The sequence below is a fragment of the Schistocerca cancellata genome, chromosome 2 (assembly GCF_023864275.1).
Source record: "Schistocerca cancellata isolate TAMUIC-IGC-003103 chromosome 2, iqSchCanc2.1, whole genome shotgun sequence".
NCBI classification, from domain to species: domain Eukaryota; kingdom Metazoa; phylum Arthropoda; class Insecta; order Orthoptera; family Acrididae; genus Schistocerca; species Schistocerca cancellata.
Window position 1 is genome coordinate 700,095,647 of NC_064627.1, and position 243,793 is coordinate 700,339,439.

The window sequence follows — 243,793 nt, forward strand, 5'->3', positions numbered from 1 at the left end:
GTTTTCTAGTTATTTTACACTTAAAGTCAAGATAAAGAAATTTGTGGTGAGATACCAAGGTCGTTGCAGCTTATAGAAACCAATTTACCAGTCAATGTCAAGCTGCAGTTACCAAGAAGGATGGCAAGAGTGGATCCAGAGAAGCAAAAAGGAGGAAGTGTAGCGGAATGCAGCAAGCATCAATAAAGTTGTACAAGAAGTTCCGTATGCATTGCAATCATGAAAGCAACAGATCCATTTTGTTTATTGATGATTATTTAGAATTTTATGTCAAGGCTATCGGGAGTGGTATGTTAATGGTGAATACATGATTTTTTTTACAATAAGGGTTCTTTAGTTTATCTTTTTCGAAAGATGCTGACCAGTGATAGCAGACTTTTTAAGGGGGAGAGAAAGATAATAGTCCCTGTCCTCAGTTTGCTGTACACAAAGCACGAGAACTGGAAGGATGCTAGTCGTGGTGGTGCTGCACGTCTTTCCCTGGGTTGCGGTGCTATAGAGGGAGATTGTTATGCAGTGATCATAGAGGAAGAGGTGTGACAATGCCAGAGGGGAGAGCTGCAGTATGTCCAACTTATGTGATTCAGACGAACAGTAATGCACGCATAGTGCAGTTATTCATGGGCAGAGAAGGGGGACAGCATTGTCTGAGGGTTTGTGTAACTTAGGAAATAGTTCCAGCAAGCGGATCTTCATTGGGTTTGTTCCATGTACGACAATGTGATAGTAGCAGCGAGTTGCTAGGGGAAAGGGAGGCTGACGAGGGCGAGATGGGTGGAACTGCAAGATAATGGGTTACTGGTTAATGGAAGAGCACGCAACATAACAGGACCAGCTTCCCATTTAACAGCCGTGATAACCAGAGTTACTCATGTGAATATTACAGAGCCACAGTGGCCAGAGGAGCAACTGGAGATACTCCCTGTGAAGAACATAACCTTCCTGAACTATGTATGCATACAATACCTGATCCATTCCGTGAACCGATTAATTTCCGTAGAGTAGGGCTAAACCACTGCGGGGCTATTAATACAGCATGTTAAACGAAATCGGGAAAGGCAACGATGAGTAACTGTGACCTTGAATGTCATCATAACTGGTGCCGTAGTTACTCTGACTGCTTTGCATAGACTTTATCTGGTCTGTCCAGCAGACCGGTGCACCAGTAATACAGATGCTAGTAGACTGGATACCTTGAGTGTGACTGAATATGTTGCGGACAAAAAATTGTATATGCAGAATATAAGACAGAAGGCCACAGACTAGACAGAGAATTTTTGGAAATTATCAAGGACATTTGTTTATATGGAATATGAGAGGTGTAGAAACACAAAGTGATGAAAGTTTTAAAGGAATTATAAGAGTGTTTAGTGGCGTATAATTCCTTTTAAATTTTCGTCACTTTGTGTTATAAGAGTGTTAAGTGCCGTACCCCTCCCCCCCCCCCCCCACCCACCCACCGGCTATACATCTTGCCGTTGGTGGGATGACTTGCATGCCTCAGCGATACCACAACTGAAGGGTATCTTCATACAATGTAGACTTTCACGGTCGGTTTTGACTTCAGTTGAAACTTCCGGGCTGAGAGGCCGTGGTCGATGTATAAAATTTCCACCTAACGTTTGAACATTCTATTTCGGTTGTTCCAGTGTGATACATGTACCTTTGTGATCTTATCATTTCTGAAAACGCTTGCTGTTACAACGTGATTACCTGTAAATACCACCTTAAATCAATAAATGCTCAAAATGATGTCCGTCAACCTCAATGCATTTGGCAATACGTGTAATGACATTCCTCTCAACAGCGAGTAGTTCGCCTTCCGTAATGTTCGCACATGCATTGACAATGCGCTGACGCATGTTGTCAGGCGTTGTCGGTGGATCACGGTAGCAAATATCCTTCAACTTTCCCCACAGAAGGAAATCTGGGGACGTCAGATACGGTGAACGTGCGTGCTTCGACGACCAATCCACCTGTCATGAAATATGCTATTCAATACCGCTTCAACCGTACGTGAACTATGTGCCGGACATCCATCATGTTGGAAGTACATCGCCATTCTGTCATGCAGTGAAACATCTTGTAGTAACATCGGTAGAACATTACGTAGGAAATCAGCGTACATTGCACCATTTAGATTGCCATCGATGAAATGGGGGCCAATTATCCTTCTTCCCACAATGCCGCACCATACATTAACCGCCAAGGTCGCTGATGTTCCACTTGTCGCAGCCATCGTGGATTTTCCGTTGCCCAATAGTGCATATATGCCGGTTTACGTCACCGCTGTTGGTGAATGACGCTTCGTAGCTAAATAGTACATGTGCAAAAAATCTGTCATCGTCCCGTAATTTCTCTTGTATCCAGTGGCAGAACTGTACCCGACGTTCAAGGTCGTCGCCATGCAATTCCTGGAGCATAAATATGGTACGGGTCCAATTGATGTTGATTTAGCATTCTCAACACCGACGTTTTTGTGATTCCCGATTCTCGCGCAATTTGTCTGCTACTGATGTGCGGATTAGTCGCGACAGCAGCTAAAACACCTACTTGGACATCATCATTTGTTGCAGGTCGTGGTTGACGTTTCACATGTGGCTGAACACTTCCTGTTTCCTTAAATAACGTAACTATCCGGCGAACGGTCCGGACACTTGGATGATGTCATCCAGGATAACGATCAGCATCCATAGCTCACACCCGTTGGGCATTTTGATCACAATAGCCATACGTCAACACTATATCGACCTTTTCCGCAATTAGTAAACGGTATATTTTAACACGGGTAATGTATCACGAAGCAAATACCGTCCGCACTGGTGGAATGTTACGTGATACCACGTACTTACACGATTGTGACTATTACAGCGCCACCTATCACAAAGCGAAAAAAGTGGCCCAACTAAAACATTCATATTTCTTTACGTACTGCACGAATATGTAGTAAAAATGGGGGTTCCTATTTTTAAAAAACGCAATTGGATATCCATTTGACCTATGGCAGCGCCATCTAGCTGGCCAACCATAGCGCCATCTGGTTTCCCCCTTTAAGTTAGACGAGTTTCGTTCTTTGTAGTTTTTTTCGTTTGATGCTTATTTCGTGAGATATTTTGCCCGGTCACGATCAATGGACCACCTGGCCCTGCGTCCAATCCACCCTTTTAATTACCGATACATCCAGGAAATTGAATTGACCGTTGTTCTCTTTCTCCTTAGTAAACTGTATCTTCGGATTAATACTGTTCAGATGCACCAAGAAGACATCCAACTCTTCTTCACCATGTGTCCACACTATAAATGTGTCATCTACATAGCGGTACCATTTTGCTGGCTTTTTGCTGGCAGTCCGCAGTGCTCGCTATTCGAAGATCTCCATAAATAATTTGGCAACAGCTGGGCTGAGAGGGCCTCCCATCGCCACCCCATCGGTCTGTTCGTAAAACTCGTTGTTATACTGGAAATAAGTTGTCGTCAGGCAGTGTTTAAATAAAGCCACTATGTCAATCGTAAAAATTTCTGCTATATATGAAATAGCTTCGTTTACAGGCACCATGGTAAACAATGACACTACATCGAAGCTCATAAGAATATCGCTTGGGCTGACGTTAATCTCCCTCAGTTTTTCAATAAAATGCACCGAGTTTTTAATGTAACTGTCCGTTCTGCCAATGTATGGTTGCAGCAAGCAGGCGAGATATCCGGCCATCTCTTGTGTTGGAAATCCTATTGCACTCACAATCGCTTTCAACGGGACCTGTGGTTTATGTACCTTTGGGAGTCCGTAAAGTCTGGGCGGATAAGCTTCCGTTTTGCAGAGTTCTTTTTCATCATCAGAAGAAAGAGAAGATTGTTCTACCAGTTGATTGGCATTTCTCAACATTTTGGTTGTAGGATCCTTCTGAAGCTTTTTATACGTAGTGGGATCCAAAAGGTCACTAAACTTCTTACGATAATCTTCGGTGTTCAGCAAAACCGTCTCCCGCAGATGGAGACGAAACGTTAGGTGGAAATTTTATACATCGACCACGGCCTCTCAGCCCGAAAGTTTCAACTGAAGACAAAACCGACCGTGAAAGCCTACATTGTATAATTAAACGCCTCTACGGGGAGGAATTGTAAGTTTTGGTTCGGTGACTGGAGGGACTGCGCAAGAAGAAAGCACAACTGTGTACGCTTACTTTCTTGCTACTTCCTCTATACTGAAGCAAACACTGCACAAAATACTAACCCCATAGCCTTCTACTCATCGTCGTTAGGAGAATATCCACAGATGGGCCACGCTTTTGATATGTAAAAGCACCACTGGTTTCTTTTAAGTAGATGCAACAGGTATCAGAAAAAGAAGCTTGTTTGGAAACCACCGAAATGGAAGACTCTTCGATAACTATGGCGTCATTACTGTTTTGGTTTCTTCCATCATGGATTGCATTCTCAGCATTCTCATATATACCTCCTGCAGGGAGCTGTGCCTCTTACATTGATTTATATCGTCTTTCTTTATGCTGTTGTACTGTTTGTACGCTCTCTGCTGTTTTTTCCAGCTCTTCCTCAATCTCTAAGTCTTGTAAAATGACGTCAGACGTCCAGAGAAGTTCTACAGTGATTCATGTTTTGTTTTGGTAACACGCTACGTACTGTAATCAAAACTTACTTCACAGTGCTATAGTGAAAGAAAAAGGATTCGTTCACCAACAATAAAATCAATATAAATGCACTTCATGATCTCAGTAATCATGTCCACAATATTTCACCTCCAACCTTCATTTTCACATTTAATCATTCTTGTCTCATTAACTCGTATACCTCATATACAGGGTGTTTCACTAAATGTGTTTGCTCCAAAGAGTTTCAGTAAGAAGATACGATTTTTTAAATGGAACAATGGTTGTTTCTATCATGCACTGGAATCAGTAACACCAGCTGTGTATACATCAATTGAAATTACATTCCTATCATTTTAGTTTGGGAGCTACAACCCTCCAAAGTTTCAGGGGCAGATACTACATGCTGTACATAGTACATGGCTGTGCGATGGGTGATGGATGTTCTGCGGGTGGGAAGTTGATCTAAATGAGATGTTCAAATGTCTGTCCATGTTCCTGAATGCGCAATGCAGTGCACCTTGTAAAGGATGCGGACGAGATGTAACATCGCCGGTGTCACGGAGCAACATGCGTCCTCGATGTGCCGTTTTAGATCATCTGGGCACGTGGGCTCAGTGACATAAATACGATCCTTTAGACATCCCCACAAAAAGAAATCTAATGGTGTTAAATCGGGCGACCTTGCGGGCCATGAATGAGGACTATGGTGCCCCAAGCAAACCTGTTGTTTAGTTCTTCCACAACAGCACGCTCAGAATGGGCTGGGTGACCATCGTGCTGCATCCTCATATGGACTCTCGTGTGTAGACATACATGTTCAAGGAGATTACCCAAACTGTCGACTATAAACGCGCGATATAACTCACTTGTCAATGTACCTGGGAAGTAGTGTGGACCGATGATTTCATCCCCAAGGATTCCACACCATACATTAATAGACCACCTACGTTGACGGTCGACAGGTCGTACTCAGCCGAGGATTGTCTGCGGCCCAGTGGTGCACGTTATGGCGATTCACTGCACCATAATTTGTGAACGTGGGCTCATCAGAGAACATAACGCCTTGTAAAGACTCCAGCGTGAAATTACGCATGGCCCATTCACAGAATGTAACTCTCGCACGGAAATCGTTCCCATGCAGCTCCTGGGTCAGTGACAGGCGGTACAGGTGAAACCTGTGGCCGTGTACTGCACGCCACACAGATGAGAGACTGACACCAGCGACTGCAGCAACGGCTCGTAGGCTGACGCGAAGATCGTGGTGTACTGCAGCTAAAACAAACACCTCCGTCTTCTCACTTCTTGCAGTTCTTCCTCTATTACTGCGGCACATTACCAGGCTACCTGTTTCCCGAAGTCGTTGTTCGGCACGGAAGAACGTACGCCATGGCCGTTTCAGTGGCATCGTGTCGGCGCTAGCCGAGCACCAGCAACATGTCAATGTACTCGTTGTTCGCGTAAGCCATCCTCATCCGATGTCATTAACAGTGGTATATTGAGCCCCGTTTGTTTGTGTGGCTCGGGTATACGGTCGTGTGCAGCCACAGTCGGCAGTCTAACGATCATTGCGTTATGCGCAGAGGGTGTGGTGTCTGCCCCTGAAACTCTGAAGGGTTGTTGCTCCCAAACTAAAAATGATAGGAATGTAATTTAAATTGATGTATACACAGCTGGTGGTACTGATTCCAGCGCATGATAGAATCAACTATTGTTACATTAAAAAATCGTATCTTTTTGCTGTAACTCTTTGGATAATAACACAAAAACTATGTTCATAGCTCCGCAGACAGTGTAACGTTTCTTATGGTGACGTACTGTAATAAATATTTCCGTCGTCCATTACTACGTAACTTACAGGGGCAAACACATTTAGTGAAACACCCTGTATACGGGGTATACGAGTTCAAAAATGGTTCAAATGGCTCTGAGCACTATGGGACTCAACATCTTAGGTCATAAGTCCCCTAGAACTTAGAACTACTTAAACCTAACTAACCTAAGGACACCACACACACCCATGCCCGAGGCAGGATTCGAACCTGCGACCGTAGCAGTCCCGCGGTTCCGGACTGCAGCGCCAGAACCGCTAGACCATCGCGGCCGGGTATACGAGTTAATGAGATAAGAATGATTAAATGTGAAAATGAAGGTTGAAATTGAAATACTTTGGAGATGATTATTGAGATCAGGAAGTGCATTTATATTGATTTTATTGTTGGTGAACGAATACTTTTTCTTTCACTATAGGTCTGTGAAGTAAGTTCCGATTACAGTGCGTAGCGTGTTACCAGAACAAAACATGAATGACTGTAGAACGCCTGGCACACAGATGTCACGTTGCTGCAAACCGGCCGCGTAATATGACGCTGCTATCCCCATCTCCCTGCCCGCCTTCTGCACCTTACAGTGGCTACCTCTTCTTATGTTTCCTCTCCAGCGGAAGCTGTGTCTTACTACTGCGAGGAGTGACCCCTCCCTCTCATCTTCCTGCCAGCCATCACGGAGTGTCGGCCTATCACACACCGCTACCACTTACTGCTCACGTAGTCCCAGTTCACAGGTACTTCTACACGCGATCTGACAGGTCCTGGATGCACGCGACTTCTTCCTCCACTACATTTCATGTTTTCAATGGAACATAGCACTTCGCACTTTTTACGCTGCTTGTAAGGTAGCTACTCTTGTACTCTGAATTTGTTTAACGACTTCGGGACAGTAATTGTATTTCTCTACCACTTTCCTTTTTTTTACAATAGACAATAAACTCCGTCTTCTACAAGTGGTTCGCTACGGCCGAATTTAAATGACGTTGATAGCGGTCGCTACTGTCTCTAACTCTCTTATCTCATTCCTCACTACAGTTGTTACGATTATTGTATTAACTGCCTGTAACAATTACCGTTATGTGTTAAGAAGCTTTCTACAGTAAATTTTGTATTTAGTAAGTAAGATTTGAATCACTGCCTCAGGTGAAGGTACCATACGGAAAGTGGTGTTCTAGAAAACTGCCATGCAAATGTGTTAAAAAAAGCTAGTGCACCTAACCATTGAATTTGTGAGAACAATATGTAGGTAAGTTTTGTGAATGACAGTGCAATTTACCTGTCGCTGCATTTTGCACTTTTTTTTTTTTTTTTTTTTTTTTTTGAGGCAGTTAAAGAGACAGCACATCTGTTGACATGGAGCAAACTAAACAGAATTTTGTGTTTGTGTTTTCCTAGGATAACGGTTATTGTATTTACTTTGATGATGCACCATTCTTGAAGTGTATGAGTTTTTTAAGGTGAAGGAATACTGATTTACTGGTTTTCACATATTAATTTGGTCTCCCCATGTGCACGTACCCAAGTTCAGGCAATGACAGTTTATCAGACGGTCTGGCTTCTTTGTGTTGCCATTTATTAGTTGAAACTACAATGTTAGTTAACGTTGATCTAGATGTGGGATTTGTATATTTACTTCAAGATTCATTCAAACTCACGTACATTGCATTTTAGAGAACTGGTTAAAATAATATTTCATTAGTACCAGCCTCACTCATCCTTCAAACATTTTCTCAACGTGAGTTCTCACATCGGGATACATATCTGGTGGAACCGTTCTTGCTGAATATGTTAACACGGTGAGACCCTTTCTCGTTGTTGCTGAATAAGTTAACATCGCGAGATCCTGTCCGCCTCTGCTGATAAAAATAATTACACGCGCTACTCAGATGACAAATAAGGAAGGAACTTGGGAGACGTGTCACGCGTGTGGTTGCTGTAGCATCTCGGAGGACAGTGCCGACTGCAGATACTTTCCTGTAATTCAGCTTTCAGCCAGAGCGGACAGCTCCCGCCATCTGTCCCTGGCCCTGTACACCAGAACCGGCCATCAGCGTCAACCGCCTCCTCTTGTGTACCTATTCCATTTATCTTATTCACGCAACGCCTAGACTGGTAGTTGTCCTTCACTTCAGGAGAAATTTCTGTACATCATAATTTCAAAAAACACTAAAGGTACAATGAGTTTCACTTTTTAACTTCAAGCCACTTCTCTTCCGACGCCCCCGTCTCCTATACTCCACTCACGCCTGTACAGATGAGTTCTACTTTGGTGGAACATGGTGAGGTGTCTGTGACGCCTGAATTTCGTAAAGCACTAATTTATGTGAGGAACTGTATTTTTGGGGTAAGCCTTCTTATAATTGTAGTTGTTTTCCTGTTTTTCTTGTTATTTGATGTACATTTGGTTCATGTGTCACTGTAAATTGTGTACGTCTGTACGCGTAATCCGTATGGCGTTTACTTAAGATTTAAGGCTTCGTTGTGTATCCTCGTGCTTATTGTTATTGTAGGACATGTTTCGTGCCTCTTTGTAAAGTTGATGCCTGTAGGGCCAAACATTGTACTGGATGCCATGTGTAAGGTTAAAGTTTGCTGATTGTGCATGCACGTGTGCCTTTTAAAGATTTTATTTAGTATTAGGATATAAGAGTTAATTTTGCTAAATATTACTTTATTATTTCAGGTGTCAAGATTATGCATTCTTCCATGCAGATGACTAGTTTTATAATCAGTCCAAGCATACATACAGAAACAGACGAAATTCTGAACAATGTTCTTTTCTCGAAACTGCTAAAAGAACTTAGTTGAGCCACATTTGCACTTAGAATCATCGTGAACCTTGGGAGAGACAAATCAATAAATTGACATATTTTGCGAATTGTCATTCAAAAATGTCGTGTACAATAATGTTTAAAAAAGAAACTCTTCACTGCTCAAAAACGTGGTGTAAGGATAATATGTGACGCTCGCCCACGAACATGTTGTAGACGTATGTTTAAGGATCTGCGTATTCTGACTATTGTTTCACAGTATATTTATTTCCTCGTTAAGTTTCTTGTAAGTAATCCACTAAGTTCAAAAGGAACAATGATGAAAACATAATTAGAACATGAGAAGGAAAAATACATTCATTATTCCACATTAAGGTTGTCTTTAGCACAAAACGAAGCGCACAATACTGAAACAAAAGTTTTTAATCACGTAGCCACTGATATGAAATGTCGGACAGACAGCAAAGTAAAATTTGAAAACTAACTGCAAAAGTGATTCCTCGACAACTCCTTCTGTTCCATATAAAAACTTCTATTATTGTAATGTGTAAAAGATGGTTGGTAGCAATTACGAACTCACATCTGTATACTTAAAAAATAAATAAAAACCTTATAAAGATTCAGTATGTAGCCATGTATACAAGTTAATTTGCAGAGTCAATATAAAATGAATTTATCATGCAAAATCATCCATGGAACATGAAACTAATGAACTTGTTGTATGGTACTTCTTGGTAATAAAGTTATTTGCATTTGATCAAGAATCCACGCTCACACAAGTTCACCCAAACCCCATCCCCAATTGTGCCACATTGTAGAATGTTCCTGAACGTTACAGAATCTTTTAGAAATCTCGAGAACCTTCAAGAATGCTCCAGAGCGTTGTAGAACCAGAATTTTTGAGAATGTTCTAGAATATTCCAGGATGTTCGAGAAATGTAGGCGATGGTGAGGCGCATGTGTGCGTATAGTATCGGACATGGATTAGAGCGGATTAAGGAAAAGTGAGAGTGACAGAAAATTAAGTAATTTTAAGAATTTCTCGGAATGTTCTAGAATATCCGAGGGTGCTCAGCAATGCTCTTGAGTAAGCTGGACTGTTCTCAGAAAAACATGTAAATAAGTAAAGACATTCCTTTTTCAGTTCATGCTCCATCATTGCAAAAACAATATATGAGAAAGATACTATCGGTATACGAGAAGGGTGAACAAATAGTAGAGATGTTCTGCAACGCTTAAAAAGTAACGAGTAAAAAGTTCTGTTGCTTCGCTTACGATCTAGAAACATGTTTATTGATGAGAAGTTCTCACAAAATACTGACATTTTGCATTTTATTTACTAATGTAGTATACATCAACCACCACTGCCCAATTGATACCTCACATGACGTGTATTCCACCTGCACAAATGGTCAAAAATGGTTAGAACTGTCCACTAGCCTAGAGTACAATAACGATTTTAAAGTAGTACCTTAGCTTCAAAATACCTCAGCCTGATTTAATATTTGCCTGAACAGATCGATTGTTACGTCCACCGAGTTAAATTGCCGCTACCTAACCTTTAATGACTGTACGAAGCTTTGGAGATAGCACGGCTCCATATGTCCTCGTAAATATAACAGCAGCCCCATGGAACACTTCCATGAGTACTAGATGGCAAGAGAGCGGAAAACTTTTGAAGCCAACACGTGGTCATAATAGTGCGGTAGACTGTGCACTTCGTAACTAAGTTTCATTTAGTGCAGATATGACTTTGTACAACCAAACGGTGATACGAAATTCCATACCTTTTGTCATCAAGAAAAACCTGTACTTTTTGTCACTAATTGAACGTGAGCTGTCCCAGAATTACAAGGTACGTGACAACAACAGTGAGAGCGGAAACTATCAGACGGCGGTCGATTTTGACGAATCCAGCGGCGCTGAATGACAGACGAGGCCCATGAAGCGTGAACCTCAAGAAGTCATCGAGGTTCACCGTGTGCCGTTGAGGTACCACCGATGCCCTGAGGAGGATCACCCCTGTGGCTGCCGCTGCGTCTTCTGCAGCCGCACAGGACAGCGAGAGCGATAGGAGCTTCAGCCAGTGCAAGGCGAGCCACATCCCCGATGTGCCCACGGACAGGACGAGTGGGAGATTCGTCACACTGGTAGGTGACAGCAACTTGACGAGGATCTCGTAGGAGCTGCAGATGGCACCACATACAGAGCCCGCGATGTCGAGGGCCAGTGGCAAGCCAAAGTGCCGCATTAGGTGTTCAGCGGCGCGTCCCAAGACCACATAGGCCTTCTGCAGCTGCAACAGTGAGCACCTCCGAGGTGGCGACGGCCCCACAAACAACTCAGAGCAGGAGGAGGACAGAGCCACATGGAGAGCTGCGTTCAGTCTGGAGAACCTGGTCCACATTTCCAAGACGAGCAGGCTGAACTGTAGTGTGATCACCAAGTCAAAGAACACCCATAACATGATTGTGAGACGTATGTAGGTTGTTCCAAAGTCAGCGAATGACACCGCCACCAAGCCCAACAACACCGAAAGGATACTGGCTATGCAGAATCCTCCCAAAATTTTTCGATGTTCCATCTTCTTGGCTGTAATACACATATCAGCTGATTTCATCTCCTTCGTGGAATCTAGTAAATATTGGCACCTAGTTACAGCACATATTCCCAACATTAACAGCAACTTCGTTTTTCCGAGGGCTCCTATGATAAAGTATATGGTGTGCATTATAGGTGAAACCTGTCGATCAGTGTTGAAATAAACGGAGACTAAGAAACCTTGCGACGTAAGATTCACGGCCAGTACGAAGAACCATAAGGCAGAAGGAGTAAGATAACTCTTGTAGAAATATCTCTGTCGCTTCCTGCAAAACGCTGCAGGACGAAATTCCCGCTTCGTAGATGCCAATCCAAATACTTTCCACATTCCATAAAAACATTTCAAGAATATGTTAAAGTTTAACATAGTCTTCTTTTTGTACCCTCACGTACTGTTACAGCGCAAGATGTCACTGTACGTCACTGTACTGGAGGGGAATTATATAGTTCACCTCGTCTGAAAACTAAGCAATCAACTACTATTGTGTGCAGCAGTCAGCTTAGTTCCTACCAACAGATTGCTTCACAATAGAACATTAAAGTACGAAATTACTTTCGTTTGCATCTTTTAAGTACTTGTATTGACGTTTCGAGTAGGAAGTGAATTGTTGTTATGACTGTGTATTCCAAACGAGTTTGTGCATTGTACTCTTAATGCGTTTGTGATTTTCATCTTAACCCTGTCTACAAACTGCATTGCTCGTATTGTGAACGTCAACTAGCGACAATAGAAATATGGACTGTCCTCTGCCATAGAAGAAGGTGTCAAGTCTCGTCTCCATTTTGTTATTGTTGGATTCTTTTGTTAGGTTACTTCAAAGCGTAATACATTCACTGAACAGATTGCATACATTACAATTCTTAAAACACAGACAGGAGATTTCACCTCTCAGAAATACTCTGTATGCAAATCTGTAATTTTTTTCTTTGCAGCTTCTTGTCTCAAATACCTTCGAGCGCCACCGCAACCCATTCCATAACAACTGTATCTTCATTCGATCATCAGTGTTCAGCACTGCCACGATTTCCTCTCGTGAGCCAGACTCTGCAGTTTAGAGTACTAGCTGCCTACAACGTTTCAGTTATTTGTCCTATATGTTACTGGCATTGTGTGAAAACCCGGAATTCTATAGAATGCCTAGGTAATGTATGGAACACCTCATAGTTTTAGGCAAACTATGAAGTACAAGATTTTGAAAATGTCCTAGGCATTTTATAGAATTCCTAGGCACTATATATAATAACCAGTAACATTTACGCAAAGTGGTAAAAGGGCACAAGATGAGTATCCTTCATTAATTAATACGCATTTAAAACTGAAAAACAAAATTACGAAATAAAGCACAGGATATTCTTACCTGAAAAAAATGAAAGCAAAAGTGAGATTGATGTACTTATAACAGGAAGTATTCACTTTTCTTCTTCACAAAAAACACGTTACATTTTGGCAGTTTCATGTTGTACACACATTTCAGAACTTAAAGAAGAATGCGAACAGAATATTACTACCGGTAATATCAAAACCAGAACTTGTTGCAGCAGAGAAGGCTGGATTGACGTTTTGAATTGCACTTATTTTTTCATATTTTGTTGCTGTGCTGCAATTTCATATTTTGGCGTTTCGTTTTGCACTTACACCTAACGAATTCTTGGCCTCTTCCTGTGGACTGGCAAGTAGCTGCAGATTGGAGAGGTATTTCGTGGTCAGGAACGTCTTGAGTTCTCATTAAGTTCTTTGAACATGCGGTGAATAGAGCTGCTTCAAGATTCCTTCTGCAGTTATCAGTCGGTAAAAGCCGTCTTCCGTCACATTCACAACTGCCAGCAGACTTCGTGGGTCACCCTGAACTTTGTCGACGTTGGCTGTCGGAACTCGCACAGCTGCAATCAAAGGCACAGCGGGAATTTCTTGTCAGAATCCTTTTCATTTTTTTAATCCTGAATCACAAGGTACAATTTCAGAGACAAACACATTTAATGAAACACCCTGTGTATCCCATATGAACGTCATCCATCAACTTCGACTTACATTGCTGCTCTATAGACTGCGACAGTGAAAATATGTTCATTAAATATATCATTCCGTTAAAGTAACGCCATCCCCTAACCCACAGTTCAAACACATTTACCCACTAGTGATGAGTTCCAATTACAGAATTCTCCGTAGAAGAAAAGAAGAATACAAAGAAGACTAACGAAAGGGAAGAGTGCAAAAAGCGCATCCTTTCATTCCTGAATTCGATATGCCACACAGCATCCTAAAAGTTTCGGCAATGCAAGTGCTAATCGTGTAATTACGACTGTGTATTCCGTTGTGGCCTAAAGTCACCTAGTCCTGCTAGCGGTGTGATCAATGCTACCAGGATTGTCTAAACAGTTTGTGGCTCTTCTTGCAAGGCCTACAGGTCGCTCTCACGTCTGTTCACAGTAAAAATTTATCGGAACGAAATATTCCGACCTGCTCGGAATGTATGTGGTTCCTAAGGCACATGGTCCTGGACATTGTGTGGAATTGTAATAAATTTTGAAATCTTCCCCTGCCTCGGCAATCAACAGTCTAACACCGACTGCAGCAGCGGGTGCGGTAGGTGTTGGCTTTACGTCCCGAATAAAGACAGCCTCTGCTTGCACTTTAACTTCTTATAAAAGGACTTGGTTACGTGTTACATCTCTTTCTAAGGTGTATTACCAACTGGAAATCGTTTTGATTCTGTCTTCTGTCAGCAAATGCCCCCCCCCCCCCCCCCCGACAGTGGGTGATTTATCACAGTAATGACTGACTCTTCTGTTATCCAAATCGTGCTTTGTAAATCCTTCACCAAGGCTCTCTGCATTGTTTAACGCATTTACTCATCTTTTGTAAGTTCTTCGTAGATTTCTTTCAGAGCGTCCCACGCTTCTTTAGCAAATGAACATCTATCCACGAATGGACAGAGTGTGATTTGAGCTTTCCTTGCATATACTTCAGTTACCACGGTTATTTTGCCTGTTACGAAGAAACAAGCAGAAAAAACAAACACCTTAAACAGGCCGTGTATCCAACGGTACCAACAGACCGCCGTCTCATCCTCAGCTTTTAGGCGTCACCGAATGCGGATATGGATGTGAAAGGACATGTAGCCAGCACACCGCTCTCCCAGTCGTTGTCAGCCTTCGTCACCAGTGTCTCTACTTCTCAGTCAAATGGCTCCTTAACTGGCCCCACAAGGATTGAGTGCACCAGTTACGCAATCCCCCAATTGCTTGTGTTCTAGTCAACCAACATACGGCTTTCTCCTACGTGTATCTCGCAAAGGGACCATAAGGGTAGAAATAAAGAGCTTTCAGCAGATACAGAGGCCGACCAACAAAATAAGAGATGATGTCCCCAGCAGTTACGCAAGCAGAAAGAGAATTCAATGACCCGCACGCAACTGGAAAGGAGGAACTGACAGTGGAACGCAAACTATCTTCCGGCACACACCATAAGCCAGCTAGTAAAATATAGACGTAGATGTACGTGTAATTGAGTCTGCATTGCAAACTGCAACATACTATAGTTCGTTCTGCCCTTTATAAGCTATAAACTAAATTAGTGTCTACTGAATTAGTGTGCTCTCAGTATCTAGCACTACATTTTAGTACTGTTAGTCGAATTTAGAAGTCATCATATTTGCTGAAAACAATTTTGTACATGCTGAATTAATATATTTTAATTCTCAACGTGCTTTTTCTGTGAAAGGTGACATTCTGATTTATTTTAGGGAATGTGCAGTCTATTTTTCTGAGATTTTTTGGGTGTTTAGTACTGTAATCAGTAGTGTTTTCACTTCATTTCCTTTGTTTACGATATTTCTCATTCTTGTCTGGTTTTGTTTTTTTCTTACACACTATGTTGCTGTTTCTAATTTGCTACAATTATTTCTATCTATAGTTATAATTTAGTTTAACTGCGATTTATCGATGTGAGAAACTACATCTACATACCATCTACATCATACACTGCAAACCACCTAATGGTGTGTGGCGGAGGGTACTTACGGTACCACTATCTAATCCCTCCAACCCTGTTCCACTCGCGAATAGTACGTGGGAAAAACGGTTCAAATGGCTCTGAGCACTATGGGACTTAACTGCTGAGGTCATCAGTCCCCTAGAACTTAGAACTACTTAAACCTAACTAACCTAAGGACTTCACACACATCCATGCCCGAGGCAGGATTCGAACCTGCGACCGCAGCGGTTGAGCGGTTCCAGACTGTAGCGCCTACAACCGCTCGGCCACCCCGGCCGGCAGTAGTAGGAAGAATGACAGTCCGGTAGCCCCTGTATTGCCTCCAATTTCTCAAATTTTCACTTCGTGGTCAATACACGAGATGTATGTGGGGGGGAAGTAATATGCTGTCCGACTCCTCCTAAAAAGTGCTGTCTCAAAATTTGAATAGTAAATCTCTCCATGATGCACAGCGCCTATCTTGAAACGTCTGCCAGTGGAGTTTGTTTAGCATCTCCGTAACGCTCTCTCGCCAGCTAAGCGATCCCGTGACGTACGCGCTGCTCTTCGTTGGATCTTCTCTATGTCCTCTATCAGTTCTACCTGTTGGGGATCCCACATAGATGAACAATACTCAAGAATCTGCCGAACAAGCACCTTATAAGCCACTTCTTTCGTGGATGAGTTACATTTCGTTAACATTTTCCCGATGAATCTGAGTCTGATGTCTGCTTTTCCCACTATGTGTTTAATGTGGTCATTCCAATTAAGACCGCTCTGGATAGTTAGTTCTAGATATTTTACGGCAGAAGCTGCCTCCAGCTGTTTGTCATCATTAGTGTGGCTGTACAGTAGTGGATTTTTGTTCCTATGTACGCGCAATATGTTACATTTGTTTACGTTCAGAGTCAACTGTAAGAACCTGGACCGGTTTTCAATTCTCTGCACGTCGTTCTGCAAGTTCTTGCTATCTTCTGGTGTTGATACTTTGGTATAGACAACTGAATCATCTGCGAATAGCCTTAAAGAGCGTCAAACGCTTTCTACTAGATCATTTACATATATTGTAAACAGCAACGCTCGTATCACACTTCACTATGGTACTCCGGATATTACCTTAACATCTGTCGATTTTCTTCCGTTTAGAGCGACATTTGAGCTCTGTCTGCAAGAGAATCCAATCGCAAGTCTGCTCCAATACTCCGTAAGCTCGCAGTTTTTTCATTAAACGGCAATGAGGGACGGTGTCAAATGCTTTACTGAAATCAAGGAGCACGGCATCAACATGAGCGCCGTTGTACACTGCACTGTCAATCTCATGGAGGAAAAGAGTGAGATGAGTTTCGCAAGATCTCTGTTTGCGGAATCCACGTCTATTTTTGTGGAGGAGGTGTTCATTTTCCAAGAACATCATAATTCTTGAACATAAACATCTTCCACAATTCTACAACACATTGGCGTCATCGATATACAGGGTGTTACAAAAAGGTACGGCCAAACTTTCAGGAAACATTCCCCACACACAAAGAAAGAAAATATGTTATGTGGACATGTGTCCGGAAACGCTTACTTTCCATGTTAGAGCTCATTTTATTACTTCTCTTCAAATCGCATTGATCATGGAATGGAAACACACAGCAACAGAATGTACCAGCGTGACTTCAAACACTTTGTTACAGGAAATGTTCAAAATGTCCTCTGTTAGCGAGGATACATGCATCCACCCTCCGTCGCATGGAATCCCTGATGCGCTGATGCAGCCCTGGAGAATGGCGTAATGTATCACAGCCGTCCACTATACGAGCACGAAGAGTCTCTACATTTGGTACCGGGGTTGCGTAGACAAGAGCTTTCAAATGCCCCCATAAATGAAAGTCAAGAGGGTTGAGGTCAGGAGAGCGTGGAGGCCATGGAATTAGTCCGCCTCTACCAATCCATCGATCACCGAATCTGTTGTTGAGAAGCGTACGAACACTTCGACTGAAATGTGCAGGAGCTCCATCGTGCATGAACCACATGTTGTGTCGTACTTGTAAAGGCACATGTTCTAGCAGCACAGGTAGAGTATCCCGTATGAAATCATGATAACGTGCTCCATTTAGCGTAGGTGGAAAAAACTAAAATGAGCTCTAACATGGAAATTAAGCGTTTCCGGACACATGTCCACATAACATCTTTTCTTTATTTGTGTGTGAGGAATGTTTCCTGAAAGTTTGGCCGTACCTTTTTGTAACACCCTGTGGATCTATAATTAAGTGGAATGACCTGTGCTTTTTTCCAGTCGTAAGGGCCTCTAGCTACTCAAGCAATCTACGATAAATTACTGCTAGAAGGGGAGCAAGTTATTTCGCATAGTCTTTATAGAATCTTATAGCTCTCTCATCTGTTACTGATGCCTTTCCACTACTAAGCGATTGTAGCTGCTTTTCAGTTGCGCTATCGGCTATCTCAATATGTGCCATTTCGACGTTCGTACGACGATTGAACAGAGGGACGGTGTTACGATCTTCCGCGGTGAAACAACTTCGGAAGACCGAATTCAATATTTCGGCCTTCTCTCTGTTATCTTCCGTTTCGGTGCCGGTGTGGTCTCTGAGAGATTGAATAGATGATTTTGATCCACTTACTCTCTTAGGTTTTTCACTAAGGTCGGTTGACAACGTCTTATTTTCAGAGTCATTGAACGCCTCTCTGATTGCTATCCTCACACTCATTTTCGCTTCTTTCAGCTTTTGTTTGTCAGCTAGGTTTTTACTTCTCTTGAATCTGAGATGAAGTGCTCTTTGTTTATCTAGCGCATTTCTGAAACGGCTGTTAAACCATGGTGGATCTTTCCCATCTCTTAAAACCTTACTCGGAGCATACTTGTCAAGGGCATATTGAACGATGCCTTTGAATTTTTTCCATTTGTTCTACACATCTTCGTCCTCATCACCGAATATTTGATCTGACTGCTGAGATATTCTGAAATTTGTATCCTGTCACCCTCGCTGAGCAAATATATCTTCCTACCTTTCTTAACATTCCTTGTAGGACCCGTCGCCACATGCTGTCACAGCCTTATGATCACTGATAGCTTCCTCTACGTTAACTGATTCGATAAGATTAGGTATGTTTGTTGCCAGGAGGTCTAGGACGTTCCCCTCACGAGTTGGTTCCTTAACTATCTGCTCAAGGTAATTTTCGGACAAGAGATCGATAAAAATGTCACCGAATGCCAATGGCACCAGTTTTGATGTCGTAACACTCCCAATCTATACCTGGAAAGTTGAAGTCACCCCCTATTACAACGGCATGATCAGGAAAATTACTAATTATATTCTGCAAGTTCTGTCTGAAGCGCTGTACAAATACAGATCCTCAATCAGATGGTCTATAAAAGCATCCGATCACCATTTTTGACCGTTCTTTGATACTCTTCTTCACCCAGATTAATTCACATTCGGAATCCGTGATAACTTTGCTAGATTTTATCGACTTTTTTTATTGCAATAAACACGCCGCAATCATTGGCGACTAACCTATCCTTACAATAAGCATTCCAGTCTGAACTTAGGATTTCCTTGTCATTGACGTCTGATTTCAACCAGATTTCGCTTCCCATTATGCATTATAACCTTCCGTAACCGATAATAATCCTAGGACCTTTCCTTGGATGCTTGCCGGCCGCGGTGGTCTAGCGGTTCTGGTGCTGCAGTCCGGAACCGCGGGACTGCTACGGTCGCAGGTTCGAATCCTGCCTCGGGCATGGGTGTGTGTGATGACCTTAGGTTAGTTAGGTTTAAGTAGTTCTAAGTTCTAGGGGACTTATGACCTAAGATGTTGAGTCCCATAGTGCTCAGAGCCATTTGAACCATTTGAACCTTGGATGCTTACTAAAATCATATTAATATTTTCTATCTCTGATCTGCGAGGACCAAGATTCTCTGAGGTCACTGTGGCTGATTTAAAAGGCAAATCGTCTTTGAACCCAAGGGAGGTGTTCTCTAACATAAAAAGCCCCATATGCAGGCCACACGTACTCCGCTACTCTAGTAGCAGCTTCCTGCGTGTAATTAACGCCTGACCTATTGAGGGGGGAACCCTAGAATTCTTATTTGTTAACGAATTTACATATCACTTCTGTCATCTTCCAGTTATTTAATTAATTTGAGTTGCAGAAGGTTTATGCAATCATTTGTTTCATGTTCTGTTGTCAATTTATTGCTTTATTGCATGGTATTACGTTATTGGTGAAATTCGTGAAACTTCGCCGTTGTATGCACGAGAAGTAGATAGTGCTCCTTCTACAACATACTGTGAGCAATTTAAAAACCAGGTTCTCGTAGAAAATTTTTGAATTTTTACCTGATGGTCAACCCAACATTGTGAACGTACGTACCCCCCTCCATACCCCTCCTAAATAAGTGAAAATGAGGATAACAGCTGTGGTTTTTTGTGAAATACAGATAAAATGAATATCTTCCTACTTTCCAACTGACATACTGACTGTGGCATCTTTGACCACCCTGCTACACTATGAACATAGTGATAATCAAAAAGTTATGAAAACCGTCATTGATTGAAAACTATACCTAGTAACCCATTTTAACAACTATAAGAAGTGCAAATATTAATATACGTCATTCGGTAGGAAAACAGTGAAAGTGAAGCAGTGAGTATTTTGAAATACATTTTATTGAACGGCTGATAGACGTTTATCGAGACATGCCAAAAGTACATTCTAGCTCAGACAGTCGACGTATCTCCTGAAGCTGGACTACAACACCAATGCCTTGATTTCATCTTGAAAGAAGCATACGTGTGCACATTAAAAATATCATTCATTGTAGTATTTTTTCAGTATTACCCATTTGCAAAATTCAAAAAATAAACATTTCTGTTATGTTTCTCTTCATTTTCTAAACCAGGCCAATTCATTCAAACCTTCACCATATATGACTTGCTGCTCTCGTGCAATCCAGGGCTCAGTAGTACTCGATACACCTTGGCTGTGCTCAGTACTTCTCAGTATAGCGTCTATTTAATTTATCAATGCACTGAGACAATGTCATCCAGGATTTGGTGCATGTCTTTCTTCATATGGCGGAATTGTGGTGTAAGTGCTGTTTACACTTCGCTAATTGTTCTGGTATAAAGAAAGTTCACAGGTACAATGGCTGTTTGCACAAAAAGAGGCAGTCTAACAATAATTAAAAAGAATGGGAACCACAGAGTTGAAGAAGGAGAACCCTCAACATCTACTACATAGTTGCATAATCGACGATTATCGCAAAGGTGCTACGAAACAGCATTACAATACCAATTTAAAGATTCAACTGGCGATGAAAGAGTTAAAAATTATATCGACTGACAGATGATTTGTATGCGATTCATTGTTCTGTATACCAAGAAGCATTTTGTGTTAAATATGCAGGCATGGAACATACCGGAATTGGTGGTGTGAATAGAAATTTTATTAAATCATACACGTTATTACATCGTCAGTTATTAAAGCTTTTGATAGAAATGACGATTAATATGGAGACGTTATACATGACCGCAAAGCATGTTGTTAAGTCAAAGGAGATGCAGAGAACGAGTTTTTGGTTGAAGTGCCACTATTGTTAAATTTCTGAAGGAAAAGCAAGAACGAAAATTAGAAGATCTAGAATGGATTGCAAACCTTGCAGTCTGAACAGAGTTGACTACAGGCTCCGCCAGTAAGACATTTCAAGGTAAGAAGCAACTTATTTCTATTTTCACGTCGAAAGTGGATCCATTTAAAAAGAAAATCGTATTTTCAGAGAGACAGCTTGAGACAAGGAACACCATCCATTTCCTTAAGCTTACCGATGCTGAAGATACGCAAATTTTGAACAATCGATTGTGTCATTGAAAGGATCACAGGAACAGCATTCTAAAGTTAGAGGACACTGACGTTTTACATCTGTTTCTAAGTTATTTTCGAAAACATTCGTGATTTCAATTAAAAGCACCACTGTGCTTCTGAAGTTGGAACTGGTCGATCTATAATGCAGTTCCTGTTTAAAAGACAAATTTTTTTACCCTAAAATTATCCATGAGTTCTATGTTGTTTTTCTCAGAAAGAGTTCTCACATCTCCATAATGAGATTGCTAACATGATATCAAAGTTTCGATCAATACGCGTGTCTAAGTGGCTTTTTTCGATTCTGAAACGAAATGTCTTGATACATGGGAACAAGAGTAACAAAAATTTGCGATACTGTCTGCATCTCTATGACAAATATTTTTAGTTGGCTCTTTAATTTCTTTGCTGAAACTATTTCATATAACATTAGATTAGTTAGAATGTTACTATCTTTAATAATCTTAGTTGGTAATTTTGATATATAATTAATCTTATGAACTATCAGCTTTGTTATCGATTTATTTTTATTTATTTTTCTTTGGCTTTAAATTGCTTTGCTTCACGTTTAGCTGAAACTAATTACACTCTGTTTAATTTTGCTGAATGAGATTCAGAAGCAGTTTCAGTGTAAATGTTGAATATGGTGCTAGTATTTTAATTTTAATTTTATTAGCACAGCAGACTAGAATATTTTTGTATATTATTGGCCTTGATGTTATTAGAAGTTAATTTTTATTTTTTTGTGTTTTCTATTAATCTTGATGTGATGTCTTTAGGTTTTATTTCAGTTAGAGGATTTCAACTCAGCTCCATCATGATAATTTAACATAATTCAGTCTGAAATTGTTTCTACCTTTATTTTCAATTTTTTTATTTCCTTTATTGGTTTGAAGATTTTATTTCTTACACTTATTTAGTGAAATATCTAAAAATTCAAAAGTTAATAGAAGAATTAATCTTCTACTCTTATGTTGTCAAAACATGTGCTTTTCCTAAGCCTGGTAGTTACATTAACATTTATTTCTTAATTAATTTATTTCATATAATTACTAACAGGTGTTAATTATGAAATAAATAAATAAATTTTAGTTTGTAATGTTAAAATATAAGGTTCTTGAAGTGGTCCTTTTCTAATTCATGTTAATAGCCATGCAACAGTTAGTATAATTCAATTAAGAATTGATATGATAAAACTAGGTACCTCCAAATGGTGCTTTGATATAGAACAGTAGAGTTATTCAGATTCTAATTGATAAGAATAAAGCAGTAACACCTCCAGAGTTATTTAAATTTGTTTTTAAAGTAGTGTATGCCAACAGTTCACTCTAGTTCAGATGAACTGGTGTTTCAAGAGCATTTGCAAGTGCAAAAATTGTCTGAATCTCCTAGGAGATATGGATAATCAAACATAACAAAATTAATAATGATGTTCTTAATACAAATTCATCTGAGTCTTTAATGTAAAATAAGGATGGAGTTGAATTTTTTGATATATTTGTTTACTTATAAATGGTCATTTAATCGTGTCAGCTGTAAGAAAAGTAAGTGAAATAAAGCTATAACTGCAATCAAAAGTGGTAATACAGAATGGAATGTGAAAAATCAATTTAATGATGCATTATCTGTGGCAAATCCTCCTCATACTCTCTGAACTAAATATGCTCCTAGGTATGGGATTACTAATAATAGATTTATAATTACTGTTGCTCCTCACAAATAATTACACAAACCACAAAAATTTTTTTGTGTTACATACAAGTGAAAAATATAGATGTTCTATTTGCATGTAAGGTTGGGATACTTCAACCATTGTCAGTATCTCAATAAATGTGAATGCTATTTCAGAATATGAGGTATAGTCAGCCTACAATCTGAATTATTGAGCATCTCCCTATTAATGAAATGTTTAAAACTAGAAGGTCAACTAAAGAGCTATTAGGTGATGGAAGCTCCAGATTAGATAAACAACAATATTATGAAAAGGATAAACAGCTACTCACCAGATACAAGTAGAGGAGATATTAAATCAGAGACAGGCACAAAAAGATACTACTAAAAATTCAGCTTTTGGCCAAAAGGCAATTTCCTGAAGTAGAAAACACACACTCACTCACACAAGCATAATTCACATGAACATGACTACTGTCTCTGGATGTTGCTAATTAAAGATTGCTGATAATTAAAGGCTGTATCGATCAGAAGTGTGTTTTCATTATTGATTATCTTATTTGATGAATAGGTCCTTGGTTAAAGTTAGCAGTTTTGACTAGTGCTGATAGTGCTAGGATTAAATAAATAATAATTATTTTTTTCTGTTATAATTAATTTTGGATTATCATATAATTTTTTGGAGGTTTTGTTACTTCTTGAGAATTAATTGAATTATTCATATTTACAATTTCTTTGTTTAATGGTGTTAACAAAAACTGTTTTATCTAATACAGTTAGTGTAATTATAATGAAGACATTTTATTAAAGTGAAGTTTGTAGACATTGATTTAGACTGGAATAAATCATTTTATGCACTCCTTGTGATATAAATAGAAAGGAGTATTAAAATTAGAATATATGATAGTCAAAATCTTTCTGATTTCTTATAATTAATCCAATAAGGAACATTTGTAAAATAATAATAATATTATTGTTACAGGGTAACTTAACAAAACGTTTAACATGTTTGTTAACATTATAGTTATTTTTTTTATAACTTCAGTAGTAAGTTTATTAAAATATCGATTCCAGAAGCAAAAGATGGGAAAATTTCCTATCTCTGCAGTTTTAAAAGTGGATGTTATTCTTATTTATACTTTACAACAGCAGCATTGTTTTGAACCATTACAATTTAAGTTTATATTTCCTCTTTCTACTTCTTTATTATTTTATTTTGCTGAGATTTTGGTTGTTCTTCAAAAATGTAAGTACTTATAAAAAGTTTTATTTACATTTCAATATAATGTTCTTCCTTTATTTATTAATTTTAGTTGTGCATTTATTTATTAGTTATTGTTTTCCGTTTGATGGTGATAATTTCTTCTTGTTGTTTCTAGATTTATCTGTTTGAGAGGGTGCATTGTGCCTTATTGCGTTATTTCTGCAAGTCATTCTCATGCTAATTAGCTTTTAAGTTATCTTAGCATACTTAAGTAAAACATATTTATTTATAACTAGTTTTTCACCCTTCATTGTTAGCTGGGTGATTCTTCATGGGTGGTTAATTCTGTAATACATGTCAGATTTTATATGATTTGCATTGTTATTATACTGATTTGAATATAATTAGATAAGCTTTGGGTTTGATTATTTTTCATTTTGTTTGATTTTGTTGAGGTTTTGAATTAGTTCTTAAACAATAACTACTATATATTAGGTTTACTTATATTCTTGGCAGTCTAAATTTTTCACATTATTGTTTTGATTTTAATAATTATAATGTAAGTTTCAGTTGGTAGATTAAGTTAATTAACTTTTTATACTTTTTAGGTTAGATTGTTTCCTATTTTACTTTTAATTTGGAATTGAGGATATCAATGCGCTTTTTATTTAATGTTTTATACTTTAATCGCTTGTTTACTTTTATTGTTAGTTTAATTGAAGGCTTATGATTAGTAATACTCTTCAGTTTTTGTCATTATTCTTTTGGTCAGTTTTGTGTTTTATTTATCTTATTTTACCTTATGTACTTACGATGGCTATATTTTTATGCAATCTTTGTTCTCCAAGGTTCATGTAGAGGCTCTGATAGAATAATTCTTACTGATGTTATACTGAAGCTGGAAAGGTTTGATATTTTTCATGTGATGAAGGTTATTTATTACTTAGGTTTAATATTTAATTAATTTTTAATTCTCCTTAGGATCAGCAGGAGGTATTATTATTAGATTAACTTGTTTTTGACAAGTTGATTTAGAATCTGTATTCGGTTTTTTGTTTGTAGCTCATGTAAGAATAGTTACTTTAGGTCAATAAGTATATATTGATGAGATTATATAGCCTTATTTCCTTTTCTTTTTGGCTATGTTCTAGGTTCTTCTGATTTCCTTTATTTAGCAAATACTCTCTGATAATGTTTGAGAAAACATAGATGATTAATTAATAAGGATGTAATTAATCTTATGGGTAGAATGAGACTTTAATGATTTCTTTTAAAATCATCTGATAAGACTGCCCTTCTTCTTTTAGTTCATTAAACAGAGCGATATATTGATCTTCTTTTTAGCATCTTTTCTTAGTGCTGCCTGTAAATTATATATGTATTCTTATTCACAACATATTTCTTATTATTTTGGTGTATATACTTGTTCTCATGGTTATCTATATGCATAGCATCTTTTACTAGTACACAAGATACCTTTAAAAATTCTTTGTTTTTGGAATGAATATTTCTTTGTTTAATTTTGGATATCTTCTTTAATAAAAATATTGTTTAGAGGCATCAATGACATCAAGTTTTCGTATTTGGCTGGTTAACTATTTTGCATCTGTTCATTTGCTTTTTCTTGATTTTTGTCAAGGACTTTAATTTTTTTCTTCAGTTATTTATCGTTTATAAATAACTGTGAGCTTTTTACTGAGTGAGGATCTTATGATTCAAATGGTTCTATGGTTGCAATAACTTTAGTTTTCTGCTGAATGTCTCCTATCTTCATGTCTTTTGTTTTACATACTTCTTCTATAGCTACTTTTCATAGATAGTATATCTTGTGAAGCCTTATAAATCGATTTATTATATTTGCTTTTATGTTTTCTTCTTTCAGTAGGTTTCCAGTTATTAGTCCAAATTTAATTAGAACTTTGTGAGATTTCTTCAGTTTAGGATTAATTTCTTACTGTTTTGTTATCTACTATCGAAATTCGGTATCTTATAGCGCAGGCATATTAATGCATTAACTAACCATGTTGGTGATGTTTCTATTTTAATTTCTATTGGTTAAATATTAAATTTAGATGAATTATATTTATTATTATCATTTGATTCTGAATTTTTTGAAATAACATTCATTGTTAATTGTCTTGGAGGTTATAACTTAGAGCCTCAAACTCCTGTTTCTCCTTAATGTTCTGCTGCTGCAGCTGCTCCTTCACTGTGTATGCTGTGGTTGATTCATCTACTCTTGTTACTGCTGTTACAGTTTGTGTTGATTTATTGATTTGTTTGAGTCCAGTGCTTATGTTTTTATTATTAATTGGTAGTGTAGCTTGTTCACAATTTTAAATTTGGTTTAAAGATGGAAATGGAAATGAGCATTTGCATCATTGGCTAGGAGGCCCCTTACGGGGCAGGTCCAGCTGCCTTGATGCAGGTCTTATTACATTCAACATCACATTGGGAAACCTGTGCATTGGAGGGGGATGAAATGATGATGAAGACAACACAACACACAGTCTCTGAGCAGAGAAAATCCCTGACTGTGGCAGATATTGAACCCGGGCCCCTTAGGATGGCAGTCGGTCACTCTGACCATTCAGCTATCAAGGTAGATGGTGTAAAACAATTATTTCTCTTTATACATTAAGACATTTTCGTTTCGTAATAAAATTTTGGTATGTTACACTTGCTTTTTTACATTCATTAACTCACCCAATGATTTTCGATTATTATTTATGTGTATAAATCTAATAATTTATAATTTGAAAGATTCTAAAGACGTTAGGTTTATGGGATCTATTATCAGTTTTTAACATTGAACTTGTGTTTGTTTAAATGTTTCTAGATTGTCTTTATGTGGAAGCTCTTCCTTGTCTGGTTTTTAAACAAAGGACTTCATTTTTGAGTTGCTTAATTTAAGATAAGTTATTGTCTAATTTTGTCTTCACATTTCTATTCTGTTGGTTTAAGTGTTTCTTATTGTTTTGTTTGTTTTATTATTTAATGCTATTGATAATAACTTTTGCTGCAGTATTTTTATGCTAGGGTTTATTATATTTCTATTGGTAAATTGGTATATTGTTTGCTGTTGTTTTTGGTTGTGGACTTCTGTCTCCATAAAGTTTTCAATGGTTGCTGTGGTAGTTTAAATTATTATCTGTTATCTTATTTCTAGTTTTGATTTCCCTCATGATTTGTTCTGTATAGATATATCACATTTTTATAGATTTACTGGTTCCATACGACTATACCTTTCCTTACAACTAAATTTGTTAGATATTCACTTTTGTTGTTCATCAAAATCTAACACTGATGGTAAGATTTATATAGGTATCTTAAGTCTACACAGGTTTATATAGTTAATTTACATTCACACAGTTTATTTACGCATGTAATTAATTATATTCTTGAATGGCTTGACTCAATTTTCAAAAGTTATTTCTTAGCTTTTGTGTTTTAAATATTATAATTATATTACTATTTTATAGTACCTAAATAGCTTATCGTTATTGTGTGAAGATGATAACAAAGTATTTTTATCTGTAAGTCTATTTATAAATAGAAATATGTCATTTGCACAGTGAAAATGTTATATTACATTTAAATTATACAAAAATTAGCAATGCCAACGCAGTTTTACTGATTTTATGAAAATGTTAGCATGATTCACACAGCCTTTAGACTTCTTTAATTGGAATTTCATAATTCAATAATAGTAATATGCTAATTTTTGACTATAAGTAATTTAAAATAAGGGAATAATTTACCAAACTCTCAGGTGAAAACTCATTACTATAATTCACTTCTTATTCAATGTATGGTTTTCTGATTATTATCAATGCTTTCTGGATACAACCCAAATGTTGTACTTAACTGCAACCCTGTATTCTGTTCACTGTCAAGCTCATAATACGTATACAGAATGTCAAGTTCACGCAACAGCTTCAAATCCAGAAATATATTTTGAAGAGATTTTGATTTATTGATTGTCTAATTATACATGTTTTTGGGAAGATTGTTCCAGTTGTAGCCTGCATCCATACAGTCCTGTAGAAGCATAGAATATTGGAGCTTAAACTGCCCCATCTATAGTGTTATAGTGTAGGGAGCTTCTTACTTTTATATACTTGTAGTATAGTGAAATATAGCCCTAGAAATACTTTAAAAGGAGAATCATTGCCGTGCTTGTGTATGATTTTATTCTGTAAATCTACAATGTGCTCATTTTACAGTTACTTATGGCTCAAGAATAATAACTAAAGTATGTAGTGAAATTTGTATAGGATTAATAGTTTGGACTCCTATTAGTGGTTATAGCATTCCAACAGTTGGTGCTAGTGTTCTTCTGAGTAAAGCTTGAAACATGATACAAAGAATAAAACTTCAAATGCAATAAATGGAATTAATCCTGTTCATTACTTAATTGAAACAAATCCAATTGAAAATAAAGTAATTCCAAATCCAGTTATGAAAAGTTTAATCATTTGGCTATCCTCATTTTGAACTATTTCTCAATATATCCTGTTAACAGTCATGGTCTATTATCTTTTAGGTCATGTAGGCAATTTGAGTGCATTGCTAAAATATGTTTAAGAATATAATGTTCTTAGAACTGAATTATTATAATGACTCATTCAAAAATTAATAATAACATTTGTCCAAAATTAATATTGAAATTAGATTTATTGCCATTGGTGGTCTTGCATTTCCTAACGGCGTTAGCTGTAAGTGCCCCACATTTCTATTTGCTGCTATTCAAACTGCTAATTTTCCTTATGAAATAAGATTTATATTTGTTTCAGTTGGAACTATAAGTCACATTATTTTAGGAGACATACCTGGAGCTACTAGGTGTGTAAATATGTGATTAGTGTGGTTGATTCACACAAATAATGGGAATATTAGTTACATGGGTAAATAAAATATGAATATTAATCCTGCATAATTTGTAAAAATATATGGGAATAATTTTATTATGTTATTACAAGATATTATAACGAAAATTTAACTGCAGATAAATGATTATGGTCTTAATAAGAAGTTGAATTCATTATGTAGTATTCTATTTAATTTACTCTGCTAATATCAATTTGTGATCAGGTTAGTCAGAATAATGAGGATATTACTAATAATCTTGGAAAAGGTCTAGTTCAGTTTCATGATAAATTAAAGATGTTTGTTAATAGGTCAAATACTACAAGTAAATTTCCTGTCTTTTCAGATTAAAGCCTATCTTTCAATTATTTCTCTCTCTGATCTTTCAATAGGAAGATTAATTAGAAATAGAATTCATCCAAAAAATATAAAAAATAGGAAAAATCATACAAATTGTGACATTTGAAAGATTTAGATTAATAGTCTCCCTCAGAAGCAGGTGTTAATTTACTCTTTTTTGGTTTAAGAGACAAATACTTAACTTTCAGTGACCTGAGGTAGACAATATAGTAAGTTTTTAGAAATTTGGTTCTCTGATGTTACATTTCAAATGAATTCTAAGATTTTTTTGATAATCAGTGAATAAATATGTTAACTGATGATCCTTCAATTTTGATTGGTATAAATCGGTTACAATTTAAGTTTGTAAATCAGCTCTTTATATGTAAATACTTTGACAGAAAAAGTAATGCCAACACTAGAAAGAACAAATTTTGCAAACATAAACGAAAGCTGGGTAGCGTATTTGTGCATATAAAAGATGATATATATTCAGATTTTAGGTCAGTCGCATTAGAGTGGCACTAGTAGCGCCATTACGAGGATGAAAATCAGGTTTGCTTTAAATACACGCAGTAACGAATGTGAGTGGTACTTACCTCTGAGATTGGACATGGTGAGATGATGTTGGTCAAGAAAGCCTTTAGGGCGACAAAGCCATCATTAACAACACCTAACTGAATTTGAATGAGGTAGTTCAACAGACCTATGAGAAGCTTGATGTTCCTTCTGCGATATTGCGGAAAGACTTGGGAGGAATGTCGCAATTGTACATGACTGCTGGCAGTGGTAGTCATGGAAATGTTCGTAGCAGGAAGACCTGCTTCCAGCAGCCAAGTGGCACTAGGGAGAGTGAAGACCATCAGTTAGTTTTTGGCACTGCAGATTTTTCCATCAATGTATATCTTTCAATTTTACTTGCTTTCTAAGAGGCATAGTGAGCCACACTAAGACTTTCATGCAATCCTTCTCTGATAAAGGGTCTGGCACATGGTACTGTATCTGCAGCAGCGATTTGAGGAATAGTTGACATCACAGTGACACAACGAAACGTTACAAATTGATTTCTTCAAGGACATCGAGCCAAATACCCTGCAGTGCAAGTTCCATTGACCCCAAAGCACCGAAGTTTGCGACTTCAGTGGCGTCAAGCAAGAGCTCGTTAGAGGGCAGGGTGGAAGTACGATGTGTTTTCTGATGAAAGTTGATTCTACCTCAGTGCCAGTGATAGCTGTGTATTGGTTAGAAGGAGGCCAGTTGAAGGCCTTCAACCAGCCTGTCTGTGTGTCAGACACACTGAACCTAAATCTGGAGTTGTGGTCTGTGATGCAATTTCAGTGATGGCAGGGGCACTCTTGTGGTTAACTTATGGACCCTGACTGCAAATTCATACATCAATCTGGTGTTGCGACCAGTTGTGTTGCCATTGATAAACAGTATTCCAGGGTGTGTTTTCCATCACCCATATACTGTTGTAATTCAGCATCCTTTACGGAGTGCCGACATGTTGCCTTGGCGTGGTCAATCACGTGACCTGTCTCCAGCCGAGCACATGTGGGACACCATTGGACAGTAACTGTGCATCATCCACAACCAGCATTAACTGTCCCTCTATTGATCGACCAATTGCAACAGGCAAGGAACTTCATCCCAAAAACTTATAACTGGCACCTGTACAGCACAATGCATGCACATTTGCGTATCTGTAGTCAATATTTTGGCGGTTACACCGGTTATTAATGTGCCTCTATTTCACATTTTCAATGACTCATCCTGCACTCACATTAACCTGTGTTAATCATTTAAATATCTTACATAACCAAATGTATTCCCAAAATTTCATTACCCTACATCAGTAACTTTTTGGCACTGCAGATTTTTCCATCAATGTATATCTTTCAATTTTACTTGTTTTCTAAGAGGCATAGTGAGCCACACTAAGACTTTCATGCAATCCTTCCCTGATAAAGGATCCTTCACTGGTACTGCAGTAGACAGTACTATGTTTAATTTTATTTGCTCCTAATTACAAACATATTATGATGATATATTACTTGTGCATTTTTTTCTAATGCTATCCGATCACAGGAATTAATTCTTTTATTTATGTTTGTTTAGCTACATGGTAAATTAATGAAGCTGAAGAAAAAAGTGATCTGTATACTAACATTCAATCATAAAAGTTAACATAATGCAGTGGAAAATGAAGTGAATGTATACTTGAATTTAATGTTGTAGTTTGCAAGTGAATTTATTACCAACAGGCTCATTGAATTACATCCACAATCACTGAATGCCACTCTCTGTGATATTTTAGTTAAAATCCTTTAAATCTGCTGTATACTCCATTCCTTTTCTGTAGTTGCAGGATCTCAAACATAAACATGGATGTTGGCTCCCAACCTCCTACGATTATAAGAAATAAATTCGATTTTGTGGGCTATAACGATAAATAATAAGACCACATAATATGAAAACTCACAATGTGGACAGGATTCACACTATTGGTGAGATGTAAAATGATGTAGCAATAAGGACATGTGCTAAGTCTGTATGATGTGAAATCCACTACATGGACTAACCACATACCTAAAGAGAACAGCAACTTGATGTACTAAATTTTTAATATATTTTTATTGATATTCTGAAATATATATACCTTACTATGTGTAGTGAATTATTTTTAAGAGTTAGCGTTGTAGTGGCATATCAGCTTGATGTTACTGTGATTTTTGAACTCTCATAATTATTAATTTCATGTCAGCCTGATATTATTGTGGATTTTTAAACCCTCATAATTATTATGTTTTATGCAGCAACTTTAATGCCAAAGCCACAATCTTATATATTTTTATTTCATTTATGTTTTTAGAAAGTGTTACATAAAACTCTGTATGTAAAAGGCAATGTCCCAACTGACTGACTATCTCACTCACTCACTTTCTCACTGGCTGATCATTGCCCAGCTCGAGCCACTAAGGAAAAATACTTGAAATTATCAGAGGGCGTTGATCCTATACTGTAGGAATTATTAATAAGGGATTTTTCGAAATTCCATCGCTAAGGGGGTGAAATGGGGGTTGAAAGATGTTTTGAGAATATGTCTCTATAAAGGCAATTTTGAAGCTGGACATACAAAAACTGGTATTTGATTGCTGGTCATAAATAAAGAAATACATGTTTCAACATTTTTGGAAATTCAACCTCTATGGAGAAGAAAGTTGGGATGAAAGGTTTTCAAAAGTCAAGTCATTATTAAAGAACTACTACAGTATTTTTAAAGCTACATTTATGAAAGTTGGGTTTTGAATTCTTAGTTACAAACAAAAAAATGCCTGTTTTAGAGTTTTTGGAAAATCAACCCTTACAAGGGTGAAAGAGAAGACAAAAAGTTTTGTGAAACTGTTTCAATTTTGAAAGGATTTTTAAAGATAAATCTATAAAAATTTGAAATTCGCTTTTGAATAAAAAAAATTTATGTTCCACTATTTTTGAAATTTCACCCCCTATGTTGTGAAATAGGGGATCAAACATTTCATGGTGAAACCGTTCTTCAAGCTAAATCTTTGAAAACTGGTGTTTGACTTTCTGGTTAGAAATGAAACATGAGTTTTTCACTATTTTTGGAAATTCACCTCCTACAGGGATGAAATGGTCAGATTGATTGACTGACTCTTCATCGCCCAGAGCAAACTGCTAAGAATAGAAACTTTAAATTTGCAGAGGATGTAGAAGTTATACTGCAAGCCTCACTTAAGAAAAGACCATTTGATTTTCACTCCTAAGATTTTGATATATGGGAAGAAATGCGTTTTTGAAAATATGTCACTATTAAGGTAATAACAACATTGGTATTTGATTCCCTAGTCAGAAGTAAAAAAATACAAGTTTGAGAATTTTTGGTAATTCAACCACCTAGGCGAAAATATTGAATGAATGTTTCTTGGAAATAAATCATAATAATGGGACTACTAAAGAACTATTAAAGCTACATCTATGAAAATTGGTATACAACTTCTTAGTTACAAGTAAACAAAAACAAAAAGGGCTCCAGTATTTTGAATTTCAATCCCTAATGTGTTGAAATAGGGAATGGAAACTTCTATGAAATTGTTTCATTACTCGTAAAATCAGTTTCAAAGTTAAAATTATAAAAATTTGGCTTTGGCTTCTCTGTTAGAAATAGTAAACTATGTGTTCCACTGTTTCTGGAAATTCAACCCCTAGTCAGTGAAATAGGGGACGAAAATTTTAAGCAAATATTTTGTCATATTAAAAAAATTTTAAAGCTATATCTGTGAAAATTTATATTTCACTTCTCGGTCAGGTAAAAAGAAATATGTCTTAGGGAAAGAACCACACGAAGGCAAAATGCATGAAAAACAAAACCCAGCTACCATAATTACGTTTTGATAAGAAGAATATTCAGAAAAGACTATGCTTATATAGCCTTAATTAGTGTGAAGAGTTTAGAACGTTTTGCAATTCGTGAAGAACATAAAAATTCGATTAAAGAAAAATAGAAAAGCCTGTGCAGATCATAGTGTATGCCGGCAAAGCATTGGACGCTTAGCTAGTAACTTATATATGCAATTAAGACACATCTGATTTTGAATTTTTATGTTTCGTTGACATGCATGTTCTTTTGTTTGTCTTCACCCATATGTTGTAAAATTCCTTTAATAATTTGTTGCACTTTTCCCATTGCATTTCATGTGCGAAGGAACATGGTTGCAGTTTGATTATCTGCCATAAGTTAGACTTTGTTGTGGTTGTGGCACGTACTGTCGAGTAGAGGCACAATTATACCTTTGGCTCAATGGAATTACATTATATTGACAGAATTCTCCAATTATTGGTCGAATATTATGGGGCTATTGTGATATGAATTCACAATCGATTATTCGTTATTGAAGAAAAGTCAATCACAATACCAAGTAACAGACTCTTTGACCCTGTCTTTAATTGCTGTTATTTAAGTTCTATTTTTGTACATAAAACATGTTTATAACAACAACACAACAGTGCTGACTGCTTTCTGATTGCATGGATACCATACATAATTTTCTTTGGGCCTTTGCCCAACTTCAATGTGGGGTTGGCCCTGTTACTACAGACTTGGCAGTGTTAGTTCCAGAGGGTGGCCGGATGCCCTTCCTGTAGCCACCCCAAACCCCCAGGATGGAATTAGTGTACCCCAGCTGTCGTCATCGAGTGTAAAATGTGAAATATTGCGAACGTTTCCAAATGTCTGCAGGTCGTGTAACTGACGTGGGACATGGGGATTAGCCTGGTATTCACCTAGTGGGATGTGGAAAACCGCCAAAATCCATACCCAGGCAGGCCAGCACACTGGCCTTCGTCGTTTGATCCACAGCTGGTGCCTATCTGAGTCCAGTAAGCAGTGCATTAGCGCTCTCAACTAACCTGGCAGGTTGCGTGGATACCACACAACCTCTGTGAAACTGTGTTTTAGGATTCTTGTATAAAAATTCCTGTTTAGAATGTTGAAACCAGTGAAATTCATCAACCTATATTTTGCTACCATGAACTCAAGCCCTTTGACAACCAAAGAACATAACAGAATAATTTGTTTCATAAGGAACCAATTGTTTTTTGATTATTCCAAAACCGTGGCATGTAACAAAGAAAACATTTATGATGCAATATTGAACATCAATGAAATGACTGTCATCAAAAGTAACATTCATTCATACATACATTCAGTCAAAGTTAGAGAACAAAAGATTACGTTTTACTCGTGACACTGTAACACAAATGCCCCAGATGAACCAATATTAATAAACTATAAATCATAATATTAAATTTTCCAGATTCAGATATACTGTAGACACAGACAGTCTGAGACACATTTTGGAATAAGCAAAACTTTCCTTTGATTTGAGGCATTTTACAAATAACTTCACAGTTTTTTTATATTTTGTAATTATTACCTTTATATAATTTTGCTAAGACGACAAAACATGATGTGGAAGGAATAATTGACCAAAATATGGTTTCTGCCATATTTATATTATGTTTAATTTAATATACAAAGTAAAACTCTTTTGAATTAAAACTAATTAAAATTAATTCTACAATGAATTATATATTTATACTTCAGTTACGTGACCTGACATCCCTTTAATTAGTGCAAAGATGCATGCATGTCTGTATACAGATTTTAAAGATATGGAAAAAGATCTTTCAACATGAGTTGATATTGAGAAAGTTCAGTGGGTCTGACAATGCCTTCGTTTTTGTGAATGCCTTTCTTACTGCTTTTTATAATGGCAGTTGAGCTTTCTGTTTAAAATTACTTTTTAAATGCAGTTACTCCATGTTCCAATAATTTGCTGTAAATAATAAGCAAACTTGATGACTTGACAATATCTCACCTGAGTAACATTAGCTATTAATCTCTTGATTACTGATAACTACAGTGCCAATATTTTACTCCTGATCGAAATGAACATTTAAACTTTACAATATTTATTGCATCTGAATGAGCCTTCCATATTATTAAGGTTTCAGGCACTGGAAATTATCGTTGTCCTTTCCCAGTAGAATTCCAGATTAACTTATGCTGAACAGTTGATTATTCTGTTATATTCTTTAAATAGCACTACATCACTGAAATCCTTTTACTACTATTGGCATAACTTTGATTTGAAGCTGACAGGATATCATCCAGTAAGAGACTACTTCTAATAATTTCCAGGTATGCAGCCGGATCCCGTCGACATTCTGCCATCCCTTACTGACAATGCCTGGCTGCATACCCGGAAATTATTAGAAGAAGAAATACGCCGGGAAAATTTCAGAAGTCACAGTAAGAGACTAGTTTGTGCAGTTACATTTCATGATCCCTTTCCAGTTAGAACATTTAAGTTATACCAGACAACATTTTACATTATTCACAAAACTTGAAGGGCTTTCATTGCCCCTTTGTGATTTGGGCAGACGTTGGGCATATAGTTTTGGTGCAATATATTGCTTCTATCCATCCAATTTGGAATATTATAGGATATCAGGGCAGGCTAAGTACTTCAACCTTAAGGCTGAATTCTTTTTGCAAATTTCATGAGTTTCTTACCTTTCTTTACAGGGTAGCAACCATTTATTATGATAAACTTGTAGAAATTCAATTAAAGATTTCAACTGTAAACAGTTGTAAGGGATGAGGTCATTGTTTCCAGAAACTGTATAGTAAAGTTTCAATAAAATCTCACAAATAAGATATATGAATTTCATCTACTGTAATTTTTTAGTTCAGGTAAGTCTTTATTTTCAAATATTTCTACGGCAATGATATGTTTTCAAAATTTTCTATTTAAAATTCTATTCTTAAAAATGTCTGAATACGTTTAGTTCTAAACTGAATGCACTTGTTGATGAGCCATAGTTTTCTTGCTGGCCGAGTTAACAAAACATCATTGTGAAACCTTTCAAATATACAGATTTAAATGTTTGAATAGTTCCGTTTTATGGCGGTAAGATTAGCATTATTAAATTTTACAGCTATAAAGTATAACAACCTAAACAATAAGTAATATTCAGAAACATATAAAATTAATTTTGTTTTCATTGCTACAGGATGGTCCTTGACATTTCTGCCATCATACTGTCGCCTGAGTTCATGTAAACAACAGTAAGGGACACAACATTGTTTACTTGCTAGATAATTATTCATATTCCCCTCTTTAACAATAACTGCCAGATTTTTGACACTTAACACTGTTTGCTTGGACACGTCCTGACAAAGTTGCCATTACTCATAATCTGAAATCAGAGTTATAGTTACCATTTCTTGGTTTTGCATTGAACTGTCAACTAATATAAATAAAGCAAATCACACACCATGTTTTAAAACAAATAACTCTTTCTCTCATCGACTGTCCCTTACATTTGTTTACATCTTAGGTCTTCAGTTATGCTCACTTCCACCTATAATTACTGATATGTCTTTGAAATAGTAAATTATGCACATTGAGTATGAACTTTTGAGCATTGTTGACATAAATCATTCCTGTTGGTGACATCGTGTGCACTGCATCCATCTCTGCCAGTATCTTCCTGAATTCTCCTTCTCTGCTGTTCGTTGACTGATGGCTTGCGCACCAGGCAAGGGAAAATTTCTTCACAATCCTTATGCTGCTCATGATATTTTCTACATAAATACGGTTATTGACCGTTCTATACTATACATTTTACAGTATTTTTCTTTGTAATGTCTCGTTTGGTTTGGCAAAAAATAACTATATTTCTTAAACAGCATTGTTTGACCAAAAGTGCATCAGACATAAATTGCCAGTGATTCCATTTTTCAAAGCAGTCTGCGAATGGATTGCCTAAAGCCAAAAGTCTTAATAATTATGTCAGTAAACGGTAGACTGTAAGGCAGTGAGGTGAGACTGTAAGATGTGACATTATAATTGTGTTAAACAAACGTTTTCCTTGAAATCACAGTGCAACTGCATAGTGGCGAGGTGACGCTGTGGAGAGCATGACTTGTAGTGAACTGTCCGCAGGGTACCAGAGAGTGCAGCACCGTCAGGGCACTGGCTCACTGACATCTGTGTCAGTATGAGCAGTCCCTTTAGAACCCACAAAACAGGTGCAGTCTGCCACGTCAGTTTAGGGAACAGCTAAAACCTTGCTCTTTCCTGTCGGCAGGAGCTTTGTCATCTGCCTTGTTGGAAGATGAGACCTCATGGACAATCCCTCTTGGATGAGGAGGGATGAGGAGGGGATGCTACCACCATTAAAACTCAACCTGAATCTTGTGACATGACACATATAATGAGGAGGCTCACACTGAGATGCCTGTCCACATGTTGGTGGGGCAGTGGTGCAGCGTCTTCTGCCACAGACCTGACCCTGTAAATCACGTTTTCTGCTGTGGAGCCACCTCTCTAGACTGCATTTACTGCCACAGAGCTGCTCCTGTAGACTGCATTTTCTGCTGTGGAATCACCACTGTAGATCGTATTTTCCACTGCAGAACCAATCCTGAAGTCTGCGTTTCCTGGAAAGGTGCCACCCCTATACACCACGTTTTCTGTTGCGGAATGCTCCCATAGACTGTGGGTTTTGCCCTGGAGCCACATCTCTAGACCACATCTTTAGCTGCAGAGCTGCCGTTTAGACAGCACTTTCTCCTGCAGAGCCTCCCCTGTACACTCCATATTCCAGCGCAGAGCTAATTCTGTAGGCTGTGTTTTCTGCTGTGGAGATGCCCAATAGACCGTGGTTTCTGGCGTGGAGCTGCCCCTGTAAACCATTTTTTCTGTCGTGGAGCCATTCATGTCGACAGTGGTTTCTGACGTGCTAACTCCTGATCACTACAACTGCGTTTTAGTGATCTGCTAATGCCATCGATAGAAGAGCTCCGAATTGTTCATTTAACGAAACGCAATATTTTAAATACTAAAATCTCATGTCGCTGCTTAATAGTGACTAATTTTTCAGTATTTGTCATAGTTATTGTTGTGTTCCGAATTTATCTATCATTTCCAGGGATTTGCATCAGGTGCACTTTTTGTTGTTTATTGATGTGTAAGATATGTGTGCAACACATAGACGTTGGTTTTAAAGCTGGAAGCATAAACAGATTTTAAAGAGTGGTGAAATGCTGCATAGTGCTGTTCCCCATGTTGCGGACTCAGACTTTGATATACCCATTGCTACGCGTGTCTGTATGATAAACATTCTATGTTGTCTGATTTATGTAAGTGTTATTCACAAAACAAGATCAAGTAACTGTTACTTGTATTAATACATTTGCAGCACTTTAAAGGAATAGTAAGCACTTAATATATTTCAATATAGATATTTTGTAATCTAAAAGGGAAAAGTGATATTAAAAGATAGGAAGATGTCTTTTATTGGTACCGTTTGGACACAATCAGTTCAGGTTACAGCTAGGTAATGGAACAGAAACTGAGAGGCATTTTAACGTACTGACCAGTAATCATTTTGGGATGGCTATCGGTTTACTACAATTCGTTTTCTGTTTCCAGCGTGATTAATCAGAATCTAAATGGAAGTAAAATGATATTGCGTCATTGTGAAGCGCATACAGAATTGTTTCTCATCCAGATGAACTTGCAGTTTGACAGTAAAGAAATGAGGCAATGATTCACATTATGGGCATTTTGTTGTTTCTTCTTTATCGTTTTAATCTTACTTCGTGATGGAAGATGTTAATTGTTTGACAAGAAGACTTGTTACATGTAACTGCTGTCTTTGGTCCAGAATGAGTTTTGTGATTATTTCCTGCAGATGGTATGTTCAAGTGCATTTTTTATAAGTAGTTCATTGAAGGCTACGTAGATCCTGAATCTATGAACCATAAGGTAAGTAATTTACTCGAATACAACATTTGATGCCTTACACCGAGATGTCATCGGATACCATCTAAAGATAGTCATCACCAAAATATATGGGTGTGAAAGCAAGCTTTGCGAATGTTAACACTCAGACCCAGTTTTGATCTAGTTGTAATTCGTCATGACAAATTAGCTGGGAAACATAAGAGAATTAACAAAACAACAGTCCATGGAGAATACTCCTCATCAGAGATCGTTGGAAATAACTGTTCCATTAGCGAAACGTGGAAATAGTCCATTCCACAGGCAGTTCTTGCAGATAACACTTTGTACAAACAAAATTTGAGGCAGTAAATGAAGATTCATAAATTTCATGTCCGTCAGTCTGATTCTTCTTCCAAACCTTGTAGCTGAGTATAGCTCTGAAAAAATTAAACATATGTTGTGGTATCGCTTTCACACGTAACATGAAGACAAACTAGAGTCGTGACACAGAAGAGTCTCACCTGTCTGGCGATGCAGCGCAGCTGTTCTGCCATGGCTGAGCCCGTTTCCTCTACAAGCTTCGACAGAAAACCAGTTGGATTTTTTAGTAGAGTGTATGGATGATCATATTCCTGGAAATGGGATAAATACCAATTAGTCCAACTGCAACTTGTATTTGAAATAATACACGAAACATTTTCACTGGAATCCTAAACAGCAACAGAGAAAATTGCAGAAAGGTGCCCTTTTCTTTCGCAACATGTGGTGTAGTGACGGTAAAAGAAATCACAACACGGAGAAGGAGTTGTGTGAAATTACCAGAAGTTGGTAGGTGTGTGTCTACATATGAAAGATGATGTCTATCCAGATTTTGTGCAAGTAGCCCAAGGGGATGCAATCCAGATTCACTTTAAATAAAAGCCCTAACGATCATGAGCGTTAATCACCTTTGAGATTGTACGTGGTGAGTTGCTGGTAGTCAAGAATGCTTTTAAGGCGACAAAGATTCCATTATTAACACCTCATTGAGTTTGAGCAAGGTTGTTTAATAGGGCTACGAGGAGATGGACGTTCCTTCAACGGTATTGCAGAAAGACTTGGCATGAATATAGCCGCTGTACATGATTGATGGCAGCGGTGTTCACGAGAATGTACGACCACAAGAAGACCGAGTCCTGAGCGACCACGTGGCACTACTGTAAATCTGTACAGCAATCTGGTGATTCAATCTGTTGTGCTGCCATTCATGAACACAATTCCACGGAGTGTTTTACAAAAGGATAACGCTCGCCCACGTACCGCTGTTGTATTATTACATGTTTTACAGAGTGTCGACACGTTGCCTTGGCGAGCTCTATCACCAGCTTCCTCCTGTCGAGCACATATGGGACATCATCGGACGACAGTTCCACACAACCAGCATTGACTGTCCGTGTATTGACTGACCAAGTGCTACAAGCACGGAGCTCCATTTAAACACTGACGTCTTGCACCTGTACAACACAATGCATGCACGTTTACATGTTTCCGTTCGACATTCTGGCGGTTACATCGGTTATGAATGTACTATCATTCCACATTTACGATGGCTTATCTCGCACTTACAGTAACCTGTGACCTTGCAATGTTAATAACAGAAATATGTTACCTAGACAATGTATTCCCGGAATTTCATTACTCTATATTAATTAGTTTTTGGTATTGCGGTTTTTTCTGTCAGTGTATATGTTGACGGCTGATCCTGGCGGAGTTCGAGTCCTCCCTCGCGCATGGATGTGTGTGTTTGTCCTTAGGATAATTTAGGGTAAGCAGAGTGTAAGCTTAGGGATTGATGACCTCAGTAGTTAAGTCCCATAAGATTTCACACATATTTGAACATTTTTGTACATGCTTATTTAGCGCACTAACAACTTGCTATTTGCAATACACATACTACCCCCAATCCATCTTCTCTCGTTGTCTGTCACGGAGACTTACTAATATCTCTTTCAGATCTACTTCCGCGATGCAAACAAATATGCACTACACCTGTTAGAATGCGTTAATTTACTTCCTTCAAAGGACAAACATAACCGGTATCAACCTTAACGGATGATATTACCAGCTCACAAATACATAGGAATAGACTACTACACATTTTCAATAGTTTTAGGCTAAATTACAGTACTTCGTGAACAAAGCATACGTTAACAGAAACACAAGAACAGTGAGCGCAAGAGCTGTAAGTGGATGGCAACGAACACAGAGGCGAAGGAATTTACACATCTGTGAAGCAGAGCTGTCCATCCTAGGTTTCGGTCCAGCACCTGCCCCCCCCCCCCCTTCCCCGCCTATTCGTCGCAAACTCACGAGTTGCTGTGGCGCAGGAGGCGGCGGCGGGCACCGAGTGCGGAGAGCGCGCTGCGCCAGCCAGGCTCGTAAAATTGGTAGACGCTCATGTGCCTTTTACCACAGTGCTGCGGTAGCGCAGGAGCATTATCTATTAATGCTAACAGATTGGATTTACTTTCTAGTAGACAGACCTGGAATAACCTGGGGGTGCTTCCAGCTAGGATTACTTCAAGGACTACTTCTTTAGTTTTGGTACTAATTTGCAACATTTCATATTAGATGAACGACATGCACTAAACATTGTTATCGGTTTTTATGAAGTTTCTCTTGTTCACTTTTACAACTATTTAAAATAAGAGCGCTTAAGTTTTATTTAAACACCTCTTTTACACTGAAGCGCCAAAGAACCTGGTATAGGCATGCATATTCAAATACACACGAATGTAGACAGGCAGAATATGACGCTGCGGTCGGCAACGGCTGTATACGACAACAAATGTCTGGTGAAATTGTTAAATCGGTTACTGTTGCTACAATGGCAGGTTATAAAATTTTAATGACTTTGAACGTGAGGTTATAAAATTTTAAGTGACTTTGAACGTGGTGTTATACTCGGTGCACAGCATCTCCGAGGTAGCGATGAAGTTGGGATTTTCCTGTACGACCATATCAGGAGTGCACCGTGAATATCAGGAATCCGGTAAAACATCAAATCTCTGACATCAATGCGGTCGGAAAAAGATCCTGCAAGAACGGGACCAACGACGACTGAAAAAGAATCGTTCAACGTGACAGAAATGCAACACGTCCGCAACTTGCTGCAGATTTCAATGCTGGGTCATCAACAAGTGTCAGCGTGCGAACAATTCAACGAAATATCATCGGTATGGGCTGCATGACACAAAGATTTACACCTCGCCTGGGACCTTCAACACCGACCTGGCCTGTTGATGACTGGAAACATGTTGCCTGGTCGGAAGAGTGTCGTTTCAAATTGTACCGAACGGATGGACATGCATGGGTATGGAGACAACTTCACGAATCCATGGACCCTGAATGTCAAAACGGGACTGTTAAAGATGGTGTAGGTTCTGTAATGGTGAGGGTCATGTGCAGTTGGAGTGATATGGGACCCCTGATACGTCTAGATACGCCTCTGACAGGTGAGACGTACGTAAGCAAACTGTGTGATTAACTGCATTCATCCATGTCCATCGTGCATTTGGACGGTCTTGGGCAGTTCCGTCAGGACAATGCGATACCCTACACGTCCAGAATTCAGAAGAGATGTGCAGAAGAGATCTCCATCTCCTCGTACTCTTACGGATTCATGGTGTCAAATCGCTCCAGCACTGCTTCAGATATTAGCCGAGTCCATGCCACGTCGTGTTGCGCCACTTCTGCGAGCTCGAGGGTGACCTGAACGATATTAAGCAGATGTAGCAGTTTCTTTGGCTCTTCAGTCTAGTTTCTGAACAGTCGTTGATTAAAACTTTAGAAACTTAAGCATTTCTTTTGCTCGTCGTCTAATTTAAAATTTCTTGGTTGCTCGTAAGGTAACAAACCCAGTAACGGATGAAAGTTCAGGAATATTACCACGTGTCACAGTTACAAAAAATTAAAACAGAACATAATTTTTTGGAATGGCATTAGATAAGGCGTTCCCTCGATTTCATCAAACAGTTTGAATGCTGCTTCTTAATTACTTAAGAAACTATCATCCAAAATTCAGTTTGCAATAACTGTAGGAATAATGATCACCATATTTTCAGCTTTGCTTTTTTTGCCCTCTAGTTTAAAAAATTATCTTCATTATTTTCAGGACTTAGGAGAAAAAGATAGGAACTGTAAGTAGTATAACAATGGGGATTCCAGCTTGTTCCTCTCTCTGGTACTACACGTACCCACACAGGCTACAATTGTCTCTTTCATCCACTATGTGGAATTAGAAATAACAGTAACAAACATTTGTTCTGCTGAATAGAGCAGCAGTATATCATAGTTTAAATTTCTGCTGTTAGTCGAGGATGTTGTCACGGCAGTGCAGTTGCTAGTGGTGCCGAGAAATTTAAAATCCTAGATGGCGGCAGCTGTTCTCCCCTTATCTATCATGGCACTAGCAGTGCTCCTCGTATCTATCACGTAAAGTGACACATGCCCCCTCCCACGCCCCCCTCCGTCTCACAGCCAATATCATTTAAACGAAACAGAAAATCACAGCATAGTACTCAAGCGCACATTAAAATGAAACCAAAATGTAACCCCAGAGCAGACATCTTAGTTAAGGTCCAAAGAATCTGATTTGTATGATGTTTACTGCACCATGTTCAAAAGTATTTACACACACACACACACACACACACACACACACACACACACATACCAGTTAAAGCTGAAGCGTAAGACGTGATTCTAAACTCTCAAATTAATTATCCCCAATGCTATTTTCGTGCTTAGTCATATGTCGTTAAAAAATGACATGCTAAACAGGCAGATAAACTTAATGCCTACACCTGATTTGCGTTTTGTACTAAAACTAACCTGACTGAGATCATAACTGCTGAAAACACATATTGGATAATATACTGTCATAAGCAGACAACAAGACAAACAAATGGGCATTCTGGATGACTGCGAGCTAGGCAGTTAGTTTGTTAGTTTAATATTCCATGCATCATTTCCATAATAAATCACATTATTGTGGATTTAGTCATTTTATATTCACGTCACAAATTATTTAGAGAATACAGTACAATATCTTTAAGCTGACTACTTTTCCCTTTCCTTAACAAACGTGAAGCGATCTGCAGTTGTATTCCGTATTTGACTTTTTCCACAATTAAACTCCCTCGATAACTTATGCTGAGCTTTTCCTGTTTCGCTCTCTCTAATAATAGAGCACTTGCCCGCGAAAGGCAAAGGTCCCGAGTTCGAGTCTCGGTCGGGCACACAGTTTTAATCTGCCAGGAAGTTTCAATAGAAATTCGCTGTTCTAGTGAAAGAACAATAAGTTTTCTTTTATTTTAAGTAACTATGACTGTTTACTACACAGGAAAAATCAGAAGTATGTGCTATTAGAAGTACAAATAACAATGAAATTTTAGATACTGTTGTGCCACATTCTCAACAAGAAATCTTACAGTAAAACAGTGTTGTAATTCTCTCTTCTATGGTTGTTCGTGACCGTCTTAAAGGGTGGGGATCGTTAGTTAAGGAGTAGTCGTCGGCTTTGAAAGGGGTGGTCATCTCAAAGGGGAAAAAGAAGTGTTGGTCTTGTGGAAATTTACGTCCATTTCATACAAATATGGTGGTTTAGAAAGGAGGTCGGCTTAAAGGGGTGTTCTTCTCGAGAGGTTTCACTGTATGGACAAATCATGTTTTTAATATAAAAATGTATTGATGTCAGTAATTGCTATCATCACCTTTTATACATTCCAAAAATATAAATCCTTCTACAGAATAGAAGGAGTTATCAAGAACAAACTTTTTCAGTTTGTTTTCAGATTTAATTTGCTGTTTGTCAGACATTTTACATAACTGGGTAAGTGATTAAAAGTTTGATTGCAGCGTTGTGCAGCACTGTTTTGTGCTAAAGACAACGTTAATGCAGAGTAATGAATGTCATTTTCCTCCTGGTATTGTAATTAGGTATATCATTCTTCCTTTTGACCTGCAGCGAATTATTCGTAACAAACTTCAGAAAAAGAATAAATATAATGGGAAGCAGTAAACAAAAACCTGACTTTTTTAAACATCTGTCTACTAGATGACTGCCGGTGAGCAACACATTTCTTCTCAAGCCACTATACGATGAAAACTTTCTTTCTTAAAGATGAGTTACCCCAAACATTATTCCACATGAAGTTACAAAATGAAAACAAAATATGTCCACTTAGTAACTTGTCTCTCCTTAAGATCTGCAATGATTCTAAGTGCAAATGTAGCTGAAGTAAGTTGTTTCAGGGATTCCAAAATGTGAATATCTAAGATCAAACTCTTATCAACTTGGCAGCTAAGAAATTGAAGGTTACACCCTGGTTATTACTTCCTCACCACCTGTCACTTTTATCATTTGTGTAGTATCTCTAGATGTGCAGAAATGAATATATTGTACCTTTTGAAATTGAGAGTAACACCTTTCACAGAAAACCAGTCAGTGGCATTTATAAGAACATTGTTTAACTTTTCTTCTATCTCTGTAAGTATGGTTGGTCTGATTGCAGGTCTTGTGTTATTTACAGGAAGAGACAATTCTGCTTGTTGTACAATAGACACAGGAGTGGCCGAGTGGTTCTAGGCGCTACAGTCTGGAACCGCGCTTCCGCTACAGTCGCATGTTCGAATACTGCCTCGGGCATGGATGTGTGTGATGTCCTTAGGTTAGTTAGGTTTAAGTAGTTCTAAGTTATAGGGACTAATGACCTCAGAAGTTGAGTCCCATAGTGCTCAGAGCCATTTGAACCATTTTTGAACCAACCGCTTCTATTTCGTTATTGAATCGTTCAAGAATTTTGTGAGTGAATGTGTAACTGACATTTTCAGTACAGCAACTCTTGTGGAAATCGCAGTGTGATTTACTGATAATATTACTGTTGCTCACGTGGAATACTGTTCAAAACTACACTCCTGGAAATGGAAAAAAAGGTGAGCGCTACAATCAGGACTGCATACGACCGAGGCACACAGGGCCAACACCCGGCATCATGGTGTGGGGAGCGATCTCCTACACTGGCCGTACACCACTGGTGATCGTCGAGGGGACACTGAATAGTGCACAGTACATCCAAACCGTCATCGAACCCATCGTTCTACCATTCCTAGACCGGCAAGGGAACTTGCTGTTCCAACAGGACAATGCACGTCCGCATGTATCCCGTGCCACCCAACGTGCTCTAGAAGGTGTAAGCCAACTACCCTGGCCAGCAAGATCTCCGGATCTGTCCCCCATTGAGCATGTTTGGGACTGGATGAAGCGTCGTCTCACGCGGTCTGCACGTCCAGCACGAACGCTGGTCCAACTGAGGCGCCAGGTGGAAATGGCATGGCAAGCCGTTCCACAGGACTACATCCAGCATCTCTACGATCGTCTCCATGGGAGAATAGCAGCCTGCATTGCTGCGAAAGGTGGATATACACTGTACTAGTGGCGACATTGTGCATGCTCTGTTGCCTGTGTCTATGTGCCTGTGGTTCTGTCAGTGTGATCATGTGATGTATCTGACCCCAGGAATGTGTCAATAAAGTTTCCCGTTCCTGGGACAATGAATTCACGGTGTTCTTATTTCAATTTCCAGGAGTGTATATCGCCTTCTAAAAAGTTCTGGAAATCAATGTCTGTAGTGAAACAGTTTGGTAGTTATTGACATCTCGCCTGTCACCTTTGATATAGAGAAGTTTAACAACGGCATATTGGAATCTCTCTGGAAAAATTCCTTGAGATAGTGATACATTCAGATAAGACCAGCTTATTGCATTGGAATAAATATTTAATTCTCTGTTGGAAACACTGTCAACTCCAGATGAGCTTTCAGATTTGAGAGAGTATATAATTTTTTAATTTCAGAAGGAGTATATAATTCAGAAGGAGTATATAATTTTCTAATTTCAGAAGGAGAAATAGGCGATACACTGATGTGGCTGAATTCTACGGGAGTTGCCTTTTGAACTGCTGCAATTGTTTTCTTGAACTGTTCGTGCATTTAACCTCCAATACGTTTAAGAACGATTATTAAACATATTTGCTACATGTGACTCATCATTCATAGGCCTCATGTGTAAATCTTACTACATACCATTTAGCCTTAACTCTGTTGATGCAATTAATGATCACTGGGATATTGGGCACATTCCTTGGTTTTCTTAATAACTTTTCTTAACAATTTTGAGTAGATTTTGCAGTGTGCAACTACTGCAGGATCTCTATGTGGTCCTGGCAGTACATTTATTTTCCTTTTTCTTCCACAAGACACCTTAGTGTTCAATTTTTACCCCTCACTCTTTAGTATCATGTGTGATTAGCTTATGCAGAAAGCTATTTTCAAATAATAATCTGAATTCATTGTGGAATAGATTAAATTTTATGTCAGTATTTGGTTCACTATAAATTTCATTCCAGGTCATGCCTTGTAAACTGGTTTTGTAAGCGTTTGTTCTGGAGTCATTAATTATTCTGATTGCCACTGACAAGTATAAGAATCTCATTAATTAAGCTGCTCTATGAATGTAATTAGTACCATTTCTGCCTACACATGGTGTAAGCATCCTCAGATTAAATATTTCCACATCTACAATACTGGCCATTAAAATTGCTGCACCACGAAGATGACGTGCTACAGACGCGAAATTTAACCGACAGGAAGCAGATGCTGCGATATGCAAACGATAAGATTTTCAGAGCATTCACACAAGGTTGGCGCCGGTGGCGACACCTATAACGTGCTGTCATGAGGAAAGTTTCCAACCGATTTCTCATACACAAACAGCAGTTGACCGGCGTTGCCTGATGAAACGTTGTTGTGATGCCTCATGTAAGGAGGAGAAATGCGTACCATCACGTTTCCGACTTTGATAAAGGTCGGATTGTAGCCTATCGCGATTGCGGTGTATCGTATCGCAACATTACTGCTCGCGTTGGTCGAGATCCAATGACTGTTAGCAGAATATGGAATCGGTGGCTTCAGGTAGGTAATACGGAACGCCTTGCTGGATCCCAACGGCCTCGTATCACTAGCAGTCGAGATGACAGGCATCTTATCCGCATGCCTGTAACGGATCGTGCAGCTACATCTCGACCCCTGAGTCAACAGATGGGAACGTTTCCAAGACACCAACCATCTACACGAACAGTTAGACGACGTTTGCAACAGCATGGACAATCAGCTTGGAGACCATGGCTGCGGTTACCCTTGACGCTGCATCACAGACAGGAGCGCCTGCGATGGTGTACTCAACGACGAACCTGGGTGCACGAATGGCAAAACATCATTTTTTCGGATGAATCCAGGTTCTGTTTACAGCATCATGATGATCGCAACCGTGTTTGGCGACATCGTGGTGAACGCACATTGGAAGCGTGTATTCGTAATCGCCATACTGGCGTATCACCCGGCGTGATGGTATGGGGTGCCATTGGTTACACGTCTTGGTCACCTCTTGTTGGCATTGACGGCATTTTCAACAGTGGACGTTAAGTTTCAGATGTATTACGACCCATGGCTCTGCCCTTCATTTGATCCCTGCGAAACCCTACATTTCAGCAAGATAATGCACGACCGCATGTTGCAGGTCCTGTATGGGCCTTTCTGGATACAGAAAATGTTCGACTGCTGCCCTGGCCAGCACATTCTCCAGATCTCTCACCAATTGAAAACGTCTGGTCAATGGCGGCGGAGCAACTAGCTCGTCATAATACGCCAGTCACTACTCTTGATGAACTGTGGAATCGTGTTGAAGGTGCATGGACAGCTGTACCGGTACACGCCATCCAAGCTCTGTTTGACTCAATGTCCAGGCGTATCAAGGCCGTTATTACGGCCAGAGGTGGTTGTTCTGGGTACTGATTTCTCATCATCTATGCACTCAAGTTGCGTGAAAATGTAATCACATGTCATTTCTAGTATAATATATTTGTCCAATGAATACCCGTTTATCATCTACATTTGTTCTTGGTGTAGCAATTTTAATGGCCAGTAGTGTACATTGTTTTATGATGCTTGTCAGGAGGTACAACGGTGTCTCCACGTCTAAAATTCGTAAAGGGTCTAGTCATTTCAATCTGAGGATGTGTTACTTGTGGTTCATATAACAAACAGACTTCTCCTATCGTTTATACAAGTTTTTGAGTCATGCTTCACGCTAGCAGGTACCAATTTGAGGGAGGACGACGGTAATAAATCAAACTGTTCACAAAACATTGTATACATTATTTTTAACAGCCTACTATTGGTTTTTATTTAAATGTAGACTAGACATATTTCAGGTTATGTAGAAAGCAACCTTTTTAGGAATTCTGCGATGTTTATCAATTGTAAATATGGTGCCAAAGTCCTCTAAACATTTATGTACTATAATTCATTAATAAAATGCTAAATAATACCAAAATCTAATCAAAATACACGTTGTTACACATATTTTAACAATACCAAGGAGAACTTCTATAGCCTTTCTGTTCATCACAATAAACCGGAAACTATGTTGGAACAAGAGATAGATAGGAGATCAATGTCTCAAGAATCTAATCTTTGTAATCAAAATAAAATTACTTATAATTATAAGTAACTATTTCCAGTTTATGAACATTGTCTTGATCCGGGATAAAGCATGAACCACAGACAGATAAAGATCCTGCCGTCCACCTCCGCGCGCTGGGATTCCTGCATTAAAAATCAGTCGAAATACGATAACTAAGGGCCTGATTAACAGAGACCAGAGACATGATATTTCAAATTAGCAAAGCATGAGAACCATCAATGGCAATACTAAGGCAGCGTCTGCCATAGGTAAACGAATCCAACGAATCCACGCAGACGGAGAGCTAAGGTCAGGAAGCTTATGCTGGACACCACCATTCTGCCCATATGCGTGCTGAGCTCACGACTTTGGATGTCGACGTCCTGTAGATTCATCTACGATGAAGTTATAGCCCCATCCATTGGTGCCTGCACTTTTATAACGAACAGCGCATGTACTGCAAGTGTCAACAGCAATACAGCAGTAAGCACCTGAAGATGATAAGCACCTTCCTCATTGAACCACTGCATTTTCCAATGCCGTGCCTGTGAACCACTGAAATAGGCTTGATAAGCCTCAACTTTCTGGATAATCACTTTTGCTTGTTGGAACAAGTCACAACTTGTCAGAACACATCTCAACTTGCCTCGTCAATTTCATGATTAGACTAGCTGATACCTGTGTATGAGTACTGATGCACACCCCAATAGCTGTCATCCACTGCGCATACAAAATACAATTTACGATCCAATTGCAGGGATCCACTGTACATACACACCTCATATTTTGGCGATAGAATACTGTTTAATGTCCAGTGGCTGACACTTACTATCAGGTTCTCAGTGCATATTGGTTTGGATTTGTTATCACTCCCTTGCCTGCTTAGCATTTTTTTTTCGAGTTTTCAACTATAAATTGACACGGAGAAAGAAAAGGAATAGAAGGTTATCAGGCACAAAGAAACTTAAATAAGTCAAGCTTTGGAAGCTGTAAAAAACGAGAAGAACAAAGTGCTATTAAACTGCACAAAGTTCCCAAAGCAATGCTGATGTATAAAAAACCTGTAAATATTTAGTCAAGGTCAGATGTTTTCTTCCTGTATACTGGGTGAAGAATGTGGAGCTTGGCGAGTTAAGCAGATGTTAGAGAGTCAAAAGAATTGATTCCCCATTAGCTGAAGTTAGATAAAAGAATTTTTCCACAAACTAGCTGCAGTGTTTAAGCTGGATAGTACATTTAAAGTTGGGAAACTTGGCAAGAAACAGATAGTAAAGTTCTTACAAAGAGTTCGGACAATACCTAGAAACTGCATGTTGTGACAGAAAAGAAGAAAAATGATAAGAAGAAGGAGAAAGTCAGAGCAAGACAAAGAGGGCGACGACATTAAAATCAAAGATATCAAAATATTTACCAAAGTAGAAAGAGGAGATATTGCAGCGGTAGAAGAAGAGGATAACTAGGGCAAGATGATGATTATGGTGATCATCATGAAGCAAGTTATGTTGCTAATGATGCCAATGATGATGAGGACTACAAAGAAGGAGAATTAGGGGTTGGTAAAGATGAGCAAGTTGACAATTATGATTGGAAGATGGTCTCCAAGAAATCGGCAATGGATATCCTGTCCATTGGAATGAACTGGGAGAGTGATTATCTTTTTTACCTGCTTCAAAAACGGTAGGCAATAATTCACACGATTATGATATAATACCTACTGATGAAAAACATCAAGAAGCATAGGACTGTTTGAAGTTCTCAGTAGCTGTGGAAAATAAACTGAAAGAATCAATTGCAGTATGGGAAAGCTGTGTATGAGAACATTCTGTCAGTTGAAAGAGAAACACATATGTTTGCTTGACGTTAAATGAGGTATTTATAAGCATAGCATCCCTCATTTCTTACCTATAAGATGAACTTGCTCCATTGAACCACATCCTTGTTAAGCTGCAAATTGAATCTAGAGTGCAGTGTGAGTTTAGTGCTTGAAATATTACATATTTTGAAAAATTGTACAATTTTATTTTTGACCAAAAAATTGAATTTTCATTCACAATCAGAAATCTGTAATTATGCTTGTGTATTATAATCAGCAACAAGCATGTGTTTTGTACTTAAAATAGTTACTTGTATTAATAAATAATTTTATTTTAGTGGCAAAGATTGTATTTTTAATATATTGTCCTTACATCTCTCCTATTCCAAGAGTATCTTTGGTTGTGCTGTAACAAATGTAAACATTGGGAAAGTTCTCCTTGTTTATAAATAAAATATGTCAAAACATCTTCTTTTTCTCTTCCCAAAATAATGTTTAGTTAATTTAAATAGTTTTCTTTTGGCTGTATTGTGTGTGTGAGTCATTACATCGCATATTTTGATTAGATTCTGGTGTTATTTAGTAGTTGATTATATGAAATACAGTCTGCAAACGTTTTAGAGCCTTCGCATCATAATTTCGATTAGTGAGTATTACAGTAAACGTGAAAAGTTCGGCTTACCACATATATATAGTCATGAAAATAGCACTGGGGCACTTAAGAAAAGAGTTTACAATCATCTTTTAGGCACCAATTTTATATTTATCCTGTAACATGTCTAGTTCAAATGCAAATCAAAAGCAGTATTACGTTGTTAATAACTTAAGCTACATTTTTTAGGTCATACTGTCATGCATTATGTTCATTGCCCCGCAAACTGGTTGTTCCCAATACGAAGCAGTACTGAAAAACTTACAAAAATGTCAGGTGACATCAATTTATTCTATGAATCAAGAATATCACATTCTCAGATTGAAATATCAATACCCTTTTTGTATTGATGTTGGAGATATCTTGGTAACACTTAACAAGCATCATGGAGCAATTTAGATGCGGAAATTTTTAATTTGAATCTACATTTTGCCTTACATACAGTGTAGGTCTAAAAGTAGTATTAATAGCAGTCTTCTAGTAGCTGGTAGTAATTCAGAATATACAGGGGAAATACCACGAGCATGGAAAGGCATATGCTCGAAATTATCATCCAAGCGACGTCTACAACAGCTTCGAAAAGCGATAAAGACACAATCAGTGACAAATACGAACTGATATGTGTGTTGAATGTACGACCCTTCAGATTTGTCACTTGAGAATGGTTTATTAGTCTTTCACAAGAATTAGCTAGCACTGGCACCAAGAAGGGCACAGTGAGTGCAGAACTCCAAGAAATGTCTCGACGTATAAAAAATATCGCCAGTGAAGTGAGAATTGAGATGTTGCCTAAATTAAAGGAAGCCATTGAGCAGAACGAGTGTACTATGGAGTGCGATCTTGAGACTGACAAACATCACAAAATACATTATCTTACTGTGACGTACAGCTTTGGGTAGCCACTGAGGACGTTGTAAACTAGGAAACAATGTGCTACTCACAAAAAAGTTTCAAAATGTTACAAAGACAAGTGAAAATATTCTTACGGAATCACACGAAAAAGTGTCTGAGATCGGTGTACCTTCCCTGGAAGTAAGCAAAATAACATTTGTAACGGACCAAGGCCAGAACATAAACAATCTCATCAACAGCAGGACGTCTGACACGTACAGTACATTGGTGAACAAAGCATCAAGGCTCAAATTAGATGAAAATTTCCTTAGTGAAGAATTGCTTGGCATTTATAAATCCATTCAGACACATCGTAGGACTATATGTTTGATGAAATGCTCTGGTTTCATGGCATGATTAGAAACAACATTGTATTGTACTGTATTGTATGTTAACCGGGGGTCTAGAAACGACGGAGAGGCTCCGTCCCCGCCGCAGCCGCAGTGGTCCACAACCCCACGACGACTACCGCTGTCCGCTTCATCCCTACGCCGCCCCACACCGAACCACTCTTTCAGGGTTGGAAACAACATTACTATGTGTTGAATCTACACTGCGCAAAAGAATTAAAGAGTCATTTTTTATTTACATCGTCTTCCCCCAATCGTGACGCAGAAGTTTGAAATTTGGCTCAAAAGTACCTACAGCTTTCCTCAGTCATGGGGTGAATGCGTGTCGCCCTGCGACGCAACGTCTGGCTCAGTGACGCCCCAAACAGCAAGGTGTCGTCGACACAAACGAAAAATAGCAAGGCCAGAACTCAAAAGTTCATGTGAGGTGTAAGGCTCCTTAATGATGTGGCTGTGTCACACGGTGGGAAGGTCGCCACACGCCCTCTCACCAACATCTCACCCTTTCCCTTGACGCCTCTGCGATGAAGGTCAGAATGGCGATGCCCAGTACTGAATCACGCGATTTTCTTATGGGTGGCCGAGGAAAACATTTCAGACACACCGTCGCTTAGAATCGACATGAAGACGCCCGACGAAACGACATAAAGGGCTTTAATGAAACCACCCCTCTCTTTTGGGCGTTAATTTCCACACATTTCGCCATCGGAAACAACAATCTGTAGTGCGATGTGCAGCACAATGATGTTCCTGACAGCCTGTGTCTCCGCTGACACACACACTCGACGATCGAACATCTTCACTATCGTGGCGCTGCAACCACACTGAAGGTGACCTGACCCGTGTGATGTGTAGTGCGAGCGCAATTCTTGTTCTGGTATGCAGGGAGGAGCCGCTAGGGACCGTCCAAAATTATTCGGTGAAATCTAAACGTGAGCCACAGCAATACAGAGTGTTTACTCTTTTTCAGTCCTCCTATTTCTATATATTGCTGGTCTCATTCCAGTCACAAAAGAAGACACTGAAACTTTGCTGTTGGAGAAAAACAAGCAGGAAATAAAATCTTCGTATCAGCCTGACATAGTTAGCGCTGGTCTCATTCCAGTCACAAAAGAAGACACTGAAACTTTGCTGTTGGAGAAACACAAGCAGGAAATAAAATCTTCGTATCAGCCTGACATAGTTAGCTGTATATTTAAATTTGTTTTAAATAAGTCACTAAAGGCCTGGGGGGTGAAGCAGAACTAACGCTGTCTTTTGTAGCACCGTGGGCATGTACTTTACTACCTTCAGGCCAAAGTTGACATGTCAATACAGTTCTTAATTTACTGAATGAACGTCCCTAAAAGAATAAGTCGGTAACGAACTACAGAATTGTCATTACAAGGCAGTTTCAAAGGACTCTGAGACCTGAGTAAAGAAGAGAAAGAAAATATCCATCGAACTATCTGTCAGAAGTTAATTAGCTTAGTTGTGGGAGAAGAGAAGAAAGGACCTATCATCAAAGCGTAAAGAAGTTCGAAGCTGACATTCATGAACGCCTACACATTAAAACTGTCCTGTTAGACATAAATTTTCTGCTAGTGATTCCCTCGAACGAAATATGAAGTTGAAGAAGGTTACTTTTTGTTTTACTTACCCTGGTATCAATTGGTTTCATGCGATTCTTTCTTGCTGTATACTTGTGATCACACACTTGGATTGTGGCGATAAAGTGTTATTATTACAGTGAGAAAGCGATTAGTTTTGCTAATAGTGTAGAGTAATAATTATAAAATGCCTAGGCAAAATAATAGAGTAAACGGCGTGTTGACTGGAGAAAAAAGTGTTGCTGAGAACCAGGTATTGGGCAAAAAATGTAAGAGCGAAGACATGAAATTAGAAATAAAAAATGTAGGTGTAGTTGCAGACTTAGAGTTAATTTATTTGTGTTGTAAATATAGCGCTAGTTTTTTTTTTCTTGCCATATTACAGGTGACAGTAATAGCAAATTGCACAGTTACAATATTAGAATGATATATGGCCTACACTACAATGGGATGGGAAAAGCAGCCGAGGATATGCTCTGTGGAGTAATGAAACTGCGTCCTTCCCCACCCAAATTTAGCAATTATAATTATGCATTAGGGTCTGCTGCTGATGATGCTGCCAATGAATGTACGAAAATTGCAGTAGCGGAAGCAGCATTAGAAAACATAGACTGTGACACTGAAAGGGCCAACGGCCTTGCCACAGTGGTAACACCGGTTCCCGTCAGATCACCGATGTCATTGCTGTCGGGCTGGGCTAGCACTTGGATGGGTGACCATCCGGTCTGCCGAGCGCTGTTGGCAAGCGGGGTGTACTCAGCCCTTGTGAGGCAAACTGAGGAGCTACTTGATTGAGAAGTAGTGGCTCCAGTCTCGGAAACCGACATACGGCCGGCGGAGCGGTGTGCTGACCACATGCCCCTCCATCTCCGCACCCAGTGACACCTGTGGGATGAGGATGACACGGCGCCCGGTCGGTACCGTTAGGCCTTTCGAGGCCTGTTCGGACGGAGAGGAGGGGAGACACTGAAAGGGCGGTAAGTGCAGCATTTCATGACTATTGTCAAAAGCGAGGGCACACTTCAATAAACTGTGTCATCACAGCCACATGTGCGGACATAGACAAAATTACTGATCTTGCTATTACGTACAAATTTTCTAGGTGTCCAGAAAGACAAAATCAACTACATTTAGACAATTGTACAGCAAATTTCAGTGGTGCAAGTGGAGCCATGGAAGTGACAGGAGTAAACAAACTTTTTCAACTCTGTCATCTATGTTATGATGTACGGTACGCCAATCACTTAGGCGACGGAGACTGCACAGCCTATAATGAAGTTATGGCATTAAAATCATATAAAGATGGTGCAAAAATAAAGACATTTGAATATATGAGGCATATGAAGAAGAGAATAGGGGCCCATCTTCAAAACCTAAAGTAGTCTCTAGGGAAAACTTGCCTCAGTGATAGAACACCAATTGGTGGCAAGGATAGTCCGTCAGCGTCAGCTATAAAGAGACTCCAAGATTATTATGATACAGCAGTTAGGGAAAATACTCATTGTGTAGGTACAATGAAAGCTGTATGGGCAGTGCATTTTCATACACTGTCCAACAATGATGATCCTCAACATGGACTATGCCTGGCACGTGCGACAGACTGGTTCAAATACAATAAACAGTAGTAACTGGCGAAAAATGTAATCATAGAAATAGTCCGCTTATTGCAGTTATGTGGGCAGTGAAGCCAGTACCAGAAGATTTGGCAGACATTGATCTACTTCGAAAGTGTTTGCAGGGCAGGGCACAGAATGCGAACGAATCTGTAAAAAATTTCATTTGGTTTCGCTTACCCAAAAAATTGCTTGTGGTCATATACGTTCTACACTTTGTGGTGTATGGTGCCGCTGCTACCTTCAATCAAGGCAAAGTTAGTAAATGTGAAGTGTTGCAATCTCTAGGATTAGGTGTAGTCTCTCACGCTGTTGAGGCGGTGTGAAATTTGGATAGCGAGGGATTGAGAAATGCGGACAAACTGGAAAATGTAAGACAAACTGGAAAATTCGCAAAGAGGATATTAGAACTGAAGAAGCAGAGAACCCTGATGATCCACACTATGCAGCAGGCATGTTTTAATGTCCACCTTTGGACTCGGTTTTCCGTATGATTATTCTTTTCAATACAAAAGATACATTTTCTCAGCTTCTACTCAATACAGAAAGCTGGAATTTTCAGGGTATACTCAAACATATATTTTGCATCACCTGAATGTATTTTTAATATGATAAATGAAGTTTCTAACATTTTATCAGGAAAATAGGACTGAAATTTAAAAGCAAAATTAAGCTCAGAGGAAAAAGGTAAAACTAAATTGCTACAACTTCTTCAGTTACATAAGCAATTTATTCATGAGCCCTAAAAATTTCTAAACTTTTGTTTGCGGAGTTTCTGAGATAATGTATCATAAACAGAACCCAATTTTACATTATGCGGATAGGGCATTTCGTTTCCCCTTAAACGTGTGCTTGTGCGTGCAGTTTTGAGTGGCAAGTCATTCATTGCCACACTCCGATGATTTCAATCGAGCTACGAGTCACGTCATTCGCGAGCGTCTGTGCCTAGTGCATGAGTCGCCCGCTGCCCCACTGCCGAACAGCTGTTCAGCTCACGAGCAACGAGCGAGCCTGATGCGCACGTGCTCACCGCCTCTGCTGGAAACCATACTCGCAGAAAATGTATCAAGTCAGACAGAGTTTAAAACCACAGGCCACTCGCATAGCGGTCGATTCACGGTCTCTGCAAAAACAATAGGGCTCTCGGAGAATAGCACGATAGCTCACGTTAGGTCTTTACAATGCCCTTACACACACCGATAGTCTTTAGCGGTATGAGACTTGTAGCTCAAGAAAGTCATGCCTAAAACAGTTCTTTGCTTTTGAGAAATAAAGTTTCAGGTAATATACAAATTTGTTAGAGACAGCGAATCCGGGTGATAAAAACTTGACCACTTCGGAAAACTATTGTCCAGTATTTTTGGGCTGGCTAAGGACAGTACCCCAGAACAGAATAAGCATGTGGTTAGGATGTATAATTAACGACAGTAAAGGATGTCATGAACAAATAAGTAAATGGCGCAGCTGCCATGCAAAATCCTAAGTAAAAGAAGACTTTCAAAAGTTTGAAACCTGGTACAGACGGAGAAGCATTGCAGGAAACAGAATGGAGTGGAGGGTCTCAGTCGTGACGTCGTGTCGTCTCCACGGCCTGGCCCAGTAAAAGAAGGACAAAGGGAGAAAATACAACAACATTGCTGCCTACTGACAATTTCTTAAATTATCCTTACTACTCATTGTACTTTTACATTAATTGTTAACCGCAATTCGTGGGCGACAATGCTACACGAATTGTGAAACAATAAAGATGGTCTGTGCGTCACGAATTAGAGAATGGCAGCAGCAAGTTACATGAAAAATAATAATCGCCAGCGACTCACATTAACAACGAACAACCTACGTCAGTTCGGTTGGTTGGTTTGTGGGATTGAAGGGACCAGACTGCTAGGGCCATCGGTCCCTACGTCAGTTCGAAATGTTTGTTTCCATATTATACTTCAGGGCATGACCAACCAAACAAACCACGAATTGCTGAATGTATAACAGTATTTTGATTTCGTTTGTTAAATATTTAATAACTCATGCTTATTGACATCCTTGGTTTTAGATATTACTCAAACTGAAAAGTTTCTCGTGTGATGACGAGCTATCACCGGCAGTACAACCATGTCTAGTAAAGCACTGTTATCTGAGAAGCGTTATCATACGCACTGGGAAGGTATTACGTTTGTCCTGTAGTCTGCGGTTTAGTACTTGCAGCGAAACACCAGGTGCAATTAAAAATTAGATAAGCAAACATTACGTATGATTCCTATAATTTGTGTTACTTGAAATAAGATGGATGATGGGCTACAGATAATGTGATTTTATTCAACTACCGTTTCAGTAACAATATTTCAACTTACCACCATAGCTCCAGCGTCCATTACCAAAACCTTGTCGGAATCCATAACGGTATTCAGCCTGTGGGCTACGGTGAGCACTGTACAGTGCCTGAATTTTCTGCGAATTGTAGTCTGAATCTGAGCGTCTGTCCTGGAACACAAGTTATTTTACAGATCATCAGAGAAAAGCAGAAATAAAAGCACTCCACTGTGCGTGGCTTGGCAGAGGGTACTTCGTACCAGTATTAGTTGTTTTCTGTCCTATTATACTCAGGTGGAGACTGGTTGGTTGGTCGATTTTTTATTTTTTGGCGTGGGGGGGGGGGGGGGGCAGCGTGGTCATCGATTTCATCGGATAAGTGAAGTATGGGGACGGAAGTCGGCCGTGGCCTTTCAAAGGAACCACCCCGTCATTTGCCTGAAGCGATTTAGGGAAATCACGGAAAATCGAGGTCAGGATGGTAGGGCACGGATTTGAAGCTTCGTCCTTCCGATTGCGAGTGCAGTGTGCTTACCACTGTGCCACCTCGCTCGGTGGAGAGCGAGGGAAAATGAATGAATGTGTATGGGCCTCTGTATGCGGCCTAACCTCTGTCACCTTGCTTTCAAGTTGTTGTAGCCCATTAGAAAGTCTGTTATAGATGCCTAGGGAATTTCAATTGGAATCTTTGAATCAAAGGCATCGTGTTTTTCGAAACGAGTGTAAGTAAATTTAGAGACCCAGTATTTCCATAGTGTTCTGTGACAACTCTACAACTTCCATCACATATGAAATTCTTTTTCCATCAGCGGCGTTATCACGGTTTATTGGCTCACATAAATACGGTTGAGGAAGAAGGCAGAGAAATGAATTTTTATTAAATATTGTAAGGACGAAGATACGTATAAATTGGAAGAAGAGAGTTTTGGGAGCAAACATTGCAACTGTGTGGATCACGTCACTCACTCTGGGTCGACGTTGGCGGTGGCCTCATCGAGTACCAGTATTTTGTTGTTCCTGAGTATGGCCCTCGCCAGACACAGCAGCTGCCTCTGGCCCACGCTGAAGTTACTGCCGCCCTCCGTCACCTGGAAGTCCAGCGTCTGTATACCGGATTTGAGCTCCACCTGCGAAATTCGTCAGTATAATTGATACAAAGTTGTGAATCACATAAGATGGTATTGATATTTTACATTGTGAAATGCTACAAATAAATTATTTTACCACGTACTAAAAAAATCATAACGATTTTAATAATTTCATGAATAAATGATACACAACTCTCTGCAGTGTGTACAGCAGAAACAAATGTATTACTAACATTTCGTTAATGTAAATGTTGCAGTTCTTTCAGTTTATAATCACTCGACATAGCACATTATGCTGGGACACTTCTTAATTGTGTATTTCTGCTAGAAATTCCACTAATGAGTTGTTGGCCATGCGTACCAAACTTGTTTTGTTGGGACGAGAAGCGACTCGTGCGACTCGTCAACCAACAACCCTTACAGAACAACGTGAACAGGTCGAGCAGGCGTGGCATAATGTGTCCCAGGACAGTATTCGCCATCTGTAGGGCATATATAATATGTTTCATCTGTTATCAAATTTGTGCATATGCTACTTAAACCCGCCAACGAAAGAGGTCTGGATAAAAAGAAGAAAAAAAAGAACAATGTTATTGATCCCTTCTGCCCATATTTGATCTAATTCTTCCTGAGCTCTTTTGAATTTTAACTCTAACGCTGGACACCCCATGTCTTCCATAACGACTCCTATTCTAGTTCTATCACGCTGTCAGACAGGTTCCTCGTCCCCCACCCCCAACCCAACACAGAGACCTTCAATGTACTCTTTCCCTCTACTCTCTCTCTCTTATGCATTCAACAATGGAATTCCCATTGCACTCTTAATGTTACTAGCACTGCTTATAATTCACCGAAGGTTATTTATACTTTTCTGTATGTTGTATCAGTCCACCCGACGATCGTTTCTCTTCCGATTTAGGCACATCTTCCTGGCAGCCATTTCACCTAGGCTCCCCTGCACTTCCCATTTATTTCATTCGCAAGGGATTTATATTGCCATATTCATCTCTTTCTCTGAAAATTTATGTATTTCCTTCTTTCGTCGATCAGTACTGAAGCATGTCTTCTGTTTCCAATGGTTTCTTCGCAGTTTCCTTCCTTATACCTGTGTTGTCTGTCCGCCATCTGTAATTTCTCCTTTTCAGAAATGTCCCTCCCCTTCAACTAAACTGCCTACTCTGGTATTCCTTACCGCAGTAAACACATCCTTAGCGAGCTTCAGACGCGCCTCGTCGTTCCTCAGTACTTCAGTAACCCACTTCCTTCCACACTGATTCCTCCGGACGATTCTCTTGAACTTCATTCTTCTCTTCATCCTCACTAAACTGTGATCCGAGTCTGTATCTGCTCCTGGGAAGGTCTTACAATCTAATATCTGATTACGGGGTCTCTGTCTGACCATGACATCATCCAACTAGAATGTTCCCAAGTCTCCCAGTCTTTTCCACGTATTCCTCCATTTCTTGTCATTCTCGAACAGAGTAATCACTATTACCATCTGATATTTATTGCAGAACTCAGTCTTTCTCCTCTTTCATTCCTATTGCCAAGCGCATACCACCCAGTTACTTTTTCTCCTGTTCCTTCCCCTGCAGGCCCCCATGATTATTAGATTTTCATCTCCCTCACGTGAACTCTTTTACTGAAATGTTCACAGTAGCTCATTTTCTGCCCTAGTTTCCTACTCATGACGAACCCTGCTACAGTTATACCATTTTCTACTGTTGTTGATATTAGCCTATAGTCGTTGTCCTTGTTTTCGTTCCATTTCACTTCGACCCCCATTATATCTAGGTTGAACTTTTATGTTTACCCTTCACACTTTTCAGTTTTCTTACTGCGTTAAAACATTTTACACTCCAGTCCCGACTCATAGAACGTTACTCTTTCGTTGGTTACTAGGTGTTTTTCTAATGGTCGCCACCCCCTTGGCAGTCACCTCCCGGAGAACCGAATGGGGGACTATTCCGGAATATTTTGCAGCTGGAGAGATTGTTACAGGCCACATGTCCTGTGGATACACATTAAATGTAATGCAGTGGTTTTTGTTGTCATCTGTATCCTCATGGCGTTGATCACTGCTGCTTCTTTCGCCTTGTTGGGGCTGTTTCCAACCTAAGGGCAAGAGAGTTCCCTGGACCTCTGTCCACTTCTCCGCCCTATTTGGCAGAAAGAGGGCAATTACTAATCCCAAAAGTCTTCGGTCGCCATTGCGAATGATTTTTGTTCAAAATGGAAAGACTGGCTGCAGTCGACCTCGGGACCGAAGGCTTTCCGAACAGTAATCAAAGACTCTACACACACACCCCTTATTTTTCTCCTAGGCCGCACGTCAACTCCTCACTATTAACGACCAATAAACAGTCCATCCAGTACTTTGCACGTGTCTTATTTGCCGCACAAACTCGTTTCCTTGTGTTGCTATTCGATTAGTTCCGCATGTGCAGGAATCTTGTTGAACTTTCTTCTCCTGATGCTCAGTTTCGGGGGCTCTGAGCACTTTGGGACTTAACATATGAGGTCATCAGTCCCCTAGAACTTAGAACTGCTTAAACCTAACGTAAGGATATCACACACATCCATGCCCGAGGCCGGATTCGAACCTGCGACCGTAGCGCTCAGTTTCGGGATAACACACCTAACCGTAGGTTCGCTTAACGATGAAAGTTTTCAGCTTAATTTTTAAACTTTCCCTGTAACTGTTGGAAACTTCTGTCATCTGCCACTGTCTTTGGTGGTACAAGACTTGGAGTTTTCCGATATTTGGTTGATTTTCGGTCCACCATATTATCACTGAGACATAGCAGTTGTCTTTTCTGGTGTAATACGCACAAAGAGTTTGTGCCTTCATGTTGTTGTTGTGGTCTTCAGTCCTGAGACTGGTTTGATGCAGCTCTCCATGCTACTCTATCCTGTGCAAGCTGCTTCATCTCCCAGTACCTACTGCAGCCTACATCCTTCTGAATCTGCTTAGTGTATTCATCTCTTGGTCTCCCTCTGCAAATTTTACCCTCCACGCTGCCCTCCAATACTGAATTGGGGATCGCTTGATGCCTCAGAACTTGTCCTGCCAACCCATGCCTTCTTCTAGTCAAGTGGTGCCACTAATTCCTCTTCTCCCTAATTCTGATCAATACTTCCTCATTAGTTATGTGATCTACCCATCTAATCTTCAGCATTCTTCTGTAGCACCACATTTCGAAAGCTTCTATTCTCTTCTTGTCCAAACTGTTTATCATCCATGTTTCACTTCCATACATGGCTACACTCCATACAAATACTTTCAGAAACGACTTCCTGACACTTAAATCTATACTCGATGTTAACAAATTTCTCTTCTTCAGAAACGCTTTCCTTGCCATTACCAGCCTACATTTTATATCTTCTCTACTTCGACCATCATCAGTTATTTTGTTCCCGAAATAGCAAAACTCCTTTACTACTTTAAGTGTCTCATTTCCTAATCTAATTCCCTCAGCATCACCCGACTTAATTCGACTACATTCCATTATCCTCGTTTTGCTTTTGTTGATGTTCATCTAATATCCTCCTTTCAAGACACTATCCATTCCGTTCAACTGCTCTTCCAAATGCTTTCCTGTCTCTGACAGAATTACAATGTCATCGGCGAACCTCAAAGTTTTTATTTCTTCTCCATGGATTTTAATACCTACTCCGAATTTTTCTTTTGTTTCCTTTACTGCTTGCTTAATATAGAGACTGAATAATACCGGGGAAAGGGTACAACCCTGTATCACTCCCTTCCCAACCACTGCTTCCCTTTCATGTCCCTTGACCCTTATAACTGCCATCTGGTTTCTGTACAAATTGTAAATAGCCTTTCGCTCCCCGTATTTTACCCCTGGCACCTTCATAATTTGAAAGAGAGCATTCCAGTCAACACTGTCAAGAGCTTTCTCTAAGTCTACAAATGCTAGATACGTAGGTTTTGCCTTTTCTTAATCTAGCTTCTAAAGTAAGTCGTAGGGTCAGTATTGCCTCACGTGTTCCAGTATTTCTACGGAATCCAAACGGATCTTCCCCGAGGTCGGCTTCATAGCATAACGAAAAGCAGCTAGTTATATGGGGAACTCAACAAATAGGACACAGATTAATTTTGCACAAATGTCGCTTGGAAGTATTCCTAGATACACTACTGGCCATTAAAATTGCTACACCAGAAGAAATGCAGATGATAAACGGGTATTCATTGAACAAATATATAATACTAGAACTGATATGTGATTACATTTTCACGCAATTTGGGTGCATAGATCCTGAGAAATCTGTAGCCAAAACAACCACCTCTGGCCGTAATAACGGCCTTGATACGCCTGGGCATTGAGTCAAACAGAGGTTGGATAGCCTTGTACTGGTACAGCTGTCATGCAGATTTAACACGATATCACAGTTCATCAAGAGTAGTGAGTGACTGGTGTATTGTGACGAGCCAGTTGCTCGGCCACCATTGACTAGACGTTTTCAATTGGTGAGAGATCTGGAGAACGTGCTGGCCAGGGCAGCAGTCGAACATTTTCTGTATCCACAAAAGGCCCGTACAGGACCGGCATCATGTGGTCGTGCATTATCCTACTCAAATGTTGGGTTTCGCAGGGATCGAATGAAGGGTAGAGACACGGTCGTAACACATCTGAAATATAACGTCCACTGTTCAGAGTGCTATCAGTGCGAACAAGAGGTGACCGAGACATGTAACCAATGGCACCCCATAACATCACACCGGGTGATAGGCCAGTATGGTGACGCCGAGTACACGCTTCCAATGTGCGTTCACCGCGATGTCGCCAAAAACGGATGCGACCATCATGATGCTGCAAACAGAACCTGGATTCATCCGAAAAAATGACGGTTTGCCATTCGTGCACCCAGGTTCGTCGTTGAGTACACCATCTCAGGCGCTCCTGTCTGTGATGCAGCGTCAAGGGTAACCGCAGCCATGGTCTCCGTGCTGATAGTCCATGCTGCTGCAAACGTCGTCGAACTGTTCGTGCAGATGGTTGTAGTCTTGCAAAGGTCCTCATCTATTTACTCATGGATCGAGGCGTGGCTGCACGATCCGTTACAGCCATGTGGATAAGATGCCTGTCATCTCGACTGCTAGTGATACGAGGCCATTGGGATCCAGCACGGCGTTCCGTATTACCCTCTGAACCCACCGATTCCATATTCTGCTAACAGTCATTGGATCTCGACCAATGCGAGCAGCAATGTCGCGATACGATAAACAGCAATCGCGATAGGCTACAATCCGACCTTTATCAAAGTCGGAAACGTGATGGTACGCATTTCTGCACCTTACACGAGGCATCGCAACAACGTTTCACCAGGCATCGCCGGTCAACTGCTGTTTGTGTACGAGAAATCGGCTGGAAACTTTCCTCATGTCAGCACGTTGTAGGTGTCGCCACCAGCGCCAACCTTGTGTTAATGCTCTGAGAAGATAATCATTTGCATTTCGCAGCATCTTATTCCTGTTGGTTAAATTTCGCGTCTGTAGCACGTCATCTCCGTGGTGTAGAAATTTTAATGGCCAGTAGTGTAGCTCGAGCCCTCTGTACCGTAGCTTCCTATGGTAAGCCTAGTATGGTTACAATACAGTTGTGTCACCTGGCGAGAGACTTTGTTACAGCACAAGTTATCACAATTATGTTGAGGCACTGACATAGAAAACAAGAAGAAAGTTTTTGGGTGACGCAAGAGATTCTCGTACTATCTCTACGATCACAATTTTTTTTCATTTTAGGCCTAATATTGATCAGAATATACTAGTTAGTAACAAGAACAATAAACAATAATTATCGTTAGGAAAATGCTATTAATGGGACTAATTCCGAATTACCTATCAATCACGGATCATTCCGTGCGACTCTAAATAAATAGTGACCCTGCACATTTATTATGCTAGAGGAAACAGATTAACCATATGGACCTTTGCTTCATTGCGATAATACAAAAGTAATGCATCCTACGTCAAAAAATTTAATAATGAACATATAACAGAGGAATAAAATAAACGCCGTGTGGCTAGGGCCGCCCGTCGGGTAGACCGCTCGCCTGGTGCAAGTCTTTCGAGTTGACGCCACTTCAGCGACTTGCGTGTCGATGGGGATGAAATGATGATGATAAGGGCAAACACAATACCCAGTCCCTGAGCGGAGAAAATCTCCGACCCAGCCGGGAATCGAACCCGGGCCGTTAGGTATGACATTCCATCGCGCTGACCACACAGCTACCAGGGGCAGACAACAGAGGTCACAGTCTGAAACGCCCCGTGCTCAACACTTCCTTCAACACAGTCACCATGCATTTGTGCAGATTTTTATCACGTGTGAACTCAGGCATCAAAACTAGTTTAAAAGAATTCAGTGTTTTGCTTCTTGACCCACTGTTTTGAAGCAGTTTTAGACTTACCTGTGAAGAATGTGTATGGGGTTGCTGTAATAGACTTCAGCTGTGTACAGCGTTGGATGAACGAGTTTGGTAACGGAGACTGACATTGCAAACAAACCACGCAGCGGGCAGCCGACAACGTCTGTCACAGTCGAGGACGTGCTGGTGAAGTGATTCGAGGTGACAGACGCTTTAGATTTCAAAATCAACAGCAAAGCCAGGCGTTTTAAAATAGTGGGCTAAGAAGAAAAACATTGAATTTTTCCACGCTGGTTTTAATGCACAGATTCGACAATGTGTACAAGTGCATGGTGACTGTTGAACGCCAGTGTTGTGTAGAGGACAGTGCAGGCTACGATCTGCACTAACTGCGCTGTTACATGTTCACTAGTAAATTTTTTAAGACACAGAAGACATTACCTTTTTGATTCACCTTTGAACAACGCTCTTTTAATACCTACTTACTTCTGAATCACTCATTCGACTTGTACATGTTAATAACTATATTTAGTAGGCCATTGTGACAAACTTACCTCTTCAAGGGCATTCCAGAGCTTGTCATCATCAAACTCAGAGAACGGGTCCAGATTAAAGCGGAGCGTCTCTGAGAACAGAACGGGCTCCTGGGGAATAATCGAGACTTTCTTTCGCAGGTCGTGCAGACCGAGGCCGCTAATGTCGATGTCATCTATTAGAATAGTCCCGTCTATATTGACTAGGCGGAAAAGGGCGGAGATTAGAGACGATTTTCCAGCGCCAGTTCTTCCTACAATACCAATCTACATACAAAAAAACAAAGAATAAGTTTTAGAAACGTACGAAGACAAAAGTAATGAGTTAAAAGTACACTGGAAAATACAAGGTTTACCACCTTATGCATTGCTTGAATAGAGAAATTAAGATCTCTGAGGACTGGAGATTCTGTTGGCTTATATTTCAGATATACCCTCCGAAAGGTGATGTGACCTCTCTGAGGCCATGTATCTGGTGGTTTTTTATCTGAAATGACAAATGTTGGAGGTGAGACACAGATATACATTTGTCAGAAATTGTGGACTATGAATTTAACTTAACGCACCTATTGCACTTGAAGTATTTCAAACATCTTTTAACGCAAATGAAGAATACGGTTAGGTATCACTGTAGCTGTATTACTAGCCGAGAAACAATAACAACGTTAATGAATTTGCGTGTGTGACATGGTGGTAGCACAGAGGCCCACTGTTCTGTATTATACGACTCTAAAACGATTGGAGGTGAATTAGGACTTCAGATTTTTATCGTTTTTACACAAAATGGAGACAAACATGGGTCCGATGTTATATTTTCTACATTGTGTGTGTTGTATCACCCACTCATAGTATTCTACAAAATGATAGAACGAGGAATGAACATTATATTTGTTATTTTATCGTTGTTCATCACTACTTATAGGAATTGTGTGGTTCGGTAGAGCAGAAAAAATTAGGTAACGTAAAAGTCTTCATCTTTTTTCAACTGCTTTGGCTAGCTTTCTTCTTGCTAATCTCCATATAATGAACGAAGTGACCGAAGTCTGAGAGATTACTGGGTTTCTCCGAAAATAAGTAAGAATTGGTATCATCAACTCATCGTTTCATGTGTGTCTTATAACATTGCAAATAGATGCTCTATGCTTTTCCTGTTAATGAATAGACATTACTCAGAATCCAAAATGATTTTAGTAACACTTTGCGATTGTTCCTGTTTCGTTTTACTGTCAGAAGTTGATAACAACAGATTTGCGATTTCACTGTAAAATATGGTCTGAAAAATGTAATATTTGTGCAGTTTATATCCTGACACCTTTAACATGAGTTGTCGAAGACTACTTTAGCCTAGTACGTCCAAGCCAAATGTTATTTCGACCTACTGTTTGTCACGAAAATGCCGTCTGGGTTTCCGTGCAACAAAATTCTTTCACTCCCTCAAGTCCTCGAAAGGCGAGGAATCCGCTACGCCTTCGATATGCGTTCTCCTTCCCTACTGGAATCCCGTTGTCACCTTCTTAATTTAAACCCTCTCCTTTACCATACTGAATACCCCCACTTTCCATCACTTCCCGAAAGCTCGACACCAATTATCCTGTAGTTCCATAACTGATGAGTTACCTTCGTTGTCTGTCACTCTTATACCACCACCTCTCAACCTGACGTCAACAGGCGCTTCACATTCTTTCGAAAGGAACATAACCGCTTTTGCCTAACTGACCACGGTATGTGCTCACAAATCCACTCACCAATCCACATCCTTTCTACTAACTTTCAGGACTCTTCTCCTTCTCAGTCTTCTCCGTTTACTTCAAACAGCTTGATCTGATGTCCCCATCCCCAACAAATCCATATCGCAAACCATCCAAAACAATGTCTCACCAAAAGTCGTGCCGTCCATTGCTTACTTCTCTCTAAAAGTCAACAAACCTCAGCCCTATTCCCTGACAATCCCTGATCTTGCGCTATCACCTCCAACAACTCTAAACACTAGAGGAAGACGTGAGTTTTATTTACTTACTCCTCAACATCGGCTCTTTTCTTTCAAGAAAACCTCAATGGAAACCATCAGTATTTTAAATTATACGTAATACCTAATTTAATATATTTTTAATGTTTCTGCATCCCTTTTGCACGTTTCTCTAGCTGAAAAGGGGCTCTGTTACCCGTGACAGTCCATACTTTGCCCGTGTGTTGTGAGGTGGTTGGAACAACCATAAAAAAGGAAAGAGGGTACTAAACGAACGATTTGAGTGGTGTCAGTTACTAACAAAGTAGAAGTGGCTGTTAAGATAGATAGAAAAATAACAAGTGTTATAAGAAATAGACTGCAGATTTTACACGAAGAATCAACATCGTTCGTCTCTGTGCTGAATATCTCGAACATCAATCTAAAAAAAAGAATGTGAGTGCATTAAGACAATTAGTTTGGACTGCTATGTGTTGAGTAATGTTTGAATATAGAAAAGATCCATTGTTGGTTAAAACTGTATTAGAAACTTGCAACGAAATAAAAAAAAAGCTAAGTCACAGTTTTAAGCTGAAAGCCTTGTTAACACATGAAATCTGAAAGAAGCCGAAATGAACGTAAGGAGCCCTATGTGAGATGCGGTCGGTTAGTGCGAAAAAAAAGTTGCAGCTACGGATATTGCAAAACAATCCTAAAAAGTTTGGTCTTAACCAAAGTAAGACAAAAATCATCTGTTCGATCTCTGAATCACGAAACCATTTTAAATAGCACTTTATACTGTCAAGTTCTATAATGCAACATGACCTTTCCTGAACCATGTACACATTTCTGTCTATTCTCAGCCTGTGGCCACTGTGAAATGTATTTGAGGCGGTAATGTGTGCGTCATATTTAAAATCTGTTTAGTGACACACACATCACCACCGGAGGTATGCTGGAAAATAGCCACAGTCCTAAACTGGCCCGTAATGTCATGTATAAGAGCGTACTGAAGTGAGATGCCTCTGAATGTTTATGTGAAAACTCTTAAAGATTTTCAAATAAAACAAGCATTATTAACATTCTACATCTTTATTCGCCATGTATTCATATTTTCAGCCCTCTACCGGTACCAGGTTCAGAATTGCAGCGTGTAACACGCCGCTGTGTAACGTAACTGTGGTGGTGCGTGAAAAACAGGGTGCTGTAATCGAGTTACGATTTCGAGGAGTTAGTTCACACATGGAACACCTTCTCTTTCAGCTTGACAATGCTAGACCACACACGAGCGCTGCGACATCTGGAACAGTCTGACTCCTTGGGGCACTGTCATCGATCATCCTCCATACACCCCGACCACTCGATTTTCATATGTTTCCAAAACTTAAGAAACACCTTCGTGGACTTTACTTTGATGAAGATGAAGTGGTGCAATTAGGGATGAGCTTGTGGCTCCGTCAACAGTGTCAAACATTCTACAGTGACGATATCAAAAAACTGATCTCTCTTTGGGAGAAATGAGCTTGTCGGCAAGATGACTATATGGAGAAAAAATACGTAGACGTGAAGGGTAAAGATGTAAAATGTTAATTTCACTTGTTTTACTTAAATATTTTTAAGAGTTTTCACATGCAGAATTCGGAGACAATGCTCAGCACGTTCTCGTATGTACACGATGCAATAAAGGTCATCTTGCATTATAGAATTTGACAACCTACTTTTTTTTTAAAAAAAAAACGTTTCATCATTCAGAAATAATTTCGACGCTGTGGACCCATAGAATAAGAGATTAAGCTACTCAAACGTTCCGTGATACTACTAGCGTTGACATGAAGGATGACACACAGCATCTGTCGGCCTCTGCAGTTATTTCATTGAGGAAGTTCATACTACGGTTTGCTCTTTCAACCGTAGCGCGAACGCCAAAATGAAAGATTTTAAGATAAGTGGTTGTTAATATAAAGACGAACTACAGTTGCTCAGTAGAAGTAAAGCGACTGTACATCTACATCTACATCCACATATATACTACGCTAGCCACCAAGCGGTGTGTGGCGGAGGTCACAATTCGCGCCAATGTTATATTCCCCCCCCCCCCCCCCCCCCCCCCCCCCCCCTCTGTACCACTCGCGGATCGTACTGTCTGAACGCCTCATGACGAGTTCAAATTTCCCTTATCTTTGAATGGTGATCATTGCGCGATTTGAAAATTGATGGTAATAATACAAGCTCTACATCCTCAGCGAAGATCGGATTTCGGAATTTAGTGAGTAGCCCCTTCAGTTTAGCGTGTCGTCTATCTGGAAGTGTATCCCACTTCAAACTTTCTATGACATTTGTAACGCTCTCGCGATGGCTAAATGTACCAGTCACGAATCTTGCCGCTCTTCTTTGGACCTTTCCAACCTCTTGAATGAGACTCAACTGGTAAAGCTCCCATACAGATGAACAGTACTCTAAGACTGGACGAACTAACGTATTGAAAGCAATTTCCTTTGTTGAAGGACTGCATCGCTACAGGAGTCTTACAACAAACCGCAATCTAGACGGGAAACTCGTATGTTACTGTATAGGTTACGTGAAAGGTCGAATGAACAGCCAAGCGTACCAGGCGTTTGAAATCGGGCATAGGCCATTCCAGTTTTCAAGACGGGTTGTTGAATGGATGCCCATTACCGTAATGTGTCTGACTCAGTCTGTTGTCGAATTATGGAACATTATTCCTCTGTATGAATGGGTTCTATAAACACAGAACTAGAACTCAGTTCATTTTGCTCGTCCTTGAATATCAGATGGCAATGAACAGCGGGGACAACACGGAAGTCACGGTTCTCGAGTACTGGAACCTATTCCGTACAGTCTGGCACTGTAACTGGTGAGCAAAGCAGGAGCTGCTTTGTGACCGGACTGTATACCTAGTAAACAGAACTCGCAACGTCGTTAATAAACTGGGAGAAACCGTCAGATATTGAAGTAATTTGTCTGTATCCCTTGAGAGTATTAATAGTCGTACGACAGTTATTTTGGACGATTTATGCCTAGTTTGTGAATCGTTTTGTGGATAATTACGTAATCTTCGTAAGGCTGTTTCCAGGTGATGTTACTGAATGTAGGTAAGTTGTAAGGCCAGGAAATTGTGACGAAATTTTGGAAGACCTGCATGTGATTGAATCTTGATACTAATTCTGGCATTTGGCAACATAAACGAATATAGCGTACTTAGAATAAATGTGTGGAGAGAGTCACAGTTATTTCATTACTAGTTTGTCAATAAATAAATGGAAATAAAATATCGTGGAGCATATGTGCCATAGATTTTGTATGGAACGACCACATAAGAAGATATTTAATAGCCTGAGATTGATTGTAAGAATCCTAAGGGAATCTAGTTCACCTAGGAAAGAAATAGTCAACAGAACCATTATTCGTCCGGATTCTTGAACATTGTTCGCTTAGGGCGCCTACCAGGTAGGATTGATAGAGGGCGTAGTGGAGGTTCGGTTCAAAGAAGAGCAAACCGTTTCTTGACGAGTTTGATTAGTAATGGCGAGAGCGTCACGGAGCCCCTCAGCCTGCTGCGGCAAGGACTGTTGTGAACGTCTGGAGAGAGTACGTTCTAGCAAGAGTCGGGCAACGTGTTCCTGCCTCCTTCACACATCTCACGAAACGAATACGGTGGGAAACTTAGAGGAATCAAAAATACGGAGGCGTAAGTACAGGCTCTCTCATCATGCAGCTTTCACGGAAGGAGCAGCAAAGGAAGGATAGGATAGTGGAACACCGAGTACCTTCTGGCACACGCCGTAAGCTGACCTGCGGAGAACAGATGTAGGAGTTGGGAAATACAAATAAATAGGCCTGTTGTCTTTTACCACTTCCAGGTTTTACGAAATCAGTCTAGGTAGTCACTAATTTGGTTAGAAAATATACCAGGGGACTTCAAAAAGTAGGTTACACATTATTCCGGCAGGTCGAGTACCTTTTATTGAGTGCTGCACTACACCTCAAAGTAACACACATGGCATTATTTTTCATCATAGTCACCAAATATCTGCGAGAAACTGTCGAAACTTCCTGCCAATCGTTCAGTATCTCGGCGATGGCAACCCGCTCCTTCGGCACAAAGACATTGGGCAGCTGGTGTGTGAACGTCCTCATCGTTGGAACGTTTCTTTCCCTCCAGTCTTCCAAGTATGCTCTCAGCTTGCCGAAAAGAAGCAAATGGCATGGTGCAGGACCTGGACTTCGCGATCAACAGCCCCCGCGTCTGTGAAGCCTTGGCCGATTTGTTGTTGTCATTTTATTACGGCTCGACGCGACAGTTCATTTGGTCCACATACCGCCAGTATAGCATGGTGAATGTGAGTGTAGTTTAGACGTCTTGCCCACAAGAATCGAGACGACCCACTTACTTCAGCTTGGGAGTACGTTTCCAGTTGCATCACCATGTCACTCCCAAACTGTGATGCACTTGTTATAAGTACTGCAGCAGAACTATGTGTGCTGGAAACCCGCAGTGGTCTTATCGTGTGACGTCATGTGTAACCTATTTTCTGAAGTCCCTACGTAAAAAATATTGTCTAAATAAAAAAAACTACTGTTCACCTGATTTACTTAAGAAATTAAATAGAAGCTATATGGTGTAATGGGTGTGAATTCCTAAGGGACCAAACTGCTTAGGTCATCGGTCCATAGACTTACTCACTGCTTAAACTAACTTATACTAAGAACAACACACGCACCCATGCCCGAGGGAGGACTCGAACCTCCGGCGGGAGGAGCCGCGCAGTCCGTGACATGACGCCTCAAACCGCACGGCCACTCCGCGCGGCGAGGCTATACGCTCAGGTAACAAAAGTCATAGGATACCTCCTAATACCATGTCGGATCTCCTTCACGGCATAATGCAGCAACTCGACGTGGCATGGACTCAACAAGTCGCTGGAACTTCTGTAATAACACTGAGCCACGCTACCTCTACCGCCGTCAGTAATTGCGAAAGTGTTGACGGTGCAGGATTTCCTACACGTACTGACCCCCGCTTATGTCCCATAAATGTTCAATTGGATTCATATCAGATGATTTATGTGGCGAACAATTTTTGCGAACAATTTTTGCTCAGTGACGCGGCCCATCGTCATCCAGAAAATTCCCTCACTGTGTCCATGAATGGCCGAATATAACCATTTCCAGTCAATGATCGGTTCAGTTGGACAGGAGGATCAGTCCATTCCGTGTAAACCCAGGTCACACCATTTTGGAGCCGCCACCAACTTACACAGGGCCTTGTTGACAACTGGAGTCCATGGCTTCTTGGGATCTGTGCCATACTCGAAACCAACCATCAACTCTTACCAACTGAAATCAGGATTCTTCTCACCAGGAACGGTTTTCCGGTCGTCTATGGTTTAAACGATATAGTCACAGCCCAGGAAAGGCGCTGCAGGCGATGTCGTGCTGTTAGCAAAGGCAATCGCGTCGGTCATCTCCTGCCACAGCCCGTTAACGCCAAATTTCGCCGCACTGTTTACGTTCTTCGTACAACCGACATTGATTTCAGCGGTTATTTCACGCAATGTTGCTTGTCTGTTAGCACTGACAACTATATACAAACGCTTCTGCTCTCGGTCCTTGGGTGAAGGGCGTCGGCCACTGCGTAGCCCGTGGTGAGAGGTAATGCTTGAAATCTGGTATTCTCGGCACACTCTTGCAGCTGTGGATGTCGGAATATTGAATTACCTAACGATTTCCAAAGTGCGTCTAGCTCCAATTACCGTTCCGCGTTCAAAGGCTGTTAATTACCGTCGTGTGGCTATAATCACGTCGAAAACCTCTTCACATGGATCACCTGAATAGAAATGACGGCTCCGTCAATGCACTGACCTTTCATGCTTTGTGTACACGACAATACCGCCATCTAAATATGTGTGCATCGTTATTCCATTACTTTCATCATGTCAGTGTACATGAGCTTAACAGATAATCTGAAATCAATATTCCGGCAGAGTTAATGTAACCAAAAGGTAAAATGGGAAAGAGACGTTGAACGACAACATCATTAGAGACGAAAGGGGCGCTCTGACTGGAGAGACATTGTGAAGGACGTTGGTCACGTCCCTTTCGAAGGAAGTATCGCAAAGTTTCCCCTGGGAGATTTTGGGTAACAGTGAAACACCTGTAAGTGGATTGCTGGAGAGGTAATTGAACTTCGATCTTCCGAATGCTAGTTCAGTGACTCACTACAGCGCTACAGCACTCGCTGAGTATTTATAGAAGTTATTTACAAATACTATATAAAGATAAGCACCGTAAGTTCTAAAATATGAGACTGGCAGCATTGGCACAAAATCAGTATTGGTACTATACAGCCTGACAAAAAAGTAAAGCACCTGGAATACATGGCCGAATGTCAATGTAATTTCGCATATGAGCTCACTATCGTGACATATAGAACGGTCACCAGAGTGCGTTAGTACTGTTCACGTTTACTGATGTTACAAAGCCTGATGTGGTATATAAGGGCCATCAACAGCGTCAAACGGTAAGTGAACGCTTTGAATGACACGGAGATGCCGCCTACTCGTGAGAGACAGCGTTATCAGCAACTGACACTGCCTGGACGGGGCGTCATTGTGGTTCTTCATTGGTGTCTTGGTGGAACTGCGCAATATCCAGATTTGTGGGACATTTGGATGTGATAAAAGCCCGATATTGATCTGCGTGGGTGAGCGAAGGCAGGCAGACTAGTGGTCAGGTTTCCGGTCGACCAAGTCTGACCACTAAAAGGGATGATCGTCGTCTTGCACATCAAGCAGATCGTAACCTCTTCACATCTGCGTCTGCGCGTGCTCCGAGAACAAGAAATGGACCCCATGCGACATAATGCGTCACCCCACAGGATTGGTCGGAGACCAGCAGCATCCGCACTAGCGAATAACCGTCCCTTGTGCAGGCTGCGGGCAACAGCACAACAGAAACGGCTGCCTTTGGAGTGGTGCCGTGGCCGGGCCGGGAAGCGTGGACAGTTGATGGACAGAGCCGCACTGTGTTCAGCGATGAGTGGAGATGCTGTGAGTATGGCGGGCACCTGCGAGACGTCTCATACTCCTAGGGCTGGTACTGGCTGACGGAACTGACGGCGCGAGGCGTGGCAGAGTCATCCCGCGCCTCGTGTATTACCTCTCATGCGACAGATTCGTGGTGCCATTTGTCTGTAGGACATTGCTCATTCACACATTAGACGTGTCTCTATCAGCTGCGTGATACTGACTACTCCTGTGGCCAGGAACACCAAGTAGACCTCGCCCCCAAAGAATATGTCTGGGACCAGTTCGGAAGTGAACAGTATCTCAGTCCCAGTATCGAAGGCATCAAGAAACGGCTGTAACAGCTGTCGTGCAGCTTAGCTCGGGAGAAGATACAGCGCCTTCCAAATCTAATCAGCGCTGCATCACGGCAGATGGGGTGCCACGTATACATATAACTGGGCCCATAATGCCAAGTTTGTAAATCTGAGTCGAGTTGTAATTACTTAAATAACATCACAGGCCCTCCCAGCCCGTGAAGTTTCATTTCGTTTCCTCCTCCCCTTGTGGGTGCACCACGCTTTTTGTGAGGCAATGTAATCGCTAGCAGAACATTCAACATCTCTCTGTTGTCAAGCAGCGTCGAGGAGCCTATTAAATTTAAATGTTGCAATGTTTAATTTACTATGCTTGCTTACCTGGTGTCGACTCCAAAGCTGCTTCGGATGGAATTTTGGTATATTCGAGGATTCTCTCCACTGACGTCATCTGACTAAGGACTTCGGTCATTTGCAGGATACCGAACTGTAGCATAACTGTCAGAGTAAGTGACTGTGAAATGGCCAGTCCGACGCCAGATCCACCGAAGGAAGCTGTATAACATGCATTCGAACAGTGAATGATTCTTCAGATCTCTAAACAATGAAATGTAAGTGATTTGCGTACATCGAAACTTCTGTGAATGAAATTTATTAAACAGATCACCATTGGCACATAAAGTACTAAAGACACCACATACAGTTAATTTTTGTACATCAGTAATAAATAAATAAGGATTAGCAGAGGATAAAAGAAGATTCCTATATTACTTAAAAACGAGCTCTTCGTCCAGTCCGTGAAGGGCCAAGGGACGTCTACCGGTGACTGTGTGATCCGCTGTCTTGTGCCTTCATGTGGGTGCGGTATGGAGCGGCATGTGGTCAGCGCACCGCTCTCCCGTCCGTTGTCCGTTTTGCAGACTTTCCAGACCGTAGAGCCACTACCACTGGGCCACGTAGCTTAATTGGCGTCACGAAACTGAACGGATCCCTAACAGTCCTCGCATCAAAGAAAAATCGTTAGGACTACCCGGATCGAACCCGGGTCCTCCACATGGCCGATGACCACTCAGCTGCCGATGCGGATTTTCCGATGTTATAGTTGTAGCACAATGGCAAATTGAATGGAAAATGTATTGTTGACTGGTACAAACAATTTATTTTTTCACAGTGTTTTCCGAAGACTGTCTTTCATCATTAGGTAGATCGTTTTCCATAATTATTTGTGATTCTGAAAGCTGGCGCAGAAGGTTGTATTACATACACAACCTGGATGAAAAGGCTTATTGTGATTCGGATATTACTTATTAATAAATTATTGTCGTTCTGAAATAACTGTGTAATCTCGGAAGGACATCCTTTCGTATGATCAATGTATTCGTCAAGAATATAAGAAAGACATTATTCAGTTGATTACACAGATGCATTATTAATTCTATAAGTCGACAACATTTCGACGCTCTCAGTGATTGGTACTACGTCTCAGTGATCAAAAATGTCTGACTCAAAACTGTTGCTATCATATTTATATCCAGAATGACACAGGCCAGTTACAACTTACAACTGGTTTCTAGAAGATTCGTCCCATTTCATAAGACTGGAGGAAGTATCGGGCAGGTAAGCTCTTTCAAACTTACGATATTTTCTGGACGTTGTGTGGGTACATTCTTCTCACGAAGCACTACTATGGTACGTAACATAATACAGTTACAAAACTCCACGTCAAAAGTAAAAAAAAAGTCTAGTAACATTAATGTGACGACGTGTCAAAAGCAGGAATAGCCACCTTTTGCAGCGAGCACCGTTGTGAGACTTGCAACAAGTCACTGGGGATGTGAAGCCATGCCGACTCCAGCGCCGAGGCAAGTTGCTCTAGGTTTCTCGGTTGAGGATCCGTGGTGTGAGCAGCCCGATAGAGGTGCTCCCACAGATTTTCGATTGGGTTTAAATACGGTGAGATTGATGGCCAGGGGAGTATGGTAAACTCATCCTGGTGCTCTCTGAACCACGCACGTACACTGCGAGCTTGGTGACACTTCGTACTGGCCTTCTGGTAGACGCCACTGTGCCGAAGAAAAATAAACTGCCTGTAGGGCTGGAAATGGTCTCCAAGAACATGTGCATACTTGTGTTGACCCACTGCGTCTTCCAGAATGACAAGACCACCCAGGGAATGCCACGAAAACATTCCCTGGACCACATTTTCCCCTCCTGGTTGCAGGGTGTCTGCTTTCAGACGTTTCGCCCCGTGTGCGTCAATGACCATCAGTTCGATGGAGCGTAAAAGGTGATTCACCTGAAAAGGCCACTTGTCAGCACTCAGTGGACGCCCAGTTACGGTACTGGAGTGCAGATTCCAGCCTTCGTCGCTGAAGAAGTCAGCACGTGTCCCTAAACCAGGCGCCTGCTGCGGGGGCCCCTCCACAGTAACGTCCACTGTACGGTCGTTGAGGAGACACTGTTGGCAGCCCCTTGGTACATCTGAGCGGTCAGTTGCCCAGTAGTTGCACCTCTATTCGCCCAAGAGTATCTCCGCAGTCGCCGTTCACCCCTGTAATCTGTGGCTCGTGGTGCACCACAGTTGCCTCGGAGCCGATTTTGGACAGCGCCGTTCTGCCATGCACGGTATATTTTAAAAACTGCTGCGTGTGAACAGTTTACAAATTCAGCATTTTCGGAAATGCTTCCGCACTTGGCCCGAAAGCCAATGATCATGTCGTTTTGGACGTCACATAAATCGCTCCGTTTCCGCCTTGCGGCAACGACTGCACAGTTTTCGGCGTTCCCCCGAACGCTATATACAGCCTCTACTGCGTGTTCTGCCACCTGCCATCTGTGAGTACTTAGTGCACGTTGACGTCGAACATGGGCTATTGTCACATTACTGTGACTGGACAATGTGTAAGAATAAAATTGAAGTGTAATAATGTCAGTTTTGATGCAAAAGTTTTTTCATTCAGCTGCATCTACATACATACTTCACTAGCCACACCGTATGTATTTGCTGAAGGGTATCCTATACCACTACTAGTTACAGTATTTCCTTTTCTTTCCCACACGAAATTAGAGCAAGAGAAAAACGACTGTCTAGACTGTCTATATACCACGGTACGAGCCCTAATCTCTCTAATCTCATCTTCATATTCCTTCCGCGAAATGTATGTTTACGTCAGTAGAATCGTTCTGCAGTAAGCCTCAAATGCCGGTTCACTAAGTTTAGTCAATAGCGCTCTTCGAAAAGAACGTCGCCTTTCCTCTAGCGGTTCCTATTTGAGTTCTCAAAGTATCTTCGTAATACTTGTGCGTTGTTCGAAGCTACCGGTAATAGATCTAGCAGCCTGCCTCTGAATTTTTTCGATGCCTTCCTTTAGTCCGATCTGGTGCGGATCTCAAACACTCGAACGGTACTTAACAATGGGTCACACTATTGCCTTATATGCGGGCTCCTAAAATTCCCCTAATAACCATTTGCCTTTCCTAATACAACCTGACGTGCTCATTCCACTTCATATCGCTTTGCCATGTTATGCCTAGATAATGAATTCTTGTGTGCAGAAAAGGAAACCGTGGTGAACATCTATAATCCATGATCAGCCACGCTCTGGACGTCCTACCACAGCCACTGGACATCGTTGCCTCATCCACCCTACAGTCCAGACCTGGCACCCTCGGACTTCCATCTCTCTGGGCCCGCTTAAAGATTCTCTATGGGGAACACACTTTGAAGATGACGAGAGTGTCGGTCATGCAGTGAAAACATGGCTACGCTTACGGGACAAGAGCTTTTACCAGCAGGGAACCAGGGAACACATGGTCTTTCACAACGCTGGCGTACGGCCATAAAACGTGATGGAGACTAGTGGAAAAATTGGACATAGACAAGACATGTTGATGTATATTGTCACAAAATTCGGACTCTTAACAATAAATATGTTCTGAGAATAAAATATGGGGAATCACTTATTGAACGACTCTCGTAGTTACGTTGCAATAAGATCCTGCAACGCCGTTCTTACGCGTTCCAGCCAAAATTAAGCCCTGCTGCAACGTTAAGTTCGTGCACGGAAAAACTCACAAGGAGTCAGGAGAAGATAACTTGTCCCTCTGAAACACATTGTTACTGCTGATTTGATTCAGATTTACGCTAGCTGTCTTGTTCCTGCACAGTTTAGACTGCAGTGGCGCGACAGGTGCTGTCACCAAAGCTAGAGTTTAGAGACAGCTCTTGTCCGGTACAGTATGCTGTCCGATACCGCCCGACCTTTCCCTGTATCTTCTACATGCACTTAGACAGAAACTTGCGACGACGTTCACTCAGGCATCGAAACTAAAAGTGTTTGCCGGCAGGAGACTTCATGGTGCAGCTAGGTGCAATTCTGTTACAACTGTGCCGTGGTGTTTTCGGCGAGAGAACAACATAGCACCTCCTACAGCTCAAAGCACTCGACAGTAGCACTACAATGGCACTAGTAAATCAGAACTTTTCTAAAACTGCGAAATCATACCGGAAATTTCATATTTCCAAGACGATCGAGCACCAATGCACTGTTACCTGCATTTAAGAGCAACTTCAAACAGAGATCCGCTTCAGCGGTGGATCGTCCGCAACGGCATGCAGCACTGGCCTGGTCTCACGGTATATGATTCCTTGTTTTAGAGGGTTCGTGAAGATCTCCATCTCTGTGTCTCTTCTTGCAGCAACTTCGGGTGAATGTGATGCCGCAAAGCAAGAGCAGCCAAAGCGCTAACTCCAGACATGCTTACGGAAGTATGGGACGAGTTTGATTGTCGTCTGGATGTTTATCGCGCGTCCAGTTGAAGAAATCGTACATTTGTGAAAGGCGAATGAAAACTCTGATACGAAACATAATTGTAAAATATACCCCAAGAGTTTACGTTTAGTCAAGTAAAAGACATACCAGTGTAAAATCAGATTAATAATCCTATGCGTTACACAAAATGTACTCTAAGATTCCCTCTTCATTGAAGTAGAAGGTAATTTTATAATCTTGTGACAGGATGAACCATTCTGAAACACTCTTAAAATGAAGTGTCTCATTGATTTTTGCCTTCCGAGAAATATGCAAGAAGTCATTGAGGGTGTCTGCGGCCATATTGGCGCTAATGATTACGCACTTATCTTGGTTGCTAAAAAATTTTTCTTTATTTTTAACCTCTCATCATGCGTTTCGGATTATCCCATCATAAGATCTATGGCATAAGAATACAACGTAAAACGAAATAGAGAAATATACATTACAATGAAGCAGTAAAGCTGAGTAACATATTTTTAACATCGAGACACAGCATCTGGTCACTCATAATCAATTCATTACAACATCACTGCCCAAAGTGGCACAGGCAAACAATCTTAGCCATCAGGCTGCATTAGCCACAGTATCAATACGTCTATGACAACAAGCATATCTCTGACATGTCTACGATTATTACAACTGCTTGTTATTTAACCTCAGTTGTATAAAAAGATAATACAAGAGCCCTAATAAATAAGGGCATAACAGTTACATTTCAGTGCTGTTCGGATTATAGTGCAGAAGTTAACTGTCGCAAAGGCTGGGTATAATCGTATAACTAACAATAATTCACAGTGCTCACACACAATTTTTATGCCACAGACCAGATGATGGGGTAATACAGAACCCACAATGGGATGTAAAAAATAATAACAAAAAATTACGACGAATTATGTGTATAATCATCAGATACTGTTTTTATGATTCACAAAGGTTTACCAAAGGTTAAGCAACATTCTGCATTATTCAGCCAGTGTGTGGTTAACAAGTGGGGTTTGATAATATATTTATAGACCACTATATCTGGCTGCACTGATGTACGTTGTTAGCTTCTATACGAGATCGGTGTTCATTGACTCCCTTTGGTGGTATCTGTACATATTTCGTCAGTGGTCATTAAACAATTCCATTAATCAGCAATCAACCGTTGCCTCTGATCAGGTACTAATCAGGCGGTGAGCAATTAGTGTTCGAAGCTAGTAGCAGTTCAAATGGTTCAAATGGCTCTAAGCACTATCGGACTTAACAGCTGAGGTCGTCAGTCCTCTAGAACTTGGAACTACTTAAACCTAACTAACCGAAGGACATCACACACATCCATGCCCGAGGCAGGATTCGAACCTGCGACCGTAGCAGCAACGCGGTTCTTGACCTAGTAGCAGTGATAGCAAAGAGGAATCACCTTGTATCTGGATTAAAGAAGCAGATGATGCATTCTTACAATGTCTAGGTCCGCCACACAGTTTCAATCTGCCAGGAAGTTTAATATATAAATTGCTGTAGGTAACTACATTTGTCAATATATATTTCAATTTAATATTGCTGAACCAAACACATAAGTATTATTTATGCTGCTATGATAAAATGCGCAAGGCAATGTCATATAATGATTTATACAATGACTTATTTGGATATTATTAATACGCATGATTATAAACTGATATTTTTTACATAGAACCACTTTGCGACATGGCTAAATAATTGGCTGTATACAGCAGAAAAACTTACTAAAGATAATTATGGTTTTACAGTACAAAAGAAAGCATGTATTTCCTTGGTATCTTATATCAATAGGAAAACTGAGTAGGATTTTATAAACCTCACCTGTTGAAAGGACGAGGAAACTGTACGTCACAACACCAACAAATGTGCTGCTCAGCAAATCCAGCCATATGCCGAGGGCTGCCGTATTCGTAATGTAAAGAAACCACGCTGACGTATGGCGATCCTGAAGAAGTTGAAAGAAATAAAATGATAAATCATTCAACAACGAGTAAGAACAGTGGTATTGAGAAATAACGGGTACTTCAGAAGTCCGATGTAAATTCTCAGCTCGTAAAACTATTTACTGTCACTATTAATTGAAGTTGATTTCAGTAGAAAGTAACTTTAAGTAAAATAACATGGAACATTTAAACTTGGTTTATAATCTTCTTGAGTATGCGACTGAGTACTGCTGTTAAACGTTCACAACATTACGAGTCAACTCCGTCCTAACGTGATACGCAGGTCTTCAAGGAACGTTGCTGATAGTGTAATTAAAAAAATAAGAAAAAAGCATCAAATTGAAAATCTCTGTTTTTGTTCAAAAGTATTCTAATGGTTGGTATTAAGGGTATCAGGACATTCCTTAATTATTACTGAATAGGAGCAAGAGTACCCTAAGACATCTGTAATGGTACCCCTACAGTTTTCAGTAGCATTGTACTTCCAACACGTGATACTATTTCTTATGTTACTAGACTAAGTCAGAAACTACTGAAGTAGGCTACTTGCACGTATCTGAACGTTAGTTGTCTAATAGCAAAGTAATACATACAAATCCTATGTAGAATATATTCTTTCAATTACGTACCACGTAGGGAGTAGGTATCTAATAAAATGTATTAAGATTAATGCACATGATGGTAATTAAAAACTATTTTTCAGTAGTTTCAAGTGCTGTTTTCTAATAAAAATACTTCGTTTCCTCCACGTCTCCCCATTCTACGAATAACCCCCCCCCCCATCCTCATCCCCTTACTTTAACTCAGATCCTGGGTGCACTCTTCGTACCCAACATCAAAATCAATAAGGTCATGTAATGACAGGAACTTAGCGTGACTGGAATGATGTACCACAAAGTTAAGAAGTGTGGAATAGTACTTCACGTTATTGTAATAAGGTGTATAGATTTTGTTCTCAGCAATTACAGTCTTTCTGGGCTCCAGATGTCGTCTGACCATTAGTAGACGAAAGATAAACAAATTAAAAAATGACAACACATACTAAGATGACGAAACTTATCGGATAACGATATACACACATACAGATGACGATAATATCCACTACACAAGGTATAAAAGGGCGGTGCTTTGGCGGAGCTCTCATTTGTACTCAGGTGACTCATTCCGACGTGATTACGGCCGCATGACGGAAATTAACACACTTTGAACACGGATTGGTGGTTGGAGCTAGACTTTCCATTTCAAAATTCGTTAGGGAATTCAATATTCCGATATCCACAGTATCAAGAGTGTGCTGAGAATAGCAGATTTCAAGCATTACCTCTCACAACCGACAACGCAGTGGCCGACGACCTTCAATTAACGACCGAGACCAACGGCGTTCGCGAATAGTTCTCAGTGCTAACAGACAAGCAACACTGCTTTGAAATAACCGCAGAAATTAATGTGGGACGTACGACGAACATATGCGTTAGGACCGTGCAGCGAAAAGTGGCGTTAGTGGGCTGTGGCAGTGGGCTATGGCAGCAGACGACAGACGCGAGTACCTTTGCTAACAGCACATCGCCTGCTGAGCCTCTCCTGTTCACGTGACCATATCGTTTGGACCTAAGACGACTGGAAAACCATGACCTGGTCAGATGAGTCCCGGTTTCAGTTGGTGGGAGCTGTTGGTAGGGACAGAACAGTAGTTCCCAAAATTTCTTAGATCATCACCCCTGAGTGCAATCAGACATTAGCTAGTATCCCGGCCCTAGCACCTCACTAAACTATGGAATGAAAGACTTCTTCGAAGGCTTTTATTTTTAAAATGATGAAATATTAATGATGTGTAGTTTTTGTGGGTATGTCGGCAGGGGACGGGGGGTGTTAGATTGAATGGCGAAGGAATTCGTAGTGCATTGCAAGTGGTACCCACAACTTCCAGATAAGAAAGCTAACTATTCACAGTGAGAATAGACATTTGTTATAAAACATAATTTCCCTGCATTACTACTCTCCACAGCGGCACTTGCTTGACCTGGACATTGCAGGCCCATTTAAAATCAACCAAGCTGTGTGCACTGCACTTACGGTTCGTAAATCACTTGATTGCTGCACTTTATTGCTTGGAAGACTTCAGGCTGTTAATGCTTTGTGTGTCACACCACAGCCACTAATAGTAATAGTAATAATAATAATAATACAGGACTATAGTAGCCCGTATGTAGTTACTGCCGTGGCGTGCTGTTAGTTAATTTATTTACCTGTTTCGAAGCGTGTAATGAAGCCGTTTCTGGACTATTGCAGGTACTATCTACAACTCGGAGAAGACTTTTCTTGAGATATGGTTCAAATGGCTCTGAGCACTATGGGACTCAACTTCTGAGGTCATCAGTCCCATAGAACTTAGAACTACTTAAACCCAACTAACCTAAGGACATCACACACATCCATACCCGAGGCAGGATTCGAGCCTGCGATCGTAGCGGTCGCGCGGTTCCAGACTGTAGCGCCTAGAACCGCTCGGCCGGTCTTTCTTAAGATATTTAGCATTTGTTTATACAAGGGGGTAATTATCCTCAGGTTGGGAAACACTGGGACAGAGTGTGGCGCAGGGCCCACGAAGACATGGATCCAAGCTGTCAACAGGGCGCTGTGCAATCTTTTGGTGACTCCATGATGGTGTGGACTGTCGAATGAACAGGGTCTTCTAATACAACTGAACAGATCATTCACTGGAAATGGTATGTTCGGCTACTTCATTCACAGACTTCGTTTTTGTGGATGACAATGCCGGGGCAAAATTATTCGAGATTGGTTGGAAGAACACTCTTGACGATTCGAGTGAAAGACTTGGCCACCCATACAGTCCGACATGAATCCCATCGAACGTTTATGAGACATAATGGAGAGGTCAGATCTTGCACAAAATCTTGCATCGGCTACACTTTTGCAACTATGGACAGCTCATTACTTCTGCATTAATGTTCAGTCCATGCGACGTCGAGTTGCTGCACCATTCCGATAAAAAAAAAAGGTCCGACACGATCCCTCTGAGCCTGTCATCTCACTGTATTTTCTGAACAGCGTGTCAGAAGGATTAAAGTGATCAATGAACTCTGATGAACTCTGTGATGTGAGTTTCACGTGCTTAAAGCCAACTGAGGTTTCTACGCAGTAAAACTGGACACAAACGCCGTCTTCGTTACGTTATGCTCTAAACTTTAGATAGGGGAGACACTAATGCCAATGAAAGTACAACACTACTAAGACATTGTCGGCGAAAACCACAAAAATATTGATGACCGTTTGCAATATCGCTTTCCCGTTATCCTTGACTTTTGGATTAACTTCCGGTATAAAGGTGCGCTGCAGGCATGTAACCATTTGTCAATACTTAGCAAGACTTTTTCACCAGTTTTTGGCCTCTGATAACAGAAATCCACATGCTAATAAAATTTTATTCATTTACACATTTTTGCCATAGTTTGTCATAAAAAGATTTAAAAACAGTGTGTACTGTTGAGTTGGCGAGTCACCGTAATGTTGAAGTACCGCCCCTTTGTCAGTTGGCATCAGCAGTGGTCAGCAGCTGTGATGGGTTCCCGAGGCAGCAGAGCGGGTGAAAATGCAAAACAGTTGAGTTCAGCGCCACTGTGAGGCGATGATCGACCGTAGCTCACAGGGAGAGCGGTCTGGTGTACAACAAGGGAGCGGCAGCGAGTTGGAGCAAGCGCCTGGGATCATAGGCAGCAGCAGCAGCAGCAGGGCGACATTTTGCATGCGGCGCCGGCCCGTGGATGGTGCAGCGGCCGGTCTTGTTTACGTCCTAGAGTGGCAGGTTCAGGGAGTCGGCTGCCGAGCAACGCTGGCTGCGAAGATGGGTGGAAGTTGGCTCCAACGGCTGGTGATAAAGGCCGTGCGTGCGTGCGTGTGTGTGTGTGTGTGTGTGTGTGTGTGTGGAGTGTGTGTGTGTGTGTGGAGGACGCGGTGGCCAACTGTCGCTACGGGGCTGGAAGCTGGAGGACGTGTCGAGTCAGCCAGAGAGCAAGCAAGGAAGCACAAAAAGCTGGCAACCCGGCCGGACGTCGTCTCTACAGAGCGGCAATATTGTATGTTAGCAGCGGGGGCAGCCCAGTGGAATCTGATTTGTGCATGCAGAAACCTGGTATCAACATAGGTCCCTGTTCTGAATTAGCGAACGGTGTCTAGCGTGTTGGCTCCAAGGAAGGAGGTTAGCAGACGGTGTGTAACGTATTGGCTGCAAGTGAGGTAGTTAACGCAATTCGATGCACCTGCGCGTTATGATCCATAGAAACGAATTCAGTGCCAAATGCACCCCACGCAGAAGTGGAAGGGATGCATTGTCAAAATGGCTCTGAGCACTATGGGACTTAACTTCTGAGGTCATCAGTCCCCTAGAACTTAGAACTACTTAAACCTAACTAACCTAAGGACATCACACACATCCATGCCCGAGGCAGGATTCGAACCTGCGACCGTAGCGGTCGCGCGGTTCCAGACTGTAGCGCCTAGAACCGCTCAGCCACCCCGGCTGGGGGATGCATTGTCACAATAACATTGACCACTGAGTGATTCCGTTCAAAGACAAAGAAGGTCATACGCCCATGTAACTTTATGCCTCCCCACACCATAACACCTGGACCAGCAAAACGATCATGTTAGAGAATACTGGATATACCCCTCGTAAGGTGAGAGGTGGGAACACATAATTCACTCAGAACCAATGTCGAGCGCGTTCGTTCTAGTAGTCCAGTTGTTATGGTGTGGAAAAGCAGGCCCTAATGTCGCAAGGACGTACTGTCCTCAAAACCTTTGAACTCGCTATACCTACAGGTAATTGTTAGTGTGATACTGTACTCCTTTCCCAAGAGCTTCTTTTTGGGTGTGTATTCGCCCCTGACTTCACTTTTATGGATGACACTGCGCGGTCTTATCCAGAACCTCGGGTGGAGCCTTTGCAACAAGAGAATGTTAGACGAATTTGTTGGACTATCCTTCTCCCGACTTAAATCCCATCGAGCACGCGTGGATAGGTTGAGAAGACGTACTGCGGCAGGCCCACGTGCACCAGCGAGCATCGGGCAGTCGTCAGTCACGATGTGGGGAAATGGAACGCCCTACCACATGAACTGCTTGCCAACCTGTGGCCAGCATAGGAGCACGCTGGAAGGCATGCACTGCTGTCCGTTCCGTGGTGATCAGACACAATACAGCCGGCCGCGGTGGTCTAGCGGTTCTGGCGCTGCAGTCCGGAACCGCGGGACTGCTACGGTCGCAGGTTCGAATGCTGCCTCGGGCATGGGTGTGTGTGATGTCCTTAGGTTAGTTAGGTTTAAGTAGTTCTAAGTTCTAGGGGACTTATGACCTAAGATGTTGAGTCCCATAGTGCTCAGAGCCATTTGCACCATTTTTGAGACACAATACTGAGAACCACGTCTCACATTTTCGTAGTGTTCAGGGACCTTCATGAACTTCGAAGGACAGTATAATTTCTGTTCCCCTCATGACGTTTTTCTTTCAGTTATCTTGTGTTCCATACTGCAGCAGTTCTATCTGTGTATGGTGAAAGTGTCATCGAGCTATGTTACTTGCCAGTAATTCATCAGTGAAAGCTACTTTCGTCCTTAAGTTTTGCACAGCAGTGTAATTACAAATTCAGAAGAGTCGCAAAAGTGTATCTTATACTCGATTGAGCATTTACAATTCTCGCAAAGGTCGGCTCCGAATTGATCCTTGTTTAAAACATCTTGGCTGCACTCGGCAACATTTATTTTGGGAACGGGCGCTGATAACCTCGTTGTTGTGCGCCATAAAACACCAATCATCATCATCATTATACTTGACAATAGTTACACTAGGCACCATTTGGTTGGAGCGATGCAGCAACTGAGAACCAATCAGAGGAGATTCACCATTTAACTATGGTAACAACCCCGCTGTTCTTTATTTTGGAAAAAAAATGAATGTAACAAGTTGGATGAGTCTGTAAAACAGAGAATTGAGGTGTAAGTATTATCAAATAGTAATTCCGCACCAGCCAAAAAAATAGCATGGGGGTGGCCAAGCGGCTCTAGGCGCTTCAGTCTGTAACCGCGAGACTGCTTCTATCGCAGGTTCGAATCCTGCCTCGGGCATGGATGTGTGTGTTGTCCTTAGGTTAGTTAGGTTTAAGTAGTTGTAAGTTCTAGGGATCTGATGGCCTCAGATGTTAAGTCCCATAGTGCTCTGAGGCATTTGACCCACATAACAGGGGGTTAATTCTGAAACACACTTATTTTCTAATATTTCAACCTCAGTAACACTAAGAAAAAAGGATATTACAAACCAAAGCGGTCATAACACTTCCATAAAATTCCATTAATGTTATCACGTATCTTAAAAGTCCACACGCTACTCGTTTGAAGACGATGGTGCAAAATCTTCTCCACAGGTCTACTCCATGCACCGAACGGGTTTCCTCTATATACTTGCACACGCTGCAGCAATGCAATGTTTTAAGTATTTTTGAATCATCAGAAGTTATGTTGATTACAGAGAAAAAAACCGTGGCGTCAAGTCAGACGAACATACAGGTCAAGTGACAATGCCTTCAGATCCTGTACAGCGGCAAGGAAACAGGTGTAAGAGGCAAGTGAGGCCTTTCCTATCCACTAGAGAGTAGAGAGCAGAACACCCTTTCGCCTTTGGAACTTCCTCTACGAAAGCCGTAGCGCTTCGGTTAGTAACTAAAGCACCTGTTATCCGTTAACGTTTCGTCAGTAACATAAGGACGAATTACATAGTCTCCAATAATCCCACACCAAACATTTACGGTCTACATCCCCTAAATTTCAACCGATCTTACACACTGTGGATTCACAGTGTACCAACAATGCACATTTCGTTAGTTCGGCTTTCTGTAACTTGTAAAGGTTGCCTCTTTGGTGAAAAGAATTTATTAGAGAAAGAAAATACTGTAGAGACGCCACATCAGAACCAAGCGACGGTTAGCCGTGCATCGTCTGCTATGCTACTGTTTAATTTGCTGGTGACGTGGCAAGTTATGCTTGTGGCAATTATTAGCGTGCAATTAGTGAACGACTATGGACTGACATATTCGACGGATAGTTGCTTTAGAGCTGACGTGCGAATTACGATCAACAGCTGCCAGAACACCTATTTATTCCTTTGCTTGTTGCATTTTTGCCTCTTATCCACGGCATAGCATTTAAGTGAGTTGTCGTCCTTATTTGTATCTTTGTGCGTGCAAGTCAACTGCTCTTTTCGAGCTCCTCATGCATTCTCCCCAAAGTAGTAGGATGTATAGCACTTCATGGTTTATGACAGCCTTTTTTAAAGCAATCTGTACTCGAGTTATGTGAACTTCCAAAAACAGAACAGAAAGCTACTCGCACGTTTCCTCCGTAACCCTTTTGTGACAGGATCGCCCTGGTGCAATCTTTATTGCCTCCATATCCTTACCTGGGTACGAAATAAACTTCTAACGTAAGACAGCAACAAGTTTGACACTTACATTGATCCTAAGTTGCAAATACTGTAATTTCTCAGAAACCACCCATGGTATTTCCGAAAGAAAAGTGGCTGAACTTTTCGTTTTGACTTCTAACAAGGGAATGGACCAATCTGACATTTCTAATCCTATCCTGAAATTTTTCACTCAGAAAGAATTCACTGAAACAAATTCACTGTCAAAATCTTGACTGCTGAGGCGCACTGCAAATATTTTTTTTAAAAGTTAAAGTTACTCATTTTTGCCCATAAAAACCGTTTATAGCAGCAGTGTTCATAGCCCGTCCTCCCTAGAGCGAATTGGCAAACAAGCAGATGCGGACACACACACACACACACACACACACACACACACACACACACACACACACACAAACGCGCGCGCGCTAATTTCAAGCTCTTAACCATACCCAAAACGTCTCAAATAATTATTTTATTAAAAAACTTGCAATTCCTATCAATAGCTAAACTATTGCCGATGTAATTGTTGAACAAGTGATTAGAAGTGGAAACAATATCAAGGCAGTGTATGGTTTTACATTACAGGCGACTTTCATCAATCGGGATTTTCATTCGTTGACATTAAATATTTCATAACAATTCCTGAAGCACAATTCTTATGATAATTTTTGAATACTGCGTATTTTCCTAACAATGAGATTAGATTAGTACTTGTTCCATAGATTTTGAATACGACGCTTCGTAATGATGTGCAACGTGTCAGCCGGCCGGAGTGGCCGAGCTGTTCTAGGCGCTACAGTCTGGAACCGCGCGACCGCTACGGTCGCAGGTTCGAATCCTGCCTCGGGCATGGATGTGTGTGATGTCCTTAGGTTAGTTAGGTTTAAGTAGTTCTAAGTTCTAGGGGACTGATGACCGCAGCAGTTTAGTCCCATAGTGCTCAGAGCCATTAGAACCATTTTTTTTGCAACGTGTCAGGTTAATAAAAGGTGTCTATACAAGATATTACATTACACAAAATATTACATGACACTTAATGTTTTTAATTCTTTTGTGGGGGTTGGGGAAATTACCCACTTACTATATCCAAAAATTAATCTAATGAGTAGAACGAGTTTCCATTAAGAAATTCTTTTAATTTCCTTTTAAATGCTATATGGCTACCTGTCAGACTTTTGATGCTATTAGGTATGTGACCAAAGACTTTTGTGGCAGTATAATTTACCCCCATCTGAGCCAAATTAGATTTAACCTTGAGTAGTGAAGATCATCCTTTCTCCTAGTGTTGTAGCCATGTACACTGCTATTACTTTTGAATTCGTTCGGATTGTTCATAACAAATTTCATAAGCGAATATATATATTGTGAGGCTACAGTGAAGATTCCTAGCTCATTAAATAAGTGTCTGCAGGATGATCTTGGATGAGCTCCAGCAATTATTCTGATTACACGCTTTTATGCAATGAACACACTCTTACTCATGATGAGTTATCCCAGAATATGATGCCATACGAAAGCAGAGGATGAAAATAGGCGTGGTAAGCTAATTTACTGAGATACACATCGCCAAAATTTGCAACGACCCTAATAGCATAAGTAGCTGAGCTGAAACGTTCCAGCAGATTCTCAGTGTGTTTTTTCCAGTTCAACCCCTCATCAATGCATACACCTAGAAATTTTGAATATTCTACCTTAGCTACCGATTTCTGATTGAAGTCTATATTTATTAATGGTGTCATTCCATTTACTGTGTGGAACTGTATATACTGTGTTTTGTGAAAGTTTAATGAGAGCCCATTTGCAGAGAACCACTTAATGATTTTCTGAAAAACATCGTTTACAATTTCACCAGTTAATTCTTGTCTGTTGGGTGTGATAGCTATACTTGTATCATCGGAAACAAGTACCAGCTTCGCATCTTCGTGAATACAGAATGGCAAGTCATTAATATATATTAATGAAACAGTTGCTTGTTTGTTCCCTGAAGTCGTTCCAAAAAATGTGAATCGTCTATTGGATGATGAAAATAAACATTCCCTTACACTAGGAGCACATGATAAAAGAAAAATTGATAATTTCAGTGACAGCACTGGAATGGAGTGAAAACGGTCGTGGCCGGTGTTCTGCATATTGTGCTGTATACCAGCATACTTGATCAAATTCGTAAAATGTGGTGATGCAGAAGTGCCTAAAGTTTAACGATTTAGTTCCGCTGATCAACATGAAAAGACGAAGGGGTAATGTAAATTATGTTGCCCGACAAATTTCTGAAAAATATTTTAGTCTGTTGATAAAATTTTTTATCGAGAGGCTAAAATCACACTGTTAATTCCCAGTGGAATCCGAATTATATTAACAGTCTTTTCGTCGCTCTCCTAAAGACAGAGGCGTCGTTATGTCCAGGCCAGTAGTCCAACAAAAGCAATGAATTATTAAGAAGACGATTCGAATGTAACACTGAAAACTGTTCTTTCCCTGTTTCCAGATGCTGCTACATCGGTTATACTATTTCTGCAAATAAACAGACCTATTTTCTAAATTTTTGTTTGTAATTTACTTTGACGTTCCTGAAGACAGATGTGAAGCTCCGGCAACAGTGATTCTCTGATACTTATCACTGGAATTGTTGTATATGAATGTGTCAAAGCATTCATTGACTGCACAAGCCACTCTGGCTTTTATCTCCTGGAAACTTTTTATTTGCACGAAACCTAAGTGATTGGGTGCATACACAGTATTTTAGGGGGTACCAGAAAATTTTTCTTCATGTCAGTAACAAATTTCTCAGTTGTATTTACCTCCCAATGAAATCTCCTCCATACGCACACTTGAGGTAAACTACTTAATTTGGCGACTTTCTTTTCTGTTTAATTAGCTGAATGTATTTAAATCGTTTGAAGAAGCCTGGAAATCAGCAATGTTCATCTCACTTGCAAATCAGAGCCCCTAGTCCCGTAGATCTTCTTTGATAACGGTTGACTGACTCTCAGGAGCAGTTCTAAATCGTGCAGATAGTTCTTCTTTTACACTTTTGTGCATACTTCATACTTTGTGTAAACCTTTCTTCCATTTGCACAATTCATGTACAGATTTTACGAAACGAAACCGCCTTTGCACACTGCTTATGTATAAGCGTATTTCTCCTTCCTTTCTTTAACTAAAAAATTATAGCCTTTCTTTTCTCTCTGTAAGCTATTACTGTACACATTTTATTTGGGTTCTGGACTTTAATTAGCACAACAGTCATCGATCGAATCCCAATTCACGGAATCGTCCAAGTTATTTACTGTTCGCTCTAATGTTTACACAATTACTAACGAAATGTCGACATCACTGGAATGAATGCCCAAAAAATTAAATAATAAATAACACATATGTAGGTCTTTAGGAGAAGCAGACGATATCGACTGCATACTTTGTTCTTCACATCTTATCTCTGCAAGGTTGCAAGCATTAATTGTGTTCCACATTACTGTGAAAAGGCAGGTGTTGTTTGCAAGCATATACCACGAAATCATAAAGAAAATTAATGAAGTCTCCATTATTAACACTTTGCGATACTGCAAGGGGAATTGCTAATTATTATAGATTTTAAGGGAGTTGCAGATTGGAGCGCATAAATTGTGAACTATAGTGTCAGAGAAACTATGAACGGAAACTGAAATTTGCTTTACAAATTATAATCACGTTGAGCCTCACACGCCATTATTATTATTACCGATGTGTTTTCAACCAAGGATATGTGCCCAAAGTGTTGCATATGTGATGCCTGCTACAGATACGGCAGGGGTATGGCAGCAATATCGTGTGTACAAGGTATAAAAGGACAACGCATTGGCAGAGATGTCACTTTACTTAGACGATTCATGCGAAAAGTGTGCGACGTGATTATCGGAGTCCGACGGGAATTAGCAGACTCTGAATGCGGCATAGTAGATTGAGCTAGACGCATGGGACATTTTGTTTCGGAAATCGTTAGGGAATACAGTATTCAGTGATTCACAGCGTAAAGAGTGCGCCGAGAACAAAATATATCAGGCATTTTCTCTAACCACGGACAAAGCTGTGGCCCATTGCCTTCACTTAACGACCGAGAGTAGCCGTGTTTATGTACAGTTGTCACTGCTAACAGACATACAACACTGTGTGAAATAATCACATAAATCAATGTGGGGTGTACGACGAACGTATCCGTTTCGAGAGTGCGGTGAAATTTGGCGTTAATGGGCTACTGCAGCAGACGACAGCCGCGAGTGCCTTTGCTAACAGCACGACATCGCCTGTAGCGCCTCTCCTGGACTCGAGACCGTATCGACTGGGCCCTAGACGACTGAAAAACAGTGGCCTGGTCAAACGAGTCCCGATTTCAGCTGGTAAGAGGTGATGGTAGGGTTCGAGTGCGGCGTAGTCGCAATGAAACCGTCGACCCGAGTTGTCGAGAAGGCGCTGTGCCAGCTGGTGGTGGCGCCATGATGATGTGAACTGTGTCTACGTGGATTGGACTGGATCCTCCGGTCCAAGTGAACCGATTAGTAACTGGAAATGGCTATGTTCGGCTACTTGGACTTCATGTTCAACAGCGATGGAATTTTTATGGATGGCAATGCGCCATGTCACCGGGCCACAATTGTTCGCGATCGATTTGAAGAACATTTTGGGCAATTCGAGCGAATGACTTGGCTACCCAAATCGTCCCATGTAAATCCCATCGAGCATTTATGGAACATAATGGAGAGGTCATTTCGTGCTATAGCGTCCCCAGTGCCATATTACGAAAAGACTTAAAAACAATATTAATAAATAAGAGACATTCATAAATTGAATAATATATTTTTTTTCATGTAGCCGTAAAACAATAATTTCTCTGTCGAGAAATGCAAAGAAATGCAATGCAAAGAAATATAACAAAGTGATCTAAAGAGACGACAAGATACGCTCTTTTGTTAATTTTTTTGTCGTCTTCACTTCTTCTTTTGTCTTGAGTGTATATAGACGGACATCTTTCGAGTGCTGACAAATGTAAGCATATTTGTATGAGTTAAGCAGATAATATATTAATTGAATATTATTGTGCACTTTTAATTTGTAAGAGGTGATCCCGATTTCATGTCCGCCTTCCTTGAATTAACCTGCATTCAAGTAATTTACAGTTCAACAATCGCAGCGGCCGATGCAGCCAACGACGCCATTACGTGGCGCTATTAACTTATGAAAATTAGCGGAAGCGAAATACTCGCCCGCTATTAACATAATATTAATATTTCTCCACAGCCGCCCGACGATGCAGAAAATACTTAGCTTTAAGATTCTTATTTTCAGTACCATAGCCGAGACCCAGAGCCAGGACTCCGACTACAATACAATGGTTAACGGAGGTAAGAAAAATACTCTCGCGCGTGTGGGCCGCAATTGTAATTAATAACTAAAGATCTTTTGCTTTAAAGTGAATTGACTAGCCGAGGAAATTAATATGAAAAGTTTATTACATTGTTCAGCTTGTATGCTCATGTTTGTAAGATGCAGCAAGTCTAACATTCATTAACGTAACAAATAATTTGAGATTAATATTGTTAAAAAGGAGAACTTCAGGAAAGCATTTAACCGTCAAATCAAAATTAAATGGAATATCATTTTTATTAAGGCCCACCACGTAAGTCGGCAACAATCAAAAACTAATAATAATAACAATAATAATATATTAAATTACGACGGCCGACGGACGCGAGATTGGCGCCGCAACTTTGGGGCCCGATTAATATGATTCTATTGTACTGAATGTAATTATGTATGTGTCTAATTGTTGTAAAATATTAATGCTTATATGAATTCTTTTACATGTACAACAACAAAACCACACCCTGAGGAGATCTGGAGAAGAAAAAGTGTAGAAAAGAAAAGGGATTACGATAAAGAAAAATAAAGGTAAGGCCTATTGTGCAAGCATCCTGTGTAGCTCTGTACGGAATATCGAACCCATGTGCACATGAGATACCTTCGGTGTTTTGTGTATTTATGTGTTATTTTTGGAAGGGATAATTATTCGTTTTGTGTATTTATATGTTTATTTTTTGGAGGGGATAATTATTCGTGTGTGTATCAGTGTTAAAGATTTGTCAGTGTCTTAAAGTGAATTTAGTATGGGTAAGATAGGACAACCTAAAGCATCCGTACCAGAAGAACAAAATTCTGTTAATATGGAAAGTGAGGGTCATTTGCAATACGTAAACGAATCCCAAGCCACCGCCTCGGATAACATAATTTCCGGAGCGGGGGGCGAGGATCTGTGGACTGTGAATGACGCTCCACAGCAGAATGGGAATAGAGTAACAACTCCACTGCCTGGGCAGGGGGGCCAATCGACTGCTAGATTAAGCGGGGCACCAGTATGCTCACCGATTGCAGACCCTTTTGCTGAATTTCTGCGAAGGCTCGAAGAAAGAGATAGGGAAAGAGACGAAAAACTGGCTCAGATGCTACATGAGCAGGAGAAAAAATTAACGCAAAAGCTCATTGAGCAAGAGCAGCGCAGTGAAGCGAAGCTAGATAGTATCCAAAGCGAACTTGCCGAGATGCGGGACGCTTGCAAAGAAATCCCCGATCTTGTGCAAAGCTTAGCCGGCGAGATGCACAAATCACAGATATCGCAGGCTAGGCTTGAAGACAATGTCCAGACTTTAACCACCCGCGTGGATAATGTGGAGATAGATGCACGGAAAAGTATTGATGCATATTTGGAAGTGCAAGCTCAAAAAGTCGACAAAGAATTCAATGAATGGCTAGAAGTAAAGGATCGCGAGATATCTGCAAAGATTGAAAGCGATGTAAAAACAGCTGTAGAACAAGAGACTGCGGCCGCGAGTGTAAATATTGACGCTAGCGCTGCCGCACTGTACGCCGAATTAACACAGATCAAATCCCGTGTGACAGCGGAGTTGCCGAATTGGCAACAGGAGGTCGCGCGGAGACTGTCTGTGTCGGAAAGCAATGTAAACAGTGGCGGACAGATAATGAATCCGACTCCGCGCACTGATTACTATAATAACGCTGACGGTAGGCAGGGTGCGAGTGCGCAACCGCAACCTAATACGAATTATGAGCACGAACAACATGCGATACCGTGCAGCGCACATCACGAAGTAATGAATGTCACAGAATGTAGCAATCAGATGTGTAAAAAAGAGGACAATGTAATAAAACACAGGACATTCCAACCCTTCAATAGCGAAAAACGAAATGTCCACCCTGTTGTATTTATTAAGAGCTTCAGGAATGTGTTTCCCAGGACGTGGACGGAAAGACAAAGAATACAGTTCGTGGTCTCCTTTATTCAAGGTGACGCGGCACTGTGGGCCACCGACGTGTCCGAAAAATGTCTAACGATGCAACAGTTTGAAGGTGCATTCTTGCAAAAATTCTGGTCCGATAGCGTCCAAGAAAGACTACGAAAGGAGTTATACAGTCCAGAAATGTACAACCCTAAGATGGGAACGTTACGCAAATATTTCGAAAGGTATATAAACAAAACCAGGTACTGGGACGAGCCAATGTCCGATCGTGACATAATCAGATTGATAAAAATGATGTTGCCCAGTGAAATTAAAAGATATTTCATCAATGTGCCGGAATACGATATAGAACAATTCATGGAATTAGTGGATTCTGTTGACTTATTGATCGAAGATATGAAAACCGAAAACAAGTGGAACCATGCAGGCTGTAATCAACAAAAAGCCGATTACAATAGCAGCCACAGTAATGGTAGTAACTTAGTACCAAATGGTAACGGGAATAGGGAAGAGCACCGACAACAGAATCGAGGCACAAACAGTGGCAATGGTTATAACGGCAACGGTTATAATCGTCAAAATCGAAAGAGACATCATGATGGACGCATGAGTAATGGATATAATGGTAACGGCAATCCGCAATGACGGAATAACCGAAACCAGTGGCGTGGTCGTAACGAACCGACACCACAGTGGCAACAAAACACAGCGCCACAATGGAACGCCAACCCAGGTCCGTCACATAATATGTCAGGGAGTTAAACCGACCACCGCAAAACCAGAGCCATACACAATATCAAATTACACCATCGGGGAGGCAGGGTGGCCAACCCAACAGTAGCAACAACAACAACCAGAACCACAATGTGAGGTTAGTGGAAGTGACAGACAACTGTCAACCCACTAATGCTCATCCGTTAAACTAAAGACAGCCACAATACGCTCTCCGTTGTTGGCTGCAGGACGGTGTAGTGAGGGCACATCCACGGATGACAGCCATAAACTTTGTATGCTGAGATACAATGAGAGAACAAAAATAGAAGAGGAACTTGTAGACATACCGCAGAAACGTAACCGAACCGACAAAAGTGTTGTGCAGGCTATATTGCAAGCAGATATATACGGAGCACCAATACAGATAATAGTCGATACCGGCGCTTCAACCAATGTCATGAGTGCAAATTTTTACAAGTACTTGAGTCAAAATAATAGAATACCAGTATTGCCAGTGAAGAATTGTCGTGTAACAGGTGCAATACGTGCACAATCTCATATCATAAAGCACCAGGTGCGAGTCGAGTTTACGGTAGATCGACCTCTTGTGCGGGGAAGTAAGCCTTATGAATGAGGGTAGACGGGTAATTTTGCCGTTGTTGAGGACACGGGAAGTGCACGGTAAATATTGCCGGAGCTTTCAGTCGAGATTCGAAGGAATACAGGTAATGAATTTATATTCTGTACAAGACAAGCATATTATAAAGAATTTATTACTGAAGATAAAGAGGAAAAAAGGAAACTGATAGCCATGAAAGTTAGGGAGTCAGAACATTTGACTAAAGCACAACAAAACGAATTGACACAGCTACTTACAGATTATGAGAATGTGTTTTCGGAAAAACCCGGTGTTATCGAGGGCTACACCTATAACGTCGAAGTGGTACCTCACGATACTTTCTGTCATGCAAACTACACCATCCTGTGGTCAAATAAGGAGGCAATTACAAAGGAAACAAGGAAAATACTTACAAAGACTTAAAGACGTTCGCTCAGTAGAGCAACTTTTACATATGTGAATAATAGGTTAAGTTTAGAGTGTATTTTATCTGTGTGCAAATGTTCAGATTTTAGTGTAACATTAAAAGACAATGAGGTGCACAAGATTAGTGCGATTCAATTTTGTAGATGTTAAGGAATAATAGTATTTTTAAGCAATTGCATTTTGAAAAAACAATGAACGTAGATTTAAGAATTTTTTAAAAATTTCATGTTGAAAAATGCTTTAAAAAAAATTCAACAGCATGTAATGATGAAAGAATTTTTCATTAGTGTGTCATGGATATTTTTGAACTGTAGTAGTAACGCAACTTATGAAATTCAATATTATAGTGTATATGTTGTTCCATGTATTTATGTCTATACCGATCTTGAAATATGCTCAATCATAATTTACTAAACAACATGAGTGCAGGGTGTACATCACCCAAGGTACCTCATGTGTTGTGGACAAGGTACAAAGCAAATCAGTAAACGCAACTACCACTAAGCACTGTTAAAATATATTGCCATCTGCTAAGGCAGAGATTTACACGAATTTATCGTGTAAACAAAAGTCACAAATCAAACACTAATCTAGGAACTTGCACGCTAGGCCTAGATTATAAAATGTGTACGATAATGCGAGAGGCAAAGTTTTGTAAAGTCGAGCCTGGCTCTGGAGGGCAAGTACGCAATGAGTGGGCAGACATGACATGGGGACTTACCTCAGATGAGAGGGAAATACAATTGTATAGTCAAAAAAATCTGAAGGCAAGTACGACTCTAAGTGGAAAATGAAAAGAGATAATTAGTGCCAGAGACTGGTAAAATCCAGCACGAGCCAAAATCCAGTTCAGACTGAATGAAATACATTTGTGTTTGTGAACTAATCGAAACAGTTACTTTAAGCAGTGTGAAAAACTGTGTAGGTGAAACTGTGATATGGACAGTGAAGTGCTAGTATTGAACGTTCAACAGCGGTAAGGACGCCTAACGCCAATATTACGCACGAAAAACTGTGAATTTGCTTATAAATGTGAACTGTTAACGTGAAGTGAACCCACAGTCAATATTTTTGGGACAGACTGTAGTTTCAGTGAGCACAATAATGCGAGATTGGAATGCGATGCGTGGACTGTTGCAAAACAGCGACCGCAGAAACGGCGAATGTTTGTGCTAAGCTCGTACTGGGACACTCACCAGTGCCTGCGAGTGCGGCGAAAACATAAATAAATTTATCAAGACAAAAACTGACGTGTAATGGAAACAGTGGCGCATCAAAACTTCATTCACGGGAGAAGATCCATGTCATGTATTCTGCAAGAGTGCTGGCTTGATACTCGGAAACTGGCGAAAACTTAACAACTGCCGCACTAATAAATGCTCCTTTCCCACTAGCGTAACCATCTGCAGCGGGAAACAAATATTACGTTGGTTGTGTGTATGTTTCATGTACTACGTCGGAGATGCGTAGCAGAGCTGACTCCTGCCAACAAGAGCGGGGGGCGGATATCATCCCACCCCGCCACGCCCGGGCGAGACAGAAGCGCATCGCCAACCGTGCAGCCGATCAGCTGATTCTGACGTTCCGCGACGGCGAGAGACACGCTGGCGTCGAGCGGGCGTTGACCTCTCCGCCGCCGCCGCGAACGCCGAGCACCGAACACACCAACCGACGCCGTCGCGAGCTAAACATCGCGGCGTAGATCATCGACACCGCAACCAATTGTTATAATGACCTCATTTCTTTGCATAGTGCAACAAAACATTAGTTGTAATGTATGCACATCCTGTACTCCAATGACATCCCAGAAACATTTAAGTGAAAGTGACCCAAACAGTTAGTCTGTCGCTCCGCCGAGGTTTTCCCCAGTTTTCCCTACGGCCGCGCCAAATGGGGAGCGAACAGTTGACACCCCTGGGACTTCAAATATTCCGGACTAACTCGTGATTGTAAACCTTTGAACACTGCAAAAGTTGCAACCCTAAAAAGAAGCAGCCAAAATGAAATTAATTGTATTCTATGTCCTTTTGTACATGACTGTATACGTAATAAATTGTATATTATATTGTTATGTAGATAACTTCATCTGTATTACACTTTGTGCGCAACACACCTCAGTAATTTGACGATTTAAATATACGATGTGACATATATAGACCGTGAAGGAAAAATCTGCGTGTGGACACTGTGGACATGAAAGAGGAAATATTTATGTAAAAAAACACCAACATTTTTTATGACATAAACATTTCGGGGGGCAATATAGCGTTCCCAGTGCCATATTACGAAAAGACTTAAAAACAATATTTATAAATAAGAGACATTCATAAATTGAATAATATATTTTTTTCATGTAGCCGTAAAACAATAATTTCTCTGTCGAGAAATGCAAAGAAATGCAATGCAAAGAAATATAACAAAGTGATCTAAAGAGACGACAAGATACGCTCTTTTGTTAATTTTTTTGTCGTCTTTACTTCTTCTTTTGTCTTGAGTGTATATAGACGGACATCTTTCGAGTGCTGACAAATGTAAGCATATTTGTATGAGTTAAGCAGATAATATATTAATTAAATATTATTGTGCACTTTTAATTTGTAAGAGGTGATCCCGATTTCATGTCCGCCTTCCTTGAATTAACCTGCATTCAAGTAATTTACAGTTCAACAATCGCAGCGGCCGATGCAGCCAACGACGCCATTACGTGGCGATATTAACTTATGAAAATTAGCGGAAGCGAAATACTCTCCCGCTATTAACATAATATTAATATTTCTCCACAGCCGCCCGACGTTGCAGAAAATACTTAGCTTTAAGATTCTTATTTTCAGTACCATAGCCGAGACCCAGAGCCAGGACTCCGACTACAATACAATGGTTGACGGAGGTAAGAAAAATACTCTCGCGCGTGTGTGGGCCGCAATTGTAATTAATAACTAAAGATCTTTTGCTTTAAAGTGAATTGACTAGCCGAGGAAATTAATATGAAAAGTTTATTACATTGTTCAGCTTGTATGCTCATGTTTGTAAGATGCAGCAAGTCTAACATTCATTAACGTAACAAATAATTTGAGATTAATATTGTTAAAAAGGAGAACTTCAGGAAAGCATTTAACCGTCAAATCAAAATTAAATGGAATATCATTTTTATTAAGGCCCACCACGTAAGTCGGCAACAATCAAAAACTAATAATAATAACAATAATAATCTATTAAATTACGACGGCCGACGGACGCGAGAGTGCACACAATCCTGCACCGGCAACACTTTTGCAATTATGGATGTCTACAGAGTCAGCACGCCTTAGTATTTCTGCAGGGGACTTCCAAGGACTTGTTGAGTCCATTCTCCGTCGAGATGCACCATTACACGGGGATAAGGGAGTTCCGACATAATATTAGGAGTTATCTCAAGCCTGTTGTCAGGTGTAATTTCCAGCCGCTTGGCGAGGTAATAATAATTTGGCAGATTTCAACATCTTTTTAAAATACTTGCAATGTGTCTTATTCATTTATCTTACTTTTTTTTCTTTTTTGAGTCTTTAGTCTTCTGACAGGATTCCTCTCCTGTACCAACCTCTTCATTCCAGAGTAACACTTACAACGAACTTCCTCAATTATCTGCTGTATGTATTCCAATACCTATCTTCCTCTACAGTTTTTACCCTCTACAATTTCACCTACTACATGGAAGTTATTCTGTGATGTGTTCGCAGTATCCTATCATTCTAATCAATCCTCTTGTCAGTGTTTTCCATATATTACTTTCCCGAAGGTTCTACAGGGAGTCTCGTCACTGAATACCTTACCAGATCACCTAATTCTCAACGTTCTTTTGTAACACCATATCTCAAATGCTTCGATTCTCTTCTGTTTCGGTTTTCCACAGCCCATGTTTCACTGCCATACAAACCTTTGCTCAAACGTATGTTCTCAGCAATTTCTTCCTCAAATGAAGGTCTATGCAGGAGAGAAATTCCCTTTTTGCCAGTGCTAGTCCCTTTTCAACGTCCTCCTTGGTCCGTCCGTCATCAGCTATTTTGCTGCCTAGGTAGCAGATTTCCTTAACTTCATCTATTTCGTGATCACCAATCCTGAAGTTAAGTTTCTTGCTGTTCTCATTTTTGCTACTTCTCATTGCTTTCGTCTTTCTTCAATTTACTCTCAATCCATGTTCTTTACTCATTTAGCAGGTCCTGTGATTTTTCTTCAATTTCACTGAGGATAGCAAAGTCTTCAGCTAATCTTATGATTGATACCCTTTCAACATAAATTTTGATTCCACTTTTGGTCTTTTCCATCGCTGCTTCGTCGATGTATAGATTCAACTGTAGGGGCGATAGACTGCATCTTTGCCTTAGACTCCTTTTAATCCGAACCCTTCGTTCCTGATCTTCCACTCTTAATGTTCCCTCATGGCTCTTGTACGTATTGTATATTACCCGTCTTTCTCTATAGCTTATCCATATTTTCCTCAGGATTTCCAACATCTTGCACGGTTTGACATTGTCGAACGCTTTTTCCAGGTGAACAAGTCCTATGGACGTGTGTCGATTTTTCTTTACTCTTGCTTCCACTATGAATTGCAACGTCAAAATTGCCTCTCTGTTGCCTTTACCTTTCCTAAAACCAAACTGATCATCATCTAGCACATCCTCAATTTTATTTTCCATTCTTCTGTATATTATTCTGGCAAGTAACTTGGATCTATAAGCTGTTAACCTGATTGTGCGATAATTCTCGCACTTGTCAGCTCTTACAGTCTTCTGGATTGGTTGGGTGATGTGTGTCCGGAAGTCAGATGGTATATCACCTGATTCATACATTCTACACATCAGTGTGGATAGTAGTTTTGTTAATTTTAGAAATTCTGATAGAATGTTATTTATCCCTTTTGTCTTTTTTGATATTAAGTCTGTCTTAGCAGCTACAATTTTGACGTCGTATTTTTTCGGTGTATTCTTCCTATATAAAAACTTTGGAGACAGTTTGGACAAGTCGAATTGGACAGTTCCCTTGCACAATATTATAGTTAACCAAGTGAGTTGCATTCGAAAAAGCAGATTTAATATCGATATCTCTTTGTAATTGTTTACCTATATTAAGAGACTATATGTCGCTCAGTGATCACTCTCTTGTAACAGTACTACTGTGTCTTAAATGCAGACGGAAATATGAAAGTGACGAGTTTAGTTGAATCACTTGTATATCTACTTCTTGCAGCTCTAGATAGTCTTCAATTTCTGAAATTTTGCTAGTTATTACAAGGCATGAAGTAGTTGTTTTAGTTTCGTACTCCTACAGCTACGGTTGTAATTTAGATCTGTTCTCTCGATCTGCTAGAAGTAAATGGTTCTCAAAGTATTCAGTTGCTGCAAACATTGCAGTTTGGTAAGTGGGACAGTCGAGACCTTCGGGCTGAAACATTAGATCAGTGTATGACTCGCTTCCCTTGTTGTTGTTTCTGTTGATTCAGCCACTTTCTGTTACCAATAACTTCTGTGTATTGAGGAAACAAGCGACATACCTGGTGGTCATCGAATTCTTTCCGTACAATATCCTGAACTCCTGAAGATCTTATTGTGGCCAGGCCGTTGAGTGTGTCAGAAAGATGGGAGAACATGGGACTTCTACCTGAAAAATTCAAAGTCGTGTTAAATATCCTGATATACAACATGACAGACAAAATGGCAATACTTCGTAGTTTACTTAAGGAAATTGAAAACAAAATTGTTGTAATTTTTTTACACGTGTGACTTTATGTAGAGCATGGAAATTAATAGAAAGAGGAGCGAGAAGAAAAAAAAGTTTTTATTTAGCTTCTCCAGAAAACTAGAATAACCTACAGACAACTATCAAAATGATGGCATTGTCTCCGTACAAGTATTTTACAAAGCACTGGACCCTCAAATGAGAAGCGTACAGTTATGATTTGTGGTTAAAAAAGTAATACAAACAACTTTCAGTAGCAACTGTGAAGCACTCATTGTGCACAGCAGCAGTTAGTACCATCAGTTATTTAAAAGAAAGAATTCTGCACTATTTCCCCTTAGCAAGAAGCAGCCACATGTGTTATATGACGTTCATACCGGATGGCGAACATGCCATGAGAAACACTGTGAATTTCACACACATATTCTACAAATAATTTCTGAAAAGACCTACCGATGTGTAGTTTCTTCGTGGAAGAGGGCATTCATACCAATGACCAACTCTTATACGAGCAGCACTTTATGTAAAAAATTCAAGTAGTTCATAATCTTCAAGATTGTCCTATGAACACCAACACACGATAAAGTAATTTTTACTTAAAGAAGTGTGAGCTCCAAAGCTTAATATACTGTAATCAGTAGTTGTTCATTAATGTGACCCCTCATCAGACAAAAAAGTAAGATGTAATTGCGTAGGTTAATACAAAAGTTTTCTGGGTATGATGTCGCGTCATATTGTAAATAACTATAATTGGATATAATGAACATCGGCGATGGTTGCAGTCGCCACCTTCTGGGAGATAGAAACGCCAGTTTTGTTCGGCGACAATTATCTTACAACATAGTGTGACACCTTAGCTAGGATAAATTAAATGCAAGGTGACGTTCAGTTTCTGCAGATTGCTTGTATTCAAACTGCTGAACAAGTAGTTTGACATCCTGACTGAATACTGACAGCACTTGTGTGGTAAGAATTTCAGCATTATATATTAGCTTCTCCTAACAGGCGATTTCTCTCATTTGCTTTTAGTATTAGGTTACTGCTGCTTTTAGTCGTGCAAAGGATCGAGTAAACTGTCACTGTGCTTCGCTACTATTGCTACATCTACATACATACTCCGCAATCCACCATACGGTGCGTGGCGGAGGGTACCTCGTACCACAACTAGCATCTTCTCTCCCTGTTCCACCCCCAAACAGAACGAGGGAAAAATAATTGCCTATATGCCTCTGTACGAGCCCTAATCTCTCTTATCTTATCTTTGTGGTCTTTCCGCGAAATGTAAGTTGGCGACAGTAAAATTGTACTGCAGTCAGCCTCAAATGCTGGTTCCCTAAATTTCCTCAGTAGCAATTCATGAAAAGAACGCCTCCTTTCCTCCAGAAACTCCCACTCTAGTTCCTGAAGCATTTCCGTAACACTAGCGTGATGATCAAACGCCGGCCGGGGTGGCCGAGCGGTTCAAGGCGCTACAGTCTGGAACCGCGCGACAGCTACGGTCGCAGATTCGAATCTTGCCTCGGGCATGGATGTGTGTGATGTCCTTAGGTTAGTTAGGTTTAAGTAGTTCTAAGTTCTATGGGACCCATGACCTCAGAAGTTAAGTCCCATAGTGCTCAGAGCCATTTGAATCATTTTTTTTTTTATGATCAAACCTACCAGTAACAAATCTAGCAGCCCGCCTCTGAATTGCTTCTATGTCCTCCCTCAATCCGACCTGATAGGGATCCCAAATGCTCTTGAGATTCCAAATATCACCACTCCAGTAACGTCCCTTTTCTAAAGACAGAGGAATCTCCAGTTTTCATCATCTAGGCTCAGTCATTTGCACTAGCAAATAATGAATTCAACAGAGCTGAGGATACGAGGCAAATAGAAAAGCGTCATATAAAAAACCAAGATTTACGGTAACTTCTTGAGATTACAGAAACTTGCAATATTACATTTCTCAGCAAAGTGTACGCAAATTTTCAAATTTAAAGTATCTCATTCACGGTTTTTCATAATTCCACAAAGATTATTACACTGCCGGAATTCTGTGTCGTTCAAAGTCGATTATTTTACATTTTTCTGTGTTATGCACGGAAATTAGTTTTCCTGTAAATTTCACGGTGAAGTAAAAAATACAACTTTGTTTTTATTTCTGCATGGTGGAATTGATGTCATATCATTCATAACAGATGGCACTTACTATGACTAATTTACAAACGTAATTTATTTGAACCTGATGACGTGCCATATTTTAGAAATGTATTTAATTTCTTTTCATACTACACTCCTGGAAATTGAAATAAGAACACCGTGAATTCATTGTCCCAGGAAGGGGAAACTTTATTGACACATTCCTGGGGTCAGATAAATCACATGATCACACTGACAGAACCACAGGCACATAGACACAGGCAACAGAGCATGCACAACGTCAGCACTAGTACAGTGTATATCCACCTTTCGCAGCAATGCAGGCTGCTATTCTCCCATGGAGACGATCGTAGAGATGCTGGATGTAGTCCTGTGGAACGGCTTGCCATGCCATTTCCACCTGGCGCCTCAGTTGGACCAGCGTTCGTGCTGGACGTGCAGACCGCGTGAGACGACGCTTCATCCAGTCCCAAACATGCTCAATGGGGGACAGATCCGGAGATCTTGCTGGCCAGGGTAGTTGACTTACACCTTCTAGAGCACGTTGGGTGGCACGGGATACATGCGGACGTGCATTGTCCTGTTGGAACAGCAAGTTCCCTTGCCGGTCTAGGAATGGTAGAACGATGGGTTCGATGACGGTTTGGATGTACCGTGCACTATTCAGTGTCCTCTCGACGATCACCAGTGGTGTACGGCCAGTGTAGGAGATCGCTCCCCACACCATGATGCCGGGTGTTGGCCCTGTGTGCCTAGGTCGTATGCAGTCCTGATTGTGGCGCTCACCTGCACGGCGCCAAACACGCATACGACCATCATTGGCACCAAGGCAGAAGCGACTCTCATCGCTGAAGACGACACGTCTCCATTCGTCCCTCCATTCACGCCTGTCGCGACACCACTGGAGGCGGGCTGCACGATGTTGGGGCGTGAGCGGAAGACGGCCTAACGGTGTGCGGGACCGTAGCCCAGCTTCATGGAGACGGTTGCGAATGGTCCTCGCCGATACCCCAGGAGCAACAGTGTCCCTAATTTGCTGGGAAGTGGCGGTGCGGTCCCCTACGGCACTGCGTAGGATCCTACGGTCTTGGCGTGCATCCGTGCGTCGCTGCGGTCCGGTCCCAGGTCGACGGGCACGTGCACCTTCCGCCGACCACTGGCGACAACATCGATGTACTGTGGAGACCTCACGCCCCACGTGTTGAGCAATTCGGCGGTACGTCCACCCGGCCTCCCGCATGCCCACTATACGCCCTCGCTCAAAGTCCGTCAACTGCACATACGGTTCACGTCCACGCTGTCGCGGCATGCTACCAGTGTTAAAGACTGCGATGGAGCTCCGTATGCCACGGCAAACTGGCAGACACTGACGGCGGCGGTGCACAAATGCTGCTCAGCTAGCGCCATTCGACGGCCAACACCGCGGTTCCTGGTGTGTCCGCTGTGCCGTGCGTGTGATCATTGCTTGTACAGCCCTCTCGCAGTGTCCGGAGCAAGTATGGTGGGTCTGACACACCGTTGTCAATGTGTTCTTTTTTCCATTTCCAGGAGTGTATATCAATATCTTTAACTTTTATTATATTTTTAAAAGTATTTCATTCACATAAATTATATTTTTTTCAAACCTGTCTTCATTTTTAAAAGCAGAAAAGACATTATAGTTAATTTGATGATCATAAAATTCCAGATATTTGTAGAAGGAATTGCAATTTATATAAATGATGAAATTTGCGTATTAAGTCAGTTCAGTTGTTCACTTCAGAACAGTCTATCCTTTTTATGCTCTTAGAACAGTGAGTTATTGCGAAATTTCTCTTCGTTTGAGCCTTACGTCACAGTGCATACAAAAATGCTTCTGAGATTTGTTAAAATATTCTTTGGCAAATCTGTGATGAGTGAACCGAAGATAAAAAGTGTTAATACCAAGATATGGCAATAATCTTCATTTTTATCAGTGAAAATATCACGGACCTTATGTAATTTCATGAAGATCATGCAATGGAAGCTAGTCTTTGACCCTGACATCAAATTAAACTTAAGTAATAGTCATATACTATCTTTCCTTAGAATAACACAACAAGTATTGCACAGTTGGTGTGTAGCACAAGAGTGCAATAAGATAACAATAATAACAATATCTGAGGGGTACTGTATAGTTACCCCTTCTCAAAGCTTTTGTGTTGCGGAACACTCTGATAACCATGTGGGTAGTGTTTCCATTGTGCAGGGGAAACTGGAAAGCAGGTGACGCTCAGTACTTACGGATGCCTTCGAGTCTTTTGATGTTTCTCCCAGTTGTCATGAAACGCTTCGCCACAACGCCAAACAGTGCTCCGATAATGACCATCGGAACAATTAGCAAGTAGTTGACCACGAGGACCATTGCCAGGATTCCGCAGAGCGCCATGTATACCTGCAGCGGCAAGAACACTTAGCATTACGTCACTCGAGTATCAATCAGGCTCTTAGTGAAAACAGAATCGTTTTCGTATTACCTATAATAATATTATTTACTTGCTAAACATTTTTCTGAAGATGTGTTTTTCTCAAATTCACACAAATTATTATGCTCATCTAGTAGTTAAAAAAAAGAACAGTGTAATGTACCAATGAAAATTGTGTAACAGAAAGTAATCTATGGCTTGTTTACCGTTGGCATGCGTCCTATTCCTGAGCGTCTAGGTGATACAAGTCTACATAAATTACAAATCTTCATAACTGAATATTCTTTTTGAAATCTTAGTAGGTGGTAATTAGAGGCATCTACCCAGAGACGTTTCCCTTCCTCCCAACGGCAGTGAATATCATAGAACGATCCTAGTGACTCCTCTTAAAGTACATACTGATCGCTTTGGATCTCTGTAGACAGTGTAGAATTAGTGTCAGGTGGTAAGCTTACATATGTCCCGACAGTGAAGTGTCGTGTACGCCATGTGGCACTCAGCTGTACGGAATCGTACAGTAAGATGGATCGACGTTGGGACTTGGCAGAAGGCCAAAAAGAAGTTATCATATTTAGACGAGATCATAAGCACACCATGAATGAAGTTACTCTATTTGTTGTTGTGTCAATGGGAACCTTCCAACTGTTGTACAAAAAATTGTGTACCACTTGCAGCACGGTAACACACACTCAATGCAGCTCTCGTAAAACGAGCCTAACCGACAGGGACTGTAGTTGAAAGTAACTCCTCTTCAACGACAGTACACGAAAGGAATTGACGTTTTAAACGAAAGACTCACCGTGTTCTAGGGGTAGGTTGGTGGGGGGTTGGCGGGGGAGGAGGGGACAGCACGGCTTTAGCAGCCGTGCAGTGCGGACGTTTTGCCGGCTGCAGTGCCAAACGCTCGCCCTGTTTACTTCCTTAGGCCGACACTAACGTGACGCCGCAGCGCGACGAGATAATGGCGAATCAATACCGAAAATCAACACTGAAATTAGCTTTCAGAAACGAGCTTGTTAGACGAAAAGCACTCAATGCAGACAGGTTTTTCAAGGAAGGTGCCAAGATCCCGGCTGCCAACATCGTTGGTATCCACTTTTCGATCGTACCTGTAAGTAACACGGACTACGTGCAACTTATTAACGACGCTACATGCCGCAAGGTTATCGCCCTCACCCCCACCCTTAATTACCTTGGCGTCACTCTCGACCGTCGACTCTCCTGGAACTCCCACCTCTGGACAATCCAAGCCAAGGCACGCTCCCGACTCCGTCTCCTCAAGCTCCTTTCCGGCCGTACGTGGGGTCTGGACCCCTCCACCATACTCCACACCTATAAATCCCTCATACACCCTATCCTTTGTTACGCCCATCCAGCCTGGATCTCCGCCCCCCCCCCTACCTTTTATAAATCCCTTCAAATCCTTGAACGCCATGCTCTCTGCCTCCGGCTCCCCTCCCACACACGGATCCTGTACGATCTCATTCCATTCCCCCACCTCCTCCTTTTCCTTGAAAGGATACGGATCCTGTACACCTCCCGCAACCTCGATCCTCCTCACCCGCTTGTCTCCCCCATCCTCTCCCACCCCCGCCCACTGCCGTGCCTCTATTCCCACGTCCCACCCGGTCTCCATCTCTCCACCCTCCTTACCCTCTCCCAAGGTGGCTTACGCCAGCTGCCCCTCCCTAATGATGTCCTCCTCCTTTTCATTTACCCCTCCTACCAACTTTGATCCACCATCCCTCTTCCTGTGTCTGTTCCTTTGGGCACCATCCCTCCCTCCTCCCTTTCTCCCCACTCCTCCCCCGGGCTTCCCCTCCCCTGTCCCTCTACTCCTCCTCCCATCTCCTCAGCCATTGGCATCTCTGTTCTCCCCTCTCCACCCTCTCCACCCCCCCCCTCACCCTTCGTCCCCTCTTGGCAGGTCCCCGGACTCGCACACGCTACGCTACCGGAGATCATCGCCATCAGTGTCTCGTGTGTGTGACGTCGTTTTGTGTTTTTAGTGGCCGCTGACACGTTTCTACGTTCACTTCTGCCGTCGGATTCATCATTGTTATGTGCGCTGTGTCAACGTGTTTTCGATGTCGTTATCGTCGAGTGTGAACGGCTCCGTGTTTTTTTGTGTATTGTGACCACTATTTTTTTGCCCATCACTATGTTCATTCTGATTCTCCATTCTGTGTTCTGTTACTGTCAACACTATGGCTGAAGAGTGGCGTAGCATGCCGCTGACAGCCTACCGGATTGTTTAGGTATTAAAATAACAATAAAGGGAAAAAAACAAGCCGCAAGGTTCTTCGAGAGATGAAACAAAGTCTATGAGACGCCTCAATTCGCCTCTCCAAAGAAGGACAACGAAGACCTGGGCAAATGGGGATTGAACATAATTTGTTAATGCACATTTGAATTAGGATTTATTAAAATTACCAAATTCCTCAAAAATCAGCAAACGTAAAAGGATGGCCCCCAAAACCAAATGTATAGTTACCAATTTCTAAATTAAGAGCACTGCAAAGCAAAGATTCAGGTATGACGAAATTTACCAAAATTCTGTACATCAATGAACATTTGAGAATAAAATAATAAATTTACATAATCTTAACGGTGTAGGATTTAAGTAGTATCATACAGCTCTTAAAAACTTTTTGCAGTGCGTCAAATAATGTACACAAACTCACAGTAACACCGGACTAAACCTTATCTGGACACATCCAACGGCATTTAAATCGATTTAAAGAATGTTTCAGGTAAAGACGTAGACAACTGTAATAAGAAATCTGAAGACGAAACTTTTACGTATAGAACAACTGTAATAAGAAATCTGAAGGTGAAGCTTTTGTGTATACAACCACTGTAATAAGAAACTTTACAAAATATTCGGAGCAATATTTTGGTACTGCAAGCGGTTCGCACAGAGCGGTAGAACCCATTACACTCCACAAGAAAGCGGAGCAGTAACCCAAATTAACTAGTTCTAAGACATACACAAGACTGTCATTACAAACACAATAAAATTAACGAGCGCAGCATAGCGTGGCATCAAGTAGCTGAATCTCACACTCAGGAAATTAGATTTAGGGTTTAGCGCAACTAACATTGTGTTTTACAATATAAGAAAGGACTAGTAAAAAAAAAGTCCTGGTACCAGGTGACATAACAGAGGCATAGAATAAGTTATTATAATTTTTCTTCATTTACAAGAAGCGGAAATTTTTTTGTTGCATGGTCCACGCTACCGCTCTTAAACAGACAATTCCATTAATACCAAGAGAAACCAGGCTGAGTCATCTCCATAAGACTGGCTGTAAGAACACCGATGGAGCATTAAAAATCACACCAAACTGTACACTGTCTACAACGGCAAAATTTACTGAATGCCAGTTTTTATGCCCTTACCCACTTCTCTCAACAAAGGACCAACGCAATAAATAACAAGCATGTAAAACGAAGGAAGTTTTACTACGTTAGGCTGAACCTTGTCAAATAAATCAAATGATTTAAATAGCAAGATGATAATTAGCGGGTATCGGCTTCTCCCAGAGGCCTGCACAATTAACGAACATTACCCGATTTAGCGCACCTTGCAAGACACTCGGCTGGTATAACACGTCGTAACTGCAGTTACAACAGCGCTGCTGCACTGCTAAATGCAGCAACAGCTTCAAGCTTCTCACTGGGTGTTAAAGAAGAGAAGTAAACATGCAGCTTGTGGTTCTGTGGTAGCACGCAGAGTAGAACTCTGGCACAGACGGCGGTCTGCAGCGCCAGTCCGTAGGCCGCGGTGGAAAAGGCCCCTCTTCCCGCGGTACCACTAACTACGGCGGAACGCGGCCCACACGCCTGCCGTCCTAAGCATAGCCGACAACCCCACACCGCCAGGTGCTCTGCACACCACACGAACTTTCCAGCTAAGCACCACCTAGTTCCCGGGAGGACTGTCTGAGAGAGAGAGCGCGCACCAGAGATCTCTCGTAATCCGCCCGTGGACGCCTTCTAGGCAAAGAAAATCGCACACTAAAGCCTGGTGCGATAGGTTAGAACACGGTTAGACCGTGCTTGTGTCCCAAACGGAAACGTTGGCAACGTTGGGGCTGACCATGCCGGACTGGGAGTGTGGACTAGAAGCATATTCGAACTACCCTTCGAAACCACGGCGGTAGAAGTCTTGGCGGCGCTCCACCCCTACGGTACAGTACAACAACGCGTGGTAGAAAAGTGGACCCAGTTTAAGACATATCCAGACTTCAACGGCGTACGCCAGGTGTGCACTGAACTCCACCAACACATACCATCACACCTCCCAACAGGAGGCTGTAGGACCACAGTTATTTATGATGACCTACCTAAAGCGTGTTCCGGATGTGGAAAGGAAGGTCACCTACGTTCCCAGTGCCTCCAAAGTCGGTTCACACGACTTCTACAGCAGAGCATGGCACCTGCACCGACGCCTACAATGTTTCCAGTAACTTACATCGCGGCTCTCACGACGTCTCCGTTTCTCCAGACGCAACAGACCGACGTTGCAGTGCCGCAACCACCCTCTGTGGACCGACGCCGGGCCGATCGGTCTGCCTGGCCAGCGGCAGAATTCCGTCCAAACCATCGACGCCACTGAACACTGCAGGCGCCGCCGACAGCAGGGTGGAATCGATACACATATCGTACCAACAGAAATCCTCGTGTTGGTGAAGTGTGAGTCAATGCCACCATCTGACACGGAAGGCCACACACGAAAACAGTTATCACCAAAATGCCAAAAGGGCTGCTGCAGGGCTGTGTCGAAACAAGGCAGCTCACACTGGCAGGAGGAAGAACTGAGTGATATGTACGGACAAGTTACTCTGTAACTACAATATATGATCTGAAGATGGGCAGCTAGCCGGAAACCGGTAATTAAAAATAAAGAATAGCGATCGAAAACTGAAACGCCATATTTTATTTATTGAACGATCGCGGAATTCCCATTGAGACAATCATATCTAGTTTTGCACCATAATTTCCTCCTACAAATGATGGAAAAAAATGGTTCAAATGGCTCTGAGCACTATGGGACTCAACTGCTGTGGTCATAAGTCCCCTAGAACTTAGAACTACTTAAACCTAACTAACCTAAGGACAGCACACAACACCCAGCCATCACGAGGCAGAGAAAATCCCTGACCCCGCCGGGAATCGAACCCGGGAACCCGGGCGTGGGAAGCGAGAACGCTACCGCACGACCACGAGATGCGGGCTACAAATGATGGACCATATGGGATTTTCCTGTTGGCTCATCGTCATACTGCACTGCCTTTTGGCAGCAACCAGCTCTCAGGTCCTGGCCAATGACAGAGGGTGTGCTCAGTACTCATTAAGAGGTGTCTACCTAGCTTTATGCAACATCGCTTTCGACCCACTCCTCAGTGATTTCAACCATAAGCTATCTCACATCTCACTGTGGGACAACACATTCCGTTATAGGGCGTATGCTGACAAGCTGCTACTGCTAGTTCGTTCCATCGATGAAGTCCATGGCATACTAAACTGGATCGAGCGTTATGGACAGGCTGCGGGCAGTCTTGTGAATATCAATAAGCCGGTGGCGCTGGATATCGGGCTCTGTCTTTGGCTAGGTGCTTTCGTCTTCCTCTGGACAGTTACTGAACTGAGATATTTGGAAGTCACGTTTACAAAAGATGTGCTCTAAACGGTCGTGGCAAACTATCGATGATTACTACAGACTGTACGCGTGATGGTGCGCCAGAACCTGCTCCAGGACTTTAACCAACTGAGCTTGTGGAATAAGTGAACCTCTATGTGGCTTGAAAACTCAGTCACAAGGTACAGGTTCTCCACCTACCGAAGGTGATTGGTCACAGACTTCAGGTGGCCTTCAGTTATTTCCTATCGAAACGACAAGTATTTAAAGTACGTTATGACACACTCGCCCTCCCTCTACATGACGGAGGGGTGGGACTGGTTAACATCCAGGCACGGATAGCTGTCCTTTATATGAGCAATGTGTGAAAAATGTAGACCAGTCAAGACGCCTCCCTCACGGATCGTCTATTGAAGGTACTGATGCCAGTCTTTCACGTCCTTCTGGTGTCGGTGGAGCATGTCCCGACACAGTTCTCTCATGTGTCGACATTCGTTCTGGATACAGGTTTGTGACTTCGGACCTCTATTAAACAGCCTGCTGAAAGCAAAAGATTTGTACAGCACCCTTCTGCGAGCAGCTCCGCGTAACGAGGTAGAAACAAAGTATCCAACTGTTAGTTGGCCATGAATCTGGAAAATGATACACCACCACGTTCCACCAACTATGGTACCCGCGACGTTGTATCAAGTCACCAACAAAAAATACGAGGCGGGACACTGGTTCCACGCTATCGGATTAACGGACCCCCCAATTTACTCTGAGCGTCGCCTCCTGAACATCAATGAACATCGCTTCACGTGCGTGTCGTCGTCCAGCTTTCGGCGACTGATGCAGAACGGTTTAGCCTGTTACCTCTACGTACCACCTGACGTGATTGAACACCGGACTTTCTTATGTGCGGATAATTATTACTTTCCTCTCGCAAACCATCATGCGCTTATTTGGTTCGAGGGAATTATCATCGACTACATCTACGGCGAAGTGGATAAAGTGGAGCTTGATTACTGGTGGTACCTGCAAAACACTCGCAACGCTCTTGAATGCACACTGAGGTATCGTACGCTCTTCGCAAATTATTTATGCTGTGTTTTCGTAAACGCCCCTCTAGTTGGGATGTACTAGACTCAGTGTGACGTTCCGTGCAGTATCACATCGAAGACAAAATGATCTGAATTGTAAGCAGTGAGGAAGAGAGAGACTGGCTGATTCATGGGAATCTTCATTGAGGCATTAGCAGTGCAGCATGAGACTGATACACATAGTTTAGACGGAGACAGAAAACGCCATGGCAGTCGACAAGAAAATTCCAGTTGCACCATTTCTTGAAGAAAGGTTCTTTTAGATGAAGTAGCACAAGTAAAGTATAAAGTTATTTTAGTGTACCCTTTGACTCACATTTTTGTAACATTCTGCGTTCACTTGAACACATTTAGTAATTACATCATGTAACAAAAATTACAGACCCGTAGAACCTTGGGAGAACTTTTCGGGATGGCTAGTAACAACGACTGAAGAGGGGTAGCTTTTTTTATGGTATGGTAAAAGTGGCGGTGCCAGGTAGCAGTGGATTTGATTTTCGTTTCTTTTTTTGAGATTACACTTAGCTGAATAAGGAGACAGTTCCACCACAGAAAAGGGTAACGTCTTTGATTACTAATCAAAACGTACTCGGTCCCGGGTAAGAACCTCGCCACTGCTTAAATTTCGAATAAAAAACGTCAACAACGGCCGCCGATAAATTTCGGCATGAGAAGTCACCGTCGTTCTGCCAACAGCATTGTCGAAGAGGGCGAGGAGTGTATAGAGGTTCAGGTCACTCACTTACCCTTGGGTTGGAAAACTGCCGCTAACTGGCAGAAGAAACAGCAATTATCAACGAAATGAGGATGCAGGATGCAATGGAAACCATTGCATTAAATACACATAATGTGTATCCGCAGGACATGTGGCCTTAAGTCAAAACAGTGTCATGACGATATCTCCATCGGCAAAAGATTCTGGACTAGCCCCCGTTTGGATCACCGGGAGAGCATTGCCAAGGGGGAGGTGGCCATGAAAAAAAGATAAAATGACCAACGAAACGATACCTTTCTATGAGTTGGGGAGGGGGGGGGGGAGGTGGAATATCACAAGTTTGGACCTATTAGTTAAGCTACAAAATCTTAAAAGGGAAGTGCTAATGCTCAGTCTAGATATAGTGGAGGACAGCGAATTAAAATGGAAAGGATACAAGGAGTTCTGGTAAGACGAGTATAGGCTAATATAAACAGTAGCAGAAAATGGTATAATGGGTGTAGAATTCGTTATGAGTAGGTAGGTGAGCAGAGAGTGAGTTACTGCGATCAGTTCACTGAAAGGGTTGTTCTCATCAGAATCGACAGCTAACAAACAGCGACAACAGTAGTTCAGGTATACAATGTTGTTGTATGGACGGGATCAGAAGAAAGGGTTATGGGAGATTATGGGCTTGGTAGCAGAAACAAGGGAGGAGAAAGATTCAGTTCTGTGACATATATAAGTTTTTGTACTTGAAAATGGCCTAAGGCCGAAATAAGGATCTTACAACAATAAAACAAAAGTTATTACAATCAAATGGCGGCAGTATCATTAAAAAATATCAGTTAGTAATAGCGAATACTGTAAGTACCATAAGAGAAGGTGATATACCTGGGAAAGGCCGGGAGATACGGGAAGATATTCCGGATTCAAATATTGGATTTTAAGGCGTAACTGGGGGCAGATATAGACTCAGATCACAATAGACTAATGATGAAGCGAAGGCTGAAGTCTCAGAGACAAATCAGGAAGAGTCAATGTGCAAAGAAGTCGGAGACGGAAGTGCTACGGAATGAAGTGACAGGCTTGAAATTCTCTAAGGCTATAGATACTGTGACAACTCAGAAGGCAGTGCAATTGAAAAGGAATGGACATCTCTAAAAAGGACAGTCACAGAAATTGGAAAGATAAAGGTAGGTATAAGGAAGGCATCTGCAAGGAAACCATGGATAACAGATGAAATACTTCAGCTGAACGACGAAAGAGGGAAGTACAAAAATGTTCAGGGAAGTTCTGGAATAAAAAAATACAAGTTACTTAAGAACGAAATAAACAGGGTGTGCATGGAAGATAAGGCAAAATGGGTGCATGAAAAATGTGAAGAAATGGAATCAGACATTATCGACGGAAGGACAAACTCAGCATTAGAAGAGTCAAAAGAATTTTCGGAGAAATTAAAAGGAAGAGTGGTAACATTAACAGTGCAACGGAAATTCCAGTGTTATATGCAGAGGAGAGAGAGAATGCGGATAGGAGGAAAGAGTACACTGAGGACCTATGTGAGGGGGATGACTTGCCTGATGACGTGGTAGAAGAAGAAGCAAGAGTCGAGAGGGAAGAGACAGGGTGTCTGGTATCAGAATCACAATTTAGAAGAGCTTTGGAAGACTTAAAATCAAATAAGGCAGAAGGGATGGATAAAATTCCATCGGAATCACTAAATCATTGGAGGAAGTGGCAAGAAAATGATTATTCACGTCAGTGTGTAAAATGTGTGAGACTGGCGATGTACCATCTGACTTTCAGAACAATATCATCCACACAATTCCGAAGACTGCAAGAGCTCACAGATGCGAGAGTTATTGCACAAGCAGTTTAACAGCTCATACATCCAAGTTGCTGACAACAGTAATATAGGGAAGAACGGAATATAAAACTGTGGATGTGTTAGATGATGATCAGTTAGGAAAGGTAAAGGCACCAGACAGGCAGTTCCGACGTTGCGGTTCGTAATGGGAGCAAGACCACGGAAAAATCAGGGAATAATAAGAGTGGAAGACCAAGAACGAAGTGCTCGGATAAAAATGGGTGTAAAACAAGGATTTGGTTCTTCACCCCTATTGTTCAATCTATACGATGAAGAAGCTATGTCGGGAATATTCAACAGTGGGGTTAAAATTCCAAGCGAAAGGATATCATTGATAAGATTTGCTGATGACATTTCTATCCTCAGTGACAGTGAATACAGGATCTGCTGAATGAGGTGAACAAAAAATTGAATAATCTGAATAATAAAGGTTAGTGGGGGGATTTGAACCTTTTTTTTCGGTTATCAGGTCATCAGTCTTCTGACTGGTTTGACGCGGCCGGGCGCGAATTCCTCTGCTGTGCCGACCTCTTCATTTCATAGTAGCACTTGCAACCTACGTCCTCAGTTACTTGCTGGATGTATTCCTATCTCTGTCTTCCTCTACAGTTTTTGCCTTTACAGCTTCCTCTAGTACCATGGAAGTCATTACCTCATGTCTTAACAGATGTCCTATCATCTTGTCCCTTCTCCTTATCAGTGTTTACCATATATTCCTTTCCTCTCCGATTCAGCGTAGAACTTCCTCATTCCTTACCTTATCAGTCCACCTAGTTTTCAACATTCGTCTGTAGCACCACATCTCAAATACTTCGATTCCCTTCTGTTCCGGTTTTCCCACAGTCCATGTTTTGCTACCATACAATTCCGTATTCCAGAATTCTGTACTCTCAGAAATTTCTTCCTCAAATTAAGGCCGGGATTTGATATTAGTAGACTTCTCTTGGCCAGGAATGCCTTTTTGCCATGGCTAGTCCGCTTTTGATGTCCTCCTTGATCGCTGTTCTCATTTCTACTACTTCTCATTACCTTCGTCTTTCTTCGATTTACTCTCAATCCATGCTGTGTACTTATTAGACTGTACATTCTGTTCAGCAGATCATGTAATTCTTCTTCACTTTCACTCAGCATAGCAATGTCACCAGCGAATCGTAACATTGATACCCTTTCACCTTGAATTTTAATTGCACTCCTGACATTTATACCGCGCGAACCTTGTGTAAAGGCTCTGAAAACCTAATGATTTGCATATTACAGCATCTTCTTCCTGTCGGTTAAATTTCGCGTCTGTAGCAAGTCATCTTCGTGGTGTAGCTATTTTAATGGCCAGTAGTGTAGTAGTGATGAAGAATAGGCTGAAGTTTAAGACATTAATCAGGAAGCATCAATATACAAAGAAGTGGGATACGAAAGTACTAAAAAGGGAACCTCTCCATCGCACCCCCCTCAGATTTAGTTATAAGTTGGCACAGTGGATAGGCCTTGAAAAACTGAACACAGATCAATCGAGTAAACAGGAAGAAGTTGTGTCGAACAATGAAAAAATAGGCAAAATATACAAACTGAGTAGTCCATGTGTAACATAGGCAACATCAAGGATAATCTGAGCTCAGGAGCGCCGTGGTCTCGTGGTAAGCGTGAGCAGCTCCGGAACTAGAGGTCGGTGGTTCAAGTCTTCCCTTGGGTTAAAAGTTTATTTTTTTTTAATTTTCAGACAATTATCAAAGTTCAGGCACTCACACATAATCAACTTCGCTCTCAAAAATTCCAGGACATTTTCAGATTTGCTTGGACATATGCAGGATTTGACGGTCTACACACGGAAAAATTTGAAAACATTAAAAACATATGTTTTAACAGAGAACATGGAAAACTGTGCGACTGTGGAACTGTTGCATTCATTTGTTGCAGTTTACGTGACAAACTCTTATGCTTTCATCACTTTTTTGGGAGTGATTATCACATCCACAAGAAAACCTAAATCGGGCAAGGTAGAAGAATCTTTTTACCCATTCGCCAAGTGTACAAGTTAGGTGGGTCGACAACATATTCCTGTCATGTGACGCACATGCCGTCAGCAGTGTCGTATAGAATATATCAGACGTGTTTTCCTGTGGAGGAATCGGTTGACCTATGACCTTGCTATCAAATGTTTTCGGTTCCCATTGGAGAGGCACGTCCTTTCGTCTAGTAATCACACGGTTTTGCGGTGCGGTCGCAAAACACAGACACTAAACTTATTACAGTGAACAGATACGTCAATGAACGAACGGACAGATCATAACTTTGAGAAAATAAAGAAAGTAAACTTTCCGCTCGAGGGAAGGCTTGAATCAAGGACCTCTCGTTCCGCAGCTGCTCACGCTAACCACGAGACCACGGCGCTCCTGAGTTCAGATTATCCTTGATGTTGCCTATCTTACACATGGACTACTCAGTTTGTATATTTTGCTTATTTTTTTCATAGTTCCGTACAACTTCTTCCTGTTTCCTCGATTAATCTGTGTTCAGTTTTTCAAGCCCTATCCACTGTGCCAACTTACAAATAAATCTGAGGCGGGTGCGATGGGGAGGTTCCCTTCTAAGGAATGACAATATACGCTTGACGTTCTCTAAGGCTATAGATATAGCAATAAGAAATAGCTCAGGAGGCAGTACAGTTGAAGAGGAATGGACATCTCTAAAAAGGGCCGTCACAGAAGTTGGGAAGGAAAACATAGGTACAAAGAAAGTAACTGCGAAGATACCATGGATAACAGAAGAAATACTTCAGTTGATTGATGAAAGGAGGAAGTGGAAAAACGTTCCGAGATACTTAAGAATACAGAAATACAAGTCGCTGAGGAATGAAATAAATAGGAAGTGCAGGGATGCTAAGACGAAATGGCTGCAGGAAAAATGTGAAGACATCGAAAACGAAATGATTGTCGGAAGGACAGACACAGCATACAGAAAAGTCTAACAACCTTCGGTGACATTAAAAGCAAGGATGGTAACATTAAGAGTGCAACGGGAATTCCACTATTAAATGCAGAAGAGAGAGCGGATGGATGGAAAGACTACACTGAAAGCCTCAATGAAGGGGGAGATTTGTCTGACGTCATAGAAGAAGGAATTCCTTAACTTCATCTACTTCGTGACCATCAATCTTGATGTGAAGTTTCTTGCTGTTCTCATTTCTACTACTTCTCATTACCTTCGTCTTTCTTCGATTTACTCTCAATCCATGCTATGTACTCATTAGACCGTACATTCTGTTCAGCAGATCATGTATTTCTTCTTCACTTTCACTCAGCATAGCAATGTCATCAGCGAATCGTAACATTGTTACCCTTTCACCTTGAATTTTAATTCCACTCCTGACCTCTTTTATTTACATCATTGCTTCCTCGATGTACAGATTGAATAGTATGGGAGAAAGGCTACATCCTTGTCTGACACCTTTTTTTAATACGAGCACTTCGTTCTTGGTCGCCCACTCTTGGCTGTTATACATATTGTATATGACCCGTATCTCCCTATAGCTTACCCCTACTTTTTTCAGAATCTTGCACCATTTTACATTGACGAACGGTTTTTCCAGGTCGTGTCTTGATTTTTCTTTAGTCTTTCTTCCATTATTAACCGCAACGCATAATTGCCTCTCTCGTGCCTTTACCTTTCCTAAAGCCAAACTGAGCGTCATTTAGCGCATCCTCAATTTTCTTTTCCATTCTTGTGTATATTATTCTTGTAAGCAACTTGAATGCATGAGCTGTTAAGCTGATTCTGCGATAGTTCTTACCCTTGTCACCACTTTCCGTCTTCGGAATTGTACGGACAATGCTTTTCCGAAAGTCAGATGGTATGTCACCAGACTCACACATTCTACACACCAACGTGAATAGTCGCCACTTCCCCCAATGATTTTAGAAATTCTGATGGAATGTTATCTATCTCTTCTGCCTTAATTGACCTTAAGTGCTCCAAAGCTCTTTTAAATTCTGATTCTAATACAGGATCCCCTACCTCTTCTAAATCGACTCCTGTTTCTTCTTCTATCACGTCAGACAAATCTGCCCTTCATTGAGGCTTTCAATGTACTCTTTCCATCCATCCGCTCTCTCTTCTGCATTTAATAGTGGAATTCCCGTTGCACTCTTAATGTTACCACCCTTGCTTTTAATGTCACCGAAGGTTGTTAGACTTTCCTGTATGCTGAGTCTGTCCTTCCGACAATCATTTCGTTTTCGATGTCTTCACATATTTCCTGCAGCCATTTCGTCTTAGCATCCCTGCACTTCCTATTTATTTCATTCCTCAGCGACTTGTATTTCTGTATTCTTGAGTATCTCGGAACGTTTTTCCACTTCCTCCTTTCATCAATCAACTGAAGTATTTCTTCTGTTATCCATGGTATCTTCGCAGTTACCTTCTTTGTTCCTATGTTTTCATTCCCAACTTCTGTGACGACCCTTTTTAGAGATGTCCATTCCTCTTCAACTGTACTGCCTCCTGAGCTATTCCTTATTGCTATATCTATAGCCTTAGAGAACGTCAAGCGTATATTGTCATTCCTTAGTACTTTCGTATCTCACTTCTTTGCATATTGATTATTCCTGACTAATGTCTTAAACTTCAGCCTATTCTTCATCACTACTACACTACTGGCCATTAAAATAGCTACACCACGAAGATGACTTGCTACAGACGCGAAATTTATCCGACAGGAAGAAGATGCTGTAATATGCAAATGATTAGGTTTTCAGTGCCTTTACACAAGGTGGGCGCCGGTGGCGACACCTACAACGTGCTGACAGGAGGAAAGTTTCCAACCGATTGACCGGCGTTGCCCGGTGAAACGTTGTTGTGATGCCTCGTATAAGGAGAAGAAATGCGTACCATCACGTTTCCAACTTTGATAACGTTCGGATTGTAGCCTATCGCGATTGCGGTTTATCGTATCGCGACATTGCTGCTCGCGTTGGTCGAGATCCAATGACTGTTAGCAAAATATGGAATCGGTGGGTTCAGGTAGGTAACATGGAACACCGTGCTGGATCCCAACGGCCTCGTATCACTAGCAGTCGAGATGACCGGTATCTTATCCGGATGGCTCTAACGAATCGTGCAGCCACGTCTCGATCCCTGAGTCAACAGATGGGTACATTTGCAAGACAACAACCATCTGCACTAACAGTTCGACGACGTTTGCAGCAGAATGGACTATCAGCTTGGAGACCATGGCTGCGGTTACCCTTGACGCTGCATCACAGACAGGAGCGCCGGCCGGAGGGGCCGAGCGGTTCTAGGCGCTACAGTCTGGACCCGCGCGACCTCTACGGTCGCAGGTTTGAATCCTGCTTCGGGCATGGATGTGTGTGATGTCGTTAGGTTAGTTAGGTTTAAGTAGTTCTAAGTTCAAGGGGACTGATGACCACAGAAGTTAAGTCCCATAGTGCTCAGAGCCATTTCATTCATTTTTTAACGGACAGGAGCGCCTGCGATGGTGTACTCAACGACGAACCTGGGTGCACGAATTGCAAAACGTCATTTTTTCGGATGAATCCAGGTTCTGTTTACAGCATCATGACGGTCGCATCCGTGTTTGGCGACATCACGGTGAACGCACATTGGAAGCGTGTATTCGTCATCGCCATACTGGCGTATCATCCGGCGTGATGGTATGGGGTGCTGTTGGTTACATGTCTCGGTCACCTCTTGTTCGCATTGACGGCACTTTGAACAGTGGTCGTTACATTTCAGATGTGTTACGACCCGTGGCTCTACCCTTCATTCGACCCCAATGAAACCCTACATTTCAGCAGGATAATGACCGAGCGCATGTTGCAGGTCCTGTACGGGCTTCTCTGGATACAGAAAATGTTCGACTGCTGCCCTGGCCAGCAAATTCTCCAGATCTCTCACCAACTGAAAACGTCTGGTCAATGGTGGCCGAGCAACTGGCTCGTCACAATACGCCAGTCACTACTCTTGATGAACTGTGGTATCGTGTTGAAGCTGCATGGGCAGCTGTACCTGTACAAGGCCATCCAAGCTCTGTTTGACTCAATGCCCAGGCGTATGAAGGCCGTTATTACGGCCGGAGGTGGTTGTTCTGGGTACTGATTTCTTAGGATCTATGAACCCAAATTGCGTGAAAATGTAATGACATGTCAGTGCTAGTAAAATATATTTGTCCAATGAGTACCCGTTTATCATCTGCATTTCTTCTTCGTGTAGAAATTTTAATGGCCAGTAGTGTATATTGTGATCTGAGTCTGTTTCTGCTCCTGGGTACCGTTTACAAATCGGTATCTGATTTCGGACTCTCTGTCTGACCATGATGTAATCTAACTGAAATATTCCCGTTTCACCAGGCCTTTTCCAAGTATACCTCCAGGGCATTCGCTATTACTAGCTGAAACTTGTTAGAGAACTCAGTTAGTCTTACTCCTCTCTCATTCCTTGTCGCAAGCCCATATTCTCCTGTAACCTTTTCTTCTACACCATCCCCAACAACTGCATTCCAGTCCCCCATGACTATTAGATTTGCATCCCCCGTTAAATACTGAACATTTGAATCTACTCTCCATTTGAATCTACAGTTTTGAATAATTTGTGTACTGCCTGTTTAATGTAGGTACTTGGACATCGGAATTCTGAAATGAAAGTCAGCAAAAAACTTTTATAGACCGTAAATACATGAAATATGAGTGCACAGAAAGTAGGACGGTGAGTATCAGCCTGGTGTGTCAAGTGGTGTAAGAATCAGTTACGCTGGTGCCCACACTTGACACTGAGGTGATCCGACGGATAGTATCGAAGAGCCACTCCTGTAGGAACTACCGCCCTCCAAAAAGTATCCAATGTCGTATAGTCACAGATAACTAGATCATTAATCCCCTCACTGCTTGTTACGTGTTTCTCCACAAGTCATCACGAACACCACGTGGTTCACACACGATACTAGTAGCGGTCGCTTGGTCATAATTCAGCGATCACTGGCAGTAAGTTTTCTCGCGTATAGTTTCGAAGCTCGTGCCAAGATTTCCTTTGTATCGTTTCCATACGTACCTGTATCATATTCATCATAAACTGCGGAAGTAGATCGTCCGTGGAGCCGACGTCTTTGGAGAATCTGTTCAAAATCCTCCCCGACGGATTCGTGTCGAAAAAGCTCATAGTGGCCCTCAGGACGCTGTTGAACATGCGGCTGTGGAGATTCTTGGAGGCTCGCATGCAGAAGGTGAAGAAGGCGACGGAGCGGAGCTGCGTGAAGGCGATGCAGCCGAGCACGAGGCCGGCCAGCAGCTCGAGGAACGTCTGCGCGGAAGGCAGTGCGTCCAGCTGGCGCCGCTGCGCGCCGTCGCCCTCGCCGCCGCCGGACTCCTCCAGCTGCTGCTGCAGCGAGCGCCTCACCACCTCCGTGTCAGACCTGTGGACGACGCCAGGGGGTACACGTGGCAACGACTTTTCCCTCTTCTCTAAATGGAATTGGTCTGCGGCTGGTCAAAGACTTGAAGAAAATGATTACCGACATCGGTAATTTTTTTCATTATTTTATTGGACTACCAGTTTCGGTGCCTCATTGCCAACACCTTCAGGCTCCTGTATAAATCGACTGAATCAGGTTTAAAATGAACAAAAAATCTGACATGCAACATCAGTTGTCATTATTTGAAATAAATTAACCGTTCATATGTATTACAAAAGGTATTAGAAGAGAGATCAAATATATCGAGATGGTAAACTGAAATGCACGACATACAAACAGTGGTCACAGAACTGTCATGTATCTGTCAACTGTATTAAAAAAGACGCATAAAATACAATGCTAACATAATATTACGACATAAAGTAAAAGTTTCACATTGTAGTAATTAGAAAAGCTTTTATTGAAAAATAAGCTGAGTCATGTTGCACATACAGTGGTCGAACTGTAATGAGACATCATGAAGATAGCGAATATGACTCAATACATAAATACTGAAAAATAAGAAACTGAAATAATGAATGTGTAAATATGATAAAGAAATAAAGAAAACTAACCCTAGTCGTGTAAATGAACTGTGAAGGGATGCAATAACCGTTAAAAGACTAAAAAACCAGAAATGAACCACTTCTTTATGGTTCAAACGGCTATAAGCACTATCGGACTTAACAAATAGTTCAAATGGCTCTGAGCACTATGGGACTTAACATCTGTGTTCATCAGTCCCCTAGAACTTAGAACTACTTAAACCTAACTAACCTAAGGACATCACACACATCCATGATCGAGGCAGGATTCGAACCAGCGACCGGAACCACTTGTTTAGGTCAAAGTAAGAGTCTAATACCGTAAACATATATATATGGTCGAAGAAACAAAATTTTAAAAAATGTAACGAAAGGTGTAAAACACAAGGATACAAAAATAGAAGTCATCAACAAAGTAAAGCTGTGTGTGCTAATTTAGAAGCATAGAGGAAGTGAACTCTATGAACTCTAAAGCTTAGTCATTCTTTTCAGTAGCTGTCTCTCTATAATGTAACGTGAGAATTATTGTAATAAAATCTTGTCAGTTGTTATAAGCTTAACAGCGTAGAGCAGAATATTTTATGACGAAAACTGATATGTCAAAATAATGGGAACACAGCAGGTAGTCATAATTGTATATTCATTTTTTGCACTTATATTACTAAAAACGTTTCGCTACATTCTTGTGAGAATTGCCCAGTAAGGCGGCGGTCGCTTCTAAACGCTACCTACTTTTGTCTCGGACAAAAAGTGCCCCATCACATCTCTTCAGGACCCACTGGTGGGCGGTGCATCCTCGTTTATAACTGTGATCCAGAAGAATGCATTACCACTGAAAGCGTTCGAGGAAAATCACCAGTGGATTCTTAGTGCGGTAAATATAATTAGACATCTGTGGTACTTTCAACACTGGTAAAAACTTGAAATTCGGGCTACGCTTTAGTTTTAAGACAGAATAACGCTGTAGTGTTTCTCGCCACTATCTTGTAATGGCGTCAGAAGACAAAATTCTTTCCTTATCAGCTACCGATTTGAGTTTATTATTCATTAGGTCACTAGAATGGGGAAAAGAAATTGGCCGCGGCCATCACATGAGATCCAAGATCGTTTCACAACAAAGATGGAAGCGATGGGCGCCTTAATACGCCCATAGCCTGCTTGTGTCGTGAAACGTCCAGCACGCGCCACCAGCAACCTCCACCGCGAGCAGTGAAGGTACAGTGAAGCAGGCTAGGGAGACGGCCACGTGCTTCCACATTCCTACGCTCAGGTGACGCAGTTCCCGTAAATTACGGGCCGGTGGTTTTGTGAGAGTGGAGATGGGGCCAGATATCGTCCCAGACGTGTCCCATCGGGTTCAGGTCAGGCGAATTTGTTGGTGACCAAGGCATCAGTTTGAGTTCACTACCATTTTACTCAAACCTCCTTAGCACGATTCTGGCCTTGTGACACTGATAGTTCCTGTAGGAACATGCCACTGCAGTCGGGGAAACAACCAAGTATGACAGGATGCACGTTGTCCGCAGTTATGTTCTCGTAGTCAACAGGCTTTGATTACTACTACAGGTCCAATTGAACCCTAAGTATTCTCCAACGCAAATACCACCCCAGCGGCATGCCTCCTCGGCGCTTTGCATTTTTCGAGCAGCCGTTTACCTGAATGACAACGTACCCGGACATGGCGTGGTGTAACATGCGACCATGTAACACGTGGCCAAGGTCCACGATGCAATCTTGGTGATCCCATGTCCACTGCAGTTGTAACTGACCATTTTGTTGGGTTAATATGGGAATACGTCTGTTTCTGAACCCCCTTGTTCGACTATTTGAGCTGAACGTGTGCTCCAAAACGCGAATGCCTACACAAACATTGCACTCAGTCGTCACGTACGCCACACATCTTCGCACATCCTACTTTATAGGGTAGGCAAGACTCGACGTCCATGTTTTTAAATAGATGCGGCAGTTCAACTCACTGTCGACTGGCCATGTTTTCACCGTCCTCCTGCCACCTTCCGTAGATGCTCACGACAGCAACACAGTAACAGCAGATCAGGTTCACCGTTTTCGATATGCTCGTTCCTAGGGCGTCAAGTCAGAATAATCTAACGTTTGTTAAAATCGCTTGTATCGTGGATTTCGCCATTTCCGGGCCATACCGTCCGCTAGAATAAATCCACATTCATCTCTCCTCCGCCTATGTACTTCACTTACCGCCACACGTGCCCGATACACAACGAAGCTACGTTCAGCATCGTGATGGGTACTGGTCATAGTATTTTGGTTGATCAGTGTATGGTTCAAAAAGTAATTCTAACTATCTTTCAGGGTAATTCAGCCCTTATTAAAAGTAGATATTATTTACTATTTACATAGCTGGAAACGTGACAAGTGTAAGAATAAAGCACCTCAGTAAGGAAGCGAAGGAGTTAAGAAATGTTCTGCAGTTATATCTCAACAATTTCCTCCCTTTTAACGCACTTACTTCCTCTGGATTTATATCATTGATGAGCTTTTAGTGTTAAAACCAATAAAATATTCTCGGGTTTCTTGCGGCGTCGATTCAATTAGAAATTTGGAAATTTGTGGTAAGTTCCTGTGGGAGCAAACTGCTGAAGTCATCGGTCCCTAGGCTTACACACTACCTAATCTAACTTAAACTAACTTACGCTAAAGACACCACGCACAACCATGCCCGAGGGAGGACTCGAACCTCCGACGGGGTGAGCCGCGAGAACCGTCGCAAGGCGCCCCAGACCGCGCGGCTACTCCGAGCGGCGTCAATTCAGTCAACACAAGAGAACGCATTAATAAAAGTTAAACAATCTTTGTGGACCTTCATACAAAGGTTGCATCCTCGTGCGTGTTGTGTACTCCACATACTGGTAAAGTTCACGCATTTTGCAGTTGACTGTATTAAATTCGTAATATTGTAATCTAGTCAGTTACTTTAATTTAAATTTTTTTAAGAAAGTGTTGTTTTTAATTAATTCTGCTACCAGAATCCAGTACTTTTTTAGTTTTTCAAATAAAGTTAATGCAAAAATTTAGGTCTTAGGAACAGATGTCACTTGTGCAATGTATGTCATATTCGATATTATCAGGTTCAGGACCTCACTTAAAGATCAACATCTCTTTAAATAGTATTTTATGAGTAAAAGTCATCACCAATTAACGAAATTTGCATTTTTTAATTTTATTTCGGGGAGCATAAAGTAGTACACATTACTGAAAGAGTGGTGATATTGATAAGTCTGTTGCAAAAGATATTTTCAGGTTTTGGACCCTACTTACACATCAGTATGTGTTTGAAAATTAAGTTATTCGTATAAATCAATAACAAATAACTATTTTTCTGATTTTTTAAGGTCGGCATAAAGTGGCCCCCAGTTACGTGGGCCGGCCGCTGTGGTCGAGCGGTTCTAGGCGCTTCAGCTGGGAAACGCGATTCTGCTACGGTCGCAGGTTCGAATCCTGCCTCGAGCATGGATGTGTGTGATGCCCTTAGGTTAGTTAGGTTTAAGTAGTTCTAAGTCTAGAAGACTGATGACCTCAGATGTTAAGTTCAAATGGTTCAAACGGCTCTGAACACTATGGGACTTAACATCTGAGGTCATCAGTCCCCTAGAACTTAGAATTACTTAAACCTAACTAACCTAAGGACGTCACACACTCCCATGCCCGAGGCAGGATTCGAACCTGCGACCGTAGCGGTCGCGCGGTTCCAGGCTGAAGCGCCTAGAGTCGCTCGACCACAACGGCCGGTAGATGTTAAGTCCCATAGTGCTTAGAGCCATTTGGACCATTTGAAACAGTTACGTGTGTTATGGAAAATGCCTTGGTATTGCTAGGATTAATGGATTTGACTACAGTCAACAGTGTCAGTGACACAGGATGGTTTTCTATTTCACGTTTAACGCCACAGTAAGAGGTCATCAATTGAGGTTTATGTAAACAATGTTATGGAACGGACGATGAACGGTTGATCTAAACTGGCAGCTGATAATTATTTGTTTCATTAGGAGCTCTTCGTGATTCTGTAATATCTTTTCCATTATTTACGAGCTGTAGAGCACCACCTAAACAAAATGCTCGTATACTGTGTATTAATCAGCAATAAGAAGAGTTTCACAGCGGATGTAGCTTTGACTTGTTCAGGAAACAAAGAACAAGTTAGACACAGAATCTGGCTTGGGTAGTTGACCTGTCCATTCGGAGATACAGGAACAACCAACATCGGGAGACAGAGTGCTGAATTGAGCTACCGCTGGGCTTTTGTACGATCAGTCCTGTGGTATGATTTTGGAGACACTCCGAACATATGCCTAATGTTCTGTAATCTCAGTCCATCGGTGTGTGGTTAGAAAGCAAGCGTATGTACTTGGCTGGATCAGCAGAGCTGTAAGGTGTACATGTCACTTTGATTTTGTAAGCTACTGATGTTCACGTCAGGGAGAGAACAAGCTACGTTACTGTTAAACAATCTTTGGTCTTATTATGGCACAGATTTGCCTCTGCGTAGTCTGATACATTCTTAGTTGAAATGCGGTAGGTGATGGACGTATTCAGTAGTGCTGTGTTGGCTTGTGATTGTATCTATTAGATGAAGAGAGATATACTGTGAAGGACAGCGAGGATGAATATGATGTATATATTGGAAGGCGAAAAGAATATAACTCATGAAAAACATTTTATTTAGAGAATAAGTTTGTGGTAAGACTGCAGCACTGCGCAGCTAGTCGAAATGTTTGTTAGCTAGTTAACTTGCTCAGAACTGAGAGAAAGACCACCCCTGTTCCCTGCGTCATGCACTAAGATATCGACTGATTAAGCCGTTTGGTTTTATAGAAATTTTCTGTCAGCTTTGTACCCTTTACAAATTGTTGTTCACTTTGTTAAGCATAGCATTGTTCAAACCTATGTTATGTGTGAAAACCACGTGAATTTTTAATACATACTTCATTCTAAAATCGCTGTCTTGGAATACCATTTCATAGGAATTGTTACTCCCCCATCCACCGTTACGGATTACCACAGTGCATTATGTGGTATGCAAAAAAAAAAAAAAAAAATAAAATAAAAAAAATAAAAAAAATAAATAAATAAAAATAAAAATAAAAAAATAGAAATCTAGCTTAGCCGCTGCGTGCTTACTGTTTGCTGCTGTGCTTTCGAGAAGTCTGTCACAATGTTTTCAAGACGCGAGGTAAGTGGAAATTTTTATTAGGGCCAGATAATTATCTTACTTCAGTTGCTCATTTCATATAAAGACTAGCTACAGTTCAGTTCAAATTAGGTACTGTTTAGTCACAGGTTAGCATAAGAGTTTAAGTTGGATAGCACTTTCAAAGTATACAGTTTCGTTACTACGTAGGCTTTTATAGAGTAGGAGGTAAAGTTGGGCTAAATTTCATTCAGAAACCAGTAGTGGGGAGGTTACAGAGTTCATATTTATTAGGTTACACACGTTCAACAATATTAATACGCGTGCAAAATATCGAACCTACGCAAGTTTCTAAGGTCTCACTAAATATTGCTATAAAAAATGAGGCTCTGTATTAGGTATGCTTCGTGAACGAAGGCACAAAGAATCAGCTGAAACTGTTCAATACATTCAACATCTACTCGACTTCATAACAGCAAGTGCCGTAATCTGTGACTCCATTCAGCAAAATGTAAACACTTTGTAAGAAAGTAAGGAGACATGTAGCTGCTGTTGCTTGTTAAGTGCAGAAACTGACGCAGTGCAGTAAGAGAGTTCAGAAAATTAGTACTCGTGGGGAAGGGATCTAAAACTTGAGCACCAGAACGCCCATTCATGTCACGTGATGGTACATGCAGTAACTAGCCGAAATCTTGCCTTGTACAAACAATTTTTTTCTGGAAGACAATTCTAATGTTTTCTTTGTGGAAAGACCTGATGTTGCCACCCTGGTATTTTTGACAATTTATAGGAGCACTTATGGAAAATTTTAGAAATCTGTTTCGGTATATCCTTCCCATGATCATTCTAAAGTGAGTACTACAACCTTTCTGAAAAGTACAAACATTAGAATTATTACTGCATGAGGGGTTCATAGAAGAGTCGACAAATGAATGATTGAAACTTAAATAAAAAATTATACAACAAATTTAGTTTCAAAGATAAAGTCATAAATTATATCCAGCTTTAAGGCCTGCAGCAAGGAAGATTTTATATTATATTTTTATCACCATACTGCGATGCCTGCATGTTTGAGTAACATCTGCTCTTAATGGAGGTGGCATCCACGTAAATCCTTTGATAAAGCAGTAAAGTAATCACTGTTACCAATGTTCCCTTTGTCAAATCTTGTGACTGTCGGCTTCATATGCTGTATTATCATTTTCTCACGACTATTTTTATTGTGAGCAGATATCAGGGCGCCTCTTCGGCTCAGACTCATAAGGAATAACTAATATATAATAGATTTCCACCCAGGTCAAACGACTATGAGATTCATAAGACAAAACTGCAATACCTTTTTTTATGGAAAATACAAATTAACGAACCATTCGGTTGTTTCAGTGCACAGGTCTCACTATTAGCTGTGGTTCCTTTGCGTAATCTTTCTGACTCCTTAAACTTCATTTCTGTTGGTTTTCCTTCAGTGGTCTGCCACCTGTCAACCATAAAAATGCCTGACAGGTACTCAAAGAAGAAACAACAGAATGTCAATAGCTGAAGGTGGCGTTTCAAGGCTGCAGTGACAATTTTTGCAGCAAATATTGAAACATTAGCATCATTCCACCAAGCGCAGTCTCCCACTTAAAGATATCAAAATTTGAGCCCAATATTGTTAATAGCTTTTGATATAATAATTTAAAAATCTGACTTATTATCAATAAATAGTGCTGTTTAGCTCGCCTAAGTGTCACTGCTGGAAAGAATGAGTGAATATCCAATAAGTTGCAAAACTATGAACTGTTTTATTGATTCCAAGGACAGGAGTGTGTTTTTCTTAAAAAAAGATTGGAGTAGGAAAGGAAAACCACTGGAGGTAAAATGAACATCATAACTGGACCCTGCTCTCAGATTTGTACTGTGGGTTTGAAAGATGGTGCCATATCCACAAACAGTTCTGTTACTCAAATCAAAAAACAGGAAAACGTGGCGCATAAGTGGCTCTCGTTGAATAGATGAAAAAGTAAAGAGCATTTGACACTATTAGAGAAAAACTTTTTTATATATATACACTCCTGGAAATGGAAAAAAGAACACATTGACACCGGTGTGTCAGACGCACCATACTTGCTCCGGACTCTGCGAGAGGGCTGTACAAGCAATGATCACACGCACGGCACAGCGGACACACCAGGAACCGCGGTATTGGCCGTCGATTGGCGCTAGCTGCGCAGCATTTGTGCACCGCCGCCGTCAGTGTCAGCCAGTTTGCCGTGGCATACGGAGCTCCATCGCAGTCTTTAACACTGGTAGCATGCCGCGACAGCGTGGACGTGAACCGTATGTGCAGTTGACGGACTTTGAGCGAGGGCGTATAGTGGGCATGCGGGAGGCCGGGTGGACGTACCGCCGAATCGCTCAACACGTGGGGCGTGAGGTCTCCACAGTACATCGATGTTGTCGCCAGTGGTGGCGGAAGGTGCACGTGCCCGTCGACCTGGGACCGGACCGCAGCGACGCACGGATGCACGCCAAGACCGTAGGATCCTACGCAGTGCCGTAGGGGACCGCACCGCCACTTCCCAGCAAATTAGGGACACTGTTGCTCCTGGGGTATCGGCGAGGACCATTCGCAACCGTCTCCATGAAGCTGGGCTACGGTCCCGCACACCGTTAGGCCGTCTTCCGCTCACGCCCCAACATCGTGCAGCCCGCCTCCAGTGGTGTCGCGACAGGCGTGAATGGAGGGACGAATGGTGACGTGTCGTCTTCAGCGATGAGAGTCGCTTCTGCCTTGGTGCCAATGATGGTCGTATGCGTGTTTGGCGCCGTGCAGGTGAGCGCCACAATCAGGACTGCATACGACCGAGGCACACAGGGCCAACACCCGGCTTCATGGTGTGGGGAGCGATCTCCTACACTGGCCGTACACCACTGGTGATCGTCGAGGGGACACTGAATAGTGCACGGTACATCCAAACCGTCATCGAACCCATCGTTCTACCATTCCTAGACCGGCAAGGGAACTTGCTGTTCCAACAGGACAATGCACGTCCGCATGTATCCCGTGCCACCCAACGTGCTCTAGAAGGTGTAAGTCAACTACCCTGGTCAGCAAGATCTCCGGATCTGTCCCCCATTGAGTATGTTTGGGACTGGATGAAGCGTCGTCTCACGCGGTCTGCACGTCCAGCACGAACGCTGGTCCAACTGAGGAGCCAGGTGGAAATGGCATGGCAAGCCGTTCCACAGGACTACGTCCAGCATCTCTACGATCGTCTCCATGGGAGAATAGCAGCCTGCATTGCTGCGAAAGGTGGATATACACTGTACTAGTGCCGACATTGTGCATGCTCTGTTGCCTGTGTCTATGTGCCTGTGGTTCTGTCAGTGTGATCATGTGATGTATCTGACCCCAGGAATGTGTCAATAAAGTTTCTCCTTCCTGGGACAATGAATTCACGGTGTTCTTATTTCAATTTCCAGGAGTGCAAAGAAACTACGACGGTCCGTGTAAGCAACTGGGTTTCTTAAGAAAATTTGTCCATCCAAATGGTTATATTGAATGCCATTACGTTTTATACTGTCTTCTTCTATTCTGTGGACATGAACGTTTAGTGTTACAGGGGGCAAAGAATCCGAATCACTGTGCGACTTTATTTGCTCATATTCAAAAAGCATTGCCTGAAAATGTTGATCTGATTGCACCACGTCCTTAAGACGCATGGAAATTTCAAAATTATCACGAGATTATATCACAGGCTATCTGAATTTATAATTGTTTCGTATCAGTAGTGGGGTTAAGAATCTACTGCGCATCAGGCTTTCCCGACGAGGCTGTTGAATAGACAAATGTTTCTCCAGGCATCTGTCAGCAGCTGACAGATGTTTCAGGAAACTCGTGACAGCTGGCTACATTAGAACAATTTATTTATTTACTGACGGTTTCGGACAATGAACATCATCTGGCACCTGCATCAACGTTAAAAAATTTACAACAAAAATTCAGTGTAAAAAACATCGGAAAGACACGAAAATATCAAACGTAACTTACGAACAACTGACTAATACAACTCAAAAGTCAATCATATTGAGCCACAAAATCCTTTTAGCTGTCAAACTCATGAAACACAGAAGAACAGTACTTTTCCCATATAAGCAAATTTTGTCATGTACACACAACAGGAAACCTGAAATATGTAGTCGGAACATGGCATGAAAGCCAAAGTACTCGTAACCTCAAAGTTAAAACCATAGAGATATCCAGTCGATATGAGCCAAGACGCACAAAAATAATTTTAAGAAAAAAATAACCATAATTCCGTCGATTACAGTGAAGTTATAAGTAATATTTGAGCAGAAGAGAATAATGGTATGACCACTTAATCACAGGCAACTATTAAGAAAAACATTTAAATTTTCATTTTTCTTGTACATTAAATATCATATGGACATCACGATGTACGATCTTCGTAATACACATTGAATGACAGTTGTGTAAATAATGTATCCTGTGACAAAACATATGAAATATACTTATCATGTATGTATACTAGCCTTTATGTATTTCTTGGTAATTGTATTGTTGCCGGCCGCGGTGATCTAGCGGTTCTGGCGCTGCAGTCCGGAACCGCGGGACTGCTACGGTCGCAGGTTCGAATCCTGCCTTGGGCATGGGTGTGTGTGATGTCCTTAGGTTAGTTAGGTTTAAGTAATTCTAAGTTATAGGGGACTTATGACCTAAGATGTTGAGTCCCATAGTACTCAGAGCCATTTTTTTGTATTGTTACATTTTTCCTTCTGGTTGATTCTGTAAAATATGGGCTTTTATATTACAGTATTTAATACGATTTCTTTGTGACGGCTGTGTGGCTTATTGCAGTTTAAGTATTCTTGTTTCTGCTGTGATTATGTCTCCCGTCATCGTTGCACAAAATTGCTTGTTGGTTATTTAGCAGTACCAATGAGTTGTAATGCTCAAAGAATGATTTTATGTTTTTTTTTGTTTATAGCCAGTTTCAAAATCCACTTCTTAAGTTATCCATTTGTTGGTCACTTGCTTCGTTCCACTCTATACAATGCTCAGTTGCCTAAACCAGATAACCTAATTTTTCCTTGTTTTTGTATAACTATTGTAAGCTAATCTGCTATTTGTCTGTCGTTCCATATTGATCTGATATTGTGCTGTGGTGTACTGATTCTTCTTGGGAAAATGGATTCCATGTAATTCCTGTTTGACTATAGATTAGATGTCATGTGATTAATCACACATGTGAACATGAAATAATGCTTTTATTAACAGATTTCTGCATACTCTGATTAAAGTATCCTTTATTATGCTATTAAGTTTTAACAATGTATGCTTTGTATTGTTTAATCCTGGTTAGTTCTTTCTTACATCGATAATGATGTAATTTCTCAGTAATAATCTAGGAACCTCAATCTTAATCATTTTTTCCCGAGTCGCTGTCTATTGGGACACGTGATACACTGACTTGTATATTGTAGTCAGAAATTATATGTAACATTTACTATTGGCACTTTCATTTTAATTATGTTTCAGTTGTTTTTGCACAGTTTACGTTGCTTGCGTGACTGTCATTAAAGGCGTATTAAACATTTCCATAAATGATGGTCGTGATTTAGTGGTCATACCACTGTCATCTTTTGTATAAATATTACTTATGACTTTACTGGAATCGTTGTAGTTATTTGAAAATTCTTTTTGTGTGTCTTGGTGGATATCGACAGGACATTTCTATGGTGTTGTCTTTCAGGCTACGCCTACTTTGGCTGCTCATGCTATGCCCAGACTCTTGTTGTATGTAGATAACTAAAGTTGATTATGTGAGAAAATTAGTTATTTTGTGTTATTATTATTGAGTTTGACATCAAATGTGATTTTCTGGTTCATCATGATTGACATGTGAATTGTGTTGGCAATTTTTCGTTACTTTTTTGTATTTTCATGTTTTTATGAAGTTTTGTACTTTGAGGCTTTATTGTCTTTTTTGCCTTTTAGCCATTGACCGAAATCGATAGCAAATTAATAAATTGCTCTAATGCAGCCAAGTGTCTTGATGTTGAATGTACGGCTACTGGATCTGCATCCGCATATATATGTATAAACCCAACAGTATTTTGTGGAGACATCTTTATGCGTTTTGCTTCCATGAAATACTGCAATATTTACACAATATGATTCTCGATTCGTGTACGCAATGAAGCATTGTTAGGAAGTTATTTGGGAAAGTCTTTGTGAAGAGGTGAGAGTTCAAAACACCAACTTTGCCACTGAAACGTTACCAAGTAAAGCACTTTGCTACTCAGTCAGTAAATGTAACGAATTGTCGCGAAAGAAGCAAAATGTTAGCTATTCTGACGTTACCTATCCCTGTGGCTGTTTTGACATGACGCAGGCCTCTCAAGAAATACCGGTGTCGGTGCACTAACCTACTGAGTAACAGCGTGGGCGACATGAATCAGAAGCAACCAAATGAAAAGAAACTCTATCCAAGTAGACATTGATGGAGACCATTTCTTGTAAGCTGAATTTAGGGTTTAAGGGTATGTGACTGTGAAGAAATTAAAAGTGATGGTCTTTGATTTTGTAGCATGTGTGTTTAGGGTGGGTATCCGATAGCTGTTTAACATTGCAACAATTATTTTATTTGGACAGTTATTAAGCAGGTAAACAACTTCAGATGTCCTACGAAACTATCGCAGTTGTCATCCCACAATATTTGTACCTTATTTATTTCAATAACAAAAAAATTTATTTAATTATTGAACGACACTACTAAAGACATTTCGAAAAATCATACAAACTTTTGAAAATGCTGGGAATATTAGTCATATTCATTGGCATCCAGTAAGTGATCCTGCACAAATTCATCGGTGTACTCTATAAGCTGCACGCATACCTTACAGGTGTGGAAGCATGTGATGATACGGGTATAAAACAGTGTTTCCTTACCAGTACGTTACCACGTAGTCCGAACCACTGGTGATGACTTGGGCGACGACAATCATAGCCATCACGGAGAAGAGCAGCCACATGCCTCCCGCGGCCCTGTAGTACTGCCACACGGTGGACCACCTGAACGCTGCCTTCAGCATCTTCTCGCTGTTGTCCTGCTCAGAGGGGTCTCTGTGCAGCTTCCCGGTCTCGTCCATAATGACACTCTGCAGGAAAGAAGGGCGGCGCAGGAACTTAAGTGGAGCAGAACAGTCATGAGAGCTGTGTGGTATGCTCATACATAGGTAAACGCTGCAAAAGCGGGATCTGACACATAGCGTAAAATCAAACGTAGTTTTATCATAGAAAAACGTTATCGTTGTGAATAAGCCTGATGTAAGGAAGTGGTCGCGACTGTTATGGAAATGAACTCAACAAGAAAGGGATACAGTTGTGTTTACATAGCTGTTCATGATGTCTGATGATGTGAAGTTGAACTTACACATGTGACCAGTTAAAGATAGGTAAAACAAATTTTATTTCATTGCTTGAATACTGTCAAAAGAGAGGTTACTTAGAAGACGTTTGTACAGTATCTACTGGAGTATTTCACACAAATGTGGGATGCATACCAAGTGGAACTAACAGGAGCATTCAAACTATGTAACGAAGGTGACGTGGATTGTCACAGACGTGTTTGTTCCGCAGATGTAAAATCACAGCTGGCATATATCTACATCAGAAGAGAAACGTTAAACATTCTGTCACAAACATAACTGGAAGGTTTCAGGTATAGTTTATTTTAAAGTATCCTCTGCGATGCCTTATACAGTAATAATGTATGAGATCTATCCATAAATGTGAACGTAATATTGATATTTATTTCCAGTATTGTAAATAGCTTACTCCAGCAGTCAGAGAAACGTGACAGGAAAGATCATATCAAACACTGCTGCAGTAGGGTATTGTGTCCCAGCAAGTCATCCACATGAGGAAAGCACATATCCAGGAGGTTGGTTGGATGTTGGAATTCGTGCACTATACGTTTTCCCGATTTTCAGATGTCCTCTTTCTGCACCCAAAAACCTTGTAAAACATGAACTTTCACAGCCGACATGTCACAGTAAATAAAATATTTCGGGCTATTACGCCTTGGTCGGATGGATTTCACATTAAAATCCAGTGTTTTGTCCTCATCTGTGGAGAATGTTTCAAGGGGGATCGTAGCTTCATTGAGTGTCCGATTCACACCCTGGCTCGCTACTGACTGCAGGAAACTTTCACCAACGTGTGCTCCCTCCGACATACCCGAGGAAATTTCTAGGAGGTGTCGCTCTCTCCTGCCGCAGTGGCGTGGCTTCGCATGCTTTGAATACCAAGGCGGAAATGCACGTTGTCGGTTGCCGTCGTCCGCTGTTGTTATCACTCCATGGCGGAAGACTCGTACACACATTATTTAGTACCGAGATCCAGATGTGAATCAATTGCACGCACTCGTCCTTCCTATAGACATTGCTGAGATGTTTCATCATCTCTATGGCCTCAACGTGTAGCCTTTCATTGTATCTGCTTGTGGCTTTCAGTACTTGAGCCCTATCGAAATCAATGTGACGGACTCCTGGCTGCAAAGCATGTTCGGCAGCAGCTAATCTGTCAATCTCTCCGCTGTTATAGTTGCCCTCGTTCCACGTGTGTGGCTTCGCGTGACAGCACGGAAGCTCCCAGTACGGACGAAGGGAACATTTGAGTCTTTTAAATGTTACATCAGAACATTTTCAACTCCAGATCACATTTCTGTTACAGGTGAAATGGGAAACTGCTCCAGCTTGGACGGAGATAGTCGCAGATAATGAACGGGAACAAATTAGCCATTAACTAACGTATGCCACTTATTTCAAATAAAAGTGAAAATAACCAATGAATTAGATAATCAAATACGTAATAATTAATAATTAAATATATTTTTACTATTTGGCTTCTAGGCATCGCAGCATTCAAACATACTGGGTTGTGACTACCAGTGATTTAAGCAGTAGCAATACTTACCACTTCGGACAAAGTGGAGATTTCGCTCTGGAGAACATTTGCATTATCCCTCCGTGATCCTAAACGCTTCGAACGTCTTAGAATGTTGTCCTCGCCCTGTGAATGAGGCAAGTGTTAGCAACTAGGCCTAGATGACGTTACGGATTTTTACGCCCACTGACATTTACCTGCAACGACTTTCTCGTACTGTGTTTTCGCATGATGGTGAACTCCTCTGGCACATCTTCTTCCGCTTCGTTGCTCGACATCAATTTTGAAAAGCTTACGCCACTATCCATAATCTCGTCGAAGGTTCCTTGATAATCAATCTTGCCCTGTGATGAAAGTCTTCGTTACGGTGTGCTCCACGGAACAGATTTAAAGTAACAAAGACGTAAGGATGGAAGCACTCACCTTGCTGAGCACCACGATGTTGTCGGCGCCCTTGACGTGCTGCAGCTGGTGAGTGACCAGGATTCTGGTCTTGTCGCTCAGGTAGGAGTTGATGCATTCATCCAAGAGATGTTTCCCTACATGGGTGTCCACAGCAGATAAAGGATCATCTAGCAGGTAAATGTCTGCATCACGGTAAACAGCTCTGTAAAATTAAACAGAAAATTACAAACTGCGCACTTGAATTTTAGAGCCAATTTGTTCTCTTTGAAATGTATTGTAATGTACACTGCGTTCCGGGAGGGATGATCAATATTGAGAGAGATATGACAAAAAAAGATCATTTGAAACAAAAAGCATCATATGGATACAAGTCCTATTATGAAAGGTCTCCGAGACAGAACAGTGTGTTTCTGGGATAGTGGCGCGCACTATGTACCTTACTCTCCCAATATCTTTCACGTTTAATTCAAGACCAAACTTGCCTCATTGCTTTCAATGACTTTGGTCGGGAGGTCTTTGTAATATTAAACTAGTCCGTTGAACGCACAGTTGCCTATGACGTGTTGTGAGTCAAGTACTGTGAGAAACTGAGAGTTTATCAGAGAGAATCTTCGGTTATCTGTGTTTGTTCACGAGTTGGCTAAAATACTGCACATCTGCCTAATGAATAGTATGAAGGTATGGTGTCTGCTTACGGCTTCTATGGCTACTGCTGTAGAAAAATACCGTCGGTGCTTTCCGACACGTCGAAGTCCTGATCGGACAGTCTGTACCAGAGTTTTCAGCACATTGCGTGAAACAGTTAGTCTTTCAAGTTCTCATTTTTCTTCTGAACGTGTGGTTCAACAACCTATGCAGGCAAAACAACACATTATGTAAATAGTTCAGCCTGGTCTTACTGCAGTCCTAGCAGTGTACGGTGACCGGTGCACAGTGGCGAATTTTAGTCCTAAGCGCTGGGCGAGTTCATTCACTTGTCTGGAAGTGGGTGGCCGCCGTCGTTTACCCACTTGCGTCCAGTTGTCGACACGCTGGGCTGACAGAACCGAGGTATGCGCCCTGCAGTCTTTCTCAAACGATTTACAGCAACTATTCGGCAAAAAGAAAGAAAAATCACTTTTATGTTGCTTATAACTTTACGTGTCAGCTTTACGACGAAGCGCCCATCATTTCGTTAAAGGTCATAATTACTATGATATTTTGATTTATGGAAGACACTGTAGAAATTCTAAAAAGTTTTCAATGAAAACTAATGGTCGCTATGATTTTGTATTTGGTGTATAATACATCATGTGTTGCTGCAAATGAAATTTAGCTAAAATATTGAATTTTTCTTTAATCTTGGATGGAGGTTGTGGTGTGCGTACTGTAAGACCTTCAGTACACACACCATCTGATTATTTGACTTGTCGCTCTAACTAAGTAGGCGAGTGTAAGCAATATGTCTCGTGGTCTTATCGTGGCGTGTTTAACTTCTGCCGTTAGGTCAGACGATGGAAATGCCACTTGCACGCTTAGAGAAGCAGAGTGACGATGACCAACTTTAAACGGAACTTGATTAATTTTCACACACATTTATTAAAATAATAACAAGCGTAAAAATTACTTAACTTGGTTCTGGATGCTACTTACAATTGACAATCTGAAGTTCCTTTGGTATTGGTACGTTAATCTTATTCTCACATATATCTCTGATACTTGCCGAAAGTGGCTATACATTTATCTTCGTGGCTATGTACAGGAATATGGTAATCTTATTAGGCGCAGACTGAAACTTGTCTATAGACTGGTACAGACAAATGTAGAACTCGTACAGACTGGTACAGACTAATACAGACTGGTACAGACTGATGCAGACTGACTAATCGGAGGTCTTTACACTCGTTATAATACCTCGCGCGTTTATGTATCACTCCGCGAGTATGATCCGCGAGGAGAAAAGGTAGCAGCAATCTCATTGGCTGCGTTACATAATAATACGCGGATCGGCGGAAGCAGAATTTGGTCTGTCTTTATGGCAGCGCCATCTCGTAGTGCGGAGACGGACGAGCGCTGCGCCTGCGCTGTTGATCTTAGCGGGGCGCGCTCTAGTGGGAAAGTTGTATACGCGCTGACTACGAGGAACTATGTACACAACAGAGGTATCTACCTGTCTTCAATCTCATGAAAAATGATTTTACGTGGCGTACTCATTTTCGATCGCCGCACCAGTAATGCTGCCAGAATGAAATATCCATAAAATTCCTAATATCTCATTAACAGTTTGAAATATAGAAACGAGATTTCAGCAAATGATAGTATATAAAGAGGAGAGTATTTTGCAGCATGGCAAACATACAAAACTTCATTATCTGTTAGACTATACCAGTAACTACAGAATTTTTGATGATAGTATGCAATTATTAAGGGCCATTGCAAAACGGGTGAACTGAAAATTTCTGTGGGTTTTGGAACAGCACAAGTGAAGATAATACACGTTTGTTTTTGTACTGAAGATCTTTTTCATAAGCTATTGACCTAAATTGTCCTCACTTAGTAAACGCAATAAACCACTGTTTATGGATTCCATCGCTGCTGCATCTGCAAAACATGTTAGTGAGGTGACGTTGTGCAAATTCCTTTGTGTTTTGGCAAAAGAACCAAATTTTAACACAGACAAGAAAATTGTAGGTTTTAGTCATAATTCGCCACTCATGATTCTTCTTAGAGAATTAAAAATACAGTAGTTAACAAGTCAGGTAAAAATAGATCGCTGTTTTTGTTGCATTTTCAGCAGAATTCTTTACTGGTACGAATGAACCAGTAGTGACAGTAGACCGTTTCGGATGATCACCGTGCAAGTTTGTGTGTGAAGGCGCTGCACTTAATATTTACAAAAAATATAAACATAGGCTTGAGTTTAGAATGGAAACGCTCCTCCAGTGCTTGTCACTTCCCATACAGCACACTGACGGCCCACCCACAACCACAACCACTACCACTTTCCCCATGCTTGCCCAGCCAATTGCGCAGCTGCTAGCTATGTAGTATGTGCACACTATCATCACACAGCGATTTTCTGCACGAATGTCACATGAACATGTGTATAGCTAACATCAGATATGGAAAACTCGTACCCATTTCACATGACGTGTCCATAATCTACACATTGGCTACAACACCACATGACTTGGATCTTGTCAGTAGTTGAAAGAGAATCGCCATATGCTTCCGTTAATACTATTCCCTGATCTAGCCACGTTTTCAAAGAGTGGAACCAACAACACATGTAATAATCATCGATGGTCACAGGAATATTCACACGCTACAGTGGAAACCAAATCCAAGTTCACTTTTCAATCGATTCTAGTGGGGCATGAATGGTGACAGTTGAGAGGTCCAGTGATTTTAGCAGAGCAAATGACGGGGCAGAATTACTTCCATTTTGGAAAATTCGTTTGTTGAACAAACTGAAGACGTTTCTTTGGTCTCGCAGACTGCAGTGTACTTGATGAGTAATGTAGCCCCTCCACATTTCACCCGATTTCTGATGGAACATCTTAACTGCACTTAACGTAATCGCTAGATTAATCATGGCAGTACAATTAACTGGTCAACTAGATCGTTAGCCGTTGCGTTATTAGATTTCTCTTTACGGGGACGGTTGAAGTCTGAGGTGAACAAACGAAAGGTCAACACACGAGATTTACTGCTTGGTCGCAACACTGATGCTGTTGCCGTCATTAGTGAAACTCAGACAACCAAGAGAACATGTTCTCCCAGGAGAGCACAAATGGACGGAAACTGACTGGGAGACATTCTAATATTTATTGTGAGCTGTAAAACAGCGGTAATGTGGTATGTAAGGCAATGATGAGATTATGTATTTTTCATTTGATAGTTTCTGAAATGCCTGTTGTAGTGTTTACTCACTGTTGTACATGAGTAAACTGACAATGTATTGAGTAATATAGGAAATAACTAATAATGTACATTAAGTACATTCTACCTCAGAAACCATTTGGGAAAGGGCACAGGTTCATATACAGATTTTTCCTTCTGGCAGGTGCCAGCGGAATTGGAGCTGTGAGGACGGGTCGTGAGTCGTGCTTGGGTAGCTCAGTTGGTAGAGCACTTGCCCGCCAAACGCGAAGGTCCCGAGTTAGAGTCTCAGTCCGGCAGAAACGTTTAATCTGTCAGGAAGTTTCATGTCCCTGAATACTGACCGTTCCAACTGGGACACCCTACAGTCCTTGAATTAATGATTAATTAACTAACGAGCGCACATAATTGACAAATACGGTTGACGTTAATCGGAAGATTTATTTATAGACCCCTTGCCTCTGTCGCATGGAAGTGGAATTTACCGAGGAAAACTGCAGAATGTCACGGATAAATTTGTTAATTATGTTACGGTATTTAAAGGAGATTACAACTTGTCTGTCTCTTTTGATGTTGTCGTTTTTTGTATTGTTCTTTTGAGTACTATAAACAAGTTTAATAATAATATTACGGCAAGCGCGAGCAGCACACCAACGGTAAAGTATATGTACAGCGAGAGAGTTAGGCCCTGTCTGGTTTGTGACGGCACTACTCTGTGAACTTATGATCACACAAAAGGAAGAAAGGATAAAGGGCCCTTGTTCTAGAGTTGGAGGAGAACGGTTGCAATTACTTTTTATGTAAGAACTAGCGTTGTTGTGGTCACCATTAAAGGCACTGATTTAAATATAAAAGCTATGTCAGCATGTCGACTAGATTTCAATGGCGATGATGTCGGGGTATAGGAAAAGTGAAAGTGTATAAACATTATTGGGCCATATAATTAAAATTTATAAAATTTATAGGTATACTGTGATTATTAGTCCAGTATTTTTTTCATTGATATCGCCGTGTATCATTACCGGCAGTTTGAGGACCGTAGGGATAGATGTAGGATTGATGAGTAGTAGAAACCTGCATCTCGGTCATTGCTCTGTTTGGGGGAAATTATTATTTCACTGATTTTCAGTTTTCACACAGTACAACAGCTACCAATCACCCTCCACTTATAGTCCTACACCAGCACATGTGTGAACTCTCTATTGCTCATAAATGCGAGAGCGATTTGACAAATTTTCTAGGTCAATGGAATAACATTTTTTGTCTAGTTTATTTCAGAAATTTCGCCGAAAACAAGCCAGAGTTGCACAAGTTCTATTCCCATGAAGGCTGTTGGGAATTTTTCTCTCTTGCATGGTGCAAGTATTTTAAATCGTAATACCATGGTTAATTAGATATTCTACACTGTTGTGTAAGGTGCCAGGACATGTACTGTATTTTTAATGTAAAATGTGTTAATCTCTGTACTGTTTTATTGTTTCCTGCTTTACCCTCGTGGAAACAGAAGTACCTGGCTGATGAAACTAGTTCCATTGAGTGCGAATTTCACACGACTGCGACACATAAAAGACAAGCACGAACTTTAACTATCATCACTTCCTCACCTATGCCACTTCATTGCTATTAGCATTCCTTTAAGTTAAGTGAGTTGTACAGCTTATGACTATTTTCAGTGTTAGTGATGAATTTTTTTGCTGATTCACTGTCTCCTGTGTAGCTACGTCGGAAAGTGTTTAGAACGATATCTTGTTGTGTTCCCTCTTTTAGACATTTGTGTGTTGAGTCTTCTTTATTGTAAACTGACAGTGTTAGTTTTAAGTTGTGTTCCTCTGTGAGGCCAGAACAGACCTGCATATTTACTGAATTTAGTGTATGGTGGTTAAAACTCGTTCACAGTTTAAAATTGAGCATCAGCAGTTAACTAAAGCACAATTCGTGGAAGAGGTTTATAGAATTCAGGAGTCAGCAGTAGCTAGTCAATTAGAGATAGACGCAGTAGCTCAAATTTTGCAACAATTAAGATTGTTAGCCATATGACAGACTGAGATGACAGCAGATGTTGCAGATACGGTAACGAAACAGAGTGGAAAGTCAACTCAGGTAAATGAGATAGTTGTAATCTGTGCCGACCAAAAAAGATTTAGCTGCTGTTACTATTCAGGTTTGTGATACAGCAGTTATTAACGTGATGTGCTACCTGGCAATTGCAGCTGCGTTGTCTTCGCCTGCTGTCATCCGTGTTGCGAATACTAATAATGTTTGAAGTAGGTCTCCAGAGAAGAAGGTGGTACAGCTGATCATAGGGCTACTGTTGTTACGCAGATTCGAATTGTTCTGTGAAACACGTCAATGAATATTTCATGGGACATCAGGAACCTGATCTCAAACAATGGAAGTTCAATCCTAAATCAGTTACCAATATTACTTTGCTTTGAAACGTTATAGACGCTGTGCGTGTTTTCGGCGTAGTCTCTCAGCACGGTAGTCTGACGGCCTTATGTCTATCACCGCTAAATGGCAAAGCATGTTTTTCACAGAGGCAGATGACTTCATTTCATCATAGCTCGGCCAGCTAGGACGAAATATTTGTCAATTAAACAGACAGGTCTTTCTTGTGAATCACTCCACCTACTAATAAAAACCATATCAAAAAACCTACGATACTTCCCGAGATTTGTGACAGATTATGAATGCATCTAAATGAGTAATCGTATAAAATATGTTTATGCTACATAATTATAATTCAACAATTTTCAGATTTTTTCCCTTTTCTTGTACTGTGAAACCTCGCTGCTTGCTAAAATTTCATGATTCTAGGGGTTCTAGGTAATGTTCATATAGATTTTTGTGAAGGAATTTTTCGATTATCAAAATATGTAATATAAATGACCGAGTCATTTGATTAAATTGACATAGAAGCTTAAATTTTTTACACCGGCAAGGGGCCATGACCTTACTTTGTGACATAAATATGAACTTGGCACGTCTACCCGCTCCTGACAAACAGGTGTGTTAACAGTCTGACAGACGGACTGACAGACACACGGACAATAAAGCGACCCTGTAAGGGTTCCGTTTTTACCAAATGACATACAGATCCCTAGAAAGAGGGGTAGATGACAGTAATGAGCTAAGTACCCACTGCCACAAGCTGTAATGCTGCTTGTGGAATATGGTTGTAGATTTTGGTAGAATAATTACGTTGCTCATTTGGTCACTCCCAGTTGAAATTGGTACTCCCTAGTCTTACTCTGACTTGGCAGCTAGCTCTTGCATTTTTACAGTCGAATTCAGAGCAGAGACCCACTTGGCATTCGTCACACATGAAAGACTTCTGGAAGTTAAAATCACTAAAATTCCCGAGTTCAATTGGATAACTAATCTAGACCCGCCCCCCCCCCCCCCACACACATAATCGTATCAGCATTTGATTAACTGACTCGTTTAGATTTACGCGTGATTAATAGTTGTGCATATAATACAATATTTCAACGTAATCAACGCAAAATGACCGCGACAGGAAAATTAGTGGTCATACGGAAACTTTCTGACACTTGTGCACTGCTTGTGATTGGAACGCGAAAGAGGGATTGCTAATGGTACCTGAACTGTCCTCAGCCACACACCGTAAACTGGACTGTGGAGTAGGCCTATTTATTCAGATTTAGATGCATATATGACAGATTTACTTTGTTTTAGTTCTGAAGATGATAGCCACATGGCTATGTGGTACAAGTTTTAATGTACGTTCATCTTTTTGTCCTTAAGCTACATTATTGTGCAGCAGATATAACAACGTAACAGAAACAAATAATTATAGATTCCTACGCTATATCAGTACCAGGCTGAGAAATTTACTCTCGTAACATGTATCCAATGATTAGAATTTCATTTCTTCAACAAATAACAAATGAGAGTAACTTTATACTCCAATACTACATGTTTCTAATCTAATATCAAAAGACCGACAAGATTTCAAAGGCAACATATTTTTTTACAATGCTGTGTTTCTGAAACCCAAGTTATTTAACCATTAATATGGTGTGAATGGCCGTACGATGATAATCTGATGTTCGAAACTCATTATGACTTACTGATAAAAAGCGCATATAACAGAAATGTATAGTAGTGCCTGGTACATACATACAAAACAGTGACGTATTCGTTTTAGTCTCCGGATATTATTATTATGTGTCGTGTTTTGTAAAAAAGATTTTTTCCCATGATTCAGACGTAAATGTTGCAGATAAAGTCCTGTTTCTGGAAGCAACTGCTCACATTTGACTTTCCGCCTAGCCTGACACACGTGCAGAGTACTTGGGTTCTCACCTGGCGAGGCTGACCCTGGCCCTCTGTCCGCCGCTGAGGGTGATGCCCTTCTCGCCCACCAGCGTCTGGTCGCCGTACGGCAGCAGCTCAAAGTCTCTGGACAGGGCGCACGCCTCCACCACCCGCTGGTACTTCTTCCGGTCGTACGGCTGTCCGAACAGGATGTTCTGCCGCACGGTGCCCACGAATACCCACGGCTCCTGGCTCGCGTACGACACCTTCCCTCCAATCTTTAGGTCTCCAGACGACGGAGACAACTCGTTTATCAGCAGATACAGCAGAGAGCTCTGAAAAAAATAGACTCAGTGAAGTGAAAAAGAACGCACTGAATTAGTCAAACAGCACTTGTTCGTTCTCATAACTTTTTCATTATCTTCGAAGAGGTGTAATGCTGACATTTTTGATGCCAAGGAAAAAGGTCTCTTTTTTATTTATGCATTTTTAAGAGGTGTTTGCTTCTTTCACAGGACTTTAGAAAATGATCATTTCTAATTATATTGTAAATTTGTTTTTCAGTGTATGTAGGATAAGAACACGATCTTCGACAAACTGATTTTTTATTTACGTTATTTTGAAAAACAGTGATCTTCTTTATGTTTTAAACAAATGGGTATGTGGTTAAGTTTATTTGTATTTACTTCAACAATCAGCTATCTTTAGATTAAAATCTGTGTTGATGCTCATCTAATTTACTGGGAGTTACTATTTGCATTCTATATGAGGTTTAGTGAACAATTAAGTTCTCCATCTTATGAAATGAACACAAATGTCACTTGGGAAAGAGCAACAAAAAGTAAAAGTGCTGTGCACACGGGAAACAAAAGACTTGACAATAGAGAACTAGATGAACTAGGAAAACCTCTGCTTGAGAGCATATAAACAACGTTTAGTGCATCAAAGCTGTTCCACTACAGACATTTACGAAAAAACAGATGAGAAAATGTTGACTAAAGAACAAATTTGTTGTGTTGCCTGGCTTAAGCGAAAACAGGTAACAATCTTCCATTGCATAGTAAGATTAAAAAACAGTTAAATGTTCATTCTATTACTGACAGTCCCAGAATTGCTTTCTTGTCATCTATAACTCATTTTGGGGTAAATGGAAAATTCGAAGTCAGACTTTTCCTCTAGTGTTCTAGTGTATGTAAAGGTGCATAGTCAATGTGTCCTGTTTCACGCGAAACAGGAGGGCCTCCTGCCGTTAGTCCAGCCTAACTGGAGCCGGCTGGACGAGGCGTCCGACTGCTGGTCACCGGCCCTTACGGTGAACCTCTTGAGCGGCCTTCCAGCTTCAGCTGACGCTGAAGCGTCTCACGTCAGCAGTACAAGCAAGGTGAACATAGGAGGGCTGCATCGAAATCCTTGGTGTTTCCTGGCATTTTGCAAAACTCTTCCTGGGTGTGCCCTTACGTTTCAGTGGACCACTCGGGTTTTGAAGCCTTCCAATTGAATCATTTGTACATCAATTGCCTGTAACTGATACTCACTCATCCTCTCTCTCTCTCTCTCTCTCTCTCTCTCTCACACACACACACACACGCACACACACACACACACACATTGACGAAGCCCTACCAGAGCTTTGGCTCTTCTGTTCAGCTCCATCGCTAATCTGCAACCCTCTGCATTGTCAATCTCGTCTGCGAAGGACTAGGTTATCACTCTCTGGTGAGATGTTTACATTTACATTTAAATTTACATTTATACTCCGCAAGCCACCCAACGGTGTGTGGCGGAGGGCACTTTACGTGCCACTGTCATTATCTCCCTTTCCTGTTCCAGTCGCGTATGGTTCGCGGGAAGAACGACTGTCTGAAAGCCTCTGTGCGCGCTCTAATCTCTCTAATTTTACATTCGTGATCTCCTCGGGAGGTATAAGTAGGGGGAAGCAATATATTCGATACCTCATCCAGAAACGCACCCTCTCGAAACCTGGCGAGCAAGCTACACCGCGATGCAGAGCGCCTCTCTTGCAGGGTCTGCCACTTGAGTTTGTTAAACATCTCCGTAACGCTATCACGCTTACCAAATAACCCTGTGACGAAACGCGCCGCTCTTCTTTGGATCTTCTCTATCTCCTCCGTCAACCCGATCTGGTACGGATCCCACACTGATGAGCAATACTCAAGTATAGGTCGAACGAGTGCTTTGTAAGCCACCTCCTTTGTTGATGGACTACATTTTCTAAGGACTCTCCCAATGAATCTCAACCTGGTACCCGCCTTACCAACAATTAATTTTATATGATCATTCCACTTCAAATCGTTCCGCACGCATACTCCCAGATATTTTACAGAAGTAACTGCTACCAGTGTTTGTTCCGCTATCATATAATCATACAATAAAGGATCCTTCTTTCTATGTATTCGCAATACATTACATTTGTCTATGTTAAGGGTCAGTTGCCACTCCCTGCACCAAGTGCCTATCCGCTGCAGATCTTCCTGCATTTCGCTACAATTTTCTAATGCTGCAACTTCTCTGTATACTACAGCATCATCCGCGAAAAGCCGCATGGAACTTCCGACACTATCTACTAGGTCATTTATATATATTGTGAAAAGCAATGGTCCCATAACACTCCCCTGTGGCACGCCAGAGGTTACTTTAACGTCTGTAGATGTCTCTCCATTGAGAACAACATGCTGTGTTCTGTTTGCTAAAAACTCTTCAATCCAGCCACACAGCTGGTCTGATATTCCGTAGGCTCTTACTTTGTTTATCAGGCGACAGTGCGGAACTGTATCGAACGCCTTCCGGAAGTCAAGGAAAATGGCATCTACCTGGGAGCCTGTATCTAATATTTTCTGGGTCTCATGAACAAATAAAGCGAGTTGGGTTTCACACGATCGCTGTTTCCGGAATCCATGTTGATTCCTACATAGTAGATTCTGAGTTTCCAAAAACGACATGATACTCGAGCAAAAGACATGGTCTAAAATTCTACAACAGATCGACGTCAGAGAGATAGGTCTATAGTTTTGCGCATCTGCTCGACGACCCTTCTTGAAGACTGGGACTACCTGTGCTCTTTTCCAATCATTTGGAACCTTCTGTTCCTCTAGAGACTTGCGGTACACGGCTGTTAGAAGGGGGGCAAGTTCTTTGGCGTACTCTGTGTAGAATCGAATTGGTATCCCGTCAGGTCCAGTGGACTTTCCTCTGTTGAGTGATTCCAGTTGCTTTTCTATTCCTTGGACACTTATTTCAATGTCAGCCATTTTTTCGTTGGTGCGAGGATTTAGAGAAGGAACTGCAGTGCGGTCTTCCTCTGTGAAACAGCTTTGGAAAAAGGTGTTTAGTATTTCAGTTTTACGCTTGTCATCCTCTGTTTCAATGCCATCATCATCCCGGAGTGTCTGGACATGATGTTTCGAGCCACTTACTGATTTAACGTAAGACCAGAACTTCCTAGGATTTTCTGTCAAGTCGGTACCTAGTATTTTACTTTCGAATTCACTGAACGCTTCACGCATAGCCCTCCTTACGCTAACTTTGACATCGTTTAGCTTCTGTTTGTCTGAGAGGTTTTGGCTGCGTTTAAACTTGGAGTGAAGCTCTCTTTGCTTTCGCAGTAGTTTCCTAACTTTGTTGTTGTACCACGGTGGGTTTTTCCCGTCCCTCACAGTTTTCGTTTAATGTCTCTACAGAACCTTGAATAGACGGAAAATGTTTATGGTGAGGTACTGCGTCGAATTGTCGAATGTGTTGATTTAGGGACAAGTGCTAAAGTTCTCTTTTGAGAGTTGAAACTGTTTAATATATATTTAAGTGACATGACACACTTTCATCCAGTTAAGGTAGCCTCAACTGCTGCTACACAGCGATATACCGCTCAGATCAAATTGATTATCCCTGACAAACTCCAAGGGATTCTATTTTTAACTGAAAAATTATCTTAAAAACGTCAGATCTAAATAAATATGTGTGAAACTCAAGGAACTTTTATTCCAAGAAAAGACAGGATTTGCACACAACACGGTGTTATTAAATGAAAATATTTCGTGGACTGATTTCCACTAAGCACTTTGGAGTTCATTCGGATAAACGCGTTAAGAAATGCATAATGAAAACAACAAATAAAGCAAACAGTATGTTAGCTTCTCTACGTCCTTTAATAAACAGATCATACCCAAACCAGATAAAGAGTGTCTTGCACCATCTTGTAGTCAGAAACAGAAGAAAGTCTTTTACCGTGGCACACGTGACACTTGCAAAAGAACTAAGTTTCTTTAATGCCTGAACAATTTTACCTGTCTTGAAAAAGGAAATATGCTTAGTTTCCAATAAATTCTGTTTCAAAATGTATTTAAGTTGTAACTGGTTTTTATAACACTTTTACTTAATTTGATTTCATTTACTGATTGCTGGTGTGTAGTAGGGTAATAACGTAACAGGTAGACGATTAAATACAGTACTGACAACACTTTCTCGTTTTCGACGCTTTTGTATAACAGTACTTCATTTCTTTCTACACTCCTGGAAATGGAAAAAAGAACACATTGACACCGGTGTGTCAGACCCACCATACTTGCTCCGGACTCTGCGAGAGGGCTGTACAAGCAATGATCACACGCACGGCACAGCGGACACACCAGGAACCGCGGTGTTGGCCGTCGAATGGCGCTAGCTGCGCAGCATTTGTGCACCGCCGCCGTCAGTGTCAGCCAGTTTGCCGTGGCATACGGAGCTCCATCGCAGTCTTTAACACTGGTAGCATGCCGCGACAGCGTGGACGTGAACCGTATGTGCAGTTGACGGACTTTGAGCGAGGGCGTATAGTGGGCATGCGGGAGGCCCGGTGGACGTACCGCCGCATTGCTCAACACGTGGGGCGTGAGGTCTCCACAGTACATCGATGTTGTCGCCAGTGGTCGGCGGAAGGTGCACGTGCCCGTCGACCTGGGACCGGACCGCAGCGACGCACGGATGTACGCCAAGACCGTAGGATCCTACGCAGTGCCGTAGGGGACCGCACCGCCACTTCCCAGCAAATTAGGGACACTGTTGCTCCTGGGGTATCGGCGAGGACCATTCGCAACCGTCTCCATGAAGCTGGGCTACGGTCCCGCACACCGTTAGGCCGTCTTCCGCTCACGCCCCAACATCGTGCAGCCCGCCTCCAGTGGTGTCGCGACAGGCGTGAATGGAGGGACGAATGGAGACGTGTCGTCTTCAGCGATGAGAGTCGCTTCTGCCTTGGTGCCAATGATGGTCGTATGCGTGTTTGGCGCCGTGCAGGTGAGCGCCACAATGAGGACAGCATACGACCGAGGCACACAGGGCCAACACCCGGCATCATGGTGTGGGGAGCGATCTCCTACACTGGCCGTACACCACTGGTGATCGTCGAGGGGACACTGAATAGTGCACGGTACATCCAAACCGTCATCGAACCCATCGTTCTACCATTCCTAGACCGGCAAGGTTACTTGCTGTTCCAACAGGACAATGCACGTCCGCATGTATCCTGTGCCACCCAACGTGCTCTAGAAGGTGTAAGTCAACTACCCTGGCCAGCAAGATCTCCGGATCTGTCCCCCATTGAGCATGTTTGGGACTGGATGAAGCGTCGTCTCACGTGGTCTGCACGTCCAGCACGAACGCTAGTCCAACTGAGGCGCCAGGTGGAAATGGCATGGCAAGCCGTTCCACAGGACTACATCCAGCATCTCTACGATCGTCTCCATGGGAGAATAGCAGCCTGCATTGCTGCGAAAGGTGGATATACACTGTACTAGTGCCGACATTGTGCATGCTCTGTTGCCTGTGTCTATGTGCCTGTGGTTCTGTCAGTGTGATCATGTGATGCATCTGACCTCAGGAATGTGTCAATAAAGTTTCCCCTTCCTGGGACAATGAATTCACGGTGTTCTTATTTCAATTTCCAGGAGTGTAGTAACATGACAATGTTGCGCCTTGGAACATGTTTCGACGTTGGGGTAAATTTTAATTCCGAGGAGCAGTTATGTAATTTCAAAAAAGGACTGTGGCACATGAAAAGTGAATGTCAACATTCAAAATTGGAATAAGAAAATAAATTAAATTTTCATTACAGGGCTGGCTAGATGCGAGTGTCTGAGGAGTGTACTAAGGTGCAGCACTCTTCCCTATCCACAAACGTTAACAAAATCCAGACTTTCCAATAAAAGACACTACGATTAATTTTAAATGCCCCACCGTTTGTAAGAATTTCGGCAGTTAATAATAACCTAAAAACAAATTCACAATTACTTACGAATAAGAACCGATGCAGAAACGACTCGCTCCATATCTAAAAGGAATTACAGCTAACTACCCCACTCGGCCAACGTACAAATTCGTCAAATATCCAACTAGACATCCATGATCAAGAAAGTAATAAAGTTTCGAAACTGGGAACGTTACCACTTGAGAAGGAAAACATCAAAAAAATACTATACATATACGCGTGATCATGTATGTTGGAAAGTCATGGAACATGTAAGTAATAATTATTAGTTGTAGTAGTGGAGGGTCTTGTCTTTGTAAAGTTCCCATTGTTTAAAAGTATTTATGCATTGGTCAAATTGTAATATTTACTTGAATCTGTTTTATAGTTATCTCTACCACGTCACTTTATTGAGACTTTGTTGACTACATGGTAAATGTTTGGCTCTATATCTGTGACGTGTTAGTCATACAAAGTATTTTGTGTAATTGTATGTCACCTATGGGTCAGAGCCCCACGAAAGTGAAATAAAAAAGTTCCTGGTGGCAAGCACAAAGACAGTGTAAAGCGGCGCTACGTGTCAGCAAACACCTATTAGCGTGATCGTTGCAAATGAAGCCTTGGTTTTGCAGCCACCGCTTTCTGCAGTAGCTTGCGTGTGTCCCAGCGAACGGCGCCTGGTCGGGGCAGATTCGGTGTCAGACTGACTCTGTCCCGTCTCTTGATGTGTGGCACCCTTCGAACAAGGTGCCCGCTTCGACAGCTCTGCCGCCCCCCGTCCAACGTTGCGCGAATAATTGTTTTATTATTACTTGTACTGCCCTAAACTACGCAAGCTAATTACTGTAGACGCTTAACACGTCCTCTTTTATGCCATCGAGCACAGTTATGCAATGATAGACGCTGAACCAGTAGTCGGGAGGGCAGCGGTTCAAAACCCAGTTAGTTCATTGTCCGTCCAGATTTAGGTTCTCTAAGGTTTCCCTAAGTGGCTTAAGGCAAGTTGCTTTGAGAATAACACGGACCATTTCTTTGTTTATCCTTCGTTAAAATCGAGCTTTTTTTCCATTGACGAGACGTTAAACCCTAACATTCCTTCCATTTTTCTGTCATCTCAGTGCTTCGTTGTGGTAGCATCGCTCATTTGCTTTACTTCTATCGATTTATCGTTTATTTTATGTCTGACCAAGTGCTTTTACTTATACTGCAAGACGAAAAAAATCGCAACACCAAGGAGTTGTGCAACGCAAATGGAAGTTGGTAGGCGTGTCTATTTAAATTTCGCGCCAGTCGCATTAGAGTGGCAGTAGTAGCGCCACTATAAGGATGCAAATGAGGTTTGATTTAAATAGACGCTGTAATGGCAGTGAGAGTTAGCTACCTTTGAAATTGGACGTGGTGGGTTGATGTTAGTCAAGAATGCCTTTAAGCTGACAAAGATGCCACTATCAACACCTCACTGGGTTTGAACGAGGTCGTGGAATAGGCCTACGGGAAGCTGGGTAGATGTTCCTTCTGCGATGTTGCAGAAAGACGTGGCAGGAATGTATGTACTGTAGATGATTTTTAGCAGTATGGTCACAAGAATGTACTGTCGCGAGAGGGCCAAATGGTACTACCAAGAGGGAAGACCACAATGTTCGACATACGGCTCTGGAGCATCGTACTGCATCTGTTGCAGCAATTCGAGCAGCTGTTGGCACCACGGTGACACAATGAACTGTTGCTTATTAACAGATAACTGATGTGCGAAAACTCCGAGCCATGCGCCCTGTAGCTTTAATTTCACTGACCCCAAACCACCGCCATTTGCCACTTCAGTGGTGTGAAGAGAAAGCTCGTTAGAGGACAAGATGGAGGTCTGTTGTGTTTTCTGGTGACAGCTGGTTCTGCCTCTGTGCCACCGATGGCCGAGTGTTGGTTAGAAGGAGGCCACTTGAGGGCCTGCGAACAACCTTTATGCGTGATGCACACACTCGACCTACACCAGGAGAAAATGGAATGAAATGATCGTGTGGTATTGTTGGCCCGGAGGCAGTTCGGCCGCACGAGTGCAAGTCTTTTTTCAGTCGACGCCACACAGTGCGACTTGCGTGCCGGTGATGAGGATGAAATGATGATGAGGGCAACACAACACCCAGTCCACGAGCGGAGAAAATTTCCCACCCGGTAGGGAATCGAACCAGGGCCCGCTGCATGGTAGGCAAGCACGTTCCACTGCGATGAGCAGGAGTTATGGTCTGGGGTACGATTTAGTATGACAGCAGGAGCACTCTCGTGGTTGTCCCACATACCGTGACTGCCAGTTTGTACATCAGTCTGGTGATTCGACCTGCTGTGCTGCCATTCAAGAGTTGCATTTCAGGGAGTGTTTTCCAACAGGATCACGCTCGCCCACATACCGCTGTTGTAACCCAAAACGCTCTACAGAGTGTCGGCGTGTTGTCATTCCCTGTTCGACCGCCAGGCCTGTCTCTAATCCAGCACGTATGGGACATCATCGGACAACTCCTGCGTCGTCCACAAACAGCATTAATCGTCCCTGTCTTGAGCGGCTTGGTGCAACAGACATAGAACCCCCAAACTGGATATCTGGCGTCTGTACAACAACATGCATGCACGTTTGCATGCTTGCATTCAACATTCTGGCGGTTACACCGATTTTTAATATACTATCGTGTCACATCCGCAATGCTTACCTTGCAAAGTTAATCACTTAAATATTTTATCCAGACAAATGTATTCCCGGAATTTCATTACTCTAGATTAATTACGTTTTGGTGTTACGATTTTGTTTCCTTCAGTGTAGTTTTCGCCATCAGTTACCTATTACTAAGCCCTTTTGGTTACGTATCGTAAAAAGTCACGCACTTACATAAACTTCTCCGTGTGAAACCCAATAACAGTATCGGTAATTATCTAACACAGTCAAACTGTATAATTGTAAAAAACAACGTAGAAGGAAAAATTGTAGGATTAAGAATAACTTTGCACTTACATAGTCGAGACTTGTCAAAGAAAAGATCGTTGTGGAACTAGTGTGTTGACAACGTAACACAGTGAGCGCTTCCAACACCTCAAAATTTATGCCTCTAGCTTCAATGGCAACGCTGAACAGCAGGCAGGTCGAGGCTTACACAAGTTTCCTCGCCTGAAAATTCTTGTATAGGTGATAGTACTCCAGTCAGTAGAGAGAAGGGGCGTTGATTCGCGCTCTTATAGCATGGGACGTATTTTGTTAACCATGAATTAAAGAAAAAACAATTTTTGGTATCCATAACGGTGAGGAGATTGTTACTTGCTAGCAGAATAATTCCGTTGGTATTCGCTGCACTGTTGTACAGATTTGCCACCAATATAACATGTTAGTAGGTGAGGATACTTCCGATAGGTTATCGAAATCGAGCTGTACATGTACGAAAATGAACGCAGTAGCAACTTACGCTCACGTCCACGGACGCCGCACCTTTCACAACAGCAGGTGGTGTGTGTTACCTTTCCGCAGCCCACAGGCCCTACGACAGCGCACAGCTGGCCGGGTAAGACGGTGAGGTTGAGGCCGCAGAGGACGTCGGCGCCGCCGTCCCACGTGGCCGACACGTGCTGCAGACTCAGCTCTCCCGTGGCGGCGTCCTGGCTGGAGTGCTCCACGCTGGCCTCTGGCTTCAGGAGGAACTCCTGAGGGCAGCACAACAACAGAACACCCGCCTTGTGTGTAACGTAGAACGGAAACTAATGTATCTGAACATAGAGGACAAATTCCTCTGAGTAAAGGAAGTGAACCTCAGAAGTAGTGGAAAATCTGTCCTGAGAACCATTCGAAGAACGATTACACTTCAAAAACTAGTGATGCACAGCTCACATAAGGGAGGGATCCATGCTCGAATTTCTGTGTGGCACACAGAACTTGGTCGCATAAAATCGAAAAAATGGTTATCTCACGAACTTCCCATCTACAAAATCTTAAACCTTGATGTTGCACGAGATATTTAAAATACATTGTACCTCTGACATTGTGCATCCTTAGAGATTCAGAATTCAAGATTAAAAGTAATTATATTATAAAACAGAGGAAATTTTCCACGTCCTATTTCGCACAGTAAATAACGCACAAAAATAATTTTACCTGACACACACCTTTCAGTGGTTTAGGAACTATATGTTAATGAGCATCTATATTAGAATATCCTTTTTCACTCTAAAGATGAGTTATTCGGTTTTACATAACAGAGTGTACATAAATATTAAAAATGTATATGGAGTACTAAATTCTTATCTGACTCCTCTGTCTGCCGTGATAGCGTTTCAACCTGAGACTTGTATACAGGGTGTTACAAAAAGGTACGGCCAAACTTTCAGTTAACATTCCTCACACACAAATAAAGAAAAAATGTTATGTGGACATGTGTCCGGAAACGCTTAATTTCCATGTTAGAGCTCATTTTAGTTTCCTCAGTATGTACTGTACTTCCTCGATTCACCGCCATGATTTCATACGGGATACTCTACCTGTGCTGCTAGAACATGTGCCTTTACAAGTACGACACAACATGTGGTTCATTCTCGATGGAGCTCCTGCACATTTCAGTTGAAATGTTCGTACGCTTCTCAACAACAGATTCGGTGACCGATGGACTGGTAGAGGCGGACCAATTCCATGGCCTCCACGCTCTCCTGACCTCAACCCTCTTGACTGTCATTTATGGGGGGCATTTGAAAGCTCTTGTCTACGCAACCCCGGTACCAAATGTAGAGACTCTTCGTACTCGTATTGTGGACGGCTGTGATACAATACGCCATTCTCCAGGTCTGCATCAGCGCATCGGGGATTCCATGCTACGGAGGGTGGATGCATGTATCCTCGCTAACGGAGGACATTTTGAACATTTCCTGTAACAAAGTGTTTGAAGGCACGCTGGTACGTTCTGTTGCTGTGTGTTTCCATTCCATGATTAATGTGATTTGAAGAGAAGTAATAAAATGAGCTCTAACATGGAATGTAAGCGTTTCCGCACACATGTCCACATAACATATTTTCTTTCTTTGTGTGTGAGGAATGTTTCCTGAAACTTTGGCCGTACCTTTATGTAACACGCTGTATAGAGAATTACTTGTTGCTATGTTATTACAGAAAGTTCTTGAAATAGATAAATATAGATACATGTAAATTAATGCAGATCAATAGGAACAAGAATCCCGTAATGTTTGAATACTCCATTAGTAGTGTAGCGCTTGACACAGTCACGTCGATTAAATATTTGGGCGTAACACTGCAGAGTGATATGAAGTGGGACAAGCATGTAATGGCAGTCGTGGGGAAGGCGGATAGTCGTCTTCGGTTCATTGGTAAAATTTTGGGAAGATGTGGTTCATCTGTAAAGGAGACCGCTTATACAACACTAATACGACCTATTCTTGAGTACTGCTCGAGCGTTTGGGATCCCAATCAGGTCAGATTGAGGGAGGACATAAAAGTAATTCAGAGGCGAGCTGCTAAATTTGTTACTGGTAGGTTTGATCATCACGCGAGAGTTACGGAAATGCATCAGGAACTCGGGTGGGAGTCTCTAGAGGAAAGGAGGCGTTCTTTTCGTGAATGGCTACTGAGGAAATTTAGAGAACCAGCATCTGAGGCTGACTGCAGTACAATTTTAGTGCCGTCAACTTACATTTCGCGGAAATACCACAAAGATAAGATAAGACAGATTAGGGCTCGTACAGAGGCATATAGGCAGTCATTTTTCCCTCGTTCTGTTTGGGAGTGGAACAGGGAGAGAAGATGCTAGTTGTGGTACGGGGTACCCTCCGCCACGCACCGTATTGTGGATTGCGGAGTATGTATGTATGTAGAAATATTTGTTGTATATAGATCATAGTTGTTTTTCTTTATAACAAGTCATTGCACATCCTACAACGGTATTCAGTGTTTTTCCGAGTTAATTAATGCTAAAAATAATTTCTCTTTTTTACACTATATAAATGTAAACTTGCTTTGAACCATCTCAGTACTTGTGTCAATGTATAGTCAAATTAGCAATCATGTGCCACATGCGAAGGGCTATAAAATTAACCAATTTCATGTGGTCTCTATGGGAACAATAATTTTATATTTAAAGCTAATCAAATTTGCAAATAATAATTTTCTGTTTCATTTCAGTAGTATGAGATGATGGAAATAGACGTTTCTTTAAATATTTGATTGTAAATAGTAGAATGTTTAGAGTGAACAGAAAACGATTTGTGAAATTTCGATACGTATCTGAAAGCGCCGTAGTAAATGGGCTCATAGGAATACGTCAGAGATATAGTTTGTAATTGTGCGATGGCGAGTGCTGAGAGAACCAGGCAGTCTCAGGATGGCGATGGACGGGAGCAGATATGAGGTTCGCTGGTGGTGGCGGCGTAGTCAGGTACCACGAAACAGCCACATCTTACTTTTATAGACGACGTCACTTGAGCGCACGGACTCCATCGCAGTCAGAGTATAAAACACTTATTTGTTTTCTTTGATATGCCACAAATGGTTCTGGAAGATACACCAGTGTAACGTTCTTCTTGTATAATTCGATATGAACAAACTCACTATGTTTCTTATATAATGCATTCTCTTGCCACGAAGATCAGTTATACTAGATGTGAGACACATTACTCGTCACAACTACTCCTTCTATTATAATGACATAAGTTCTACTCCAGAAACGACCATTAGAGATGTCGTGTGTACTCTCACCATAATGTCTTCATACCGTACTGTCCTGCTTGACGTTATTCTTACTGCTATTGGTATGGTATATTTTGACTGGCTGCTGTTGCCATTGCATCCTATAGAGTTAGATATTCACTGAATTTTCTGGTGTCATTCATTACATAGGGGGTATTGGATGATTAAACGTCCATTAAATTCAGAAATGATGTCCATTGTCAACATCGCTACGAGGTGTGACCCAATATTCACGCTCTTGCAGTCGTTGCAGCATTGAAGCAAACAGACTTTGAAAATCATCATAAAGAGTTTCTGACAATGGCTGTGTCGTACAAGATTGAGGGCCGGAGTCCGGTACAGAACAGCACATTTCCCGTCGTGTAAAAGGCACGCTGAATATAACGAAACAAGAGCAAGGGGGAGGGGCCTAGTTACATACTAATTACTTACAATAAAAGAATATAAACACTAATGTGAAACAATACAAAAACAATTTTCTATCAAAAGTGTGTCATAGCCCAGAGTCTACGTGCGTCATTGGAAGTACGAGTAAATTGTAACCTCATATCTACGCTCATTAGTTAGGCTACACAACATAAAACGAATACATAAAATTTTTACATATGAGAGGGAAACTAAAACATGTAATAATTACATAAAAGAAAACAGCATAAACTAAATACATCTAGTAATATGATTGCATTCCAGCAAAAAGAGAGTTCCTTGGCCCAGAGTCATGCAATCTTTTGAGACTGCGTCAAAACACACACATGCTCACAGTCTAAGGAAAACACATGTGAGTAATGTAGCAAAAAGTCTAACAACACGAATAGAGCCCGACGCCGCCAAGGGCGCTAACAAGCGGAGTATAAAAATATATACAGGGTAAGTCACTAACTACTGCCACCAAGAATAACTCCGAACGTATGATAGGAGCTGAAAAGTTTGTAGGACAACGGGGGCCCTAATATGACGTTGGTTTTTGTGTTGCTAGTAGGCGTCGCGTTAGAGATACAAAAGTCAACTTTGTTTTTTTGAATGGGATGCTATAGTTGTTACTTATTTTCTGATAGCGGCTGTCGAGACGAATCCCGTGATGTGTAACAGTAAGGTCTTTGAACGTCAACGAAGGTCCCAAAGGTAGCATGAACGTCCATTTACAGAAGGTGTTCGAAGTGATGGCCATTGGTATCAATGCAGTGCTGCAATCTTCTTATCAGGGATTGAGCAGTATTTCTTGTCACTTCGGCACTTACAGAACTACATGCTCCGACAATTCTCTCTCGCATATCTTCAGGTGTTGTTGGAACGTCTGTATAAACAATGTCTTTTACGAATCCCCACAAGAAAAAAGCCAGAGGTGTCAAGTCTGGCGAACGAGCCAGCCACGACACTTCTCCTCCAAGACCAATTAAACGATTTGGGAATTGTCTCTGCAACTCATTTCTAGCAATAAGCGAAAAATATGCCGGACGCCCATCGTGTTGATACCACATTCTGTCCCTTGTTCCTAAAGGTATTTCTTCCACTAACAGAACTAATGTTTCTTGCAGGAGTGTGGTGTGCTTCATACTATTAAGATTTCCTTCGATGAAATAGGGGCCTGTAATTCTGTCCTCCAGAATCTATGGCGTTGCAGAACACGAACGACACTACTCGGACTCATGGCATATTCCCTTGCGATCTGACGCGAACGAACACAAGGAAAAAAATTGGAAATTTGTGGTAAGGTCATCGGTCCCTAAGCCTACACACTACTTAATTTAACTTAAACTTATACTATGGACAACGCACACCCAAGCCCTATGGAGGACTCGAACCTAGTAATTCCTTTGCCGGATATGTTTCTGATGCGTTAAAGATGCTGTTGTACTCAATTTATCATACACGTATTTAAATGTGCCACGTGTAGTTTGAGTACGTTGAGGATATCTTTCAGCGTATAAGTCTCTAGTTCTCACTGAATTTCGTTTGCGTACTCCGTAAATGAAAAGCATATCGACTTGTTCCTCGAAGGAATATATCATTCAGATTCGCTTTATTCAACGATTCTAGTCTTATCGTTCCTATTAGTGTTGTATTGTGAAACCCTCGAATGGTGTTTACGTGTCAATGGCACGTTAGATGGATACGCTGTATTCGGCGAATGTTTACTGTTTGCACGATATACGAGAGAGAATTGTCAGTGCATGTGCTTCGATAAGTGCCGAAATGATAAGGAATACCAGTCAATCCATGATAAAAAGACTGCAGCACTGCACTGATGTCAATGGTCATCACTTCGAACACCTTCTGTAAATGGACGTTCATGCCACCTTTGTGACATTCGTTGACCTTCAAAGACCTTTCTGTAACACATCATTGGATTCGTCTCGATAACCGCTATCATGAAATAAGTACGAAACTATACATCCTATTTAGAAAACAAAGTTGATTTTCATATCTCTGACACGACCCCAACTAGTAACAAAAAATCAGTGTCATTTATGGCCCCCATTGTCTCATGCAACATTTGTTCCACAAACTTTTCAGCTACTATCATACTTTCGGAGTTTTTCTAGGTGGCAGTAGTTAGTTACCACTCTGTATATGAGGAAGTCGTAGCCCGAAGCCTACACACATCAGTGGAAGTGAATAGTAGAACGATAAGTATGTTCGTGAACTAGTCGAAACAATACAAAAATACAAAAATTACTGAAACAGTGAAGACGCGTCGGTGATACCAAGTTGGGCCAAATAAAGACAAGTTCACTGGATCTGGGGTGGACGTGATGAGGGGTAATTGTCCTCATTTTTACATTAGTCATACAGGTCGTTTCTTTGAAACCAGGTAGATGGTTCAAATGGCTCTAAGCAGTAGGGGACTTCATATCTGAGGTCATCAATCCCCTCGACTTAGAACTACTTAAACCTAACTAACCTAAAGACATCACACACATCCATGCCCGAGGCGCCTAAAAACCGCTCGGCCACAGCGGCTGGCAAACCAGGTAGAGAGAACGTACTAATTATCAGAATAGGACAGTTTTTTGAGTACATTTAAGTGCACCTCATCCTCAACGATCAGCGCGATTTTAATCAAGGTTAGTTTTTCAACAATTTTCATGATCACTCATAAACATTCTTGTTTATTACATGTATCTCCGCTGCCTACACAGCTTCTATACAATTTCAGTCATCCAGTGTACTTAGACATCTGGCTTCTTAGACATCTGGCTTACTTACAGAAGACACAGACGTCGGGCTACGAAACGAGTCGGATGGACTTCTGTTACAGTACTCACATCTGTTTATCCTTACTCAATCTGTGAGCATAGATGTGTGCTATGACACATTCCAAAGGATTATATAACTCTGTGTCATGAAACACTCTTTTTGTTGGAATGCAACCTCAGTATTAATTTTACTACCGTTTACGCTGTTTTCTTTTTGTGTTATTGTGACATGTTTTTCTTTCCTTCTTATGCTTACAACGTTTCAGCGTTCATTTTATATTGTGCAATCTAGCTAATGAGCTGAGATATTAGGTTACGATTTACTACCAATGATGAACATAGGCTCTGGACTCTGACACACTTTTGATGGAATAAGGTTTCTGTATTCTTTCACGTTAGTGTCTGTATTCTTTACTCGTAAATAATTACTGTATAAGAAGTTCCCCTATCTTTCTTATTTTGTATTATCCATTACATACTGGACATTATTACATTATTAAATTTAATTACATTGATAAATTTTTTCTCCCATTGAATTTGCTTGCACATTTGCATGTCTTGTTCAAAACATTATTTGTGCTTTTAAGACATAAATTTCATCGTTTTGTAACTTCTTTTATATTTTCTTCATTTATTGTATTTCTTTACTTATGTTTCTTATTTTTTAATTATTTCCACCCGACTGCGACTTGCCGGCAGTTCATTTCCCTGCGAGCATGAGCGCGGGCACGCACACACACAAGCACACACACACACACACAGTATAATTATTGCTCTGAACTCACCACATAGTACATGTTGTTGACGGATTACTGGAGTAATAAGACTGTTTACGGAGTATTATGAGCTGATGATTTTTTGTAAGAAAGGTTTGTTCTTCATCCGCTTACGGTGGACTTATTGAACGTTGTGTCACGTTTTTATTGCTTCGAATGTTTATTTTTAAGGTTTTTCTTACATAATGTTTCATCTCAATATGTGAGCTATAGCCCTGTTGATGACTGATGACAGCGTGTGAAATCTCACGATGAAATATCGCACTCCAATGGACAACTGGTATGTGTTGAACTCGTTTATATTTTTTTATAATTTTAATTCATTGTTCATCATTCTCCGACCTGAAGTGCAATATTCGGTTTCAGTTTAAGACCCGAGCATGGTTGAATATGTAATCGAATCTAGTAATCATTGAATATTATACAATTTCGATTAGGACAGTTAAAAGAGTTTTTCCAGAATTTTTTAGCTTCATTAATCTTTTTAAATCCCTTATCTTCTTCCTGATTATTTTATGATGTAATGGTAATACGAAAACTATAGCCTCCGATTATTAAATAAATGTAGCAGAGTGGACGAACGAAAAGCTCGCAGAGAAATCTAACAAGGTGGAGAGAGACACAGTGAAAATAATTTCCAACCAATCTACATGTCGTGCAAACTGTTAAGTACTCTCATTCCTATCACTACAGCGGACGTAATCACTGCTTATGTCTCTGATAACGGCACAGCGAATATAGGAAAACTTATCAAAATAAATAATTGAATTTTAATACTTCTTTAATTCTTCATCATAAATTCTTAACTTCGGCAATTGATTTTCGTCCACCCCTTTCAATAACGTGTAATTATTATATTGTTTTTAATTAATATCTCAATAGTGCATGAGAAACATTAGTTTCCGAAATATTATTAATAAAATAAACACCACCGAGCACATTTACGTAAAAATTCTCTAAATTCTAGAAACAGCATTTAAATTTCATTAATTCCGCATTGTGCGTTACATGTTGTATCTGTTCACTGTGTTGTGGAGTCAACTGTCGACACATATTCGTGCCAATAAAGAGTGATATCAAGCTTGCAGTTACAGATAAAACATGAATGAAAATACTCATAGTAAAGTAGCAGGTGTAAATAAGTTTACTTTCTGTAACATTGGTCATTAAGTTCAAAACTTTCCATTTGCAGCCTTCAGAAATTTTCACATTTTGAGATTCGCTATGTTGGAGATTGGGTGTTATAAAAGAATATACAGTAATACTTTCATGACGAGTGAAAACGCGGAGTATTGAGAGTAATTCACAATATGCATGGTGACGCTAGTGAAATTTCTACGCCGCTAAGGAGGATACGGCAGGTACAACTGTGGCGTCTTCCCCGAACAACTGGTATAAAAATAAACCTTAATTTCATCGTAAATATTACGTATAACATTCGAAAGGAACAAGACCCACCTGTTCACTACATACATCGCATGTTGAGGAAAAGGCTTCGATTTCCTGTTTGATTATTTCATAGTTTTCCTAAATCATATCAATCCAATGGCAGAAACTTTTCTTCTATAAAGCTGTTGCCAAGCTAAAAACTTTCCTCGTGAAATTAATTTGACTGCGTTTTAATAATTCTGCGTAATGGGGACATAAAATTCCAACTCTTCCATCTATGTGGATCTGATCGCTTTAAAACAACAACATCAGAGTTGCTCAGCAGGAAATACCAATCAAACGCGCACTTTGGGGGAAGCTTCCTTTCGTGTTATATCTCAGAATCTTATCAAACGCCTATTTTATTTAACGTTGTGGCATGAAACAGGTTTTCTTTAATACCTAGCAGCTTAAGAGAATACTGAAATACTGGTAGACATGTGTTCATATCCTTTAACCGAGGTGACTTTGTGATAAAAGGGAGGGGATGACATTCTGAACATATTTTCGTTTCTTTTAACGGAACAGATTCTTGGCATTGCTCTCAAACAGGAATGCAGTGTTTTAGAGAGACTAGTGCACCACAAGGATTGGCTTCATACCTTATAACAATGGTACATTGTTGTTAAGCACTTGTGTCTAGGTATGAAACCTGTTCTTCGTTGAAAAGGTTTGCTTGTGTAGCTCACTTAATGACCTGCTGTAGGCGTGAGTGAAAGTGTTAAGAGAATAGTTCATTGTAGATAATTGTATGTCAGATTTTGTTCACATTTATCCGTTTCTCGTACATGTTCCGAAATGCTGTTTTAAAGCGACTTCTGTAGTGATATTTTATTTGAAATGGGTATTATAGTTACAAACAAAATGTTGCTAGAAAAGAAAATTGGGATACTCAGAAGAAACTACCAGTGGTGGCGGTTCATCATTACTAAAGGACGAGTTTCCAAGACTCCTTAATAATGTGGTAGAGACCTTGGCAAAATAAAAGAGAAAACCTAGAATTCAGGCTCCCGGACGGCTGGGAGACATCCATTGAACAGGGTAGAAGCCTGGTTCCCTTTTCGAAGAGAGTTCAATCCTTAATGTAATTAGTAATGCTTACTTCTAGGAGATTAAGAGAATACGTCTTCACGCACTCAAAGAAGAATTGTGCCAAGACACAGGAAAAGGACTGTATTACAGAGGCTAGGTCCTGGAGTGACATGTGTAGGTTGCTACGACACAAATAAAATGAGAAATAGTTCCCGGCATGGACCTCTTAATGGAACCAGTTATATGAAAAAATTCTTCAGAAAAAGTTGTAAATTCTCTGTAGGTGACACTGATTACAATGGAGGGATGAGTTTTGTTGAGGTGATGGCAACAGCTTAGTCACTGTAGCGGAACTAAACGACTTACCTACAAATTATGTTAGTCGAGGGATGGGTGCTGTAGTTCGTTGTAATGGAAAATTTTGCAATGATTAGCTGGCAGCATGAACAGCAAATGGATATAGCTCTTGTGCAATGGCAGGAAATGAAAAATACTATACATAGCTTGAGAGACGAGATGAATATTTTCCAGATATTTTCTCCTAATAAAACTGGCATAAAAGTTAGACAGGTGTGACGTATTTGAAGTGCCTCAAGTGGCAATACAAAAGAGGAACTTTTAACTGTCAGAGGATATTATTCCATCAGTGAATCTATGTGTACTAAGTTTGTGAATCACAGTCCATCAGTTTTTCTCAAAGCTGAGAATTTCTACAAAATAGGAAAACCCCAAAACTGTCACATAGCCATTTATATTTACGGTTCGTCTGAAACTTAAACTATCTAACCTTATCATTCCTAAAGCCATCAATGTTACTATGACCGACGAAGCTTCCACATTTTTGCATTTCATATGTCAGGCAATATACAGTATGTATGTCATGAATAAATTACTGTGTGTATCCTCGGAGCGTGGACCTATGCATAAGAACTATATTCAACAATGATTAGTGAAGACTTTGGCTCACAAGCACTATTCCTTTCTCTTGTGTCGTATTCTAGAATGTTTGCAGTTTGTTACCATGACAATCACTCATTATCATGTCTGTCAGTGCTGGAGAGAATCGCATGTATGCCTTAGCATCTAACGAACAGAAATTCGGTATACTAGGGGTGCTGGTAAGTGTTGAGGAGAGCTGGCAGACACCTGGCCTGCGCTTACCTGAATACGGTGGGCGGACACACGTGCCTCCTGCAGAGCGGACATACTGAGTGGCACCCACAGGGCCAGAGACGAGTTGAGCACGTTGTAGAACTGAGAGATTGCGAAAATCTGAAACATACGAGAAGAAATGCAGGCCCTTGCAGGCAGAGGTATTCGAAGTAATTCGGAGCTAAAACGGGCAGTCATACCTGCTCGGGTCCGGCAATTTTCCCACCCAGAAAGTAAGCTGCGAGCGTGACCAGAAGAGCAGACCTCTCTATAAACACACTGGATGCCAGTATAACACTCTTCAGGTAAGCCACGTGCAATAGTTTGTGAACTTCAGATCTGCAAGCAACACACAACTGTATGTAGAGTTTCCGTCTCGTTGTATGTGAGAGAAAGAAACTTAATCTTATGGAGATAAGAAATGTAAGAAACCGTTGGCCTTCATGCCTCCATCAAGCGGTACTGTATCCATATTGTCAGCGATTGGCAGCTTCAAGATGTCTTAAAACAATTGGCGGTGCGATGTGACGTGGAAATCGAGAACAGCCCTCTCTGTGATCGGAAATGGCACATGTGCGACATTTCCCTTCATTTTGATATCTAACAAGAGGTTTGAAGGCTTTCATAGAAACGTTGACTGAAAACCCGTAGTCAAAGAGTTTGGAGTGTCGTTAATCCTTACCACATGAAGGATGATGCTGGGAAACTTCAGCATTAAACATGAAAGGGGGGCGGGGGCGGAGTGGGCGTCCAACCTCTCCCTAATTGGGAAACACGCTCGGTGGCCGGTGGTCACTTTTGTTGGGCACTTTCATAATGTTCCTGTAAAGAGACAGTCGTTCACTGATTCCTATGCACCGATGTGACAGGCAACCATTTCAATGACCCTGAGCTAAGTGGTGGTATGTAGTTGAACTAGCACCTGCTGTCCATAGGCAGAATCTAAAGGATATCGAAAGAGATTCCTGCGACACTGACGCCTATGAATCCGTGAATCGCTGTCTCGCTACATGAACACTTTTAAAGTGCTGAACGAAGGTATGAGGGTGTTCTCGAACTGGAGGGTCTCAGGGGCGCCCTTTGCCGTTTTCATCATGCACGTGTCAATGTTGCACCCCAACAGGGCGCGAAAAAGAGGATCGAGAAAGCATAAACGCCGCTCGCTGTTTCTCGTCGAATGGTTTTGAAAGGTCCCTGGTTGTTTCATCCTGCCTACCAGAGCAAAAATTGCGGTTGTCCTACATACCAAATGGGTGAGATCGCGTCCATTGGAGTTGCAGCCCCAAAGTGTCCTTAAAGAATGGCTGAATTGTCTGGTGGTGTCAAAGACTGTTGTGACCGTCGGCCTGTTTGCTCATCGCACTGCGAACTGTCGTTTCCGAATGCAGAAAGTGTGGGAATCAACGCCACTAGGGATCCGTTGCTTTCATTATCGCCGTTTATGCCAGCGCTTGAAGCCTATTCGTGTCGATTCTGAGCTCCGGTGTGTCTGAACTGTTTTCTTTGTCCACCCATAAGAGAACCGCGTGGTTTCAACGCTGGGCGTTTCGTTCCTGACCTCCATCGCAGAGGCACCAAGAGAAGGGATGAGATATGGGTAAGGAGGGAGGGGCGACAACCTTCCCATCTTGTGACATTCCACTTTGTCGCTGGGGAGAAGTGTGGTGAAATTTGGTTCCAGTCTGACATCATTAACTCATCTTACAACTCACACGAACTTCTGGCCTTTCTTTGGCACGTGTCGGAACATTGCTGTTTGTAGCGTCGCCGTGCCCAAGAGTGACGTCGCAGGGCGCCACGTTTTTGCGCCATTAAGAGGAACACTGTGGGCAGTTTGACCCAAGTTTAAAACTTTAGTGTTGCAATGGGAGATAAATGTGGGGTTACGAAAAAGTGAGCCTTTAATTGTGTTGCACAGTGTAGATTTCTACGAGGTGCAGTGACAGTAATTTCCATTATAGGATACATCATTTTCTTTGTGCTCGGTAGTTCGTCTTTTTCTTCATAGATATAGTGAAAGAAAAGTAAGCTTACTTTTATTTCCAGTTAATCGCAGAATATGTAGTTTTTTTTCTTTAATAACAATTACCAGTTGTCTCAGTTCCACTCATCAGTGGAACTGAGACGGCTGGTAATTGTTACTGTTAGTTTTATCAGTCAGTATTCTCTGAAGCTGATCGACGCCTGGAGCTGTGGAACTTAATTATCGAAGTCAGATGCATTTTCTAGGGCCACAACAATGATTTTATGCTGATAAAGTAATATTCCCAGAGGATTTTTATTTTAAACCCCTAATATCGGCGGATTACCCATACAAAAGCTTAGATACTGGTTTGCAATTCTGAGTCAAACTTATTCATAGCGAAGAGGGGCGCTATAAACGTTGAAAAGTGGATGGCGCAACAGATAATATCAATGCAGTAGTCCACCCCCTGTAGCTGAGTGGTCAGCGCGCCAGAATGTCAATCCTAAGGGCCCGGGTTCGATTCCCGGCTGGGTCGGAGATTTTCTCTGCTCAGGAACTGGATGTTGTCTTGTCCTAATCATCATCATTTCAACCCAATTGACGCGCAAATCGCCGAAGTCGCGTCAAATCGAAAGACTTGCACCAGGCAAACGGTCTACCCGACGGGAGGTCCTAGTCACACGACATCATCATCATCATCATCAATGCAGTGCAGCTACTATAACTGACCGTTTCCCAAACACGCTGTTGTGGTCTACAATTACGGCAGAGGAAAGAGAAGTGTATATTTCGGAGAAAGAGACGTCGCGAAGTTTCAGCTCGCCGCAGCGAGACACATTTCAGAGTACAGGATGGCGCACGCGCCTGCTGCTTCCAACGCTGTGAAGGAGCATGAAGCCCCGAAGGCAGGCGGGCAGCTCCCATCACTGCACCACCCGCAAGGCTTGTTACTCGAACTGTGTAGTAGCTGGGCTCACAGATTCATCTTGGAATAAATAAAACACGTCAGGAGCGGCCTTTAAAACAACTCTGAGAAAATGGTTGTGGCATTTAGTACCTGAGATGTTGTGTCAGCGGCATCTGCTTAGAGGTCCGTGTATAATCTGAAATTCAGACCTTAAGCAACCGTGGACCATCGACTGCTAATACAGTTACTACTGCTTGACTAGTGTATGGGTTCAGATATCGATCCTGCACCTAACAGGTCGAATCCACTCTTACTAAACTTCGCTCTAGTGAAGTAGCACCGATGGCGTGGGAATGTCCCGTTCTACATTCAATGAGTGTGCATTAGTCAGTACATTGGCTATCGCGTCGAGCGGGTCTTATGGGAACGTGATGTGCGCGATAGCGTATAAAATTGTCTAAATTTAATATCAGATTAAATTTCATAATCTGTGTACATATAAAAGGCAATGTCCTGCCTGACTGATTCATCAACGTCAAGCCCAAGTGGGTAAGACAACAACTTGAAATTTGGAGATAGTGTTGACCTTATACTAGAGACATTGTTTAATAAGGGATTATTCGATATTCCCACCTAATGGGGTCAGGAAATGTCCTGACGACTGACTCATCAACGCCAAGCCCTAGCCGCTAAGACAGAAACTTGATATTTGTATATGGTGTTGATCTTATACTGGAGACATCGTTTAAGAAGGCATTACTCGACATTTCGTCTTTAAGGATGTGAAAAAAAAGGAGAAAGGTATTTTGGAAACACGTTATTAAGGCAATTTTGAAGCTACACCTACGAAAATTGATATTTAGTTCCTCGATCAGAAATAAAGAAATACTTGTTTCAGCATTTTTGGAAATTTAAGTGAAAGTTTTTTTGAAAAATAAGTCATTAGTAAAGAACAACCGAAGTATTTTTAAAGCAAAATTTCTCGGTTACAAATAAAAAATACATGTTTTAGGAAACCTGAAACTTTAAATTTGGAGGTGTTGGTTTTATACTGTAGGTATCGTTTCGTAAGGGATTGTTTGAAATTCCATCCCGAAGAAGGTAAAGTAACGGATGTAAGGTTTTTTGAAAATATGTTACTGTTAAGGCAGTTTTGAATCTAGAACTACGAAAATTGGTATTTGAATTCTCGGTCCAAAATAAAGAACGTGTGCTTCAGAAATTTGGTAAATTCAAGCACTAAGGGGGTAAAGTAGCGACTGAAATTTTTTTGAAGAGAAATTGTAATTCAGTTACTAAAGCTACATATGTGAAAATTGGTATTTGGCTTCTCGGTTAGAAATTAAAAAAAAAATGTTTCACTAACCTTCTCGGTTAGATGTAAGGAACTATGTGTTAAGGGATGAGAGTTACTATGAAGATATTAATACAAGAACGCAAAAGTGATGATTAACAAAATCAGTTGCCAGAACCTTTTTTTCTGTCAGTAGTACATTCGGAAAGGACCATGTTTCTATGGATTTAATTAATGCGAAAAACTTAGGTGTTGCAATCTGCGAACAACATAAAAATTCGATTAAAGAAAAGCAAAAAATATCTGTACAAACCATACAATCCCCGTAAGCGAAGCAGCGAGCGCTAAGCTACTTACATAATAAATGGGCGACCCTAAAATACCGAACACCAGTGGCAAACTCAGACAGAACTGTGTTAAGTGAGTGATTGTGACTGTATTGGGCGTGTCATAAGTCCACCTAGGGGCATAGTGCTTGTGCCTGGAGAGCAATAAATCGAGTTTTCCTTAAAACAGTGTTATCATCATTCAACCCTATCATCATTTTTCTAGTGGTTTGGTGCGAACTAGTGATGAGAAACAGTGAACGTTTTGATAGGACTTGTGGTAGTGGGTGCACGATTAGGAACTTTGATAAAGTGGCAAGTCCTCTTGGCCGTAATCCTGCCTTCCTAAGCCGTCATAATTTACAAGGCTTATGCGTCGAACTTTCGACAGCCATACAACTCAAGCATTCCTGGAAGCAGAACATCGGTAGTGTAACTGATTAACTTGCCATGTCTGTGGTTCACAGTCATTTAGAACTTTTTAAACGATGTTCTATCTGCCATTGGCTGTCCAAAGCTTGTTTTCACAACTGTATATCCAGCCTTAAGGCCATTATTAAGTGGTGTACTCTAGACACTAAAAAATAAAGAACAGTGTACAAATAAAATGGTATTAACATGCCTTACATATGTTTGCTGTATATTGCAAATTGTTGGAAATTACATAACACTTACACTGTGCTTCGGCACATGTGAAGCATTAAAATCCTCCGATATGTACAGATGTCATCATCGTATCTGAGCCATATAATTGTAAGAATACAACATTAAACGAGCGCGAGGCTGCGTACATCGTGAAAAGGCTATAAATTACATAAAATATTACAAATGTAGTCATCCTTAACACGAATCCCGGTGAACAGGTGTTCTTGTACACCACTTCCATACTCGTATGATCCAAGGCAGTTGACGCGAAAATACATGCAGAGGTCGTATTTTCTTTGCTCTTGTGAAATATAGAACTTTCGAGCGACAACAATTTTAATCATAGGGCCGTAGTATGATTTTAGGTTTTTTGAACAAAATACGGCTTTGTATGTATGGAGACAGTCATAGGGTACAAAGTGACGAGTTAGGAATTTTATTTACAGCAGAATAACGTAAAAGTGCATATATTATTTGTCCTAAGGGACTTACAGTAGTTTTGCTATTCGTACAAGCATGGCAGTAGTAATCTTTGACATCGCTTTACATGCGTGTACATCGCAAAACCCTTCATCCACCAACTCTCTCCCAAGCAAATATTGGATGGATATGTGCCCCACTATAACTCCCTTCACATCCCTGAATGGCGAGCACTCCGCTTTCTGCATCCGTCCATCTGTGGATCCTTTACCATTTCATCAACTTCCCACCTCTACTCAATCTCGTTGAACAGCTTCTCACAACCTAATTTCTAGTCCTAGTACGTAGCCGCGCCTCTACCGACATATTACACCAACCCTAAGCCTCCACACCATCCACATCCTCTCCGAACAGCCGTTCAACCGTATTCTTCCCCCAGACCACGCAGTCCGTCCAAACTGCCAATTATAAATTCTACTTCATAACTGCTCCCTTTTCGTTCCCTCCATACATTTCCCTACGCCTTATCCCCTTCAGCTATTCATTCCCTACTTCCTTTTTCCCTTTCAAATTATGGCTCCTCTCTTACTAACATCCACTCTTGCTCCACCAAGACCTCGCATCAGTCCCCCTTCTTTACGCCCCCATTCTCGTTCCCTCCTCAGTGCCCAACCTTCTTCCCTTCAGCTACAGACAACCTTCCCCAGCACAGGTCTTTCCAGTTTTAGTGACAGTGGTGTGCTTCTCTACGAGATCAGTGTCTTACATCTTGTTTTAAATGTACTCTCATTGTTTTTCATTTTACCTTTTTATTATTACTGTTTTAAATTCAAAACCAGAAAGCCATGTTCCGTGTATACAAAAACGTTCAACAGTTCCACCTTTAAAAATTTGTATTTCACTTACAAGTATCTCACCTTTATGCTAGCGTTTGTTTCACCTCTGTTGTAATTGTCCCTTGGCTATAAAGTGGGTTGAATGCACAGCTCCAACCTCCGCCCCCATACTGGGCGAGAGGGGACAAAATAACAATAAAAAATAAATAAGGTACACATGCAATTGGTGAAACAATATATTAAGGCCAAAAAATGCTTGCATTTGAATTGATCCAACAGGACAAGCCAAAGTGCAGCACTGCTGACTGAGACAAAAATACGTAACGAGACACTTCTCATTAAATACAAGTCTTTGTATCAACCTACAGCAAGAGAAACACATTGTATGTAAAAGTAATACGTAAATGTAGTCGTGCAGTTCCCTGGTGCTTAGAATGTTAACGAGGGAAGTCCATATGGGATGCCCTTATAAAACTGGTTGAACAGTAGTTTTGGAGAACTGCTAAATTAGATTACATAAGACAAAAACACTCTAAAGATAAAAATAGTAATAGAGTAAACTGTACGAGACTACATGCGATTTTTACTTGTTGTCATATAAAAGAACAAACGTTGTAGGTATCATACATATTATGAAATCAAGCTACGTACGTTTCTGTTCAAGTCGTTAGGGCAATAAACCTAAGTCAAACAAGGTAGAGTATGTATCTTTATGCCCACATTCTTCTGCAGTTAGCACATAAAATAGACCGGAAGTTATCAAAAAATCTTCTGTTCCTTAGATCCAGCAGTATTTTAACCCTTTCAGATCCACTGGCTACAATTATGTACATTAACTTTTACTGTGAAGTAGGTGGAACAGAAATATTTTCCTCAATGGAAACGTGATGCATACTTTTGTGAATGTTCAGTATTTACATCACGCAGAGGTGCTGTGGATCTCTATAAAATAGACTGTGATCGTAGCAGTATGCAGCAGCTTGTGAATGTCAGGATACACAGATGTGGTTGATTATTTATATGAGAAAGCAGACAAGTAGTTGGAGGAGTTTATAGGGAGAGCGGCGTTGTGCTGTATAAAGGCCTGTCGCCTGTCCCAGCGTTTCTTTGTTGTAATGAGATTCCGAACGTGTCGCTGTATTTGCCGATGGCATTGGAGTGTATACCTGTCATGCAACGTATATCCATGTACAGCAATATGAAATGTTACTACTACAATCCTTGTATGAGCACCTAAGCTGCTGTAAGTGCATTAGGACGAATAACATTTGCGCTTTACATCACTATGCTATAAATGCAGTTCATATCTCGTCTCTTTGTGTTGTATGACTGTATCAATACACAGAAAGTTGTGTTTTGTCAAAAAATGTAAAACGGTGCTATTGCACTAAGATCACTATTGTTCTCGCTGGAATGTACTATCTTCGACAATAGAAAATAAAATACGACCTCTGAATGTATCCCCACGCCAACTGCTTCATTTCATATGCAGACAGTGTACAAGAACAGAGATTCATCACGATTTGTGTTAATGGTGTCAATATTTATGTAATTTATGTCATTTTCATGAAGTACGCAACCTTACGCTCGTTTGATGTTGCTGTATTCTTACAGTTACAAAGATCAGGCATTATGATGATATGTCCCTTCGTGTTTCCTTTCCTTCCCCCCCCCCCCCTCCCCTTTTTCTTTCCCATCGTCAGTCCAGGTTCCCCCCGTCTACCCTCGGCTGTGGTATGTCATATTTGCCAACTTTTGGCCGGCCGGAGTGGCCGTGCGTTTCTAGGCGCTGCAGTCTGGAACCGCGCGACCGCTACGGTCGCAGGTTCGAATCCTGCCTCGGGCATGGATGTGTGTGATGTCCTTAGGTTAGTTAGGTTTAATTAGTTCTAAGTTCTAGGCGACTGATGACCTCAGAAGTTAAATCGCATAGTGCTCAGAGCCATTTGAACCATTTGCCAACTTTTTAGTGCAGTGTTCAAGTGAATGTTCAGTGTTGTTCGTCTTTCCAAAGTGTTGCGAATAGAAATCATGCTATCGCTGGGTGTGAATTTTACGTCTCTTGCGAACAGAAACGAGTCTGTCGCCGTGTTTTTTAATTGTCTATTATTTTACCTGTCTGCTTCATATGTACACTCCTGGAAATTGAAATAAGAACACCGTGAATTCATTGTCCCAGGAAGGGGAAACTTTATTGACACATTCCTGGGGTCAGATACATCACATGATCACACTGACAGAACCACAGGCTCATAGACACAGGCAACAGAGCATGCACAATGTCGGCACTAGTACAGTGCATATCCACCTTTCGCAGCAATGCAGGCTGCTATTCTCCCATGGAGACGATCGTAGAGATGCTGGATGTAGTCCTGTGGAACGGCTTGCCATGCCATTTCCACCTGGCGCCTCAGTTGGACCAGCGTTCGTGCTGGACGTGCAGACCGCGTGAGACGACGCTTCATCCAGTCCCAAACATGCTCAATGGGGGACAGATCCGGAGATCTTGCTGGCCAGGGTAGTTGACTTACACCTTCTAGAGCACGTTGGGTGGCACGGGATACATGCGGACGTGCATTGTCCTGTTGGAACAGCAAGTTCCCTTGCCGGTCTAGGAATGGTAGAACGATGGGTTCGATGACGGTTTGGATGTACCGTGCACTATTCAGTGTCCCCTCGACGATCACCAGTGGTGTACGGCCAGTGTAGGAGATCGCTCCCCACACCATGATGCCGGGTGTTGGCCCTGTGTGCCTCGGTCGTATGCAGTCCTGATTGTGGCGCTCACCTGCACGGCGCCAAACACGCATACGACCATCATTGGCACCAAGGCAGAAGCGACTCTCATCGCTGAAGACGACACGTCTCCATTCGTCCCTCCATTCACGCCTGTCGCGACACCACTGGAGGCGGGCTGCACGATGTTGGGGCGTGAGCGGAAGACGGCCTAACGGTGTGCGGGACCGTAGCCCAGCTTCATGGAGACGGTTGCGAATGGTCCTCGCCGATACCCCAGGAGCAACAGTGTCCCTAATTTGCTGGGAAGTGGCGGTGCGGTCCCCTACGGCACTGCGTAGGATCCTACGGTCTTGGCGTGCATCCGTGCGTCGCTGCGGTCCGGTCCCAGGTCGACGGGCACGTGCACCTTCCGCCGACCACTAGCGACAACATCGATGTACTGTGGAGACCTCACGCCCCACGTGTTGAGCGGTACGTCCACCCGGCCTCCCGCATGCCCACTATACGCCCTCGCTCAAAGTCCGTCAACTGCACATACGGTTCACGTCCACGCTGTCGCGGCATGCTACCAGTGTTAAAGACTGCGATGGAGCTCCGTATGCCACGGCAAACTGGCTGACACTGACGGCGGCGGTGCACAAATGCTGCGCAGCTAGCGCCATTCGACGGCCAACACCGCGGTTCCTGGTGTGTCCGCTGTGCCGTGCGTGTGATCATTGCTTGTACTGCCCTCTCGCAGTGTGCGGAGCAAGTATGGTGGGTCTGACACACCGGTGTCAATGTGTTCTTTTTTCCATTTCCAGGAGTGTATTTTCTTAGCATCATCATCCCTTTGTTCTATGTTTTAAGTTCCACGATTTTCCGCGATGTTACCATTTAAGTCTCCGATTTTATCGCCTGTTTTTAATATGTATTATCTTCATCTTTTTAAAACAAATTCTGTAGGTTGAAGAGCGGCATACTAAGCTTCTGCCAGCCCGCCGCCCCCTTCGGGGGGAATCGAAACTCAATAAAGAAAAAAAAAGGATGGTATGTGTACATGTCACAGGATTATAATGTCTGGCATGTACTGAACCATAGTGTAAGTGATGTACTACAACAGTATGTATGACATTTTAGTGATACACTCTGTTCTTTGTTCTTTAGCATATGCAGCACATCACTTGATAATGTCCTTAAGACCGGAATTGTAACTGTGAAAACAAAAATTTTGTAAAGTAATGGTGCATGTAATGCTTTACAAAAAGCATATTAACTGGCAATTTTGTCTGGCGAAAAATGGAGGTTTTTAATCGAGAACATGAACTCACAGAACAACCGACGCTATAATTGTGAAAATCATGAGCTACACCAAGAGCCTCTGCGAGGTGTGTAAACATGTGAGCAGGAAACCATGTATTGTAGTGGTCTGTGGATATCGGAATGCAAACGTTTTTCAGGGAACCAACAGTTATTCATTGGTGGACAGAGTAAGAGCAGACACTGCCAATACGTCTGTAACTGTACTACATGGTGTTTTTCATAACTGAACAACTTTATGTTCAACGTGTCAGTCATACAGAGACTGCAACAGTCAGCTGCTATGCAGATATCGAGCAACAAATAGTATCTGAATTGGTCAGTCGATGCACTGCCGTTATTCTGTAGGATTTCAGTTCGAGTTTCTGTGCAGCTGTTGGAGCGAATGCTACTGACACAGGAGGTGAAGTACAAAATGACGCATTGATTTACTAGGAAATTTTTCCAAGGCCGATCGTAACTAACCTACTTTAAATCTTGGTTAAAACCGATAGTACACTTGTCAGGCAATCCGAAGAACAGCTAAGAGAGTCATGGAGCGATCCGAGCCTGCCGGAGACTTATTCAGCGCCCGGGCGAACGGCACCGTGAGCGCGGCTGTCGGATGTAAAATAAACTGTGCCTCTCGACGGCCGCGTAGCAGTCAGAAAAACTGTGAACGGATGACAAGGGAGTATTGATTCCTTCTTAAATTCATTTACATTTCACGTGAATCAACCTTATTTTTGACATAATCGAATATACGGGTTTTGTAAGTGTAAGACGTAAAAATTTGATAAGTTTCACTGAAATGTGATTTATTTCCTTTATGTCATGTATATATTGCTTTTGTTTCTTCATAAAGTCACTGATTTTCTCATTTTCTATAAGTTTGCATACACTTGTTCAACTTGTTACAAGAAGACTTTTCGAAGCTATGTTATGCACATGCCACGCTCACAACGAGTGTCTAGACCACTTCATATCGCAGACAACCGGGAAAAATTAATTCAGTAGTTTCAATCACAGACTCAGTTTTCTTGCAAAATTCCGAGGTCATTGATAGCATTCTTAGGCGAGATGAATCATTAATTAGAAAGCCAGAAAAATAAATCAATAAATTAACGTAATTAACACAATTTTCCCCAGCCATTGAACATAGTTGAAGGTCCCCTTGCGTGGAAGACCATCGAATGAAGAGGGCAAAGTAATTTATACATTCACCATTTTAATTAATTTAGGATACACAAGTGATGAAATTCTCTAAAGGAATTGCGCCGTTACACTTAATATTTTAAGCTGAAGCCACACCACGTTTCCGGCCGTTGTGGCCTAGCGGTTCTAGGCGCTTTAGTCCGGAACTGCACCCCTGCTACGGTCTGAGGTTCGAATCCTGCCTCGGGCATGGATGTGTGTGGTGTCCTTACGTTAGTTAGGTTTAAGTAATTCTAAGTCAAGGGGACTAATGACCTCACATGTTAAGTCCAACAGAGCTTAGAGCCATTTGAACGACATCACGTTGGAAGTGCAATAATACTTTCCTCATTCAGAGAACAGGAATCCCAACTTGAAAGTCAAAAGACAGCACCGCACCGCCCCTCCGGGCTGAGACTGAAGCAGTGATTCCGCCCCACCCCGGTCTCGTTAGCTAAGGGAACATATTTCCTAACTGTGGAAGCAAAATAGGAGGTGGCGCCTGAGTTTATAAATTGTTTGGCGAGCCGCTCTCCAGTCCGATTCGTTCGCTGATCCGAGGACTGCTTCATTCTGCAGAAAGTGGTAGAGCGGAAGCTACCTCCATTTTTATACGCAAATGTTTCCTTCCATCACCGCAGGAGCAATCTTGCACTAAGACCACACGGTCTCGTCAGCATGATTCGCGATAGGAAGCTTAGAGCAACGACATCGGTTGCCACAGTACTATGACACCGTTTGCACTGCTATTATCCGGCATCACAGTTTGTAAGTAGGCTGTTTATGTTTTCTCTATGTAAGTAGGCTGTTTATGTTTTCTTTATGTAAGTAGGCTGTTTATGTTTTCTTTATGTAAGTAGGCTGTTTATGTTTTCTTATTGGCAACGTTACGTAGCGCTCTATATGAAAATTACACTGAAAACGAACCCTGTCCTTTCCTTTTGTGTTATCCCACTATGTGTTTGTGTACCCTTGTGTATTTGTTTTCTTCCTGTCTCTGTGTACTGTTTCATAGACTTTTTTTTCTCTTCTAGTACTAAGCTACATTCACTATGATGAGGAATACTGTTATCCTCAAATATAATTGGCATTAATAATATGTTATTTACCTTATAAAGATGTTTAGACATTACTTATTCTGTTTTGTTTTAATGCTCATATGTAAAGTTGATGTTTCGAAAGTCATTCTGATCTTTTATGTATGTACTCATGTCATAATTCCTGTAACACTGATGTATATGTTATTTCTATTCTTTTGTAAAGCTTGTACTACAAATGTTATCTGTATTGTTATGTTCTTTAATGATATATTTTGTACTTTGTCATTGTATTCTCATGTTATAATATTGTAATTGACACCAGTTCAGCAAATTAAGTTACTTGTAAGCATTCATTTCACTGCACACATTTCTGTTGGTCAATTATATGAACAATATGTGAGAAGTAGGGACTGTTAGTGTTTGCACGTGTGTTAATAATTCAGCAAGGGACTGGATAACAGCATTGTTGGTTCTAAGGACAATTCCAAAAACTTTGTGAGTGCACAAGTGGCGGTTTATGGACTTGCTATATTCTCCGCAAGACTCTTCGATGGTGAATGTGCACCTGCACAGTCGCAACAGATGGCTGCTGGCCGTCTCTACAAGGACTACAGTGGGTCTACACCTTTGCTGACTCACCAATATCATTATTTCTACAAGGACTGCAGTGGGTCTGCATCCCTGGTGGCCCACCAATACCGTAATCTCTACCAGGACTACAGTAGGTCTACTCTGTGATGACCTACCTACCAATCTTCTTCAAAACGTCGAATGACTCTGCTGTGGGTTTGCTCTGTTGTGGCCCATTACCTGTCAGCATGTCAAGAGTCAGCACTGTCTTTCAGTTGGAAGGACAACACTACTTCTTCAAGACTGCATGGAAATCCACTACTTCCGTGTGCATTGTCTTTTACTGCTCAGACTTTGAAAAAAAAAAAACACTGAAATTTTACTGTGATGAACAATCTGGACTGTCTTTATGGACTGTGAGAAAATTTTAGCTTTTGACCAACATTGTATAAATAAGTGTGTGCATTTGATATCTTTGTTATTGTAATTATGAAAAATTTTTTCAAATCATTACTGGCCACTGCCCAAAACAATTTGTAAAATTTTTTTGGGGAGCATGGGGCTATCTAAGTAGGCTGTTTATGTTTTCTCTATGTAAGTAGGCTGTTTATGTTTTCTTTATGTAAGTAGGCTGTTTATGTTTTCTTTATGTAAGTAGGCTGTTTATGTTTTCTTATTGGCAACGTTACGTAGCGCTCTATATGAAAATCACTGGCTGTGCTGTGTGCAGTCTGTGGCTAGTTTGCATTGTTGTCTGCCATTGTAGTGTTGGGCAGCGGCAGCTGGATGTGAACAGCGCGTAGCGTTGCGCAGTTGGAGGTGAGCCGCCAGCAGTGGTGGATGTGGGGAGAGAAATGGCGGAGTTTTGAAATTTGTAAAAATGGATGTCATGAACTGCTGTATATATTATGACTTTTGATGACTATTAAGGTAAATACATTGTTTGTTCTCTATTAAAATCTTTCATTTGCTAACTATGCCTATCAGTAGTTAGTGCCTTCTGTAGTTTGAATCTTTTATTTTGCTGGCAGTAGTAGCGCTCGCCGTATTGCAGTAGTTTGAGTAACGAAGATTTTTGTGAGGTAAGTTATTTGTGAAAGGTATAGGTTAATGTTAGTCAGGGCCATTCTTTTGTAGGGATTATTGAAAGTAAGATTGTGTTGCGCTAAAAAATATTGTGTGTCAGTTTAAGCACAGTCATGTATAATTTTTCAAAGGGGACGTTTCAAGTTCCACTGATCCTAATGTGGTAAGCATTGTCGTTCGGTCCCTATCCTGTATTTGTACGAGGTGCATTCAAGTTCTAAGGCCTCCGATTTTTTTTCTCCGGACTGGAAAAAGATAGACACATGCGCATTGTTTTAAAATGAGGCCGCATTCATTGTCAATACGTCCCAGAGATGGCAGCACCGTATGGGAGATGGAATTTTACCGCCAGCAGCGAGAATGAGAACTGTTTTAAAAACTTAAAATGGCGACGTTTTCCTTACTTGAACAGCGTGCAATCATTCGTTTTCTGAATTTGCGTGGTGTGAAACCAATTGAAATTCATCGACAGTTGAAGGAGAAATGTGGTGATGGAGTTATGGACGTGTCAAAAGTGCGTTCGTGGGTGCGAAAGTTTAATGAAGGCAGAACATCGTGTTACAACAAACCGAAACAACCTCGGGCTCGCACAAGCCGGTCTGATGACATGATCGAGAAAGTGGAGAGAATTGTTTTGGGGGATCGCCGAATGACTGTTGAACAGATCGCCTCCAGAGTTGGCATTTCTGTGGGATCTGTGCACACAATCCTGCATGACGACCTGAAAATGCGAAAAGTGTCATCCAGGTGGGTGCCACGAATGCTGACGGACGACCACATGGTTGCCAGTGTGGCATGTTGCCAAGCAATGTTGATGCGCAACGACAGCATGAATGGGACTTTCTTTTCGTCGGTTGTGACAATGGATGAGACGTGGATGCCATTTTTCAATCCAGAAACAAAGCACCAGTCAGCTCAATGGAAGCACACAGATTCACCGCCACCAAAAAAATTTCGGGTAACCGCCAGTGCTGAAAAAATGATGGTGTCCATGTTCTGGGACAGCGAGGGCGTAATCCTTACCCATTGCGTTCCAAAGGGCACTACGGTAATAGTTGCATCCTACGAAAATGTTTTGAAGAACAAATTCGTTCCTGAACTGCAACAAAAACGTCCGGGAAGGGCTGCGCATGTGCTGTTTCACCAAGACAATGCACCCGCACATCGAGCTAACGTTACGCAATAGTTTCTTTGCGATAACAACTTTGAAGTGATTCCTCATGCTCCCTACTCACCTGACCTGGCTCCTAGTGACTTTTGGCTTTTTCCAACAATGAAAGACACTCTCCGTGGCCGCACATTCACCAGCCGTGCTGCTATTGCCTCAGCGATTTTGCAGTGGTCAAAACAGACTCCTAAAGAAGCCTTCGCCGCTGCCATGGAATCATGGCGTCAGCGTTGTGAAAAATGTGTACGTCTGCAGGGTGATTACGTCGAGAAGTAACGCCAGTTTCATCGATTTCGGGTGAGTAGTTAATTAGAAAAAAAATCGGAGGCCTTAGAACTTGAATGCACCTCGTAATACGGAATTCATGGCTAGCATTTCTTATTTTCTTGATTCATATCGATTCAACATTATCCGCTCTCTCTAGGGACTGGACGTATAATCGTTTAGTTTTCATTGCATATCGATGTACTTGGTACTTCATTCTTTGTGTTACAGCAGGGTGGCTACTAGTCAAGTCACTCAGAATTGCGACCACATGTTATTAAACATCGTGACAGGGCTACCTAACATTTGTGTCTTTTTCTGCGATATATTCAAAGATAATCTTATTCACTGACTATCTTTGACTGTAACTTTCCCACTATCTCTTTTTCTTCAGTTAAGCTATCAGTTACGTGATGAATAGCCTGTAAAAGAGAAGACGTGTTCAGAGTGCGAGGGCAGAAAACCAAAAGGTGGTTTAGGGGACAATGATAGGTTGTACATTCCTCCATTCCAATCGCCAGACTTTTACAACCTGCACAATTAGATCGTATCTGAAGAAATTTCATAGACGCGAATGAAAGTAATGAATAACTTTGATGTACAGCGACATATCAAAATGAAACAATGAACAAAGGAGTTTCCAAAAAAATTGCTCTGAGCACTATGGGACTTAACTTCTGAGGTCATCAGTCCCCTAGAACTTAGAACTACTTAAACCTAACTAACCTAAGGACGTCACACACATCCATGCCCGCGGCAGGATTCGAACCTGCGACCGTAGCGGCCGCGCGGTTCCAGACTGTAGCGCCTAGAACCGCTCGTCCACCACGGCCGGCAAAGGAGTTTCCATTTACAGTTTAAGGTCTGTAATATTTGCTGAAGCAATGGTCTGCTGGTGCTTTGCTTCTGTTTGTTGTTGTCTGAAATGGTGGTGCTGCCACTTACTTCCTGGCCATGGCCACGAGCTTTGCGAAGGGCTTCTCCCAGGCGTACATCTTGACCACCTGTATACCTTGCACCAGCTCGTTCATCATCCTCATCCTCTCGTCAGTCCGGACGGCCACTCGCTTACGGAATCGCGCTGACAGTCTCCCCATGTACACTGTGAACAAAGCGAGTTACCCACAATAACACTCTATTGCAAGTAGCCACACTAAGCGAATCAGTTTAACTCACTGCCTCATTTCGAGTATTTGAGCTTAATCTAATAGTTCTCAAAATAACCATAATATATGGGGTGGAAATTCTTTGAGACCGTGTCAGATACCATCGACTAAAAAAACTACACAAAATTTAGTAGTCAGAGACAATGATCCAATTGGGACAGAGTTTCGAAATACAGTTACACAGATCATAAAGGTGGAAGAGTAGTACAAGTGGAAGAAAAGTCATTACTTTAAAACACGTAGCAATGTCGTTTCCTTTACAGTTTGTATGGCTGATGTGATGCCTCTGTGTTAGAAATGTGAGTTCAAACTATCATTAAGATGAGAGATGGAAGATGGTTAACTCATCAAATACATAAGAATGATCAGATTAATAGCGTCATACAAATAATTTCAGAAAAAAATCAGAAAGCTAAGCAACAAAAGAAACGCTCCTTCTTCGCTTACTTGCAAACAGACTATCAATGCAGTAGTCTAATATGAGATATCACAAAAACTACGTGGAATTATTCAGAACAAATACTGAGGAGAGTTGTCTCGGCAACTGCAATTATATTACGAGAGTAGGTGTCCGTATGTTTTTTATGGTATGCAAGAACTGCTGGAGTTCTTAGGTTCATGAATTTTAGCTTATCTGTTGTATATTTTAGATCTCTCACCAAGTAAGTTTCATGTTTTTCGGAAGTCAGGGTTACACCTGAATAAAAAATGTTTTTTCAAATGACTACTAACGATGCGACAAAGACAGGGTGTTCGAGAAAGTAATCTAAAAGTTTCTACGGCATAATGATAAGGAATGACGTTGCTCCCAACAGAAATTAAAAGTAACTAAGACAAAGAATACCCTTCCGTTTCAATTCATTTACTATCTTGCTAAGTGTATTGGTGTGCTGAATAAAACTATAAGTTAGGATAGCTCACAAGACTTTCAGAAATCTCACTGATTGCAGTTTTAAACATGACTGTTTCTCAGCAACCATATACAGTTTTCAATCATAGGAATCACACAGCCAACAGGTTACAAATAACTGTTTGGTACCTTGTCCTAGGCTGCGACACCTCTTTTTTAATTAAAAAATATGGATACAAAGTTACCTTTTTCACTAACAATAAGTTGCAAAGCAATCTTGTTCACAATCTCTACAACTCCTCCTAAACACAATTCAGGAATGTATTAAATCACTTGTGTTACGTCTGCCTTTTATTATATAGGACAAACAGGAAGATCTTTTAGTGTCAGGTACAAATAACATTTATTGAGAAAAAGAGACACTGCTCTACACAATTCCACTTTTCAGAATGAGATTTTCACTCTGCAGCGGAGTGTACGCTGATATGAAACTTCCTGGCAGATTAAAACTGTGTGCCCGACCGAGACTCGAACTCGGGACCTTTGCCTTTCGCGGGCAAGTGCTCTACCAACTGAGCTACCGAAGCACGACTCACGTCCGGTACTCACAGCTTTACTTCTGCCAGTACCTCGTCTCCTACCTTCCAAACTTTACAGAAGCTCTCCTGCGAAACTTGCAGAACTAGCACTCCTGAAAGAAAGGATATTGCGGAGACATGGCTTAGCCACAGCCTGGGGATGTTTCCAGAATGAGATTTTCACTCTGCAGCGGAGTGTGCGCTGATATGAAACTTCCTGGCAGATTAAAACTGTGTGCCCGACCGAGACTCGAACTCGGGACCTTTGCCTTTCGCGGGCAAGTGCTCTACCAACTGAGCTACCGAAGCACGACTCACGTCCGGTACTCACAGCTTTACTTCTGCCAGTACCTCGTCTCCTACCTTCCAAACTTTACAGAAGCTCTCCTGCGAAACTTGCAGAACTAGCACTCCTGAAAGAAAGGATATTGCGGAGACATGGCTTAGCCACAGCCTGGGGATGTTTCCAGAATGAGATTTTCACTCTGCAGCGGAGTGTGCGCTGATATGAAACTTCCTGGCAGATTAAAACTGTGTACCCGACCGAGACTCGAACTCGGGACCTTTGCCTTTCGCGGGCAAGTGCTCTACCAACTGAGCTACCGAAGCACGACTCACGTCCGGTACTCACAGCTTTACTTCTGCCAGTACCTCGTCTCCTACCTTCCAAACTTTACAGAAGCTCTCCTGCGAAACTTGCAGAACTAGCACTCCTGAAAGAAAGGATATTGCGGAGACATGGCTTAGCCACAGCCTGGGGATGTTTCCAGAATGAGATTTTCACTCTGCAGCGGAGTGTGCGCTGATATGAAACTTCCTGGCAGATTAAAACTGTGTGCCCGACCGAGACTCGAACTCGGGACCTTTGCCCTTCGCGGGCAAGTGCTCTACCAACTGAGCTACCGAAGCACGACTGACGCCCGGTACTCACAGCTTTACTTCTGCCAGTACAGCGCACACTCCGCTGCAGAGTGAAAATCTCATTCTGGAAACATCCCCAGGCTGTGGCTAAGCCATGTCTCCGCAATATCCTTTCTTTCAGGAGTGCTAGTTCTGCAAGTTTCGCAGGAGAGCTTCTGTAAAGTTTGGAAGGTAGGAGACGAGGTACTGGCAGAAGTAAAGCTGTGAGTACCGGACGTGAGTCGTGCTTCGGTAGCTCAGTTGGTAGAGCACTTGCCCGCGAAAGGCAAAGGTCCCGAGTTCGAGTCTCGATCGGGCACACAGTTTTAATCTGCCAGGAAGTTTCATATCAGCGCACACTCCGCTGCAGAGTGAAAATCTCATTCTGGAAACATCCCCAGGCTGTGGCTAAGCCATGTCTCCGCAATATCCTTTCTTTCAGGAGTGCTAGTTCTGCAATTTTCGCAGGAGAGCTTCTGTAAAGTTCGGAAGGTAGGAGACGAGGTACTGGCAGAAGTAAAGCTGTGAGTACCGGACGTGAGTCGTGCTTCGGTAGCTCAGTTGGTAGAGCACTTGCCCGCGAAAGGCAAAGGTCCCGAGTTCGAGTCTCGGTCGGGCACACAGTTTTAATCTGCCAGGAAGTTTCAATTCCACTTTTGCTGATCATCTTTTAATTTCCGGTCACAAACAGAAAAGCGGTGAAGAAATTTCCATTTCGATGTACTGGAAGAGCTGGAGATTTTCAAGCATATTTCTAAGAACGATGGCCTCATCCTCAATGAACAGTTACTATTACATAACAAAAATTATTTCGGGTGGTTTTTTTTATCCACTAGTCGCAGAATTTTGATTCGTCTATTTTTTACTATATTTTCCTGCCTCTAGTTCCGAAACATCATTTTCTTCGAATATCATAGATGTGTAGTACTAAAGTTACTTTCATGCTGATATTTCTTGGGTTGTAAAGCTATTTGTATCAAATTTCTATATTATTATGCCCTTGATGTAAAAGCAAATTCTGTAAAGCCTAATAGGTGGTTCTTAGTTATACTTCATTGTTTGACAACCATGTATTTAAAAAAAAAATGCGTTAAGCTCTCCTCCTTTTTTACTTTTTGGAATTAACTGTCGGTTTTTTCAATTTTTTCTGTTATACTGTTTCAAATGGGCAGATGTCACTGTCCGCGCCCGGCAGGCTGCGCACCTTGTGTTGTTAACATGGCAGCGATGTAAACCACTGGGCCTATCAGTCTGATGTTGTTCCTAGCTAGGCATACGTGCCAAAGGCTGGAACGTGTTTTATTTTATTTTTTACTTGCGTTTATCTGCTCTAAAATCTGACGATTGCCTTCTCGCAATTTAATTTTATTGTCATCTTTATTAATGGTTCTTTTTGTTATACTTAATTTTCTGTGTATTATTTTGTAGAGTTTGTAGAAGTTTCACTCTGATGAAGACATCCTTAGAGGTGTCGAAATTTAGGTCAATGCACAAAACCGTTATTTGCAACCGGTTGGCTGTTGGAAAAGTTTCATTGATTGCATCATCCAAGCATTGCAAAATGCACAGAACAACCATCTGATTGGAACCTGAAAATTTCTGACTCTTAAAACTTAATATACTGTGAAAGTGTGACAAAATTAAACCAGTCGTATAGTAAAGAAGAGCCAAAAACAGGTTTTTGAACGACGTAAAAGATTATTTTTAAGTTCTCGGGTTTGCAGCCGAGTGAGCAGGACTTATAGGTGCAACGTTTCGATTGGCATCAACTTCCGTAGAAAAATACTATGACAAATAGCCTTTTCGATTCTGTCTCGGTTTCTTCCGTCGAGGTTTGTTTGGTGATTTTTATGACTTTTGCCAGCACAAGCAGCTGGAATTGTCATCGCTTCACCCTGCCTTGCTGGTGGTGTACTGGAGTCGAGCTGGCGGGCGCAGATAATATATAACTGGCGCGCCAACATCGCAGGGCTTTTCCGTAGTCATTACCGCTGTGATTCTCCCCTTGCTATCTGCAGCACGAGAATCCAGAATCTGTTCACTTTCAGGCTTTCTTTTTTCTTACTCAAGTAACTGTCATGTTTGTATATGTCTACAGCTACCGCGAGGAAGCTGACGTGATAGTGCTTCTCTATAGCAAGAACATTCGTGTCGGCGAATTTTGCTATGTGATCGGTATCAACACAGGGCGCGCTTCACCGCAACAAATTTTTTCACCAGCCGCAACCTGGAATGTCGTTTACGTTTGGTGATCCTGGAGTTGAGCGGTCATACAGTCATTCCAACATCGACTTTTCCACATGTGCGTAGTATGCGGTATATTCCCGACATTACCAGTCGCTCTCTTTTCTCCGTTGGCGATCTGAGGTACCCTTTGATCTTCTTTGTCCGTTTGTAAACAATCTGTATGTAATATTTGCGCAGTACACGGGCGAGTCTGTCCGTCTCTCTGAAATCTATGGCACAAGGCGTTACCAGACTTTTCTCTTTCCGATGACTTCGTCGAGTGTTTGGTTCTGTGACACTCCTTACGTAACTTTAGGAGTACCGATTGCTTCTCAAAACCCATTCTAGGTGTTGCATCTCTCGTCTGAGGTGCTGCGACTCACATATTCCTCTTGTTAGAGTTACGGACGAATTAATCATGTTCATTTTCTGGTTCGTATGGTGATTTGACATTTTTTGCAGGTACCGGCCCGCCATTAACATAAGAAATGTCACACTGGAAAAAGAAATCTGGGCTACGGCCTTTCTGCCATACATACCCAGAGTGACGGACAGAACCGGCCGTATACTGTCCAAACACGGCGTAATGATTGTTTATGAAGGATGCCTCAGATCGACAAAGGAAAAAAGAGACCCACTTGTAATGTCGGGAATATACCGCACGCTATGGAGATGCGGAAAAGTGTTTGTTGGAATGACTGTATGAAAGATCAACACCAGAACCACAGAACATAAGCGACATTACAGGTTGGGGCAGGTGAAGAAATCGGCCGCGGTGGAGCACGGCCGGCCGTTGTGACCGAGCGGTTCTAGGCGCTTCAGTCCGGAACCGCGCTGATGCTACGGTCGCAGGTTCGAATCCTGCCTCGGTCATGGATGTGTGTGATGTTCTTTGGTTAGTTAGGTTTAAGTAGTTCTAAGTCTAGGGGACTGATGACCTCAGATGTTAAGTCCCATAGTGCGCAGAGCCATTTGAACCATTTTGGTAGAGGACACGCTGTCTGATGCTGACCACAGAGTAAAATTCGCCGGCACGCAAGTTCTTGCTATAGAGAAGCGTTATCGTACTTGCTTCTTCAGGGTAACTATAGACATACACAAACGTGACAATTAGTTCAGTAAGAAAAAAGAAAGCCTGAAGGTGAAGGGATCCTGAATTCCCGTTCTGCAGCGAACGTCCGTTGCAAATAGCAAGAGGAAAACTGTAGCGGTAATGGCCATGGAAAAGCCCTGGGATGTTGGCATGCCAGTTATATATCATCTGCGGCTGCGACCTCGACTCCAGTATATTATAGAAATGGAGGCTAAAGCTTCGACAGCTGCATCTGCTAGTGCTGACGAAAGATCAGAAAAATCATCAAAGAGACGTCGGTGGAACAGCACGAGTAAGAAGGCAATAGGCAACTTGTCAACAAGTGGCCACGAGAGCCCAAACAATTTTCGGAAATGTTATACTGCATTGTGTTTGGTTCCTGACGGTAGACATGTTTGGCTGAGCGCACTAGATTACCTGCCAGCGGAAAGGGACCTTGTAACACAGCTGGTACAAAAGTGCTCTGGATGATCAGCCTCGATCACTACCAGACAGTTTCTAGCTTTTAGTGCAGCTGCTGTCTCACTGGTGCGTAATAACGTGGTTGCGCCTTACTCTGTGGTGGTACTGTCATGAGGACGATGTAGACGATGCCGGCGTAGGCGGCCCAGGAGACGTAGCAGTAGAGGCAGTAGGTGACGAGCGCCAGCTGCAGCGAGCTGAACCACAGCCAGTTGGCGTGCAGCGACGCCTGGTCGAAGCGCGCCACGTCGTTGGACAGCAGGTTGATCACTTGCCCGGTCGCCGTCACGTCCATGGACTGCTTGTTGATGCGCAGTATCTGAGGAAACGTTCCAAAGTACTGGGTACTGTTTAATACAGGGTTCGACGTCCGACGCACGGACAGGCTCATGTGCGTGTTAAACGTGGTCATTTCCACTTACAGCTGTCAAACATTATTTTTATTTTTTCATTTATTGCAATTGCACTGACGAGTATTACTGTACTTCAGAAATCACAGATGCAGGCGTAACTGCAGTTGCCGCCTGCCCAAACACCAAGAGAGTACGATCTGTCACCGAATCATAGAGTACGTGAAGAAACACAAATCCAGATAAAAACTGCAGCATAAAGTATTTTTCATATTCGCAGTATGTTACTTTCGAACGAAGTGGATAAACAACGACCTTAGTTTGTCAACATGCAGTGCGGGTCGCTGTTTTGTTTATGGGCTCTAAATATACTGTATATACAGTTCCTAACATACACGAGTGCCGTAGTTAATGAAAGACATCCGCCACTGGAAATGAGGCTATCGTTGTGGTACCAACAGATTATCACAGACCTTAATACAACACTTGGATATCATAGTATCAGTCGTTTGGGTAACTCAAAATGCACTGTGCACTCTATAAAAGACTATTGTCTCGCCAGCAGCAGTTTGCGCTTCGCAACTGGAAGCTGGCGACAGTGCCCCTATTAGGGATGTTGTTATATCGTCTCGACTGTAGACGAACAGGCAAGTTGCATGTTCTCTTTCTGGCACGATCGTGTAATCACCAGTTTCATTTCGCGGTTATGTTGTACAGTATTAATACATCGGGAAGGTGATTTGCATGAACCCCTTTACCCTGTTAAATTATCTTTGCAAACCGTATTATTACATAGTTTCATGTCTCATTTTTCGATATTTTTGTTGTAATGTCCATTATAAATTTGTGCTTATGAAGAATTGTAATAAATACGGGAATTTACGGGTGCCAAGCGTCTGACTCGTAATTATGAAACAGCCTTCATGAAGTTAGTTAACAGTAAGCTAAGGGATACCTGTACCTGGAAGTCAATTCTAAGGCTACCCACTTCCATTAATTGCTTTACTCAGATTTGTCGTGTAAGTTTTATTAAGCGTTTGAGTTTCAGGGAGTGATCTGCCACTCAGAAGACCCAGACTGAAGCAGATCAGTTGAAGGCCTCACACCGGTATTTCCACAGATTACAGCTAGATAAATGCCAAACATTCAGAGCCATCCAGTAGACCACGAGTACAGTACGACAAAGAACAAAACACACCAGAGTTTGTTAAAGCTGCAGCCCAACGGACGAAATGTACCACCGAAACGGTTCTTTAAATACACACGAGATACAGGACAATATATAAATGATCAGGAATACAAAAACACAGCATGTTTCAGGAGGAGTAGTAAACTATTAGGAGATAGTAGTTCTCAAATAAAGCTTTCCTTATGTGTCGAATTATTGTTACTGATCGAGATACAACTGGTTAAAGAGATAAATTTTTATTTCGTGCTTTAGTACTCTAGTTGCTATTGGTTTATGCATCGACTGCCTTATTTTTTAAAATTCAACTTGCGAAATTGCGCTTGAGTTTGTGTAGTTGAATTTTTTAATTGTAACTTTGATTGTGGATTATTCGCCAGTTCTAAGATACTGATTAAGCACGACGCACGTATTTCAAATTGTTGAGTATGCTGATGTGGTATATATACGCGGGTTTTGTAATGGAGACGCTCCTGCTGCTTGTAGAGAATACCACAGACGATTTCCTAACGGCAGAGTGACAGATTCATGACCGTTTACTCGTGTTTTCATCAGACCGCATGACGCTGGTGCAGTGGCCAGCCCTCATACCTCATCTGAACGCGTAAGTGAACGGAGTGTGGATGAACTAGGAGACAGTTGGTAGAATGTAGTCCTTTAACAAGCACACACAGAAATTCTACACCTATCGCTGTTCAACACACAACCATATGTCGCTCATTACGCATAAATGACCTCTATTAAGATTATTTACAGTGGAGTCAATATTTTAGAGAAGGAGATGAAGGAAGATTATTGGAACTACGTCGTTGGCTAATGGCACATGACAGACTGGTCCCACTAACACTGTTTACTGATGAAGCCACTTTCAGTACTAACGGTGTCACTGGTCCGCGTAACTTATATCGTCGGTCCGAAGAAAAGCCACGTGCCTTTGTGGAGACATATTTACAGCAACTGTTCACTGCTAACATGCGGGTTGAAATGGTAGACAATCACTGCATTGGGCCTGTTATGACACCGCATGCCCCGTTTTGTAGGCTTCCCTGAGGAGAGGTTACTTTGATTACAAGACTGGGCATGTTCCTGAAGCATGGCGGAGCCCCTAAAAGTTTTAGTAATCGGATGGTACATCAGCTAAACCATACTTTCCCCGACAAATGAGTCCGTAGGAACGGTATTGAAGCTAGGCATAGAATTTAAGAAAATTAAATTTTTGAACTTAATCATTTGCGTTCGCTTAACGTGTTCTGTGTGCATTTGTTTGCGTTACATTTTAACCATGAATCTCTTTACCCAATAAAAGTAGGACATGTATAGAATATTTTATTTAAAATCATGTCTACCACTACCTCTTACAATTTTTACTGTTTTTTCCTGACCACAAGTTACACATGATTTCTGAGAGACAGCACTGTGTGAAGCAATGAGTGCTGGAATGAGTGCCATGGAATCAAAAATGACTCAGACATATGACGAACGTCTCTTCAAAATATTTGTACATCACAAAGCAACAAGAGTGATTTTTGTAGGTCTTGTGAATAAAGCTGGCCTTCAACCGTACCCCTGAGATGTTCGGTGGGCGTCGTTTCATAGAGACGTACAAGCTATAGAAGCACACATTTCCTTGCCTTTTTTGAAGAAAGCTTACACATTTTTCGAATCAGTGGTGCGATAATCAAATATGGAATGCTGATTAGTTCGAACTAGGCTGTTAAACTTCCGCAAATTAGCAGCTACTGTTCGAATCGATCTAATATGAACGAGTCAGAATCAAATATTCAGATCGGGCGAGATGGTGCAGTGGTTAGCACAATATACCCGCATTTTTGAGGACGATGGTTCAAACCCGCGTCCGACAGTCCTGATTTAGGTACTCCGTGATTTCCTTAAATCGCTTCGGGCAATTGCCGGGATAGTTCAGTTGAAAGGGCACTGCCGATTTCCTTCCCCATCCTTCTTTAAACCGAGCTTGAGTTCCGTCTCTATAGCCCCGTTGTCGTCGGACGTTAAACACTAATTCCCCCCCCCCCCCCCCCACCCACGTATTCAGACGCGCCCGAGACATTCTACTTGATGTGAACGATGAGACAGAAGAAGCATTAGGGCTTAACATCCAGTGGATGACTAGGTCGTTAAAGAATGAGCGCAAGCCCAGAAAATTCAGAACTAGCACTGCTGGAAGAAAGCAAATTGCGGAGACATGGCATAGCCACAGCCTGGGGGATGTTTCCAGAATGAGATTTTCACTCTGCGCTGATATGAAGCTTTCTGGCAGATTAAAACGGTGTGGCGGACCCGAGACTCGAACTCGGAACTTTTGCCTTTCGCGGGCAAGTGCTGTACCATATGAGCTACCCAAACACGATTCACGGCCCGTCCTTTCAGCTTCAATTCTGCCAGTACCTCTTCTCCTACGTTCCAAACTTCACAGGAGCCCTTCTGCGGACATGCAGAACTAGCACTCCTTTCTTTCAGGACTGTTAGTTCTGCAGGTTCACAGAAGAGCTTCTGTGAAGTTTGGAACGTAGGAGAAGATATACTGGCAGAATTGAAGCTGAGAGGACGGGTCGTGAGTCATGCTTAGGTAGCTCATATGGTAGAGCACTTGCCCGCGAAAGGCAAAGGTCTCGAGTTAGATTCTCAGTCCGACACACAGTTTTAATCTGCCTGGAAGTTTCACACCACATCTTGTTGCTCAGAATTCTGTGGACTGTGTACACGTGACCATTACAGTCGGAGGCATCTGTTATCTCTGGACAATAAAAGGAAAAGTACATGGCGTGTTTGAACACTAAACCTGCACAACGGCTTAGAACCGTGGAAGCACACAGGTCCAGAATTTAACCAGGAAATTGCACCATATATTTCTGACGCATGAAGAAGATGGTGGATATTCTGTGCCTTGGTAAAACTGCATAGTCAAGAATCTGATCGTCTAAGTAATCATTTGTCAATAATCATTCTGCCTCGTTTGAACTCAAAGACAGACGCCAAGCGTCTCAATTGTAGCGGCTGACGCTGAAATTTGTTGAGGATCTCTGTAACAGTCTTGAGCTTACTTAAAGGGCCCGTGGCGAAAAGCGACACACTTCATTGCGTCATCTTCAACTCTACTATTAATCTAACCTGGTAAGTGTCCCAGTCTAACGAGCGAAACTTAATAATTCGTCGAAAAATTATTTTTTAAGCCACTTCTTTCGTTCACGAATTAAATATCCCTAAGATTCTTGCAACTCATCTCAGATAGCTAAATACTTTCCCTAAAATCGGTTTTATTGTTTCCAGTAATTTATTGCCAATAGTGTAACAGAACAGTAATGGATCTCTCTGGGTATCTATACGAAGTATGGCACAAAGTATGGCATATACGTTTAGGATCAATGGCACTGACTGCAGCAATAGTTGATCATCTGCAGATTTTTCTGCATTTCGCTACAGTTCTCTGACTTCACAGCCTCGCTACTATAAGGGTAAAGACACAAACACACTTCCTACGCATCGAACCTTGTCATCACTCATCTCTGCTGGACCGGAGTTCACAGGTAGAACGATGACTCCTCATCATCTGAGAAAAGGGATCGGCTTGCAGCCTGCAGATTTGGCGCGTGACAGTTGGGCAGTTGGCCTTAGGGATCCTGCAGAATGTTTCGTAGGCGAGCTTGGTATACACAATCACGCATCGGAGTGCGGAAAGCAGGCACCAAATTTAACAATTATTGACTCTCGTTGGTTTTGTGTGAAATGAGGCAACATATAATATTTTACAACGACTAGGCTGAACCAGGAATGCAATGGCTACCTGGATGGAGTTTCCGAATCATGAGAATGCTGTCAATGAACTCTACACATCGTAGGGATGTTTTCCATGAAAATAACGTATAATAAAAACAGTTCTACAGACTGTTCTGACTTCAAGAGATATTTCTCGTCACTTTCATGCGTTACTGACCTACTTACCTGGAATAGTGAGACCACTGATTTGACACGACATGCGTTACGTGGGCATAAGGTTAAGAATTTCTTCTCTGTGCGAATTAGTCTCAGAAATAGTCGTTCAGTTGTTGCTTTAAGTTTCGGTAAACAAAATACGTGGTTTGCCACAGATATTATGAGTTTTCTATATTGTAAAATTTAATATGTAACATATCGTCTGCACGTAAATTTTAAATACGAAACGTTGCAAAGCACTATGAGACGACCTGAAATTCCCGTTGAACAGTAACTAATTAGCACTGGTTGTAGAATTTCATTTACCCTAATCTCTGTACTCTAGTGAAACGTGCAGTTTGCTTATTCTCATTTAACTGAATTCGTTTCTGAGCTTTGTAACATATACTGTGACTGCTGGGTTGAGAAATTCACTGTCTTTGGCCACAACTCGACCTTTATCACTATTCAAATTTAATTTAGGCAACGAAATCGCAAAATTCTCTATTTAAATGTAGGCCAAGTACCTTTCGCATTGATAGAATCTGAAGCAGTCAGGATGGGACGTGGCTTGCAAAGTGTTGTTTACGAAGGGTTTATTTAAGATTTGATGAATTAAATTTATTTTCATTTCCAACAGAAATCAAAATCGACATGAGGCAATCAGTATTCTAAATGAGACAATAATCTGCACTCGTAATAACTTTAAGCCATAAATATACAATTACTAGAAACGTACTCCCGTTTATCTCAAATTGGGATCATTGGATCGTAATGTGAGGTTTGGAGGAAACTTGTGGATTCATAAGGTACACGATTAAATACGGAGGCAATCACTCAAACACTCATACAAAAATAGATTTAGCAAGAGAGAAGCTACCACATCACCGCATCTACTGAAACGACTGGAGATTGTGCAGAAAAGCAAGTCATCACAATGAGCACGTAGAGAAACCGAAACATTTCGTTAAACTAAGAAAAATACAAATTAATAAAATAATAATATAAGTATAGGTAGGCCTACTTGTTATACATGAAAAAAAGAGAGCAATCGATTCCAGCATAATCTGATAAGCATGCCAGTGAACAGAAACAATAATGTGAGAAAATCACGAAAGACATTAAATCTAAAATCATAAAAACAGAAAAATTTAACTACAGGACTACGTATTCATTTCGCGAAGAAAATTTAGCACAATATAATGGTGAACACAAATAGGCATCTCAACATAATGTACTGAACTCGTGGTAGAACACTGACAAACATGTGAAGTACGAAACCCCACTATTAACCCACAAAAATCACATCTTAATGGAAAATCACAATAGATAAGCACGTCGAAAGACTAAGGAAGGAAGACATTAGTACTACTGCAGTATCCCCCAAAAAATCGCTGAAATAAAGACCCAATTACAAAGTCCTCTAACCATAGGAAAATTTAGAATTCCAAAACTGCTTAAGCACAAATAGACTCCTTGAATGAATCTATAGCACTGAGAGAGCAAAAACTTGATAAAATATCTAATTTGTCTTACCACTTCATGTGGTAACCAAACGATCTATAGATACATCACTACTCATATAAAAATCGGAAGTTCTCGTGCACACATGAAAGTATACCCTAAAAAAATGGTATAAATTTTCTCCTAACATTCTAAGCCTGAAAGCTCACCAAAAATAAACCATACCAAGACCATTCCCGTGCCTGTACCCACATCTCGAAGTGTCTACATGTGACATGATTTCACTTACCAAGAAACGAGAGTGTCCTTCGATTTCATCGCCCTGGACTTGCCCGCTTCAGAAGCCAGAGAGTGGAGAGTGCTAAGTTAAAGACCACTGCTGCCTGATACCAAATCCTGTGCAAACTCTCGTGCGAAAGCGTCTATTTGATGGTAAACCTATCTGCCCTTCTGTCTGAAGACCTAAGTTTTGAAGACTGCCTAAACATACTACAAGATTCTCTTCAGCCAGGTGCGTCGTGCCGTTGGGAGGCTGTGGTCCGCGACATGCTTGGCTTAATCAAAAGTGACATCAGAATGATGTGTCACTCGATGGGACCAAGCCATTCGAAATACTTGGGAGACGCCATATTGCTATCATTGTATTGTTTTCTTTTTTTTGTATTATTAACTGTGTAGCATAGCAGTATGGAGTTTCAAGACAGGGGAAAATGGAATATTTATCAAAAATACGCCATCCTGGTACAAGTATTTATAATTAAATGTCAGTTAATCACACATTTGCACTAAAAGCCTCCAGCAGATTTTAACATAAAAGATAATATTATTAACAGTTGCATGTATTCACTGTGGTCTTGCAGTTAGGAGCCTCAGGTTCCGGAGTGGAAGGAAGTACGTTCGTGTCTCATTAAATGTTGATAGCTGTTTTCATCTTCACATTTGCGACAAATGAAGGGATTTTCTTATTAACTTAATACAAATAAGTTCTCCAATTTCCAAGTTACGTACATATAACATTGTGTTCCTCCCAGGAATGAATTTCTTTGATTTTGTGACTTATTTCTGATTAAAAATGAAGGATGAAGTTACTGCGACTACAATTTCGTTGCACTTATCGAAGCCAGCAAATTTGAATACGATGTCTTAATTGTGATGGCATAGTGATTTGTAGCGTATCCCGAAGGCTGGGTTAGGCTGAAAGTGATACTTCAGTTATGAGTTGGCAAAGCAGTATTAATTGCATTTATATTAATTATGGAAAATAATAACTACGATCAAAAATATGGAGAACGTATAATTAAAGAATAATGGCACATAGCTAATTTTTATGAATGTATGACCATTATTGGCCATATTTCAGTCACTTGTTAGATTCTAAAGTACGTGTGCCTAAACAACTGTATCATGACCATAATTGTACATTTTTCCGAAATTAAAGTTGTCGTAACTGGCCCTGAGGTCCAAGGAAATTAAGGTAATGAGATTACACGTATCAGTTCTCTGATTAAGCTGACGACCTAGACCACAGTGCATGCTACAAATCGCCAGTCCATGACTGATGATTCGTAGTTACATTCACTGGCTTCAGACTATTACCTTGCAGTCAAATTTGTCTGTCACAACATTCCAGATTTGTTACACTCGAACTTTGTTTCCTACCGCATTTCAGTTACACATAGCCGAAGCTCCATGGAGCACTCTATTGAATATTGATAGGTCTAACTATTTACAAATTTTTGGTCGACTGGTGAGTAATGTCAATTGAGTCAAAAGACAAGTTTTGGACGAATGTCACCCGATTCTGTTGGTTACAGATGCCTCCCTTATGGTTTCATGAAAGTTACCCATCAGCATCAGATATCGACGCACAGCCTCACAACGGCGAGATGCAATTCCCTTCGCCAACGAGAAAACACAGTCGTCTCGCACATTCAAACCAACTTGCAGAATCAAAGTACAGGCTTAGGACACAGGAGAAAGAAGACTGGAAGAAGATCGCACGTCTTTTCCTATGTTGACTTCCATCTCATACTGGAAGCTAGAGGTATCCAAAACCCAGAAACAGTACAACTTAGTGACACAAATATATTAAATGGATCTGACGGATCCTTCTCAAGAATTCCATTTGGTACAAAAATCTGAGTATTGCCTTGTTGAAAATATATTGTGCATATCATGTATAAACAACAATTATTGTCGTATAAAGCTGATTATTTACAAGATCTTATTATGACATAAAACAGTTTGTGTAAATATTGAAACTCATTAGTGTAACTGAACCTGAAATATCGATGGAGTGACACTTGATAGTATGAATGTTAACTACCATTTATGAAAACATAAAAAAAATGGTTCAAATGGCTCTGAGCACTATGGGACTTAACTTCTGAGGTCATCAGTCCCCTAGAACTTAGAACTACTTAAACCTAACTAACCTAACGACATCACATACATCCATGCCCTAGTCAGGACTTGAACCTACGACCGTAGCGGTCGTGCGGTTCCAGACTGTAGCGCCTAGAACCGCTCGGCCACTCCGGCCGGCTGAAAACATCTTCAAAATCTAAAATGTTATTTGTTGTGTTGTGATTATGAGATCAGTGTCAACTATCATCACAAATTACTGTTCTACAGTATCGAGAAAAATCTCAGTTTTTTTTACTTACGTCTGTACATTCACAATGACTATTGTACTCGTATTCTTGTCTAGCTATGACACATCTTCTAAACCCATGATAAGATAAAAAGAAAGGTTTTCATTTTATGAGTGTTACATTTAGAGAATAGTGGATGAAGGGAACACAGCTTCTTTTTTTATACCACTGCATGTTTTACAGAGTGGTATCACTGATACTTTCTTAGTAAATGTCAGTGTTATAATGAAAAGAAAGTGACACCAAAAACTGCAGATACACGACATTTATTTGTGAAAATTGCTCCGAGAAAACTCACCTTCCTGTAAATCAGAGCACAACAGGCAACTCTGATTCTCATGCCAACGTAAGTGGTCAACATTGTGTGGTGATGATGCCAGAATAGCTTGAGGAAGTTGATTAGCACCATAAGGCTGCCATAAATGTATGCTTCCTGTTCCGTAATATTACTGTCTGGGTTGAAATACTGTATAGTCAAGCCCAACAGAATTGGCTGAGCTACTCTGTAACAAGGAAAGAAAGCAAATGTATGAAGCTAAAACAGCAAGAAAGTAGATAGTTGGCTTAACCCTTGGTTTAGTTTCGTTTGAATATTATTGATTAAAATGTGTAATAGCTCAAATGGTAAAAAATAAATAACGTATTTTCTCATTGATGGAGTTTGCACATAAAGGCCATTTATATGGTACCATCACAGACATAAGTATATTTCTATTAATTCTAGATTAACGTTACGCAACTCACAGACATTTCATCTGTCAGTCTCTCGTTTCCACTCCCTGTTATCATCAACATTTCATCGTCACATAGTGAAGACTCAAACATTAATTGGTACTTTTAAAGAACAGTAAATGCACACAAGTTGCTGTCGTTGTCACCTGTCTACTATTCTGTGGCATAATGTGTGCCAGTGGATATTGACTAACGTGCTAGAGCGTAATCGCCTTCTACACTTTGTCGAGGAATCATCACACAAAGGCACAGAGCACAAGTAATCAGTAATTCAGAAGGCAGTGATCATTTGCAACTACGAAGGGACATGCTTATCGGTATTTGACAGATGGAGCATCTTGAAGACGCTAAGAAGCACATGGTACGTTATCCATAAGAGAACACAGTATTGCAAACGTTAACGAATGCTAAAAAAAGTTTCTTCAGTATCTCCCCAGCCAGAAATTTCGTATGATAAGGCTTTCTCAGCCTTTTAGTTTCAACAACTATTAAATATTTTTTTTCAATTTTCGTAATGTCTATGAGCTACCTGCGCCAATTAACCTTGCATGAAGTGCCAATAAATAGCCTTCGACGATTTTTATTGCCATAACGATCTTTAACTGAATTATGAGTAAGACAGATGTCATAACCACACATTTCGCTTGACTCAGCGATATGGTAAGGATAAAGAGCATCTAGAGTAATCATTTCAGATAATTAAATCTGGATTTGTTTCCGAATTGTGGTCAGTAGCTACTGAAGAACACCATTTGTGAGTAAAGTCATTATAAGGCTCTTTTGGGAATATCTAAGTGCTAAAACAGTTCTCTATAGTAGATTCGGGTTTGTACAATCCAAATTTTATTCTTAAATCCTTTTTACGTGTTTATAGGTTTAGAGGAAGCTTGTGAAAACATCGAGGACGTAAAGTGCTATAAACATTTTTCATAATAGATTGTAAGTCTGTAAAAACTAACAGAAGAAACGTAAGCAATATTCACAATGTTCAAGAACCAACAGAAAAAAAAATCCTTCTTACTGAGGAAACAATTTGACCCATATGATGAACACACACTCTGGGGGAAGAAAAAGATTCTCTAGACAGAAGTAAAGCAACGTTGAAGGAGTTTCTTTTCCTTTATTGTAATTTCATTCCCCGGCCCCATATGAGCAGGGGAGGGCTGGCAGCGGGACAATCCGCTCCTCTTCAGCCGAGGGACATTACAGGCACGAAAAAAGATGTAAAGAGACATAAATAAAGGGCGATAAGAACGGGAACACAAGTAGTATGGGGGGAGACAATGGGGGTGAAAATATACGTTTACCCGGAGACTTTCCTTGGGAGGCACAGCTAAAAAAGAGGCCACATAAAGATAAAAACACAGTTTGATCGTCAGTTTCAATCATTAATCTACGTGCCTACCGAAAATTAGGATCGCCAAAGTTAACAGACTTTAAAAGTTCGCTTTTCAGTTACAGCCGTCATGAGATACCAGTAAAAGGGCAATTTTTCAACAGAAGCCACACACAAACAATTTACGAAACACGCTACATTCCTAGTTGGAAATTCAATTTACTATAACTGAAGCTTCTTTTTCACTTCTCACGAGAAAGTGAATAAAGTTGTAAATGAAATTCTAAATCGTAAGTTGAAACAGCTGTTAGAAAATTATAACGCATCATACGTTACGGGAGACACTTTACGCTGCAGCTGAATATGGTGGCGAAATTTTGCAAAGCACATGACATTTCTTTTGTGTTAGAAAATAAAATAAACCAGGAACATAGTAGTCTTCATCAGAATGAGTTTATACTAGTAGAAGCAGTGACCAGTAGTCGATGGATAATACGGATCGTAGATGTAACGAATCCCAACGGTTCACAACGAATCTGCAGAAATTTCAAAGCGACGACTAGTGCTCAGTCTGTTGTTGACTCACATTCTGTCCACAAGCCGGGAAAACTGGTGTTAGAATTAGCTGGTTATGTGTACCTTTGCCAGGAATGTTTGCAAATCCCTTTGGATTAATGCACACAGCGATTTATGTTGATACATACTCCATTTGGTCTCTACCACTACAAAACATGACCTTTTGGAATTGCCAGTACATTTAGTTTTTTCCAGCGATATTTACAACAATTAATTCAGCAAGTTCCGAACAGTGTGAACTAGTTGGACGACCTAGGTGTCCCTGCAAAAACTCCACAGGATTTTCCATAATTTGAAATTTGTTTTCAGAATTCGACAAGAAACAAACTTGAAATCCAAGAGTGATAAGGGCAACTTTTTTTCAATGTGAAGTACAACACTTGGTGCACAGAGCACCAAATCGACGCCACAACATACCGACGCCATTAAAAACCTTCCAGCTCCCAAGGATGTTAAGCAATTATGTTCCATATTAGGACAAATAAATTACTGCTGGAAATTTCTCAAACATGCAGCTTCCATCAATGAATCACTGTACCAAATGTAACTGGAACAGTGAATGCCAACGCGCATTTAGCAAATTAAAACCATGTTTAGTTGACGCTAAATGTCGTACGACATATGACCCGAACAAAAGGCTCACAGTTGCTGCGGATGCTTCAGACTGTGGTAAAGGCGCCATTCTGTCCTACCGACATCATAGTTTTGAATGGTCAATTGCGTTCACTTGGAATCCAACAATGGCACAAAGAAATAGCAGTCAGATCGACAAGGACACTTTTGTGATTGATCATATTTGCAATCAAGTACTTATTATATTAAATTTACGGACGAAAATTCATCCTCCTCACAGACCACAAACGTTTACTGGCTGTCTTTGCACGGAGTAATACTGTTCCTACACGGACAGTTCAACTTTAGGAGCGTGGGTACTACTTCTTTCGAATTATGACAATGAAATTATATTCATATCCCCAGCACAACACACTGATTTGCTTTCACATCTGACAATAGGGTAAGACAAAAGCTTTGACTCATCAGCTGGTGTTAGTAGCCATGATACTGCAGAAAATGTTCCAGTAAACTCAAATTAAATTCTCAAACTTGTGCCTAAAGATCCTAATTTCTCTAAGATCAGACAATATATTCAAATGGAGTGGCCTAACGACAAGACGTTACTTAACCAACCAGAGGTTAAATCTTAATTTCGCATCAATGCCATTTGGGCATAGTTAGTACTAAACGTATTGCAAGAGAAAATTGGTGTTGGGAAATTTTGATAAAGACACTGAAATGATTCTATCTCAATGCCACTACTGTCAAAAATACCAGTTATCTCCACCATAATAATATTTTCCATGGCCACAGGCGTCAGACTAGTCGTCACTTCTGCATACTTATTTCGCAGGACCGTTTCTCAGAAGCTACTGCATCATCCTCTTCAATGCTTTCTTTAAATTTCCACTTGTGGTACGGATGACTTTTCAGGCTTCGTCAAAGGTCTTCTCTGAAGAATTGCCTAAATGTCTTGTCGCCGACAGCGGCTCACAAGTATTTTCCCAGGAATTTAATTTTGAGAAACCAATGGCATTTCAAAGTTCAGAACTATACCGTTTCATCCTGAGACCAATGAACTTGTTGAAAGATTCGTACGATCTTTCAAATCGCTGATGACGATTCTTGTTCAGGAGTACGATAAAGACAGTGCTTTATTGTTCTTTCTCCGCCAGTACAGAACCACTCCATGCGATGCATTCCTTCCAGCAGAGAAATTACATCTACCAGCGCACTGAAAATTGATGTCAATCTTAAAGCCACTTGTGGATCTAGAAGCCAAGCTTCGACAACAGTCATAACAAAAATTTTTGAAGCCGGGCAGTGTACAAGAATTGTAAAAAGACATGGGTACGAAGAATAGTCATTGAGCAGCTTGGCAGTGTCATGTGTAAAGATAAATATTCACACGCAGTCACAACACGTCATAAAAAGCAAATGAAGCCGCGCCACGCTCACATGCTTATAGGCAGAACTCCTAGGCTGTTTTCTTTTCCAGAATCAAGAGGCCTATACGCAACCAGAAGTTTGAGTGACCTTCCGACGCAGTCGGGAGTCGTCCCCGCCAGCACCTCCACCTTCTCCTGTATCGCTGCTGGCAGTTTACGTAATTATTATTAGTTATACCACTGTTTGTGTACTGATTGATTCACCTCAACACAGGTCTCGTTCCTCCAGTCTCCGAAAATTTTTCTTGAGGCTTCTGTCACATCATAGTCATATCTTCTATTTTAATACAGGGTATTCTTAGTGTCGTTTTGTATCCTTGCCGACTAGTTGTAATCTAAGAATTCTCTTTGTAATTCAGCAAATGCATTGTCCTTCCCTATATGATGCTTCAAATCTTATCTTGCTGTGATCGTCCCACAGCTCTGCATATGTCATTAAATAGGTCAAAAAATTCTACTGGGTGCCGTCTCCTGTTTTGACACAATTGCCTAATATTTTCTAAATTGATAAATACTCCTTCACTGCATATTCCCACCAAGTAGTTGCCAGTTAAGGGACCATCATTTTTTTCTCTCTAGTTATTGTCTTACTTCTTGGCTCACTGTCCCCATGTTAACGCATTCACCTAACGCATGCGTCTTATATTCAGAGTTATCATTCCATTACTTCAAGTGTTTTGCATTGGAATCAGTTAGGTAGCTCAAGTCTGAATGTTTACAGATCGCTTATTTGTGCTCTGATCTCTTTAAGTCGTCTGTTCTCATTTCGTTAGCTGAGTTAGTTCTCGCATATCTTTCTTACATTCTTTATTTACTTTATAGATCTTATTCTTTACATTTTCCATCACTTGATCACGTTTATGCTCTTGTTTTCGGACTCTTTAATTAAACTCTCGAAACCTTAGAGCGAGGTCTCCACGGATTTTCTGCGCTTTTTGTTTATCTCTTGAGCGTTTCTATTTAATTTGACAACTTCCTTAGTTTTCTTCTTTGAGTATCTCCTGAGCTCTCCTACTTCGTCTAATACCTTTTTTAGTCTGTTTATTATCTTTCCTGGTCTGTTTAATATGTTCCCTACGCTGGTTGCTATATAGTGTGCTGCTTCACGATAGGAAGAAAGTCCACAACTGCTCATAATCTTCTTCTTGAACAGTTCCAATAGTTGCACCTGAACTTGCCATGTCGGATGCGACAATCATGCCATAACCATTTGACACCACATTGTCAACAACTTCTGTCTGTATTTCCTCTAGCTCTGCTGCTCAATTCATATTTGGATGATACTATTCTACCAGTAATGTCTACACTTATGATTGTAGTTGCCACGATAAAGTTAACTACCTTGTACATTGGAGTAAAATTCACTCACACAATTCACCAGTGATATATACATCAATAACAAATTAGCATCAGTAACACTGACTTCGCCGAAATTCAATACCAGAGAACACTTAAACAGCGAAAAACATACACATAGTGTGCAATAGCAGCAGTTCCTAACGTCCACTGGTTAACGAAAGTTACGTTCCGTACAGGTACGTTCAGCTCTCCTATGAAGTAACCATGGCTGCCTACTTGTTTCTTAGTGTAAACTGATACAAAGCAAATAAAAGTTACTTTCGAAATGTTTTTGACGCTATGGAGAGCGCTATTTTTTATTATATTTTGCTAAGCATCTTCGGCAAACTTACGTCTGCTCATTTGTTGCGCTCAATCTGTGTGTGTTGTGTACTCCTAACATCATCACTCCTGTCAGGGCGCGGTTTCAGTCACAGTCAAATTGTTCTAATTATCTCACGTCGTATCTGCTCCATACACTGGGAATGGGGATGATATTCCACTGTCTTAAGTCAGCTCTCCTGTTGCGTCACTGATTCTCTGCCGAACTAATTCCAGCGTCTCTTGTCACATCCACTCCATACGTTGTTGGTGGGAGGAATAGCTGTCAATGTTTCACTGTCACTTCTTCGACATCACGATCTTGTCATGTGATTGCCCAGATATGCAGTGATATCATCGTGCACTCAAGTTCTTTGTCGGTAACATTTATTGCAATTTGCTATGTCACAGGCGCGCTATTTTTCATTTATTAATAAATGTGATCTCATTCCTATCAGAAAATTGCAAGTTCTAGAAAGCACGTCCTCATATCCTATCACAGTCACTACGTGACCAACCTGCCAGGAATATGATGGCAGGGGAGCAGAGTTTATTCTTCACCATCGTGGCTTACACCACTTACCTGAAACTCCAACATAGGCTGCTCCTTCCTCCGTCGCACCATTCGGTCTGTGCGGATGTACCAAAACTAGTGACCGACTCCGGTTTCGTACCGGTAGCACTAATTATTTATGGTCGGATTTGGATGGCAAAATGGTCAATAGATCATTCAAGTCTACAGATCGCCTTGTCGTGAGCGTTGTTACGGACTTTACAACGCATTTGATTTCGTCTGATGGGACCACCTATACCAGACGCCATTTTGAACAACTGGTGTAAATTTAGCAGCTTATGGAATTTATTATTAAACTTTTGCGCACTGGGGACTTTCAGTCTCTCTGACATCAAGTTGTGTGCGCCGTTACTAGTCCATCAGCAGGAGAAGTTATCTGAGAGTACGAGAGAGTATTCGGAGGGAATTCTGTACATCACTATAAGGGTTCGGAAGTTGGGGCCCTCAGTTTGAGTACTGCTTGAGACTAAGGCGGAACTTGAATAGATTTTAGCTCATACCTTTGTACTCGGTCGTTTCTGGACTAAGGTGCTTAACCTCATTACCTCAGCTTGATACATTTGCCGTTCTCCATGATCCCCGAAAGTTTGTAACATCACTACTGAATCACCCTCTATGTTTATATCACGCATGATTCGGTTATATTGTGCTTTAAACATATCATCTGCAGTATTGCGTGGGACATGCGTACACACGCCATCAAAAACTTTTTTTTTATCGATGAAATCAACATTTCTAGCTTCACCTTCCGCTCCATGCCCCAACGAGCGGGCATGTTTTCCTACACGCGCCAAGCATCAGCGCTTGAGCGCCAAAGAAACAGATACGACACTAACGGAGCTAACGTAACCACCGATACGTAGTATATGTAGCATTCAGATGCTATGTATTGGAGTTCTACAGCCTCCCTGAATTGCACGTTGTAATTAACAGTGACCAGCAAGCATTGTACCTGTTGTACAAAATAGCAGATTGAACGTACCTGTTGTTTGCCCAAAATAATACTTCAGCAATTCTATGGAACTCTGAGCCGTTGCTGCCTCAGCATGCAATGGGAGGCGAAATTCAGTGATTTACCAGTCAGAAATCTGTCGTGTTGGCAGACAACGTATGTTTATACACAGTCCAGTCACATTAATGTGACCACCGCCTACGTTCGACGGCAACGTGCTGCCTGTGACAGCAGGGGGTAAGACTAACACTGGGGGGTGTATAAACGGGGGGGGGGGGGGAGTAATAGTGACCAAACGGGCATCATCATTGGTTTTCGGACCAAGGGTGGAAGCACATCCGGAACGGCTAAGTTTGTAAACTGTTCGCATGCTGCCGTGGTTAAAGTATATCGTTCATGTCATGGCGTTACGCGAAAGCGGTGTTGAGGTAACTGTGATGCCACAGATGAGAGAGGTGAACGACGGCTAAGGATGTGTTTACGGGCGAATAGACGTACAACTGTTCAGCAGTTGACCGCCCGCATGGACCAAGGAACTACTAGCGGTGCCTCTCCTCAGCGAACGCTGTGCTATTCATTGGCGACGAAGGCTTGAACTTGCACGCCATTGGTGACAGTAGGCCTTTTCAGATGAGTAATTTTTTATGTCCCATCGGACAGATGGACGTTGTTAATCACCTGGAAGCAGACACCTTGCAACAATTGTTGGAAGGGTCCAGGCCACAGGAGCGAGGGTTATGCTCTGGGGCGTATTTTCATGACACTGGAGTGATCCCGTCATTTTGGAAGCTGCAATGGATCAACTCAAGTATGTATCTATCCTTGGAGACCAAGTCCACATCTAGATGCCCTTTCTTTTCCTCAGCACGATAGCATCTACCAACAGGATAATGCAACGTAGTACACACCCCGCAGTATGCGTGCTTTGTTCGATTAGCACCCGTATCCGTTTACTGTACTCACTGGACACCAAATTCCCTGGATTAAAACCCAATAGAGAATGTGTGGAACCAACTCGATCGTGCTGATCGTGCCGTGAATTCTCAACCGGAAGACCCAGCGCAGCTGGTCACGGTACTGGAGTGGGCATGGCTCCACATCCCTGTCGATATCTTCCAGAACCTCACTTACTGTCTTTCTGCACCAGCCCATGCTATAAAAGATCGTTGTTCAGGCTCCTGACAAGCGTTCATATTAATGTGACTGGACGATGTATGTCCTTGAAATGATGATTGTACACGAATTCGGTCATTGATCTGCGTGTGTCTGAATATGTGTGGAGCGAGACGGATGGCAGGCATAGCTGTGAAATGTTTCTGGAGATTGACACTCTACGTTGGCAAATGGTACAGACCCTCAGCAAGGCAGGAAGGTGGTTCAGTTCTTTCGACACTCCACGAGAAATTATGAACAGCGAGCCCGCACTCGATGTCAGTGATTCAAGACTGAAAGTTTCTGTGGTTTCTTAAAATTACATCAGACTATTTTCCTCGATATAACCGATTTACTTCTTCCACTGTGCAAGTGATATATGTCTATAACGACTCTGTCGTAGAAGGGACGCTACACTGTAATTTTCCTCTCTACATTCATCTCAACAGTAACTCAGCATCAGGATAATTTTAGAGTTGACTACCAAAAAAATATCCAGCCATATGAAAAGTTAAATGTTTGATACTAATAAGTCGGTATTAATGGACTGTACATACGGGTCTTACACACACACACACACGTGAAATTGAGGGCACAGTGCTGTGATGACCTACGATAGGACAGATCAAACAAATAGCTATGTCAGTGGCACACAACATTGTTCTGATACACAGTGAAGACGAAAAATATAATTCGAAGGCAGAGTCCCCTCAAATTGTTTTCTATATTCTTCAAAGTGTTCATTCTTTGGAAGGTTCGACGTATGTCTCTACCCTTGGCAAACGTTTTATTGTTCTTTATTCCAAAACCACAACAGTATAGATTTCTCTTAGTCGAACAAGTAAACGTTTTTTCAGGTATGAAATGTATGATTTCTTCTCATTGATAGTTTTTTTAACGTACCTGAGCACTAGCTGGTCAAAAAGATGAATTACGCCGTACATGAAATAGCGCAGGCCGAAAGTCCTAACAATTGCTCTTCCGAAACTTGGTTTTGTACCCTTCTGTTTGGATCTCATTACTTCTTTATCCCATGACCTGAAAAAAATGTAAGGAAGTGGAGGTTTATAAATGCTTGGTGAGTACTAAAATGTTATTTGGGAGCATGAGAAAAAGCTGCGGCTCAGCAGGTAGAGGAGACTTACTTCTGCAGCCTGTCTCCCAGCTTCTCTGTTGCGTCACAGTCTAGCCTGTCGTACAGGTCGTACTCTGTCAGATTCGCCTTCCACACGAGTTTCCGCAACCACCTGAAACACAGAATTTGCTTCAAAACATGGAGAACACACTTTCCCGCTGTAAAGATGAATTCTCTGTCAGTCATTACAGGCTCTTGAACTTAAAGGTTAACAACACGCGCTGAACTTTCTACGTTGATGACTTTTTCTCATGAAAGAAAATTTTGGCACTTTACCATGTAATATATGACTTAGTTACTTAACTAAATAGTGAACGTTGTGGAATTAGGGGAAGAAGTTAGCAGTGGTTCTTTGCGTAGCTAGCAAACTGCAGAAATATAGATGTGGACAATGGGAGGGACAGGGTTCTGTTCCTGGCCCAAAGCTTTGCCTAATTTTTACGTCAATGATCTGTCGTTAAATATGATATGCGATTCAGTTTTTTTTCCTTTATCAGATGAAAGAAGTGGAATTTAATGAAAATGTTCTTTCAAATAATTTAGTGGGTAATATTAGTATGTGGTTTGCAGAAATTATCTTGCCTCTTAGTAGGAGGAGAACTTAGTGCAGACTATTTCTTATACAGACATTTTTAAAGGAGATATTTTACTACGACAGAAGAATTCTTTCTTGGAAGTATGTTGTATAGAAACTGATTGTGACTGCTACTATACTAAGTATGTCAATAATTATCTTTTTCACTTACCAATAGCTTCATATAGCTTACTTTTGATCTGTTATTTTCTGTTGTCTCGTATTTTGTGACAACTCTGTGCTTTCATGAACAGATGGCGTCCAGAACCATCAGATAAGTCAGTGTACAAATTTAGTGCAGGCCATTTTTTCAGGGGTGACAAGACTTAAACTCTTCCTTCCTATGCAAGTACACCCACATACACTCACAGAGAATTTATGGTTAACAACACCGATCCATTGATAAGAGACTGTAGCACTCAGTCGTTAACAACAGCGTTATACAGTATAATAGGCACTATGATAACAGCTGCACGGAAATATCTGAGGTGGTTTGCAGCTTTAGTGATCAATAAGTTGTAGGATAACACACACTCTGACGAGCTGTCAGTGGACAGTCTGCGAGCGCTTGAGGTGCTGCGGATCAGAAAAAACGGCCAAGCCGCGATCCAGCAACAAGTCGGCTGGAAATCCTGGAATACTTGAGGGGGGATGCGGCGGTTGTGTTAGGCGGCAAAGAGGTCCTTGTCAAAAATAGTCGATTTCGCAATATGGAAGGCGATGGCTATTGCAGAATACTACGAATTTACGTAGAAAATCACAGAAATATAGGATCAAAAATCCAAGAACATCATGATAATCACAATGCTATTGAGCTTTGCGACTGGTTTGCCTGACACGCTACATGAATGGTTGTGGGAATTTATAGATGTTTATCACACTAATGAACTGGAAGTATACGTAAGTTAGTAATTGATTTATGACCTGTTAATGTGCTTGTTCTGTGGGGCTTTGAAATACGTGGATTTGAGACGAATAGTTGAATTGTGTGAATGTGGTAGCACATGTAACGGATTCATGCTATGTTTTGCTACATTCGTTTTCTATCCTTGTTCTTAATTTTATGTGTCACTTGCATGTTTTCCTGGTGCTACCATTTCAATTTATTTTGTGTTAATTAGCTGAATAAATCATTAATTCGTTAAAACTGAAACAATCGTTGTAGTTTACCTTCGTTTACCCAAAAGACTTATTCATTTCTTACGTTTATTAGTTAATTTTCCAACTTGTGTTTCATGGGCAACAAGCAGTAATGGGCAATCTTATGAAATTTTCGACTACAGGATCACTTCTTAAGCCAATGTTCACGAGTGAGTTTAGCTGCTGGGCATATAGCAGATGGTGTGTAGCCCGACTCTAGGACATATGGCGAGCAACTTTTTTGATTGTATTGTACATTCTCCCACCCTCCTCACAAAGGTATTCTGTACCTTTGTCGATAGACACGCCACTTTACAGGATTAGCCAAGCATGCTTGAGTTGAGTGTTTCGACAGGAGGCAAGGTATCTCACAAATGTCAATCTCATCTGGGATACAATGTGAGATAACAGCTCTTACGTTCCAATTGATTTGTCTCGTCCAGGACTACCAGCTGCGACCGCATATGTTACGTGGCAATTGGAGTTTTTTCGTATGGGATTGTGTTCACAAGTGAGATTGTTCGGCCTACAACTCGATCCAGGTTCAACTAAATTGTTGTTTAATGTTACTATTGCAAATCTTAAAGTCAAGAAACTTAATGCTTTTATTAGTTTCATGTTCAACTGTGAATTTATCTACCGTAAACCAGGAATATACAAACTCAAATGCGATACATGCCCAAAATTCTACATTGGACAGACAGGCAGAACTTTTGAAATTAGATAAAAAGAACACGTTGATGCTCTAAGGCTTGGAAACTTGAACAAATCTGCATTTGTAGCCCATATTTCTGAAGATAATCATTCAGTGAGAAACATTGAGAACAATTTAAAAATTTTAAATCTAGAAGGAAAAGGAGCCACTATGAACATATTAGAAGAAATAGAAATATATACACGCAAAAACAGCGCCTCAGACAATATCCTTAATGAACAAACAGAGTTAACTAACACCCCTTTCCTGAAAAATTTCAAAAAATTATTTTCCAACCTCCAAAGCAAATAATATTCTTACACCTATCTGCAGATCAAGTAGCAAATTTATATGTTACTATAATTCTCATGATGCTAAATGTAATTAAATAATGTACTGTTTTACCTATACAGTACAAAAAAATTAAAAAACTTTATAATTAATATAACAGTATCCGCTTAAAAACTAAAAAAAAGTCAATGTCTCTCTGTACTAGTGTAAAAGGCGTTTCAGTTGCATAAGTGAATATATGATCTTTTTACAAACATAGGACATCTTCAAATGTTACGATATATCATAGCATCTTTGATAATCATATGTTTGTAAGCTCTTTGTATGATTCAAAACATGTGGTGCGTGGTAGAAATCTTTTCAGTGACAAATCTAAAGTGTTAAGTGAGAAAAATTTACGTGTGCAACAATAAGAATGCAGTGGGAATGTATTCATATCTGTTGGACGAATGTTATGAAAACAAACACGCCAAGCCGACATTTCACGTAAGTCACATCCAATGAAAATCTGTAACGCAACCATCTGTATGTGGCGTGCTTATAATTATGTGTTATTTATATTTTATGACAATTAATCTGTAGAAAACGCACCACACGTAATAAGGAAAGCATGTAAACCGTCTGAAAATGAATCATAACGATTCGAAATCAGTAACGGTACCCTTTGAATAGAGGAACAGAAAGTAAATTTGTGGCTTGTTGCTGTCCCAACACCATCAAAATTTGCCTGCAAATAACAGCCACGGACCCCAACCATGTCATCATATGACAAAATTGTATTTTCTGAGTGGATTCTGGGGAGAGGCGAACAAAACACAGCTTTAAAATTAATTTATAGACAAGCCAAATTACTGGAATGCTCGTTTTTGAGGGAATTTTATGTGCAAAAAAATTTAAAATTAATGCTCATAAATTTGCTGTCGGGTTTTTTGACAGATTACAAAGCTCAAAAGGCGATTTCCAGATCATTTACAATGGGATCTTCTGCGTAGTTCAGCAAACTCGGCGGACTAAGATACAAGCCGTAGAAATTTTATAACAGGCTGAGGAATAGAATCCAACATATTCATCAAAATGATTTCCTAAATTACAACCAGAATAATAATAATAATTCTCATCGCTATCATAATTATAATTTCTGTGAGGCAATAACCATAACAATTTTCAACTTAGAGATCATTATCAAAATCAAAGGTTCTAGATACCTGCGATTCACAGACCGCAAATTCAAAATAGGAATTCCGGTAACTAAGATGTACCACGATTCAGATCCAAATGTAAAAATAAATTTCTGATGAAACAGATGCAAAGGACGTCAAATCGGTTAAAGGGTACGCGGGTGTGGGGATGAGGGCCCCTATTATCGCAGATGGATGTCATTAAAAGTGATTAGGAATTCTGAAGCAGCTGGAAGCAGTACAAAAAAAGAAAAATGAGCGCACTAAAGACTAAGAAACTAATTTAAATTTAGATTTTGAGGCAGTGGAGCTAGACATTTTATTCAGTTCGCGGGAACAAAATGATGGCAATGATTTACGTTGGGTGGAAATTTTTGTATCGGAAACAGAGGCAGAGGTGAACCCCAAATTGTTAGAAATCGAGTGTCAGGGAAATTCCAATCGAGTATGACGAAGTTGTGTCTTACGATAGAATGTCACTGAAAACAGACTGGTGTTTGTTGTCAAAGAAAATGGCAATGTGATAGGCCCCTCAACTGAAGACGAAATTAATGTCGCATCTGTGAAGGTAGTTGATTTACTGCTAGCGACAGTTGAAGGTGATAATCAGGTAATGAGGTTATGTATGAGGGTGTTGAGATAAATATTTCGAAGGAGGAAATCTGCGTTTTTATTTCTATAGAGGGAGGTGATCCGACAGCTCTTTATGAAGACACTAACTCTGATTAAATGTCGCCAGATGAATGTGAATATAATGTGGTAGACGGGAGGTCATGCTGCTTAATGCGCTACGCCTTTATTCATTTTTAGTGGGAGGATAATAAACATAAAGTATTAAGAAAACTTGAGAGAAGAAAAGATGAAAGTGGGGAAAAGGACTTTTGATGATTTGTTTAAGGGGGACTGTGAAGTTGAAGGTTTTTCTGTAGTAGATGTGTGTACGTAAATACTCTAGATAAAAGTAGGAACTTTGAAAACGAGCCGGCCGCTGTGGCCGAGCGGTTCCAGGCACTTCAGTCCGGAACCGCGTGACTGCTACGGTCCCAGGTTCGAATCCTGCCTCGGGCATGGATGTGTGTGACGTCTCTGTGTTAGTTAGGTTTAGGTAGTTCTGAGTTCTACGGGACTGATGACCTCAGGAAAATGAATTATTAAAGGAAATATGTTCGGAAAGGAAAATAATTGAAAATGAGAAGCCTATTACAGAGACTAATGTTTATGATGAGAAATAAGAATTTTGCAAGTAGGAATGATAAATCACTGAGCTGCGAAGAAAAATGAATCGATTTCCAGCAGGAGAGAAAGGGGCGGCAAGTGAAATTTAAAAGATATTCTCACTGAACAACAATGTATTATGAAATGTAATGGTACCACGACTGTATGTAGGGAAATAAGAATTGTGGTATAGGTTCAGACTTAAATATATATATATCTTTAGGTGTTGTTTATAAGATTTATTGTGAAGTTAGTCTTATGTTATTATGAAATTTGTGGGAACAAATGATCCCATAACAAATAACGAGAAAAGGAGATAAATGTTTTGGTGTGTTGGGGTCGAGAAATGAAGGCACAACTTTGGTGGATGGAGGTTAGAAGATGGTGCACGTTTCTAGGATAAAACAATTTCGATCAATTCAGTATGATAAATTATTTGTGGTCATCTCATTTGGGCAATAGTTTTAGTTTAATATAAATATTTTTTCGTAGAATTGTACGTGCTATGTGCGTAAGTAGTAGGCAGGTGGGGTTCTCGGTGCAATTTTGATATCAAAGGTATGTGCAAATTGATGAAACTGTTCAATTAATCACCTCCGCCCCCCGCCCAACCCCAGCCCAGACCACTCCCATCCTCGGCCCCAGATGATGTCATGTGTTTTCCTCAGCCTGCACGTGTGCCGCAGCCCCTCCGTCTTCCCTCCCTCATCCCTCCTCCTCCAACAACATACTCTACTGGCGGGAATTTCGAATTTTGGCAGCAATTCCGAATTCTGGCGGGAATTTCTTTGTCCCAGGACTGTGCTGACATACCACTCCATCCACCACCCGGGAATCGGTGGAAAATTAAAATTGGCAGTACCATTTCCAGTACTCGAACCCTGGTGTTCCTGGTCAGAAAGCCCAACTGCACCCCCTAACACAAGTAGACCACCAGATGCGTTTGGAATCGACGGGAAACTAAAAATGGCGGTGCCCTTTCTGGGACTCGAACCATGATTCTACTGGATGGAAAACCCAAGTTCTTTCGCCCAACACATGGAAACTGTCCAGATGCGGGAGAGGAAGGTTAGGTTACTGTACTTTATTAATTCTGATCGCGAAACTGACGCAAAGATCGATCCTAATTATGTAATTAATCACAAAGATCGGGGAGATAGGGGCTAATTACACAACTATATCTTTAGATGCTAAGGTGAACAACCGTTCATGGATTGTCAGCGCATTGTTAATTTACCAACTATAGCGTCCTTAACGCGAAAGTATGCTGAGAAATTAGTTTTTAAAGTCACCTCTCACAGCACGTAAGAATAAAACAGTGACTTTATACAAGGTATACTGCCTAGGATATCCTAAGAATCCACTGGAAAACGGAGTGATTATGTCGCAGGACCATCAAGATGACGCAATAGAAACCTATATTAAACTCCCTTCGGTTGGAATAAGGCAATCATGATATAAGAAATATCTGAGACAAATATATTTCTATCTTCTGGTAAAGTTAAGCAAATACTGGATGCAAAAATAAAAAATTTGCATTAGGAAAATATAGAAACTTCTCCATTCAAGCATTTCAGCATCTTAATCCATTATTATGCAGAAGTATACACAACGTTAAGTTTGCTTACCACACGAAGAGCTTTGAGACCGGGTTCGCTGCAGCCTTCGGGTTGGGGTTCGATATGTATACCTTTGAGTCCATGACGTCAGTCTTCAGTCACCCCGTATCACTCCAGTCACGTTGCAGTGATTCCTTGCATTCGATCTGAAATAACATTCCGAACCTTGAATTCATATATGATTTTAATTAGTATATATAAAGGTACGAAGTGAGAGCAAAAAAAGGTCTCATTGAGACGAACTGATACGATTGAACGGCTGCTTCTCTTTTGAAGAAATTGCACATTTCCCGGGCCTGCAGCCTGAATCGTAGTGCCCTACAGAACGCTCCTTTCGGTTGTAAACATATCTCGTTGGTTTCACTGATAATGAAATCGTAAGTGATAATCTAGGACAACTTTTGCCTGTGCTCTACAATTTAACATTTGTCTTTGTGAATATGCCTGTCGTCTTATGAACGTGTAATACGATGTTATGAGTACTGTTTCTGGTTAAATGTTATGGTAGAACACAGTACATGTGACAATTCATAGTATATTCAACAATTAAATTTCCTCTGGAAGTAAACTGAAAACTTTATAGTAAGACATTACTTTCAAGGAAGTTTCCGCCATATTTTTGACTGAGTTTCAGTTGTGCAAAAGGGCAAATACAATTAAAATATAAAAACATGGACCATTATTCATTCTGCGTGCCAGAAATGTTACTTAGGGAGTGAGGGAAAAATGAGCCAATCGAGAGTAGTGCATCTATACCAGTCCAAAGATCATTTCAGATCTCCTATAAGCTCTAGGTGAAAGCTACTCTCCAATCTACCATCCCTTGCCCCTCCCTCTCCCTCTAGTCTAGGCCAACTGGCTAATCTATGGGAAATTAAAAAAATGACATGGGGCATTATTCTATTGGTTGGAGTAAGGAGGCAGATTTCTGGGACCCTCCCAGCTATAATTAATTTTCCTATCGTGTAGAATTTATTGACCTTATCACTATAATTTATTACCCAATTAGTATAACATGCGACCCAAATATGGCTGAAGGTCACCATGATGTCCGATGTATAAAGCGTTGTATTACATCACATTTAAAAATTAAAAAAATTGTGTATGATAGTATGGTCTGTTTACTTAGGAATGTTTCTGATATGTGTAGCAGTGTTATGTCAAAAAGAATGCTGTGCACTGCATCCGCATTATACAAAGCTGGGAAGTTAAATACAATCCAAGTCTATTTATGTAGGAAGATATCTGTCGTGTATATAGCAGTATTTTACTGAAAGGCCAAGATTCAGAGATAACCAGCAATGTGCCAAGTTTAAAATGATGCAAAATGCAAAAATAAAACAAAAAATGCAAATAAGATAGTATGGTTTATCTATTTAGAAAAGTTTCCGGAACTAAGATAGAACTGTGAGAGGTATGGACTAGTGTCTGTACTTAAACCACAAAAAAGTAAGGAGAATCTCTTAAGAGTGTGTAACAAAGTTCATCCCAAGTAATATTCACACGTCACAGTGCAGTGTGCCACTTGCCTCCCCTCACAGGCCCGACACTACCATTGGCCCCACCCCTGAACCTGCAAGGTAATGCATGCCATATGGGTCGGCCGCGTACCGCTTGCTGCGAGCACCACTACGTGTCTAAGAGCCAGTCTGTTGCAACAGACACCTGATATCTTCTCGTGAGATGTTCCCAGCCAGGTGTGACCACACCGTATCAAGTGGCCCTGCCTCCTTGTAACACCCACAACCCTTGCATGCAGATGTGTCCAGATTACATCACTCAGCTCATGTCCAGATGCTCGCAGAAACGGCATATACTTCGTTCCACATCCCGCCGTCAAATGGCAGCACAATCTGGAGATACTTTAAGAGAAATTAGAACTCCAATAAGAGGGTTTGGTTGTGCAATAAATGCAGTTTTTACACCAGCTGTACAATTTACTAAAACTCTTTACTCTATCCACCTTCCACTGTACACAGTTTTAACGAAGAGCTCTGTTAATTCAGGTTAAGGAACTGATCTCAAACTCTGTACAGTTAAAGGGTGGCAGCCCTCTCAATACTGTTATTAATACAACTGGTGTGATAAACAGAATGTGCGGTTATTATGGAGATATCTTATGAAGGAAATGTCTGCAGTAGAGACTCACTGATTTATTATTCAGTTTATTACTGGAATGGCCGCCATATATTTTATTTTAATGAATTGTAGCTTAGAGATTTTAGGTAATATGTGTACAAGATTTTCGGCTGTTTGCCTGTCTGTGCAGATAATCCCGAGAGTTGTTTGGACGTCGCCATATGGAATTCCGAGACTAGTTTCTTGTCTCTGCATTTTAAACGTTACTAACACAGTATTTTGTGAATCTTGCTGCCACATTGTTGTTCCCACGTAGGAGAAATAGTAGCTTCGCCTTGACACCCTGTCTCACAGAGATGGAGCTGGAGAATTACCAAATAGATAACTGTTAAATGCACAGAAAATTCCCTTTCCCCGACAGATCCTATTAGATGCGGGGTATCCGCATGCCACCTTAGACTGTGTGATGCAGAATAATTCCATAATTTAACACCAATCCCTGCTGAATCGGTGATATCGTTGATGTCTGTATTTTGGGTATTAATACACCGCTTCAGCTGTATTAATGCAATTATTTTTAGATAACTACTCGTTTTATAGCATTAAGAGCCACATATCTTCAGGTGAATGCTGCATAACAATAAATCAAGAAAGAATAACAATCCTGAGACATCCAATGATATGAAATTTTTTCTAAAATTATTTTAATATAAAAAATTAGAAGCTCTTACATAAGAATATTGAAGTATTTTTACTCACGTAACTGAAACATTAGATATGTATCTGCGGACGGAAGTGACAAATGAAAATTTGTGGGCCTCCCTCCCAAGAGAGCACGTGTAGTCATGCAGAGCCACTGTGCCAGGGTGCCACAGCACAGTTGCCCAGTCAGCAGGAGACCTGGGTCCGAATCCCGGATTTAGTGCAAATTCTCATTCGTCGCTTCAGTCTACATGTATACATTACATATTTGAGACTTGGAAAGATCTTTGGAACCTAATGATTTCACTTGATTATAACATTAGGGCTAAGAATGTGGTGACGGTACTCACGACTCCAGAAAGTATCGCACCACAATCGATAAGCCGCGCTCAGAACACTTGTAGCGCGGCAACCGTGTGGGTTGGCTGTACGGACTGTACCGAGGTCCACCAGGAGCCGCGGCTGCCAGCCCATCGGCTTCACGTGTATGGATAGCGATTGATCTATACCTCGTTAAATACCGAAGCACTGAGCTTCGGCGGACAGTTCTCTTCAGTTCACCGAGTCGTGAACGTTCTCCAGTTACCGCCGAGTCTACAGACTGCAGTGTTCGTCCGCCGTCTCCGTCACTTAGGCTCCATAGGCATCGTAGGACCATTCTGGAGTCTACATTGGCATCACTCAGAGGCACAGTGACATGCCCTTAATATTTTAGAGGACTTGTAATAATTTCGAGTGTCTAATTTTGCTGGACATTTCACAGGAAGAAGCATCATTTAAATTCTATGGTCCAGTCATCAATCCTTTGCAATTTGACTCAGTCTTCTGGCACTGCTATCTTCTTCATTGCCACTTTCATGTTATAGGCAACAGAATCAACTGCAATCATCTTCACTTAACTTCTGACACTGTCCACTGCATCATTAGTGTTGCCATGTCTTCTTTGCATGTCAGCCACAACTGATCACTCACTTCAACAACAGTAATCACTTTACCAACTGCAGTTCTAATCCCATGGTTTTTTAACTGCTACAGAATAAATAAGTGAAGACACCAGCGTTGTGTGTGCTTTTTACCCGGAATATTATGTATTCCGATGATTTATAATGTAGACAATGTCTGCCCGCTTAGCTCGGTGCTTGCAGGCACGGTAGCTCAGCCTGTCCAGTCAGAAGGTTGGCTGCCCTCTGTAAGAAAAAAACTGAGTGAACGAATCAACAATGAACTTGAACGGGTGTTATGGGACGTCCGCCCCGAATCTAATGAACGACATCGAAGAAAATGGAAAAAAAGGCGGTAACGTGCTTGCCTCCCATGCAAGTGAGCCCGGGTTCGATACGCGGCCGGGTGGGAGATTTTCTCCGCTCGTGGACTGGGTATTGTGTTGTCCTCATCATCATTTCATCCTCATCACGGGCACGCAAATCGCCAAATTTGGCGTCGACTGCAACAAGACTTGCACTTGGCGGACAAACTTCCCCGGATCGAGCCTCCCGGCCAACAATGCCATGTGCTCATTTCATTTTTCATTTCATGTAGACAATTTTTATTTGAATACAAGGTCGAATTATTTTCGTTTGGAATCAGAAATCTGTAACTATATTTATGTGGTAAACACTCTGAACCTGTTTTGTATGTATACCATTACTCACCACTCCGAAACACCTACTTAGGCAGTAAATTTAATGTTGTATACGTACGAAATTGGAACATCGTAGTTTGACAGCCATAATGCATCATTGTACATATATATTAAAAAGCACCAGTGTATCTGAGATTGTAATCTGCGATCATAAATTTGTAGTCATACTTGGGTATTCTGTTAAGCAACCTCCTCGTGTATAAATAACATACGTCAATACAGGGGGAGAGAGTGTCATAGGATAACAGTCAACAGAACAATGCAAAAATATTTTTGTATCTCCCTCATACATAGGGAGAAAAGTCATCATAACAGAATTGGAAAAATCAGAGCTCATGCGAAAGATTTAGGTGTTTGCTATGTTCTTTGTTCATCTTCTCCCATGTGGTATTCGAGAGTCGAATGGTTGAGAAATGATCTATGAATCCTACGGTAGGCACTTGGATGTGAGCCACAGAGTAGTTTGCTATCGCTGTTTTGCTGTAACATCGTGATGTATAGAATCAACTACCACAATTTTGTTTACTTTTATGAAACCTAGAATAATGTGAGAGATCCTTAAAGAATCTGTTATACGAATTGATGTTGACACAAATTTCATTGTATTCGTTGCAAAGTGACTAATTTCAACAAAGCATTCACAGATTTTTCTTTTAGATTTTGAAAGAATTCTGCCTTCAGCAATGATTCAGCGTTCTAACTGGAGGCCTTAACTTAGATCAAAATTTAGCGAACCAAAAATGGCATCGCTTTCTAATAGCTATGCGTTCTACCTAATGTGCATCTCATGCCTGTGTTTGCTTCGGGTGAGTACGCTCATAGCACGGGATGGCGCACTCAGCGATAGAGCAGTTAGACAATGAGCGCCGCTGGTGGAACAATAAGACGCAACATCATGACTGCGTGACGTGCCTGCTGGCATGGCAGTCAATGATACGATCATCAGTGTACTGCAGATGTTCGTATAATTGAAATAAAACATAGATATGAAAAAGCGGTACCCCAATCCTTGAGTAAAACGCTAGCCTACCCTCCCATCCTATAATACATAGTGACGCTAACACCACTTAGACACTTACTATTAGGTAAGCACGTAACTGGTATAATAAAGATGGCTTGATATACGCCTTCCTGACTAAAAAAAATATTAGAGCTAGTATTTATAACTTTATCATGCTGCTAGGCTTTTATCGTACTAATAAGCAGTATTATGTCCTGTGTTCTGCAATGCATCCACTATAAGAGTAATACATCTAAAAGCTGGAAAGCTGTGTGCCATGTTTTAAAGACGGCGAAACCACTATATTTAACGACTATTCGTTTGCTAAAATGGATAACTTTAATGTTACATACTCCAGTAATATTTGAGATTTGGCAGCCATCTAACCGATCTTATCAATAGAGTCTAAATGAAAGCCAATATTTCCAGAACCTTGGGCAACTCTTGACATAAGCAAATCTAATTGCAAATTATTAGAAAACGTAAGTCTCCCATACAGGAATCTTTGACTGGTGAGCAGAGCATCCACAGAGTGTGCTGACATTACAAAACATGTCCTTTGTCAAGTTTTAGGTCAGAGATCAGTGTTGCGAACTATGCAACTTTTCCATAGTAGTTACAGGAACCAATGTAAATCACTGTTGCTTTATTATTATCGAGCTTTGCAACCTTGCCATTGATTCCTTTGCTTATAAAGACAATAAGGACTATACTTTGTAAAGAAACAGGGTGACACTGATTTTTTTTAAATCGTGCATTTACCATTGCTACGTTGTTTCAGTGCAACATACAGTGACATAAAATAAATGTGCAAATCGACAATCTTGCACGAATGTAACGTTAAACGGATTAAAAAATATATCTCTTTTTTCGCTATCATGTTGCACTGTACATTTTTGCGGAATATGGAGATTATTTTTTAGTGTCATACATTTGTTAAAGTATACATATGTGATGTCATCTTCCTCTTATATCTAGTGTTTACATTAAAGCTCCACATACGGAGATTATTTTTTAGTGTCATATATGTGTTAAAGTATACATATATGATATCATCTTCCTCTTATATCTAGTGTTTACATTAAAGCTCCACATATGGAGATTATTTTTTAGTGTCATACGTTTGTTAAAGTATACATATATGATATCATCTTCCACTTATATCTAGTGTTTACATTAAAGCTCCACATATTCTATTGCAAATTCCTATTACTTTCCCTGTGTACCACGTTTTATAAGTATATCTCTAATTTAGTGTAATATTACTAAATGGGATATTGTAACAGATTCAGATAAATGGGTGTGGACAACGAGTCATAATTACAGTGTTATGGAGGGTTTATGTGTTAATAGAATCGTATATTTCCCATGCTATACATCACACTCAAACTCAAATCATTACTAGGTAAATGGACAGTGAATAGGTAGTCTCAGGGTTGCTATTCCCACAGTGCAAAACACCTGTTACCAAATGATATAGAACTGTGCAGTACAAGTCTGAATGTCTTAACAATAGAACTCTTCTGGATATAAAATGATATTTTCTTTGTGTAAGGCTGTCTACACCGGCAATCTGCCAAATCTCATTTTGACTCTGAACTCATGATATCTAATGCTAGTCAATTTTTGTTAGGAAAAGTTAAGACTATGGTGTAATCAAAAAAATCATATTAATAATTGCTCTATCTAGGTATTATCTGTCTCGACAGAGAATGTTGACGTGCGATATACCACTTTGACAAAAACAACAAAGGAGGCAGCTACATCCTTTGGGTGCATATAGTAACTATATTGTTTTACGAAGTCTACGAGTACTATAGGATTTGTTACTGTGTACCCCTAATGCAATATAAATTATACAGAATATCCAAAACATCTACTTATCTTCCATGTCTCTCACGTCTGAAGTATCATGTAAAGTATTGTGCATTGCTATACATCACATGTTTGGTTTCCTTTCAGAGTACGCATATGTAACAGTTCCACATGTAGCAAACATATACAACTTATAGATCAAGAAATGATCCAAACTTAAAGACTGAAAAGTTGCACAGTTCGCACCAGTACTCAAGAAATGGATCATTTCATTTCCAAAATCCTACTGCAAATCTTCATCTGGGATATGGACCTCTAATTCAGCGGATTACTCTAATATCCGCTAAATTAGAGGTCCATATCCCAGATGAAGATTTGCAGTATGATTTTGGAATGTGTACTGTTCGAACATTACAAACTACCTCAAAGAAAATGATCTATTGAGACATAACATCAATTTAGAAGCTATTGTCCTTGTGAAACGCAACTAGCTCTCAATTCAAAGGAAGTATTGAGTGCTGTTAATAAGAGATCTGAAACGGAGTCCGTTTTTCTTGATTTTCAAGAGGTTTTAGACATGTGTCCTCACAAGCGACCTTTAAATTGCATAGATATGTAGTATCATGACACTTATGAGGCTGCATTCGTGATGTCCTGTCGCATAGGTCACAACTTGCAGTAACTGACGGAAAATAATCAATTAAAATAGAAGTAATATCTGGTGTTCCCCAAGGAAGTGTTATAGACCCTCTGCTGTTCCTGTTCTACATGCGTATAGGATTTAGGAGGCACTCTGAGCAGCTTTCCTAGATTATTTTCAGGTGATGCTTTCTTTTACTGCAGTGAGGTCCCCAGAAGATTAAAACCGATTGCAATATCACTAGGCAACATATCTGTCTGGTGGAAACAGTGGCAATTGGCTCTAAGTAATGAAAAGTGTGAAATGATCCACACGAGTAGTAAAAGGAAGCCTCTAAATTTCGGTTACACTGTCAATCACATAATTATGAAGGTTGTCAGTCCAACTCAAAACTTTGGGATTACATTGTCAAATAACTTTATCGCATAATGTTGTCAGGAAGGAAAACCAAAGAGTATGCTTTACTGCCAACATACCTAAAAGACGCAACAGGTCTACTAAAGGGACTGCCAACACTACGCTTCTCCGTCGTCTTCTGGAGTATTGTTGTGCAGTATGGGACCCTAACCAGATACAATTGGCAGACACAGAAAAGTTCAAAGAAGGGTAACCCGTTTTGTACTAACTCGAAACGGGGGACAGAGTGTCAAGGATACGATAAGCGAGCTGCAGTGGCAGCCATTAAAACAAACTTGAGTTTGATTTCAAACACGTACCCGACTCATATGATAGTAGTTGGTGATGACTTTAATTTACCCTCGATATATTGGTGAAAATACATGTTTAATTCCGGAGGTAAGCATAAAATATCATCCGAAATTGTGCTAAACGCATTCCCTGAAAATTATTTCGAGCAGTTAGTTCATGAGCCCATCGAGAATAGTAAACGGTTGTGAAAACACACTTGATCTCTTAGCAACAAATAATCCTGAGTTAATAACGAGCATCAAAACCGATTCAGGGATTAGTGAACACAGGGCTGTCGTAGCAATATTGAATATTGTAATCCCCAAATTCTCGATAAATAAGCGAAAAATATACCTATTCAAAAAAGCTGATAAAAATTCACTTGACATCTTCCTGAGACACAATCTCCACTCATTCCAAATAAATAATATAAGTGTAGACCAGATGTGGTTTGGATTCAAAGTAATAGTATCGGCAGCAACTGAGAGATTTATACCAAATACATTAACAAACGACGAAGCTGATCCTCCTTGGTACACAAAACTGGTTAGAACACTGTTCCAGAAACAATGAAACAAACATGCCAAATTTAAGCAAATGCGAAATTCCCAAGATTGGCAATATTTTGCAGAAGATCGAAATTTAGCGCGAACTTCATTGCGAGATGCTTATAACAGTTTCCACAACAAAACTTTGTCTCAAAACCTGGCAGAAAATCCAGAGAGATTCTGGTCGTATGTGAAGTATGTTAGCGGCAAGAAACAATCAATGCCTTCTCTGCACGATAGCAATGGAGATACTATCGAAGACAGTGCTGCCAAAGCAGAGTTACTAAACACAGCCTTCCTAAACGCCTTCACAAAAGAAGACGAAGTAAATATTCCAGAATTCCAATCGAGAACAGCTGCCAACATGAGTAACGTAGAAGCAAATATCCTCGGAGTAGTGAAGCAACTTAAATCACTTAATAAAAGCAAATCTTCTGGTCCAGACTGTATACCAATTAGGTTCCTGTCAGAGTATGCTGATGCATTAGCTCCATACTTGACAATCATATACAAACGTTCGCTCGACAAAAGATCCGTATCCAAAGATTGGAAAGTTGCAGAGGTCACACCAATATTCAAGAAAGGTAGTAGGAGTAATCCACTAAATTACGGGCCCATATCGTTAACGTCGATATGCAGCAGGATTCTGGAACATACCATATGTTGTGTTCAAACATTATGAATTACCTCGAAGAAAACGGTCCATTGACACACAGTCAGCATGGGTTTAGGAAACATCGTTTTTGTGAAACGCAACTAGCTCTTTATTCACATGTGAAGTCCTGAGTGCTATTGACAAGGGATTACAGATCGATTCCGTATTCGTGGATTCCAGAAGGCTTTTGACACTGTACCACACAAGCGGCTCGTAGTGAAATTGCGTGCTTATGGAATATCGTCTAAGTTATGTGACTGGATCTGTGATTTCCTGTCAGAGAGGTCACAATTCGTAGTAATTGACGGAAAGTCATCGAGTAAAACAGGAGTGATTTCAGGCGTTCCCCAAGGTAGTGTTACAAGCCCTTTGCTGTTCCTTATCTATATAAACGATTTGGGACACAATCTGAGCAGCCGTCTTCGGTTGTTTGTCGACTAATAAAGTCATGAGAAGATAAAAATAAACGGCAAAATGATTTAGAAGAAATATACGAATGGTGCAAAAAGTGGCAGTTGACCTTGAATAACGAAAAGTGTGAGGTCATCCACATGAGTGCTAAAAGGAACTCGTTAAACTTCGGTTACACGATAAGTCAGTCTAATCTAAAAGCCGTAAATTCAACTAAATACCTAGGTATGATAATAATGAACAGCTGAAATTGGAAGGAACACATAGAAAATGTTGTGGAGAAGGCTAACCAAGGACTGCGTTTTGTTGGCAGGACGCTTAGAAAATGTAACAGACCTACTAAGTAGACTGCCTACACTACGCTTGTCCGTCGTCTTTTAGAATACTGCTGAGCAGTGTGGGATCCTTACCAGATAGGACTGACGGAGTACATTGAAAAAGTTCAAAGAAAGTCAGCACGTTTTGTATTATCGCGAAATATGGGAGAGAGTGTCACAGAAATGATACAGGATTTGGGATGGACGTCATTAAAAGAAAGGCGTTTTTCGTTGTGACGGAATCTTCTCACGAAATTCCAATCACCAACTTTCTCCTCCGAATGCGAAAATAATTTGTTGACACCGACTCACATAGGGAGGAACGATCACCAATATAAAATAAGGGAAATCTGAGCTCATACGGAAAGATACGAGATTGGAATAATAGAGAATTGTGGAGGTGGTTCGATGAATCAGTGGCGTAATGATCCGCAAATAATGGAGTGGGAATGGTTTACGTCTGTTCCTGTAATTAACCTGGAAAACGCATTTTACAGCACACGTTTTAAATGTCTGATACACAGATCTCAGATCCAAAAGCCAACACAGTACAAATTTTTTAATGCCTATTCTGTTGAGTATGACCCTTTTCCTGTCACTCTACTATTATTATATTTATTATTATTATATATTTATTATTATTGTATATTATTATATTTATTAGCTGTGACTCGTGTTATAAAAACTTTATGAATATTATGTGGAACAGACGGGTACTGTGTACTTTTTTACTTCTGATTTAGCAAGTGTGGAGAGGAATCAGATGATATGATCGCAGATAAACTATAATTGGCGGCATTGTTGAAAGATGCCATTTTTAATACGGAATGTAACTCGTTTAATTATTATAACTTTTCATCTCATGCAAGAGGGTCGTGTATCCTACCAAGTTGCTATGAAGGTCATTTATGGAAAAGTATAATTTCATGAATGGAAAAGGTACGTTTAATTCTTTGATTATTTCACCTTCTCGCTTGTCCGTGGCTCGGGACATTATTTGATGAGTCGTAACTCTTAGGGAACTTTGTATCCTGGGAAATCAGTAAAGCGTGCACCAAGGTCGTTTATGCTCTATTTTGAGAGATCAATTGCTGGACTTTTATCGAAATTAATACACAACTTGGACCCTGATTTCCATGCTACAGAGTCAGTATGTCATAGCACCCAAGACGGCATCCCCGCGGCGTACGATTGTACCTCCGACAATTTTCAGAGTCGACGATCGGCGGAATTCCGCAGAACGAAATAAATTTTATTTCAGCTGTTGGCTTCGACGTCGAGAGGCAAATAGAGTATGGCTACGAACTATAACTGCCTTCTACATACCATTAATCATTTTGCTTTACAGACCTGAGAATTCAAATAGCAATTAAATTAATACCTGGGAGTGTTCTTGATATTTGTGTTAAAATATTATAGAAGCAACTACTCTAGCCCGAATGTTTCCATTCAAGTAACCAGATTCTATTCGGTCATAATAATTTAACTTCAATTTAATGGGGAGGGAAGTTAAACTGTCCAGGAATGCTTTGCCTACCTGTCAACGATTGCTTTATGGGAGGGACACATTTTGTGACACTTTGTAATTAGATTTTTATTTAGCCTTGCTTTTGTTAAGCATTTCAATGGTTCCCCATGTATTGGCGTTTGTTTAACCTCTATTTATAAGACATGCAAGACCGTTACCAAATGATAATAGAGTTGGATTCTGTTTAATCGAGCCCCATGTATTTTACGTGCAACGTATCCACTTAAACAAACGAATGGTAGTGAAATGTAGTGATTCCATCGTTTCCAAGATTAGGTAAATTGGTTTCCAGATTCTACGTGCATACTGTTGTATTGCAATAACTCCATTGTATACATTTCAGATAACAGAATACATGGCTTGTTAGTATGATAAACGAGTAGAACTACCATGAATTTATAAACTGCACGTTAATACCTGCATATCAGAGAATTTTTCATAAGGTCAGTAAGATGGTTACCTAATCGTATGTGTATATATCATGTCGTTTCTATTTAAACATTTAGATACGGTGTTAACACCACTGCGTGTAGTGTGATGGGACTGTAGGCTAGCGGTTATTATTATTATTATTGACTTATTGTCTGATTTATTTCGATCACCCACTTCAATCACGCTAACGTATACAATTGCTTGTATGATGGCTACACCGTTGCAACACCAGCAGACACGACATGCAGAGCCATCATATGGCATCCGTTCCTCCATAAATGGCGTTCACTGTCCGAGTACTCCAGCCCCCAGCAGAGGGTGTCCCACCACATGAAGCAGTTCTGACAAATGCACACTGGGTGGGACACATGGCTGTTAGAAGTCGGTGCTACGCTGGTTCGCCAAATTTAGATCATACGGAAGCATTTATGAAACCACAACTGTTTGATATTCTATGAAAACTCCACAAATTCTGTGTTGAAATCAGTGATTCTGTAATCAAAGCAATGATATCTAACTATTCGCATAATAGATTTTTCAGGATGTCAGATACTATTCTCGACAGCAGGTAAGTAAATAAAACTGTGAGAACTTAAGCCATAATCGCTGCACTACAGCAAAACAACTGTAGCAAACTACTCTGCAGTTCACATTCAAGTACTTGCCTTAGAATTCACAGACTACATTGCGACCATTCCAGCCTCGAATCACATAGAGAAAAAAAAATGGACAAAGAGCATATTAAACGCCTAAGTCCTTCAATGCGAGCTCTGCTTTCTCTTACCCTACTCTGGCGATTATTTCTCCCTGTATGGGAGGGTGCCACTAACACATTTTCACATTGTTTTACTGATTGTCATCCCAAGAGACTCTCTCCCCCAGTATGTACCAATGTTACTTGTATTTGAGCAGGTTACTTATCATAATAAACAATTACGATTGCAGATTTCTGATAATGGAACACAATCCATAAATAGGTCCCAGGTAATTTTGGGCTTTGGTGTATGTACAACTTTAGTGTGCGACGGTGAAATACATGTCTCAAGCTAGAATAAGAGTGTCACTCCATTCAGACCACTAAATCTACAACCTAGGTTGGTGTTTTTGGGGACTGGGTAATGGTATGTCTACAAAACAGTCATGGATTGCTTATAATAAGACGCAAGTATGATGACAGATATTTGCTAAAAACGAAAAAGAAACGTTCTTGCCTCAAAATGAAAATTGTCTGTGTTACTATTTATCAAATAGCTATTTTGATTACGAACCACACGTTGCGCTACTGTCATAACTTATTTGCTCTATGGTGGTAAAAAATACACATGGACCAGATGCTGAACCACTACTGACAAAATTGTTACATGACTGATTAGTTGTTGAAATGTAAAGCAGGTGCAGCAACATAAATGATCCAGTGAATAATGTCGAACGTCCATGAGGCTGCCTGCAGATGATGTGGTTGTCTACGAAAAGAAGACAGCAATTCACCTACGGTAGACTGATTATTGATATAGGGGCTCGGAGTTGGTTTTGATTTGAGGTAAGTGTAATATACAACGCAGAAAAAGGCGAAGAGACCCAGTATTGTACTATTACACTATTGATGACAACTTACAGGAAAGAGTAAATATCGTAAATCATCTGGAAATAGCCATCTGAAGCGATCTAAAGTGGAATGAGTACATAAAAACGAAATGAATGGAAAAGAATATGCCTGGCTTAGAGGAATCTTAAGAAAATATAATCCATGTACGAAATAGGTGGCTTATAAAGGAGTTGTAAGATCGATTTTTGAGTATTGCTCTTTGGACTCAAATCACTATCTGGACACAATTATAGAAAAGGCATACACATAGCGGTGTACATACACTCATTACGGAGATGCTAAACAAACTCTTGTGGTAGATCCTACAAGAGAGGCATTGAATGACATTTGGAAAAAATTACTGTTGGAAAAATCGAGAGATTACGTTCTGGGCACCATATTACTTCCACCAAAATAAATTCGCGCAAGTGCACTACCTAATTGATAGATTATATGTGGTTTCCCTAATTAAAAGGACAATATCAAAATCATTCATAGCCACCATTCAGTAAAATATAATAAACTGAATAATGAATTAGTTGGTCTCTGCTGCAGACATTCGCTTCCTAACTACTGTTACATGCCTCAAAAATAACAGCAGATTATATTTATCACTCTAGTAGTTTAAATAACAGTATTAGGTGGGCTGTTACCAAGTAAATGTACAGAGTTTTTTGAATTTCCCGTCATTTTTATACGTATTGTTGGTCACGTCTGGAACTGTTCATTTAACATAATACTGCTGCATACATGTCAGCTACTTTCCTACACAAATACGCTTGTTTAAAAAAAAGTCCCCAGTTAGTGTAATACTGGAGATGTGTGCAGTGTGGCTTTTACCACAATCGTGCTACACAGATATAACAAACGTTCCTAGAGAAATGGTTCAAATGGCTCTGAGCACTATGGGACTTAACATCGGAGGTCATCAGTCCCCTAGAATTTAGAACTACTTAAACCTAACTAACCTAAGGACATCACACACACACATCCATGGCCGAGGCAGGATTCGGACCTGCGACTGTAGCGGTCGCGCGGTTCCAGACTGAAGAGCCTAGAACCGCTCGGCCACACTGGCCGGCGTTCCTAGTGAAACAGATTTTGGTATCTTTAACTTTGTAGTTTAATTTTTTAAATTTTTAAGTGTGTTATCATACAACTCTTTACGTTTCCAATGCTTGGCTACCTTCAGCTGTTTTTGAGTCATAATTTATACTAGTTCTTAAATAAAGTATGAGAATGCTAAATTGGGTCGAAAAATAACAGTGCAATATATTATAGTGATAACGGTCATAAATTATACGAATTGGATAATAAATGATACCAGTAAGGGACTTGAAAATCTGGCAACCAGGGTGTCGATGTATCCCAGGGAAAGGGGCAATGCTTCGTCTCATTTTCTTTTTAATTTTTTGCTTTTTATGTATTACCCAGTTGGCCTAGAAGAGATTGGAAGTACGGAGAGGGAGCGGAAAAAAGATGGAGGAATGGGTGAGGGTGAAGTTGACCTTGAGGCAGATCTGAAAACAATGGATGTTAGAGCGATAAAGCTTCATTACTATCGAGGATTTCCACACAGATATTGCCTGAATTATTTTACTTACTTGAACCACTAAGTACAGTGAAGCAAATAATGTACAACGGCTCTTTATAGACTGCTCATTTCATGACATTGCATTGCATTGCATTACGTTCCACTATACGAAAGCTGTTGCGAACGTTCCATTACACCCATGGTACGGCTCTGGCATGTTTCACAGGAATTTTCGCGTTTCAACTTTCCCTCTCCACTATAATTATTGAATGCTTGACAAACCTTCATCTGTTACAATGGACTCTAAGCACTTCATCATTGGCCTGTCCCTCAAGATCGCGAGAAACAGTTTGTTTACTACAACATCTACTGAAGTGTGTCTGACAATTACTAATCCGCGTGAAGACTTTGTTAGTAACTAACGGCTGGTGACACAGATACACAAACACGAACGCGCACACACAAACACACACACACACACACACACACACACACAGCGCGCGCGAGTGTATTCAACAATTTAGGCATTAGGAAAATGCTGATATAACATTCAAAATGCGATGTTTCTCTCAGTTACCACTTATCTCTAGCGACGATTTTACGATACAAAAAAAGAAGAAACTATAGCGTGGTTTCGAGGAAGGCAAAGATGTAGCAGTTCCATTAGATCAAGACCCAGTAAAACACTACAGTGTTTTGAGGACAGTTTTACTTTATTTTAGGTTTAAGATGCTGGAGCACATGTTCTGTGTGACTGACGGTGATTTACGATTATAATAAGCTGGAGATATTTTTATATACTAAGTGATAATGAAACGTTCTATTTCAAGTTTTGAACTCTCTTTGATTGCTGTCATGTGCAGTCCATGGAAATCCACCTGAAAGTGTAACTAATATGAAATTAATGGTAAACAGTTATATCCTGGTGTCGTTTCCTTGGCCTGATTATCAAGACTGCCTTGGGGACAAAAATGGTTCAAATGGCTCTGAGCACTATGGGACTTAACATCTGTGGTCATCAGTCCCCCAGAACTTAGAACTACTTAAACCTAACTAACCTAAGGACACCACACACATCCATGCCCGAGGCAGGATTCGAACCTGCGACCGTAGCAGTCGCGCGGTTCCGGACTGAGCGCCTAGAACCGCTAGACCACCGCCCTTGGGGACAAATCATACCATTAAGTTTTCAGTTACTTTTATGCAAACATTAAGACAGTTTTAGAAAGATTGCCGGCCGGTGTAGCCGTGCGGTTCTAGGCGCTTCAGTCTGGAACCGCGTGACCGCTACGGCCGCAGGTTCGAACCCTGCCTCGGGTGTGGATGTGTGTGATGTCCTTAGGTTAGTTAGGTTGTATTAATTCTAAGTTCTAGGTGACTGATGACCTCAGAAGTTAAGTCGCATGGTGCTCAGAGACATTTGAACCATTTTTAGAAAGATTTGAGCTGAACGGTATATTTGAAACAGAAATTACAAAAACAGATTTCCTTTGAAGTGACCATTCACATAGCTACGCGTATAACTTCCAGGAAGAGTAAAGGATGCTTTTCCAGGCAGCAGGAGTTCTATATATCACAGCAGAGTTGCCACCGATATCAGAGAAACGGAAGTAATTTTGCAGATATTTTCAGATTATCATAGAGAATCCGTGATATTTTTCGATTAATGGAATCCATACTTACTTCGCTACACTTTGCAAGAAAATTACATCAGGGCCAAATACGATATTTCATCATTTGCACTAACTGACTGTCTCGAGCACAGGCCTCTGTCGCTCTCTATTTGTAGTTCCACAAAACTGTGATCTGTACATTCACTGCACCATCTTCCAACAGGGGAGGCCAAAATCCAAACCAGTAAATATCACAGGTCTCTAATGGCCGTGACTCAAGATAGCAACTGAATCTCCGAATGACGTCGCTGTAGTGACTGCCCATTCAGCGAGCAACTTCCTGCGCTGTGAACTCGCGCTGTGTGCCAGGCAGTGCACATAATCTACTGACGACGCATATGGAAAGTCAAACCCCTGAATACACAGTGTACATAGCATTCTGCGATACAACAACAAGTCCGTGGCTACCAAACAAGCCTGAGGCTTGTACCCTGGAGAGCCAGTTTTAAAATGTTTCATGTCGCTTTCTGGCGTCCCTCCGCCTTGAAACGAAAGACTGTACTATCTTATCTTTTAGCTCGTTAGCGCTGGTACAGAAATTCACACTATGTTTTTACTCTCTTCGTTAGTAATTATAACGAGTATAGATACATTTGTCAAAAGCTGAAATCGAAACTAATTTAGAATACCATTAAATCATTGACTGACGCATGATTTTCGAAGGCAGCGTTTCATGAAAGCGCAAATAAGTCTGCGGAATTCCTCAGTCAATTACCACAATACTTGGTTTTCCAGCAAGTTCACGAGATGTGGGATGTTGAGTGACTAACCGCTAATGAATTTTCTGTACCATCCGCGTAATACAAGAGAACGTCTAACCTGTTTTTTATAACGCGGTGCCGGGAAATCCTTAACTGCTTGTAATTTAGTATCATCACGTTTGATTGCTTCTCCGCTGATAACATGTCCCGAGAATTTGATATGATCCTTTCCAGATTCTGACTTCTCTTAATTTGCCGTCACACCCGCCTTTTCGAAGGCCATAAGTACGTCTTCAATTACTTTCACGTGGTCCTCCGAATTTGGGATCGCGATTCACAGTCTACATACACGATCATCTTAAGCAACTTGTGAAATGGCTCTGAGCACTGTGGGACTTAACTTCTGAGGTCATCAGTTCCCTAGAACTTAGAACTACTTAAACCTAACTAACCTAAGGACATCACACACATCCATGCCCGAGGCAGGATTCGAATCTGCGACCGTAGCAGTCGCGCGGTTCCAGACTGTAGCGCCTAGAACCGCTCCGCCACTGCGGCCGGCAAGCAACTTGTCACCAAGAACCTTGTCCAATGACCTTACAAAGTCGAGATGGAAATGTTCACACCAAAAGGTAGTACACATTACTGGTAGCGCCTTCCTCCACACAGGAATGCTGTGTATCGTCTGGAGTCCTTGTGCAAGGGGACCTGCCAATATCCGGTCATCAAATCGAAGCTGCTAATCACTTTCGCCCCATGAAATTTCTGGAGTAATTCTTCTAAGTTTTCGGGTCTGTCTAGTTGTGGTCTTATTTTGCTCACTAGGTGCGCAGACTGGTCGACCATTTGACGATTTTCATACTCACGCTGGATTTCCTCCCCGCTGCTTCACGTTTTGACTGCGGGATCACGTATGGCGATAAAAAAAAAGTTCACGTTCCCTCACTTGGAGTTCTCATTCTGCCGTCTTTATCACTCCTAGGTCACTCGAGGAAACCTACCTATGCCTTTTCAGGATCTCCATCAAACTTTCTATCTCCACCCGGTTCTATTGTGCTAGAGACTGTAGTTCCCGCTCAACAACACGCGGCATTTGAGGAGCATGCAGAGAAGGCGGGATGTTAACGTGGCTGCATGGCCCTCCTCACTGGACTGTGACCTGAGAAGTGTGTCCCTGGTAACAAAAACGCCTCACAGATTTTAACAAGTCCCTGGTGAATAGATTATCAGATTGTAAACCGATCCTGAAATAACGTGGACGTCTCTTTGAAGAACGCCCACACACTTTTTGTGACACGGATGTGATGTTTGTTCGACGTGGGTGTGATCCTCTATAACTGACTGGTTCAACCGTCACACATTTGTGTTCTTTTAATTATTTGATGCTACCTGAAGATGAAACTTTAAGCTTCGAAACCGGTAGTGGAATAAATTAAGGAGCTTACTGGCAAATGAAGTGGATTTTTATTCTATAAATATGTTCCTCAGCTGCGGATGTTCATCTGATCAAATAATTTATAAAAAAAATCCAGAGCAGACTGGCCGCAGCCTTGCGGTAATATCGCATTTGTTAGGCTTATTGCTCTGCCAGCTCAAGCTCTATGTTATGGACGTTGTTGTCAGTGACTCAGAGGCTTAACTGTTTCGAACAGTGAAGACTCGTTGTTACACGACATCTCTGAAATGTCTTCTCAAACCGTGTCATCAGCCCCCGTGCTGTTACGTAACGGCTATTAGATCAATCTGTGAAATCATTTATTATTTTCCCTACAGTAAGTAAGTAAGCAGCTGCCGATTCACATGTAAAAATTCGCAAATCCGTCAATGGGCATTCCACCTAAAGATTGAAATAACCGGAAATATGTTTGCATGGATCCTATTGTATGAGAATGAGACACTAAAAAAATGGCTTAGTACGTTTTATTACAATATCCAAACACTAATATTAATTCAATATTTATGTCATTGCCTTACACGGGACAGGACGGAATTCATACTTAACCGCAACAGTGGCTTGGCAATCGTAATAAGAATCTGTTCTACTGAAATATGTTTTCTAACATTGTAAATATCATAAATATTTACAGATATCTTTGAAGCCTGCTATATTGTACACCGTGAGTCTAATTCTCCTCAAATCCGTGATTTACATTGACTAGACATACAGTGCAAACTTTAAGTGTAAAGATATGTTTAGCATCTCTGAAAAATATTGAGTAAAAACAGAATGTCTACGATAGCGAATAGAAGCAATTTTAGGACTATGGACTGGTGATTAATGCAATACGTTTTAATTGTTCATCAGAACATTACACTGAGGTGACAAAAATCATGAGATAGCTCCTAATATCGTACTCGACCTGCTTTTGTCTGGCTTAGTGCGGCAACTCGAATTGGGATGCACTCAGCAAGTCTTTCGAAGTCCCCTACAGAAATATTGAGCAATGCTACCTCCATAGCCGTCCATAGTTGATAAAGTGTTGCCGGTGTAGGATTTTTGGTACAAACTGATCTCTCTATCATGTGTCATGAACGTTTGTTGGGGTTCTTTTCGAGAGATTGGATGGCCAAATCATTCGCTCGAACTGTCCAGAATATTCTTCAAACCAGCTGTAGCCCCGTGAGATGGTGCATTGTCAACCATAATAATTCCATTGTTGTTTGGCTGCAAATAGTTTCCAAATAGCCGAACATAATCCTTTCCAGTCAATGATCGGTTCAGTTGGACCAGCGGAGCAATTCATTCCGTTTAACCACAATCCACACTGTTATGGAGCCACCACCAGCTTGCACAGTGCTTTATTGACAACTCGAGCCCATGGGTTCGTGGGGTTTGCATCACACTTCAACCTACCATCAGCTCTTACCAACTGAAATCGGGACTCGCCTGACCAGGCCACGGTTTTCACAATCGTCTAGGATCCAACAGATAAAAAAAAAATTGAACATAGCTGCTAAGGTTCAGTGACCGTGTCAGAATTATATTAGAACAAATAAGCCCTCGGTCACAAATATTAAGTCAAAATTGACCAGGTTTCGACGCTGCTATGAGCGTCATCTTCAGAATTAGACGAACTGTTCTAAAATATATTAAGTATATAATACGTTAATAAAATTAAAGTTTGTACTGGCTGGAAAAAGATGCAGTACTTACAAGTCACATATTAAAAAAGATCTAAGCCGGAAAGGCGACGTCATGAATAGTTGTAAGTAAGATGGTGAGTCGCTAAGGGCTGCTCGTACTTTAATGACATTTGCAACCCTTCTTCACTAAAGTACGAGCAGCCCTTAGCGACTCGCCATCTTACTTACAACTATTCATGACGTCGCCTTTCCGGCTTAGATCTTTTTTAATATGTGACTTGTAAGTACTGCATCTTTTTCCAGTCAGTACAAACTTTAATTTTATTAATGTATTATATACTTAGTATGTTTTATAACAGTTCGTCTAATTCTGAAGACGACGCTCATAGTTGCGTCGAACCCTGGTCAATTTTGACTTAATATTTGTGACCGAGGGCTTATTTGTTCTAATATAATCCAACAGATAAGGTCACCAGCACAGGTGAGGCGCAGCTGGCGATGTCGTGTTGTTAGCAAAGACACTCGTATCAATCGTCTGCTGCTATAGCCCATTAACGCCAAATTTCGACACATGGACCTATCGGATACGTTCGTCGTACATCCCACACTGTGTTGCTTGCTTGTTTTGTCTCTCAGTACTGCCAACGCTACGCAAACGCCGCTGTTTTCGGTCATTAAGTGAAGGCCGCCGGCCACTGCATTGTCCGTTGTGAGAGGTAATGTCTGAAATCTGATATTCTCGGCACGCTCTTGGCATTTTGAATTTCGGAATACTGAATTCACTAACGATTTCCGAAATGGAATGTCATTTGCTTCTAGCTCTAACATTCCGCGTTCAATGTCTGTTAATTCCCGTCGTGCGGGAATAATAATATTGAATACCTTTTTAAATGAATCACCTTAGTACAAACAGAAGCTCCGCCATTGTACTGCCCTTTTATACCATATGTACCCGATACTACGACTATCTGTAAAAGTGCATATCGCTATGCCATGATTTTAGTCACCTCAGTGTGCACCTAATAATAGCACCGTCCAATGAGTTGAGTCAGTAAAAGTGTGTAGGTCGCTCAGTATTGCCCGCCCAGTTGGCCGTGCGGTCTAACGCACGGCTTTCCAGGCGGGAAGGAGCGCCTGCTCCCCGGCACGAATCCGCCCGGCGGATTTGCGTCGAGGTCCGGTGAACCGGCCAGTCTGTGGATGGTTTTTAGGTGGTTTTCCATCTGCCTCGGCGAATGCGGGCTGGTTCCCCTTATTCCGCCTCAGTTAGACTATGTCGGCGATTGCTGCGCAAACAAGTTCTCCACGTACGCGTACACCACCATTACTCTACCACGCAAACATAGAGGTTACACTCGTCTGGTGTGAGACGTTCCCCGGGGGTTCCACCGGGGGCCGAACCGCACAATAACCCTGGGTTCGGTATGGGGCGGCGGAGGGGTGAAGTGGACTGCGGTAGTCGTCGTGGGGTTGTGGACCACTGCGGCTGCGGCGGGGACGGAGCCTCTCCGTCGTTTCTAGGTTCCCGGTTAACATACAATACAATACATACAATTTGATTCTTTACCTTCAACAGGATGAGTCGCGTAGTATAATCAGACGCGTGGATTACAAGTCACTCGGTGCTTTTAATCGCCAGTCCACTGTGCTTGGAGAGCAGGTCCTTTAAGCTTCCGCAACCCGTAATTGTATGCATCAGCAGCAGCAGAGAGCGACACGTGGACTCACCCTGGTTGTCGGCGACTGAAGACGTTCTATATTCAGTGAGCCGCCGCGAACGACGCTCGACGCTCCGACCTCGCAGGTATCAAGAGTTCTCAGCTATCAGTGGATAACATTCTTACACTCGACACTCTGAAATTACCTGTCAAGGGCAGCCGACAAATAAGCAGTACAATACCAACACCCCCTCCTCGTAGACCAAATTAGCTAAACTTGCGAAACGTGACTGCAAGTACTTAAACACAACTCGTTACGAGGTTTCAGTATCTACTTCTCAGTACCTCTGCAGGAAGTGGGTATTTTCACCTGCATAAGTCATAAATGAATGCAGAATAAGGCAGTTAGCAAAGAGAACATGTGACTTTTTCTTTCATTTGTTTGGCGTTCGCATAATAATTATCCGGGAGGAGTGTACGCTCGTT

At 41.1% G+C, this 243,793-nt stretch overlaps 1 protein-coding gene across 2 annotated transcripts; it reads right to left on the minus strand.

Annotated features, from left to right (window-relative positions):
• Positions 1–39,592: 39,592 nt before the first annotated feature.
• Positions 39,593–243,438, minus strand: LOC126162480 (ATP-binding cassette sub-family C member 4-like). 2 transcript variants are annotated; one of them, XM_049919023.1, is made up of 26 exons: positions 243,378–243,438; positions 220,626–220,762; positions 213,916–214,017; positions 213,674–213,808; positions 204,085–204,289; positions 194,296–194,521; positions 187,873–188,029; positions 171,395–171,533; positions 171,204–171,314; positions 160,384–160,566; positions 150,699–150,985; positions 142,527–142,710; positions 142,301–142,447; positions 142,134–142,229; positions 140,106–140,314; positions 127,042–127,402; positions 110,514–110,664; positions 105,925–106,031; positions 83,755–83,878; positions 77,498–77,671; positions 68,189–68,316; positions 67,851–68,096; positions 60,785–60,945; positions 59,860–59,989; positions 40,568–40,678; positions 39,593–40,483 (listed from the first exon to the last, which is right to left on the minus strand). In XM_049919023.1, the coding sequence occupies exons 2-26, from the start codon at positions 220,697–220,699 to the stop codon at positions 40,442–40,444; spliced, it is 3,990 nt and encodes a 1,329-aa protein (XP_049774980.1). In that variant the 5' UTR covers positions 220,700–220,762; positions 243,378–243,438; the 3' UTR covers positions 39,593–40,441. The 2 variants fall into 2 exon arrangements, with proteins under 2 accessions (XP_049774980.1, XP_049774979.1); XM_049919022.1 differs by having other exon boundaries at positions 243,217–243,397.
• Positions 243,439–243,793: the final 355 nt, after the last annotated feature.

Excerpts from the sequence above, each read along its gene's own strand:
- LOC126162480 (XM_049919023.1), bottom strand. The coding sequence starts at position 220,699 with ATGGACTCAAAGGTATACATATCGAACCCCAACCCGAAGGCTGCAGCG. Across the intron at positions 140,315-142,133 it reads TCTCCACTTTGTCCGAAGTG|AGTGTCATTATGGACGAGAC; the intron begins GTAAGTATTGCT and ends TCTTTCCTGCAG. Across the intron at positions 40,679-59,859 it reads TGGACGCTGGAGCTATGGTG|GAATATGATCATCCATACAC; the intron begins GTAAGTTGAAAT and ends TCCCATTTCCAG.